The sequence below is a fragment of the Anarhichas minor genome, unplaced genomic scaffold, assembly GCF_050575085.1.
Source record: "Anarhichas minor isolate MPS153535 unplaced genomic scaffold, ASM5057508v1 ptg000003l, whole genome shotgun sequence".
Taxonomy (NCBI): domain Eukaryota; kingdom Metazoa; phylum Chordata; class Actinopteri; order Perciformes; family Anarhichadidae; genus Anarhichas; species Anarhichas minor.
The window spans coordinates 9212614-9441185 of NW_027466449.1; the positions used below are offsets into that span (position 1 = coordinate 9212614).

The 228572-nt window shown below is 42.0% G+C and overlaps 5 protein-coding genes across 5 annotated transcripts in view; 1 reads left to right on the plus strand and 4 right to left on the minus strand.

Moving 5' to 3' along the window:
• Positions 1 to 52471, plus strand: part of LOC142949638 (voltage-dependent calcium channel subunit alpha-2/delta-3-like) — a 106298-nt gene extending 53827 nt beyond the window's left edge. Inside the window, exons 9-37 of the mRNA XM_076091395.1 lie at positions 596 to 685; positions 1280 to 1393; positions 7160 to 7238; positions 10589 to 10722; positions 11864 to 11881; positions 16320 to 16391; positions 16762 to 16842; positions 17483 to 17557; positions 19103 to 19186; positions 19282 to 19353; positions 20001 to 20062; positions 20202 to 20269; positions 21754 to 21799; positions 22280 to 22377; positions 22492 to 22585; positions 22815 to 22910; positions 23087 to 23208; positions 24005 to 24082; positions 37813 to 37874; positions 38115 to 38159; positions 38253 to 38315; positions 40027 to 40097; positions 42045 to 42120; positions 42244 to 42296; positions 43190 to 43245; positions 45831 to 45945; positions 49919 to 50031; positions 51363 to 51445; positions 51609 to 52471. Of these exons, the coding sequence (XP_075947510.1) occupies positions 596 to 685; positions 1280 to 1393; positions 7160 to 7238; positions 10589 to 10722; positions 11864 to 11881; positions 16320 to 16391; positions 16762 to 16842; positions 17483 to 17557; positions 19103 to 19186; positions 19282 to 19353; positions 20001 to 20062; positions 20202 to 20269; positions 21754 to 21799; positions 22280 to 22377; positions 22492 to 22585; positions 22815 to 22910; positions 23087 to 23208; positions 24005 to 24082; positions 37813 to 37874; positions 38115 to 38159; positions 38253 to 38315; positions 40027 to 40097; positions 42045 to 42120; positions 42244 to 42296; positions 43190 to 43245; positions 45831 to 45945; positions 49919 to 50031; positions 51363 to 51445; positions 51609 to 51701 (2313 nt within the window). The 3' untranslated portion in view covers positions 51702 to 52471. The remainder of the gene's footprint in view (positions 1 to 595; positions 686 to 1279; positions 1394 to 7159; positions 7239 to 10588; positions 10723 to 11863; positions 11882 to 16319; positions 16392 to 16761; positions 16843 to 17482; positions 17558 to 19102; positions 19187 to 19281; positions 19354 to 20000; positions 20063 to 20201; positions 20270 to 21753; positions 21800 to 22279; positions 22378 to 22491; positions 22586 to 22814; positions 22911 to 23086; positions 23209 to 24004; positions 24083 to 37812; positions 37875 to 38114; positions 38160 to 38252; positions 38316 to 40026; positions 40098 to 42044; positions 42121 to 42243; positions 42297 to 43189; positions 43246 to 45830; positions 45946 to 49918; positions 50032 to 51362; positions 51446 to 51608) is intronic.
• On the minus strand, positions 29031 to 33510 carry lrtm1 (leucine rich repeat transmembrane protein 1). The gene is made up of 4 exons (XM_076091406.1): positions 33474 to 33510; positions 31217 to 31601; positions 30883 to 31088; positions 29031 to 29548 (listed from the first exon to the last, which is right to left on the minus strand). The coding sequence occupies exons 1-4, from the start codon at positions 33508 to 33510 to the stop codon at positions 29031 to 29033; spliced, it is 1146 nt and encodes a 381-aa protein (XP_075947521.1).
• A 21742-nt stretch (positions 52472 to 74213) lies between the features above and the next one.
• On the minus strand, positions 74214 to 82551 carry wnt5a (wingless-type MMTV integration site family, member 5a). The gene is made up of 4 exons (XM_076096813.1): positions 81823 to 82551; positions 79941 to 80188; positions 76755 to 77047; positions 74214 to 76150 (listed from the first exon to the last, which is right to left on the minus strand). Exons 1-4 carry the CDS (start codon positions 82044 to 82046, stop codon positions 75692 to 75694), a joined length of 1224 nt encoding a protein of 407 aa, XP_075952928.1. The 5' UTR covers positions 82047 to 82551; the 3' UTR covers positions 74214 to 75691.
• A 4750-nt stretch (positions 82552 to 87301) lies between these two features.
• On the minus strand, positions 87302 to 223918 carry LOC142955395 (ERC protein 2-like). Its single transcript, XM_076096901.1, is given in 18 exon segments — positions 87302 to 88626; positions 121394 to 121459; positions 125065 to 125226; positions 129569 to 129716; positions 154507 to 154667; positions 158215 to 158376; positions 163135 to 163228; positions 170078 to 170277; positions 170998 to 171039; positions 174657 to 174845; positions 178678 to 178815; positions 194320 to 194487; positions 205167 to 205334; positions 207526 to 207681; positions 216137 to 216904; positions 217027 to 217050; positions 220474 to 221616; positions 223411 to 223918. Coding segments are annotated over 16 exon segments (3471 nt in total). The 5' UTR covers positions 221338 to 221616; positions 223411 to 223918; the 3' UTR covers positions 87302 to 88626; positions 121394 to 121432.
• A 515-nt stretch (positions 223919 to 224433) lies between these two features.
• tlr9 (toll-like receptor 9) lies at positions 224434 to 227370 on the minus strand. Its single transcript, XM_076102439.1, is given in 4 exon segments — positions 224434 to 225334; positions 225451 to 226736; positions 226739 to 226762; positions 227364 to 227370. Coding segments are annotated over 4 exon segments (1524 nt in total). The 3' UTR covers positions 224434 to 225127.
• Positions 227371 to 228572: the final 1202 nt, after the last annotated feature.

Genomic DNA, 228572 nt, shown 5'->3' on the forward strand with positions numbered 1-228572 from the left:
AAATATTCGAAATGCCAACAATTGGATCTAAACAGCTATGAATAGATTAAATTTGAAAATGTGCTGTGTCCATCTGTATGTGTGTGTGTGTGTGTGTGGGGGGGGGGTTTGCCTCCAGGCTGTTGCAAATAATGAGACATGCGCATGAGACCTGTTAGGTTGCTCACAACATTAACACTCATCATTAATTGCCGGAGAACAGGCACACCGATGCACACACTTTCCAACGCACAAGACTGAACGGTCATCAGCCAAGAACCTCCTATTAGGAGGTGGAGGGAAAACAGGTTATTTGGGTTCTTTCAGGCAATATGTGAAATTTCCCTCCATGATAATGTTGCAGTTTGCAACAAAAAGCGGCTCAGGTTTCAGTTAAGGAGCCCATTAGACCATTGGTGCAATGTCTGTTCACACGCAGATGACGGTAAACCAAGCTCAGTGTTATGAGCACTATCCCGTTTTGTCTCTCTTTTTTTTTCTTTCCAAAAATCAATAATGACCTCCAATTTTTCCTCCCTCTGTGTTTTTTTTACTCTTGTTCTGGATTCTTGTCACCGTGATCATAATGTTTTTCTCCCAAACTTTATTTTCCCAGCATTTTCGGGAGCACCTCGACAAGCTGTTTGCTAAAGGCATTGGCATGTTAGACATAGCTCTGACTGAAGCCTTCAATCTTCTCGGTGATGTAAGTAATACACTCATGCATGATCAACCCTCCTGACACATCTCATGCACACGCATATACACACAGAAAAGAAACAGTGTCATGCAGAAAATTAATTAGCGCGCTGTAATTAATAGCAAACAGCTCAACAGAATCATGCAAAAACCAAGTAAACAAGGCGCTTGATGACTCAAGTTACTGGCTTGACATCTCCTCATTATGAACAAGTAATTAATCAAACACATGCAAAAAACGCACACACACATTTACCTTCCCATTCTAAAGGCTCATATTTCAAAAACATGTATCTATTTAATTATACACTACAATAAATGTCTCCATTTTGTTCACGGCAATTTATTGAGGTAATACACTCTTAAGGTAGATGTCCTCGTAGCTCGTGTGCATAGCGTTTATAACACATTTAGCTTCCATGATGTGAAGGTAAGTCATGTAGAGACATTACATTCTCTAATGGGAAGTGACTACATGAAATGTATGGTAAGCGTAAAAGTCGATTTTTAACTGGTTTTATTACGAAATGGAGGGGATCTATTTTTTGTTGTTGTTCAACTACATTAACGTCCCTCTCCCTCTCCCTCTCTCTGTCTCCAGTTCAACGAGACTGGGAGGGGTAGTGAATGTAGCCAGGCCATTATGTTGGTGACCGATGGGGCAGTGGACACATATGATCCCATCTTTGCCAAGTACAACTGGCCAGACAGGAAGGTAATGTATGAAACACACAAACACACTCATCACATTATTGTACATTAGCAACTCCACAAAAGTGGTAAGGTGAGGTCAGCTGAGCTCAATTTCCCATTACGCCTTGTTCACAACTTCATGAACTGGTATTCCAATGGTGGATGAGGATGGAGAGCAGTGGACTAATGCCCTCCTGTGGCTATGAATGACTCTTTAAAGTCGCTGTTGAGAATCAGCTGTCAGAAAATGTGAAATTAGGACGAGACCCATTTGACATTATTTTGAAAGGGAAATCGAAGGTAACGGATCTCTTAAATACATCAATAAACATAGTGAGTGGGATGATAGTTTTATATTGATTACAAATGATACAATTATTCTAAAATACAAAAAGAGAAAGGCAAGCACGATCACTGTTCCTCAAATTGATACATACATTTTTTTTTTGTTGCTGTCACAATTCAGAGCATGTTTTTGCCAAGTATTAATATTTGTCTGAGTTGTGAGAGAACGTTTTTGACAAGCAGAAAGTACTGAGCCGACCCAGTCGGAAGTCCTTTCAGAGGTGTTGAAGACAGAGTTAAGTATGGCCCTGTCTCTGAGGACTGAGCTGTCTCTCTGCTGCCCTGCAAGTAATTGTGGTGCTCTTCTGACAGAACATGAAATGGAGGAAAGAGGGGAAGAAAAAGGGTTACACTTAGGTCATGTTCTTTTCAAGGATAAAGTACCGTACCAAGGGCAATGGTAGATGAATACACCCTTAACACACCCTGTATCTACTGTATGAATACCTCCATTGTCACCTCCAAGTCTTTTAACATTAGCCAGTTTTAATCTTAAATCTCTTTGACCATATGTTTCTATGCATTGTTATGAGTGCCAAGTTGTTACCATAAATGACACTCTTGTATTGTCATGTTTTTGTGTGTGTCTGGTGTTTGAAAATGTTCGCACCCCCGCACCCCGACCCCCACTCCTGCCTCAAGGCTGAGCAGCAGTGAGCGGAGAGGGGACAAGGCTAGATAGTTCCATTTAGAAGAAGCCCCGCTGATAATAGAAGTCTTCGGTCTCTGTCACTCTCTCGAGTGTCTCTCTCTCTCTCTCTCTCTCTCCCTGCTGCTGGTTTTTAATGGCTTCCCTCCAACCAGCCTTCTAGCTTCACCGCTGTACAGCATCACACTGAGAATATAGGCGTGCTTTGGAAAAAACGTTACTGAATATATGCATGCAGAAATGGCACTTCTTCCAAAAATCATGAGATCATAATATCATAAAGAAAGCATTGCTGTGAAAAACAGTATCTACTCAAATACAACACTGAACCACTTTAAATAATGAAAGAAAAGTTTTTCTTTCATGTTACACTAGTGATTATTTTGAGAGAGATACTGTCACAGTTTTCAGATAACTGCCTTTTGTAGATAAATAATGCTTTAGAAACTTAAATTAATTCTGTACTCAAAAGATGAAAGTAACAGACACACACAAACTAACACCCCCATACTCTCTAAAAACTCACCTTATCCATCAACATGAATGTGCCTACACATATGACAATAATTGATCTCACCGCCTTTTAAAGTGCCTAATAATACAATAGGAATGCAATAGGAAAACAGCAGTGGTGGTCTCCCTTGACTGAAAGAAAGGTTCACCATTTCCTGTCTGTAGTGGCACCAAATTCCTTCAACCACCTGAGAGTATAGCCTCCTGGCCTGTGACTTCCCCAGACACCTGATTACTGACAGATTGTCTGTGTTTGGCACAATAAACCCCACAAGGGACTGGAAACCTGGGTTGTGCCATCAATATAATATGAAAACGGGATATGGTGTTCCAAGATGGCACACATTCATAGCATTTAAAGTTGATCACTGGGCACATACACTGAAAAAGCTATTCAGCCATTTTGGTCCCATAGCAGATCATAACCTTTCTCTGGCGGCCACACAAATGCCATGAAATTAATTTGTTAATATGGCTCCAAACCAATTGTTCTTTGTTGTTTTAAAGTCATTTTCTTTCATAGACTGTATATAAAAAGTGGATGTGGTTACCGTGATATTACCCATTGGTTTGTGGACTACAGTGTTAAAGCCTTGAGTTTGGCATTTTGGCCATTGCCATATTGGTTTTTTGGAACCAGAAGTGACATTAGAGGATGGAGCTAAGTACAACCGAATGCTGAGCAAGGCATTTTTAGGCTTAACTATTAACTATTAACTATTAACTTTTGTTTACTGAAAACACACTGTGAAAGGGTTAAAGAGTTCTAAGACAAAAAACTGGCCAACACCCAAACACCGTGGTGGCAACCTGTCACTCACAAGGCAGCCACGACCTAAAGCATACCCTGCTTTATCATCTATTTTACTCTAAACAGGACCATCATTTACTAAATGAACATCGTGCTGGATTGAAGAAGACTTGAAACTCGCGATTGAGATCATAAACCAATGTTTACAATGTTTACTGAGGTAATGAAAAAAGTGACAGAAGTCTTTTCTTTTTTTTGCAAATAAAGGAGTTGCCCCCAGTTGTCCATTTGAAACAATGCAAGCTTATGGCACTTCCACATTGGCTTCACTTTTCAGAATTGGAGGTTGTCGCTTGCTTTCTTTTAAATATTGAAAAAAGTATTTTTTGGGCCAGAGAGAGTCACATAATTTGCAATTCAGGCAGTGGCGAGGGGAAGCTAGACAACCCTGCCAACTGATGAAAGATGCTTCATGCTGTGTGTCCATGCCTGTCTGCATGGGCTGACCTTGAAGGCAAAGGCATAGAAAAAATTGAAAGTGAGCTACATGTGCAGTACTTGCCTCAGCCTCAGGAGATTGATATGCTGCGTTACAACAACCTTCCCCATGCCTGCTTGTGCCCGGTACTTTGTGTACTGCCCATACCTTATTTATTGCCACCATTTGGCAGTTCATCATGAGGCCCCAGTGCTCGTCCTTTGCCAACATTGTTTCTGTTGTCCCAATAGCAAAGGGCTAACCATAACTGCCTGTAGATTACTCTGCAACCTGTAAAGGGGAACTACATGGGCTCCTTCACATAAACAATAGACACAGTTGCACCGGGCGCATCTGTAGTAGGGCCAGACTGGTGATACCATGAGCCCTAGGAGACAGTGTCCCTGCGGCTTTGGCTTCTAATCTGAATCGTGAGAGAAACTTTCTGAGTAGAGTCTGCTAAACGCAATTTGGGAATCCACCTCTAGGCCCACAAACCATGTCGTCAGGGGAGGCTGCAGCCTTGCTCCATGAACAAGCAACTCTCTCTTAAACTTAAAGAGCAGCAAAGCCTATCCTCTCAAACACATACTGTATATCTCTTCCACATAACTCAACCTGCTCTCCTAAAATCAGTCCAAAAAATACCAGATTTTCAGGTAATTATTATTAGAGTAAAAACTTGATTATATTAGTGTTGGGCCTGTAATCAGTTAGAAATGCTGGGGTCACATGCTTTTAGTTATAGCAGTAGAACAAAAGCAGATTTAAGATAAGGAATTTAATTAAAGACAAAGGATAGATTAAAAAGATGTGTTAGTGAACAAGAAATAGATTCATCTGCTATCTTTAGAAAGTGTGGCACAAGGTTATCAGGGGCGTCTGATTTGCTGATGTCTAAAAGCGTTAATGCTTTGTGTACCACTGTGGTCGAAACAATTAAAATAAAAAGGATTGCTAACAGTTTTTGATAGAAAAGTTGTCACCTTTTACATGAAGTTACATTTTCTTTCCATATTAGGAATCAGCTGTATTTCCTCATAATCAAGATCTCTAAATAACACCACACTCCATGAAATATTTTATATAATGCTTCCTTATAATACACAGCTTAGCTTTAGGATTTTTTTGTATAAGCTGCAGTAGTTGCATTGTTGCAATATATACATTTGTTTATCCAAAACATAAACCACATCAATTTAAGGAGTCATCTTTGTACCTTCATGGATGTGGTTTTGGTTTCAGAATGAAATTTCAGACTGACCTAGATTTGAAATCAGCTGGGGTTTTATAACCAACAGTAGGCCTGTCTGGTCCTACATTATGCTACATATTGCATGAGGCCATTAACATCAGAACAATTAGCCTGCTATTACTTTGTAACAGTATGAGTTGTAACTGTGTTCTGGACATTAAAACACACCTTACAGAAGTACTTACCGTCTTTAAACACTTGCACATGTTTATGTGAAGGTTTACACCGGAGAATAAATTAATAAATGATTGGGTTATGTGCTGAATACATAATGTAGGAGTGTGAACAAATATATTTCGGCATAGTGTCGGTGCATCTGTGCGTGCATGGATACACACAGATGTGTATACTTCTATGTCTGTGCAATTGTATTCTTCCATTTGTGTGTCTTTTTATTCCTGACTATGTACAATTTGTGCAGTCAAGTAGGTTGAAGATTGCATGCTGTGGCTTGAGCCCCTACTAGTTTTTATATCCACTGTACTTAGCTCAGCTATAAACCTCTTCCATATTTAATAACCAGCCTGCTGTAGTTTGACCTCTGTATTTGGCTACCAGTGAAGGAAAACACATAAAATGTGACACTTCTTGCGACCATACATGGAGCGGGTATGATCTTCTCAGCTGTGTTGTGTTTTCCTGTCACTCTGGCAATGTCATTGAAATGGATGAGGTTTGTATGAATAGAAGATGATTATAGTCTAGATAATGAGGATTGCTTTAAAATGACAGTCTGACAACTGTACTTATTCACAGTGAAACTCATTACAGTCGACAAAAAGTCCAACAATATCCATGCAAATACATAAGCTGTCTGTAGTTTATATCTTTGTCTGCTAAAGCTGTTATAATCACTATTGAATTGATAAAGAGTTCATCTTTTTCACGCTGCAGTGACAATTAAATAAATATGATTTATTACTGAAGAATTCCTCAAAAATGAAACGCCATCTAGACATAAATTATGTTTTTGCAATTTTCAGACCCTTCTGCTGGGAGCAGTCATCCAAAATCAAATAAAGACACACATCTAATGTGTGTGCCTGCACATACATACATACACACACTCAAACACAAACAGACACATGCTGTCAGGGTAAAGGGAAGCAGTGAAAAATGTAGGCATGGGAGCTATGGCAGCTGTGCCCCCAGAGGCTTGCATCTGGTCCAATCTGGCAACACACACACACACACACACACGCACACCTGCTGCCGGAGCCAACTGGACAAAAATGGGTTTGGCAGCAGAAAGTTTCGAAGACTCTGGATTAAGCACATAAAGCTTGGATTAGGTTTTTCAACATAAAATACTGACTTCATGGTTAATCATTTGCATTTATTTTAATTGCAGATTGTTAGGGAAGCGTAATGCATTCACTTAAGAAAAAAAGATTTGCCATGTTTTTCTGAATCAACGAAATTATTATCTCGGTAATTTTGAGAAAAGTTTTAATGGAAAAATGTTCTCAAGTGAATGCATTATGCTTTTGCAGATTGTTGATACACTTATCGTATTGTAAAATGTGTATCTGTTAATCCATAATTGTTTAGTTTCTTCAGTGGATAAAAAAAATATTGAAATTATTGAAATTTTAAATAAAATCCAAAAGGAAGAAGTCTTCCATGAGTCCATCTTCGACTCTATTAAGCAAGGAGAAAGGGCCTGCTAATCACTGGGAGATAAAGACTGAGCCTTCAGCTTGGCTTTGACAGTGTTATCTTCGATATGGTGGTGTGGGGGCCTTATCAAAATGCGATTAAAATGACTGACATAAGCTATCTGCTTTCTCTCCACAGGTCCGCATATTCCCTTACCTGATTGGTCGAGAGTCAGCCTTCGCAGATAATCTGAAATGGATGGCATGTGCTAACAAAGGTGAGATCTTACAACACATGCAGAGACCTCTGTGCTTTTTCTCTACTTGTAATCTGTTTTTGCAGAAGAAAGTTGCTGCATGCTGCTGTCAGCCGGGCAAAAATGAATACATTAGGAGCTCAGGATTTGTTCAGGGTTTTTTGGCATATGTGTCTGTGTGCGTGCATGTAGTTGCATAGACATGTTTGTCAGTACTCATCAGTATAAGCATGTGTATGTGACAGCAGGCAGCTGGTTCCAGTTGCAGCGACCAGATATGTCGCATTACATATTCCTCTAAGCCTAAAGTCCAAACTATCTTGACGATACGCCACTTTCCAGTTGCTTGGTGTGTGGTCATGGTTGTCTCGGTGTGTAGAGCACTTTCCTTTAGGTTCTATATTTAGCTGAGAGGTGGGTGACAGAGACAGGCTGGCTCCATTTCCTCAGACTGCTGTAGATAACACAGGCAAGCCCTGGGTCACACAAGGGCTGTGCATGTGTTTTTAGCTGTGTGTGTGTGTGTGTGTGTGTGTGTGTCTATTTATATGTGTGTAGATAAGAGGACAAGGGCATCCACAGTTAAGCTTGGAAGTGATATTAGAGAACCCATCCAGTCAGTTTGAGGGTGTTAATGGCGAAGATGAGACCTGCCTGTGTGTCGTGCTACATAAGTGTGTGTTAGTATGATGCATGATGATTCAGGCTTGTGACAGCGACATCCTCTCGAGCCTACAGGAGCTCTGCAGAACAGTCTTTGCTCTGCTCCCCAGGGTCAACATCTCTATTCCAAACTGCAGCAGAGAAATTGGTTTTACTCCTTCACTGTTTTACTTTTAGCAGTTTTGCAGGTGAAAGTAAGGTATAGTGTTATGCTGTCGGCACTGTTACTGAAGGCTGTGATGTCGAAATCTCTCCTTATGGCCTGTGATTGGAGCAAAGTATGTTTTTATCGAAATGCTAAGTGTCGCAGCACAAGTTGTGCTGCTAAAATAATTTTATGTCTAGGGTATTTAAATTCCGCTAAGCCTTATGGCTGTACCAGCTACTAACAGGCCATGCATATGAGAATGCCTTTGGTTGCCAACCAACAAGAAAAGGATGCTGGTCTGGCCCGAAGCCCAGTTGAGCTTGATTAACTGTCTACCGTCGCTCCACTGTTCCCCGCTGTGTTGCTCACTCGACTCAGTGGCTAGTCCAACTCAGGTCCACTCTGGTCCTCTTCATGTTTAAACAAACTGTTGGTTTTAGAAGGAAAGAAAAAGACAGAAACTAAAAAAATGATAAGGTAAAAATACCCGAGGGTGTATGAGGGTTGTCATTCATTGTCCATCACGGTCTTAACAAAAAGAGGCCTTCAGTGACACTACACTCTCTTCTTCATCTACTTTCACTTTCCTGGTGTCTGCCCTCATAGTACAGATGATCCGTACTCTTAACATTGACAAGTGTATACAGTGTATTATTCCATCAATTAATTATCTATGCCTATCAAACATACACTATATGGCCGATGGGAAGTGGACCGTCTAGTCCGAATGCAATACTTTTATGTACATATTGTCTGGGCTAGGCCTCTTCGTTTAAATTAAGAGAAATCTTAATACTAGATGATATTTTAGACAATAGGTTCCAGCTTTGTGGCAACAAGAGGCACAATGTGTGTGGTTCTTTGTCTTTGGGAAGTGTCATTTTTCATTTACCGTACTCTTTGCCTGCTTTATATGTCTTGTTAAGCCCTGAATATAGAACAGTCATCAGCAAGCCCATGTGTTGTCGGAGCAACTGTCGCAGAGTGGTAGAGCGGGTCATCCTTCAATCGGAGGATCGGCATCCCTTGGGCAAGACACTTAACCCCAAATTGCTTCTGAGGCTGTGCCTTGCATGCTAGCCCCTGCCATCAGTGTATGAATGGGCGTGAATGGGTGAATGCTATGTACTGTTAAAGTGTTTTGAATGTTCGGAAGACTAGAAAAGCGCTATACCATTTGCCATTTACCGTTTTCTGCCACAGAAGATAAATAATAAGCGTTTTTTTGCCTGCATATCACCCAGACCAAGGTCCTTTAAAAGGATATTAATGCCTGACCAGACCATGCTGTGGCTGCCCTGTCCTGTGTGTACGACAGGTGTACCATGTCACTGAAAGGAGGGAGCATTCATTGTTTCTCTCCCCAGCTCATCTCACTGGCCCCGGTGGCTCAGCCTGAAGGATGCCCTCAGCCTTCCAGAGGGAGCAGTCATTCTTCACTTACCACTGTGATGAACAATGCAGTGAGACTGAGGCAGCTCGCTTTGTGTGCGATGCGAGTCTGTGCGATGTGTGTGTTGTCATTGTACTGTCTGCTGGAATAATAGCCGGAACCGAATGTCTCTGAGGATGAAAAGGAGGAAGTTGTCAAGGTTCACTTCCAGGTCAAGTTCGGGGGCCAGTGGATTCTTGTCGCTATAGTGATTGCAGTAATCATGTGGCTTTAATTCTCCCAGTGTTAGTGTACCATATCAACTTTTAGCCTTCATAAAAAATGTGACCGTGTTGCAGATTTGAATTTAGATTATCAGTGATGGATTCTATCCTTAGTTATTTGGTAGGATATGTGGCATCCTTCATGGATCTGTGTATTGTATCTAGATTCTAGCTCGTTTACTCCCTGTGGAGTAAAGGTCGTTGCCAGGAACAATGACCCCAAAATCTATTTCCTCCAGCTATGATTTTCTCCTTGACTGCCTCACGGTGATGAAGGCAGTTTGCTGTTTTTACGGATGGATGAAAATGTGGCGGTCTCTCTCTTTTCCCTTATTCTCAGTGTCACATCTTGTCCTCTCTCTCCCTCTGTCTCACTGTTGTCGTGATTCCCTCTCTTTCTCTTCCCAACTCTGCCCCCCTGCTGACATAACAGTATATTCCCTCCTGCACATTCACATTAGCATCATAATGGTGACATTACCAGCGTAGGAAATGGCATCGCATTTGGTTTAACTGAAATAGCTTTTCTATGGCATTTACATACCACTTACTCATTCACAAACCCATGCTGGTTTGCTCTCACTCGTACGCCACTGCGAGGTATTCCTCAGCTATAACTCATACATGTATCCAGGTGTCCGCTTGCTTCATCAAGCAGATACAGTTTCTGTGCTTTGGTACAGAGATAAATAAAATGGGAGTGACGGCTTAGATTATTTAGCCAAGCTGATGTTGGATGTGACACTTGCTGCAATGTGAAACAGATTTGAGACACAGAGACTGTACATCTAATTTCTGTTTCAGGGCAGCATAGTGTGTTGGGAGACTCTCCATTGTTCACAATCATCTAAGTTAAATGATTCATCATCATTTCTCTCCTCTTCCTCCCCTCTCTGCCCAACAGGCTACTTCACTCAGATTTCCACATTGGCAGATGTGCAAGAGAATGTGATGGAGTATCTCCACGTGCTGAGTCGTCCCAAGGTGATCGACCGGGAGCACGACACGGTGTGGACTGAGGCCTACGTCGACAGCACTGTGAGTTGATGCCATGTCTTACATGGTACTGGATTCCAGTTCCCACAGTCTTTACTTATCATACAAACACACACTGGATTGTGGACACAGAATATTCGGTGATGGATTTCAATTTATTCTACGAAGAAAACGTAAACCATAATGCACAAAAGAAGTACATTAGCATCTTCAGGAACGACTTGTTTAAATCCAAAGGAGAATAGTAGTGACAACATGCAAGCGGAGGCCTGACACTGTGTTTTCCCTTCGTGCGTCTCAGACTGAATGTGTGAAAGTGTGTGTGAGCAGCAGATGGAACCATTAAGTCAAGGACTGCTGTGTGTGTTTGGGAGTTGTGTAGCATGAGTACAACACACTGTGGCACATTGGTGAGTTGGTCTATGATCTCTCAACCTCAGACCCTGGCCAAACACAGTTGATGTTCACTCTAATATTGCAGCAAGCTCATATAATCACGTGCATCGCTAAAGTCCCATGCTTTATAATTCTGTGGCACAGACATTATCATCCCTAAAACGCCCCGAAGGATAACGCCCTTATATAATAAATAGGATCCTCTTCTAAACCTTAATATACACACAATATACTGGAGTTTCCATCCAATGCTTCTCTTTTGTTGGTTATTTTGCTTGGCCATAAAGAGTGAATAGTAGCCATTTGTCTTCCAATATTTTTTCGAATGGATTATGAGAGAGAGCTTCAAAAATGTAAGGAGACAAAGGCAAGTGCTCTCTAGCAGAAAAACGCACAGGCTATCAACACTGCATGAAAATGCATTATTTCTTCCTGCGATCCTCTTCATATTCCTTTTTCTGTTTTTCTCTGCTTATTCCCTTCCCTCTTTGCCCTCATTATCCCCATCCATTTATCACAGTCAAAGTACATTCACCCAACACTGATTCAACACTAACAGCTTAAGTGTTGTTTCCTCTGCTGTGACCCTCCCAGCCATAAAGCTCTCCTCTCTTGACACAGTCACTGTTTTTAAAGTTGCAGTCAAAGTCAATGACAGTGGATTTTACACGCCCACAGATGCTGGCACTCCATTCAGTGGAAAATGCACTGAAAGGCTTTCCAACACTTATCCACAAACGTATTGACCCTTTCTCTCCTCCCCTCCTCCTTAATCTGTTCTCTTTAGCTCCCCCAAGCACAAAAGGTAAAAAAACAATCTGATTTGAGGTCATCGCTGTATTGTGCTGTGTTGAGGCCTGGTGTGTGTTCATGTGCATTTCACGTGCATGTGCGTTTTGGTCTCTGATCTCTGCGGGATGACGGTATAATTTGGGTGAACTAACTACCATACTGACCCATGGCATTTTCTTGTGTGTCAGTGTCGTATGTCGCTCCTCAACTTCCTGATTCAAACCATGCATTGTGGTTGTCAAAGGTTCAGTTGATCGCTCTCCTGTGCACGTCTGATCAAGCACACGTCTGTGCACACGCTCACAATCATTCATCGTTAGTGATGCTGTGTTGGCTGTGCTTTGCCAGTATCTCCGGGGCTGGCAGTGTGACCATATGTGTAAGTGTGAGGCTATGTTTTTGCTCTTTTGTGACTTTGGTGTGAAAAACGACGAGATTGCCTGTGTTATTTGTCTTGGTAGAATTCTCCAGAAAAAGCTTTTTTGTCATCTTTCGGGTGAAAATCCAATAGCCTGTAATGACTGGCGGGATGGTCTGTTCTGATGCCTTATTATTATTTTCAGTGTTGTATTTTTTCCAGTGTTTTGTGAATCATATGTGAGTTGAGATAAGCAGCTCTATAATCATAACAATGATGGTGGAACAGAAGAGTGCTCTGCCCCCACATCAGCATGAGCTGAGCACAGAGCAGTCCCATTAGACAGCTGGCAGGCCATATGTCTGACATAGTACTGTGTTAGTGTGATAGATCCAAGCTTATTGACATTGAAGCAGCTCAGCAGAAAACAGAAATAGATATTACATTGTTAGAGATGATAATTGGGATTAGCAAGGAATCTGCACTGCTTCTTTGCATATAATCATCCCAGCACAGCTCTGGCCTAGGAGCGCACAATCAGAACAGTCCTCACACACACCCTGCATGGTGATAGTGTCTGATAAGAAGTTGGCAAAACTCCTGGGATTGGTTCAGTGTTAGGAAAGTGATGAGCATCTGGTATTTATGTTCCAGGGCTGATGTGTATCATCTTTCCAGATGTACCATTCATCCTATATTTTCCCTCTCTGCTCCATCCCTCTCAGTGCGACCCAACAATCTTTCTAGCCCTTCCCCTTTCTTCCTCTGTCTCTCCCTCCAGCTCTCTGTCTCCCCCCCCCCCCCCCCCCCCCCCCCCACCTGTGCTATCCCCTCTTCTCCTGATCTTCTCCCTCTCCCTCGTCTCACCAGCTTCATCCATCATTCTCTGCCTCATTTGGCTTTGTTTCCCACTCTGTCGGATGAACTGACACAGGAGCACAGGGATGATGGGAGGGAGATGGGGGAGAGAAGAATGTGGAGTGGAGGGGATAGTGAAGGACGAGTGTAGGAAGGGCGAGAGAGAGAATGTAAGATATTTGAAGACAAAGTTGGAAAGAGAACTTGAAGGATGTAAAGAAGGATGCAGGGTTGAGAAGATGGTTTTTGCACTGAAGTTCACAGAACAAGATTGATACTTGGTAAAGCATGAAGCCAGACAAATGAGCAGTGAGCAGTTGATTACCTTTGGATGATGAAATGAAGTAGTAAGCTGTTCAAAATGCCTAGGAGTGTCCCCGACTAAGAATTTACATGGTCAAATATGATTGGTCAAGTGTTGCCTTAAGTCGGCGGATTGTATAATCATATTTTTTTTCTTCCTTGGCGGTAAAGCTTGTATGTATCAGTAGAAAAATTGTAAAAACAACAAAATTATTGGTCAATTACTATTGCTGAGCTGTTATTTCAGAACAACGGTCAGCACTGTTTGCTGTGCGTAGGGTTTGTCCGTGTGTGTGTGTGTGTGTGTGTGTGCGTGTGTAGTTGCGGCGCTGTCCGTGGTACCGTTGCAGAGGGGACATCAATAGAAAGAGTTACATGGTTTCCTATCCTGCTGGCATTTCGTGGTTATATATGAAACTTTCATTCCTAATTTAATTTTCCCCGTTGTATCAATTCACAGACATAATTGAAATGGCAGAGAGGCGACGGGACAATCAACGTGAGAGAGAAACACAAGCCAACAGCTGTTTCTGCCGCCTCACCCCACTGATTTTAGAGAATCTTTATCTCATTCAAAATATATCAATTGCTCTGATAGTGCTACCTGCTTATGTGAGTGTTCTTGTTAATAAATACATAAATTAAATATATATATAAAATATTAAATAAATAGCCATTTTTTTCAATGTATGAATGATGAATGATTCTTTGTTTCATTACCACATTTTCACGTCACTGCGAGTGTGAGATTGGCAGTCGTATCAGGCTCCTGTTATCGAACAGTCGACTATTTGCGGTCAACCCTAAAAATGTTGTGACGGATGAAGATAAACTTTTCCACCATTTCAAAGCAAAAGCGTTAATTGTGACTAAAGCAATTCAGAGCATAGATGTGCCATGTCCGTGCCATCTCTGCTCCCCTTTGGGTAAATGTTCGTTTCCTCTCAGGAACCTACGGGGGGCTTTGGCTCAAGGGCTTACACACACCAACATCATTAAAGCCGGTCTCCAAGGAAACAAGGGTCACCTCGTCCACCAGAACACAATTTGTCAAAGCAACCTAGATTACGAGGTGTCCTATGAGACCGCAAACACAGGGCAGGGTGGGTGCATCTGAGCCCTCTGAGGGGTGCAAGTGTGTGGGCATGTGTGGGTATTCGTGTCAGCGGGTGAATAAAAGCCTAGAGGGGTTATTTTTCATTCTCTGACCCGCAGCAGGGGAAAGGACTTACACACCCAATTTGTTCTGACTGATACAGATAAAGTCACGGAGGAAATCATGATGCGGATTTGGTCCAAATGTGTGTTGAGTTCTGACCTTGCATTAGAGGTTGCAGGTTATGTATTATATGTCAAATTCTAGATACAGAGCACTCCCTTAGGGACTTGGAGCACAGTCATGTTGGAGGACACTTATTTAGGGTTCAAGGAAGTGTCTCTTTTCTCTCCCGGGTTTGTATAATGAAGCACAGGTTTAAAGGTCTCTCCTCCTCTGGGTAGGGTAAGTGAGGACCTTTGGAGCTGTGCTGTTGACTTTGAATCCTACAGATGCGGTTGCTTTTGTTATCTGCTTAATTATAGTATGTAATTTCCCAGAGCAGCTGGGCAAGCCTGATTTACACCAAATGCACATATACTGGAAATAAAAGCATGTTAGGTTAGTGTTGTGCAAAAAGTACACATTTGATAGGACTGCTCAACAGCAGCTCATGGGGATACACAATAAATGTCAGTCCATACGTTTGCCCAGCCGTGATATATGATCCAATAGATCTGAACTTGGAAATAGATTTTATATTTTTAGATGAGGCTCTGCTCGCTTTCGCTGTCCTTTGTTCGATCCCGTTCACCAGCAGCAAGGGTGTCTATTGCTACAGCAGCTGTACTTAGGTGTGTTTTGTTCTCTCTTTGATGCCCAATCCTGCACTCCAAGCAGGTCACCAATTCCCCTTTTCCCAGTGCCCGAGGAAGACAGAATGCATGCTAGCGGTTTCCTGTCATTACCTATTATTACTGGAGGTAAAAGGGGGGTGAGCGCTGGAGGAAAGAGAGTGTACAGGAAGTATGTTATGTTCAGTTAAGTATTTCACTGAGAGAAAGTGTGGAATCTAATATTAAAGTCAGTCTAACAGACTGATTCTCTATTGATTGCTGCAGCAGAAAAGGATCAAATGCAACATGATTTATGTTTTATGTTGCCATCTCTAACTCAACACAACTGCGCATTGTGTTCTGGGATTCATTTTGCACTTAATGGACCAATTACTTGTGGTGACTGCAATGTAAACTGCGTGAGTGACTGACATTTAGACAGTTTTGACATTTCTGAGTGGACAAGGTCGGACCACTTTTTGCAGAGTGGGAAGCCCTCCTCCAGTATCTTCATAACAGTGTCAAGCTTTCATCTCTAATGGATATCGTCGTCAGATACAGAAAGCCGCTGGAAAGATAAATATCATAATTATTCCAGTAGTCTTTAGGGAGTGAAGATACCAGATCCAAACTAGAAGCACTGCCTTTGGATAAGCTTATTCTGCGAGAGATCAAAGGCAGGCTGGTGATTGGACACATTTTAAGGCAAATAATAAACATGAATAAAACATGTCATGGAAGTTTTGTAGGTCCCTCAAGAAGATAACATGACTAGGTCTGCAGCAGAATTCCTATCAGGTTCACTACTGAAGGAACGAGAGTAATGCACCTTGAGATAATCACTCAATGAGTGTGACAAGATTCATACAATGTGTATGATACCATGCAATGTGTTGTGTAGTTACTTTTCTTTTGTGACTATAAAGATAATGTTTCATCATTGGCTTCCCTCTTCTCCCTTCCCCCCTCTCTCTCTCTCTCTCTCTCTCTCTCTCTCTCTCTCTCTTTCTCACCCTCTCAATTGCTATCTTTCACTTTTCTTCCCTCATGACTCACTCAGTTGGATGACGGTCAAGGTCCGGTTCTGATGACCACAGTGGCAATGCCAGTGTTCAGTACCAAGAATGAGACTGTAAGTGCACATAAAATGCTATACAACATCCACTGTCACTACAATTATGTTTACCCAATTTGTTTTCTCCAACAAACAGTTTAGCTTAATTGAAAACATAACGCAATTACATATTGCATAACTCACGGGGAATTAAGCTTTGAAACAAAAGACACAAACTGTGAAATAATGGTTAATTGTTTGTCAAATTAATTTAAGTTTGATTAGAGTCTGTAAATTAGGATACAGTAGAGCATCACTAATTCATACATATATACTATAGATTGACATTGTTTATGTCATGAACAGTGGATTTGTAAGATACTGTGTTGTGTTGTTTAATAACCTTTCAAATGCAATTTAAAAATAATCCTAATGTGTGTGCTTCCAGAGAAACCGTGGCATTCTGCTAGGGGTGGTTGGCACAGATGTACCTGTCTCTGAGCTGCTCAAGACCATCCCCAAATATAAGGTACTGCTCCGAACATCATTTAGTTACATTGCTGCACATAATTATAGACCTCAATGGCTATATGAGATACACCTCTATAGCATCACACCTTTTATGAATGTGTGAATATTCCCTTGTGAATGTGCCATTCATCTGGATGCTAAGTCAGAAAAGAAAAGTTACTTTAAAGGATTTATATTTTTTACATCTGCACGTACGCCAGTCCAACTCCGCAGTGCAGTAATCGAATGCCAAATCCAGTAGCAGATAAATCAAAGGTTTTGTATAAGTTTTGACACTGATTATTCACGTCTCCTTCCCTAAATCCAATAGTGATAGGAAAATGATACACTATGTACACTAATGTATTTTGATAGTGTCCCCCGCTACATCCCCTGTGCAGATTGTTTTTACTTGACGATCTGAAGCTTGGTTGGGTGTAAGATTTTGACATTTGAAAGCGTGTTATTTGTACGGACGTAGATTAATTACACCACCCTCCTTGCGTAGTGCAGTTCTGTCAGTTTCACCACAAAGACAAAGATTCTGATGGTAAAAAAATACAAGAGCTTGATTAGGGCAGATTTGCTATTTAGTACAGATTATCATGCATCCATTCGGTGTGTGTGTGTGTGTGTGTGTTTGTGTGTATCCTTCCTAGCTGGGTATTCACGGCTATGCCTTTGCAATCACCAACAACGGCTACATCCTCACCCATCCAGATCTACGGCCACTTGTGAGTATTACCTCCAGCACCATTCAGATGCCTGTAACAAGTTAACTGAGTACAAACCTTATCATCATAACAATCCCTTTTAGGGCGCAGAGATTGAAGTTCAAATGTATTCATTTATTTTGTACAAGGCACTTAGGAATACTAACTCTTGAGTTCATAGCAAGTCAATTACTGATTTCATTGTCATATTGCGATGCCGATTGACATGGAAAATTAGTGCGTAGTTGTGTGGGTACACCATGTGCCGTGCGTGCAGTGTGTGTGTGTGTGTGTGTGTGTGTGTGTATTGGCTGCGTGGTGGTATGTAGATGAGGAGAGTGTGTTCCAGGCCTCCGCTGTGCTGTGAATAGACAGAGATACAGCTTCTGAATGGCTCTGATTAACTCTATTGTACTCGCTTACTCCTCTCACAAGAGGATGAGGGGAGAGAGTGCAGACAGGGAGGGGAGGGAGATTGATGAGCGCAAGGAACCTGCTTAACGTGAGAATAGGTGCAGGGTGACAAAGAGGAGAGATATGGAGGGATGTGAGGAGAAGGGGAGAGGACAGAACAGACAGTGAGACAGACAGACAAACAGATGGTTTAATTGCAGTCTGATTAAAGACGTTAATAAACAGCGTTTAACGACTAATGAGGGGTGGGAGTCTGTCCTCACTGACGGATCAATGAAGAGGGGGAGTCACACATAAGTATGCACATATAGCACACCTTAATACACCCAATACTCTGGCCTCCAGTGTCTATTTAATGTCCATATCAAACAGGGTCAGTCAGGTAGCCAGAGGGGGAGAGGGGATGACCGTTTACCGTTTAAATTTGGCTTGATATGAAGAAGACAAGTCATCATTGCAGGTGCTGTGCTTCAATAACCAGTCGATTAAATTAATATTTTGACATTTCAGGTAATACACGTATTCTAGCTCTTTGCCAAGGGTTAGATGAGACGATCACATTTGTCTGTTCAGTATGAAGCTACCACCAAGAGACAATTAACCTTGCGTAGCCTCACAGTGATGACACCACTCTAGGGTTGTACACTGCGGTATTACAATTGACTGTTATCGTACATTTGCTTATCTACGGTATTGAAAAAAATGAATTGACTCCCTGTAAAACTACAACTTGTTGTTTTTGTGCTTTCAATGTGCAGATAGTGTGGACTTTTTCTGTAATGTTGAACAGAGCCAGGTTAATTGTTTCCCCTTGCTTCCAATCTTTGTGCTAAACTAAACTAACTGTCCCCTGTCCTGACAGAAAATACATCATTTATGTACATTATCATTTGTCATTTATTTATTATTATGCTTTTATCTTGTTTATCTTATTGTAATTCTACTGGGTTTTAAACAAAACAAACTAATTGAGAATGTTGGGCTCATAGAAATTGGGATTTTAATCTAATATAATATAATAAGTAAAAAAAGAAAAGAGATGAATTGATGGTAAAAAAAATTAAACATTAGTTGCAGCTGTAGTATGGTGCAGTATACAGTATAGTATCTGTCTGTGCATGCATGCATGTTCACATGGGCCTGTGTGTTCAGTATGGAGATGGCAAGAAGCGAAAGAAGCCAAACTACAGCAGTGTGGATCTGTCTGAGGTGGAATGGGAGGATAAGGATGACACGGTGAGACACTTGTAAAGCTGCATTAAGCATCATAACAGTACCTTTCTCAATGTAAATCTGATGTGTAAGATTTGGTATGTTATTTGTGCCGCTAGCTGAGGAATGCCATGGTCAACAGGAAGACAGGGACCTTCTCCATGGAGGTGAAGAAGAGTGTTGACAAAGGGGTGAGGAATCCATAATTCACACAAACAAGCACTTTCCTGATGGTTCCAAAGGGTGAGCCAGTGAAAATACTCAGTAGGGAGAATCCACTCTGCCAGGGGGTTGTCACACTTGGCACAGTGATGTACAGGATTGACTTAGGGATTTTGTTTGCTCTGCAGCATGGGTGTGTTTCTGTCTGTGAGTGTGAGCCCGTTATCTCCACCAAGCACATGCTGCTGAGTACGGGAGAGACAGCAGCCCAATGATTCTCTTTTACTACTTTCCTATCGGAGAGAGAGAGAGAGAGAGAGAGAGAGAGAGGGGGGGTGCGCACTTTGCATTTCCAAAGCTTAGTAAAGAGCATTATGCATTAGCCTGATTATTAAGCATTCAATATGTTAATACAGACACACACACACACACACACACACACACACACACACTCAAATGTACACAGATGCATATTCACAAACCTTATCTAACTACTCACACACTGCAAAAACACACATCCATCTGCAATGTAGCAGGTCCTGTGACAACCACAGCATGTATTCCCTGCACCACTAGATGGAGCCAGACTGCAGGAAATCACATCAGATAACTGCCATCGCACTGCCTACTGTTTACTGCAGCGTAAAATAAAATGTATTCATCTCTTTTATTTCAGAAACGTGTACTAGTGTTGCATAATGATTACTACTACACAGACATCAAGGGGACTCCTTTCAGGTAAGAAAACTGGAGAGACTTCTGTGAACAGTGAACGGAGTTTAGAACAACTTCAGAGTTTATAAATTCTGAATTTCTTTGCACAAAAAATAACTGGTGAGTTGTCATTTGAGAAAAAAATGTTGTCATTTGTTTTTAGTCTAGGGGTAGCTCTTTCCAGAGGCCATGGAAAGTATTTTTTCAGAGGGAATGTCACAGTGGAGGAAGGTAGGAAATCCTCCCTTTTTACGTAATCTGCATTATTCACTTTTAGTCATTTGTTTCCTGTATCGTTTGTGGTCTATTATGCTCTATCCCCCCCTACAGTGGTGGAAGTTTTCAGATACTTTTCCTATAGAAAAAATGTATCAAATACCACATTACAAGTAATAATCCTACTTTCAGAATTTTACTATTATTTTATATATATATAATTTTACTATTAGTATTATCAACATACTGTACTTGTTCGAGCCTTTTATACAGGGGAAAAGAGAAATATTTTTAAAATATAATTTAGATTTTATATATTTTTAATTTTCTAAAGATAAGCAGCTTTAGAATTGTGTCACAGAAAGCCTAATTGGGGTCAATAATGACTGCAGTCAGCTCTGGCTTCTGATTGCCTAAAATGTGTAATATTTTGTCTGCGCTTGTCAGTTCATTTAATTAAAAACTATAAAGCCTTGAGAGGACCAGTTCATTTGGCATGCTTATAGTGTTACATGTTTTATTATATTACCATGTTTACATTTTTTATTTCTTAATTTTACGTTTTTTCAGTTACAGATTAAAATAAAAAAAAAACCTGTACTGAGGAGTTTTTTTAAAGCACTCATCAACTATGCACTTACTATACGCTTAAGTGGGCATTTTCACAAAGTGGATGGAGCCACTTTAACACCACTAAAGTATTGCAAATAAAAATACTACCGAGTGGCCCCTTTCAGATCTTTATATTATTATATTATAGGATTGGTATTACTGATGGGTTAACATGCTCGCAGTATTTCACTGTTTTAACTAGTTGAGGTAGAATTAGCTTTAACTACTTTGTGTACTGTTTTGTAGTTTAATTAGCAGAAATGATTTATATTTTATAAGCTATTGTTATGATTTTAATCTTCAGAGTAACTTGTTACTGTAACTTAAAAATACTGTAAACACATGAAAGGTTAAATGTACAATAGATATAAATGTGTTATGTTAGTAAGAAAGTAGCATAATCACTCACACTCACTCACACACACAGACACACACACATTCAATATTAATGTAGTGATAATAAACTTGAAAGCCACGATTGGAGAGGAAGTTAAATATTTCTTTAGTGGCTCATTAGGAGTGTCCATGTCTTCACAGTGCATATGTGTGCCCTAGCCTACGTGTACCTCAGTGTGTATTTTCATCTCCAGCCTCATGTATGTTAATATTCATGTGGAGTGTGTCCGTGTCTGTGTCTATGTATGTGTGCTTTTCTAAACATGTCCATCATGCAGAGCGCTCTGAGCATGACTTGGCTCTTCCTGATCTAATCAGACCTATCACATCCATTCAAAAAACACATTTTTCAACCCTGGTGTGTGTGTTTAAGAGTGTGTGTGCATTTTAAGTGTATATGCCTACCACTATTATTATGAGTTTATATTGAGTGCTTTTGCTTCTTAAGTTATATATAAGATATGAGATGTATAGTTCTCGTTTTTTCCCAGGACTTCATGACTTGGAGCATCCCGATGTAGCGCTGGCAGATGAATGGTGAGAGTTTGTCAGCGATGCTGTATGTTTCTGTTCTGACAATATAATCCACATCCCTTATTCAAGGCACACTGTGATTGGACTATATCCTAAAAATACTCTGTACTTGTAAAAATCAAAATAATCTACAATCTAACTGCAATATAATACTAATATAACAGCTTTGTAATCTGCAGGACTTTGATTTGATGGCTTGTGTCACTTGTTGACTTGTGGTTACCAGGATTGGGAACCAACATCTAAATAAATTGCTGTAAACGCTTTTCAAACTAATGCTTGTAAATGGGAAAACCTTCTTTGTTTATACTTCACATTGTATTTATCATAGTTTCCTTGCAATGCAAAAGCAACTGAAAGCAACTTTACTTTATGTCCGATCTATATCTAAAAGCTCAGATTTCAAATAGCTGTTGTCAATTATGTCTGTGTTGCATGTTATTATAACCAATGTCCTTATTGTCCATTCTTGTTATACTGTAGGACGTACTGCAACACAGATGAGCACCCAGAGCACCGCCACTTGTCCCAGATAGAGGCAATCAAACTCTACCTCAGTGGACACGAACCCCACCTACAATGTCAGTTAAACTCTTCTACAAATCCTCCATTCCTCTCTCTGCTCATATAATTAAATAGATTTCATGTATTATGGCTGGTTGGTGTATATATATAGTATATATTTGTTTTGTTAGGTGATAAGGAGCTGATTCAGGAGGTTCTCTTTGACGCGGTGGTGACTGCCCCTTTGGAGGCCTACTGGACGAGCCTCGTGCTCAATAAGTCTGAGTGTGTGACCCACTCTACTCTTTCTTTTCCATGTTCTTGTCTAAAACAGAAAAGGTTTCTGCATAAACTCAACACAAACTGAATCCTGTCGTAAAATGCCTCCCTTTACTCTACAGAAAACCAAAAAATCTAAGGCTCTTGTAAAAGCCTCCTTTTTGTTTTATTGTTGCTGATAGCAAATTATGATTGTGCACAAATGCAGGTTACTGTATGTAGTTGTTCTACACAGGAACTCTGATAAAGGGGTGGAGATAGCCTACCTGGGCTCAAGAACAGGCCTGTCCAGAATTAACCTGTTTGTGGTGCCCGACGAGCTTACAAACCAGTAAGTATGCTGAGTGTATGTATTCAGTCTACAGTATGTATGAATGCACATGCATAAGCCTTGCAGTGCATGTGTTGATTGTCTCTTTGTTTATGATTCTAATCAGTAGATATATAGTGCTTTGTGTTTATACATCCTCTGTATCTTCATCAACTTTGTTTCCTGTCTGCTTCAAGAGACTTTCTGACAGCTGAAGACAAAGAGGGGGTGTTCAACGCCGATCACTTTCCCCTGTGGTACAAGAGAGCAGCAGAACAAGTTCCTGGTACCTTTGTCTACTCTCTACCTTTCAACTCAGGTTAGTCAATTCTCCCCATGAAGTCAAGTGTTTTTGGGCTCGGTCAGTTATTACTTTTAAATTATTTTCCGTTCTACACAGTCACCATTATTAGTGTGCTATAATGAAACTGATGTCATTGTGAGACTGGCACCACCATAGTAGACACACTCACATTTGGTCAAATGCACAATTAAAATGTAATACTCACATGATTTAGAAAGACCTTTTTCAAATTTCCTTCGTCCCCGCTTTTCCTCTTTCACCCATATTTGGTCGTTTTCTCTCGCCATGCACATCTAACTCCCCTTCCTCCCTTATTAATTCTGGGCTGTGTTCTTGTGGACAGGACTGATTGCTGTGGGTTGAAATAAGATACGTTAAGAGGAGGTTCAGCCCTTTCCATTGTGACTTGGCCAGAACGCACATATAGACACACACTTACCAAAAAAAACACACACCCACACACGAGCACCTCACGCAGTTGCAGTTTAACTACGTCTCTAGAAAATGGTTTCCCTTCCAAAGGGAGAATGTGTTCTCATCTGTCCTCAGCCTCAGGCTTTCCATTAGTGCCAGCTAATGCAAGTGATCTGAAAGCCTCTTATTTACTTGCCGGACTCGCCCTGGATGCACTCTTCCTCTCAGGACCGTGGCAGTTAGCTGTAGCCATGAAATAGTACTCTGTGGTATTTATGTTCTGTTTCTCTCTCTAATTACCCTGTGGTCAGTTTCAAACTAATACGGAATTATGATATGTGATCTGAACTCTGTCTGTGTGCCTGTGCTTGTATGTGCTTTTATGTGTGTGGCTTAGGAACAGAAAACAAGAGTGTTGTATTGGCCAGCACCGCCATTCAGCTTCTGGATGAGAGGAAATCACCCATAGCTGCGGGTAAGTGGGGACTCAAGTGGCTCTTTCTCTCTCACACACACACACTTCTACATTGACAGAGGCTGCAATATTCTCTTCTTTCACTGCTATGTAGGCTTTGTTTTCCCGCTCTACAGTTGTCTAACCCTACTTCTTTTCCTCTGTTTGAGTTGAAACACTCACTGCCCACATTTACTGACTGTGCTGCTTTTTTTGTCCAATGCGCTTGCCCCTACATGAACGTATGCTCAGAAGAAGGCGAGAGTGCAACATGGCACAGCCGTTTCAATCGAAGTGTATTTATGCTTACATATATTAATAGAGGCCAGTTTCATAAACGCCTTTTGTGCATTTTTCCCGTTTGCTTGTTTAAGGCATATTGTGGCCTAGAGGATTTCTTTGTGGCCTGCCTCATCTCACGTCCTGGTGACTCAGAAGCCTCACAATGTCACGCCCATGTAATGCAACTCTGTGCAATCAGCAAGTTGATGGTATGAAGAGCAGCCCTTGTTCTGTTTGCCATCAACTTAGTTACCGAGGAAAGAAACTGCTGATTAAATGGAAGAAATGGAGAAATTTGGGTTAGGATAGAGATTGTAAAACAGTAGTTGTGGTATTATCTCTAGGAAAGTTGTGATATGTTCATTGATGTCATATCATAATATGATAGTCATCGTTTTGTGTATTACCGTATGTAACAAGGGTTACAATATTGTAACCCGTGTTCTATAAGCATAGGCAGAGCCTTCGATTGGACTTTATGGGTAATATTCTCCTCCAATCGTAAACACGCATTGTCCACTGAAAATTTGCAGGACATGCCTACCCGATAACATGCGGACCCCACAGTATATAAGGCAACACACAATACTATCTGCCATCCTACTCACTCTTTAATGAGCGGCGTAGAAGCGTCAGGGACCCATTGGTAGAGGAGTTTGACTGTGCTCATAAAACTAGGGTTACGTAACTCACACAGGCTCCACCCTCTACTGGACTCACGGGTACAGTGGGTAAAGCCTGACGAATGCACACCCTTCCGCGACATAGATTCAACCCAACCACACTGATCCTAACCGCCTAGAGGTTAGTTGCCACAGCCCACCTACTTCTTTATAACCTAGGTCGCCACAGCAGAGAATTAGGGGGCCCCTGCCAACCCAGGGAGAACTGAACTGGGTTAAAGCTGTGCTGAAGTAAACCGCCGGCACTCCCTTCTCCTCACGGTCGCGTTCTTACGTTTTGTCTCAGCTTTCCTGAGGGTGAGCAAGCGGCAGCTGAGCTATGATTTCGACTTCATTCAGACATTTAAAGCGTTGAGTGACTAATGAAATGGATCGGAGGAGCCCTTCAGTGGTGATGGGAGCTCCCAGGAGATCATCCCGGTCCTTCCTCTCAAGCACGGTGAGTCCTTGCCACCCATGGCGAAAATGTCCTGCTCTCTGCGCGGTTTGCGCCGAGGCACACGAAGCAGGGCCTCGTGAACATCTGTCCCAGCGATGAGGCCGGGACATGACGGGCACTGACAAGATTCTTGAAATGGAGACTCCATCTGTTGAAATGAGCAGTCAGTGGGCAAATCACCATCCCCCTGAAGATAAAAACGATGGCCAACAGAGGTGTGTGCTGCCTTATAAACTGTGGGATCCGCACTTATTCGGTTCGGCACATCTTTAATTGGCCGGCTACACTTGTGTATATTTTCAGTGGTCAAATACGTGTTTGTAATTGGAGGAGAATATTACCCGTAGAGTATAGTAGAAGGCGGAGCCTGTGTGAGTTAGAACTAATGCAATACTTTTACTGCAGTACTGTACAGTACAGAGGCGGATGACAAGTTAGAAAATATTTTAGATGTAATAAGTAAGTAAGTAATTAATATAAAGAAAGTTGGAAGCTCCTTGTTTGCTTTCTCTGTTTACCCTCTGCATGCCTTTTGGAAATCCTGTTTTCCCGCTTTATTTTACATTGATAGCTTCAGAAACCCAGTAGAAATATCTTGAACGTGTGAGTTGTTGCAATCCTTTCCACAGCCCAACATATGCGCCAAAGAACAATATGGAGCACAGCTTTTGCCTCATATACAAGCTTCTTCATATAATTATATTTTTAAGTTCACCTGTCAACAGATGAGGGCCAGTAATGCCAGTAGGGGAATCACAGAAAATATCTGGTCAGAGGAAGGAAAAACTGGAGAAAGCAGAAAGTGGAACATCTTTTGGAAATGCAGTGATAAAATAAGAGAAGAAATAAAAGGGCAGAGAAAGAGAAAATTATTTCATGGTGCCTGAATGCGTTGAGATGAAAGCAGTGCATTGTGGGTACTCTTGGCCTGGGGGAAACCACTGGAGCAGAAGGACAGAGATGGGAGAATCTGTGCGGTGCCACAATGCACACACACACACACACATACACATAGAGGATGCATCAGATTTCTTGCAGAGCAATACGCATTCAGCCCACAGTTTACACCAGCCCACGGTATTATTTGACACTGCTGACTTGGTCTCTGTTGTTTTAAGATAATATCAGTTTCTAAAATGCTGTTTAGCAGCAATTCAAAATGACTAATCATTAACAAGGTCTCATGATAATCCTATTTTTACATTGGGTGCTGATGTACAGTAATGACGATCATGCTTGTCAGATTGGGGGATGTCTGTAAGGATGATTTTATATAAGAGAGTCAGATGGGAGGAGAGATGTAGGCTGGAATGCAAATTTAGCGTGGGCCAGTTAGGGCCAGTTTTCACTGCCCTGTGCTCCACTGAGCTGTGGACTTGTGAATACGCTGTACACTAACTGAAAAGGACAGGCTGATGACATCACACACCATTGGCCCTGCAGACATCACTTGAGTCACAATGTTACCGTGTTCGTACATACACGCGTGTGTATTCCAGCGTGTCAGTGTGTGTCAGTGTGTGTGTGTGTGTGTGTGTCAGTGTTTGTGGTCACATCCTGAGCCACGTGCAGCGAGTCTGCCGCCGTAATATACAGAGCCACAAAACTCAGGTCAGGCGTTAAGACCAAAGCCATCTGTGTACATTCATGTGCCTCCACACCACACTGAGTAAGCTTACATTCATGCTGATGGCAAATTATCGATATATAGATAATAACTAGACACGTCACAAGCAGCTTCTTCCCAGAGAACCAGTGAACTCCATCAGAAAATACATAATAATGATTCGACAGAAACTTCATTAATCAAAAAACTAAAATAATTACAATTTGACTTTGCCAACAACATATTAAACTGACAGGAACAAAAACACCATGCAATGTCTACTAATTTCAAGATTGCCTGTTTTATTTTTTAAACAATTGAACAATTGGTGAAACAAAGAGGAATACGCTTAAACAGCAGAATACACTCCAAAGTGGACCTCTTTTTTTTTTTAATACCCCTCTTTTAACCTCCATCCTATCAACATATTTAAAATAGAAGGTCTAGAAAACTGGGGTCCCTGAGGACCTCAAAAATTAAATACTGTAAGATACAAACATCTGAGCAAAATGCAAATGTATTCATCACAAAACCATAATTAGTTATGTAATTAATGGCATCTGAAGGAAAATAAATGTTATTATTTTAGAAAAGTTGCAAATAATTAGCATATTATGTACAAAATATAGAGAGCAAATGAGGAAATCTGTGTGTGGCTGCATCCGTGTCTATTTAATAATGGTCATGTCATTACCCTGATAGTGTGTGATACTTTAGAAGAGGACCCATGGCAAACATCTTAGCTGTCTATTCCATTTCATCTATTAAACTACATTGGCTGCAATTGGGTGCTTTAATACATTGGTATTTAAAATGATTATTTAAAAGCACTTATTAAAACAGAAACAGAAAACAATGATATGAAGTCATTAAGAATAAATTGATCGACAAAGCCATGAAAAATTGGAATGATAGAGCAAAGCACATACGAGTTATAAAATCAGTATACCTCAGGGGTCTGCTGGGACCGCAGTTAGTAGGATGAAGGGTTTAAGATACTTTCTCCAAATAATTATACATGCCTTCTTAAATTAGTTGCCAGTAGACGTATAGTAAGCAGGTAAAATATTTCCCTTTATTTTATGTAATACATTTTGAATGACATGACTACCATTATGTAATCAGCATTAACTCACAAACAAAACTCGACTGATCCCAAAAACTGTAGATCTAAATGTTTGTGTGTGTGGGTGTGAATTTGTGCAGCAAGATGATAATTCAAACTCATAAAGCTGTAAAGTTATTTTAAAAAAAAAACAACAAGGCTGAGTCCAGGTGTTGTTGTTGTTTTCGTTTTAGTTTGTTTCATTATTGCTTCAATGAATTTCCCATCTTCACTTCAGTTGTCAGAAAAATATCCTTTAAGAAAACATATATCCTTCTCAAAACGATATCACGTTATTAGGCACAGACTCTTAAATTCTTTGTAAATTTGTGCATACAGTAAACATCTCCACACGCGCACACTCAAGCACAAATGAAATACTGACACAAACACTCTCATTTTTGTTCTCATACGCTCACGTCAATGATATTAACAACAGAACTTAACTGACAGCAGCTGCCTACTATGAGTTACCTCAACCAAAAGACAACTAATTCTGAAATCCATTTTTAAATACTAGAGCTTTGCTATTATACCTACAAGTACACAATTATAAATATATAGCAATTTGTTCTGTGATATGCATTTCTCAGAAAAATTGGAATTGATTTATTTTGGATTCTTTGGCCTGCCCCACGAACCCGCATACAGTAGAAGGTACTCTTCTCATCAGTGCATAGTCAAATACTTGTGGAGTTTAGCTACCCAAGTCTCAGAAAGGAGGTGAACATACGTACATTCCAACACATAAAGAATCACTCACTCTTCTTTTTTCACACATGCACTAACACATGGCAGATTAGGTTAAAGGGTTGAGGCCCAGGTTTTAGGTCCAGGGTTCATGTTATCATCTCTTAGGCGATAGCATTCTCCAGTGATTCCTTCTCATCTGCTTTGGCATGGTCTGCCCCCTGTGCTGCTGCCAACTCCTCGTTCTTCTTAAGCTCCCGCTGATATTTGGCCATGATAGCGGCGTAAGCGCAGCCGTACACTGCTGCAGCCAGCATCATCAGAAACACAATCCCACACACTACGCCGGTGATGATTACTGTGGCAATTGCATGGCGCAAGTTGACAGGCCGGTGCCTCTGCTTAGGTTCACACTCTGGCAAACCCCCTCCTCCTCCTCCTCCACCACCGAAACCCTCCCCCATTGCCATGGGGACATGGATAGCGTGGCTAGAGGGATGAGCATGGTTGCCATGGGTGTGGCCACGCAGTAGCCTCTCATTCTCCAAGTGGTGTATGTTCGCAAACAGGTAATGGTAGCTTGTGGCCATGCAGGAGTGGAAGAGCTGGTAAGGTACTTTCTGCAGGTCTTTGTCCTTCATTTCTTCTGGCTGGGAGCAAAGCACCTCATCCACCACTCCACCTTGGGATCAGAGTTAAATAGTTAGATCAGAGAGGGACGGCAATAGACGGACTGAGGGGCAGGAAGGAATAGTGGGGCATGCATCAGTCGGGTGTTGTGTATTATAAGTACATTACCTTCTGTTAATTGCCCATTTACTTTCTGGCCGCTTACTACAGAGGAGGCCGCAATTGTTTGCATCATAGCTGAGCCTTAACCAGCCGATTACTCGAGATATTTATTAGTGTAGGGTGTAATGGCGTACTTTAAAGGACTGTATTAGCAAGTGTGATTTGATTTACACCTCAACCACTGCAGCTCAATGAATCAAGTCTGTTTAAAAAAGTGAAATAGTTAAGTCTTTATCAGCTTCCCACTGTCTGTATCTTAAATCTCTCTGATTATTCATCTGTCTCGGTTTTCATGCTCTGTCACACCCTTCCTTTCTGCCTGCCTGATTAACCGCTGGCTCTCTAATAAGCACACATCCTTATATCTGGGTCCATTGTTTTGGTTTGCAGTAATTAGAATTTTCAGCCTCGAAGACGAAAGCTGTGTCAGGGTAACATAGGCATGTAGGCGGGCCAGCCAACTTCAAGCGAGTGTAGCTTTCACTGCACAGTGGTTATATGTTATCTAATGCATGCTGGGGTTGTTCTAGCATGGAAAATAATGTAGTTGCCAATTTAACTCTAAATACAACTCTATCTCTGGCTGCAGAGATCACCACCATAGTTATAAAAGCTGCTGCATATGCCTAACATTGCAACATTATTCGTATTGCTTCATGGTACTTTTTATTTAGACAGTCACAATTATAATTTTACTGTAAATGTTGTAAGTCGTCACCATACATTATCCAATACGGCTCACACATGCATGTGGTCACCTCCCAAAACACAGCCCTCATCAGATGTTAATAATAGTTTAAAATCCAAAACAATAGTACACAATAGTATAAAAGCATCCTACATTCCTTCCTCAGCTTCACACCAAACAGCATGACACACGCACTCATTCCAGCATCTAAAAGGTCTGGACAGACCTAAAGCCTGTTCTTAACTGCACTATGTAAATCTCTCCAAGCACAAAATATATAAACATTACATTCATCTGGGGTCAGTCGATCTATTTTAATCGCTAAAATAGGCTCTTCTCTCATATTGTTCATTTTAATACAGAGTCCAGCTATTTCTAATCTAATAGTTTCACGATACTTGTGTTTAAAGTCAGTCAATAATGTAACATTACGATAATTTAATCGAATGCCCAGCAGGAAAGGCATTGAGATAAATGAAAGTTTGAAATGTTAAAGACATTGCTCCAGCCTTTACCTGGAGCTTCTGTGGTCTAACCTTTAAAGAGGTAGGTCTCCAGCCAGAGTTTGAGGCCTATGAGCTGGCAGTCGCACCTCCACGGGTTACTTCGTAGTGTGAGGCTGTCCAGGTGGGTCAGGGCCTCCAACAGGGAGCGGTCCAATCGTGTTAGCCTGTTGTGTGCTAGCCCCAGGTGGCTTAGGTTCCTCAAACTATCGCCTATGGCTCCAGGCAAACCCCACAGGCTGCAGGTAGGGGCATGGCAAGGAAACAACATAAGATACATTTAGCAATGTGCGATCAATTCTACAGTGTGCATTGTTTGAGAAAGGACAAATAACAAAATTCTATCTGTTCGGTTTTGTTGCTTAACCTGTTGTGTGAGAGGTCAAGGTGTGAAAGCGAGCGGATAGGCCCAAGCAACCGCTTGTCAAGCTCTCTCAGGCTGTTGGAGGCCAGGCTGAGGCGCTGTAGAGTTCTGAGACCAAGCAGGGCAGTCGGTGAAACAGATGTTATAGAGTTATTAGATAGATCGAGAACGCGCACAAGTGGTATTTCTCGGAAAGCCATTGATCCCAGCCCCCTGATACGGTTATCTTGGAGATACAGTTCTTGGGTGTCTGGATGCAGTCGTCGGGGGATGTCATATAGGCCTCGACCCCGGCAGTCTACTACCTTGGTGTTGCTGTTGCAGTTACACTCCTTTGGACAGGCATGTGACAAAGAGAGTAGGGATAGGAGGGCACACACCAGTACCACTGTGGAGACAGGAGGACATACTATTAGATTAAATATCTAAACGTATGCTTGTGTAGTTGCAACTAAACATGAAACATTTTCTAGGATGTCTAAAGATGTGATCTCTTTCAGCAATACCCTAGACTACTATTTGATAATTGTATACATTCACACCACAGTCTCCAATTGCCATAATGACCATCTTCACTGAAGTAGATAAAGGCCTTTGTCACAGAAAATAAACATTTAAGTGCACACAAATGCATTTGAAAATATAGTCTTTAGAAAAGAATGCAGTCTTTTAGCTTTTGCCCAGATAGTACTGTTCTTTGTCTAATAAACAAGAAAGTAAACTTATTACTAATATGCCAACTCCCACTTGCCACCCTCCCCTAGACAGAGGCCCTTAGTGACTTCACCTAACACTCATAACCCCTCACCCACACTGCACCCACACATAAATCCATATGCAGCAAATACTGGGTGTCTGATTCCCTTTGAGATGACTTCACATGTCCATTCCTTCTGGAGCATTACAGCAGTATTTATAGCATTGGCTGGGCTAGCTCGGGGCTCAGTGAAATGAAGCTCAAACCCAAGCCTGGGAATGAAGCTGGCTCACAAGTTACACTCGTAAATCCTGAACAGATTGATTAGCTGCACCCTGTTTATCTCCATAGGCATAACATGTTGTTCTGAGACCTTCTGCAGCCATGTTGCTGTTTGGGTTTGTTTAATGTTTTCTAAAATGGGAGTTATCTCATTGTCTCCCGTACCAAGGGAAATGCCGCACAAGAATCTTTGCCCATGTTATGCCCTTGTGATGAAGCAGCTTTCATTTTTATAGTAACCTGGAACAGCAAAATGTAATTGTTAAAATTCTGTGGCCACACAACACTCATACACACACAACTGCTGTTATGCAGCACTATCACTTGGAAAATACTCAAGCCTCCCTTCCACGGATCCCCTAGTCTTTGAATGTACCCTATTGTAACATAGTTCGGTAATTAGAGTGACAGTGTCCCATTTACAAGCATGTAATCATCTTGTCTTTGCCTGGCTGGTGAACATCATGCAGTTGATTTTGATTTACAGACTTAGAAATACCCAGGCGCTCCCAGCTCTAATCTCAGGTGTTAGTTTGGTACAGCGGCTCTTGGCAGTGTTGCTCTTATGATAAGGTGTCGCTTGCATCAACAAAAACAATCGGAAAATGGCTGGGTTGAGGATTTAGGGTGCTGTTGTGCGAAGCGCTGTGTTAATTGCAACCGTGTTAGTGAAATTAGAGTGTGTGTGTGTGTGTGTGTGTGTGTGTGTGTGTGTGTGTGTGTGTGTGTGTGTGTCTGTGTGTGCAAGAATGCATTCAATCACATGTGCTTGCACACGTGTGCACTTACTCATGAACAAACTCATATACATACAATGCATGAACACACATAAACAGCATCAGCTCAGTGGAGCATTGTAACAGCAGCTCTGGAATCAGGTCAACAGAATGGCTCTTTGCTCTGATGTGTCCCTCCAGCCCATAGTACACACAGAAAAGCTTGTAACAACATGCACACACAGCAAGTACTGCTTTAAATCACCTTGATACCAATGTCAATATCTATATACAACAGGAAACACTCAATGATAATGTACAACTATAACCATAAAAGTGTGAATGCAGTGCTGACATCTATGCATTTAGATTTTATTTCACGAACTGTTGTGAGCAAGGAGCAGTCCATGCTTCATTACCACTCAGTTATACAACAGTTTACACAACATACTAGACTTAGCAGTTGAAAGTAGCCCACCTAGCCATGCACATGTACGATACAAACACACACGAACATACACAAATGCATTCATTTTGATATTCTTCCCAGTGGTGCAGCTCCTACCTCTCATATCTGCCAGTCGTTCTTGGGCCGCTTGCATTCAATCTTCTTTTAGCTCCCTTTTTGGATTCTAGTGACTGTCATTGGTTGATGATCCATTAGCCGTCAGTAGTAGGTTGAGAGTAGCTGTCCTGACTCTCATCTCTGTGGGCTGATATGGTCAATCTGTAGGAAATAGAGAGGCCGTGATCAGCAGCAGAAGCCTGTGTTGCCCTCAGGATCCCCAACGCTGCCTGCACGGGCATGAAACCCCATCAGAGCAGGCAGATCAGAGCACAGAGCTTACTGCCAGCCAGTCTGGGAATCACTGGAGTTAGGGAGCTCTCTCTCTCTCGCGCTCTCTCTCTCTCTCTCGCGCTCTCTCTCGCCCTCTCTCTCTCTCGCTCTTGTTTCTATTTTCCCTCTTCTCTTGTTGCTTGATTTTATTTTATTTCTGCTCCTCTATTACATCCATTGGGAAATGTGATGGGGTGTCATCTCCCAGTGGACAGCTGGGAGATGACACAGCTTCTTAAATCACTGCTCAAACACGTACGCTGACATTCGCGTTACCTCCTAATGCTCTGGCAAGACTTGAACAAGACAGAATTAGAACTGGATTGTGTTACTCAAATACTCAAAACACTTCAAGATCCAGTGAACACATTCGGAGGAAACCCATTGTTGTGGAATGCTCTGATGATATTATGCGTGAGCCGTGGGCTGAAGGGCTGGCAGAACACACCCCCAGCACAGCAACACAGAACGCACGAATGCACACATACGCATGCACACACGCACACAGCAGGACATTAAGCTGTTGCAGTTGTTGCTGGTTTTTTTTTTTGCATGTCAATGGATTGACTGTTAAGCTTATATGACCTCATGGGTCGCTTGAAGGAGAAGCAAAAAAATGACAAAGAAGGAGACAGGAAGAGATTAATGATCAAATCATTTTTAATGATGAATGTGATTAAGCTTACTATCCGACCTTGCCTTGTAGGACCCTTGTAGGACTTGTAGGACCCTGTCTAGTATTTGCCCCCCTGTCCATCCAAATGTATATCCTTTCCTCTGCTGAAGTGCATGACAGTTATTTTCATTCTGTCATATACAGTAAATAGTGAAGTCAATATGTGTCACACGCTTATACTTATCATTGATTGTGGTAAATGTGTAAGAAATCAGCCTTGAGCAACTCATGCACACATGAAGATACGTTTTAAAAAACAATAGATGCCAAATGTAGTATTGATGTATAGGGTCATGCGCACACACACGCACACTTGCATCCACACTCACATTCACTCTAGCATCCACACTCACATGCACACTTGAGTGGTCATGTGCACCTGCGTAGGCAAATACATCCTCAAATGTGTGATGGCACCTTTCCTAAAAGCCCATATTGTTGATGTGTACAGACTGCAACGTCTAAAAATGTTAAGCATCAAAGAGAAAAAAAACATGCCCTTCTATTCCTGCTCTTGGTCATAAATTATCACTATGTGCATCTCATGTGATGCATTAAATGCGTGTGGCATCAAAGCCCGAAGGGCAACCTACAAAGATGGTTTGCATGATTTTAATGAACGTTTCTATTAGATCTTATGGTTCGTTCAGAGAGCTATTTGAAATTGGTCCAACACAGATACATTTTTTTCCAAATGTTTTTCAAATAGAATCTTTTATTTGGATTTCGCAACAACGATTAGTCTCAATTTTGCCTCAACAAAAACACACAGGATGGAGAAGTCATTGGAGCGTAGGTCTTGTAGACTGCTGGCATCCTTAACAACAGCTTCCTGTTCTGCGCATCCTCTGAATGTTGCTCAGCATCTTGACATGATCCGCCCCTGCGCTGTGTTGCTGTGGAATGCACCACCAAATTTGCAAATCTCTCAGACAGCTCTGTGTGATTGCGAGACTTGAATGTGGGTTTATGCTTGTCCTAAAGGTGCCGTCACTGGGATGTGAACTGATGCATACACTGCACTCTCAAAAAGAACAGAAACACCTATGTTTGTCCTTTCTACAGCACGTACATGAGCACAATCATCCACATACTCAAATGCACCCTTGTGCTGTGTACCTTTATGCAATCCTTATTAGAATCCCAAAAATCTGTAGGATTTAAACTGGTTGTCATCTCTCCCTGCCTGGAATTGCACTGATAGGAGAATGGTGATGGGGTGGATTTAACGTCTCTTCATCTTTGGACTCATAAACCCAGCTCAGGGCATAAATACCCCCAAGTTCTTAAATCATGCCGAGGGAAATTAAATTTTACCCCATAGTACAGAAAATATCTGAGCATTAGTGAGACGGATTTGGGCTTTTCTCTTTTTGCTCTGAGCCGACTTCCAGGTAGCAGCCAACATTAATGCACTTTTAACCTCTAATACACTTGTACAGAGTAAACTCCTGTACTGCTCGTATTGGTATTATGGTTCCATGAAATATTTTTCTTGCTGAACAGATCCTAGAATATAGATGTATTCATTTTACAATTTCATAGAAGTTGACTATTATATTACATCTTTGAATTATTTGAAGGTGTCATGTTTCAAAATCCACAGAATATTTTTCTGACAACTTCTTCCACCTCCTTATCTTTTTTTCCTTCTCAGTCACTTCTTTGTTTTTTCAGCTTTTTTCAGAGTAGATGATCCTGTATCTTCTAGTGGCTTTATGATCCAGGTTCTCCCATGGTTTAATACCATGTGTGTTTCCATTGCTGTTGCCCAGCATCTTAATTTAGCCTCTCCTCCTGGGTTTTCCATGTGGGTGTAGAAATGGTGGGCTGCTGAAAGGATCTGGCAAAGCTTATGACGAGATAATCTGCACCTGTTCCTCTGGGCAAGGGCTAAAACAGGCCACAGCAGCACCCCACTGCACACTGAACTTGGACAATTGCACAATTGCACAAGCACACTAAAAGAAGTGCAAACCATTTATCACTGATAATTCTCTCTTCACGTGTTGGAATTTATTGAAGCATTTTTTTTTAAGCTTTAAGTGAGGATGTTCATGTTTATATGGATCCTATCTACATTCACACTCACTGCATCTATATGTGTGTTGAGACTTCACCGTGTGGTTGAAACACATGACATGGCCAACATGGCATTTCAACAGTGTCATTTGGGTTAGACGTCAAAATCTCACCTATGTGCTAGATTTGGGTTAAACCACATCACTGGCATCTCACTGGATGAGGGCCATAGGCACCACGTGGGATGCCTGTGATACAGCCGTGACGTCACTGTGACTATAAACATCAGCGCTACCTACAGCTCTGTGCCATCCCACACGGTTCGATTCGTATGTAAGGGGGCGCAACGACGGCTTTTAAGAAAACCCTAGGAATAGTTCCACATTCGCTGGTCGAAATCCCGAAGGAGGAGCGAATAACTTATCCTGTACTCCGCCACCTTTAACCTGCAAAATGAAGATTCACAGAATCCCTGTATTCTTCAGAGGAAAATAAGGATACATGCGTTAAAACAGACAGACAGTATGATAAAAATAATGTGTTTTTTGAAGCATGTTAAAGCATGTTTGAAGGATGTTCTAGTAGAAACCCAAAATATGAAAAGTATGACCCTGAAAATGAGCATGATATGTCCCCTTAAAATCGATTCCAACGCCACATTCTTGACCATTTAGTTAAGTACCTGTGACTGCTCTGCATTTGGATAAATTGTGCTCCTGGAAAGACTTGCAGACCCTAAACGCTTGGCAAACCCCCACCGAGTGAAAGCTAGGGTCCTCTGAGTCTTAGTAGCAGGGGGTAAAGGGAGACGAGGGAAGTTAAAGCCTGTGGTGAATGTGTCAATCTTTCCTCAGCCACCTTTGAAAAAGCTGACATATTTTTTTCCAGGCAAGGAATTCTAGTGAGATCTGTGCATTTAGGGACCTGCTGGGATGAGGCTTATGGAAGTAAGAGCAGCTCTGTATACCAACTCTGGAAATTCGATGGATTTCATGTGGTCACAGTGAGAGGTCTGGTTTAGAATTGTGTGAAACTGCATTTTTAGTGTGGTTAAACGATCAGTGCACATGTCTGCAGATATTACAGTATTCTAAACAACACAAATATAAGCTGACACATGTATGATGCAGTGTATAGTCACCCTTTTGGCCTATTTGGTCCTGCAGGGGTTCACTGTAATGGACAAGTCTGTGCATGTTTTCCCTCGTATGGGGTTAATGAAAGATTCACTTTGACTCTGTGTTTATATTAATAATATCTCTCTTGCCTGTAGGATTACTTCTGTTATGATAAAGATCACAGTGAACTTGCACTTGAACACACATGTCCAGTCGCTACGTCTCTGTGACTGTGTCGTCTCTCTTTCAGCTGTGGGCATCCAGATGAAACTGGAGTTCTTTCAGAAGAAATTCTGGACAGCCAGCAGACAGGTACACATGCATAAACACACATCCTGCATGCTTACATATTCACATGTATACCACAAATTGTTTGGTTGAACTTTCAACATTTAAAGGTCACCAGTCTGTTTCATTCCATTTATTTATTCAAAAACGACTTTGGAAGGCAGTAAAGGTTTTCAGCTGACAAAAGAATGAATCTATAAACAGCCTAAATATTTGGTGTGACACCCAGATACACAATGCAGATGTATTGTTTTTATCGTACAGTGTGCAGCATTAGATGGGAAATGCTCCATAAGCTGTGATGATGAGGTTGGTCAGCCTTCCTTTTCTCCATCAACCATACACTATTCTGTCACTTTTACTTCTTACAAATGCTTGAACACTTTGTTTTATATTTAACAGAACATTAACTGCTACCTCATTGACAACAACGGCTTTGTTCTGGTAGCAGAGGACTATACTCTGGTAAGACACTGACACACAAAGAGACACATACACGTATAGAGCCAGATCATGCAAGATTAATGTTAAAGATTGCATAACAATCATAGCTAATTTCCTGCAAGCAAAAAAAACAAGGGACATTTTGATGCTATTTTAATTTAAGAGGAGCTATTAGCGCAATAGCTTGTTCTGACACCAGCAACAGTAGGCTATGAACACAATTGGGTTTGTGTCAAATGAGAGTCTATAATTTATTTGAAGTCAGATTACATCAGAGTGGACTGAGTCAGTGCAAATCTACTGTACCTCTTGCATTTGTTTTCCTATTATAATTCAAATATTTTCCCTGCATCACAGTCATATTGTTGCCTAGACTGCTCTCAAGGAGACATGGTGCTGCCCTAGCATATAGCCTACCCTCTGCTTAGATGTCCCCAGACATGCTGTCACTCTGGCTTTGTGTCATCTAGAAGCCAGTCCGCTGGCTGTCGCTGCCCTTCTTCTGCTTGTTCTTTTCTGTTACTTACTTGCTTACTTTATTTGATCTTAATTTAGAGGTGACGGAGCATTTTGGGTTCCTCTTGTCAAGTTGTTTCATCTAGTTGTTGTTATGTAGAGATCACCGACCATCAAGGTAACAGTGATGTGATACATTAAAGTAGTCAGTAGGTCCGGGTGAGCTGGAGGATCTACTAGGCAGTGTCATTTCTAGTAGGAGTGTCAGAGGTAGATGTTGGGATTCTCTGCCTCCCAGGTGTCAACACTATTAGCATGTGGAGAGATGGAGGGTGTAGTTCACCCACCATGTCCTGTGTCTGATATGGCTAATGGATGCTAATGGTTTGATAGCTTTATCCCTGTGGCATCACCTGGTTTGCAGCACTTTGGACAGGCAGGATGTCAGGCATGTGACTGTGTAAGTCTTGGATCACATTGGGCCCTATGTTGAAACAATTAATTCATACAGAAAATGGACAACACTTTTGATTTATCAAGCTTCTTGAATGTTAAGAAATCCAAACAAACAATTTTTAAATATCACCTCGTGGTAAGGAAAATGATGGAGAGGGGAGGCGGGGCATAGCACACAGATCAGCTTAAATCAACAATGAGATTGTTGTTCTTTTTGCAGAAACTGTAATGATGTCTTTATGTGTGGGAGATTTCATTCTTAGTTCTGTCCCTAGCTTTGTGCGGTGTTGTCTGTGTGCTTTAGGGTTTGGCAATTAAAGGTTTCTGGTATCAAATGCGATCTGGACTTGTGTCCACTTTTGTACCTGTAAGAGCTTCAAGCATTATAATCATATAGTTTTAAGGTGTTGAACCATTTTGTTATGACTTGTTATGCCTCCGCACACCAGCCATGGCCGTATGTATGTACAGACGGACGCCTGGACTCAGAGATGAACTGATTCGTTTTTGTTGGTCATGTCCGTCCCATAGTGAACATGATTTCTCAGGAACACGTTGAGCAAATGTCTTCAAATTTGGCACAAATGTCCACTTGCACTCAAGGTTGAACTGAATAGAATTTGGTGGTCAAAGGTTAGAGTGACTAAACAAAACACGTTTTTGGCCATAACTCAAGAATTCATGTGCTAATTATGACAAATTCACATGAATGTCTGAAAGGGTAGAAATAAGATGAAGTGATGGCATTTTGGACAGACATGGAGGCATACAACAGTGAGGTGGTCATTTTAGTTTTATTAAATAAAATCAACTTTCTCAGACAGGAAAATTCTTTGGCGAAGCAGAGGGGGCTGTAATGAGTAAGCTTCTGCAGATGGGCTCTTTCAAGAGGTAAGTTTTGCAAACTGCACTTGTGTGGTTGTTTGAGTGTGTACTTAGCACAAGTGTATGTATGAGTACGTGTAAATGTATGTGCATAATATCAGGCAGGCCACAGAATGAGAGCATGTCTTCCCTCGCGCTGACAGCTCTTAACTTGGCCAATCGTGTTGAGCTATTCAGCGCTGAACTCCGACCCCTTGCTCAGCAGAGTTCTCCGTTAGGGGATTACAGCAAATCCTTTCCTGAAACGGAGGAATTAGGAGAAACTTGAAGTCACACACACAGACACAGACGCACACACGTAGACACATTCACACAGATATTGCTTGTTGTGGAGCTTTGTCTCCTGGAAAACGCCAGGAGCAGTGGGTGGCGACTTTCTGCAATTAATTTAGAAATTTAACCCTGGAGGATAACTTTCCCAGTATTTCAGAGTAGAAATACAGAGAATCAGTCACAGACATATTTTGTAGTTTGACTGTGGAATCAAACTGGTATGGTCCAGCATTTGTTGAACCTTTAAAGACCGTGGTTGCAGAAGCTTAAAAAGCACATTTCCAGCACTGCAGTTCCGCCTTCGGGAAATGGGTGAGGAGATTTCAGCTATGCTGTCTCAGTACATAATAATCATAGGTGGCAAATCATCGCACAAGTAGACAACCACGCCTGTTTATCATAAGGATGAAGCTCAAAAGCTAACAGCTTCGGTTTACAGTCCCACTCATCAAAACAAAGAGGCTACAAGTACTTTCACTGAATCTTTAATGTTGGATGATGAGAGATTGTTTCCAATGAAGGCCGATGTATGATGATGAATGAATAATATGAACGGTTGGTTAAGTATTAGCATGTGTAATATAGCTTATATATCCTAACACTAATGAATCCAGTGTGATCTGTCCAAACCCAGTGCCATCTGTGGAGAATTAATGTGCTAAGTTGCAGCACCGTTTTTGTCTTGATAAAAGAAACAAAAAAAGTGTGCCACTTAAAGTTTACACCAAGCTGCCAGCTTGGATTTATCCATCAGCATCAAGGCTGCAGATGAAGACCCATTATTTCAGTCTTTTGGATTATCCATCTTTTCAAACAAGCAATAAAAAGGGAAATCAATAAAAATATTGAACGTGATGTTATGCTCCCATGCAAAGTAAATAAAGGCTGGCACACCCACACTCATATACAGCAGTCACACACCTTATACTCATACTCATAGACAGATATTGCATTGGTCTAAGTTTGCTGCTAACACCATTATGTGGCCTGGCTTAGTGCTAATTGGTTCCTGGCGGTGTGTTGGAGCTGTGTGTGTCACCGGTACTGTGACTGAGGTTTGAACATCGCCCAGGGCTGCGGATAGACTGGGCCCACTCAGACATCACACACATGCACATGTCAAGTATATAGGAACTTGTCCACAGGCTATGAGAAAGAGCACACAGTGTGTATGTGTGTGTGTTTATGTGTGTGTTAGGAACCCCTTGAATAACCTCACCCAGACAGACCGAGACCTCACACCCTCAGGGTCTACTAAGCCCTTAAATCCTCTGATATCCCCCTCAAATATCCCCCCAAATCATCTACACACACACGCACACACCTTCCTACATCACTTTGAGGAACCTCTCAGGGAGCTCTCGACTTTCAGTTGCTTTCCTTTTCCCGTTCTCGCCACATCCATCTAATATATTATCCGTAGGTAAAGTGTTGGTTAAAGCAGAGCCTTCCTTCCTGTTCCCACACAGCAGTCCAAAAAGCCCCGCAAGCATGTTATAGTACAGCTAACGTGTAAATCAAGACGTATATCAACTTATCTGGGCTATATCTCACTGACAAATGCATTGTGTTTCGATAAAAAACATTCAATCTATCTTAAGTTCAATTTTTCTTATGTCTTTTATGTCTCTGTCTCACTCTCTGTACTCTGTCCTCACTTTTCCACCTTTATCTTCTCAGGGTCACTCTGTATGACTACCAGGCTCTATGTTGGGTTTTTTCAGAAAGTAGTGACAGTGGACACACACTGTTGGATGTGAGTACTGCATTTCTTTACACTCCGTTTAACCTCGTTGCACTCCACGCGATGCAACGTTGGGGCCGTGTATTGTATGTTTATGTGTCTAATCAATGTTTCCTCTTTCTTTCTTTTCTTTAGCCTTACTTTGCTTTCTTCTCAATCGTGAAGTGGATCCTGACTGAGCTTGTCATGTAAGACTTCTGTGTATGTCAGAGTGTCTTTTGTCTGTAATAGCGTATGCCTACTGCATACATATGCTGTTGAGGACGTGTATGGTGGCCTCTCCTGTCAATGTGTGTATGTGGCTATATATAAACTGTATGATTGTTTACGAGTCCCTCCACATGCACGTTGGCTTGATCATCGGTGATCATGAGCAGTAATGGCTACCTGATGTTTCCTGTAGCACGGATAGTCCTGTGATGCCATGTTTTGGTTGCGGAGTCTTCCTGGGTGGTCTGTTGTCGCCGCAGTGCATCATGTGAGGATAGAGTTGTCAGTGCTAATTTTACAGCCGGTCACAGTGCAGGCAATTATGTGTCTTTGAAATATAATGATCTTTTGATTTATGTTTCTCATTTTAAATTGATGTTTTTCTTAAGATAGAATTAAAATATAAATAGTCACATATGAGTGAGTGAACTTATCTGTGTAAGGTCAGAACTAAAGGGAGAAAATAACCAAATCATCCAGAAACACAAAATGAAAGATCAATAAAAGACGACCTGCACACCAATAATTGAGAACTTCCCGCGGATATTTTATACTCACTTCTTGAAGAAGTGTTTTGTGTTTAATTGGAATGAATGACTTTGAGGCATTTTAGAAACATATAAACTTGATGGAATGCAAAATGGATAAATGGCAATGAGAGAAAAATTCATATCTATACCGTGGTTCCTTCTAAAACTAAATTGCTTGTTGATCTTTTGGGAAAATAGATAATTTCCCTGAATGTATTTCTTGAGAAACCTTTGTGATGTAGGTAAAAAGTGGTTAAGATTCAGTGCAGAGTGTAGCAGTGTGTATTATATAAGCATGTGTTGGAGTGTATTGTTATGGTCGATGTCTTATCCATATTTAGATTCCTGGTGGAGTTCAACTTGTACAGCTGGTGGTACTCTGACCTCACAGCTAAAGGTAAGAGCACACTCTTTGGTTATCTGCTCATTCTCTCTCTGTGTGTCTGAAGCAGTCACACATGGGCGCACTCATATAAAAGTATGCAGCTTGTACTCTAATTGAATAATAGTTTATATGCAAACAACATTATATACATTCCTAATACATATGGCTTCGGGCATGCACACAGCACCGCTCTTCATATTTATTTCGATTGTCTGTTGAAGTTGAAAACAGCTCATTATAATATAATAATTAGATACATTGAGTGCTACATTTTTTTTGATTCTCAATTAACAATATCGAATCAATAATTATACTACGGATATAGAAAGAATCAGGATTATTATTCTTACTGTACGTTTTTCTAATTGTTAATTGCTATGATTTGCATTTTTTCAATATATTATTTATTTATTTTACAAATATTGTTGTAAAAATAAAACAATAGATTTTTGCTGGAATCAAAATTCTAACTTGCAGCACCCATTACAGGCTTTCATTACATGTCAAATGGGTCTGTGTTTTTATTTATTAATTCATTTATTTCATTATGGTGCTAAATTTTCAACATTCAGAAACAAAAATGAAAAGTAAAAAAAAAGAAAATTATATTTAATAATTTAAAACACTTGTCCATTGTCAGAGAGATAAAGAAAGATATTGTCCGCTGCAAAACAAACAAAAATAAGACCAAAAAACAATTTTCTCTGAATTTTCTCAGATTTTGTTATTCTTGCAATTCATGTCATTTAAAGCACTGTAAACACAGACAGGTCCTTATGGATCTCATAGTTCCTAATCATCAACTATTTAAAGTTAACGTAATTGTGTTTCAGCCCAAGGCTTATACCTCAGCATTACCATGTGCAGCATTAAATGAATAACACCTAATTTTCCAGTTTCTGAAACATGTGTTTTTTTAATAATAGTTTTTGCAGTTAACTTTCCTGTCTCGCAAAGACGAAAAAAGGAAATTAAGCAATTTTCAATCTTACATCTGCCCATAAAAACATTAATGTTTTGTAGAATGATCATCAAAATGCTGTTTTTTTGGGGGGTTTTCTTAGTGCACATGGAACAAAGTTCATTGCGTACAGAGTAAACAACCAGTGTCCTCAACACTGACCTCCTGTCTTCATCTTCACCATCTCCCCTCCATTTCCTCTCAGTCTGAGTCAGTGTGACCACTGGAAAAACAGAATAAAAAGGCACAATCCAAAACCTAGTGTAAAAACAATGGCAGAACACGTGATTGCCTCAACTGACCCCAGTGTGAGAGACTGTGAGTGTGTGTGTGTGTGTGTGTGTGAGTGAGTTTGTCTGCACACATTTGTATTTGTTTGTGTGTCCAGAGGGGGTTGTACTTGATGGTTTTATGATCTGTACGGGTGTATGTCATATTGGTAGTGGTGGGAAGCAATATCCGCTTCGTAACAGAAGGCAAAAGGCTTCTCTTTCTTTCTTTTTTCTCACTCAGTCTATCTGTCTCTCCTTCTCTGGTTTTATGTCTCAACCTTTCTTTTTCTGTGTCACTTTCTTCAACAAACTCACGCACATTCTCATGTGATTACCGCCAAGCTATGAAAGCTGTGATGCCTTATACTTTATGGTGTGTTGAATACAGTTTGCCTGTCTGAAATTAAAGCCTCACTAAGCAGCATCATATAGTGGTATTAATTCTAGCCAAAACTAATATGAAAATATTTCGTGTGTGAATGTGAGGGAGGGGAGAGAGGGAAAGAACCACAAAATGAGAGTCGATAAAATGCTTTCCTTGCACACTCTTATCCCGAATGAAGTGAAGCTGGGCATCGCTGCTCGCCAAGCAGTCAAGACAATTTCACAGCTGGCTAGCCTCAGGTCTTAGCAGCACTTTCTATATCTTTTTACAATAGAGACACAGACCTGTGACACACAGCTGAAACACCCCAATTTAGCAGCCTGTAACCCAATCTACACAGCCTCTCAGCCAGAACTAATCCCAGACGTTTATACATGTAGGCTGCATTTCTCACAAGCTTATAATTTATATACAACAGCACACACATTGTCATTTCTTTTCACACAATGATACTGCACTGCTGACATCCAGTAATTAAACTTCTCCATTGAAATCACACACATAATCCACCATCTTTAGAAAACTGTTTCGTAAAAAAAATGTGTGAAGACCACCTTGAAAAAGCTCAACTTAATAAATAAATGAATACAACCCGCATGTTTCTAAATGTTTAGATTTAATAAACAAATTAGAATTACATAGCCCCCCCCCCCCCCCCCCCCCCCCCCCCCCTTCAATCATGTAGCATTGTTTTAAACCTCTGGGTGGCAGGAGAGTTCTAGCAATTTTGCATAAATGTCTGGCACAGATTCACACTGCAAATATCTCCAGCAGGACAAGAGTCAACTCTGGTTCAGAAGTGCTGCTTTCTTTCAAACTTGTATATTTACAAGGATGTGGTGTGTTTAACTGTTTGCTTTCAATCTATTTGCATTTACATATTTTAAATATGTATTTGACTTTCAAATAGCCTTTCCATGACTACCTCACCCAATTTCGTTTTCTTTCTCTCTCTCTCTCTCTCTCTTTCTGCTTTCAGCTCAGCGGAGGGGTCGATCCATGCAGGTACCATGTGACACGGAGTACCCGGCCTTCGTCTCCGAGAGAACCATCAAAGAGAACATGGGCAACGTTGACTGTGACGGCTGCATCAAGTATGAAACGCACACACACGCAGACACATGTGAACACGCATCAACAACACAGTAACAACAACAATCTCAATATCCGTCTACTGTTCAGTAACACACCTCGGATATCAGCGGGCCACTACATTCCATAAAACAACCTAACAATGAAAAATGAATCATCCTGTTAACTCTCATCTTGGCATAGTATTTTTTATCTCTGTAATCCCTGATAATGAGGAACACATTTAAATCATTTGTTGTCTGCTGAAAACACTTTTATCCCGGCAATCCATCAGAGACACACACGCAGACACTCACTCTCTCTTCTCCGGCAATTTGATATACAAGGCATTTAGAGATGAGGGAGAGGGGTGGAAAAAAAAAAGGCTTCCTTTAAAAATGGGAAAATGAGTGTGGTCCCCTTTAACAATTTGGGCTTTTCTGTCAGGCAATTGTGGGGTGTTCTCTGGATCCCTCCAATGGGCCCTTCATTGCTCCCAGCTGTGGAACTGCCAGGGAGGCTCAGAACCCTGTGAGTGTGTGTGGGTGTGTTTTCCTTGTGTGTCTGCTGCCGGTACAGCCCCACAAGGTCAGCAGGGTAACCACTGCCCTGGGTGCTAGGAGTAAAATGCGGTTGGGGATGCAGTCACACTACCAAACTCACATACTGTGTATACACACACACACTGTCTTACACACACCCGCACACACGGGCGGGCGTCAGAGAAGAATGGCCTCATCTCCAATGATGACACCAGAACTGGGATTAGCGGGCAGGCCTGTGTGCTCTGAGCAACATGTCGCCTTCAAATAAATCTTTTTTAAAGCACAATGAATTTGACAAAGTAAAATGGAGTTTTTATTTGGTTTATATGGAATTTTATAGCTCACATTAGTAATAGAGGATATTGGTGATAAACATCTGTTTCGCGTTACAGGCTGACTGAGGCCTTTCTCTCATATTTTCATTGGGACACGTGTGTGTGCTTAATACTCTAGGAAATATACTCTAAGCTTTTGCCTGTTAAACTTCTCTTTACTGTATTTTGACTGTGTGTGCATGTGATGTCAGTATTTGTATTTGTCCATTACTTCCTGATATCTAGTGAATGCTATAATAGCTTAAGTGGCCCTATAAGATGATTTAACCTCCATTAATGCATAGCCAACCTCTCTAGACTGTAACATGAGATGTAGGACGAAGAGTGTGTCATGTCTCTAACCAGAGAAAGTCTTCAAGGGGACTATTAGCGACCACATGCTCCTTTATTTTTTCTTGACCGCCCCAGACGAGCAAAAGAGAGAATTTCAAAGTTGCAATGAGCTACAGCTTCGGCGCTACAGTCAGACGTGTAGACGTGCTTTTATTCTTAAATTGCATCTGTCTTTATCCCTGTCGCACTAATAATTATGGTATTGCTGAAATATTTGTTTATATTATCATACTGTCACTCCCGACTTACTATAAACATATTTTAGTGCCCCGGTTGCATCAGAGACGTGGTATTTAGCAGACAGTATTTGAGAACAGTAAAAAAAGAAATCGGTGTCGCAGTCTTTATGGAACCAGCAATTTTTTTTGATATTACATGTTAAATTAAGTTCCTATTTTATATGCAGAAGGAATAATTGTGTACAATTTAAGATTTAACTTTTATAATTAAATCCAATTGTCCATTTTTTTATGACATATTTCATATTTTTTATTAAATTTTTATATTGCAATGTTTTAATGTAATTTGTTACTCATTTAGGACCTTTATGCTGAATTTGCGCCAACTGCTGCCGCAATTTAAAAATCCACAAATAATTTAAAAACCTTTAATCGAGCCCCTCTGAATATATACTGTATATTAGAATCATGTAAAATGTGGAAAAAAAAGGCTTAAAATGAGAATACTGGAATCATGACGCCCAGTTTCCCCAAAAGTAATGAAAGAAATGAAAATAAAATGACAGCATTGCTCTGAAAACTCTCCAGTCTGTTTGGTGAGATTTTATTGAATTAGTCATTCTTAAATTAGACACACCAATTACTGGTCAAATTTCCCAACTGGGATGACAGATATTTCTGAAAACCATACACATGCTGTTATGGTTATGGTTAAGTTATGCAACAATTAAATTATTGGAAAATTGTGAACACTCTCTACAGGACACACAAATAATATTGCATTTAGCCGCTGAGCATGGACACATTTTACCACGAAAGGTAGAAAAAAAATTTGCCTCAGTTCTGCTTCAAAAGCAAAGCACATGTTAAGCATAATGTGTTGTGAAATGTTATTATGTTAGCTCCAACGACCTTCAGTACAGCTGGCTCTCCAAAGGTAGAACATTTTCCTTCATGTTATGCAGTGCTATTCTTTTGTCAGCTTCAGCTACAGATTGTGTGATATGTTTTGTCAGAACTTAGATAAGGAGCCATGATCTGTCACCACGTCTTTGTGCGTGTCTTTTCCTATAGTACATCAGCTTTATATTACACATCTGTCTAACTCCTGATTTCTTTCCCTGTTACTGCCTTATCTTTATGGGTCTCTGTGTCACTCACTGTCACTCTCTGTCATTACTCAGAGAAACGTATTGGATGTCGTTACTGCCTGTGTGCTTCTGAGAGACAGAGAGTATGCATGACGGTCTGTCTCTATATTACATTACACTACAGTCATTTAGACGCTTTTATCCAAAGCGACTTACAATTCAGATTCTATCACATTTCTACACTGTAGGCACAGCTACGGGAGCATTTTGGGGTTAAGTGTCTTGCTCAAGAACACACCGACACGTGACTAGCGGAGCCGGGGATCGAACCACCGATCCTCTAATTGAAGGACTACCTTGCTCTCCACTTAGCCACAGTCGCCCATCATACACATTCTTGTGTGTGTTGAAAAGCCTTCATAAGCGGTGTAGTGCTCCTTTTCCCAACACCGGGTATGTTCAAGGCCAGCAGCTGTGCTGTCGGGATGTGTTTAAGTCTTTTCTCCAGGAACACTCGCTCTGCTTTCTGTCAGTGGGCTGAGCTGGGACTGCCCAGCACTGTGCAAGGGTGAGCATGGATTATTAAACATCAGCAGATCCCAATTTACCCTGATTGGAACTGGCTTGACCTATTTGCTGGGCTGGTTTGGTTAGTCATGGTGGAATTAAAATGCGGTGAATTGGTGCTGCTTAGGGGTTGTGGTCTGATTAAATTGGTCATTTTATTGAATTTGTAAGGATGGAGATATTCCTAGGTCTGTTTTGATCTGCCAGCTCTTTCCCTCTCTGCCTTACTTCCTCCTTCACAAGAGTTGAGAAAATGTATGCGTGTATTTCTGCATTTGTGTGTGTCCTTTCAGTCAAACGTGCATGTTCTCATACGTGTCTGATAAAAGCCTCACGGTGAACTTGATAATTCAACCAGCTGTGTGTAGAGTAGAGGGAGGGAGAGAAGCAAAAGATACAGAAATAAGAGATCATCTTTACGACCTCTCTTCTTCATAAAGCTTATCCACGGTCATAAATCACCGGCCAGGACGCTGAGGCGAGGTCTGATCTCTCAGGCCAGTAAACCACAACCATGAGAAGCTATGAGCACAAAATTGTGGTTCCCATTTGTCTCCCTTCACAATGTTTTATATTGGGCAACACTTCATTGGTGCTCGACTTGGATAGGATATAACCAAAGACAAAAGGGGAGCTAGGGAGAAAAATTATGAAGAGAAGGGGATGGAGTGAGTTGGAGAAGAAGTATGTGTGCATATTATATGCGTGTCTGTCGATGTGTGTCTGTCGATGTCTCTGTATGTTTATTGATAGCTGGCGGTTAGTGCATCTCCCCTCCACCAGGGGGGAATGTGAACACTCATAATGTAAATCCTCTGACACACATGGAAATGTACATCATGCCCATGCGCCTTGTCTACTTGCCAATTCAACTCTCAATCCTCCCTTGCTCCCTCTCTCTTCTTCCTTCCTCATATTCTTTGTGTTTCTGTGCTGTGATTGGCAGGTCCTTTGTGATCCAGCAGATCCCCAGCAGTAATCTCTTCATGGTGGTGGTGGACAACAAGTGTGACTGCAGCATGTTTGAGCCAATCACCATGGACCCCATCGAAATCATGTATATCCTTCAATGGCCAAAGACTGGTATAGAAATAACAATATCACCGGATTATGTTGTTTTAATATGGAAGTCTATTCTCCTCCACCTCATAAGCTCCAGTGGCACAATCCTGTAGTTATAACCACTACGTGTCCAACAATGTTGCAGGGATGTAAATAGCAAAGGGCATTTTAATTTGTGGGGAGGTCTTTGGGGAGTTTGTTGGCCCTCTGCCCTTTTGGTAATGAAAGAGATGAGAGCATTATGAGGGTCAAGATCTAAAGGCTTTGAGACAACACTCTACTAGAAGTCTGTTTCACAGTGCTTTTCAGTACAGTTCATCTTTACTGACAAACTCAAAGTCTGTCAGAAAAACACACAACACAAGCAACAATACATACATAAAAATGAACAATTGCCACCTTTTTATAAAAGAAAGTTATCATAATGTTTCCACAGGGGCAGCTGGTATTGCACAACACTAAAACATGGATGTGACAGAAGCGTGATAATTGTGTTCTGGGAACCCTTCAGAAGACACAAATAAATTAGTAGATTTCAGATTTCTCATTAGTATTTATATAATATATATAATATATGATACAAAAGTAACAGACAACAAACCAATTACATTGCATTAACTGCTGCAACCTTTGGACTTGCAAACTTAAGGTGCTCAGCACTGATTTTATCAGAACCACTTGCTTTATTATCAGATAGCTGTGTTATTGCCTCAATAGATTGTGGTTGTGAGTCCCAATGTGTCACTGTTAGCAATATTACCCACTTTCTAGGGGTCACTTTTAACTTAATTAAATAAAGCAGATTAATGTTTCCTCCACAACTGAGCTGTGGTCAGCTCAATAAACTCCTTCGATAGTGCATGGTAGAAATATATTGCCCCTGTTCAGAGCTCTCACCTCCTTCCAAAATGGTGAGTGTGTGTGTGTGTGTGTGTGTGTCCTTGTGTCCGTGGGGGTCTGTGTTTGGACTGTGTTACACAACAGCCCACGCTGCGATGAGATACTGATCAATAGCAGACACAGCTCAGAGTGGAGTCAGCTTGAGCTGGATTCTCCTACAATATGTATCTAAATTGTATGCAGTACAGTCCCACTGTATGTACACATACACCACTGTTCATTTTGTTGTGGAGCGCTTACTGTAGCATAAAGCCTGCAACAAAAGAAAACTCATCAGATATTACTCGGTCTGCTTTTTTCCTATATGCACACTGTGCTGTGCACAAAAGTATTACTGCCTTTGCTTTATAAACAAGAAACACACTCCAGCAGGAAAACCCCCTGCAGAGGGTACACATTGTCTGTTATTGACTTAACTTCAGCTGCACATAATGAGTCTCTCAAGTGCGAGAGGTTGAAGATGCAAAAGGACAGGAGGCGCCCAGATACCTGTCACCCTTTTCACCCAGAGGTATTCACTCCACATACACAGATACTGCACGCACACAGTTCACTCACAATGATAGTACTTTCTGTCATAATAAATCCCCTGCAAATTCCGCTTTTGTGTTTTATTAAAATATTCCATATATGTTCATAGCTTGACACCCCCTCCCCCCCCTACTTTTCTTCAGGAGAACTCAATGGAGTGTGGAGGAGCTGCGGGTCTCACCCCGTCTCTCGCAGCAACACTGCTCTGCGTCTTCCTAGCGCTGTTCCCCAGGTGACCAGAGCTGGCGAAGCCTCTCCATCCAGAACTTCACTTGGATCCGCTTGACTCGGCATGCAAAAGAACCGCAACAATGCCACAGAAAAAAACACTCCTGCCCCTTATAAAACTGTGCCCAATTCCAACTCACCTCCAACAAAGCCCCTAGCCCTGAGGTACCTCCCTACACGACACCTGTATGAAAGGACTGTTAATAGATAGCTATTACGGCTTCTAATTAGTCATCATTACAGTGCTTTTGCAATATCACATGAGCTGCACGGAGAGGTCATTGGGGAGATACAAAGTTAGGAACATAGTACTAATGCCAACAATGCACATAGTAGCTTAAAAATTGCACAAGTGATCCAGTAAAACCCACTGACATTCACACCACTATGTTCACTCCTCTTAGGTTGCAGCTAAGGGCTGGGGTCTGTAGCTGGACTTGGAACTGGGCATTACAGCCACGTAACACCCGGTTGGAGAGAGACAGGTGCACCTCTCCCTGGCTCACTCTGAATTTGAATGGACAATAATGATTCTGAAGATTGAAAAAAAATAAAAAATACTGAAGATGAAGATGATTATATGTGGCCGGGGTAGTAATATAATGTTTGTCAATGATCTTTTTTTCATGATGGGAAAAAACAAGTTATAGTCTATATGAAGAAAAAAAATAATTTTATTTATGATTTGCAAGTGGTACCCATAAACTGTGACTATGAGATTTTTTGAGTCCTCTGATGTGAGTGGTTGTTAATATTTGAGCTTTGCCTTATTGAACGATATTGGTCCTGTTTGTGTACTTTTTAAATAAAATGATGTTTAAAATGGATGCTGTTGTTACTAGTTAATATACAGCATCAGTTCTCATCCCTATAGACTGTTTTATTGTTGTTGGCAGATTTGGTTGATTAATACAGTATCTCTTAGCGGTTGGCTGTGGGAAATGTTTGCCTGCTTTTCGGCCTCCACATGAACAGAGATGTGCGTGCCTGCACGCATGCATGTATTTGTATGAGTGCATCTGGTGTTTCGCTCATCCGTCATTTATGTAACCCTCTGCTCCAGAGGCCTACCCCCCCACATAAAGATAGACAATAAAGACCATAACACCGGAATCGTAGGCCAACCACAACATACATCTGTATGTGTTTAGGAAATAGACACAAAAATCCTTCTTTTTTTTCTGACAAACATACTGTACACATAAATGCAAGAATAGGATTCATATGCCATGCCAGGCTAACTCATATGCATTTGTGTGTGCGTACAGAGGAACACAATAAGTAAAAACAACAGCGGTTCTCACAGAACCAGGGCCGGCAGTGAGCCACTCTGCTGTGGTGTCGATGTCAACACCAACCAACACCAAGGTCCCCGTGGTCAACAACGGGACATGCTACTTCTTCCTCTCTATCCCCACCTCTCGACCAGCCAGCTCTACTGACCTCCTCCACAGACAAGGTGATTCTCACCGTGCCAGTGATTTAATCTGGTCTCTATTGTTTCATTGATCTTGTCCGTTGAGCAGAACTGTTTCACTCTAATCATTTCCAGTAGATTGTGCTCTTCCTCTTTCTGTGGCCCAAAGACTCCCTGACTAGCTAGTGGGTCATTTATCACTGCATAATGGGATTGGAGCTGTTTTGGGTCACAAATCCAATCCGGTCTGTGATTCCTTCCTGTTTGCCAGATGAGTTATGGGAAAGTGCATCCAATGTGTGTACAAAAGCCAGACGTGGGAAAGCAATCTTCTTTCTGAGTTACAATGGCAGCCCTCATGCCAGCCCGGGATCCTGTGACTGATAAATGCTCATCTGTGTTTTCTTTAAACTGTTTTCCCCACACACTGGGAAGCGGAAACATAACACATGCAGATGCTTTAAGACATTGTTTTTCTAATATCTCCCTGCACACTGCTCATGTGCACTCGTCACGCAGGTCGGAAGGGAATTCAGCTTGACTTTGTGTGATCATGTTGTACAGTGTTAAACAGTACAATCATAAGAATGAATAGAAGGTAATAAATGTGTTGACGATCCATTGAAATACACAATTGTATGGAAACATAAATGTGTGTCTTTACAGGTTTGTTCACTTGGAAGCCAGTTCACACCTTTGACCCCGGTCCATCAAAGGAGACATGAATGAGAGAAACATCACTGAAAGTATCTTACGAGAGCGTCCACATTCTTTCCCAATGATCTGATTTACGCGTCTGTTTGTGTGGTGGGAAGGAACCCCTGAGAGAGGAGTCGCTGATCACTGGGACACAATGGCCTGAAGGGGCCCTTCAGTTCAAAACACACCCATCCATCAGCACTCACACCACTCTAACCCTGTTTGCTTACCATTATCTTGACTGCATGAGAAATCTCTTTTGCTAATATGCCGGAAGACAGATGACAGTGAAACACACACATATTCACACATTCAAACATTTAGTGCAAACATCCACGTGCATTAACACGAACACATATGACACACAGAGAAGGGGTCACACGGAGGGCAAACCTTTTGGCGTTACCTCGGATGGAATGGACAACATTGATGGTTTGCATTGAGCACCACAGATATGTTTAAATGGAAATGATTCTGAGCAACTGAACCACACCAGGACCACACACAGGCCCGGTGACCACAACACGCCACAGTTAAGACAAGCTGGGAAAACACACGCACGATTCTGTCGACATTCCACGGGGTGACTAATAAAATCTCAGCTCTGCAACTCATTGTACTATGTACTCTTATGTTTGCCTAGAGGACAGGTTTACAGTAGTAAATACGTAATTTTAGAGAAACAATACCAAGAAAGAACTTACTGGATTTTTTTTTTTTTTACATTTTCATCCCTTTTCTTCTAAGCATCTTGTCCTCATCTCTGTCCTTGTTTACCACCTTCTCCACACTCCTTTACCTTTTTTTCCTGCTGCTCTGGTCACATGCTTACTGGCTGTAGCGGTGATAATGACCAGACCGCTCGACTACCTCACCCACACATGTACCCACACGCACACACACACACATCAGAGACGAAAACCGAACCAAACCCCAAAGGCAATTTGTTCCTGCGCATGCCAGGAGACGCGCTGCTGCCAAGGTTGAGAGGTGCCAACTGAAAACATACACTCTTAACACATGCTCTCATAGGCTCATAGTGCACCCCATGCTGTGACAGGACGAATAGCCTTCAGTACTTATGGACCTCTTGGTGAGCTTGAGGACCTGACAGCCAGCTGTGCTAATGCTGTCTGTGTGTGTTTATTTGTGTGTGTGTATGTGTGTGTGCGCGCGAGTTTGTCCTTATTCGCATACCTATCCAACAGTGGACCTCAGCATCAATATACGTTCAGCAACAGTGGACTGGTAAGCCAACAGCGGACCTTTTAGAGGTCCTGCTTTAAATGTTAAAATTATTTCTAAGTGAATTTATTTTCATTTTAGCCAACAGGGGACCTTCAGGTATGTGCAAGTAAACGTTCATACTCAGCACTGCCTCTGCAGGCTGGAGCAAGGACTTTAACAACTCACTAACACACTTAAACACACTTATATCAGTCCACTGTTTTAATGTAGGGATGTGCGTGGGTGTTGTTTTGTAATAATTCACCAGCCTGTAGTTCATCGATTCTCTTTCAGAGAGGCAGCTTACCGTCTTCAGCCAAATACTGAATACTATACTAACAAAACCAGAACAAATCATATGCACACATCTAGCATTCCATCCTGTGTTTGTACAAACAAGCTGAGGGAGATTTTTCAACATTAGCATATTGAGCGGAGTCTTTGTAGCTGTGATCTGAGCTCTGCCACCCTGTTTCTATGAAAAGCCTCATTTGGTTACACATGGCAAGCTGAGCAATGGCCTGGAGGGGCATACATATTGGCTCCCTCAAACAGGAAGGGGCTAAATTGAGACCCACGAGCCCCCTGCCTTGCCCCTGTCACTCAAATGCACCCAGGCTGTTTTTAGAGTGTATAGGCCCTTTTCACAGAATGGACAGTCAGGAATGAGGAGAGAGGGGAGGGTAAGCAAGGGAAAGGAGGAAAACTAGATTGGAGGTCAGGGAGGCAACGGAGGGAAAAGACGGGCTGATTACACTCGAGTAGGTGGTCTCACGATTTCATTACCCAAAGCAAGCAACACCATTGGCTCTCGGCCTCGGTTTGTCCCCAGGTCTCTGTACTGGATTGGGATTGAGAACCGCTGTAAGTATTGTGAGCATTTTAGAGTGCCCTCTGATCACAGTTCATCAGCATGTTTATCCTGGATGAAGGACCGATCAATGAGTTAGGAACTCTTGGCTGTTGGCTCCCTCATGCCTGCTATAAATCCTTCTGTGCTGATGAATACTGATTGTTGATGTGATAATTGATGTTGTGTTTTTTTTGTACATGGCGTCTCTGGCCATGGTGTGGTTACATCAAACTTTTATAGAAGTCTGAGTATGTGTGTGTCAGCATGTGTGTGTGTCCATCTGTCTTGTTTGATTTGTATCTTTATACCTCAGCTGGAGAGCTGCTCCTGCTAACCCTCTATGAACTCAGTGTGGACAGGACTAAATGGTGGCTCTTATTGGCACGTCTGTGTGTGCGTGCCTGCGTGCGTGCATGTGTGTGTGTGCGTGCGTGCATGTGTGTGTGTGTGTGTACACGACTGGCCAAACTTATAATCCGCATGTTCTGCGTAGGCCTATGCCTGGCCCTGGGACTTCAACGCCCTTAGTTTGCATAGCAGAGCAGTGAAAGAAAGGCTAAGGTTACAACCACAGGCCCTGACAGAAAAGTCACTGCAGAAATATGACATTTTTATGCCCTAGTGTCCCCCACTCGCCCGCTCTCTCACCCTGCCCTCCGCCATCATTACCTTCTTGACCGTAGGAATGTCCAAAGCCTTGCTCTTGACATCAACCGAAGCCCTGTGCGTCCTTCTGTTCTCTCTCACCATATCCACCATCACGCCCCTTTTCTGTATCTCTGATCAGTGTGTTAGTGTGCACGTACACATTTATGCTCATGCATACAGTATGCACTTGTGTGTGTGTGTGTGTGTGTGTGTGTGTGTGTGTGTGTGTGTGTGTGTGTGTGTGTGTGTGTGTGTGTGTGTTTGTGTCACGGAGGTGGTCCTCCTGCTCTCTCTCACCCTAACTGTCTGGAGCATTTAGAGGAAATGACATCACAGCAGGGTAATCTTGGGCGCTGACGTGTGTTTTGCGGTAGAGGCAGGCTGGGCTGTGACGCCGTCTGTTTGTATTTCAAGATCCAGTTGATTAGGGCTCTCATTTATGTAACTATTATAGATCCACAGTTAAAGGCCATGTTGTAATTAAAAATAATCAGGGCTGTAATACTCTGACCATGATCTCGCCATAGCTCAAAGGCAGTGAGCGTGTGTATGGTTGCATGTCTGTGCAACCATATGAGTGTTTGTGATTCATATTGCTTATTAGTGGGTGCATGGAGTATATTATTAATGAACTGTGTAATTGAAAAGGCCTGCAGTGTGTCATTACTGGGAAAGGAAAAGAGAAAACTAAGACACAATCGGATTCATCCAAAACAGGAAGAGTACAAGTGCATGAGGCTAAAAGAGGCAGAGGACAAGAGCGACAGACAGAGAGACCAGCTCAGAAAGCAGAAACAGCAATCAGAGCGAGGGAGCAGAAGAGTGTGTATCCATGTGTGTGTGTGTGTGTGTGTGTGCAAGAGAGAGACACACATACAAAGAGACGGTTGATTTGTTCTTTTTTTTGAGTGAAGAGATTTGTAGTAATCCTACTGAAATGCTGTCATCATTCATGAATTGTGTCAGAGTAATTACACAAACGTGCATAGACACACTGCACTCTCATGACCTTAGCGTGTTTCTGTGAGCCAGTCAAAATCACAACATATGACAGTGTGGTTTTACAGAGTCTTTCTGCCTATTACCAGGAAGAAGATGGATGAGTCCTCCCATGTTCTCTCCAGACCTTTTGTCAACTTCTCCCTGGTACTTTTTTCCTTTCCACCTTACTGAAACTTATTTCCCTCCCCTTCTTACTAAACCTTATTTCCGTCGCTTATCACTGGACCTTGAACTGGGGCTCTGCTTCAGTTGAGATCAAAGCTGTGTCTGGGGCGACTGTGGCTAAGTGGATAGCAGGGCTGTCCTTCAATCAGAAAGTCGGCGGTTCGAGCTCCGGCTCTGCTAGTCTCATGTCGATGTGTCCTTGAGCAAGATACATAACCCCAAAATTGCTCCTGTAGCTGTGCCCACGGCGTAGAAATGTGATAGAATCTGAATTATAAGTCGCTTTGGATAAAAGCGTCTGCTAAATGACTGTAATGTGTCATTCAATCAAACATCCAAATCACATTTAAGCTCTTGCGTGATTTTGATGATTTCCTTGGTGCCCAACGATAACACCTCATACAAAAGCACATCCTTAAAGCGGAATTAAAATGTCCATGTTCATAAATATCCCCAGAGAGCGAGCATAAGAGTTTCAGACATATAAACTCTTTAAAATCTCTCAGTCTCTTGGCTCATCACACCACCTTTACTGCCGGTGACACAGCCATAGTTAAGGACACAGGATGGAGCTCCTGCTCTATGCAGTGCCTCCCAATCAGCTCTGAAGCCGAGAGCTGTTTATCTGAGAAAATAATTCCTCTGTAAACCATTCAAACTAGCCCAACTCAGTCTCACCAGCCAAATGCCTTGCCATTGTGCTGATACAGAAGAAATGGACCTGATCCTGATTAACTATGTATTTTTGGACTGAGGGTAATATGTTGGATCAGAATGGTAATTTTGGCCACCATCTGTTTATATACTTTTTTAACAATCTCCATGATGTAAATAATGTGTGTGGTTTGCAAGTGCTAAATGCCTGCCCCATTAAACAATCAGCTCTCTGCTGCTTCAAAGAAACTACATTGCTGCGAAGGCATAAACCTAATAACCTAGTGCATAAAGTTCTTCAGAGTAATTACGACTTGATGTGCAACAATGAAAAGTAAAATCATTAAAGAAAGTAACACAAAGTAGAAGAAATACTCCCATTGCCAAATAAAATAAAATACATAATGTTACAGTAAAACAAGTAGTATACTTTAACAAGAATAGTGTATGTGGTTGTAACAAATGAGCAATGGATTTGCTTTGCAAAAGAAAAGACACTATGCATTGGATATGGGTTATGACTATATTTTCAGTGCCTAAACTTCTCAGAATTATCAAGAATAGCCTTAAAAGGTATTCAATTCACTAATGCTGTTACTAAACAATGCTGAGGGGCACTGTGTATGTAGAGGAGAAAAAAATTATTATTTGCTGTATTTCATATTCAAACTTACAACTTTTACAATTCAAACTTTTGAAAAAAAATCCAAGGTACTGTGTAGGCTGACACTTTCTCCTTGTTTATCATTAAAAAATGCAAAACCTGAAGGTAAGATGGAAGGAACCAGAATTAGATAGTTCTCCAATGGTCCACAGCCATTGAGTCCAAGTGATTAAGAGATGAATGGCACCTACAGAACTCCGGCTGGTCATTGAGGTGCTCCTGTCTGTATTTCAGTTGACGCAGGGGATTCTTCTTTTTTTTTTTACAAACGTTTTGGCATGCTGAATGTGTGTGGTCCTAGAAAGAGGAAGTTGGATACCTATTCTGTCTTTCTCTTGTATATGCAGCAGCCAGTCAGTGGATGATCCCAACCCTCAGGAGACTTTTCAGCCGATGAAGATTCAGCTGGAAAGTCTTATCTCGAGCTATTTTCTGTGTGAGAGCTTGCACGTAGTTCAGGAGGCCCTGATATCTCAGCTGGTTAAGAAACAAAACAAAAAAAGAAAAGAGGTTGCAGCTTTAAATCTTGTCAGGTCCTTAAAAATAAATGGCTCGTCTTTATAAGAAAAATACAAAACACATTTCCTCTATGTGAGGAGAACCTAATCTCTCCATTATTCTGCAACACTGACAATGCTGATTTAAACTGGTGTCTATTTCCAACACCACATTTACATCCTGTTCAATTATCATTATGCCCTTTTCTTTATACACTGTCCAGGTCAAGATGTCAAGTTAAATGCAGCCCTGTCTCTTAGAAACTATGTTTATATACTACCAATTTGTATTGAGTGCCAAATGGTTACATAGTATATGCAGTGTTGTGAGCATGAATCAGACTATAATTGTGGAGTCTTGAGCAGTTCCCAGATGTCTCCCCTAAAGTTGAAATGTAAATTACACCCTTGGGTGAAGGTGAAGTGGAGGTGAAAAAAGGCATAAATTGCTTCAGCAGGCCTCTGAAACTCTCCTTTAATTATTTTTGCTTGTTGTACATTTTTTGTTGTTGTAGGTTTACTTTGCTGTTTTGCTGGACCTCCCGACCGACTCTCTGTCTCCACTCAATGGCTTTGACAACGGGGTCAGGTGTGTATGTTCAATCACACGTGTGTATGGAAACTGCCAGGTGTGCAACCCGTCATGGGTTGCAGCAACTGGACCCAACTGGACCCAGCAGGCAAGTGTGCCTCTTGTCACACACACTGATCACAGTTGACAACTACAGACCCACCTCTTATTATCAAACACACCTGTTTTAGAAGCGGGGGGTTCCAAGCTGAACTTAATGCTTAAAACAGGATGCTTTGGAACGAAGAACGCAATGGTCATCCATTGAGTCATGTCACTGAGTCATTGAGTTGAGGATACATTGTTGGATAAGATCTTCTCTGTGCAGACATACTGTGAAATGGATTATTATTGAAGCCTACCAGCCCGCTGATGTACCCAACAGTCTTGAAATTGACAACATTGTGAAGTCTTTCCTGACATTAAATATGCGCCTCACTACTGTTCTAATGTACACACACAAAGAGAAAATATCACCTCTGTTAGTGTGTTTATATACAAGTTTAATGGAACAAAATCAAAACGCATTGCTTGAGAAGTACATAACACACATCCTAGTTTCTTTCTCTCCATTTTGTCATGGGTATATAACATTACATGTGACATATGACAGGCATATTCGTAAGCCATGTCACCATGCCTGTAATTAAAATCAACGCTTACTCTACTGCTCTACTCAGCTGCTCTGGATAAAAGTGTCAACTGAACACCAAGAATGTAATGTTTTCAGAACATGACCTATGTTCCATGATAAAATTCACCACCTTTATTTTTGTAAATGTTTAATGAATACCCACTTCCCTCATTAATCTCCCAGCAAAGCACAAGAAAGATAAACAGTGAAGCAGTTAAACAGCTGAGCTGTCACGTTTTTTTTTTCTTATAAAAAGCTGGAAGGCCGATACACACTCCAAACTTGGCAGATCACTCCAACTGTGGTTTGAGGACTCCCTTATTGTTTTTCTTCCTGTGCGCTCTGAACTTCTTTCTTCTGTCTCTCTTTCTCTCTCTCACTCTTTTTTTAAGGGGGGGGGGGGGGGGGGGGGGGGGGGGGGGAATTCACCTCCATAATTTATTGCATGCAGGAAAAAGACATTGTGAGTTCGTAAATCAAAAGCACTTTATATATAAAAGAAATGAAAGCCGCCTGCATATGGGATGTTTTAGCTCACATTCTTTTTCACCTCAGGTCTCAATAAAACAAATGTGAGCACTGAATATGCTCTGTGTTCCTGCACTCGCACCGTATCGAGGCATTTACATAACTTGATTTGTTAGACGCAGAAGGGGATGTCTGAGATAGTAAGACAAACAGAGTGCATGTGAGGTAACTCTAAGTGTGATCTACACCCGTGCAAAGATAATTCTTATCACAGCAGATATATGGTTTAGGACCTTTGATGATGGAGTTTCCCAGAACACTAAATTAATGTTTTCCACGGACAGGTTTATGCTATAGCTTGAATCTCGGACTTAAATCTTTTGCTCTTGACATTCTTGTACACTCGTTTTTTGGTTTCCCAAAACAAAACCAAATAGACGAAATACACTGTAGTTGGAATGTTTGGAGGATAATCCATGGGCCGACATTGATCAATTACCCATATAACTGAGAGGCAAACAAAACAAATATATCCTCAGACATTTTTGATGTGTGTGCATCCTGAAAGATGTACAGCCTACCTGTGGTCTGAAGCTTATCTGGGACTCTATTTTACGCAGCTTTATTTTATTTTCCCCTGTCATATTGAATCTGTCATTCTGCAAACCATTTGACATATAGTGTAACTGCATGCTTGCTAAAGCCAGCACTGATCACTTTAACCTGTGCTGCTGTTTGTGGGTTTCAAATGATCAAGTTGTACGAGGCAGCAGTGTTCTCCCCTGTGGTGAGATCATGTTACCAAGGGACACCACTGACAGCTCCTACTACTGTCTCTTGTTCATTAATCATTTGATGATGGTGCTAGATATCCACTTATCCTCTACACAACTTAAGCTGGACCATACAAAGGAAAACACATTATATTCTCTGCTTCTTGAGTCTCGTTCAATCATAGATGTTGCTTTTAGATATGCCTCCAAGGCAAATCTGTGTGTGTGTGTGTGTGTGTGTGTGTGTGTGTGTGTGTGTGTGTGTGTGTGTGCGTGCATGCATGCATGCTTGCAACGACACAAGGTGGTGATTTGTGTCCTCTTCAAGCCCTCTGTGGTCAGGGGAACAGTCATATATTACCATAGTGAAGAAGACAACCATGTCCTCCTTCTGCGTCTGTACCCCTTTCACCTTTTCTATGCCCCAACCCTTTTTCTCAGAGCAGCATAAGCTTTAAGCAGCAGACTAAGTGGTTGAAATATTGTGCCGTACATGTTACGACTTTTACATCAGAGGCTGCAGAACACATTTGTTAATGATAGTTGCCAAAAGGTACATCTCTGCAATCTTGTGAAATAAAGTTTCGTAGAATTACACTGCAAATAAACAGTGAAGTAAGTCTGTGAGTTGGTGACTGCAGTAGGTTAAGTTAGTACACAGATCTAGAGCTACCTAGAGCTACAGTGCAGAGAGACAGGTCTTAAAGGAATACCAGTCTCTTAAAACCCTTCGGGTAAGAACTTGGGAACCACGGTCTGACTGAAAACACCTGCACTTTATAGAGGCCAGTGTACCAAGAGCTTCAACATCTTGATCCAACATACACATTCATGAATGTACGCATTCACATAAACACACATGCATAGGCCAAACACACATGCACACTCACTCAAATATGCATAAAAGCCATTTGTGCACACGCAGCAATGCACACATTCATGCAAATACATATAGCTTGTGTCATCTTTTCCATGGCTTCCTAACCCTTTCTAGCATCAGTAAAACATTTTGTATCTTTTCCGTCAATAGGTAAAGTGCAATGAAATGCTATCCCTACGTTATAGAGATGGACATGACCCAAAAATGCTCTACACCCCCAAAGAAACTTCCCCTCTGCTACTTTTCAGAGTTTCAAGAGGAAAAAAAAGTCTCTTCTGTAGACAGTGAGTTATTTGTACAGGTCTGCAGCATGTCTGCAGGCCTGCACTGGACTGTCGCTAGGATGGGTGACTGGTTTTACTGGTCTACCTCTGCAGCCCTCAGCGTGAGCCGCGGGAGAGGGGCAAAGTGAGCAGAACAGTATGATCTGGGTGTAGTAGTGGAAACCGTTTTCCTGGGCAGACCTGTGGGGCCTAACAAGCAACTTCCTCATTAGTGTAGCTTGCTAAAAATCCTATTGATTGCACAGGATGTCTTCAGACTGAATTCAGACATATTAAGTCTGAGGTTTCAACACAATATACAGAAGCAAGCTCAGTCCTTGCAAGGTCATTCTAACTGTAACACCTGGTATATTTCAGGGTTTTCTCCTCGCAAGAAGTGAGTTTAGATAAGTTTCAAACAAATTCCAATCCGTGTGCTTTGGTTGCTTGCCATCTAATAAGGTCCCATCGAAGCCGTATAAAAAGTGGTCGCACATCCGGATACTTTTATAATCTGATAGTGTCTCATTAGCCTTGCCTCTGGGAAGATGGCGGACGGCACTATGCATCAGGTTAACACACTGCCTTAGTTAGTCTTAGCTTGTTTTCCTAGGCAGACACCACATTGTGGCGCTCCAGCAATCATTGAGATCCACAGCCCGAGTGATTAGCTAAAGGCTAAATTGGAGGCTGGCCGCAAATCAGAGCTAAAACCACACATAGCTTTCATAGACAGTGACTATTTGGCCCCATCCAACACCAACCTTTAATGCTGTCGCACCTGATGCTTGTAAAATAACTGCACAGGATGAGACCAACGCTATGTACTATTTGTGAACAGGGATCTGTTCTCACTTTCTTTTCTGGCTGTCTTCTGTATAAACAGGAAATCATATTTCTTTTTGTTGACATTCAAAAAAACAGCTTGGGCGAGCCAGGGTGAAGATAGATACAAAGGATTGTGTTAGAGTGAAGCACATAAAGAGTGAAAAGTGAGGGGCTGCGAGAGGAAGAGAGACAGTGGGGGAAATATTGGCACCAGATATTTCCCCTGGTTTGCTGCAGAGCTGCATATATTTTGTCTACGTTGTATATTTGAGCTTTGGTGTCAGAAAGACTTTCCTTATTGTATACTCCACAGGTTGTTCTTTTTTCTTAGCAGCTTTTTGTTAGAATTCACAGTTCTACATATTATTAATCAATAAGAAAATAGGATCAATGCCACATTAAGTTTGTGTCTGAAACCAGTTGAGCAGAATGTGCCTTAGAGGATACTATGTCAAATGCATTTTAGATTCAGAATTCAAAAGTCAAACATACTTTTGATGCCATTTGCCCTTACTGTTTCATCTTGTTTGCTGTACTATCCTCTTCCATTCTGGCATACAGTATGAACTTAAGTGGAAAATGGATAGAGATTCCAAGTGAATATGAGGTCTGTACTTCCTGTAAATAAGATAACTGGCCTTTCTTCAACTCCTTGAAGTTCTGAACTCAAGTCAGCCTATATGAATTCAAGTCAAAGTAAATGAGCTCTCCGGATTAAAAAGCACATTATTATTCTCTGTGTCAGTAATGAATAATGTTTTCCATCTCTGAAGGATGAAGGAATGATGTACGTTGTCGTGCGGTATGTGTGTGTTTGTGTGTGTGTGTGTGTGTGTGTGTGTGTGTGTGTGTGTGTGTGTGTGTGTATGTGTGGAGGGGGAGGGTAAATATACATAATGGTGGGTATGTGCGCACATTTCTGAATTCGTCTGAGAGACCCTGGGGAATCAAATTTCTGGGTGTAAAAGTCCCTAAAGCTGGTCCTTTCTGGTCCATTCTGCCTGATACTGTCGCCAATCATAACCTTTCCCTGGATTCCCTCTGTAACTCAGATCAAGCTTAAGGGGCCCCCGAAAGCCTCTCCTAGCGCTTGTGCACACACACACACACACACACACACACACACACACACACACACACACACACACACACACACACACGCACACATCACCAGTCCAGTGCCAGAACCCATACATCAGGCCCTCATAGCTGGGCCCTGTCAACCTCTAGCCCCAGGCCTGTAGGCCTCAAGCCAGGGGTTTGAGTTCCGGGCTCCCCGCCAGTCTGTCATGGTGCTGGGCTACGGGCCAGCCTTCCATCAGCTTTGATGTGAGCTGGATAACCAAATGGCTGTAGAAGGGTGGCCCCTCAGCAGCGCAAGAGTTACCCAGCACATTTAGTGGGTCAGTGAGCTACCATAAGTATTCAGCTAATATATACACACACCAATAGTAGCCTTCTCCAAAACATGGATTAGGTAAAGATTTTAGATTTTTTTATTGAAGTCTACGTTGCATTTGCTCCTTGTTATAAAGGTAAAATGACACTTGAACTATTTTGTATTCTAATATGATTAAGTGGGCTTAATTGTTTGATTTGGAGACTTTTTGGTGCTCTAGCTATAATTAACATTGCAATAAATACAACTTTTTTTTATTACTCCACATGCTGAGCTATAATTTGTCAGATTTTCATCATGTTGAAGAGTGAAATATGGCGTTTTTTTGTTACTGGAGACTGATTACATTGGAGGAAAGCATGCAAAGGCAATGAACTGTTGAATTATATCGTGTTTAAAAGTAGTGTGCCAACTCATCTGCATAGACAGGATAGCCCCGCTCTCTCCCTCTCTCTCTCCCACAGTCACACTGTACAAAAAACTCACATTTACACCCTCGTACACACAGCCACAACACAAATCTAACAACGGATTGTGCAATACTCATTGCAAAAGAGTTTTGGTCGACTAAGAACAACATTCTTATTCAAAAGCAACAAACGTTGATAAGCATGTATTTGCTGATTGACAGTTGTCGGATATTTTCAACGTGATATTATGTGGGGGAAAATTGTGGTATTTCGTTCTAATCTGAACCATAGTTTTGCTAACCGCTGTCTGACCTTGATATTGTTATGAGGAAATCATTTTACCAAACCGCTGGACCGCATCGCCTCATGTCTCAAGCTGCTTTTTTTTGTTTTGTTTTGTTCTGGGTCCCTCGCTATCTAACTTATTCTTTATCTTACTTCTCTGCTTTATATCACTAGGAATGTTTCTGAGTGGCTCCTCTGTCAGCTTGTAAAGCAGAATTGATTAGTGATAATGAGAGAGCAAGTATCCATCTTTCTCTGAGGTCAGTAAGGCTAGACATGCTACTGGAGCCACCAACTCCACTTCATTGCTTATAAACTCTGTTCCTGGTATGGAAAACCCCTTCCAGTGTGTATCCGTGGGTGGGGTCTTAAAATAACTGTAAAGAAGCACTTCTAATATGTAACTGCAATATTTTAGAAAAGCTATCGTTCCTTGCCAAATCAGACAAATAAACACGACATACAATATGCGGGAGTAAGGTGGCCTTTCTGAGCCCCCCCTCTGAGAAAAGTCAAAGCCAATAGGAAGTGTGTATGTTCCACATGCAGACACAGGGCCTTACAGAAGGATATTCACCTTTAAAAAGGTGTTAGGTTTATTGGATCTAGCGGGACATTACCTGCATATCCAGCTATTCCATTTTTCCGTCTGCACTGTGTTGAATCATTAACGACAAAGACCTCAGTGTAAAGCCGCTGTTTAAACACCTTATTTCATTAAGTGTTTTTTAATGAGGGCGCTAACTAGCCCGGGTGTCAGTCATCAGGAAAAAGACAGCCAAAGCTGTTGGAAAAATATGTTTTTCTGTGGTTTATTACATTTTTCCTGTGACGGTAAAAGTTATGATGAGTGTGTGTGTGTGTCAATTATCCTCTCGCTCTCAGTCCAAGCACATCCTGTGTTACCTTTGTGGGGGAGTTTTTGTATTGCTGTTCCTCAAAAAAGGACAATTTTCTCTGTTTCTCTCTGTTATTTTCAACACTGCAAATGTGTAAATTTGTGAGTTTCTTAGATTGATTTGATCTTGAGGCAGTGGCTCATCGTTACACAGGAGTTCATTCTTGGCACTCGGTTTCAATCAATTTTGAGTGCGCCAATATGTGTCAATAAACGCTTGTTACATCCATAGAGTCTTTTCAAAATGAACTTCCGTCCTCACAGGAAGTTAGGTTCAGGAAACAAAACCACTAAGTTAGGTTAAGGAAGAGAGCCTGGTTGACTTTATAGCGACATAAGTAACTACCAAGTGACTAACGACTCTCGTCACTAGTGAGTCAAACGAGTCACTTGACTACTGAGTCAGATGACTATATCTCACGAGACAAAATGTAGATGTTTACTTTAAGTTTCGCATGGGACACAGATGCAGGTCTCGAAAGTCCTGTGTTTATTTGATCCATCCACCACCCCTTCCACCTGCCTCCAGCAAACTCCCACGGACTTTATACACGTCATGTGTTCTTACACATCTCTGTAATGCAGGGATTGATTGCCTCCGGTAGCCAATGACTCACCAGGATCTCTCTTAAACCTGAACTTCAACACTAATACGCTACATTAACAGTAGCATCAAAGAAAATTACTTCACCGGGACCAGAAATGCATCAGTCACTGTCTGTGTGCTTCCCCTGCAGTTTCCTCTCTGTGCTTTTCCATAATTCCACTGCTCAGTGTGATGAGAGTAACTGTTTTCGGCTAATTGTAATGCATGACATGAATGTGGTCAGATTGGATACAACTTTGCCCCCCTGTCCTGTTTAAAAATAAAGGCAGTTGGTCCGACCAGCTTTCTATTCAGAGGAATGAATTCTGCCTCTGAGAGGCAAAGGGTTATATAAGGTGAAACTTGAAAGAAAGGCATATATTTATTCAAAATTTTCATATTGAGTGACATCAGTGAATTCAAATTTTGAGGTGGGTTTGACATCATCCGTGCCTCCAGTTCCTTCCTTGTGTCTCCTGTATTCCCATTTATCTGTGTCTCTGTGTGTGTGTGTGTGTGTGTGTGTGTGTGTGCGTGTGTGCGTGTGTGTGTGTGTGTGTGATATCCCTGACTGCTCTCAAGCTCATTCACCTGTTCCAAGCTGCAGTATATCAAGCCCAGATCTTCACTCACATCGCCACATCGTTGACACGGCTACAGTGGTAGTGTCACGTCTTAGGCCACTTGAAATGTGCATTGAAGTTATTTTCTTGTGTGTTTATCCTTGTTCACTCTTAGAATCTCTGCTTGCCTGCATGTCTGCCTGCTGCTTTGACACGCTCATAACCTTCCATCTTAATTTCCCTGCCTTGTCTCCATTTCCCTGCCTTACTTTCCCGGTCAGCTCCCTCTACCTTTGCCTCCCTGGATTCCCCTCCCCACTTCCATCCTCATTCTCTTCAATTTAACAATAAAACTTTCCTCATCATTCCTCACCTGAAATCTGTGTCCTGCATCTGGATTCCCCCTGTCTTAACAAACTCTTAACAAAACGATATGGCCGACATGGACCCAGCAGATGCAGGCTCAGTCTGAATGGGTACAGGAGGGTTTTGCCAAGCACTCGCCACCCTAGGGGCCTTCATGGGCTAGCATGAACAACTCTTCCGGTGGGTCACGAATATACCCACGGCCAGAATCGGCAACCTGGTAGATGTGGCAACCACTCACCTCTCAAATCCAGTTCCTGCTCTTCTGCCCCGTCAGTCAGCCTCTGTAGACAATTCTTGTAAGTAGTGGGGAGTGTCATGGTAGATGTAGTTGTAAAGATATTGGTAGACACTGAGAATGAGGACTGAAAATGAAGCTCAATAACTGCTGTACCATATTTTAAGTATAACTGCGCAGAGCTGCGCTGATGTCGGAGCAACCCCAGGGGCCCACTTTACTGTAATCCACGGAGGCTTAACAGGCTGACAGAATCACTCAGCTACTGGCTCTGACCTGGCACTCAGTTCCCTGTGGGGCGGGCGCGCACACACGCGCATACACACACACAGACACACACACACACACACACACACACACGAGAAAAGAAAGAGACGCTCCAATGGCCAACCACAAACAAGTGAGTCTGTTCTGGTCTTGTAAACATGTCTCATTGTGTAATGTATTGCATGCAGTCTGAGAGGAAGCAATAACGCAAAGATGTGATGACAGTGAGAGGGTATGTAACCTTACTGTAAGTATAGAGCTGTGTGAGAGCAGTGAGACGACAGAAGCATAGATCATCTGTCTATAAAAGGACAACAGATCAAATATCAGAGTGTAAATACTCCACTGTGAATCAGACAAGGATTCTATTTAATTACCAACAAGGCAGTTATATAAAAAAATTGAATGATGATAATACATTATTTAATGCTATTAGGTTGTAAAGATTACAAGTACGGGAACCCAAAAGCACGACACAGAGACAGAGTACAAGTATAGTTTGGTTTACTTGTGTTCAGGCAGGGTCAAAACCGGGAGGTCAGTCAATAAGGCAAAACAAATCCAACAAGGGGCAGGCAAAGAATCCAAGGTTGAAAAAACAGGCAGGCAGGGTCGGAACAGGCAGATCAGGAATAGTGCGAGGATAACGCTGGAGAGATTGGCAGAGAAACACAAGACGATTTGGCAGGGATCAAGTGCAAGTGAGCAGACCTAAACAGTGAGGGACTAATGAGGTCCCAATGTCCCCCCTAAACCCTCAAACCCTGAACCCTCAAGGACTTACTGACGTCACCTGGTAAGTGATCGAGTGTGAGAGACTGTGAGGGCTAGAAATGGTGTAAATAGGAATGGGACAGCACTTTGCTGCAACATATCATGATTCCATGAAAACGACAAAAAATATGATGTACAATTGTGTGTATTTATTTTATACTTTGTACTCCTTGATTTGAAAGTCTTCCAGGCTCTTTCCTCACAAGATGAGAGGTCATTTTATATAATCTATTTACTCGTTTTTGTCAAAACAGCTTCAATGACAAAATCTAATATTTGATGAATAAATATATAAATATCTTCTGATTTCATGTTTATTTTTTGTCCCATCTTTAACCCTTGATATTTCTGAGTAAATTGAATATGACAGGCTGAACACACGTGAGCCGTCCTCTTTGTTTACCTTTTTTTGTACGTCTCCATGCGTCTACTGGTTGCCCCGTGTTTAACGTCACATTGCAATGATTTGTGGGTAATTCCCTTAGGCTAAGTCAGCATACCATGCTGACTTACGGAAAGGGTTCATAAAGGGCTCAAAATGTCTGCAAGAGAGCCCTCAAACACTCGATGATTTGACAGTGGGACGGCCCTAAACCCTCACGGACTTCGCGGGAGCGCGCCTCAAAGTCTGTGAGTCCGTAAGGGGGGACATTGGGATTGGGCCATAGAGTGATGATAGGGTGTGAGTGGACCTGAAACGACAGGTGTAATATATATATATATATATTGACGTTTTTCTGAAATTTCATGTGCCATACTTTAGTGACGACTTTACTGCACTAGATGCTATAAAAACATTTCATGACGGTTTGACTTTCTTTGCCGTGTTTATGGGATGACATCTAATGTTTCTGACATAATGGCATTTTCATGAAACTTTTATGGCATTTTATACAATAACTTTTAAAAATGATATTATTATGACGTACTGTATTATGATCTATTTTGTATTGCATACTATGCTATGACTTATCTTTATGACTTCATGACATACTATTTAAGACATTTTTTGTCCCACTCTATAGCATGATAATTCTAAGACATTTTTTTAATGGCATACTATACTATGATCTCTTAATGACATACTGTGCAATTACTTTTTATATATCCTTTTTATGGCATACTAATACATAGTATACATGCAATTACTATTTATGGCGCTTATATTGGCATATTGTGGCTTTTTTTTTATTCTGTAAAATTGATTAAAGCGAGAATCGAACAAAACAAAGAAAATCTTCATGTATGCCATTTAAGCCGAGAAACAAATTGTAATCCTTTACTGTCCTATGAAGGTGAATCATGTTTCCACATCTGTGATCAATAAGGCAAGATGCACCGCGGCATACTTTGCTTTTCCAGTGCTGCACACACACACACACACACACAGATACATATACACACACACACCAACCGCTATTCTACTATATTTACATTTCAACTGCAATTATCTCCTTGGATATCCTCTATTCTTCTGCTTTGCAACTGCATTAACAACGAAAAGCTCTAATAATCATTACCATAGGAGGTCTGGCTAATTCCTAACTAGGTAACAATGGCAACCTTGTATACATTTTCACTTCTGGAATAAACATTGTTGGTATGAGAGCAATAATTGAGCTGATACTAATTTGTCTTAGTAGTAATTTTCAACTCACTCCAACACACGCACACACACACACACACACACACACACACATACACAAACAAACAAACACCTCAGTCATGCACATTGAGAAATTGTGACCTATATGTATAACCTTTCTATTTTCAGCCAGCGTTGTGCCCCATTGAAACAACTTGTGGTGCAAGTGGTTTCTTGGGGGAGGGGGGGGGACACAGGGATAGAATTGGCAGTGAGAGAAGGGGGAGCCGGTAACTCTGTGGCACCGACCCGTCTCTCTGATCCAGTCCAGACTGTTTGCGACGTCACAGTGCGGTGTCCTGCCCTCTTTCTCTAAAACACAAGACCACAATCCCAAATAGCTCTAAATGCAGCTCTGTAGAGCGCTCTTTTTTTGGCCCCGTTGTTGCTTTTTGAGCATTTTACAGTAAGAGCAGGGGAATGGAACAAGCTCCACTTTAGCTTAGAAAGATGAGCTTTGCCAGAGCTGTTGCCCTGACAGCTTATGTATTCTGTTTTATGAGGCTTTAGAGTACAAAGCTGGCCAGAATTGATCAATAGAGTTTGTGTTTTTCTGCAATTGTAGATGTTTGCTGCAGTGACAGTTTTACAGAGCTTAAGGGTGAGTCATGGTTTGATGTGGTGTTTTAAACAGGAGTAAGACTACTAACATTTGCACCAGAATTCAAGGGGGGTCAATAGGCCAGAGTTCAAGCTGAGGTTTTGTTTCATGGATGCTAAAATGTGGTGTAAATGTATTACATCATTATGTGCAGCCTTGTTTATTGCAGTTACAGTAGTACATTAGTTCAGCCTTTTCCACTGCAGGAACAGAATCAACAAAATATGTATGGATCTACAAAGATGTGGTCAGCAGATCTGGCTTCAGCAGTGGGAGGTTGCCTCATATCATCCAGCTACTTTATTTTAGGAAAACACAACCCGTCACGTAATCGTCCTAAAGAACCTCAGAGGAATTTAATGCAGTGGAAGAAGAATAGAGTAAAACCACTTGCTAGGCCCGTTGAACCTCAGTCTTTATCCAGCCTGGTCCATTCATAAATACAAAAACACACAAGCACGCACACAGATGCAACAAAGTATTCAATGTGCGACAAATGCTTGAGGTATTTGCATATTTCAACATCTAAAAATAAGAAACCATCAATGTTATCTTTGGGAAAAACATTTCTGAAAACATTTGTTACCGTTTGTTTTCTAAGGGTAGGAGAGATTAAAAAATTTGTAAATTGGAGCAAAGCTCATTTAGACTGGCAGCTTTTTTTCTTTGATAAATTGTAGAGAAGGGATGAGAAAGAGATGCTAAGGTTTACACCAGCTTAAAATATCTGCTAAGCACCTCCTTCCCTAAGTGGGTGTGCATTTGTGAAGCTATATACTAACTGCCTTTGCGGTGAATGCTTAATTGTGTGTGCGAAACCCAAATCACAACCTAAATCAAAACCTGCAGAAATGGTGCAGAAATATTTACACAGTTGCCAGCATTATCTGTCAAACTGTAGGTGGGAGTTGAGAAATGGGCAGAGATGGGCAAGATTAGATGTCCAAGCATTTTGTTTGAACCTTTGGAAGTGTCCCTGCCTCTTCCTCTGAGAGTGTCATACCTGTGCACCTGAGGGTTTCAGGTTTCCTCTACCTGGTGGATCAGCCTGCTGTGCACCTGGATTTCTGTTTATGCTATTGCTGGAAGAGTCCTGCTGGTATGTAGTCAGTCACTCAATCTGACATCCAAGGAGGCTTGTCTAGAACGTGCAAGTAGTATCTCACCTTCAGGTAAATACAAAAGTTGAAGGTTGATTTCATATCCTAAACCCTGCTGTTGACAGAAGGTTCAAATGTGTTAAAAAACAAACAAAAAAACAAAAAAAACTCTTGCTGTTCTTCCTCATCTTCGAGTCTTTTTTTCTCTTATCTCTTCTAAAAGCTTTTTACACCTTCTCCCTCCTTGCCAACCTTGTTTCGTTCTCTCCTGCTTTTCCTTATTGGCCTACGTGACACCAATCATAAATGTAAACACATGATGTAAAACATTTTGTACAAGTGGATGCATAATGCAAGTGCACCGGCACACAGTTGCCAATTGACAGGATCATATACGGGATGTGCTCCTAAAGTCAGTATCATTTTCCGAATGTAAATATTAGTCAATGTCAGGACCGTTTACACTGTAATGGCGGTCTTTCAGCTCTACTTTCCGTAAAGCACTTTCTCTCTGCTCTGCTCCCTCGAGCCTCTCCCTTTCCTTATTACTCCCCTCTCATCCAGCTCTCATGTAATCCCTAGTTCCTCATTACCCAATCGTCTCTCCTGTTCTCCGCGTCTCCTCTTGAGCTCCAGCAGTCTCTGACAAAGCCCAGTCGTCTTCCAGACAGCCCAGTTCCCCCCACATTGAAAATCCCCCTTTTCCTATTCTCCTAACACAATATGATTTATCATTCTATAAACTGATCCACTGTCATTGGATTGTTGAGGGGCGCTTACAACACAACCTCAATAACCCCCTTGAGAGACACCTAATCTTCAGGCCATCTTTCCAAAGCTCTTTGTTCACTACACGCCTAAAACAGCCGTCATCCAACGTGGGTTCTGTCGCTAAATCTGGCCATGGGTGAGGAGACTGAAGGAAGGAATTTAGAAGCAAAAAAAACCTGAAAATCTTTTTAAAAAAAGATTTAGGAGAAAAAGAAAAGTTAGATCGTATTGAATCAAATCTCGATTAAAAGAGACACTTTCAAGTAGATAAACTTGTCTAGTAAGTTATAAGTAGAAAGGAAATGGTTAGTCATGAAAAAAATTTGGCATAGACAAACAAGTTTTTAACAAATAGTGAGTAAATACTTCTCTGCTGGTTTTACATTTGATATTTATTGAAACAAAGTAGAGCATTGAGCCAATTTGTAAAAAGTAACAAAATATCAGCTATAACACATTACGTTTAACAAACCTCAAATTCATGGAGAAGCTTATAAATATACATATTTGGATTGGTAGAAATAGTTTGTCTATTGAGAATCATCACAGGGATCGTTAGCGGTTAACTGAGTGGTACAGGACATCTGTAGTGATGATAAAAAATCTGAACGTCATCTGTGATATACAAGTGTATTTATTTGTGTGTTAACAGTAAAGCTGAACATGAGTGAGAAGAAATAATTTGTGTGTTGAATCAATAAGGTGCATTTCCCTTTACAAAAACAGTGAGGAGCCACATTAGTGAGAACGCAATTTTAAAAACCGACTATAAGTGACTTGAGGATGTCCCACTATTGATTTATTTCTCGACTGTTGATCTATGATGGAGATGATGCTTTTCTGTTTAAAGCTCAGAGGAGAATCTGGTAAAAGAAAATAAATACAGTTTACTGATTGGTTGGATAGACATACTATATACTCATAGCATGGGATATTTCACCACTGTAACCACAACATTGCCCATATATATTCAAACCATATTAAGTATTGTAGAATAATGTTAAATGGATAATCTGAATTAATATGGAAAAGAATGTAGGCTATAATATTGATATATTTGCTGATGCACTGTAAAAAAAAAAAAAAACAGCTGAACAGACACGCACAGACAGGTTTAAGCCTCTGTATCAAAGTGCATAATGGTGGAGGGGTTGTTGCAGCACCTGGGGAACTCTAAGGCTTCTGGGAGAGCTTAATAAATGGCCCAATCCCCAAAACAGCCATCTTATTGTACTCCAAGGACTCGTACAAACCAACAGTGTTCCTTACTCTACATGTGGTGAGAGGAGACGAGTAGACTAGTTAGGATGTGAAGGCTGGTTTGGGACTGGGCCCATGAAATCACATCCATACACGATAGCACACATTGTCCTCTCAACACAGTCATTCTCAAACAACAAACCAGGACCTCTTAGTCAACTATGCCACAGATATCAAAACACTACTCTTCTTAGGAAATTGGAAGCACAATCCAATTTCACAATCAGTGTGACCCATCTGACAAGAAGAACTGTATTCTCTGATATGAAAAAAAAAAGGTGGGGGTCACGTGAGGGGAGATTTCCAGCCAGTTTTAGGCACTTGAATGGGTTAAAATCGACTGGTGATGACTGGGCCAAAATAAAACATAATCTCAAAATAAATATTTCACGATACTCTCAGTTTCTGAAGACATACGATTTTTGGAAAAAAAAGAGTCTTTTTGCAATGGCATAATTGTTTAACTCTATAAATATAATTTATATAGTTTTTTTTCTTCCATTCTTTCTCTGTGTTCAACTCCTTTGCTCACGTATACAGACAGATGTTTGCCCATCGTCTGCAAGCAAACACCCAGGCAACACTCTTCTTCTCACTTGCAGACGAATTGATCTACGATCTTGGTGCAGCGCTTGCACTTGACGTAGCAGCACCAGTGGAACTTGCAGTGGCAGCGCTCCACTATCTGGGCCTTGTACTGGTCGTAACCGCGGCCGCAGCACATCAGCTCACACCCATCCATGCCTTCCGAGGTCTTGTTGCAAAGGCGCCCCACCGTGCCCAAGGAGCCTGTGCTTTGGTTCTTCAGGCAGTAGTCCGGACTGGACTCGATGTACACCAGGTCGTGGCTTGTGGGAGCATTGAAATTGGAGTACTTCTGCACCAGCTTTCCACGCGAGTTGAGCTTCATGGAAGCAGAGCTGTCATACTTCTCCTTCAGTGCATCGCCCACCTTGCGAAAGTCAGCTAGCTGCAGCCAGCAAGTCTTCAGACTGCAGGAGCCCGATACCCCGTGGCACTTGCAGGACACGTTGGCAAGGTCTGACACTGTCTGAAGGAGGGAAGAGAAAAGAAACAAATAGATTAATAACCAGATGTAGAACATGCAAAACCATTTATTCTTATGTGGTAAACTGCAGACAAATGTCCAAGCAACACATGCGTCATGTATCTAATTTGACCTCTCTGCATGAATATTTGCACAATATACTGCTCATGATCTCATAAGGCATCACATTGCACATAAAGGACAAAATTATCCTGTCCATGTCAATAGTGCAATGAATAAAATGTTGTCCACTCATTTGTCCTACTTGAAAGAGAACAGCCTGGCAACAGCATAAAGTTTCCTTTGATGTGGTTTCAAGATGTTTGGAGAGGGAAAAAAAACCCAAGTGCTGCCTTCATCTCCCCACAGATCAACTCCTCAGGAGGGGAGCGCCGACATAGCTGCTACACAGATGATCAGCGGAGACCTATCTAAATGACCTGGATTGTCTCACTTCAAACTCCTCTTGCTCTTTCTATCCCTGGTTGGTCTCATGCTAGGGCCTGCAGTTTATATCGGTCTGCTTGCTTCTTATCTGGTGACATCTTAAGATCTTTGTGTGCGTGTGTGTATATGTGTGTCTGTGCATATAACCCCAGTGTCATACCCTTCTTCCAGCCTCGTTATTGTGAATATTCATCATCAGCCGGGCGCTCTCATACGAGCCTTTAGGGTAGCTCTTCTCCCTCTCACGTGCATCCACAAACTCCTTGGAGAATCTGTAGCCGTAGTTGAGGTTGTCTCCGCAGCCGCCCCACAGCCAGTCTCGCGGCAAGTCTTTGGGGCGAGCAGCACGGCTGCACCCACAGCTGGAGAGCTCACCCTCTCTGCAGGCGCGACTCACCGCGTTCACCACCCCCGCCGCGCTAATTGCATAGGTGAATGCCGTTTCTCGGCTGCCTGCAGATGCACAAACAAGAACATCATGTCACATTTCACACAATAAGAAACAGAGTAAATGAGAAATACATGTTTAACATTTGGTACACCTATCCGGTGCTTCCATTTTTTTTTTATGCATGTATATTTATTTTATACCAAATGTGTGTCACTAGCATTCTGCTTTAAGAATTTGTACAGCGTTATGAGATGTGATGTCATATGACAGCATTGATTCAGGATTACAGAGCACTTCAACCAAGAGCTGCATGCTCCTCATCACCAACATCTTGGACTGTGGAATCTGGTTTGCTGTTATTGGGCTTCAGCCAGAGAGAAGAGGGCGCCCTCCAGTGACAGAGATGCTTCTTAACAAGCAGCTGCCATTTCACCCAAATTGAAAGTGACAACAGTTATTTTACTTTACATGATTAACTGATCCTGGAGCCATTGCTCATTAACTACCACTGTTTCTACCCTCAGATTTCTCCTACAGAGATAAGATGTAGGAAGTCTTAATAACGGAAAATACACAAAAGCAGTTTTTGCTATCCCCAATCCATTACTACCTCTGTACAAAGCCACAGGCTAGAAAAGTAAACTTAAATGAGATAAACTAAAGAAGAAACAAACAAAAAAAACAGCCGACCAAACTATTAGGCTGTGTGTTGACATTGAAGACGAGGGCTGCTACTAAATAAAAATGCACAGCTCATATACCTGCTGGGACAAACCTTTAGAGAGTGCGCTCTAATGACAATAACAGATGGACAGAGAACGGGAGATGAGGGAGGAGAAAGAAAAGACGACTGAAGAGATAAGTCAAGAAAAATACAGTGAAGAAAAAAAGCAAGCAAAAGGGAAAAGGAGACACGCATGCACTTAATACCACAAAAGGCGGGAAAAGACAATGACAGAGAAGATAAAAGATGAATAAATAAACCTTGTGGAAAGTCTGAAAGATATTCAGGTGGGAAACGCTGGCAGGGGCAATGGCGATCAGAAAGAGGGGAATTTATTAGTCTAGTACGACGTTTAATCCACCCCAAGGATATTGGCCTAATAGTGGACCTGTGAACAGACAAACTGCTGCCTCCCTTCTCCTGTACCCCACCCTGGAGCTAACCAAGCCAGGCAGTAGAGAGGGTCTGCACCCAACCACGCCAGCACCCCCTGGAGCTCAGCTATAAATCACCAGCAGTGTCCTCCGCCTGCAGACAGACAGACAGTACGACAGGCTGTCAGATGGACAGCCATAAAAGGGGAGGACATGTTTACTTGGCCCAGAGTGGACCGAGATGGGAGCAATGCCGGGGAGGGAGGAGAGGAATGGGAGAACGGCTGCTGATGAGGTTTCTATGAAGACTGATCTGTGGAGAGGGAGTCAGCAGAGCCAGAGATACAGACTCACCAAGAGTAGCGTAGAAACGCAGACAGACACATATGTGCGCACACAATGTCATGTAGGGGTCTGTTCACAACAAGTACAGCACATTAAAGGGTTGGTTTACCGAAATATAAAAAATCATTGAAAAATGTAATAAAAAAAAAAAAAACAGCATTACTATTTACCTCTAGTGGTATATATAAACATCGACAGTTGTGTGTGCAGAGGTTTTAAGATATTCATCTCTGCCATTTCCCCCACTGCCCCAATATATGCTGCAAGTGACAGAAGTTTTGGTTTTGGTGCTCACATTAAATATTAAACGTTCACAGACAACGGCCCTTTCCAAAAACAATGTCCTGCTTACTTGTGATCATCTACAGACCCTGTGTGATCAGTTTTCAGTGAAACTACTTTCTAGATGAAAATAATCATCAAGTAAACTGTTGACAGTGTGTTCTGTGGATTGTCTAGAGTAGTGGGAATATTATTACTGGAAAGACAAGTCACTGTTGAGCCCATTAAAAGGTTATTCTTAAAGCTGGGAGCACCACAAACTAAATTCCATTCACCATTTATCCCATTAATTGCATTGGGATGGGGGGAGAAATCTCACAGACGGAAATCCCATAATGTATAAAAATGTGTGATCTTCGAAGGTAAAAATCAAAGAATTTTGGGTGAACTGACCCGTTAAAAAGTACATGAACCAAATGCCGACCCCTCTACAAGTGTTACTGTAGACTAATTTGAAAGGTTCCCAAAATGTGAGCAACGCAAGTGCTGACTTTTGCAACGATTCAGTCAAGCTTGCTGTGGCCATACTATGATCACATAACCGACATTGTACAGCTTCATAAAATTCAGATGGATAGTTATGATCAATAAACGATAAACCACCTTTACATTAGTCCCTGAGGTGAAGGCCCACATCCAAAGAAAACTAAAACAAACCATGTTAAATGACAGGATCCAAGAGTTGGGATTACGAAGAGAGGATTGTTAAGCTCTTGAACTTTCTACAAGAGATCTCTGCACACTGCATGTAAGTGCACGCACACACACACAGACAGTTTAATCTCTGACAAGGTGATATATTGGTGCACACACTTACTGCACTCCCATTACTTGTGAATTCAGGGCAGCAACAGTGTGTGCATCTGTGTGTGTGTGTTAAACTAGATTAGATTGTCTCCCATTCATCAGGGGAAAAGCAGATTCTCTGCCTCCCTCTTGCTTCATGTCGGGAGCTGGTTTAGCAGGCCAAAGCGACATGTGATTTATCCAGCAACCTCACCCACCAACTATTCCCTCCACACAGCTGCTGAGAATCAACAGCCCCATATATTTCACACACACATTTTCCTAAACACACAAAAGAGGGTCAAGAGAGAATAAAGAAAGGAAAGATAACACTGGTGAATATACACCGTTTGTGAACACAGGTGTTTGAATCTGCTCCTGTGTTCAGGTATATGTTTCTGAGAATATATGCTTTTTCTGTATACATTGTTGCCCACTTCTTACCTATTTGCATGACCCGTCCAAAAACAGATGAGTTGTCCACCGTGCTGCAGTTCCAGCGCCGATGTCTGAACTGGTACTGGCACTCTCTGATGCCTGTTTTGGCACCTTCACCGATGTACTGCATGTGGTCCTGGTAAAGCTGGCACAGCTTCTTCTGGCCCTGTGACAGGCCCACCAGCTGGCTGCACAGAGGCTGGGCACCGATGATGTAGGCCTCTGGGATCAGTAAAGGGTTCATAGCCAGAGACCTGGATGAGGGGAGCCACATAATGCAGTTGTTTTCACTCATTTGCCATTTTGACACAAATGTATGCAAGTTTTCAGGCCAAAAAAATATATAGAAGTGTATAACTGGCTATGAAAGTTATGTACCTTTTTTCAAATCACAAAAGAAAAACAAATCTAATAATTTTAAAACCTTTCAATTTTGTATTAGAGAAAGAAAAATAAATAAAATGGACTGGAAAAGAGAGAGACATGGATAAACACTAGTATGAGCATCTGGTTCCAGGCCACAGGACAATTAGAGCATCCCATCCCTGAGCCCTAAGAGAAAGACAATTAGCCCCAAGTGTAACCTGATCGACTGGGGAAAGTCAGCAGCCAGCAACGTAACACACACTGAATACACACAACATATACACATCAACACACAGAAGAAGAAAAAAGAAAAAATTAACATACACACAGGCTCACACACACACACACACTTTAGGTAGGCTGCTTGGGCACTCTAAATCACTCACACCTGTGTGTGCTCTCAAAGAGGAAACTGAAAGACACATAGTTTGTGCTCCAAACTCAGCTTTCCAAAAAGTCTGTGGTGATCTGCGAGTATTCAGATGGTAAATCCAACTTATTTTTTTTACTTTACGGTAGTCGCCTACTGAATTGAGCCCATTCAAATATGTTTATCTGCATAAATCTTCAAATTAATTGTTTCAATTATAACTTGTATTTCCATATAACTAACTCACCACTGGCTTTGATCTGCTCAATGGAAGTAAGGACAAATCTTACACTGAAAGTGTGGGTTTACTGTAAATGCTCCATGTTATGTTCCTCTACAAGCACTTAAGCTGGGATACACAATTATACACAAGTGCACAATTAGACATAAATTAAGAAACAGCAACAGGATGTAAAGAGTTGTGATTTGCTGTAAGCAGAGCCTCTATGTTGACTGGTAAACAGTATTTTACCCTATCAGAAGTACCCTGTGTGTGTTTAAGTGCACCATGCTCAAATATAGGCTTTTCTAATGGCAGTAGGATGTGTGTCTATACACAAATGCAGCGCACACACACTCGCGCTCACACACACACTCATGTACAGACACACACACACACTCATGTACAGTCACACACACACACTCATGTACAGTCACACACAGTGTCCGTGTTTGTACATATTTGGACATCGACTCATAAACCACAGCATTCTATGTTTTCTATAATATTCATAATTTTGGTTTGGCAATATGAGAAGAAAGAAAATAAGGGAGAAAAAAGGTCCTTCCTGAAGAGCTAATGTGCTACAGTCAGCATGTTGTGTTACTTCATATGTGGTGCAACTGAAGCTGAGGAGGCTTACTTAGCAAACACGCACACACAAGACACACACACTCTCAAACACAGGCCTAAAATTGACTCTGAAACTATGTAAAAGATAAATATAAACATTTACAAAATGTTAAAAAACAAAAAATCTATATTACACTAAATCTTTGGCTTTTTTCATGTCTTTTTAGACTCGGCTACCCCATTTACAAATGTAAAGAGAAGAAAATCCCCTTTGAAAAGCTGACAATCTCCACTGGCCATGACACACACACAAATTCAAGACACACAAAATATAGTATATAGGGAAAGAAAATGCATACCACCATGAGTTGGCCTCCACCACTACCTGCATGAGGAGTGTGAGGAGTGTGACGGCAAAGACACAGTGTCTGGAGTCCAATAGGCTGCCAAAGGGCCAGCAAACCGGCCGACACAGACAGCCCAGCCCCAGGTTCATACTGCCGTTTGATCTGAGGGAGGACAGAGAAAAAGGATGCTCGTCAGTCTGCCTGCTTGGATCTTTCCTTTTTTTTTTATTGTGCATAACACAGAAAAAGACAGACAGCTATCTTTGATGTCAAAATGTATTTAGGGAATTCAATCCACAACTCTCTATTTTACATGCAAACAGCACCATGGTTGTGTGTGTGATGATAGCCCTGAAGGCCATCGGTGCCACAGTCAAGCAGTCATTTGGCAGCAGGTCTGAGTGTGAATCACACAATACTGATAGACATGCAGGTTGAGAAGACACAATGACCATGAAACCCCAGCTATACACATTCCTGACAATTCACTTTACTCAGAGAAAGAGACTCACAAATGCAGAGACAGACAGACTGAGAGAGGCCTAATAAGACTGTGTGTGTGTGTGTGTACTTTATTTTAATCCCTTTTTGCCTGCATATTGTTGGCATAAGGGCCACACCTAAATTTTCAAAAACAATGACGACTGCATTTTTTATACAAAGATGGTCGACTCAAAAAATAAGATCTCAAACATGGGCTTAGAATAAAACACATTGTGTGATTTTTCGTTGTATTTCATACTGGTTCATTTTCATCTATGGCAAGCCTGGTTTTATTTGTTCCTGGTGAAAAGGTTCAATATTGTTCAGTTCTGTAAATAAGAAACATTCTTGAGAAATAAAATTCGTTAATTGAACACATTTAATGGGAGTTAACATGAATATTTAGGCCCGTACAAAACTTGGAAACTAAAAAAGACATTTGATTTTTTTTTTCGTATTAAATATACAATTTGACAAATAACGATCATGTCGGTCAATAATTGTACTGAAATGATTTTTCATATTTATTAATTGACTGTAGGTCAAACTGAAACGAGCCACGTCGGCGGCGGATGGCCTGGGCCTGGTTATACTGTGCAGCTTTTTGCCTAACGAAAACTACAAGGAATTTAAAAAAGTTAAACATGTCAATTGTCTGCAAGGAACTGTTTAAATAAGTACCTCTAAATGTGCGAGTTAAACCCATGTGCCAGCCATCCAGTTGGGCCGTGTGTGAATTTTGGGACTCAAGCAGCTCTAATTTGTCACGCTGCGATATTTTCCAGGGTCGAGTCGCGGAGACATGGGCCTGCTTAATACTCATTACAGGCAAAGCCAAGTTCACCATCACTCACCCAGCGCGTGCACGCGCGCGCTGACACACAAACACACAAGCATGTGCTTTCAGTTTGTGCGCTGCTTCAGTCATAGTTGATGAGGTTATGTTCCCTAAAGTTCTTCCACATAAATTAAAGCAATAATCCACAGAGGGCGGCGGTTTTATGCTGATTTTAAAGTAACTAATTGGACTCGTTAAGCCTGCCAGCAAATTTTAAAATACATTTATTTACAGATAATTTAGTTTCACAATTAATTATTTTGCGCCAAGCAGGACACTTAATTAGGAGTAACCCCTCCACAGCTAGAGTGACAGACCTTTTTTTATTGCACATATTCATATTTAAATGTACCGTCATGATGCCACAGGTGCATGCAATTATCTAATATTTCGTTGGCCAATACTGCGTAGTTCATTTCAGTGCTCCAACTATTCAACACTATACAATACTTTATTATTGATATTTAAAAATATACATTCTTGACGGCTATTTGGCATCACTGCATGCTGAGTAAATCCTGCGATCCATGACCCCGGGAAACGATTTGACCCGAGCGAAATATTCATTGGAACTTTACTGGATGACTAACGACTACCTTACTGATTTTTGTCGGTAAAAGTGGCATCAAATTGGGCCGGAAGAAAGAAATTAGAATAACGTCGTCAGGATGATAAAACATCGGGCGCTCCTTTTGCAATGGATCATTTAAGAGGCTATGTTAAGAGCCATATGGGACTAAACTGATTTACATTAAACCTAAGAGTTTAAGAAAAGACCCGGAGCCTTCTGTTTTTTTAACGACAAAACAATGTTCCTGAATTATTTCACCTTTGATCAAATGAGTCTTTTCTGACTTTTGTTATTTTCTAGCCAACCAATCTAAAATATCATGACAATTAAACATAATAGTAATTGAATGATGTTAGCAACAACGTATTGTGAAAATGTGGAGGGAAAAGCATTAGGGTGCTACGAGTGGGACATTTTAATGATGACTTATTTTTAAGTGACTGCATTTACGGTATGGCCTGCATTTGTAAGCCTTTGGATAATGTGCATGGTGACAAATATTTTTTTTTATTTTTGTTAAAGAGTATTCATGGAGCAATTCGAAAAAAACGTCACCTTTTCCCAAGCTGCATGGTACCCTAATTGAATGACTAATTTGTGAAATAGTATACGCATTTAACAGCGCAAAATGATAAGTGTCTTTTCCTGCCTGTCCCGTTGTTTGAAAAAACCAGGAGAGGGAGCCAGGTACAAGGATTAGATGAGGAGAAGCAGCACAAAGAACATTGCCTCACTTTAAACAACGGTTAACAATGGAACCAGAAATCAGACTATTATTTTGTATTTATATGGTTTTTAAAAAACAATGGGTGGTTCATTTTCGCTGAATTTCTAATTTGCCCAACATGGCCTCGATATATTATTGGTCACAGTCGATGCAGTGAGGGGATAGTATGTTTCACACTTCACATCTGTCATGCACTTTTGTCCACATAACTAATAACCAGTATTAGTCCAAAAAGGTCCCACTGAAGCACGCATTTCCCACTCTTAAAGATAAACTGCGGCTGCATGGAAAAGCGAGTGAACCAGAAGACCTATAAAGGCTACTCACCAGGGAGCACAGCCCGTTAGAAGTTGTAATCCACTTTCTGAAGACGATATCAAACCAATAATCCCAGAGCAGGCCAGGTGGATTTAGGATGTCCTTTTCTGCTGCAGTGTAGACACGTCTTGTCGTTCTATCCGGATTTCTTGGAAAGTGCTTGGCTGGGGTGAAGAAAGCGAAACACTAAGGCTATGAGTTCTTCAGTTTGGTGTTTTGGTGAACACGGACACCCAACAATCATTGAATACATGCGCTCCGTGCGCCAAACCGTTTAGAGGGCTTGTAGTAAGCAGCGGGATACATAAAATGTCCAAAGACCTTTCAGGGAAGGGAATTATCAGTTCCTTTGACGAATCTGTGCACGACTTTGTGGTTACTATTAACAAATAAAACCATCTACGGCAACCCCACTGGCGGAAACGTCGGATGTCGATTATCTTCTAATTGAAAGCGGCCTACTTTAATAGTCGCTATCCAAGTAAAAGAAATGTCCAATATTTTATCTAGACAATGTCAAACCAAAAACAGGAAAAATATTGTGATAAACATAAAATCCAGCCGCTCACACGCCCAGGTCATAGCGCGTTTTACCTGCCGAAAGATCCACACGGTGAACCTCGCCACAAACGACTTGTCAATTTACCTTCCATTATGTGCAAAAAACGACTTTGACAATTCCACTGCTCGACTTAAAAGTCTTCACATGCAAAAAAGTAAGTCACCCGCCTCTCAAAAAAAAAAAACAGATGGCACAATTAATCGGCTCCAGACAGTATGCTCCAAAAAAAAAAAAACTTTCCGCGCGGACTATCTCCAAACAGTGCGGCTTGGCGAGTGCGCACGGTGCCAGGAGGAGGAAAAGAGCACAGCGTGTGAACAACGGCGGCTTTGCTGAGGCTCCGAGTCTGTCGTCCTCCCACACCGTATGTGTGTGTCTGTGTGTGCTGTAGTGCAGAAAAAGTATCACCGACTATCCCTCTCTCTCTGCTTCTCTCTCTCTCTTTCTCTCACCTGCTTCAGTCGCCTCCTCTCACAAACTAGCACACTGCAGCATGGATGCGCAGCGCAAAACCTTCAGATGGCGCATGCGCTTCACATTTCTCCTCAAATCGCCTTCCAGTCACCAACTTTCAAAGAGCAAGGCATTGTATGGAAGGTAAAAGAGAGAGAGAGAGGGTGGAACAGGCTGTAACAAAACAAGCGTCTCTATTACCTAAAATAAACGTATAAAGCACCCGAGGCTATTACCTTATCCATACCAGAGTAGAGTTAGGATTTTCACTGGCAGCAGATCGAGTTGCCACTCAGTAAAATCAAGACAAGCAGGTCCAGATCATGTGCTTATACAGGCTGCTCTCATCACCTGAAGGCCTGTGAGCATTACGGTCATTACGGTAATTATTATTTTATGGTACATTATCTCAAAACATGCTGCAGGAATCCCTCGGCTTACAGCTCTATATTTTTCAATGAACCCGATGAGTGTCAGAGGGCAAAGTGTTTAATAGTTTCACCTGTGTCACTGTAGATTGCTCGTCTGTGCACACTGAAGGCATTCAAGGGTGAAAGCCGTGTTATTTTCAATTGCGCGGGACAGAATTTCACCTGGATTGAGGAAATAGAGATTGAATAACAGTCAGTAAAACAATGCTGAAATTAATGGAAGGGGTCACCTGAATATCTGGCTACATGCCCAAATAAGGACTTGCCTCAGGTGATAAAGGGAAGAGATGGGAAAAGAAATAAATTTAGACATTTTTATGATACCAATCTTCTTAGTCAGGTGCAGTCAATCTTATATATCTGATATGGGCCTAATTCAAAACAGTATGAGTCCCTCAACCCTTACTTAAAAAAAGGAAGAATATAAATGTAAATATGGATATAACACAAAACAGATTTGTACATTACAAATTTAATTCTAAGCTCCTCAAATGGCCTGTAATAATAAAAAAAGGATCAGTAATAACGTTATTGCTCTTTTCGGCCCCCAAAATGTTTTTAAATAACTCGTACTCCTTTTGTGAGAGCCATCATTTTGTCACATTTTTCCACAGTGTATATCTCCTTTAAGAATGTACTCTTCATGTGGCTGTGAATAACTGTGGCAGAATGAGTGTGAAGTGCCTGCAAATCTTGCAAGAGTTCTGTTCCCAGCTAATGTTACCGTGGTGGATGCTGGAGGCTGCGACTGCGTCAAAGAGCACTTAAAACATGCTCAGCCACATTTCTGATCCCTCACCATGCCTCACTACCCCTCCCGCCTCCATCAACCCCCCTCCGCCTCCATCCCCCCGCGTTCCCCTAGGAAGAAAACTGGGCAACATCTGGCTGAGTTTATGAGAGAGAGAGAAAGAGAGAGAATTGGTAGACCTTGAAAACTGGGGAGAGTTCTTTCTTGGGCAGTGCAAGAGTCTATTGTTGTAGTTGCCATTAGTGGCGGTGAAACTTTAATTTTGTGAAAATACCCATTGTTGCACTCAAATTTACCAACAACACTGTCGATGTTAATGTAGACATTATTGTCTTTCTGATAAAACCCATGTTGCGGTTCTTGTGAAAACAACTTTTATTCAAACAAGAGAAACCAGCTGACCACTGCAAAACACTGTGGAACAAGTCCAGGGTGACTACCGTTATCCCCCAAACTTTCACAGTCATCACAAACATGAGAGCAGCATGAAACCACACACGCATGCAAACACACTGTACAAAAGTGTACATGTTAGGTAAGGGCCAAATGGAAACACTGTTATACCGTTGAATCAAAACACAACACTGCCCGTCCTCATCAACCTCCAGCACAGTGAAAAAAGTGATGACGCAGTGCTTCAAAATGCAAGTCACTTCATAATAAACAGACTCACCACTCAGATTCGCAGGATCAACAAATAGACAACAAAACAATACATCACTCATCGCATAATAAGTCACACACAGCTGTTAAAACTTCAAAAAAAGAAGAGTGGCACTCAAAACTGTTTCGGATGTAGAAAAGCTAACAACATGATATTGGTTCATTAAACAAATGCACAGCAGGCTAAAAGAACACAAGGAGAAATGTATAAACAGACTGTTCTTACAGTAAGCTGGCTGATTTGAGGTCAGCCATGACTCCTTCCCTGTGAATATGGGTCCTGATTTTAGAGAAGGTGTAAGCAGATCCTCAAACTGCTCAGTCCAAATTCGCCTTTTTCTTGTTGATCTCTCAGCAGGAAGTGGGTAACTGGGGCGGTTTACTGGGTAGCCCGAATGATTCAGATGCAGTCCCATTTCAGTAATTTGTTTCAGCAGACAGGGTTGTCTCCTTTGGCACGGTACATTGAGAAGGTTTCTGTGGATTGTGGGTTTTGAGGTCCATGTTGTTATATTTTGCAAAAGTCTGATATTTAGCTGCAGAAGTAAACACATTCATGCCATCATAAACCAGTCCAGGATTGGCATGGGTTTACGGCTAGTTCCACCGGCTCAGCTTAGCCACACCAGTAGTCGACGGTGGAGTGGAGTGATTGCCGCTTGATGTGAAGCCAGAACTCTGTAGCACCGCAGTACTTTAAAATGAATCTAGCTCACAGTCTATTGAAAACAGCTAGGGAAATGAAGGCCGCTTGCCAATACCTTGTCGCTCCACACTGATGACAGATGGTCCTGTGAGGGATATTCACCCACCCTCAGTCGGCTGTTGCATTTGTCAGCGGAGGTGACATTCATCGGTAAGATGGTATAATCTCTGACCGGCTGAACGCTGAGCTTATCCACATATGTATGCTAATATGTATGTCAGGTGATCATGATGGTGTGCAATTATAGGCCGGTTCAGCGCGTATGCTTGTAGTTGAAGCTCTCGAACCTCTTGGTACCTGGCTCTACAAGCAGCTGTGGAAAAAAAAAAAACATGAAGAAAATCAATCAATATGAGAAGTCAACCACAAAGAAGGAAATACAAATCCACGGATATAAAGATGCATCATCTAGCAAAGGATCTTAGGTTGTTTTTAAAGTTTCTCTCCTAATAGGTTACATCATTTGATTGCGTTGCTTGGTAATAGACAAAAAATGCTCAGGCCCAGTGTAGATATTTAGTTTCTTTCTTTGCTTTAGGTTGACCATTTTCTTCCTCTAACTGTCTGGTGAGCCCCCAGAGGCCCTTAAGAATGCTCTAAATGTAGTTGGCAGCAGCCCAAACATCAAGTGCTCATTAATAAAAAAAAAAAAAAGTCTTTTGGAATGTGTCTGTTATTCAGGTTGCACAGCAGTCAGCAACAACTCACTTCTTTTCTTAGGGTTAGGTTGTGGGAAAAAAAGAAACAATGATGTATGTCTAGCTCGCTGGGGGCGCCTCATTGGCTGAGCAAACAGGCCACAAACTAACTACCAATCACTGAATACATTATCATCAGTCACTCAGAGGGGGCATGGTGATACTTTAATACCAACTTTGCTTGTTGGGGACCAGAGACATTCACAGGTAAAGTTGAGGAAAATGTTTTAAAGGAAATGATTTGACCTGAGCAATGCTGCCGAAATCTTGACGGTAAGGGGATTATAAGTATTTAGTGGTAGCATCTTAGGTTAGTGTGTTGTGTATAAAGAGGAATGTCAAATTGTATGGAAAGTGTCCAGCTCTGCAGGGCTGCTCACACTCTTCCTGTCTCCCTCTGATTGGCTACCAGGCAGAGAAGGACCATCCATTACAGCCAGGAGTAAATAAACATGCACAGCAATTAAAGTGCCATCATTTGTTATGCAACACGGTGTGTGTGTGTGTGTGTGTGTGTGTATATACATATACACGCTTGCCTTTAAGTGTGACCAAATGTGTGTCGGTGCATGTACTACATGCTTGTGTGTGAATTTGTGGATGTGTGTTGTACACCATTCTCAGGTTTCTTCACCGTCGTCTGCACTTAAATTAATGATTTTAGGGCCAGAGAATCAACAAATATGGCCCCTGGTAGGGCATAATGGAGAGAACGACCTGCTTGTGGATGTGTTTGAAGACCGCTCCTCTTTCTTCTCTCTCAACACCTCACTACTGCCACACAACAGACGCATTCACTACACAAACTCACGTGTGACGCCTGTGTTCATGTTGTTAATGAGGAAGTGTGTGTTGCTTTGTGGTCATGAATGTGTGTACGCTTATCGGCCTATGATTATTTTACATGTCGGCATGTTGTGACAGATTGTTAAAATCATATGGAATTGTAGGTACCCGAGTGTGAGTTCTGCATTTGTAGTAATGATTATGCCCGCTTCAGAAACATGTGACAAAGCAAAGCATATTATATCAGCCAGGAAAGCTATAACCACAAGATGGATAAGTTCAAGAGCTCAAATGGCTCTAACAGGCTGCTTAAAGCCCTTTCAGCCCAAAGGTCACTGTCCACAGGGCTGCAGAACACGCCAACTACACGTATACTGCATTGCACAAAGAGAACATTTGAACAAATGCTCACTTTTGCATAAACTCCAGCTGGGCGAGGTAGAATATGACTGAAAATAACAGCATGCTCATTTGATACAAAGTGGAAAAAAACACACATGCAGATTCCATTTATCAAACAGACACTGGCGGTGTGCAGCAGTTTGGCTGCATGAGGAGAGTATGTGATGGATTGCACTGTAATATTCAAACCGTGACTTGAATCGGAACAGCTCCTGATAAAACTAAAACATTAGCACTTGACATTTACTCCAACAGATCAGACTCAAGCCTGCCATTAGCATATTGAGCCACTTCACTGAAAGTAGCTTTAGAGAGGGGATAAAAGGCACATTTCATAATGGCTTTGTTCACACATATGAATGTTTGTATTTCTGTGTCTCTCTTGAGGTTGGTTTTGAGATCACAATTGGGTGCACTGTCCTTTTAAATCAAAAATTGCTACCATTACCTTTAAATTGCTAAATATAATTTCCCTCTCCCTCTTACAGCACGTAGCCATCATCTCCTTCTAACTCCAATCAGCCATTCCTATCTTCTACTCCCTGCGTAACCCTCATCCTCCTCCCCACTCTTCCACTCTCAGTGTGCTTGATGGTGGGATCAGACAGGGTGAACACATTCCCATATTAATACTGGTTTAGCCTGCATCTGGAGACAGGACAATTATTTACTTATCAAAATTTGCAAATCTTAGATCTTTAGGTTTATTTTATTAGTCCACCTGCAATTCTCCCAAAACCTATACTAGTCTGTCTTTCTGTTTGACTGTCTGTCTTTGTCCTGAGGATTGGGTGTCAAGCCTGAGAGTCTGGATATGAGCGGCTGAACCCCTTCTTGTGCTACTAATATAAACTGCCTGTTAAATGGATCCTTGCAGAGTTTGGGGACCATTAATGTTAAAGTGCTGCTCTTTCACTTGAAATAACGCTGGTTGGTGTCTTGTCAATCCTACAGAAAAAAAGAGAAACCCACCAAATTAAATTGAGTACAAAGATTCAAGATACAAAGACCCCCCCCCCCCCCCCCCCCCATCCCCCCTTACCTCACTCTACCAAGAGGAGTGACATAAAAAACAAGCCATTTGGTGGTATGAGGGGCCAGATATTTGGGTGAAATACAGGGAGACAGAAGTGGCATCTCACTGTTCTGTCTATGTAGTACATATTTCATCTTGTTGACATTCTTTGTCAATACATGTTTTTTCTGTGGTCACATGCCTAGTATGTGACCACATATAATGTTTCTGAAGGATGGTCCATTTAACCTTTGGAAGAAAGGCAGTTTTGACAAAATGCCTTGCAAGGAAAACCATGACAAAAACAAAGCACTGTTCTTATCATGTGTCTGATTAATTGTATGCAGGTGTAATAGTGTTTCAACATGCTAATTGATGATGGAAAGAACAAATCATACAGCATCTTTATTGCTCCATGGCAATGCAATGTAATCCATTATAACACATTTGATTTTAAAAAAAGCACTTAACATTTGGTCCAGTTCCAATTAATTAATCTGAGGTGACATGTTACTATTCGCAAAAAAACTTTTATATTTAGTATATTAAATGGATAAAAAACAAGGATCTATGTGACATGCCCATCCAGTCATTTTGAAACCACAGCCCAGAAACCTTAAAAATATGGCCTACATCAAGCTACCCCAGGAAGAGAGAACATCTCCTCGGCAACAATTGCTTCAAGAGCTCACCCTTTCTTCCCAAATTTCTCCTTTTTTCCCTCCTTCTTTTTTTTTCAGCCTGACTTTTACAACTTCCTCCTGGTTGGGACTGCAGCTCTAACCCAAACAAAACTCCATTTTTTAGTTATTGGCCCTCATGGCATGTAATGGAGAATCAAGCTAATTATCCCTACAGCTGTTTTCACTTGCTTTTTATGTAAGCAATACCTGGCTGATCCAGAGAGCAACAGTGAGGCCCTTCTTAGCGCTCCAGGCCTCCAGGCCGGCTGGAATTAGAGAGCAAAATGCCAGGTTTTCCTCCCCCCGATGCTGCCCGTGTGTACCCCTGCACCCATCTCCCAGCACACAACCCAGCCCAACACAACCCTCTGCACACTCAAAACATCTCCACTCCCTCATACACCTTTCAAAACTCTGCCTTTGATGTTAAACAAAGCTACACTTCAGTTAAGATCTGTATGACAAGAGCTCATTTTCCTCCACTGATGGTTCCTGGCAATTAATGAAGGAGGTAAACTACAGTAGGGTGTGGCTCAGATTAACCATCTCCTGCTGTCAAAAACTCGAAAGAGAGGGAGTGCAAAAAAAGAAGAAGAAGGGAAAGAAAGACTGAGAGGGGGTAAAGAGTGAAAGAAAACAATCCCTCAAAGGCTAATTACATAATTTCCTTCATATGAGCAAACACATGCTGGGTGAAAGCAAGTGTGAGCAAGCCTCACAGATGCCAGGCCAAGAGGTGCTGAGGAGACTTACTAACACAGTCGGCAACTGCTCTCTAGCAATGAACAGCCAATGCCACAAAAGCACTAAGCCAGATCACAGAAGCAACTTTATCTGTACTGTTTGTAGCTTTTGTGGGATTCATATCCAAACCCTAGGTATTGATCCTCCCTTCTCCAGCAAGCTCAGGGTAAAGTGACTCTGAGCAGATTAACAATTGCTGGTGTAACGTTTTCCTCATTGCAGTTCAGTCCTTGCTGCAGCCAGAAATCTGTTCAGTACAAACACCACTAGGTGGAGTTGACAGTTGATGAAAAAAAAAAAAAAGATGAAAAAAAAAAAAATAATCTCATGTATCAAACTCATTAAACTCCCATGGAGAGGCAGCGTGCATCTGTGAGTCAGACACCGAGCATGCTTCACATGTGCTATTTCTGAGCTTTCTTCCCGTTCAAACACTGCTCCACTAGCGTGCATCGTCTCCTTGTGCCGCCTCAAATTGACATCTGGTTTAGAATGAACAGAGACAGCGATAGAGGAAGACAGAGGGGGACACTGGTAGCCATTTTAAAACTTCTATTATTTCAGCTAAATTATAGTAACGTCTGTGCCAGCAACAAAAAGTAAAAGAGCAATCCCTCCCTTGAACTCCCTCCCTCTCCCTCTTTTTTGTTTCTAATCCTGTGAGGAATGATAGAGGGCTCTCTGTGGAATGGCGATGAGTTTTTTGAGTCCAGCCAAGGTTTGCCAATGTACAAATGACTTGGGTGGAATCTGCAGAGCCTTCTCCTAATGCCGCGCACACAGACACAAGACGCCCTGCACAAACACAAATGCATGTCCTTCTGCGTTTCTAAAAAAAAAAAAAAAACATCCATGTGCATGAATGTTGAAATTCAAGCACACAAATACACAAGGCACAAGCATCGGAGAGGGAGGCTGAAAAAGTGTTACCGGAGGGACATCTTCAAATTTTTAACTTGGGGCGAAAAAGAAACTATGTTCATAAAAATGTTAAATGTTCACGCAAGTCTTAAATACAGGTTTGCGCAACAACGATAAAAAGTGCATGGAATTCTCTCTGCTCCCAAATTCCTCTCTCCTCTTCATCCCCCACTCTGTCTCTCTTGATCTGTCTCTCGTAGCGCTCAGAAGTTCCTGACTAATCTCACTCATTTACCCTGTCAAGCTTATTCTTGCCCTATCACAGTATTTTTTTCTCTTTTCCCCTCTCTAGCTCTGAGCGCAGTATGAGTGGCAGTGTTTATGTTTTTGGGAGAAATGTCAAGAGCTCTACTGTGGGCCAGCTGCATGTGTGTCAAAGTCTGCCTGTGAGTGCCTGTATGGCTGTGTTTACAACCCACCATTGCACCTATTTTTCCTTGCAAGAATAGCTTGGGGCCCTTGGGGAGCTTGTATCCCATAACAACCTTGACCTGGAGCTACACCTCGAAGTGGAGCAGCAGCGCCCCATCAGAATCCAGGCCGAAGAGCCCTGAACGCGCCTGCATCCTGACACCAGCGCAGGCCCAGCCAGACAGGGGAGACAAGTGAAACCCGAACCCACATTAAAGCACCTCCATCAGGTAGGAGATCAGTGGAGGCCTCCATGCTCTCAGTGTCTGCGGGGGTCCGGGCCTCTGAGGCCCTATCTCACCTCCATCTGGAAAGAGAATCTGAGGGTAGTCTGATGGTTCGATAAGAGGCCATGCCGACTGACACGGTAACAGCCTCTCACCCCCATTTGCAAAAACCGGAGTGAATGCAAGTCTAGCTGTGGTGCACTCTCATGCGGGTAAGGGAGGGAGGGTGGATGGGGTGGTGTGTGTGCATGGTGGCATTCATTTTGCTTTGAAGGTTTGACCCAGTACCCTGAAATGTGCACAGAGGCGCTACGCTTACAGAAACAAGTTTATAGTGTAAGATGTGCATATATCTAACCCCTCTCTCGCGCTTACTCTGCTCTTTGTGTTGAAGATTCTACACACACAAATGTGGGAAAAAGACATGACGGACATTCATATTTTTGTTTTATAAAGGAGGAAATTTTCCATGCCAGAGATACAGTGTGGGCTGGAGTGAAGACCTTATTCCGAAAAGACGGACAGAGAGCCAGATAACTGTTGAAAGGCGTACTCTGTACAAATAGCAATGTTACAGAAGCACATTTTTATTCATCATATAAGCGTTTCTTCCCCACTACCTTCCTTTCTTAGTTTTCATATTTGTGTTTTGTGTGTGTGCATATTACAAAAATCCTCCTTGTTTTCTAGGGTGACATTAATGCTCCACCCTCCTCTTGATGAGACCCACTGACCAAACAGTGCTCACTCCTAACCCAACTAGTCCCTTGCTCTGTCTCTCTCTCTGCCCACAGACTCAGTTTCTCCATCTCTTTCAGTTTCCTCTCCTCCCATCAGGCTGGACACAGATAAGCACCTTTTTTCCCCATTCTGTGTTTCTACAGTATAAAAAACTGAGCACACAAACTTGAGAAAACAAAACTGCACTTTACATTTCATAAATTCCTGCCAGACTGGAGTAACACACATTAATAAGAAAAGGCTGATTACTAACCCTCATCTGGCCCAATAGAAAGTTTTTGACATGAGCCTAATACGTAAGTAGACCAGCAAGTAAAGTCTGTGTGTGTGTGTGTGTGTGTGTGTGTGTGTGTGTGTGTGTGTGTGTGTGTGTGTGTGTGTGTGTGTGTATGCTTGTTATAAATGAAGCTGGAGCTTTGGATTTCAAGTGGTTTGGTTTGGTCATCTCGGATCTATTTAAGATCATTTGAACCAATTAAGCAAATACATTTGATCCTTCAGATCTCAATCTGCTCTGAAGGAAAAACAGGCTCACCTTTACATACAGTAGGTGTGTGTTGGTGCGCGTATCTGCACCTGCATGTGGACCTGTGCGTGTTTGCGTATGAATCTGTATCTGTGTGTGTGTGTGTGTGTGTGCGGGACACTTGTGTCAACAAATTCTGATAATAATGTCTATTCAGTAGCTTCAAGTATTTGAGGATCAAGATGGAGACTTACACAGTCAGCAAAGATTTATGTTTGGTCATCAAACATTAGAGCCCCAGCTCATCCAACGTTAACAATGTGTTCATTTATTCATCCATCACACTTGAACGAGGGGTCAACTGATTTTGTCTTGTGATTTAGTTTCTCATTATGCCTCTTTTTGCACATCATGGACAAGCAAATGGCAATTTTTTATTTCTTTATTCAACCAAACGCAAAATCTGTCTACAAACAGGATCTGAGACAGAGTGACAAAGTCAATTTTGTTGTCAAGCGGAATGAGTGGGTTTGTGCTAGCACAGCTGCACTGTTGTGTTTAATACTATTTAAGTCCGGTCTCAGGAAGAGCCAATCATGTTGTTGGCCAAGTCTGTTTGGTGCTCCTGGGGTCAGTATAGCCCCAGGACATGAGACATATAGGATATACACTGTGGATAAATAGGAAGGCTTTCACAATGCCTGGTGGTCTGACCTGTGTGTCAGTGTGTGAGAGAGGGGATGAAGAAACACCTGAGAAAAATGCCAAATAGCTACGTTTGAAGTTGCTAATTCCGAGCATTGCTCTCTCAGAGGTGTGATGAACTGCAAGTTATATGTAGTAAAAAAAGAGAGAGAGTAAAGAAAACATTGATGACTTAATCAGAGTTTAAATGCATTGTTAGTTTACCTAAATTCTTTAAATACATTTAAGGGTGCTTTCTCTCCTGTAGTTGGGTTAATTTGGTCCAGACTAAGGAAAAAAAAACTTCTTTGACACATTTTAGTTCTGCTTCAGTTCCTGACTTTTTACAAACTAACCAAGAGGAGGAAACATGAAATTATACAGACTGACAGGTAACTCGTTGATATGACACCAATTCTGGTGACTGAAAGTTATTGCACAACTTTAATGCTTCTGATGTTAATATTTATGTTCTTTGAGTGTCACAAAGAGCTCAAAATGAAAAAAAAAGCCCTTTTAGTATTATTAGACTGTAAATTGATTGCACGTTATGAATAATGACAACCAGGTAGGGACAGGACTGTATAGAAGCCCAGACGTGCATTAGGCATCTTGTAAAGTAATGATTCTGGGCTGCCATACACTATTTAATGGAATTTAATAACTGACAAAGTAAATGGAGTTGAATACAAGCACAACAGCTTTTGACCTAATAATCAGGGTCAATAGTTTTTGAGTGTTTGTAGGTACGCCAGGCTCTCGGGTCCCACTGCCAGCAGGCATGTTGTGGGGCAATGAGACGGGTGGGAAGGGGGATAATCAGAAAAGAGGCAAGGGGGAATGTTTTTGTGGCAATAACCCACCGTCGCAGCCTCAGGGTTGAGAGGTAGGGTCTGTGATGGGGAAGTGTGGATGAGATAGAGAGAGGGGGAAAACAGGCTGGGTAGCTTGAGCTTGAGGCCAGAAACAAACACAAGTGAAAAACAGTTAAGATGTCTGTGCCAGTTATGTTTCCTGGGACCTTTTAGCCTCTGTGTGGCTAAACCCCTAAACATGTAAACTTATCACTCTTGAGTATAACCACAGACACTTGCGCAGCCATCTCGGACCTTTAACAACCTTTTGGAGCACTCTGAACGACACTGTGAAAAAGGCCCCCGCCAACGAAACCTAAAGGGAGATACTGTGGATCATAAATAAGCATCGTAGAAAGTGACAGAGTTTTGGCTCAGGGTGCAGATAGAGAGTAAATAATCCACATTAGTTTTGACAAAGCGACTCATAGGTTTGTGATATTTACTGCTGAAACACACTGTTCCCACTAAATAAGTGCTGATAGAGCCATCCACACACGCAGTGCAAAGGCTTGCTCCGAAATTTAGTCTTGCTGTGGGATTAATGCAACAGGTTGCACTGGCTTGGCCAAAACTCTGTTATGATAGCCAAGGATGATAGAGAGTGGTGCTGGAACTATATGTCTCAATCTATTTGTGAAAGTCTTTGATGTGGATTATTGATGTGCTGGCTAAGTTGGGGATCATTTCGCAACCCTTGTTCATTTCACTCTGATAACTAAAACTCATGTCCCAAACATGGTATTGATATTAGCACAGGATACTTTGCAGTAAAATGACCTGTGAAAAAGAAATTTACTGAAGTGAGTGCAGACTTCCAAAAACTAAAATGTGCAGTATAATATGTTGAGGTGTGTGTGTGTGTGTGTCTGTGTGAAGTTGGTCCATTTTGTCTGGGTGGTGCTGGGAATACTATCGGCTTAAGGCTGAAAGAATTCAGGCCTCCCAAGCAAGGTCATGTGCTGATGTTTAGTAGGAGATTTCTCAGGTCACAGACTGTGACTTTCAACCATCACTCACATTACCACACATCTTTGAGTAGTTCTGTTTAACTGGCATACCCCACATCTCTCCCCCAGTTTGCTGTAATGACACGTGACAGCTGTCTCGACCCACTTACCTAGTTGAAGGAGAAGTCAACCCAAATAGTTGCTAGAAATGAAATGGACAATGCATAGTAAATGTGGTAGCCGATGGGAACTTTAGGTCAGGTAACTTTTTGTAATTGTAACATAATTGATGATGACAAGAAAATATCTACTTTGTAATTTCTAGAAAGCACTTACATGGCCAATGACAATACATCTGTGTATACATTTGTTTTTTTTTATTCCAGAAAAATCAACAGAAATGTGAGTTCTTAGTTTTGGAATAATTCTAGCTTTTAATTCCCCCAAACTTGATGAAAATGTTATGATATTAAAGTGGTTAAAGTGGGATAGTAAGATGTGATTTTGTGAATTATTTATGATCTGGTTTAATTATACCTGGTTTTATTACCTTTAGTATATGTTTGCAGATAAAGTAGACTGGATTTTGTCCCCCATCAATTACATTGGAGGCATATTAAAAGGATCTCTTGTGTGAACAGGAGGCATGATTACAGCAAACATAACCTGTTTCAATGTTCACATGGGCACCTCACTATTGTGTTAAGACAGACTAGAAAAATTGTTATCCTGTCCTTTAAGAATGTGTATTTTTTGAGATGCAATAGCTATGTAGCATGATGTTTAGTTTCAAAAGCCAGCTGAGTTCTACTGTTTTGGTCTAAAACTAACTCAGCAATAAAGGAAACCATCTCTTTGCCCGGTCACTTCAACTCCACTCTTTCCGGTTTCGTCCTTTTAGGTCTGCAGGATGGACCATTTAACATAGCACAGCTCACCACAATAAATTAGCATCAGCCAACGTAACTGCCAGTACACACATGTGGACAGTGTTTGTGTTACATGGGTGGTGTTTCACAGGCATAATTGCATTGTGTCTCACCCCACCTGGGCTCTGACACATGTTCAACAGCTCAGACAGACACACCCAGCCTAACTCACTAATATCAGACTAACAGAGCACAGAGAGAAGGAGGGAGAAGGGGACAGATAGCGCTTCCCTCATCTCTCCTGTTATAGAGTTATAAAGAGACTGTGGTGCTATGTGTCATTTCTCACAACCCTGAATACACCCATGCACTCACACATTACTGAATAGGCACAAACAAGCAACAATAACAGAAAATGTCATGTGCATTATTGTATTGTGTCCAAAATATCCTCCCAGGAATATGGATAGTAGTACTGACCTACCTCTACATATCTGTTCTTGAGTTACAACACGGGTAACCTTGGCTTTGAGTGGAGGACTTTTTACTTCAGCTACGACTCAATGCAACGGCTTCTGCAGTAAATATTACAGAAAATCTCCTCCAATGTAAGATGTATGCATGTACACTTACAAGCACATCTATATTGCATGTAAGAAGGCAGCAAATGACAAAGACAGAACCAGACAGGGAGAATAAGAGAGAGAGCGAAGAAGAGACGGAGAGACAGACACAAGCAGTGATGTTTAAAAAAAAGAGTGTAATAACAGTGGTTAAGGCCTGCTCTTTCATTGAGTAAATCTGGCCGGGGCTATTTCACACCGTAGGAATCTCCTGTCGACCAGATCAAAGGCTCGCTCAGAGACAGGGCTCGTACAGAGCACAAGGAACAGGTGACAGCTCCGATACACGGAGGCATTTACACGGGCGCATACAAACCCTCCACCACTGACACACACACACACGCACACACATATTTGAACGAACACACAGTGAGATCAGAAAAGCAGAGAATGACAGCTCCTTTTGTGTCTAGAAGAGCCTGTGGGGAAGTCTTTCTGAGGAACTACAAGAAAACCATACATCTATCATCTGAAAAACACTTAAAGAGAGTCAATACAGGCTGCACACACATACTAAGTATACAGTGGGTATGACAAAGTACATTTAGTCTTCACAAGTATGAGCGTGACCATGTACCATATGAGTAGAACATTGATGAGACTAACACATGTACAGTGGACATCTAGATACGAATGGTATAGGAAGCATGTGGGACTCGAGTGCAGCCTGATGATGGATAGATCTAATATAAAGTGGGCCATATCCAGAGGGGGTGAACATAAGGCTATGTCATCACTGGCCCATCTCTCTCCATACCTTCCATCACTTTTCACTCCCTCCTATTAACAGCAGGATGGGGATATTGTAACTCCCACACACAAGGACACACAAACACACACACAAGGCCACATGCACTTGCAGAAAAACACACACGGATTCAGGTATATGCACACACAAACCTACTCATTTAATTGCAGTAGAGTTCAGACATGCACAAAACGCATGCTTGCATACACATAATAACATTTTCACAAAGAGAAATTAATCCCGGGTGGTCTCAGACGCAGAAGTCTTTCCGCTAGAGAAAGCTCTGGTTTTGATATCACGCAATCCAGTACATACTGGGTTCAAAATGCATTCATACACACACACACACACACACACACACACACACACACACACACACACACACACACACACACACACACACACACACACACACACACACACACACACACACACACAAATGTAGAATGATTTTCATGAAATAAAATAAAACGGAAATAAATGTGTACAGCGGAGCATGGGGACATAAAACATGACTGCGGGGCTTCTGGTATACACAAAACAGTACACAAACCACCCTCTCTCTCTGCTATTCAGTTACAGCCTTTTTCAAGCTAAGATGCTGTATGTTTAACATGGGAAGGTCCCACCTTAAACATGGCCATTATGGCCAATAGCTTTTGCTGTTTTCATAGAATATGAGAAGATTACACAGCACTATGACGGGCCAATTACGTCCTTCACTAAAACACACCTCTGTACCAACAACTCTCTAATGATGATGGCTTAAACGTTTTCCCCAATAGAGCCCTTTCAGCTGCCCTGGCATTCACACACAAACATACTCTGCTGGTATAGTTAAATACACACACATAGGTACACGCATACATACACAGCCACAGATGCAGACTGAGTCAAATTGAATCCTTGTGTTAAGTATATAGAGCATCCCTCGGCGCCACAAAGGGCTGTCTGTTTTTGTGCGCGTGAGTGTATGTGTATATCATCCCCACGGGCCAACTTCTGCAATCAGGTCAAGGATTGCTAGGTATTGGAACTGAGTAAGTAAAAGAGGGAGACTGAGACAGGCTAGAAGTGCCAGCCTTCCTCTCACATCTTCCCAACATCCTTTCTCCTTCCCCCTCTCCACTCAAACCTGTGTCACCTCTGACCCAGGTCCAATTCACTACTGTCATTATGCAATTAACACCAATTAAGTCATTTGCCTGTAAGAATGTGTGTGTCTCCGCATGTATGTACGTGCATGGTTGTGTGTATGTGTGTGAAGTATGTTGATGTGTGTATGTGCGCAAGAAAGGGCAATTACGGCAGCACAAGGGAGCCTTTTGGAAGCGGAGAGCACTGCAATCAACCAATCAGCCTTCAGATGGCTTTGACATGAAAAGAGAGCGTGGCCTCTGCTAACCCTGGGGGTCAGCCGCAATTTACTCTATTTACCCACTCAGGAATGACTCTCTGTGTGTGAATAAGGAGACACAGAGAGGGAGGGAAAGGGAATGATGAATAGGTATGGAAATGTCTAAGTTGGTGTGTGAGCAAAATAGAAATGGGAAGAAGGGAAGGGAGGGAGGGAGGGAGGGAGTAGAGGGATGAGAAGCCTTGGGGTTGTTGGGCAGGTGAATTGTAGTGGGTGGGAGGCTGGGTGGGTGGGTGAGGTAGGGGGGCTTGAGTGGAGAGAAGGGGATGTGGGGTGAGGCCTTCAGGTTGTGTTTGCAAAGCTAAAAGGCCAGCAGTTGGAGCCCATTTGCTAACAATTTCCCCTTGGAAAGTGGCTCTATACACACAGACACACACACACTCCACACACTTTTCCTATTCTACAGAGAGCATATGGGGAATGACAACTTTGCACTTGGATGGAGCTGTTAAACAGCGAGATGCTCCATCATGATAATAGGACTGTTTCTGCTAAACAAAATGTAAAAAATTACTAATACAACAGCAAGGGACTATTAGATTACGCCAGTTTCTGTCAGTTGTTTGGATCCACCCTGTTTATAAAACCATACTTTTACATGTTTTGCATGTTTTATCCCACAAACCACAAATTCTATATACAAATACCAATCATGTTTACATTACTGCTGACCATTTTCCAAAGCATACCTTACATTTTTGGACAGGCAGCCACGTGATATGAAAATGAACTTGAAATGTGCTTGAGAAAGGTAATCCATATGTGAACATTATTATTTTAGTAAGTTGCTTTAACGATTGCCTGATGCAGTTAGCTACAGGGAGCATTTTAGAAATTCTACCTGTTAATGCATTCGAGAGCACTCCAACAACAAAGAGTCAGCTGCCAACAAGTGCTGAATTCATGAGCTATGCTGTCAGAATATTTAACTAAGAAGACAAACAATAAGCACACAACGGGGCTGTCAAAGGGTAATGCAAATGTTCCTGTTTCTCTCAATAGAAAAGTTGTTGCTTGACAACCAATGCTAACATCTCAGAGCATTCAAGTACATGTTGGATTAAATGAATGGAAAGCAATGATGGCTGACTGGTTAGTAGCAGATTTTATCTTATGGTATTTTTGGCAAATGGTTGGAATAGATCTAAAAATATGTGCTTTTCAGTTTAAAACAAAACGTGCAAAACCACTGATCTGGTCTTATGTAACTGCTGGAACGGAAATATACAGACAGAGAAAGTTTGTTTCCTCGGTTACACTAGTTAACCTGTATTGATTTTACCCTTGAAAAAGTCACTGATTATGTAGTTCTCCCTACAGAACTAACCAACCTCGCTTGATCAATAGCGCAGCTGTCAGGTCTGGTGCCAGGGCTGGGCTGCAGAGCAGTGAGTAAAATACAACAGGACCAGGCAGCCCCTCATCCCACCAAACAACCTCCTGGCTACAGAACAAAGGGAAGGCAGAAAAACCAGAAACAGACAGAGAAACTTAAAGAGAAAGGAGAAGTAAACACAGATGCTCAGTATTTCCAGTGCTCCTGGTCAATAATATCAGATATCTGTTGAGAGGGACACAGGTTATTCTATATTTATTGTGTGTGTGTGCGTGTGGGGGGAATGTGTGTGTGTCAGAGCATAACTGTCCTGCTCCAGGGGTCTTAGATGTGGACTGTAATCAGGACCACATGACTTTGTTACAGGAAGTCCTCCAGCAAAGGACAGGAAGCAGGAACACAAGGACCACATCATTAGTCTCGCTAGTTCCAAACCCCACAGCCAATAGAAGCCTCACACACAGTGGGCTTGGGCGTGGTTGTTGGTGTGTCCGCGAGTGAGCACACGCACCATACATTTGTATTTGTGTGTCTGAAGCCTGCAGGCTGATATTAATGACTTATTTGTTTACTGAGTTTAATGAGTCCATGTTGTGTGTGTTTGGTAGAGTCAGAGCAGAACTCCTGAGAAGGCTTGGGCCTACAGCCAGAAAACCGGAGCTAAATAACTACAAAACACACACACACACACACACACACACACACACACACACACACACACACACACACACACATCTTTCCAAAAACCCCACCAACAGCCCTCCTACCACATTCTCACCACCCCTCCCCTCTCTGTTCTGCAACCCATCAAGACTAAAGAGGCTAATTTCTGTCGATGGCTTACAGGTGGCCAGTGCAAGGTGAACCACATCCACTCTGCTGGCCGACACACACACACACACACACACACACACACACACACACACGTATATGCACCAGCACTAAGAAAAAATGCATGCCTCTAAAACCAACCCTTTTATAAACCCAATGCCAAACATCAAAGAGAGAACACACCTTAACACACCTCAAAGGCACCAGAGACACACAGTTACACTTGTGTGCAAACACACACACGCGCACACACACACACACACACACACACACGCGCACACACACATTAAAACATCCAAACTCAAACATATGCACACTCGTAAACCTTAAAGCATGAAGGATTTCCAACAAATGGCTTGAGGGTCAATTCCAGGCCTGCAGCTATCTCATGTTTCCAAAAGCCTTGCAGTGCTTTCCTAAAAATCTTGTAACTGTTAGAAATGTTCATGTTCAAGTTCCTCCAAGACTTTCGGGCAATGGAAAAAGGTCAAAATCAGCATCAATCTGAAAATGAGACTTTGAATCTTATCTTTCAAAGTTGCCTTTTGGAAGTAGAAATTCTTCAGCTGACAGCAACAATCTACTGAGTGTAGGACGACTGTTACAAATGACAGCAATATAATGTGGAATGAGGTTCGCTCCAGCTCTAAGCTTTGTGTAATTCAGTTCCCACAATTTGCCCATTAGCTCTGAAATTTCATCACTCTTCGAGCTTTGCAGATGTCATCTTCAATATATCTGTGTCCTGCACCAGCCAGAGCACATCATGACACAGAGACATGAATTAGCACACATACATACACATGCACAGTTAGACACAATCATTGGTGTAGCTGAGCTTCATCTTAATTTGTGAGCAGAGAAGGTTTCAGTTGAGACAGGCAAGCCTCCAATCTCAAAGACAGGTGAACTAGTACAATGTTTAGTTGCATTTCTTAGGTTCTTTTAATGATGCATGTTTTTGATCGTTCACTCCCTCTCACACAAGTTCCACATTCTTGGATAGCCATCTGTCTCTGTCAGTCATTTTATGAAGGTTAAAAAGCAAGCTGCCAAATTACAAGACCAGGCTGAGCTTAAACTCTTACATTTGTTCCAACCAGCAGAGGTGTGTGCGTTCGTGTTTGTGTGCACATGTGTGTGTGTACTTCTGCACAGATTGGATTGCAGCTCTTTGAAGACATGCCGTGGCCTTCATTAAACCCAGTCCTAGGGTCTGGAACAGCTTTCTGGGAATGTGTCGATAGACACACACAGGCGCAAACACGCACACATTGCAGTGCCAGTAAAAATGACCAGCTCTCTTTGAAGCCTGTGTCACTGTGCAAAGTGATAAGATGAAAGCTGATCATCTCCCTCAAAAAATCTTCCAGAGCTTCAAATGAACACTGTGCCGACAAGCCTGCACCTACGCCAGGAGGGCCCAAAGAGTGCCAAGCTAACTGCTACATGCCACACTTATCAGCTGCTATCTGATTGGACAGCGATTTTGAGCTGCCACTTGGCAATTACAGATTAACAATGGACAAGCTCTTCTGACAAAAATGGTCCTTTGAAGTTCTGTGGCGCACGTGAATTCACGACCCGACCTTAACATACAGGTTGAGTGAGACTGAAATAATGCTTGGTTGTTTCAAGCCATTTTAGAAATATGAATAGTTCTCCTGCTACGTGATGTCAACAGCTTGGAAAAGCAGCATCTAAATATTTGATGTTTTAACTGATCTTCATGAGAATGACAAGCAGCGGACTGATAAGAAGGTAAATGGCATGCTTGATTTCATCTTCACGACGACCAACACCAGCTGGCTCAGACTGCAACAGACTCGATCCAACACGGTCGGATTAGTGATGACACCACAATCTGCATCATAATGCGTGTTGCCATCTTTAGGAAAGCCCAGCAACCGAGAAGAGCCAGAGAGTGAAATCCTGGCTCGAAGGCAGTTCATAAACTGTCTCCCTCTTGGTATACACAACATACAAACACAAACACGCAAATGAGAAACAGGACAAAGGAGAATGGGAGTGGGAAAAAGACAAGAGGAAAAAAAAGAAAATATCCAGTGAAAGTAAGGAGGGGTAATCCCTGTTCCCTCCCTATAATGGCGTGCAGGCAATGATGGAATGGTCTACTCATATGCATTTAAACAGAGGCTTATCCCACTACTTTGATACACCTCTCTATAATTGCCTGTGTACATTTCTGTGTGTATGTTTAGTGTTTGTGTGTGTGTGTGTGTGTGTGTCAGTGCAAGTGTACAATGTTGTCTTGTCTGTCAATCGTGCTCATTATGCTTAATCCCTGGGATGACAATCTCAATCCTCCTTGTCAACCTGGGCCTTTGCAGCAGCACTCAGGCAAGGAGCTGGGTTTAGCACTTGCTCACTCTCTCCACACACACGCACACACACACACTTGTCAGGTAACACCAAAACGGATCACAAAGAGAAGAAAGCATTTTTGCTTGGCAAGAAAAGCAAACAACTATCCCACATCTGTATATGTGTGTGAGAATGTGAGGGAGAAAGGGGAGAGGGAGTGAGAGCAACAGGGACAGAGAGAGAAAGAGAGAAAGACACACACAATCTCTCTCTCACACACACACACACACACACACACACACTTCAGACACAAAGAAAGAGGAAATCAAGCAACACTTCCTGTGTTTGGAAATTCAAAACTGCCACAAAGCGATGATAGAGAATGACTACAAGGAGGCTTACACTGAGCAGCAATGCATCTAAAACCCACATAAATATCTATAGCTATTCATTATTCTCTTGACTCCCCCTTTTTCTTTCCATCTCTCCCTCTCATCTCTCCCCATTTTTCTTTCCACCAAAAGGGAATCCGAGAAATGTCCACAAAACATCTTTCACCAGTTGTTAATACTGTTTCTGCTTTGCCATGATAAAGTCACGGTATGTTGCCTCATTCCTACCACCCACCCACACACACACACCCACACACACAAACACACAAACAAAGGTGGACCTCATGCATGCAGGCATACAAACATGCACTGATTTAAAGTTAAGGGTCTAAACCCATTCAAAACTTCTTGCTGCTTCATCCTAAATACACCAAATTTAATCAGTCTCTCCCAACGCTTTCCGACATCAGAGCCTGCGATGATAATGTGTGTGTGTAGGTGTGTGTGCGTGTAATGTTAGGATGAGGCGGAGGTAGGACTGACTGGGCTGACTTAACAGCTGACATCAATGATACAACTTTTGTGTGTGCGTGCGTGTGTGTGTGCATTGAGGGGAATTATGCTCTGAGTAGGTGGTGTGTGTTACACTTCAAACCCTCCCACAAGATCAATGAGGCCCATAACTATGAAAATGATGCTGACCAGTGTATTTGAACTTTATTGGTGCACAGAGGCAGTATTTTGCTAACATTTCTTAACAACCAAAGTTGTTCTAATTGCCATTTAGAGGGGAACAGGAATAAAGGGGGGGGGGGGGGGAGACAAGACTTGAGCAAGAATAGAGACAAAAAAAACATGAATTTGTAGAACGCAAGTTCAAAAGGACGGGCTTATCTTTATGTGCAAATGTGTAAAATGCAAGGGAGTAATTCCTATGATCGTGGGGGCAACTGTTGCTCAGTGGTAGAGCAGGGTCGTTCTTCAATCAGAGGATCGGCGGCTCAATCTCTGGTTCCGCTAGTCTATGTCGATGTGTCCTTGAGCAAGACAATTAACCCCAACTTGTTCCCATAGGCTGTGCCTGCGGTGTATGAATGGATATGAATGTTAATTAGAGTCCTGATGGGCAGGTGGCACCTTAAATGGGTAAAAGACGTGAAATGTAGTTTTAAAGCACTTTGAGTGGTCGGAAGACGAGAAAGCGCTATACAAGTACAAGTCGAATTACTATTTACGCTTGCTCACACACACACATACGCACAAACAAATTCTGGCAAAGCCAATTTATTACGTAAGCAAACAGAGTTAGCCTGAATGGAATGCCTGCTGTGAGACACATCAGTTCCAGACACAAAGTCTTGTGTTGCAACAGGGACACAGACACACACAGCTTCGAAACACACACATACTCGTTACACACAAACACTGTGTAAGAGAAATAACTATGTGTATATGTAATTAGAAGGCAAAAAAAAAGCAAACACATGTTTGGGTCTTGTTGTCTTGCCTGTACTTCAGTCCATTTGCACTGCGGTGCAGGAGGTTCTGCTAAGCCATTGTTTTTGGTGCTGCTAAACACATGGTGTCATGCTGGGGGAGCAGGAGGTTGAAGCTGGATATGAGTGAAAACATTCATGTGTTTGCGGTATGTAAATGTGTCAGTATAGTTGGCCTCGGAATATCATCACCATAGAACAAGAAATACTGTAAATATGTGTTTTACTGAGCAGTGATTGTTTCGATTTTCTTTTAGATTTATCTTTTGCATTGACCCAAATATATGCATAAATGCACACAAACACATTCCCACATGTTGGTTTTCCATGCCAGCACACAAGCTTTATTGCTTAGGAGCTCTTGCTAATTAGGAGCTAGATTTCACAGCTAAGAGGTATGTGCAACATCTTAGTACTTGTTCACCAATTATTTTTTCTGAAATATATCTGAAGACATTGTAAACAAAAAAATTCAAATAACTTTAAGCTTATATTATCAGTCGCCAACACACATCCTTCTTATAAAGCTAATGTCAAACTGAACAATGAGAATTACCTCAACACTGCTCTGACTCACCTGGTAGTGAGTATTTGTTGAATAATTACTCTGCGCAGCCATCATTCATGGGGAGAGATAACAGCAGAGAGAGAAAAAGAAAGAGAGGGAGGGGGTAGAGAGAAAGAATGCGGCTGAGAGAGAGGGAGGCTGAGAAATTAAATTGAGACGCAGAAGAGAAAGACAGATTGCGTTCGCTCTGGTATGCCATCTTTACGATCTGTCTGTGAGAGAGCTAGTGAAATTGAACTCAGGTGTAGTGTGATGCCGAAAAACCCATTTCCCCATTAGGGCTATGGAATTCTGCATAAACAAATTATACAAATACTTTCTCTATAAAAGAGCGGGTGAGTTTTCTCCAACTGTGTAGTGAAACCTGAGCAGGGTCTTGTTTATGTGTGCGACAGAATGTTTACATTGTCCTCTGCTCCCATCCCTTCGGATGGGGAGAACGCCAGGCCTCCGACAGCTTTATTCCTGTCACACTACCTGTCTGTCTTTGGGATTTCTGTTATGGAGAACATGTGCTCGGTCTTAGTATGTGTGTGTGTGTGTGTGTGTGTGTGTGTGTGTGTGTGTGTGTGTGTGTGTGTGTGTGAGTGTGTGTGTGTGAGAGTGGGAAATGCCAACCAGTGCTCTGTCCTCAATACAACCAGCTTAACAACTCAAGAGTGATGAGTTCAAGGATGGAACCCAAGAAAGAGAAAAAAACAATGACTAATGGCCATGACTATATGCTGCCTGTAATTATTCTACGTAACATCCCACACTCGTCACACACATCACAAACCTTTCTTTGTCTTTTAAACTAACCTTTAATTTATCCAGAAAGTTTTCTAATGCCAGCAACACTTTGTTCCACCTGATAGCTAACTAAAGACGCAGTCACACCAAATACACTCGCCAAACATAATTCCCTTGCTGTTGTGGATTGAACTTGCCCTATCAACATCGAGGCAACTTCAGAAAGAGGCTGGGATTGACCTTTCATTCAGAAGCTACTGAGTTTTGCCTTTTTTGTGTTTGCATAACTGTATGGTGAAGGAAAACACGAGCACCATCTGCATGGCTGATAGTGAGTACAAGGGCAGGGTAAATAAAATGTTTGAAAAAATCATGTATCATTTTCAAACTGTGGAATGCTAATGTTAGCTGGCTAGCTTGTGCTTGCAACACTGCCCACACTATTTCCTGCCCCACCCGCTGTTTGCCATGGCAAGCAAGTAAATTTAGATCTCGACAGTTCTGGTCTGACCGCAGCATAATACAACCACAGCTTTCGCATGTTGGCCACTGAGCAGTAACGCTAGAGCTCAAGAAGAACCCATTTACCCAGCCAAGTCTTCCCAAAGAGACTAGGGATTGAATCCAACAACCTTAAAGTCATAAGATCCCATCTCTAAACTGGAGGCTTTTCTCTGATTATTAGTTTATGGAAACAAAGGTAATATGTAAACGTGTTCAAATCAAGCCGTACATCAAGTACAATAACCTTGCAATGGTCAGACACAAAACTCAGTGACCTGACCTGATTCAATATGCTGACACCTAGAATGAGTGCGCAGTAAACTATGATGCTGTTCTGAGACCAGTAGGAGGAGGACCACCCAGCAGTGGAGCTAATCCCATAGCTGCAGGGTTGAAACCTTGCTGCGTGCACACTCTGACAGGCTAGGCCACTCCTGGATAGGATATTAGAGAGGGGCAAAAGTACAATGGCACCTATTGATGACTGGTGTTTCATCCTGCCATGATCTACTCTGCTTTTGGTGAGAAAGAATTATCAAGTGAGTCGCTCTTGGTTGGTCACCTCTCTTTCCCACCCTCTGCCAGCTGGTGTACAGTTCAACATAGTTTTGATTGGAGGTGGGTGATAGCAGTGTTTTTAAAGACCAGATTGGTTGTCACATGATGGTTAATGCGGTTCCTCTGAGAATAACTTAAAATCAAACCATCAGACAGCCTATCGTAAAACGGACTGCTTTATAGATGGCTAGATCACATGGTTTCTTGTCTACACCTTAAAGAAATTAAGAAGGCACCCTTTACTGAACATATGAGGGAGAGGAACTAATTGTACTGTACTGTACTACTGTACCGTATTGCACCATATTCTATCGTGTTTTACAGTTTACTCTTGTTTGTTTTATTTTGTTTTGTATATCTATATTTGCTGGTATTTGTTTTCTGTGTTGTAAAAAAGGAAACATTTCAGGAATTAAAAAAAACGAAAGCATCAGTGAAAGTCACAAAATATATTTGGTAACACTGACATGATACAAATAACAGTGGGTATCAATCCGTGACTTTTTGGTGAGAAAGAGAGAGAGAACGATCTCTGCCTGCAAGTTTCTGGAAGAAAATGAACTGGGTATAATGTGGTTAATTTAAGCATACAGCCACCAGAACAAATACTTTTTGTTGATTCATTTTTATTTTCAGGTTTTAGTATTGGTACCAAATCTCAGGTGACAAAAAAACTGAGTCGGCAATAGGCTGCTATTTATTGTGATTGGATGTAGTGTTGCAGCCCGGCACCGTCTGCTGAGATGCAGAGACTTATAAGAAGCCCATTGGCACTACAGGGGAAGGTTGACGAAAGATCAGCTTTATGCAAATACAAGCGACAACCAGGCAAGAGCAAATCAAACTTGTTTTGATTCCCACTCAAATTGAAGCACAGAGTTGTTTACTGCTCCACTAATGGAGTGGGGGAATCACTTCCCCTGCAAATACAGGATTGCAATGCCAATCAGTCTTGAATACATGTGTTGTATTAAAACAGTTTTCAACAGTGCACACAAACTTAAAAAAAGACATTTACCGTTCTGTTCCTGGGAAACAAGCTGTGCTATAATGTATTTGACCATTTAGCACCTAACGTTACTGTGGTCTCCACTTTGAGCATCGACGGCTTGGCAGAAACAAAGAGAAGGCCCACTGCTGGTTCTGCTTTAGCCCGTCAAACAGACTCACATCAAACACAGAGCCAGCGGCACTCTACAAGATATAGAGATGAAGCGAGAGAAGAGAAGAAACAGAAATAAATGGAGAGGGAGTGACAGAGATGCACTGATTCAAAGGAGCCCCCAAAGTGGAAGCCTTCGGATAAACAACCAATCAGAAAAGGATCGCTGTCTAGCCCAATCAGAACACATTCCAATGAGAATCCTCTCCAGACCAACCAACTAACCCCCCAGAGGTATGCACAAAAGAATAAGACACAACACACACACAATGTGACTAGATACACAGCAGCATCTTAACTAAGGTCTTGTCTGGCCTTATACCACGACTAAAACCCAAAGAGTCTGTCTTCAATCTTCAATCTTCAAACCGCCAGTCTCAGTCCCGGTAGTCTACTATAACTGTTCATCACTTTGTCCCTCCTGGCAACACGTGTGCAAACAGTTCTGTTTGTATGTGACATTGTGTATGTGTGTGTCTGTGTGTGTGGGTGTGTGTGTGTGTGTGTCTGATTCCATTGCAGACGGATGGAATTGGTGTCTGGGCTCATTCTTGGCAAGGATACTCTTGTTTCAGAGAGAAGAGCAAGGATGATAGTTGCGGGATGCAGGATAAAAGGATGTCAGTGTGAGTGTGCTTGTGTGTGTGTGTGTGTGTGTGTGTGTGTGTGTGTGTGTGTGTGTGTGTGTGTGTGTGTGTGTGTGTATGGGGGCGGGGGCCTCATTGTATGTCTCGCTGGGTTTGTTGAGTAGATAGACTTCCTTTGGTCTGGAGTAACAAGAGTACAACATGCTAAGTAACAAGGGTGCTGGGATTTGTCTGTGTGAGAGTGTGTGTGCATACACAAACAAGTTTTTGCTTGCCTGCTTACAGTACGTGCGTGTGCATGTGCTTGCATTTGTGTCTCTGCCAGTGTGTGTACAGGGTTGCATGAGAGTGTGTGGTTGTACAGATCCCCTCTTGGCAGCAGCAGTGTAAACTGAGGAGGGTCTTACATGGGCTTTAATCCTGTGCTGAATGTCATCGTACAAGTGTGGCTTTTCCACAGGCCCAGATAAGAGAGAGAGAGAAAGAGAGGGAGAGGGAGTTCTAATGCACATGTGTGAGTTGTATGCATGTGAGCATAAGTGCATACATGTATGAAAGACACCCTTGTAAAGTAGCCTGACCCACTGGTTTGATGACAAGGATTATAGCAGTGACATACAGTAAGTTGTAAGGGACAGACAGAGCAGCTACAGCACTAATCTGCTTGTCTAGTGATCTAGTGACAGAGAGAGAGAGAGGCCACTCTGGCATCCAATTCTAAGGTTTCACTGGAAAACACAACCTGGTTGAAAACTACTGAGCCCAACAAGCTGAGCTGTGTTGGAATATCTTTCGTTCAGGCCAGGGGTTTTTACACTTTTTTCAGCGTGGGGCCCAAATGAGAAGTTTATTCTGTTTTTATTTTTTATATTCTGTGTTTATTCTGGCTTTAAAACATTTTACTACCCATGTCATATGGGTACCCTGCAGCAATAGGCCGGTGAGCCATTTTGGGATTTGAAGCCTAAGTTCAACAAACACTACGCAGGTTTGAATAGGTCACTGATAGAGAATGTCAGCGACACGTCTTTTGAGGGAAAGAAAGCTTTCATAACTAATTACACTGCAAGACATCAATTATGATAAAAAGTGTTGTTGTTCCGACCAATGCCAACGCAGCACATCTCGCTTTTTACAAGCTTCCCTGACGTTGGAGACCTTTGGGAAAGTGTTGGAATAGCGTGAGAAATAAACTGCAGCCTACTGTTATACGAGGCTTAATTAGTGGGCAGCTCTTAATGTTGAGTGGCAGTCCAACGGTTGTTGATGTTATTACAGTAGCTCCGCGATAGCCTAAGTTATAAAGCCTCTTCGCTGACTCTGCACTAGGATGCATTTCAGCAGACGGAAACAGGTAAATTCCTGTTAGTTTTCCTCTTCAATCCTACAAGGAGCGTCCGATAGCAGCTCTGGCATTTCGAGAATAGGGAAAGAAAATAGTGAAATTCCTTCTGCTATTACTTATTAAAATACATTTAGTGTTATTTCTCCACCACAGTGTTTCCAGGTGTCAATCTTGATCATAAATGTTTGCTTTCTATTAGGAGATTTAAGTGTGTGTGTGTGTGTGTGTGTGTGTGTGTGTGTGTGTGTGTGTGTGTGTATGTGCGTGCGTGCGTGCGTGCGTGTGTGCTTGAGTTGAGGCATCACAAGTGCTGTATGTTGCAGGATGTGCCATCCTTTAAGTGAGCGGTACAATATCAGTAGTGATCAAGTTTCACATAGTAAAGTCAGCAGGTGTGAGTCTCCTCTCATCTCCCTCTGCCTGAGAGCAGTGGGCACGTCTATGATTGGCAGCCTAGGGGTGGGTCTATATGTTAAAAACACAGTTTGGGGAATAACGCAGGACTTACCCAAGACCTGAGGCTGTGTGATATTTTTAGTGCTTTTGGTTTGTGTGTGTGTGTGTGTGTGTGTGTGTGAGAGAGAGCGAGAGAGAGAGAGAGAGGAGAGCACAGGAAGTCTGAGGAAAATAACAGGTTTAAAGTCAAAAGGCTGTGATTCCCTTTTCTCTGTTTCCAAATCCCTATACCTCCCTCATTCAGTGCCTCTTTGTGGATGTTCAGACTTTCTCTTTGGGATGTAATCCGTCTTGAACAGGGGATCTGACCCACTGAGAGTTCTCTTATGCACAATTCTGCTCTCTAGCCCTCAAGCACGCACACACAAATGCACGCAATTTCTCGCCGGTGCCTCCCCAGGTGCGAGTTTCTCCGGAGGGAAGGGCTTTTGTGTGCTGCCATCTCAATAAGCTCACAAAACACCCTTATAATCCTACCAATCTCTCTCTCCCTTTCTCTCTCTCTCTCTTGATCTTTCTTTCACACACACACACACACACACACATACACACACTCGCTCTCTCTCACACACAACTGGCTGCACAGTAGGAACTTGCTTTAGACATTGAAATAATGAATATGTTTTCCCATTTGGACCCCAACATCCCACAGATTCACGACAATGTTAAGATCTGCATTTCTAATCTTGGTCTATGTCAGTAGGCCACAAAATACTTGAATGTTTCTTGTGGCAGTGGCATTTGGAGAAGCAATGGAGATGAGGGGAAAACAGAGGGGAAAAGGGGAGGGAGGGAGAGAGAGATGAAAAATAGCTACAGCTTGAGGTGTACTGATTTATGACTGTGGGCTGGCTGAGCCATTTCTGCACAGAGAGCAAACCAGAGTTTACAGACAGACTGAATCACACCTGGCATGTTCAGACAGAGAAGGGAAGATGAGGTGGTTTAGTAAAACTATTTCAGCTTATGGACATAACGTATCAAACATTGATGTTACAATGATTATAATTTAGGTAAGGTAATCACACATCCATGCCATGTAAATGTGCATATGCCCAGCCAGTCAGGATAAAGCCATTTTTGAGGGCTAATGTTACAGCAGTTGCCACATTTCTGAGATTATGAACCTGAGCCAGTGAATTAGTGGTCATAAATGAGAAAGCTCTGCAGCGTCATTTCAATTACATACTAGAGAAAGAAAAGTAAGTGCTTATTGTCTTCTGGCAGGCATGTTTGTGCACTTGAACGAATAACGTCGAACAACACTGACTTTGAGAAACACTTAACTACCTTAATGCTTTAAAAAAGCTAGAGAGGTCAGAGCACTGAGCACTGAGCCCAGTTCACAATGAGAGAGAGGCAGCACCGGGGATTAGGGATGTCGACCAGACAGTATAAAATACAATCTTCAAAAGGTCCTGTGACGAGCTTGACAAAAAGTAAAAAATGCCCTATCTGGTTTAATGTTACATTTTTACTCTAAATTCACCTAAAAGTTGATACTTAAAAAAACCGGAACTAAACTGCTAATAAAATGAAATCCTTGAAAAATATTAAAGAAAAACTCATTTTAAAAAGTGCAACTGAAATAACCCTGTGGCAATGGACAGCGTGACCAGTGGTAATATCTAGGCTCATGGCCCACTGTGGCTGCAAGGGGATGCTGACTCCGGCAACCATCAGCGGCCATATGACAAATCCCATTTCGGTCCCCCTTGGTTGGCTTGGATGAGAAAAAGGCTTGTCACTTTTGAATACAGTGTTAGAAGACTCAGAATCACTTCCATCATCTCCGCTCTCAAGTGGATAGCAGATATGTTATGGTCAGCTGAGGTGAGCCCTTAACAATTAACTGGCTGTTAAGCTCCTAAGACGGTTTGTTGTGGTTCCCCCCCATCAACTGGATTGCCTGAACAAAACTGCTTCCAACTTAAGTATTTGCTCTTGCAAATTTGCAGCATAGCACGAGCGATTGTGTGTGTGGCCATGTCTCTGCGTGTGTAATGAGTGTGTTGTGGGTGGGGAAAAAGAGCTTACTCAGACAAACTGCCTTATGATCCACACATCAGGTGCCTAACTGTCCTCTCCAGCGTATAAATTCAAGAAAACCACAAAAAACAGGAATAAACTTGTCTGCCTCACGACATTGCCAGTCCTTCTTTCCCTCCTACCTCCTTCCCCAACCTCCTCCTCTGTCAGCTGAAGAAGCATCTCTGGATCCTGTCTGTCTACAGCTTCATACATCGACAGTGACAAAGCAACTATATCACCGCTCTTCATTCACCTAGTTAAAGGTATTAATTTGCAAGGCATTTTAAAAAAGCAATACGTCATTGTGAAATTAATCATGATGCCACAGTATAACAATTATTCAAGATGATTAAGACCCTGATTGGACAGACTGCATTTTAGCAGCCCGACGCGGCTTTTTGTAATTGTTTTTCAATGAGAGTGAAGCGTTCTGCGCGTTGCGGAGCACTTCCCAATTTTCCACTCTGTGCGTCCCACGTTTTTGCAAGACCGCCCCGAAATCTCGGGTTCAAACCGTAGTTACCATGATCTGAACAGAAAACAGTAGGCCTGGAGGCAAATTGGTGCAGTACTTTAGATTTCGGGCAAGTTGTTTTCATCAATTTAAACTGTGCTGTTTGTATTAGGTAGCATACAGTTCACGGTTGAGCACACATTTGATGGCTTTGTCTTAGCGAGCAACTGTCTTCTATCTCACACCAAAAAAAAACGCTCCCTTTTCGCAAACGGGGTTTTCGAATTTGCTGCAGAATGCAAAATTCCTGCCCTACTTCAGGGAAAATGGGTTTTCTAAACATGTATCAACGATTGTACTGATGAGTAAAAATGAAGCACGTTTAATATTTTGTTCGTTTTCAGCAACTGCTGCCTTTAGTCTTGGCTCTGTGCTCTGTATACAGAGGTGCAACAGCACGTTGCACCTTCACAAGAAAAGGGCCTTTTGGAAAATAACTCAGGTGTTGTTTCAGGATGGACTGAAATAGATACAACATAGAGTGCACTCAGATGTTGTTGCTCAGGTGTTGCTGAGTTATCGACTTCTCTCCACTCATGTTCAATCTGGTGGAACAACCTTTGACCTCATAGACTGATGATGCTGACAGCTGGCTGAGGGATGGCCTCGGTCAGACGCCTCTGCTGACCTGCGAGCTGTGGTTCACTGGTCACCAAAGACATACTGCACAGCACGGCTTAGCACATGTGTGAGGAGATACTTACCCAAACATTATCCAAATGCCCACACAAGTATGTATGAACACGTGCACAGGCGTGCAGATGCAGATGTAGACTAAACTCCTGAATGTCTAGAAAATCCAGAGTGAAACCAATTGATTTATTAATTAAGACTTACTAAGTGTTGATAACATGGGGCCTTTACAAAAATATGTGCCGTCACCTAACAGTAATTAATGCGTGGGGTGATAGTTGTTTACACTGGAGATTCATCCTGGCACAAAGTGCAGAAAAAGTGGCAGAGCCGGCTCGACCATGATGTCGCTGGCAGACTTTTCTTTCAAAGACAACCTTGAATTAAATGTCATGGCATTTTGTTTGCTGTTTAGAGGAATGTGAACATGGTGTCATTAAAAGACAGACACGTCTGAGTTGTAAACTGCCATTATCGCAATTATAAAATTGTAGACAATGAGAGGTGCAGTAATTTCCCACAGTCAATACTGTCATGTTCTTTTTCTCCAATATCAATTATATCCACTGTGAGGGTGGTTTTGAGGTTTCATTAACAACCTGAAGATAAGAGAACACATAGAAGAGTAATCTCAATATTCATAAAGCCATACCATTCTTACTGTCAACAATTTGACTAGATTATGGATAAAGTTAGATATGCTGCCCGTGAAGTTTTGCACCCACCTCAAATACACCTCACTGAACTATTTCTCTATTACTGTCACTTTCACATACACAGCAAAACAAATATATGTTTTTTAATAGTTCTGCATGTTTCTTTTTTAAGCTTGGTTCAATTCTAATTAATTATTCAGTCAAACTAAACTAAAAATACAAGTCAATTTCCCGTTTTAAATGCAATCGTTCTCCGTTTCATACTGGCTTACCTGCAAATGAAGAATTCAAATTAATAAAAAGGGCCTTTTGGAAAACAATTTTGGTATAAATTAGAAGAACACCCTGCAGGGCTTGCAAAAAACATACGTCTGCACACCACATTTTTCTTTTCTTTTCATCTTTGCAGTAGCTGTTGAACCAACGATCTGAAAAAGATTCTGCTGGCACTGATTCAAAATGGGATACATATTTACGTCATATATATTCTGCAAGTTACAGTATATAACCTACTCATTGATATCAACTAAATTTATCATAAAATCAAGCATACTTGAAAAGCAAAAAAAAGGGATATCAGACAGAAAACACTGTAGGAACGCTACAATACCACCAGAATTGCGAGATACAGGAAATAGCAGATGAATGGCTCACTGCATAATATCAAATCATATGTAAGGCAGCAGCAAAACATATTTTAACCACTTGAAATACTTATTTATTGTAAATTATGAAATTATTTAGAATATTTTTACCACTTTATCTTGCTGTCCGACAGCTCTTTCCGACATGTAACAGATGCCAATAACTATGCTCACGCCAAAGCCAACAGACTCTTTTGACAAAAACAGAGTTTTTGGTTTGTTTGTGTTATTGAGTGACTTTAGTGTTTTAAACGGTTAGTTTGGATTCAACAAAGTCACACAATAGAAAACGGCTTCAGTTTCCTGTCGGAACGGGCTGTCTGACGGCAAGTTAAGGCACTGAAAATATCTAAATACAGCATACACTTTGACTGATATACATTTTCAAGGAAGGCTTTTTTTAAGGCTTTTTTTCAGGTGGCGAAAACATTTTGCTGCTGCATCTACTGCAGGAAAACCACCGACTATGGATGAGTACCTCATACAACCCCACATAAAAAAATGTAACTTTCACTTAATTGTATTTTAAAATAGTACATTGGATTGACAATCTGCTCTCCAATTTCAGTTTCCCCACTGAACTTTTCTAGACTTTTCCCTGCGCATATAGATACTTACTGGCAGACACAATGTAGATATACAAACACTGTATTTAGTGCAAACACAGCATGGGCAAATGAAAGCCATCTTCTTGACTTGTTTTGACCTGAACAAGGCCTCACTCCTTCCTGCTTGCACGCACACACACACACACACACACACACACACACACACACACACACACACACACACACACACACACACACACACACACACACACACACACACACACACGTACACAAACATATTTCTGTCCCCACTTGGAAAGCCTCTCAACTTCTTTTCGCTTCATTCAGTACAAATAACTTCACGGTGGGATAAAAGCATAATGTTTCCAGAAAACCTCCCCCCCCCCCCCCCCCCCCCCCCCCCACTTTGCTTCACTCTTTTGGCCCCATGTTCTCCTTTACTTTTTCCTCCAACCCCCTTCTCTTGTACTCTCTGTCCAAGTGGACATTCTTATTTCATTAGAGGGGGGTCTGGGAGGCCAAGAGGGTAAACAAAACCTCTGTAATCAACAGCAGGACATACACAACCACAATGAGCCAATCAGAGCACCAGTGTCCTTTTAGAGAGAACCATGGCTAACCAATACAAATCCACACCTGGAAGCTCAGAACTTGAACTTGCCAACTTCAACTCAGCACTTAGGTTTGTGTGGAATTCAAAATGTAGCTGAGCACTGGGAGTCAAGGTTATCCATGAGGAACACCAATCAAAGCATGCATGTCTGCAAAGACACCAATACACACACATACACACAGATCCCATTATTTGTCTATCGGTGCTGTCATCTCTGTTTGCTCATATTAGAGAGGGCTCACTCAGGGACAGGATATGGGGATTAGGTCTGGCCTTATTGCGCTGTAGCTACACACCGCTAAATGGCTCCCATCTGTTCTCCCATTGAGAATGGCTAATACACGTTAGCTGTGCTCGCATTGTGCACTGCCAGAATAACAGCAGTGGATAGATGAGCAGCACTGATATCGCTAGCCACAACACCATTCTGTGCTAAAGGCTAATGTGCCTGGCTTATTCTATTAGATCGGGATAAGAAGCACTAATACGCACATGCATGCACACACACACACACACACACACGTGCAAACACGCACCATCACAATATCTGATTGGAGATACCGAAGCAGTAGGCTAGTCACGGATCCAGCTCTAGGTTTACCTTGAAGTAAGATACGTTAGAGCCGGGCAAGCGAAAAACTAGCAAGAGGTGGAAAGAACAGGAGTGATGGAAAAGAGATGGAAAGAGAGGGAGAAAGGGGGCAGTGTGGTCTGTTTCATTACGGTGAATCCTGACACTGCTGCATTCTCAGCACACATGGACTGGATTATAGGCTATGTGGGCTGCTCCGGCACTGTATAGCTCAGCAACGCTCTTTTGCACAAACACACGCACATACACACACTTGCAAATGTACACACAAACATAATAGCTAAACACACTAAAGCTTTGCACTGCAGGAACACAAACCATTTGCTATAGGACTCTTAATCCCAAAAGCAGCACTAGGGCAAAGTGCACAACTACTAAGTCGTTGAGGTTAGAGACAGAGTCTTCTTGTGATGGTCCACCTGTGGATTACTGGGGGAAAAGAATGAGATGCACTGGAAACTATGAGTATACAATGCTGTCTGGTTTCCTCTCTCTCTCATTCCCACACAGATACATAAGCACTCTGCCTCTTTCCCTCTCTTTTCTTTGTCTGTGTTTCTCTGTCTCTGATATGTACATTTACATGTCTCTATTTTTCGCTGCCTCTCTTTGTCCTACACACACACCATCAGCCTCATTGCACAGACCTCTTTCCACACGTCTGCGTTCAAAGGCATCCTGAGTCTATGGGGGGGCTTCGATATAAAAAACCCAAAGCAGGAATTATCCTTTATGACTGCATTCTTCATTTTATGTTTTTTCAGCTTGCATCCTTAAAAAAAGGTTTCATGACTGTTCTGTGTCGTATTGTCTTAATTACTCCACACACTGGCACCAACAGGGTGGGGAAGGACGGTAAAACTGCGACTACGTCTGAAAAAATGAGGTGGGGAGAGAGAGACCCATCCATCTCTGGTTTTTCTCATTGTGTCGTTTTTATCACCTATGGGCCCTGGTACACTCACTTTAGGCTGCTGGGTTTGCATTGGTCTAGTAATACCACACAGTTACCTATAGCCACAGAGTACACGCACAGCATGCGGCACAACTAGCATATGAGCACTTCATAGAAAGACAGCCATAAACCTCTGAATCAACTGAGGCTTTAGTTGACTGGAATTCATAAGCAATGGGAAAAGAAGCCGGCTTCTATTACACTCTCTTCTCTCAGACTTGGGTAATTCTGTGGTTATTGTGGTGCCATCAATGTTCCCGGCTAATGGTTACTTGAGCCCACTGAAGAAGCCTATTGTGTAGAGGATCGTTAAAATATCTGGAGCTGCTATACAGTACTACACCCTGGGAAAGAGTGCATTAACTCTAAAATTAGTAGAAAAATTTAACAATATAAACTCACTGTGGACAAATGGATGCAGGGTTTCCATGAAGATGGTCATCATGCCCATATTCCCTCTTCATCGTCCTATGAGAAAAACATGGAAAACATTCATCATCATCATTATCAATCCATAAACCATCAGTACTTTATGTCCAAAGTCTTCAAAAATAGCATGTATGTGGCAGAAAATGGCTTAATTTTGGACCAAGCCATTAAATGTACAAACTCTGGCCCAGTGGTAATGTCTTTACAAGTAGAGTCTAATCGCTTAATGGTATGGTCCACCTAACCCCCTGTGAATTGTAATCAAAACACTCCTGTTCATTGTCCTCATTCAGAAAAGTTGTGTATGATATCATAAAATGCTTTCCGCAGTGTGATTGTTAGGAATCAATAACTAAACACAGAAGGGGTTTCCTTGGGGCTGAAACTGTGCAGACAAGAGCCCTGCTAACAGGAAGGCTAATTCACTCAGACACTAACATTACAATGGTTAGCATGACCTGGCAGCTCAGTATAGCCAAGCTCTTGCCTGCATAATGCTTAACTAGGCTGCGGCAAAGTTGAGTCTATGCTACATAAAAGCTAAAAAAACACAAGGGCCTTGGCTGCAGTCCACAGCGGCTTTGGTTGGACTGAGTGGTTGTGACAAGCTTGGTAAACTCAGTAGGCGACACCTAAGCAGCTAAGCTATAGATGTAATGGCCTTTCAATGGAACATGCTAGATGCTAAATGCTAACATGCAGTTAATGGCTGTGACAGGCCCTGTAAACAGAGCCAAGCTTATAACCACTGAGTCTGCCAGGTTAAACACACACACATACACACAAACAGGCCAAATACCATATGCTACTTCTCATAAACCTGAAGCAGGCAGCATGTTACGGCTTTGAAAAAATGAGCAACAACCCAAAAGAATATGTTGTATAATTCTGTCTCTGATAAACACTTGCTGTTTTTTATTTCCTTCCGAGGCTGCTGCCAAGTATCTGGCAGTAGTGCTGGCATGCTAAATGAGAACAATGTGAACACAACATGTCTGTCGAACTGCACACACTCCATGCTGAAACACAGACCTGGGGTGCATCTCAAGAGACTAAATCCACTTCCTGCGCTTGTCTCCTCTGATTAGATTTCACCTGTCCTCAGAGAAAGTCCATCACGGATTAAGTAGAGGACAGGGAGTATAGTTAGAGGATTGGGACGGACTCACTGGATGTAGCAATGAGCTTTGAATGGCATGTGGTTTGGCTCCATGGAAAAACCTGAAGTGTATTCCGTGTTCACTATTCCAGTGCATGCATTTGTGCTCATGATTCTTAAATGTGCCAGCTGGGTATTCATGTCGTTTGTATGTGTCTGTGTTTGGGCAAAAAAAAAAAAAAGTTTTAAATGCAGGTGTGGTCACTGTTATTCATGGCACAAGCTGGAATGGCATTGTGGTCTGCAGGGTGAGTGTGCAGACCCTCTTCATCATCATTATCATTATCATCATCAATCATCCTTCGAGTGGTGTTCCTGGACCAGGCAATGCACTGAACCACTGGCCACATTTGTACATTTGAATACGGAAAGATGGTGGGAGAAAGGACTGAAGGAAAGACTGAAAGAGACATGGAGGCATGGAGAGAAAAAATGTGAGTGTGAAGAAAATACAGACAGCAGATGTAAAAGTCTCACCTCAGGGACACACACACACACACACCAACACACACACACACTTACTGTGACCTCTGCCGAACTTCCCCATGAGGTCAAAGATCAGATACGAGGAAAAGCCATGAGGTTATTGGCTGATCTCTGTCAAAAGAGTCTGACGTTTCTCAAGCTTATGTGCTTGACACAAGAGGGAGAGCAACAGAGAAACAACGTAGCTAAATAATAATCAACTGTGGATTGTGGACAGAAGGGGATGATGACATCTTGATACACATCTTTTATTTTGACATTTGGTTCCAATGCAATGTGTCAGCAGACTAGACTAAATATACACTATTTGCAAATTTACACATGTTAGGCATTGTCTTATATCAAACCTATGCTTAATAGAAAAAATATTTCAAATCTGTCCAGATTGATGAGTTATTTTGTTACTCTCTGCATTCTTAACAAGATTTCCCAGCTACCCTAATAATACTTTTTATGCTAGGCTTTTCAGTACAAACTAAATATCGCTTGCAGAGAGCTACTGTTTTATGTGTCAAACACTATAAACACTGCTGCAGTAATATAGTGCCGGGCAGCCATTTTGAAGGAAAGATATTTACAAGTGCAAAGTAAAGGAAAGTAATGTGTGATACTAAAAAGTGACCCCCTGCAGCTAACTATTTAATATGGAGCCGACCCTTGTTGCAAATTATTCTGCAATACAATAGAACAAAGCAGGGACTTGATATCTTGATAATATCATTTTGGCAAGCCAAAACATAATATAACCTAATGACTACACAGCTAGTATTTGAAAGTGGTCCTTGTAGGATTAAAGGGTTGTTTTAAGTGTTAAACTATGTTCCATGTTATTCCCACTCTAGACTTTAATATACCATAAAAAGCTTCAAAAATAGATGTAGATTAATTCTGTAGTTGGAAAGGATGCAAATGTTCAAATAAATATACCCTGCTGTATGAGATTCTGCGTGAAAAGTATGCATATGGATGTCAATCAACCCCAGACACTCACATTCTTTTAGGAATCAAAAATAGAGTTTTTCCACAGGCGTGAAAGACTAAAAGAATATTAAAACCAGCTACCCTGTCCTCTTACATATTGCGACGGTATGTGTGGTGTGTTGCATGTATATGATTGTGTGGTTTTATACATGTGCGTGTGTGGGGATCCCCAGTGCATGTTTCACTCCAATTTAGGCAGCAGTTTCAGAAACATTCATAAAGTCTATAAATGTATATTAGTGCATATCAGATAGAACTGAAGTGGAAATCCCCAGGTATTGCTCTTAAATCCCCAAACATTACATACACACACACACACACTTCATCTTCCTAGTTTGGAATCCCCCCAATCACAACCTCTTGACAACAATAGAGCTGTGATGAGTTTATATTGCATTGAAATAACTAAAAGCTTTTATTAGCTAATGGAAAGACAGTGAGATCGTCTGTCTTTCTTTGAAGATTGCCTTCCCTGTTAGTGATTTAATCTTGTATCAACAAAGACTCAGATGTGCACCTCCATGTGCCTCTAAACACGCACACGTACAGGCACGTACATCTCAAACACTTTGCGCTGATGACAACAACAGTTCTCTTCAGCTTCCTTCAAACAGACACATTAAGTCTGTCCTCAGGGCAGTCTGTATATGATACGCAGACAGAGAGAAGGAGCTCATATGAGAGATGAATGATGTATAAACTAATCTCAAACACAAATCCCATCGATCAAAAACAGTTATTTGGCAGCTTTTCCCTTCATGCCTCTTATCTAAATGATATGAATAACTGACTTGGCAGGAAGTAATGGGGTTGAGAGAGAAGAGAGAAGGGAAATTGTATGCTGCCGAGTCCAACCACAACTGACTGGCGGTGGAGATGACAAATATAATATTGCACCAACTTAAAAAAACATGAAGATGAGAGCCCAAAACATGTCTGCTTGTGTAAACAAGTTCAAACTGGGTGTATGTCTGCATTGTGTGTGTGTGTGTGTGTGTGCGTCCACATTCATATTGACCTGGTCCATAGGGGGTCGGTGGTTGGCATGGGGGGGCCCTCTTGGCAGGCTTCGGTGATGCATGTTTGCTGGATGCAAGTGGTGAGAATGGTGAGGATGATGTTGAGGGTGAATGTGATCTTCCTCGTAGTTATCCGCTATCAGCTTCATTCTGCTCTGAGTCTGCCAAAAAAAAGGAGATAAACAAGAAGATTTATAAAGCATAATTAAAACACGCGTACACAAGGCCTTTTATTTCTCCAACACTGCTTGTCTGTTCCCTTAAAAATGTTCCCGAGGCCTCAGAATGATTAGGCTGAGGGATTCTTGGATGGGGTAAAATCATGTTGAAATCCATCGAAGAGGATAAAAACAGTGCCGCTAACAACACTTGACAGGTCATAAATTGAGTGAGTCGGAGTGCCTGATGAAAGTATTGCAAGTCTGTCAAATGTCATCCGTACTGCAGATTATCATTTAATTGGATTACACGAATTTTAGTAAGAACAGTTAGTGAGTGTTTCATGTAGCCTAAGGCCACAGGCGTTCTGGCCCAGGTAAAGCAAGATCCTGTTAGATGTCATTGATTCAAATTACTCTCAAACATGTATTTTTCTGAATGCCTGTAAATGGGTATGCAAAGACTGTGTGTCTTTGTTTTGTGTCTCTGCATCTGTGTGTATGTGTGGAAGAGGCTGTCATCTTGCCAACATCACTGCTTTGGAGAGAGATAACAGCATAGGATGACTAACGTTAACAATCAGCTCAACTCCATTGAGGCCAGCTGTCTGGGAGATAGACAGAGACAGAGTGGGTGCAGATATATTGACAGGCTCAGCTTTATTCTCTTAACTCCACATACTCCCCCTGAGGGTGGACATGACTGCAGAGCGGGAGGTGGGATTGTGTATGGGATGAAGATGATTCGAAGGAAAGACATGCACACATCTCTCATCCAAAATGTTGCGGCTTTCCTTGTTTAAATGAGAGACAGCCATGGCAGGAAGAGACAAGAAGCCTGAGTCAGCTGGGAAGACAGGAAGGAGATGGTGTTACAGTCGTAAGCGGCCTGGAGACATCGCTGCTGAGATAAGGCGCTGAAGCCTAATGACTGAGGAAACGAGCTAGTCAGGATCAAAGGAGAGGATGTGGCTAGTATTAAAGAGGTTAACAATTAGCTTAAATTGGAGAAGAGCTGGTTAGATAAGGCGAGAACACCGATAACGTGGTGAGAGGAAAGGAGAGAGACAGAGATAAAGATGAAGAGTGAGGGATGGAGGAGGACTCAGACAAGAGAGACACCAGACCAGTGGTTAGATCAGTTAAAGGCTAGGTGGAAGTGTACGGCCGGCCCTCTGTGACCTCAGGTGTCGACTCTAGCAGGTGTGACTGGGTGGGGCTGGCCTCAATGCAACAGTTACAGAGCTGATACCTGTCATTAGGCGAGGACAATTACTATCATATACCGTGCAGCTGATGTAACTGCTGTAGTACAACACAGTACACGCTCTAGGTGCTTCCATACAGACTCTTCCCCAATGCTTACTAATGCTGCTTAATTCTGATAGAGAAATACTTTCAAAATGAATCAGTAGCTGAGGGTCAAAAAGGCTAATGTGTGTTTAGTCTTTGCTGCTAATCTAATAAGAACCATATTGCTTGTTCCTGTTCATCTAATTACAACCATATTTGGTAGGATGAGAGGCCAAATGTCCGAGACTGTGTTTGCATACGTGTGTGTGTGCGCATGTAGTTAACATTTAATGACCTCAGACAAAAACACAATTGAAAAATGTGATGAATTGCTTCTGGAAGAATCTCACTGTGTGGTCAGGACAGCCCAGATGTGGCCATCCAGTTTATTCAAACAGACACACACACACACACACACACAAAGACACACATGCAAAAACACACACATACACTTTCTTCTTACACACATATTCCTGTGTGCATGTGCGAAGAAGGTGAGCACATATAAAATGTCCGTGTGCTGGAATGTGTGCGTTATAATTAGTGTTAATTAGGCGCTTTGCAGAGTAAACAGCTCAGTAATGGCCTCCAGGCCTGCTTGTAGATCAGGCAGCCTGGAATAGACACAGGTGCCACTGCTGGGAGAGGAGAGGAGGGAAGAGGAGAGTTTTTCATTGACATCTCTAACCATAACAGATTTGGTCTGTACTGTGTGTGTGGAGTGAGGGGTCTCTGCATATGTATCAAAGTGCAGCTGCTGGCGTAAACAGGGCAGTGATGATCCCGCTGCTGTGCTCACAGCTGCATCCCAAACCTCAATCCAAGCCCTCTGTAAATCACAAGCCTGTCCTGATTAGAGCAGAGCTGTTTTAACACATATGGACACAGGAGGCTGACAAGAAAGGCCTTAAATACACAGCTGGGTGAAGACAGCACAAGTTTCACAACACTTATACATACTCCTTTAATCAAGTCTCTGTGTGTTTCTGTGCGTGGAACATTGCCATAAAAACTGAGTAACACAGAGACCAATCAGGCAGATCGCTTTAAATAAGCTGTTCTAAATGGCACACCTCTGAGAAACACAAAATCTGTCTTTTTTAGCATAGAGAGAGGATAGATGCTCTTGTGCGTCCAAGAAAGAGAGGCGGGGAGGGAGAGAGCGAAAGAGGAAAAAAAGAGAGAGAGAAAGTCACAGAAAAATGACACACCTCTGAGGATTCCAAATCCATCTTTTCTCAGCTTCAAAGCACCAGTCACGTTTGGCCATCCATCACTAGGATGGGACAACTCAAAGAATTCCCTCATGGGGACACATTTGTTCTGACTCTCTCCTCGGGAAGTCTAAACACTACACTCTTCGTGTGTGTGTGTGTGTGTGTGTGTGTGTGTGTGTGTGTGTGTGTGGCTGTTTCTTTATATATATGTGTTTGTCTGTGCTGAAGAAAGCCTATGCCACAAAGGCAAACAAACTGTCTGAGAAAGGAAAGTTTGTCTTAGACGGTAGGCTTTATGCACACACACATACACAAGATCTTCCAAAAGAGGGATGTGGGGAGGTCAGGCAGGGCACTGCTATCTGTAAATCTATCTGCTGTCTACATATCAGCTTTCTCTTATGAGACTCCGAGTCCCATAATTCTTTGGCATTTCCTGATCAGTTTCCTTCCGCCATTGGCTGTTGTGGACCTAAGGAAGGCAACCTATCCTTATATGTGTGTCAATGGGTCAGAAGACAGAGAGCCGGTATGTGTCATGTTGAACAACATAACCTCCAGAGAGCTCTTTCTGACTCCTTATAGGAGTGTATGTTTACCTTACAACCTCCACAACATGAATAGTTGACAAAGTATCACACTTTCAGGGCCCCTGCACTAGGAAGCCATATAGCACTGCCTGGCACACCGTTGCACTTAGCAGTAGCATTGCCATGGATTTAAATGCATGTTTGCCTGAAGACTTTCTAAAATATAAGGCCTTCTAAAATATAAGGCCTTCATGTATGAGAAAGAGGACACAAAGACATTTTATGTGCTGCTCACTCCTCTCTTTTCTCATCCCAACCTATCTTTTTCTCTCCTCTCCTCTGTTCCAGGCCCGGAGGCTCGTCGTTGCAATTAGAGCTCATCACATCATCAGGTGGACTTTAACTGCTGGTTACCCAAAGGGGAAAACATGACGCATCCAATGGCGATAAACAGATAATAAGCTTTCCTTGAAATTCCTCGAATGGAATTGCCCCCCCTAGAAACTGTTTACTGTTTACGAGACACGAACAAACATAAGTCCGCACTAAAATGCACACCCAGCCACCGCATCTGTTGACTTTTAAATGCACCATGTTTCCCAGAAGCCCCTGTGACTCAGGAGACCGTGTATGTGGACTCCCTGCTGTTGGCTCGTTATTGTTAGCATTCACGTTAGCTCAGTCACTGATGTGGTCTGACCAGACCTAAATGACCGACATACCTTCATCTGCCTCAGGTTATATTGAGAGCCAGGACAATATGGGAAATAGGTGCATGTGCGTTAGTATATGTGTGTGTGTTCTGGGAAATATGTCTCTTTGACCAGATGATGTGAGACAGAAAAGTCCGCCAGCGACTCATCATAAACACCAACCTACGTCTGCGGCTTGAGTGCATCTAATGACTCTGATTGCAACATGATTGTTAAAAGAAAAGTTTTCCTTGTGTGTTTATGTGCCTGGATTTGGAATCACAGTTTCTGCAGTAAATGTGGTTTGAGGGGGGGGGGGGGAAGTCTACTCTGTTAACTACCACGGATTATTAACCTCTATCTGTTCCTGGTTTTGAAGTTCAAAAGTCTGCCCATGAGGCTGTCTTAGCGCAGGCAACGCTTCATCATCGGCAGCAGGTTTGAATTTGTAGTGCTGCTTTGATTCACATATCCTGAACGGTGACCGCAAGGCCAGGCTCCATTTGTTTCATGTGCAGGCCAGTCAACCTCTTAGACCAGGAGGTGCTGTAAATTTAATTCATCGTTTATATGCACATATACATAGCTTGGTGGTCACGTGTGGTGGACTCACCTGCTGTTTGAGCTGGTGCATGAGTTTGTCTTTCTCCCTCTTCAGGGCCATCACTTCTTCCTGGGCTTTTTTCCTTTTGGAGGAGGATAACTCCAGCAGGGCAATGTTAGCATCCTTCTCACTGATGGCTGCCAGCAAAGCCTGCTGCCTGAGGGGATGAGAGCGGGAAATGTGGAAAGAAGCAACAGGAAAGAAGTAATGTTATTGTAAATGGACAAATATGTAATAAAAAAAATGATTAATATGTATTCCTAAAATAAAGATAAGAAATTGGAATGTAGAAATCTGTTCTGTAGTCAGACAATAGACAGGTAGACAGCACAGAGACACAGCTACACTGCACCCACATCTGCAGCTGTGGGCCCATTGTACGTATTACAGATGTCAGAGCAAAATCACTTATTCCAGAGCTCCTTAAACTCAGACAGAGATTCCACAGAAAAGAGGCAGACATCTTTGAAGTGGTCTGCTAAGTGCTGTATTAGTGGTACCTCAGTGTGACTCATGGACATGTAATAGGGTAATGGAGTCTAATAGAGTAGACTAAGGAGGATATGACATCTTTCCCCTGTCCCCGCTGGTTACAACAGTGTGTGTGTGTCTGTGAGTGTGCATACGGACGGGGGTGGCAACAAACGACTGTCTACAGGTGCAGAGAAAACATACCACCGAGCTTCATCACACACACAAAACCAGATGTACAAATATACACCCACAGGACTCAAGAGAATGCCTTGTGTAACCCTTCAGAAGTCTGTGCCTTTGGAGCTGATAGGTGATGACTATCGTCATCATCAAGCAGGATGTTGTAAATCCAGTGTTGTGATAAACACACATTCCACTTTTGTAAACACACGCAGAACCACAAACATATTATCATAGATAGCCGGGCATAAACCCCTCCTGTACTATGGCCATTGACCTAAAGCATACTGTAAAAATATGATTAAAAAAAACAGGAGGCACAAAAAGAGAACACACATTTATGTACGTATTTATGTAAGTCAATTAATTAATTGTTCATTATCTCTACAACCAGCCTAAGTTCATCTGAATGTCAATTGCAGATGTCTCAAACTGACTATCTAGTGTTTAGGCACTGAAGATATTTTAAGTTGGATGAACATAAAGTGGCCGAACACCAGACTCTTCAATCACATTTGAAATTAGGAGGGTATTAAACTAGCGTGGTAAGGTATAATGTTTTGGTTGTGTGAGGTGAGGGGTAGAGGAGGAGGTATAGATCCAAAATACACTTTGGATTTAATTAAAAATTGACCTGCATTTAGAGTGTTTTTATTCCATGATTTAGTCTCTGCAGAAATAACGCAATTGTGAAAATAAACATGCTGTACTCAGAATAAAGTCCTGCTGGTCTGGGACTCCAGATTTGGTGTTTTTAGTACAATTATCTGCACGCCGCATCTGGATTCTCCCATTCAAGGCCATTAATAGGCCTTTGTGTGTTTTTGTGTGTGCTTGCATGTTGTGCATGGGTTTGCGAGTGCATGCACGTGGGTTCTGACATAGATCGGAGCTACTAATCACACCATTAATCACAGAGCAGGACCAACGTGACACTTTTCGTCTCCCCACACCTCCACTGTTATTCCTTTTATTGCTCACTGTAATGGGAACACACACACACACACGCACAGACCCACGTTGGACTTGTACCAGAGCATGTGCTTTAGAATGCAGGTTTATTCTGCTTGACCTGTCCATTTACAATGTAAAAATGGGGCAAGAAATTCTTACAGTAAAAAACAATCAAGAAATTCACAAATGAAACAACAGCGTCACTGATTTTTAAATCCCTCCACACAGTTTTATATCCATGGCCTAACAAACCCAATGATTAATTTTACATTTTAAAGTATGGCACAGTGGAAATCGTAGTTCCATTCCTGTATCGTTGGCTGTGTCACAAGAGTAAAGAGGTGACGCGCAGAGTCATATATGGGCAAAGAATGCAGCACAATGTGTCACTGCTCATAAACAATGTGTCAGATTAACAGCCCTACTCGCAGGATTACCATCTTTACAGCACAGTGCCGGACAGGGGAACTCCAACATCAGGACACATCCTAATAGTCTAATAGTTTTCCTCTTTTAGCACTGACTGCATGCAAACACAGCTTGAGAATTGTGTCAATCTAGGTCAGTATGTGACTGTTAATACGCACAAAATAACTGGACACTGAGCTGAAAAACATACCATTGGGAATGGGACAACCTTTTTGCAATAATTAGACAATCTAAGTGGGTTATGAATTAAGTGCAGGGCCTACTTAATTGAGTGCAGTGACAGGTTAGGGGCACTAACCCCCCACCCTAGTTTTAAAGGGTAGGTTTATCTAATCTGTGAACCAAACAAAGGCTCATTTTTTTCTGACAAGCACAGAGTCACTTAATGAAGGACTGTTACACCCCCATTCATCAAATTGCCTCTGCTGAATCAACTGATGAAAGACACGGTTTTGGTGTTACTTCCCAAAAAAAGATAAGGATGTGATACTTTGTTGATTCCAGCAAGAGCTGCAGTGACATAACCCATCTAAAAATAAACCATACACAAAACCCAAGCTGTCTCTCTACATTCTGACATTTTTGTGACATTGCAGCAATTGCAGATCTCTACAAGGAAGCTACACCCAAAAATGTTATCTTTTTATGACCAGAATGTGTGCTGCTGTTTGTGAAGACATGGCTGTCACATCCATCACAGGTGCACTCCCTAGCACAGGTACAGACTTTCAAACTGAAAATTATTGATGGACCCTGAGACGTTCTGAACCCGACTAAATTAAACCTCCGAACCAAAGTGGCTGCCATGCTGCAGTCCAACCTAAATCACTTCCAGGCTCTAAATTAACACAGCAGATTACAGAGCTGTCTCTCTGTGGGTGCTCTCTGAGTTGTACTGCAGGATTGTACTGAGTGATGTCTTCCTAAAACTATAAAAAAAAAAGGGGCATTATTATGATTAGCCAGCCTGTACACTTTGTCTCCCACATCCTCAATCAGTGATCGTGTGTGCATGGTGTGTGTGCCTGGTTGTGTGTCCTGACTCCTGATTAGTATTACTTACAGTCTTTGAACCTGAATCACAGTGGAGCATTTAATCACATCTAATTTGAGTGGCCATTTGGCCTTAGTTGTTTTTTACACACTTGCAATGTACATGAATCTAGCGGACAGGATTCATCTATCAGAGACACACACATACACACACACACACACACACACACACACACACACACACACACACACACACACACACACCCACACACACACAAATGCTTGTACTGTATTGGCTGGCTGATCTTGGAGGTGAACCTCTTCTCTTTCCTCCCCTCTTTTCTCACTCCTTGCTTAACTTAGACTTGGCGAGTCCTGGACAAACAAAGGATTATCTTCATTTATTTTCCGATTGAAAGGGTCGGCAATTAAATGTTTTTTTATGACAAACTTGTGATTCGTCCTAATAAAAGTCAGACCCCATGCATTAAAAAGTCATAAGGCACTCTAATAAAAGGACAAATGAATCATGCTGCTGGATGTCATGTAAAAATCTTGTGTACTTTACTTTTTCTATTTTATGAGATACCAGTATAATTGCTCCCCATATATACTTTTAGTAGTATAGATTGAGCATGCAAGGCTCTGTGGAAAAGCATAGGCGGGACTGACATGGAATTCTCAGCTGAACTACAACATGTGATTCCAATTGAACCTTCATGGTCCCTGGGACATATTGAGACATTTGGATCTACAGAGGTGGGAGATGGATGGCTAAAGTACATGACCATGCGATGAAAAGTGAGAGGAAAATGGGGGGGGGGTCGGTACAGACGATACGGAAAGAAAAACTGGAATGCAAAGAGCGAAATAAGAGAAGGGTAAGGAGATGTGAGGCGGGAGAAGATAATTCGGGACAAAAGAATAAAACATTAGGAGAGAACACTTTGATCAAGACGTCTTTGAGGTGGGGCTGCTGTCGAAGGACGGCAGGCCAGACAGATTTCTGGGTGACGAGGGGTTAAGATGGGGTCAAGAGTGAGAGCGTAAACACAAATGCATACTTTTGCAAAAAAACAAATTCAATGACGGCTGATGTCAGGGGAGGAGTACTAAAGAATAAAAGAACTGAAAAGAGATGAAGGCAATAGTACATGTTTGACAAGAGTGACTGCCACCTGTGCTGCATGAGAGGAAAAAAGGGGAAGAAAAGGAGAGGAGGAAGGGAAGAAAGGAGCAAAGGTAAAGATTTAAGAGTCCCAGCCGACCCTAAATCAGCTCAGAGCACTCCATGTTGTTATTCCTAGGCGTCATGGTTGAGGGATATGTGTTTATAATTTGTGTTATGACTTACTTGAAATTATGAGTGTCGAGAGTCAGTGGGACAGAAACAGATGCGTCCATGTAATGCCCGAGGGAACCATCAATACTGTCTGCCCCTAAGCGCAGTGTATGCATGTGTGCGTGCATTTGCCTGTCTGTACATATTTCTGCTTTCATGTCCTCATGTGCATGTGTAATGTATTTTGTTAGCAAGAACATGGGGAGCCCACTAATATCTGTTCCCAGACCATCCATTATAAGGTCTTCTAGTTTGTGATCATGCCCTTCAACCACTTAACTGTCCGGCTCTGCAGAAACATTCCATGTGCATTTTATGACCGTTCCTTGATTATGAGTGTGAAGATGCGGCACAAGGCCGAGGGCCCCTGGCTCAGCGGTACTAGAGGCCTGTGGTGAGAGCAAGCAGAGGACATGAGGATGGGGCATGGTTGAGTGACACTATTATTTATGGCCTTGGAACATTGTGTTATTTACAACTGAGGAGGTACGGAAAATGTCTATCTCCAACAAAAAACACACCCTGGCTTCATTTGGAAAGCTTACTGCAAAGCCAATTCAGATGGTAAATCTGTGTTTCAAGTGTAAATGTGAATACAATGTTGTTTTTTTAGGTAAAGCCAAATTTTGGCTACCTTAGGCAGGATCGGCTCCATGCTAACCTGTAGCCGCCAACCTCAAGCCACATACCAGATGCACTTATTACCCACTTCCTTCCGAATGCTTGCCTGGATGAAAGGCTTTTTTTAATCTTAATTGATAAGATAGGAGTTATCCATACCCACTGCAAATAAATCTTGCACGCCTGTCTTGTTTGAAAATGCATTTCAACTCGCAGCTATATTAGACATTACATGCTAATCATGAGCGTCAAGCAAGAATGCTAAACTACATGCAAACCTTGAGCTGGGCTTCCCAAGAAAAATCCATGACAGCAGATGGTTCTCCCAGAACTGGGCCAGGTTGTGTGTGTTTTCACTTCACTACTAAAATATACAACCCACTTACTCTGCTCAACCCCACTCCCACACTAGTGCTCTGACCGGTGGAAGTGTGGGGGGGGGGGGGGGGGGGGGGGGGGGTTTGGGGTGGTCTAATTGAAAGAGTATGCATCAGTTTTACAGCAACAAGAGGGAAAATACGAGAGGACAAAAATCAACAAATCTGCCAAAACTAGCCAAATGTTTAGAGTGGGAGCAGGGACGAGGAGAGATGGCTGACTTCTCCCAGAGATGAGCAGGACCAGACGGCCACCGCTGCATTCCAGCCAGAGAGAGGGGAGACAGATAGAGAGACCCAGACAGAGAGGAACAGAGAGAGAAACCAGGTGGCTGTGTGTGTGTGTGTGTGTGTGTGTGTGTGTGTGTGTGTGTGTGTGTGTGTGTGCGTGAGTGTGTGTGTGTGTATTGTGTGTGTGTGATTCCATAACCATATGAGCTGACAGCAAGTGTCTCTCATTTCTGTTGTGCAAAGTGATCTTGTGAGCTGTTTTTTCTTTATGTCTTGATCAAAATAAGGTAATAGGCTGTTAGAAGGTAACAACCTTGAAGAGGTTGAAAAAGTGGAGGAGGCTGGTTCCTAAGTTCTTCCTCCCTCCTTCACCTCTCACCCATCCCTCCATCCCCACCTCCCTCATAACCCCCCCCCCCCCCCCCCTATCTCCTCCTCCTCCCCCATTCAGGGCGACACAGTGGTTCAGTGATTACCACTGCAGCCTCACAGGAAGTGATTTTAACAAAACTGAAGCTGATCAATAAAATGATCAATGTTACGTCATAAAAGAAGTTCTAAATGGTATTTTGGAGTAATACATCCTGTCTGAATGGGCTCAAGTTCAGGACCATTTACTATTTATTTTTATACATAATTAACAAGATAATAAAACATGAAATGTAAGTCAATTATGTAGAGCAGCTCACATCCAACACAAATAACCTGAAAGTCAACACTATTAAGAAGCATTCAGAGAAATACTTTAATCAAAGTCACCTCTAGGGCTCACAAATTAAAAAGCTGCAAACATAAAGCCATGATGAGATATATTACTGAGACTTTAGAGGTCAAATGTCAAACTCTGGTGTTTTTTAAACGACAAGCAAAGTGACAGAAGTCTGGTGACTAAATGTCTCAAACGAGCAGGAAATGAACAGCAGCGTTCACTTCAGATCATTTTATCGTTCTGAAAATAAATGAAACTCATGTTGGGATCAAATAGTGTCAGTGAGTGAACGGTGTTGAACTGGCACAGTGATTAGTCTCACAGTCTGTCACATGTTCACATGTTGTTACTTTAGAATCATTCTAACAAGCTTTTAGGAGCTGAAATGGAAGTTCACATTCTGCAGAAAACAAAGCTCCTGTTGCTTTGGTCTCAAAGTGATGATGATATGTATAATTCTAGAGATTCAGAAATATCGTTTTATTAATTTAACCTCCATTCAAGATGTAAGGAAATATTATTGATCATGCTCATTTATATGTATTAAAGATATAGTAAATATCAGCCTTCCATTGATTTCTCTGCTCTCGATGACCAAACGGCCAAATAGCACAGGAGTTGTCGTCCTTTTAAAAGACGTCCAATAGTGTCAATGTAAACGGGTCAAATGATTGTTTTTAAAACTGACACCATTAATAGTTTCATTAATATTAATAGTGAGCAAAAAAAGCTGCTGCACAAGTGATGATGGAGTTGAAAAATCCACCAAAAATATCAAAATTCAGCAGAAGCGACCAGTGCAGCCTGCAAAGAATAATTGTATGTATGTGTGTGTGTGTGTGTGTGTGTGTGTGTGTGTGTGTCGATATTAATCTCATAGTTGAAGTTATTTCCAAAAAATGTAATAAACACAAGCTCTGGCTTTGACAGAACGACTGGAGGCTTATAGTGCTCACTTCCAGTTCCATTGCATCACCTTCTGAGGATCAGCTTGGGGTCGGGTGGATTCCTGTTGTTGTAAAAACAGGATAGATAAATAAACAGGCCTAGTGGGATGTCAGCAATGATTATGATGTCACCGACAGCTCTTTCCCATTTGGACAAACTTGGGTGTCTCCATCTGTGCCGGTGTTTGCTTGAGTGCTTGTGTGGGCGTACTTTTTACTGTGCAACCTTGGTCTTTAACATCAATGCGAGAAAAACACAATAAACATTAGATTAGTCGAAGCATCTGCCAATCTCAAGAGCTGTCTGGCACAAAGCCTGCCTACCTGGCTTCAACCAATAAGGTGAGCCCTGACCCTAAACCTCCAGGGATCCAGCAGGGTTCTCCGTTCTCCTAAAGTTTGTTTTCTGTCTTTATCGCCTCTCAGCTGACTGACAGTGTCTCCCCAAGGCACAAGAGACAAGACAGGGGGCTGTACTGTACCACACACATGTAGGGCTCCCCTGCCTCGCAGTGAGACACACACACACATACAGCAGCTGGGTTGTTTAAAGCTCCCTGTCATCTGAGAGAGGTAAGGGTCACAGAATGAGTAACACTGCTCCAGTCACACTACTGTAAGAACACACACTCACACACTCTCACACACACACACACACACAGACACAAGGAGAGCGGAAGAAACATGCACACATATGCAGCATGTTAAGAAAGAGCACGAAGGCCTCAGTATAAACACTGATGAGTTATGCCCCCTCCTCCCCACCCATCTTCTTTTTTTTACATCAAAAGATGAGACTATACAATATGTGGCAAAGGAGATGGTGTTTTGTTGAGGTCAACTATGAAAAAAAGTAGAGCCACCTGCAACATACATATGCTGTTCCTTTACAGAATAATTATTTTGTATTATTAATTAATAATCTAGTCTAAAGTATTTTTCTAAATACCCTATTATTTCCTAGAGTCAATTGAAACATTCCTTTCTGTGTGTCCAAGCCTCCAATTTCATAAGTTAATCAATTTAAAGTGATGTAAAAGAAAGAAAAACTGTGTGATTAATTGCTTATCAGAATCATTATTGATGACTTTGAGTGACTGCTTATTGAATTAATCATTTAATACCTTTATACACTTTTGAGGATTCCTCTCTATGTGAAATTAAACAATGAAAACAAAGTAAGCTTTATTTGCAAAGTGCCAAAAGATGCCTGCAAAATACGATGTGCATCTCATATTAGATACAAACAGGAGCATTATTCGTTGCCCTCTTTTTCTGCACTACGGTGAGAGGAGCTACAGTAATGCCTGTGCTGTAAACTGTCAGTAATGTAAACTGAAAATACCAGGAGGACACCTTCTGTGCTGCGTCATTTGAAGTAGAGGTCCTCTGTATAGTCTTGTGTGTTCCACCTTGTTAAAATAGCCATCTGTCAAACACAGCTCATCAGACAGGAAGGCCACCACAATGCGTCTCTCCTCCCATTCTTTAGCTAATCAAAGAGAGGAGCCTTTCATCGGAGGAGAGAATGGCATCACCTCCGCTTTGGACTTGAACCTCTTTATCTATCATTCCACTTCTCTCTACCTCTATCATTCTCTATTTGGCTTTGTTGTGCCCTATACTCACTCCAGAGTGGGGCTAAATATTAAGTTCAAGGAGGTTATGCAAACACGTTGAAACAGCCATCCTTGGCCTAAGTATTACCCTGAACCCTTCAATTACCCGCCTTGCTTTCCTCTCTCCCCATTCCTCCTGCCTTTCCTGTCCTCTGTACGGGTTCTCTCACTACGGTCAACTGCAGCCTGGAAATACAGCGCAGGGGCAGAGAGTACAACACAGTGGCGCAGTATTACACATACGGACACACACAAGAGTGCACCCAAAATACACAAGTACACACAAACCGATGAAAGACGGGTCCAGAAAACTGTGGGAGCAAGTACCCCTAGTGTATTTTCTCTGTGCTCCAAATGTAGGGCCTGGCGGTGGACCACAGCTGAACCACAGCCGACATGCGGTGGAATGGGAGGCCACCACACTCACTTCCCTTAAAGGAGCCATGGAGACACGCACACACACATATGGTCAATCACAGAATAACACACACACACATACACACACACCTATATATACACACATGTTCAGCAATTTCCTGGATAGCACCGTCATGACGATGGGAGTCCATGTTTAAAAAGTGGTTTGAGGTGAAGGGACAGATCTGTATGGGCTGTTTCCCACAATGCTTTGCCAGACAATTACACAAACCAATTAATGTGGTTACTCTAGCACAGCTAGGACTTAACTCCGTGCAAGCCGAGTGTGCGTATATATGCGCGTTTGAGAGAGAAAATGTGTGTATGCTCCTTTGGCCTGTATTACTCTAAAATTATAGCTTTCCTTGGAGCTTGGACCGGTTGATTTCCCGTCAGTGTGTAAAGGACACACAAGGTCATACTAACATTCACCCCACACTCCATCAGCCAATCACAGTTCTTTCCAATCACAGATACATGAGCTCAAGTATTATTTTAAACGGCATACCCGGAGAACTACAATACCCACAATGTCTTGTGTGTATTCCCAGCAGAGAGCTCAATTAATTTCACAGAATGAAACCTGAACCGTAACCAAATGTTGGGAGGGATGGGTTTTTTAAAGTTAAAAAGTATATAGTGGTAAAACAAAATCTTTTTTTACAGTTACTGCAACATATATCCCTAAACAATGTGCACATGAATATATATAGGATATTCTGTCATGCTTTGTAATACACCCGTTCACACAGATGTGCACAGTGGTGGAAGAATGCGATGTTGTTGGCTATATATGGTACCAGTTTGTAATGAAAATAACTTGATGAAGGTCTGAAAACTGAAACCAAATCAGGCACACCTATGGGACATTTATAAAGTGAACGAGATAATATGATACTACAATGTAAAAATACATTACAAGTAAAAGTCCTGCACTCAGAATTTGACTTGAGATAATTCATCATTCTATTTCTTATTTCTGTGTGATTTTTTATTATTATTAGTGAAACAAGCCTTTTAATGTTGCACAGTAGCTGGTTGACTATAGATGTCAAACAAATGTAGTGGAATCAACAAGGACAGTGTTTTCCATTGACATGCAGTGGAGTCGAACAATTAAGTAACTCAGGAAGCATGAGTATCTTTAAGTGCAGTGCTTGAGTAAATGTACTTACCACCTGCATGTGCAAGGCTGCATGCCCTTACATTACCACATAGATTGAGCACGCACACGCTCACACATCTGCTAATAATTAGCAATCCTCCGATTCCAACCTTGATTAATTTGGGTTTCTTTTAATGAAGGATGGTAAAATCTAAGTAAAACTAAAAAGGCTCAAACTGCTCTGCTTTGCGTTGAAGCAGCAGGAAACACGTGCTTTCTTTACAGTCTGCTACACAAACACACTCTGACCGCATACTAACTTATACAGACTTCATTAGCCCAGCTTTAAAGTGCGTAAGGGAGAAAATATATTCAAAGCAAGAGAGACAGAGACGCAGACATAGAGAGACAGACAGAAAGTCCATTGCTTGCATGCACGCACACACACAGTGGTCTAGCTAGGGTGCTGATTAGAGAAGCTGTTGCCAGGTCTGGACAGGCTTGCTGTATATTTAAACAGATCAGTGAGGATCATGGGATCAAAGAGTAACATGATTACTACCTGGCCTTCTGATAAAAAAAAACTCACTATTATTTCCCTGTCAATACACACATTTGGAAGCACACACACATCTGAGCATGTTCACATCAACACAAACAGACACAGGGAGTAGACACAAAGATAGACACAAGAACACACATGCACACTCACGTACACATTCTCTCTCTCTCTCACACACACACACACAAACAGACAGACATATACACCCACACCGCTCTATAATCTGGGTAATTTGTATGTTGAAGCTAGTGCAGACAGATCACGCCTCTGGTGCATTCAGCCGGTTGTGTCATTGCATTTGCTTCAGTTCAGTTCGTCAGTCGGTGTGAATTCCCAATAGAGACATACCCGTACTTGTAAAGTATAGTGGTTGTGAATATCTTTCGTGTGAAGTAGACACATTGAAACAACCTGCGCTCTTGTCATTATGGCACTTCTTGTTCGTGGAAAATATTTGAAAGCGTGTGTGTTTATGCATTTTACGAGCATATGAAAATTGACGCTGCAAGGCGCAAACACATGGACTAGTGCACGAGGATGCAAGCATGAAACAGCATTAGTGTGTGTCTTGTAATCACTGCAGCGAAAAGTACACCGGCTCTTATATCTTTCAGCTCCTTGCCTCAGGTTGTCTTACTAGAGTCCATTTTCCTCTTGCCTTTATTATATTTTGTCAGCTTTTTCCACCCCACACACCTGTGCATGGATTCAAACATGCCTCTGGTTTTTAATAAAGAGACCACTGGTTGTGTGCAGTCAGATGCTGCGGACAGACCCACTGATATCCAGATAACACACACACAACCGAGCCAGCTCCCTTGGTAGATTACATCACAGTCATTTTAACAATGGCTTCCACTCAGTTATTTTCCTTGCTATGGTTTCATACAGGAGTATGTGTGTATGTGTGGGAACGAGTTGTTCATTTTTCATTTTTCATGTTCTTGAGTCTTAATTGATCATTCTGTCTGTGGTCACTCGTCAATGATGCTCGGAGTTTCAGTAGGAATTTAAGTTTGTTATAATGTACTTAATATACATCAGGGACCTTAAGAGGGTTACATGTGTTTGTGCACATAAATGTGTTTGTGTTTATATGCAGGAGGGCGACACGGCTTGATGCATCTGCCTCTATGTGTGTGAGTGTTGTGTGTGTGTGTGCATGCTGTGACCAGGCAGTAAAGAGTATTACGATGGTGCTGTTCTGTGTAAAGACACGGATGTGCTCCACTGACATCTGAGAACTGTGGGTAAGACTAAGTTATTAACTAACTGAGTTTCTAATATACCTTCACTTTTTCACTGTCAGAAACACACACACACACACACACACACACACACACACACACACACACACACATACAAAACTATAGATTCAAAATATATTTGAGGTTTTACCTCCAGATGATTATATTGATCTACAAATAGTAAATAATAGTTTGTTTTATGGAAAATCTGAAATAACTTAAGAACTGATATAAGGACTGTTTATGACAGTAACATTAAGACAGCAGAAGTGTAGAAGATGTTTCTGTTGCCCGGACTAATATACATTTTGGGCAGTGCCTGAAATGGGCCGCTGCTCACCAGTACTGAGTAATGGCACTTCGGATTTTTGTCCACATGAGAACCATTACTTCTTATTGTGCACTGCCACCTCCTGGTGAGTCTAGGTGCGCACCAAGGCGGCAACTGGCGGCAACTGGCGACTCTGAAGAGTGAAGCCAATGCGTAAGTGTCTCAAAACTTGCATTATCTCTACTGGCCAGCTGGGGGCGACTCCTCTGGTTGCAAAAAGAAGTCAGATTGTATGGAAGTCTATGAGAAAATTACCCTACTTCTCACTTGATTTATTAACTCACTAAACATTGTAAAGATTAGTTTATGTTCTTAATAGCTAGTTTCAAGTCTTCTTGAATACAGCATGATGTCAATTTAGTAAATGATGGTCCCATTTAGAGTATAATAGACCATAAAGCGGAGTATGCTTTAGGGCGGGCTAGCTTGTGATTGACAGGTTACTACCACTACCAGAGCCGTGCAAAGCATCTCTACATTTCTCCTCCTCAGTCCACATATGGTCATTACCGTTCCTTGGTTGCAAAAAGCCAAGATGGTGTGTGCTGTAATGCAAGATGGCGATGGCCCAAACGCCAAACTCGAGTCATCGAAACGTCAGTCCACGAACCACTGGGTTACGTCATGATGACGACATCCTACGTCATATGTGCGCACCCCTAAACACCTGTGTATCTGCGTCTCTAGGCAAACACATAGCTAGCTTAATAGTGAGAAAACCGCACATAAAAAATGCCTTTGGTATTCTTTCTCATTATCCATCTACTCTGTAGGCCAAAAGGTATCATATTTTAAGTTGGTTTTGTAGCATATGCAATATCATATTTTTGTACAATTTGAATTATTGAATCAATAGATACATAAAAAAGTTTCTATTAACCAAATATGCCTTTATGTACAAAGTGTGGAAATGTCTTTTGCATGTAAGTAGGCTTAATGTATGTAATGAAATGCACACAAAAAAACATATACAACCAAGATATGCGTATAAATATAAATATATCCAAGACACACAGGATGATCATGTAATGCAACTGCTGAATTTGGGTACTTGCATCTTTTTTGGTCAAATTTAGGCTCTGATTTAAGGTGAAACTGATGTGAAACCAAGGAAAAGTTTTCACAACAAATTGACTTTGTATTCTTTACTATACCTTTTTGTATTCTATTCTTTTCTCTATTACCAATAATCTGAGCAGACAAACGCTATGATGCGATTTTGCCGATGACACAATGACTTGCCGTGACTATATGCATTTGTAGATTTGTATAGATGTGTTCTAAATAGAGCAAACATGGTCTGTTTCAGAGTTGTTAGGTTTCCCACAACTGTTACAGCAGAGAGAATACAGGTGTGTTTTTGTGTGTTTCCTGGACTTTGAAGTAGAAACATGCTGAGATAATACAGGAAGACAGAATTTCAGAGAAAGTGGCACGCAGTCATGTGGGGGGGGAAAGAGTTTAAAAAAAAAAAAAAATGTCTGCACCACTTACAAGTCAAAAAGACTGGGCTTATTTTACAACCACACTGTGATGACAGGGTGTGCATTAACAATCAGCTCTCATTTTGTGCCGAGGATGGGCTGGAGACCACCTCAGAGCTACAGAGGATCCAAAATAGACTCAGCTGGGAAGGGTACAGACGCACATACAAACATTTTGACACAAACATCCGTCTGTGTCGCAGAACATCAACTTTGAAACGAGGTGAAGAGCATGTGAGGAATGCATGTTAGCAAGCAAGGAAGAAATGTTTATTGCTCTTTTATCTGCAGTCATGCAGTCAAAGGAATCTGCTTAGAAGTTTGGGGAAACACTGGCACGAAACACACGGTGACTGACATGTCGAGATGTCTGCAGTGTGGTGTGCGTGCAGATACATGTGGGCTTGTGTCTCTGTGTATCTGCATAAACGCATTTAGTGTTGATGCTAAATTTGTACTGTTTTTGCACGTCTATGTGCACGCACAGACGTGCACGCACAGACGTGCACGTATGTTTATCGTGCACTGAGCTCCCAAAGTGACATGTCAGGACACTGATGTCAGGAAACTGACACTCCGAGTCTGACAAACAAACCATGCAAGGAGAAGGATCCAATCAATGTGCTGCAATTGCTTTATTACTCTGTGTTTGCCCTAGGTGTCGCATTACTGAAGTCTTCAACACCATAAAAGCCTTCTCTATGGTTCAGCCCTGTGTTTGTGTGTTTGCTCTGGTAGAGGCTCCCCTATGACTGGTTATATTGGACATGCTCAAACAAAGCCAAACACACAACAGGAGCCGCAAGCAATTACGGCCTGCCATAGTGCATAACTCCACTCTGAACACCCCCTGTTTCCCCCTCGCCATCCACTCGCCATCTCTTTCTCCTCTACCACACATTTCAAGGCTTGTGCTACCATGAGCCTCCATTCACAACACACACTTGCATATCAGTCTCAGCACCATTTGCATGCTCCCTCTGCACTGGCATCCTGTGCGGCGTCAGCGGCAATAACACTGTTTGTGTATATGTCATGTTTAGGATTAAATGTTAACCTCAGTGGGCAGAATATCGCTGACTGGCACGGGAATGCCTGTAATGCTAGCAGGCAGCCTAATCCACTGGATTAATAAATATTACGATGGTTTAGCAGAGAGCCGGGTGGGCCTGTGTCTCCATTTCATTCTGTCATTGGGAGACATTTGTCACCATCCACATCATCACGATGCACCTACTTTCTCTTTATGCTATTGTTTGATGCAGTTTAAAACATGCCATTTATGTTTCTCATCTTGGTTCTTGAGTCACTTCTGCACTGTAGATTAAGACATCAGAGCAAGGCCAGTCACAGTAAGTGATGGACATCCAGTTTGAATCAGATCCTCTAGAGCCTGAGTAGAGGGTGATATCTCACTGCCTGTGGCTTGGACAGCACATACGGTAAAGATCTGTTTCAAATAAATGTAAGAAAAACTGGTAAACTCAATCTGGGTCAATAGCCCCCCACCCCGAAACCCCTTTCCTCCTCTCTCTTTGTCTTCCTGTCTCTCTCTTGCTGTAGTTGGGTGTCTCTTTGGCCTTTCGTCACTAAACACCTCATAAGAGAGACGTCTCTTTTTGCAAAAAGTGATGGAGGACAGGATGGAGAGATGGTCATATTATAATGATAAAGCCAGTGTGTGTACATTTATATATATATATATACACACACACACACACACTCATATCGTAAGTATATGGTTCTGGCTTTATATATATGAATGGTATGAGGACTATGAACAAACAGTACTTGTTGCCTCCTTAGACCATACACACACACACACACAGCAATGTTTATCTGTGCAAATATAATTGTGTGTATGGGCATTTGCACCCAAATGCACACCGACTTGTGAGTATGACAGGGGACTGCATACCTTAGTATGTTTGTCCTGTGTGTGTATTTTGTACCTTTTGTAGTGGCTAGCGTAGCTCTCCTGTTACACATACACATGTTCTTTATGGGCTGGCTAATGGAGCTGAGCTCTTCCTGCCTCTGTGATGTGGTTTACTGTTGTTTGATGTGCTCAGGAATCCTGCATAGGAGAGCACCTCAAGCCGATCTTATCACATAAAAGCCCTTGGAATGGAAGAAGACACTCAGCTCTCTTTTTTAACTTAATAGAGATCTGTGTCCCTGTGAGGCTGTGTGTGCGTGTATGTGTGTGAGTAAGTGAGCGAGTGAGCACCATTTCTCTAATTCAATCGAGTGTGTAACCCAAAGCCAAACACACACATTTGATTTCAGTAAATGCTGAACCCGGAGACCTATGGCATGAGTGGACCAGAGACATGTCAGATATGTCAGTGCATGTTATTGTGATTGAATGTGTGCGTGCATATGTGTGTGTGTATGTGTCGAGAACAGGCTTAAGGTATAGTCAGTTTTTAGTTTCTGAGTAAGTTAGACTATTCACTATCGGGCATGTGAGTGGTACTACAGTTTAATGCACATGTTTATAAAGACTTTCTGGTGAACAAGAAATTTCGAATATTTGTATACCATAAATTGTTGCCATTAAGTTAGTGAGATAGCTAGCTGTAGGCTACACATTATCCCAGTTTTTGCATTCAATTTTTTATTTTAGAAAAAGTATATATTTGATGATAATGTGGGGAAAAACGTTTTGATATCATAACGAAAACAGATTAAAGGACATTTATTCTCGATGGATATTAGAAAAATAGCTACCACTGAAAGAGTAAGCGCTACTGATTCCTGGATTGTATGTATGCCGTCTGTACATTCCAGTTTGACTGAATTGTGGTTTCTGTTGCAGAATGCTTCAATGGGTGCTACAGGTTAAGTGTAAACACAGACGGAAAAGAAAGGAAACACACCACCACATGCTCTGTAACAGTAATGTCAACCTCATCCTCTTTCCAAATGCCTCACACTTCATAATAACGGATATGTATACATATTTTTTTTAATTCACTGGGGTTTTGGTTACAGTCATGTCGGTGAAGACATACTGTCTTGTTCAGGCTTTGAATATTGTATGCTAAAATGGCACGGCTTTTTCCTCAGTTCTCTGATCTTGACTTAAATTACACCAGACATACCTCATATCAAGAGTCATAAATGGCCAAATTCTCAATCACGCATACGCACACTGTCTATATTCCGTGTTTCATCTACGTCCTGAAAGTCGTGCCATTGTCTTTGCTCGCACTCCCTCTAGCCATTCTTGTCTCTGCAGGATTCCTGTGTTGTTTGTTTAGTGGTGACCAGTCCTGTCTGCGCAGTCTGTCCGCCCACATGAAGGCCTTTTCTGTCATATTGATGCTAGCTTTAAAGATGAAGGACTACACGGATTAAACTGCGGTTGCCATCTTGAATAGCTGTGATGCTTTCTCCAAATAAACTTTGGGGTTTTAGTTCGGTGTGTTGTTTTTTCTCTTTCCTTCTCGTTTCAGTTGGTTTTGCTTCGCTTTTTGTTGGACATCAACTCTGATATCGTAAAAATGAGACAAAGGTTTTACTGCAAAGTTGTGAAACTTAACAGTGTCTGTGATGCTTGTGAACGGTAATTTCTCTCCATAAACAAATAAGAAAAATTTTGCTTTTATTTTTATGAGAGTTTAAATCCTAGCGGTGAGCTTAACTCCAATGACCCCTACTCTCTCTCCTGATTTTATTTGTATTTCTTCTTTTTCTCTTTCCACCCTTCTCCTTTCATTTCCTCTACTTCCCTTCTCCTCTCATTTCTTCTTCTTTCCTCTGCTTTCCAGGCCTAAACTCTGGATACCCACCGGCCCCCAAGAGAACAGTCATGTTTCCAATATGTCTCCATTTAGCAGAGACCAAATGAACAAGAGCAGGGCCAAGACAAGAGCAGGAAAAATCATCATATAGCCACTGGCAGAATCTGCTTATCTTTCACTGCTAATAGCTCTCATGCTCCTCACATCATTGCTTCTATGTGCACACATGCACGCACACAGGCACGCGCACACACACACACAAATTCATGTATGCACATGTTATTCTTTGCACACAAACACATTTAATGCGCATCAGTGAGGATATACACGCTCATCCAAACTTGCTTGGGCTGTTTCCTGCCACTGCCGAGAAGTACATAATGATAATTACAGTTTGGGTCTACATCCCTGAATTAAACAGATCAGACACACACACACACACACACACACACACACACACACACACACACACACACACACACACACACACACAATTCAGACGTGCCAGGGGCTGCTGTGGTGTATGCTGACTGGTGTGCAGCGTTGGAGCAACCCGGTGCTGGGAAGCAGTCTGTTTTACTATTGTTTTCTATTAAAACCTCCTGGGAACCATCTCAGCAAGACTGAGAAACGTACGGAGCCAATAAAACTCCAGTGAAACCAGCAAAGAGCCAGAAAGACTAAGCCCTTAGTGAGGGCTTTATGTAACAATATCTTACTCTGATTAAGAAAAACTAGATGAGAATGTGTAGAACTAAACCTGCGGAGACAAACAGAAAGCACTCGACATTGTGCTTTTTTTAATTGATCTGTAAAATGTGCAAAACAAAAGGGGAAGGGACACAGACCCAGACACTGAGACATACTTATACTTAGATAAAGACAGACAGCAGTGACCGGAATAGCCACAGAGGAGAAAAACAGGAGCTCGAGCTCAGGTGTGTGTGTGTGTGTGTGTGTGTGTGTCAACCACAGAGGATTGGAGGTGTTTACAGTGTGTGAATATATGCCAGTAAGCCCCATTGACTCACTTGTGTGGGTATACCAGCATTTCATGTGCCCATAATGGTAAACCATGAGGGCATTTTACTAGGCCACTTTTTTAATGGCTGTTTTACAACCCGGCACATCCAACAACATATTATATACAGCTGCACTTCAAATAACTCATCCCTATTTCTTTCTAAAGTCTCTCACTGCTGCACACTCTCATTGGGCTTCCAGTTAGCTCTTTGTACTCTTTCTCTGCTGCTATTGATCTATCCATGTTATAGCTCAACTGCATATTTGTATATCAATCTGCATATCTCTCTAGATTTTAAATTAAAATGTGCTTTACTGGCATGACAATATCTTTCTTTCTACACTGACAACACCTCCTCCCTTGACCTCCCCTTCCTTCTTCTCATTCCTTTGGTGACCCTGAGGGCAGGACCGTCGTTAAGGAGGCCGTCACTGGTCACCTCTGGGTCCTGTGTCCTGGTCTGCCTCTTTATGGCCGCAGGGCCCACCTAATCAATTGCCCACTCATGCACACACTTAAATGCTCCGACACACAAACACACACAGGCAGACACACACAAGACTTCCAATCAATTAGTCTCGAAATTTATACAACCGGGTAATCTTGGGGGTGTTAGTCTCCCTAAGGCCAATCAGAATGAGCTTTCCCGAGACTTCTACATCAGCCAAATGACGCGAATTAGCTGTGTGTGTGTGTGTGTGTGTGTGTGTGTGTGTGTGTGTGTGTGTGTGTGTTTATGTGAGCGCGTGCAAGTATGTGCATGTGTCTTTGCGACTGACACTAATTAGTAGAGCTAGTGCACCTACTTCCTCAGGACCATTTCCTGTGATAGTAATTATAAGGTATGTGTGATAAATTCCAGGCCTTCTTCCACCCGTCCAGAGATAGAACAAGACAAAAAAGAGAGGGAGGGAGAGCATGTGCTACTCAGAGGAAGTTAAGGAGGTCAGCCTTAAACGAGTGATGAAGTAAAAGTAAGAAGAGACTATGAAAGAATGATGTTACTCTAGTGGGGCAAACTGACTCAGTACGAAGATGAAAGCTTTTTCCACATGCGATATCTTCCCATAGGCTCCTTGACGTGGAAGCCCCCCTATCTTCCTCTCTAGTTGTCAATCACCGCATTCTTTTTGTATTTGTGTGTCACAATCCCCCAATCGTCATTAAGTGTTCAGATCAAGACAAGAAGTTCTTTCTGTCTGTGGAAACACTATTCAATCTCTGTCTATCAGTTTAACTAAACACACACAAATAGTAAATGCGCTGTCCTCTCATTCCGACCAATACTCTCCGAGCGTCAACTTGTCTTTCAGTTCAACATCAACTTTATTAGACAGCTCCACCTTCCAGTCATTCATACATTAGGAGACAATGCCACTTCACCCGGTCACTCCGTGGCTGACAAATCCTCTCTGCTATGACAGCAACAGTAACCATACTGCAGGCAAACAGAGCGTGTGTTAGTTTTACTAAACTCAAGTCAGGGTTTCACATACTGTACAGGACATAAAACCTCCAAATCATATGTACTGGGTTCGTTAATGTTCGGCAAAAATACTATGCGGATATAAGCGCCAATAAAATATTCCAAAGTAGCGATAAAAAAATAACCATAATTGATACTAGAACAGCCAAACTCTGAGAGAAGTGAGCTTAAGACATGACGTTTGCAGAGTGCATTCCCAGAGAATAACATGGTCCAGGGAAAAATGGGTCAGAAAAGTTAAATTTATGGCCCTTAACCTTCAGTTGCATAGGCTGAACAGAGCAATATCCAAATCAAAAACTGACTATACTGAGGAAACTCTGGAGTCTCCATCATTGAAGCTTACTGTATGGGATCCAGGTAGAAGTCTGTCATTACCTTACTGTACTGACCAAGGTCTTAGAAGCAGGGATTTCCATGTAATGAAGCCCTCCATTGACAAAACCTCAAAGGAGGAGGAGGAGAAGGAGGAGGAGGGTGGAGCATGCCTAGGCCCTGACATAATAGCACACCTACAGGCCCGCAGCCGACACACATGTCGAAGGTAAACACGCGTGTCAGAGGGCACGGGAGCACAGACAGACATGATGAATGGCCCGAAGTTCCCACGAGGCGACACACATACAAACGCGTTTGCAGAGTGAGGAAGGTGATGTGTGGTCAGCCCCTCCTCATCACTGCAATACAGAGAATCCCATTCACACACTGCACCGACCCTCAATGTCTCATCATTACTTATCACAACAAAGGTGTATGTGTATGCGAATGTAATTTCAAAGCATTGTGAACGCAATGCTGCTTGCTGGTTGAAAATATGGATATGAAAAGATACCTTTTTCGGTTTAAATGCCTTACAATGAGGGCACATGCTGTACATCTGTGTGTGAGTTTGTAAGGGAGTGTGTGTGTGTGTGTGTGTGTGTGTGTGTGTGTGTGTGTGTGTGTGTCTGTGTGTGTGTGTGTCCGAGCCCCTCAGGGAGATCACTGAGCAGGGACATGACCTTGCCAGTACAGCTGGTCTCTCTGTGTGTTTAGTCATTGTAACCATGGTAATGGCGCTGTGCAGACAGGATGTCTACATTGGGGATTTGAAAGTCATAATGTCGCTACTGCTCTAAGCTTCATTATGCCATGGATTACTAACAAACGATACATGAACACACTTCACGGATAGAATTGATTTTCACGGTTACAGGTTATTAAATTCACACTGCAAGTCGAATAGCCCATTTGCTTATGCATGTTTGATTTAATGACATGCTAAAAAGGAGTATGCATGAGTCCATATTTTGCTTTTGTAGAATGGCACAAAAGATTGTGTTTCTATCCAAATAATGACAATGTGAAAACTGTTCAGCAAAACTTCAAGACAAGGGCATAAGAGTGTGTAATTGATAGAGCTCCTGGTTTTATGTTACACTGAGGAATTAATGTTCTTTGTCTATGTGGCATTTTTGTCCAACGTGTAGTTTGGTAAAGTAGAGAAATATAACAAAACAATAAAGCAAAAATATGAACTGAACCATTGGCTTTTTTTATATCTTTCTCTATTTCTCCAACTCAGACTAGCATGAACATATTTTCGAATAAATATATTTTACACTTCCATTTCGGCTTTCCACCTGTTAATTGTGAATTAACAGGTGGATGTGTTGCAGGTGTTTTCTGATACATGGTATGTTGTGTTTAGTCATTCTTCCCCTCTAGCTCAACTCCTCTGCGAACCAGACTCTGCACCTTCCCTCACAGCTATTCTCAATCTTTTCCCTCTTCTTTCTTCCACCACTTCCTCCATCATTCTCCACCTCCCTTCTTCCATCCATCCATCCATCACCCCCTCCATCAATCACTCTCCCATTTTATCATCCTTTTTTTTCTCCATCATTTACTATTTCCTCCCTAACTCTCTGCTACAACTTCTCTCTTTTGCTTAGTCTTGCAGAGACATTCTACTAATGTTTGCATGATTTTCCCCTCCATCTCTCAAATTGTCAACTCCCCCCTCCTCTACCTCTAAAAATTTCCACTTTGTCAACTCTGCATCTCTTTGCCTGCCTCAAAGCTGCTGTTACCTTTTTCTTTGCTCTATTATCTTTTTCCATCAAAATGTAAACAGAGATAATATCAGCGACATTCCCAGTGTCTACAGGAGGATCAGGTTGAGTAAGCCACTGCAATGTTGTGGCATGTAGTATTATCCCATTCAGACTATGGAAACATCTCAATGATTAGCTTTTCAAAATGTCCAAACACATAATTTCTCTATTGTGCACCTACAACCTGTGACCCAAGACTCATTTAATGACTAGTTCCTCTGGAGGCCATCTGGGAGTGTGTGTGGGTGTGTGTGTGTGTGTGTGTGTGTGTGTGTGTGTGTGTACTGTACAGTATGGTGGAAACTCAATCTGGTGTGGGATGATAGAGCAGACCCGCACCGCTCCTTATACATCAAGCATGCAGCTCTCTATCTGAAAAAGGCAAATATGAAAATGCACTCTATGTCTTTTTTACTATATCTCTTTATATCACACACACACACACACACACACACTTGGAAACCCATCATACAATGAGAGGATATTGAAAATGATTCTTTCATTAACATTGTTGAAAAGCCAGGAGTCCTCTCTCTCCCTCTCTCTCTCTCATACACACACACACACACACACACACACACACACACACACACACACACACAGAGAGCTCCGCAGTTCACTGGGGAACGTGCCTCACATGGTTTGCTTCAGCTGGTCTTCTTGACAAATGCCACATTACAGCGGTGAGAAGGAGAAACTTGGCATGCAATCAAACTTCTCTCATGATTTCTAAGATTTGAAATACTTCAGTTTGTGTAGCCCCTCAATTCCATCCTCCCCTCCCTCTCATTCTGTCTTTCTGTCTCATTTTCTTTTTGCTTTCACTCTAACTCCCCTTCTCTCTCACTCTCTCTTGTTACCTCTCTTTCTCTGCCTTATCTTTCCTGTTTAGTTTTCCCTGTGCTAACTTGGACCAGAGCCGTGCTGTGGGAATATGGCCCCTTTTAAAGCAGAAAGCCAAGGTTTGTGTAAGTATGTGCATGTCTGCAGACGTGACTGATTATATGTGAGTTCCACTGAGGTTGTGTGTACATTCTGCATGCGTATCTTTGTGGCTAGTTCAGATGTAAGTCAGCCTCACGAAGCTTCGCCCCTCGCAAATTCAACAGTCCTTTAATCGTCATCATCAGTGACCCCAAACTCCTGCCTCTGACCTCCTCATACACACAGACACATACAGGTTCAAAGCCACAAGAGACCACACACACACTCGTGCCCCCTGTGCCCCCTCCATTAGCTCTTACCAGTGGAGACTTGCATTCAGTCAAAGTCTCAAACACAAAGGCAAAGAATCCCATCTACTTTGTGCTGTTTATGTCAACCAACCATCACACTTACCCTCTTCCTCGGACCTCTTTAGAGTGGTAATATAATGATAATATAAGCAGTGTGCCAATAAAATAGAAAAGTATTATTCCCATTTCTCTAATTTCACATACATTTCTTTTTATTTCACGCACATCCCTAGAAGCATGGATTGTGTCAGTATCATATTTAATACATTCCCTCTGCTAAACATCCCTGGTAATGTTTGGATGGTGGGAATTGGAACAGACAGGAAGATGTTTTGCATCCCAAGTGCATGTGTGTGCAGAGACACGGGCAAGGGCGCTCTCTTTCTCGGTCTCCGGCACATACACATACGCATACACACATTCCTTTAGAGTTAGTGTGATCAGAGGAGTTTGTGAGGCGTAATGGATTTCAAAAGTTGTGTTTTCAATACATATGTTCCAGCCTTCCCTTTTGTACTGTACTGCGTGGCTGACATTAAAGGCATTTCTCTGTGACAACCAGATATATGGCTCCATGCGCCTTCAATCAGAGAGCTCAAAGCAAACACACATGTAGCCGCTCCACTGACAGATCACTGAACTTCACTCACACATTCATACATACCCACTGACACACACTCACACATGGACGTGCAGCTAGAGCTGCTCACTTTTTTCTTGTGTCCTCCTTCTCGTCACACATAGGAAAAGAAAACAGCCAAACACACATTTTTTCTGACCCCCAGTCTAAAGCTGGACCACCTGTACTCAATAAATCTTACTTTTCACAAGGCAGCTATAAACAACTGCTGATCCTGCTTCAAAACACACCTCGGCACTGATATCTTTATAACACTCATGCACAGATGCACATGTGAACAGGTGAGCGTATAAATGTGCCTATTACAGTATCACAGACAAGTTTCTGCTGTATCAACAGAGCTGCTGTGAAGGGCAATGAAAATGTGCTTGATGATGCAATGAGCGAGCCAATATCAATGAAAGATCATTGATCATATACTTTTATGGGCTGGGTGTGCAGTCACTACCACAAACACTTGTGGTTTGTTTTTTCGGACTGTTTATCTAGCTGTTCATGCAAATGCAATTTAATTGAGCCAAGTGGAAGTCTTTCTTTCACAGATTAGAGAAATGCATAATCATGAATGTACAGGACAGCACATGGTCACAGAATATGTGATCATTATTATGTGTGGCCTGTAACAATTTAAAAAGAGTTACTGCATGAGTAGATTAAGGCAGATAGGTAGATAGATGGCTGAGTGTGAGACTAACTTCATCTCCAGAATCTCCTCCAGCTGTTTGCGTCTCTCCTGGCGAAGACTATTAAGGTGTCCGTCTCTCTCGTGCAGGGACTGCTGAGTGGAAGACAGATGCAGTTTGGTGGCGTCCAGCTCCTGGCGTGTCTTCTCTAAAGCCCCCATCAGCTCCTCCAACTATTCAAGGGAAACAAATGTGCACAGGTTTAAACAGTATCAAAACATACCAGGATACTTGCCACATGTCTCTGTTTACATTAAAGCATATAACTTACATACAATATACTTGCAGTCTCACACACGTACACAGGGACATGGTAAAATAATCAGATACACTTTTATTCCACTACATGGGGGTGTGTTAAAATGCCAGAATTCAACACAACAAATGGCCAGTTGACATCTAAATGCAGGTGAAATGACTATGGTTCAAAGGTTAGTTGAATGATATGTCCGCTGACCCTTGGACTGGAAACAAGGGTTCTCTCTTCTCTCCCACCTTTCTCCACTTATTTTATCTCACTCTCAAGTGTGGCTCTACTTCAGAGCAGGTGAGAATAATGCTCAACCCCTCAACTACGTCTCCTCCCTCTGCACACACATGCCCTCAAGCCATGCAGGCCAACCTGCGTGTCTAAAAGACAGGATGTGACCTCAGGGTGTCATTATCCTAAGACAGGAAGTGTGTAATTGTCTAACAACAAGTTCTTTACAATAGGATGGAGTACTGGGCAGGCTCGTTCGGATTATGTAAATGGTGGCCACAGGAATTGATGATGCACAGATTTGAGATATAAGATAGTCAAACAATAAATTCTGAAGTGTTGGATCTCAAATGAACAAAGGGAAAGAAAGTGAAGGAGAAGAAAGAAAAGAGAAGCAGTATTCGGGGGAAGCGCTCCATGGGGTAGGACATGAAAAAAAGGAATGGGCCTCTTTTATGAAGGGGCCAAATCGTTCACACATTTTCAGGACACTCTCCATCTCCGCTGGCTTTCTAGGTGTGTTTCACAGATGTCAGATAATGTTCTCACTGACTGTTCATGAATATCACATATGGAGCGAGAGAAGAAAAGGTGAAAGCCAAGCGAGTGGGGAATACAGATATTTTAAATGGTGGGAAAAGGGACAACTTTCTGTCATGACTTCCTTGAAATGTGACAAAGCATTGATTTAAAAAAAAATCCCTGCCAACAACAATTGACCTTAGTAGTATCCAACAGTTAATATACCCAATATCAACAAGACATCCAACCGTCCACAATCACACCATGCTTAATGTTTGATGTCTTCTTTCAGGCTTAAAACAATCCAAAGCCAGTCTTTTCATCTTGAGAGTCAAGGGTCACACACACACAACTCCATTTACACCCACCACATGTCTATCAAGCCTCATGCACCGTCTGCCTACCTCCTAGTCCCCCATTATCCACCACCCAGGCTAGCCCTCACTTCACAATCACATCATTAATAAGGAATACAATGCATTTTAGTGAAATTAGGGACCTAATCAGCTTAGCAGTGAGCCTGTGCGTGCTAATTTAGCTCAACTTCAAGGCAAAGCCCCCCAGCCAGGCTAAGGCTCACTAAGACTGGCCCAAAGCCCCTTTAGGTGCTAAGCTGATTGGGGGCTCAGAGGTAAGGGCCAAATCCCTCTTGTCCATTTGCGTCGGTGTTGCTGGTTCAGAGGCCTAGTTCAAACGCCACAGAGGGAGAGAGAAGAAGAGAGATGGGAACAGAGATGGAGAGAAAGGGAGGAGATAATTGGCTGAGACAAGTTAAGAAGGCAGGTGGGAAAGAACGAGGCTTGGGACAATGGATGAACAGCAGAAATGATGGCAGGAGAAAGATAAGAGAGAGAGAGTGAGAGACTTAGAGAGCGGGGGTGTGAAGAAAAGTGACCCAGGGCATTACCCATGCTTCATTTCAGTAGGTCAGGCTGATGGAAGACTTTGTTTAGCGTATTACACATCATGAGACTGATTACTCTGGGACAGAGGGGGAGAAAGAAGAAAGAAGAAAACCAAGGAAAGACTGCCGGGGGGGGGGGGGTAATGTGAGTCTGGCAGGGCGCTCTGAAACGGTGCCAGGGTCAGGTGATGTTTCAGAAGGACCTGTCCCACTCTCTATTCCCCCAACATCCCTTTCCACACACACTGTTTTTCTCTAGAGTCTGAGGAAAGAGCGGCAGTTGACTGACGACTGTGTAACTGCATGTTAATGGCATGTTGACTCCTGCCTCGTTATGCGGTGACGTCATGCTGGCTCACAAAATTCAATTTGTTGACAGCGCCTACTGTAGCTGTGAGCATCAACGACGGAGCAGCTAGAGTGCCGGGTCAAATGGGTACCTTTCCTTCAGTCAGTAGCGCGACTGCAACTCTATTTTGGCTCAATACATGTCAAGTGCAGACTCCAGTATGACTGCATGCTGGCTCATTATGTTCTCTATGTGGAGTGTCTGGATTGACTTGAAATGGAAGCAAGTTGACAATGACTTTTGGGGTCAATGAGTTAACGTTAACGTGGCACAAGCAAGGAAAAGGTTTCCCTGACTCTGGCTACGCAGGGGTAAACTTCGGTCAAAGCTGAATCATCCACTTGTTTGCGTGCGAAAAGTCCCACAGACATAAATATTTTTTCGGACTTCTCAGTGGATCAGAATATTGTTTGATAAACAGTATCCATGCTGACTGTAAGTCAAGCGTGTAAAGTACAGAAATTGAAAAAAAGAGGGGAACAAAAACAGCCACAGTGAGCATTGGCTCTAACAGACTTTTCTAAACTGAGTTTGACCTCTTAATTTCCCACTCCGTCCACCAATCTCCTCACTCACCTCTAAATGTGTGTGTGTGTGTGTGTCTGTGTGTCTGTGTGCGTGCGTGTGTGTGTGAGCATATGTATGTGTGTTTGAAGCAATGCAGCCACTATTCTGCCTCAAAATGTTACTTCTTGTTTTAACCGCCGATTGCTCTCATGTTACTTGTGGCACTCATCAGTAATGCAAGGTCATTCTCATTCAAATGCACACTCACACCAGGAGGAAACACACTCCCTTGCCCTGTTTCTCTTTCCCACCACAGACACATCCACGATCTCTCTCACACTCTCACACACACACACACACACACACACACACACACACACACACTCTGGCATTACAAATGCACACACATAAACTTTTTAGACTTTCTTAAAAGTATAGACTGACCAGCTGGCAGTCAGAAAGACTCACAGATAGCGGGACAAACAGAGTAAAAGGGCAGCCTGTACTCCATCAAGACTACAGGTCTACACATTTGTTAATTAATTCTGATTACATGCACATAAACTCACAATATGTTAAACATTTGCTCACATTTTCAAGCATGCAACAGCAAACTTAATGAGCAACATAAAATGGAAAAGGAGATAACAGACATTCATTTAAAACATAACACTATTTTGCAATAATGTTATTTGTTGTTTAATAGTGAGATATTAAGGGATTAAGGATCATTCATTAACGGCAGTCTGCCTGCAGTTACACTCTTAGCCACATGGGTGTGCACTGCAGTTAAGTTCCTCACATTTTTTCCAGTGGTCCTTCTTAGTTCTAGGTGAGCTGTTACCTGCATTCCATTTTAAAGGTAGGGATGCATGGGACTATCTGTGTGTGTATGAATGAGTGAATACAGTATTTGGTTTTCGAATCTCCCATTAGTGTGTGAAACATCAGGTAAACCTGTCTCTGAGCCTGAACACGGGCAGTCTCCTCTTGCGCCCAGAGAGCCTCCCTATGTGCGGAGGTGTTCATGCTCTCCCTCAGTGCCCTCTCCAGCTCCCTGATCCCCTCAGCCGTCTCCCGCATGGCATCCTGGGAAGCTGAAAGAGGAAACTGAGGGGGCTAAAGGAGTTCAGAGGAGGAGGACAAGGAAGCGGGATGGAAGCAAAGTAGCAAACGCCAGGGAGAGAGTGTTTTCTTTGAGTATACTTTGTTTTCAAAACTCATCATCAAATGTTTTTGCATTGGAATAACACTATATTGGCAAAAGATAGCTTGAGAAAAGGTGCATTTGTTGATCTCTCCACTAAAAGGAATCCAGTCCATGTAAAACAGAAACAAAAAGAAAGCTGGGGTGAGAGAAGAGCAAGACTTCTCTCAGAAGAAAGAGACACAGCCAAGACAGAAGAGAGTGCTGAGTGATGGAGAGAGAGAGTGTGTAAGTGCTGTGACCTTTGCTGACATCCATAGGATTGTGCGCGTATGTGAGTGTGGGTGTGTGGAGTTGACCATGCGCTTTCACATGCACAGTTTGTGTGTGGCCTCCCTGACTCCTATGGTGTGTTGGGGAAAAGGATCCCTCTCCACACTGGGTGATGGAACTGTGAAAGAAAACACTGGACAGAAATAATAAACCCCTGATTCTCTCTCTCTCTCTTTTTTTAATTTTTTTAACTCTCCCTCCTACTCCTCAATAGTTGACTAGCTTTCAAGTTCACACTTTCACACTTTTCTGGGAGCAGTGCAGAAGCCTTGGAGTTAAAAGGATAAGGAGACACTTTCAAACTGAGCAAGAAAGAGTTCAGTTACACTTGTTGCAAAACACAAACTAGAGGTGTGATGTAGGAAATAAAATAAAAGTAGCATTCTGATATGAACAACTGAATATGAAATATCATGTTAACACTTGTTTAGCCACAGTTTGTACAACCTTACATAAAGATAGTAGTTACTTAAGTTTCTATAAGAATACATTGCATGAGAGTGAGAGCAACTACCTGCTGTCTATAGAAGAAATGGTGGGTGTTTTGAGGGTTAGACTAAATACTGGAAGCTGGAACTTGAACTGAACTGGGAACACCACAAGTTTGATAACACAGTTGTAGAAGTATGAATCATCATGACACAGTACAACCAACAAGTTGCCAGAGCAACAGACATTGTTGGAAGCAACGAGGGTGCGTCGGAAACTCTATCCAGACAGCAAAAAATAAAAAACGAGTGAAAGAGAAAATTCCCCGGCTGAAATGTTTCAACGTTTCCCAAAGTCATGCTACAAGCACTGAAACTGATATTTCATTTCAGAAATGGCTGCATGTAAAAGCCAGTTAGTAAGTTCAGAATGCTTAGAAACACTTGAAGCTTTGCAGGTAATAGCTGATATATGGAGCTCAGCGTTAGTGTGCGTGTGTCTAAGGTTATTGTAAAGTAATGAACCAAATAGGCACATTTTTTTTTGTTTTTAGGTAAAACAGTGGCTCACACATGGTGAGTCTATTCTGAGGGCAGAAAAAAAGAAAACAGTAAATGCATGGAAAACTAAAAAGAGTCAAGGGAACCAGGCACATGGAAGATGCATCTGAATGACCAATTAACTGCCCTCAAATAAATATTACAATGAGTTTTGACTTGGTCCATGTATCATACATTGATAGTGGTCAAGAAAGCTCCGAAAATTCAAGAGCAATTATTAAATAGCTGGGCTACTTCATGAAAAAGACTTATTTATGACCAAAAAGGCTAATCATCGGACTTATTCAGTGATACTGACAGAAACACCAGCGACGGGATTATCCCTGAGTGTGATGAAAATAGTGCCAAGCCAGCCAAATCGCAAGCAGATACTTGTGGCTCGTCACGTCAGCACGGCACAGCTGGAGGTGAGCGACAAACACCCGCACACACACATACAGAGGCAGGCTGTGTGCGTCAGCAGTCCAAAGCTGTAATTGGATGTGACAGACGGGCAGTAATTCGATGCACCAGAATCAACAAGTACTGGTCTGACCCCGCCTAACAGACAGAAACACAGACATGCACGCACACACACACACACACACACACACACACACACACACACACACACACACACACACTCATACACACACACACACACCCCACTGAGATAGGGCTGCCACCACTGGACCCATGAATGAAACCTGATCAGAAAGCTGTGTCTGCCTGTGTGTGTCTGTGCATATCTGTGTTATGTGATTTTTATTAGTAACAAGAGAATATTGCTGGCTTTCATGAATACAAAGAATGGAAAAAGGGCAAGAGAGATACAGAGAGTGGGGAGAAATGGAAAGATAATTGCCTCTGCAGCACCAATCATCACCTAATGCCCTTGGGAAGGATCATTATGGAGTCTAGCCCTTTCTGGTGTGATGGAGGGATTATAATCACTAAAATAAACGAGCAGAGAGTGAGAGAATGCGCATTTCCAGAAGCTGTATACCTATAATCCTCGGCTTCACAGGCACACAAACCACACATACATCTGTCTCTGTCAAAAAAAGTTAAGTGTGCGGCATCAACCTCTCTGTGTCCTATTTCATGATTTAAAAAATGTTAAGCATGTGTGCATGGCCAGAAGTTTCAAATACAGTTTCAGTCAAATGTACAGACTGTGGGAAAAGGCTTCGAGTGAATTTGTCTCTCTTCTTTAACTGTCCCCAGATTTTTCCATAATTCTTGTGTTTCTAAATAGAGGGGTTGGGGAGGGGGGGGGGGGGGAGGGTATTGAGTGTCGCTGATGCTTCTCCGTTACAGATAAAAGAGAAATAAAAGGCTTGTGTGAAGGCTTGAAGTGAACGTTTCCGATGTGTGTTTTCTCTGTGTTTGTGAAGTGCAGCGTGGCGCGATGGAGACCAAGGAGCGGAGAGATGCTATCACTCTATCCCACATAAACTCCCCTGGATGGATGGGGAGAGGCAGCAGTGAGGGAAGGCACTGTTTGTTTGTATTTACCCTTGGAGCGTGTTCCTGATGGATCCAGAGATAAATGGGGAGAGAGAGAGAGAGAGAGAGAGAGAGAGAGAGAGAGAGAGAGAGAGAGAGAGAGAGAGAGAGAGGAAGGAGGGAGAGCACATGGGAAAGAAAGGGAGATAGAGGCCACAACTCATTGTATTATATAGATAGATGGCGAGCTGGAATATGTGCTGGTCCCTACAACTATTATCTAGTACTTTTAAGTACTAAGTAGTAAGTTTTACATTGCTGCTGTATTTAATCATATTGTTCCTAACATTTTCTTATATATTATTATATTATTTACAGTCGAAATTGTGCTGTTAGACAGGTCTCTCAGGGACTTTTTTTCTCTCAGGGTTTTGTTGATTTGTGTTTTGTCTGGATTGTTGTGTTGTCCATGTTATGCTTTTGTTCTGCACATTGGCTTCAGAGAGGAACACCATTTTGTTCAACTGTATATTCGTATATGGATTGGACCAAAACAGATAAGCAAATCAGAGATATATTTTATTGGCGTGTATGTTGGCGGATAAGAAATAAACAAAAATGGAGAAAAAGCTGTACAGAAATGCCGTACAGAAAGTATTGAGAATTTTCAACTGTAAAATATAATGCTTACAGCACACCTGAGCACAATTCATAAAGAACCAAATCTAAGGGATTATAATTTTTTTTTAATGTTTGTTAATGATAAGAGTTAATGTGAAAACAGGTCAACAGCCATGCTAGCATGCTAAAATAATGTGCAGCTGAGGCTGATGGTAATGTTTTTCAGGTAGTAGTCATATACCAAAGGGTTGAACACATTTTAAAAAATTCACCTGATAAACTCAGGTGATCACATCAAATAGTTTTTAGGATTTTTCAGTTTCAGCTACCTACTGACTGACTGAGCTTGAATTCCTGCATTTGCTTGAACACATGTATTACCTCTGGTTAGTATTTTATAACACATTGAATATACACCAACAAAAAATCCAGCTTCCTCTGAAACCTTCCCTTTTGCTCTTTTTATGGAAGTCATCTATCTCCCTGACATCAATTCCACTTCTCCCTTGCACTTGTCCCTGTACCTCTTTCTTTCTTTCTTTCTGGCACTCACTTCATGTCTCTTTCCGGGTTGTAGAAATATTAATGTGTGCTACTCAGACGCTGTTTAGAAGAGGAAATAGGATGTTGGATGCTGCCTGCCAGCACACACAGAAATAACAAAATATCTCAACCAAAAACAGGCTGAGAGCAGCTCTGGTTCTTTTTGGCACAGAGCTACAGAGAGGTGTACTCTACTTCATCGGTCCTGTGGGAATAACCTGGCATGGCTGAGTTCTGCATATTAACAACTCAGCATTGCTCTGCAGGCTAGCGTATAAGCATGCACACAGACACACACACATACTGTCAAGCGAACAGCTGACACTCTTGTTGACACCTTAGGAGAACTATACAAATAAAAAATGGTAAATCATGATTCTCTCTCCTGCCTCACTAATCAGTTCTTTACTATTCCCATCTGAGCCATTATGCCGGCGCTCCTGGCTGGTGTATGGAGCTGATACTGCAGGACTAAATGCCTGTCTCTTCCACTTCGATTCTGAGATGCACTGAGGGAGGTAGGGCAGGAAGCATGGAAGACTGGAAAAGGGCCCTCGTTGCTCAGAAGAGCAAAATTATACACAACGGGAGAATGTTGAGAGAGATGAAGGAAGGGGAAAAGATGATCATTTCTGAGGAACAGCTTGCAAAAGAGATGAGGAGGAAAGAAGAGGGCAGAATACATGAGTACAGTAAGAGCCAATCTGCACACTGTGAGATGAATAGGTGATGAAGAGCTAAACTTGAGCCGAAAGAATGTACACATGTCCACCAGCACACACACACACACACACACACACACACACGCACACAAACCTGCGACAAAGAGTGTGCATGTCCGTCAGTATGGGCATCTTTCCTCATCTCACCAACCATTGTCTGCTTCTGGATGTTAGGAGACTTCACTTGCCTTCAGAGAGAGAAATATGGGTGACAACAGATAAAGAGACGCTCAGTAAAGAAATGTAAATTAATCATTAAAACCATAGAATACAAAAAGATTTGTACCTCACATAATATGACATATGCACACATTTGCAAGACAACCAAAATATAAAATATAGACGTACGGACGGACAGACAGATAGACAGACAGACAGACAGACAGACAGATAGACAGATAGACAGATAGACAGATAGACAGATAGACAGATAGATAAATGTTGTTTTACTCATAGTTTTGCTTTACAGTATTTTCAGAGTTAAACAAAGCTGGCTTATTGCATCATACAGGTAAATGGTTGATCCGTGTGTACGGTAAGGCAGGGAAGCACTGTGCATGTGTCTTGTCTTAGTAACACTGGGACAAGACGAGACCTGACTGATGGAGGTGAGACACTGCTGTGTAAACTTTCAACAACAAAACACACTAACACATGTAGACAGGAGATGGAAGCGCATGCACGCACACAAACACAAATCTTCCTTATGTGAATGAGGTAAGTCTACAGATAAGAAGAAGACAGGAAGACACAGACGCATACACACAAGTACATGTGTTTTTAGAAAATAAATAAGTCCATAGAAACACACACACACACACACACACACACACAGGATAATAAATCAGCTGTCAGTGTTGTGCATTGCCGAGGTCCTGATTACAGAGCAAAACCTGCCAGGACGGCGGTGCATTTACCTCCACACAAAGAGCTGCTTCTTGTCATTTCCTGAACTTACTGAGAACTATGACACACACACACACACACGCACACAAACACACACACATTTATACATAGGAATATATAGAAATATGCATACACACAAACACTCACATACTTTAATACACTCACTGGCGGACACACATGTGAACCCACAAAACTCATACACCATAGGATACACACAGCTGCCCTTATACACGATCTATATCTTCTCACAAACACTTTCAACCTAGAATCAAAACACAGTCTTTGAGCTCCCAGTTTGGCCTTCACACTTAAAGAAAAACAAATGCATAGAAAGTGTGAGAAAGCTGACAGTGACAAATTAGCGCTTAAGAGAACCCTCCAACACTGTAAACAGGCTGTGACCAAGCAGCTGCTAAAACACGCCACATTATTATTCCATATCCACACGGGTGTGTTTACTCTGGGCAAAACATACAAGCTGCCCCCACATATGGGCAAATATTTGCTGTCACAGCCCTTAGAATGGTGTGTGTGTGTGTGTGTGCTTTTGTCAGCTTTTATGAGTGATGTTGGTATGCAATTAATGTGAAATGCCTAACAAGATGATGAATAAATTGAACACACAGTCACCTTGCCACACACAGACACAACATAGTGCCTTTTAAAACCAAAAACTTGTACAAAAACTCAACGTTGGTCAGTTTATTAGGCCTGTCATTTCATTTACTGTCTCTGGCTTACTTCTTTATTTCTTTTTTTTTATGACTCTGCTGTTGATTTTATACGTTCTTTATCATTTTTACGAGTGGGTTTTGAAAAGGGTTGCGTAAATAAAGATTATCAATTAATTCTGTTACCATTATGAATGAAGAATATGTACGCACATGCACATGCACATGTGCGTACATATTTACACAGTGCAGAGGAGGAGGAGAAGTTATCTGTTTATACTCTGATCTTTGATGTCTGTGTGTGTGTTTTCATAAGCTCAGAGGCATGTCCATGGAGATCAAACATGCCATGAGGGCATATCAGCTATCACACACAGCCGCCACTGGCACAGGTGTATAAACCAGCAGACATGCTGGTCCCTTTTCATTGCTGATAAACACCCATCAACCCATCAGTGCAAAATGAAGTAAGTGTTTTGACCACTGAGAAGGCAAATGAGGGCAAATAAAGTGTGAATAAGGAGCAGATGGGCTGGGCTGCGTGTGAGTGGGAAATATGAGGAGAACTGTGATTTGTAGAGTATTGAAATAAGTCAATTCAAGGGGGGAGAAAAGTATTTTATTGCTGTGACATTTCTTCGAAAAATGAAGTGAGACAGAGAGAGAGAAAGAGAGAGAGAGATAGGAGGGAGGAAAAGAGAAAGAGAGAGAGAGAGAGAGAGAGAGAGAGAGAGAGAGAGAGAGAGAGAGAGAGAGAGAGAGAGAGAGAGAGAGAGAGAGAGAGAGAGAGAGCACCATGAATGAGTCTAGCCATTTCCTAAACTGTACGTAATAAGTAATTTTTCACATTTCCTCTTGCGTTTTTCATCTTGAGCATTCCACACATCCACCTTCCAACATAAGCAGCTCCGCTTTATTTCTGGCTGTCAAAGCACAGCTCTGTTATTTTTTTCCTCTTGTATGTCTCAATAAATATTTCTATCGTTCTTTCTTTTTCTCATCCACTCTGTTTTCCCATTTTCCCTTACTCGTTTCCTCTTGTTTGTTTCTCATGTTTTGCCTCTTAGAACTTACATCCATTTAGAAGGGCATTGAGAAAAAAAGAATGAATGAAGGATCCTCTAACCTCGCTCAATGAGCACTGCCAACGTGCCCTAGAGCCAGGCACAAAGAGTAACTGAATGGCTTCTGTAGAGCTGCTGAGTGGCCCACAGCAGGAAGTTGCGGTCACACAGAGACGCTCCCAAATCTCAATGTGGGAAACTGCGAATATTAAGTAGGGTGTTTCTGGAAAAGAGTATGTATTCTCAGTTGACTATTCCCGGGTAAATAAAGGTTAAAAGGAGTAATAACCTTTTCAGAAAAAAGTCCAGATTTCTATCTCCCCTTCATAACTCTTAATTCTCCTCTTCTCTTTTAATAAACAGCAGAGTGGAACAAAGCCTCTGATTTCAAGCAGACAAGGACACACCAGTCCAGTTACTACCCAGGGTCGCACAATAGATAGAATACGGCAGATATGATCTGAATTAAATACATTTTCTCTTTCCAAAAAGAGGAGGGGTACAGGAAAAAGAGAGAAGGAAAAGAAATGAGCGTCTATGAAAGTATAGCAAGAGGCCGATGGATCAACACTGGAGTCTGAAGTTTTATCTGAGGCGCTGGTCTAGATGCAGTGCTGAGAGATTCAAACAGTAAATGTCTGTTTATTACTGATAGATGCTTGATGGTGCTTAGATATGTCGACTCTTATCGCAACACAAATGCTGTTTCACTGTTGCCTTTGTATATTGTCTGTTTAACGAAGGTTAAAGAGGAAGACGTTTGTTTGTGTCTCTACGTGTCTAAATGTGAGAAGATGTAGTGTGATTCACTGTTGGATATTGTCTATGTATTTGAAATTTGTGTTATGAAACACTCCTCTCTGGTGCAGGGGCTACTTGTCCATATTTCTACAGTAAAACAGGAAGTTGATAGGTCTTCTTCAAAGCTAAAATGGACACTTAAATAGTATGGACACTTGCAAAAACGCACGTAAATGCACAGTGTTGACAAACATTTTGACGTAGTAATATTGTAAACAGACAGTTTGAGGTTATGTGTGTGTTTGCGTGCATGCATACAGTGTGTGTGGTTTACAAAAGACTGATGCTCTCAACATCTGGAGTTTGAGTATGGTCATAGGAATAAGGCCCAAAATGATGTGTCTTTATGTGCAAATGGTTGTTTTTGAGTGTATAAATATTCGTCCAAACCGTCGATTTCTACCAGCCAACAAATCCTCGCCAAATACACTACCAACACATATTCTCCTCAGAGTCACCCAAGACACACTTTCACACTCACACACATACAGTTCATACATACGTTCACATATACACACACACACACACACACACACACACACACACACACACACACACACACACACACACACACACACACACACACACACACACACACACACACACACACACACACACACACGCCTCCCTTTTCCTGAAACCCTCCCTTACATACCAGAGTGATTACCACGTCAATAGCTGTGATATGGTGAGACTGGAAGGTTGATTCATTTCCCAAAGTTTAGCTCCCACATCGCCGCAAGAACATTAAAAGTATAGGGCAGTAACAGCATTGAGAACTATATAAAATATTTCCACTTGTTAAGAACAACTTCTTCGCAGAAAGCATCAACCTATTAAAAGCATTAACATCTGTATACTTGCTGCTGATGTTTAAGGTTAAATAAAACTGAACATGTTTATAAAAGGCTGTCCACTGGACTCATTCTCTTGTACTTTAAGACATTCAATACCATCTTACCAACTACAAAAATTGTAGAGACATAATGCAGGGCAAGCACTCACAATTCTACTTAATTGAATTCATCGGGAGAAGTTTAGAATGATTCACTCCCAGTATGTCATACCATGAACTATATTAATTTTTCCATTTTAGTCCACCATATGTGCTCAAACTGCTCCAAGAGATCAGTAACATGGCTTTCAGAGTTCTATTAACATTAATAAAGCTGATAGAGATGCTTTCCACAACGCCTGTTCACTGTCTCTGATCACTTAGGTATATTAGCTAGGATTTACACCTACACACGACAGTAAATAAAACACCAACAATAAACTCCCAAATGTTATCACTGATGACTTACAGCAGATCACTGAGAGATCTAAGCTAAGAAATAGCTGTGAATGAGTCTCCCCTGTGCTGGAAGGTATTTATTACAATGACCTGCTGGCTACATTCATCTTTGACTCTCTGCTGCATTGCCAACAGGATGAGAAAGTGTCTTTTTCCTCATCTGCTCTTCTCTCTCTCTCCATCCAGATAGCGGTTAATGTGCCATCTGACTGAGTTCCAACAGAAACACTCTGATTAAAAAGACATTCATCCTCTGCCCAGACGCATCTCGCCTTATACAGAGATCCAATCAACACACAGACACACTCGTCCGCCCCTATGCTGTCACATAACACGTGTGTGCAGACACACACAAATGCAGAAATTCTTGTATCTGTATTTATGTTTCATTTCTTTAGTTACATGAGAGTTTCCATTGATAACGTGACATTAATGTAATAACTTGATGATACGCTGTTCTCTACAGCAGCCAAAGTATGTGCAGTACGTTTTATTTTACAATATATTACAGCGGCAGCGTATGACTGCAGCGGATCCTCCTCTGATAACCTGCAGCATGCGACCTCTGACCCCTTCGTGCTGACCAGAGGGGAGGGGTCAGACTGATAGGAGTGACTGTCTGACACTAATGAGACAGCAGCCCCGAAAAAGATGGACGAGCTGAGGGTGAAGAAACTCTTCCAAAGCTTGATCTCAAATGCTCCTATCCCACAAAGGGCTGCGCACCAAAGCTGAACGCACACATTTACACACACGTGCATGAGCACACTCTGGTGACAGCTGCATGTGAGTAGCAAACACATGTAGAGGTAGAGGCGAGATGCATGCACAAACGCATTGAAACTGAGATTAGACTGTGAGAACAAACTCTGCGGGAGTTACTGTATCGCTGTTATACTTGATGCTCATGCGTTCCCAGGCAGTTTGAGTCAGCACACGGCTTCCATGCCAGAGTCTGTAAAATGGGTAATGAACGCGGCAGGAAACTGTGTTGGATTCGGCACATGCAGCCCATCCAGATACATTCAGGACCAAAGCTAGCGTTAACACACTTGATGGGGCCAACTTGTGTTGCAAAATTGTTCTTTCACATACCCTTTTTCACACTCATGGCTTCGTCTATGCAGTAGGCAATCCATCAACAGAGGAACCACCCACTATCAATCGACATACACAGACTCGCCAACTGGCACGCAACTAACTATAATCACTTCAGATACACACTTTGTACAGACACAACCATGCCCTTTTCTACGCTTCTTATTCACACATGCACACACACTCACACGCATGAAGTAAATACACACGCAAGCACTCACACATAGTACCTCTGCGTTGGCACGAAACAACCGCTCTTTTGGGCATGTATACACACCATGCCAATCCATAAATCAGATGATAATTGAGTTGCATTGCACCAGTAATAAACAGAGAAGTATAAACAGTCAGTGTCTGGGCTGGGTTCACCACCTCCCACTGGTATGCTGCTGGCTGCCTTCCTGGCAACTCCAAAACACACAAGCACACGCATACAGCACACCCACACAATTGCTGAATAGCTGTTGGGTTTACAGACAAATGTAAAAGCAGTGTGATAAGAGCAAAAACACACACGATAGCAATGCAATGGGAAGAAGCTTTGCAGAAGTCAAGGCAACTGAGAGGCTATACGTCTCCAGTGACATAAGTCAGGAAACATATAAAGTCTCTCATTGTGTTATTGCTGTGAAAGGAATGAAGACCAAGATTGTTTGCCATAAATGCATAGTACATTTACTGTTCCACTGGGATAGTCAAATCTAAGCTTGCTGGGAATCAGATGTGAGCCAAAATGCCCCAATTTCCAACTTTATACCTGGGAAAGTTTAAAACCAACCAAACAGTCATGGCATGATGTCAAAAGTGATGGCTAGGGACAATGCCGGTATCATGATGATATGTTTAACAGGCACACTGAGAACTACTTACCCAGGTCTGCAGACGTTGATACATGGAAAAAAATAATAGGACATTAAGCCACATGATTAGAAACATCACATGTGCAAAAAGTAGGTAACACTGTGCATTTCTGGAGTGTGATTACATCAGGCAAAAAGCATGACAGCGTGGAAGTGGTTTCAAGTGCTGGGGAGGACTAAATCTAGACAGTTTATGTCTCGTGGATTACTCCTTTATAAATAGAGCACTTAGGAATGAATGGAGATCTTACAAAGATCCGGTGGTCACTTGGAGGGACACTGCTCTCTGAGGACACCCAGATGGTGTTCTTGTGATGTATATGAATGTCACTGAATTTTTGACCCTCACCTCTCAAGATCAGCGATTTTCTTCTCCTTGCACAATTTGTCCATCTCAGCATCCCTTAGAGCTGCCATTAGCCTCTCAACTTCCAATTGTGACTTCCCAGATTCCTCTTTGTTGCGAGCTACTTCCTGCTCCAGAAGCCTTAGACGATCTGTGATGTCTGGACACTTCCGGACTGTTTCTTCCGTGTTTTGGGTCTTTCGGAAGAAGACGGGACACAGAGAGCAAGTGGATACATTAGTGATCCACAATACACTACATAGTGTATTATTATGGAAGTATCAAAGCATATAGTGACCCGTTTAGGACATCCCAGACTCAGTGTTTCAAGCACTGCTCTGTGATCTTTGTGAGATCTTTGTGAGACTTGGCTAAATTTTAAGTTTAACCTGCAAGTTGTCGCAGTTACTTTAACATTCATTAGCTTTAGCTGTCCTTTGTTAGCAAATAACTCATTGTTCTTCTGAACCCCTTATGAACCAGCTACAGATTAGTTTGGGATAATTTGAGCAACATAGGAATTAACTTAATTAATGAATTATCAAATCTACACCATAATCATAAAGCTGTACCTTCAAACAATACGTATATCCAAAATGTCAGTTTAAGCTGAGAAAGAAAAGCTTAGCCTTACAAAGTACACCTGAAGCTAACACACTGACAGTGCAGCCGAGGCTGACCAAGTATAGCTGAAAATGACAAAGGTACAGCTACGGCTGATGGATGTTGGGCTCAGCGTGACAAAATACAGCTCAGACAGATTAAAGTTAAGCCAGGTCTGGCAACAGAGATCTGAGAGAGTCTGAGATGTCCTAAAATCGCCTCTTCTGCAAACACACACACACACACACACACACACACACACACACATGCAGGCACAAACAAACAAACAAGAGGCATAAAATAAGAGAACCTACCATGGGGCTTCCTGCTGGAGGCCTTTCTACTTTGGCTGGAACCTAGAAGTTAATACAAATAGATAAAACAGATGTTAAGAATACAGTTTAAAGAACCAAGTACAGTCATAAGAGAGAGATTGGACACTGGCAATTACAAAAGGTCAGATGTGAGATCATTGTGCATGGGTAGCTTTGAAACCTAAAGGAAAAGGTAAGTCAATCCTGAGTATGTGGTTAGGGTCACAATCTAGCTGAAGCAGAACCAATCTGTGCCCTCATCCGCTTTCATCCCTTCATCACCCCCCCCCCCCCCCGGCTCCTCTGCTTCTCTGTGGTTTGCGTCTATCAGATGCCTCCCCGGGGCGTCCGTCATGTTTGGAGTTCAGTCATTATCATTATAAAATTACTGTCTCTCTCTCTGTTTGGCTGCGATTTTATGAGACCACCAAACATCAAAAAAAAAAATCTAAGTAAAATGTTGAAAAAAAGAGTTAAACTGATGAATTCTTTCTTCTCTGAGAAGAATGTCCCAAAGGAAGTTTGCACCCTTGAATTATCTTTCTCTCTCTTTCGCTTGGTCTGCACTTCACTCTGTCTTCTGTGTTTGCGAAGATTGTTTAACTTGTTGAAACAGCTGAGGCCACTCGTTTAAACATCATCAAGTGAGCGCGCACACACACACACACACACACACACACACACACACACACACTGAGCAATTTATTGTTGGGTGTACATAGGTCTGGGACTGTACATGTAGCTCTGCTTGAGTCTGTCATTAAAAAAAAAAACAAGGAGTGTCTGTTAACTATTATCACTAGCCAATCTGAACAAATGCCTCTTTTTACTTTATAATTTCCCAAATAAACTATATGCATAAGTTGGCCTCTGAATATGAGCGATACTGCCATGGGCACAGCACATGGAGTACAACATGTTTAAAAAGATCTTTAGAGAACATTCATGCATACTGAGGTAACTTAGCAGGAACACATTATGACGTTGACTAGCCTGTCTACAATATATGTGCCACATGTGACCTTAAAAAGCCCATAAAGCTTGTCACCTAATGTGTATACTATACTAATGTGACTGTACTAAGGACTACATGATGTGAAAAAGGGGAACACTTGGCCCTCTGGAAGGCAAGCATAGTCATTGTTTACCTCGTCCTCACCCCCGTTACCTCCAAACCTAGGCCTCATTCACTCGTGCACACGCATCAAACCCAATCTTAGCTTGCACAAAACGCATTAGGCCTAAGTGGACCAGAGTTTGTTATGTTCTTTCAGTGGAAAACTGAAAATACAGAAAGGGGGAAAACAGGGGCTGAGAGGACATAGGGTCCAACAGGAATTTGTGATATTATGACAGGAGGGGGAAGGCCAGTAAAGATACGATTACATATTTGGTCAACGAAATTATTATTATCATTCCTGGAAATGTCTCAGAAGTGTAAATATTACAAATAAGTTAAATATGTGTGGCCACCAGGATCTGAAGTGGGTCAGAGGATACACAGTCACATCGAGGTTGGGTAGCATTTAAAAAAAAGGTTTTAGCTCCTAAAGGTAATATTTGTCTTTGCATATCTTGGATATGACAGCATTCAATCTCATTAAATGATCTGTCAGTGCGAAAACTGACAATGTCAATGTTTGAAAGTCTTATCTCCATGTTATTGTCAAAAAGAAAAAGAGACCAACAAAAAAGAAAAAAGAAACGAAAAAGGTAAGAAGACGTGACATCCGCCTGGTTTGAAAAGAGTCTTTTGAATAGGACTCAAAAGTGAGTTGAGGTGTGGTGACTGCTTGCTGAATCAAGCCAAGCTTCTTTGGAAAGGTTATTGCCATCCCCTGAGGTTCTTTACAATGTTCTCTTTGAAGAGCTAGTGTTTAGTTTAAGAAGTCCTTTATTAACCCCGGCATCAACAAATACTGTTTTATGGGAAGAGGATGAGGATGCAGTGAAGTCAACAGAGCTCTGAGGTCAAGATAAAAAGCTCCGCTAACAGCTTGACTGAGTCAACAATACAAACATTTGCAAATACAGTGAGTGGGCCGCCGTGTCTACACGACCTGATGGCAAACACAAACTCAACATCTGCATGAGAGGTAAATGTCCATCAGGCAAAAAGCTTATTTCTCCAGTTTTTTGGAGGAATTTGAGATTTACTTCAAAGAAATATGCTTCTTATACAACTATTGGATTCATGTCATGATCCCCAAAGCATTAACTGCATATCAAGCTGGTTTGTGAGGAAGATACTTTTTTCTGATATGATCACATTGTCCAAATGCAATTATTTTGCACAACAGCAGCAATATCTTACAGTCACAAGGGAAATTTAGCTAATTTGCTTAGGAAATCAAGCACATGTTGCTGTATAGTTTGTGTCAAAACCTGATTAATCTATATAGCCAAACACTTTTTTTAAGAAGTACAATTAGGAAATGCCCAATGTAAATAACCTAGCTTTCCTTTATTGTTACATCACATTTCATCTACAACACCTACTGAAGCTTTTGCGGATTAATAAAGTTGTATTGTTTTCTATTGTATTGTATTGCTGTGCAAAACTGAACTTTCCATTCTTTAGACCAAAGTAGATGTGGTTGTCAGGATCAAATTGTGTTATACACTGCCTGATGGCACTGAGGTCAATGTGCGCTTGAACGGGCACACAGAAAGAAACACACATACACACAAATATAAACACACAAACATCAGCTGAGTTTTTGAAGAATCTGCAAGTTTACACAACAGGTCTGATTGCTGCCAGGTACACAAAATAGTTCAATTATGGCAACACTTCTGTCAGAGTGTGAAACTGCCTGCTACAAAGATTTATGGAGCTGCTGTCCCTTTCATGTGGTGCCACGTCAACATTCAACAAGATATAATTTCACAGGAATGAGATGTGTGTATGCTTTTTATGAGAATAAAAGAAAACATTCTCATAAATTCTGGCAGGGCGAGATTCTGTCCTGGCTTGTAAGCCTGGAAGAGGAAAAAAAGGGAGAGAAAAGACAGCCAGGCCTCTGACTTGGCACCCGGACAGGGTTAGAAGGATCTTTTACATGCATAAATCACTCTCTCTTAATTCATCCCTTTATCCTTTGCTAACAATATTGTTGATGCATACAGGAGGTAAGAGAGTGGAATTACCATTACTGTCCATGTAAGCAGCGTAAATACATGGTGCGAGTCGTGTATTACAACCAGTGCAGAGTGGTTGTAAAAGTATATTCTTTTAATTATTTTTGTACAACGAAAAATAATTATAAAGCGCCATGATGTTCGTTTGAAGTATTCAACAGTAAAAGGTACTTGTTATTATGTCTTTGAAACGAGATTTTGTGTTTGGGCTCATTCTAGAGCTTGGCACAAGAGGCGAAGCATGTCCAAATCTGTTATGATGTGGATAACGATGAAAAATTGATGGCTGTTTGTCTGCAGTCCATACACATACCAGACTATCAATCTTGTGTACAGTGCTTGTATCAACATGCACACTGTTTCAACCACAAATTTTTGTTTTGGATATTTCATATAAAATGAAATACAATATCCAAAACATGTTTACAAAAACACTGCATGTCACACGCACACAACTTTTTTGTTAACTACAAAACATCCTAAGGTATCATGACTTCATCAAAACAATCCATACTGACCGCTCCATCAGGCCTCTGGTTCTGAGTCAGGACGGAGTTAGCAGGCTGACTCTGGGACAGTTTCTGGGGCTGCAGGGCTGAAAGTTTGTCCTTTAATACCTGGTTCTCCTTTCTCATCTGTTCCAGCTCCTCCAGCCGAACCCTGTCTTCCCGCTCCTTCTGCTCACGCAGACTCTCAATTACTCGCTCCTGAAATAGTAAAAGGACAAGAGAAAATAATGTTTGATGAGTGGTGTGAGGAGTATTATAGTAAGGGAGCCTAGATCGCTATCATCTGCATAAAAGCTTCTTCACATTTTTTAAATGTGTTTTGCTTCCAGCATGCAAAAGATTGTCAGCCCTTTGTGATTTCAGTTCTTTCCTATCAATATTGAATAACTTTAGGCAGGGTCTGGCTGTTTAGGCCCGCCAGCATGCCTCGCAAAGTGAGGCTAAAGACAAACTCATAAATGCCTTCCATAAATAATACTGCCATGAATAATAGCATGGACATGAGAAGATCAGAGCAAAGTTAGAACAGAGAGAGATGGAGGAAGCAGGAGAAGGGTTGAGGGACAAAGACAGATGCATTTAGAATGGATTGGACAGTACTGCAGATCACTTCCTAGTGACTCTGCATTGCCTGCTGATAAGCCAAGTTGGAATGTTTGCATCATCATTTTCTCTGTTCTCTAATCATATCGGACAGTGAGAGGACCACGGATTTGGGCATTGGCTTGACACCAGGTCCACACCATGGGTGGCGGAGCATGCAAGGTGTGTGTAGTAGGTGTGTGTTAAGGTGTATGTGTGTGTGTGTTTAGGTGTGGACTGAAGTGATTATCAAGGTGTTTACTCAGGTGTTTATTTAGGCACAGAGCACAGCTCAGCAATGAGGCTTTACGATGTGGCATCGCTGCATGATTGGCAGCTTTAAAACCTTGGGTAATTGAACAAATACACCCACTAACTAGACCTGGCACAGTAACGCACTGCACAGTGGGCTTTGGAAGAGAGGGTGAGAAAGAGAGAGATCATAAAGGGAGAGAGACCACATGGCTAATAGGTCCTGGGTGTTTTCCTGACGTTATGAAATATCTCTAGGATGTTTGGGGTTTTGCGAAAGGGACCAGGATGTGATAATAAAACCTGCCTCTATGAGACTTGAGTGTGGAGCACACGTAAACACAACAAAAATACACACACATTTCATCACAGACAGGCACACACACACACACACACACACATGCGCGTATACATACACCAAAGAGCAGGGCTCGGCTCGGGCACAATGCCCCAGCCAGTTAATTAGAACCACAGCACTGTGGCTAGCAACTGGCTCCAAGAGCAGGTTTGTGACAGGGAGTGTGATTAGCAACACACACACTCGCTCTTGTAAACACATTACACCCACCCTGTGTTGACCACAATGTCTGAAAAGCTCGCCATCGTTCTCCTCATCTTAGCTGAATTATATGTAGGCTGCATCAGAAGTGGTTTCTTGGTAAACAGACGGGCCAAGGCAGAAAAGGGATTTACAGTGTATTGTTGCCATTATACTATTCATTTCAAAGTCTGTCAGCAACAAAAACGAATGTAGGTGATAAAAGATCATTTTAAGTGAAAACATCTATGTAGTGAATGAAAAACACATAAGCCAACATCTAGTCTATTAATATATTAATTTTAGTGAGCAAAAAGCAAACGATTATTTTTCTTGTAGAGTCAATAAATCCAGTGTAGTTCAAGTAAAATAAAATAAAATACCATTTGAGTAAATAATTGCAGCCTATAGGGGAGACACACACAGACAGACACACACACTCCACGCTCCACACATATCTGTCATGAACTCAAGCACCCCTGTGTCTGACTCCACTTCACCTGCTTTCACATGATCAGTGTCAAAGCACTTAACATTGTGTAAAGGACATATATTTCTTATTGAGGAGGCTTTGTTAGCTGACTCAGCACAAATGTGATACCTCCCATTCAGAACCAAACTTTGATCTAGTTTTAATACCACCTTTTTAAAATGTCAGTAAGGAAGCATAGCGCTGGGTCAGGCAGAGCACTGAAGTCAGGCTTGTATTAGCCGATTGGCATCAGCTGTTTGCAATATGCTTCACAAGGACTGGCTCATTCACAGCTGGTAACAACCAATCATATTCTCCAGTCAGGAGAGACTCGAATTTTGTAATGGAAGCTCCTGTAGAGTGTTTTCTACTGACCTTGTCCCTTCAGTCCCTAAGACAAGTATGCACTTGCCAGCTCAGAGCACAAGTAACACACGCTAACATAGCAAACATAAACATGTAGCCATTAACATAAAAACTGTGGCAGCCACTGGAAAAACAAGAAGTACAGCTGGACATCCACATCTGTCCGAGGAACTCTATAAACTCTTAAGCAGCAGCCAGTGCCAACAAAATGTAAACCAGCATCCATCTTTTTGCCTGCAGTACAAACAAACACGTAAATGGGAACCATTTGAGCCTGCAGCGCCAAAGAAATCCTTTTTTAATACTGTAGTACCAACAAATGTGTTCAACTTCAAACATGCAACAGACCTAAACAAGATCAAGTCCCCCTGAAATAAAGCCAGTCAGTTCAAGGTAGACTTTATTTACTTCCAGACTAGGATTTGACATTGAAATCACTGGCACCGATAACCACGAGTGCAAATTCATTAACAAATTGCTAAAGGCTTGTGTAGAATGAAAAACATCATTCTCAAAAGTAACTCCTCTACCAGGGAATATGGTAAATTCAGACTTTATTGGGTAAATGTACCTGTGCACTGAAATGCACTGCATTTTACGAAAGACAAAAAACCACAGTGGCCAACAAGACCATTCATCTTTTAATGTTAGTAGTGGCATGCTAGCTAAATGGTGTTGAGGTGAAGCTTTATGGAGGCCAGCTGCTCTATCATGTTGCCAGAAAACAACAAATGCTCACCCGTCCACCCATGTGGAGTTAGTCTGCTTAGTTCAACTTGATGCATATGTTACTGTGCTCATTCTACTATTTGCTGAGGCTTTGTAGGTCAGTAAATCCAGTCTAAAATCAATGATATTGATATTTTACAAGCATTGGACCGGCACTGCAAAGTCCTTTGAGACTTAAAAGTACAATAATAGTAGTCTCTTTCATTAAGTTCCCTAAAATTCATTAAGTCCTTAAGTTCATTCAGTTACTTTTTTTTCCCTCTATATATATGAATGGCTGTGTTATCTGGAACTGAATTTCCATCCCAGTCTGATCCTTTGTAACTGGGTTCCTCTTGCCAGCTCTGTTCTTTGTCTTCTTCTTCCAAATGCCTTGCAGAAGTTACTCGTTTTTTACTCTGCCTCCATCCTTACATTCCTTGACCCCTTCCTCCCTTAATTCAGAGGCCACCTCTTCCATCAGGGCTGTGCCTCTTCTGCCTGCCATTCCACTTTTCCATCCCTCCATTCCTCCCCTTTTCAAAACTTCTATCCCCCTCTTATTCCATGGATCATTCCCTCCCTATTTTCAGCGTAGTTACAGACAGGGAGTAATCCTCCGTCTACGTTCACCTTAGACCCCCCTTCTCCTTCGCGCCCTTACAGTTTTCGTAGAGGACCTCATCTAGTGTGGTCCAACATCTATAAATCAGGAGGCTGTGTTAGTAAATTACGGCATTGACTCATAGGAAAGCATGCGACTTAATTAAGCCGTATGCTAACTTCCTGAAAGACAAGTGTGCCTCAGTGGGTAAAAATTCCCAGACCAGTTGGTAGTCAAATGGTGTCATTTCGGAAGTTTTTATTCAGTCTATATAGAATAGTCTGTTGTTATGTCTATATCTGATGAACAAGTTTTAGTTTCCTTCATTAATAGTGTGCATAATTCTTCACACCATCGCTCCAGCAACTGTTCTACCAGGGCAACCTTGACCCTCACCTCGAGTCTCTTTTCTCAGCAGGTTCTGTCAGATTTTCTTGACCTCTAACCTTTTCAATAAGGCCATCCTCCTCCTCCTCCTCCTCCCTTCATCACTCCCTCTGTCCTGTACCTTTTCTGATAGAGCTTCCTCCAGTGTGGCCAGCGCTGTGTCTGTGTTGCTGGAGTCAGTCTGAAGGCCCTGGACCCTTTCCCTCAACCCAGCCAGTTGTTTGTCCTTATCCTTTAACTGCTCCAACAGGTTCTCAATCTGGAGAGAGATGGACAGAGACAGAGAAAAGGAGGAGCTGAGGTTAGTAGCAGGCTGATGTGAAACAAGCATTATGGGCAGAAACATTTAGACCAAACCTGAAAAGTTAAGTAGTATTGGTGCAAAGTATACACAACTGGACTATCGTGACTGGAGACCTTGCGGTACCAAAGTACCACAAAAAGTAATTATCCCATTGACCGCCGATTCATCGAGAAGATGAATCTAGACAGCGAATAGTGTGCTCAGCCTCTGGCTGCGTTCTCCAATTTCCTGCTGTAATGTCTTCCATTCGTGCCCTGCATCTTAAAGATGAGCAGCAATGAAATTCTCCCTTCTACGGCTTGGGTCAAGACAATTATGGTTGGATCCATAACGAGAGAAGAAGTTAAACTCTGTGGAGAGGTGTAAACAACACAGCCATTGGATGGTGTGACTAAATCAGCTTCAGTGCTAGTTTAGTAGCGTTATACTAAGAGTTCATTAAGCCCATTGGCTTATGGGACTGTGTCTCTGCATCTGCCCCTCTGCGGCTAACCTCATGTCATTAAAGTGGTGGTGCAATAGTCAGTTGCTGTGTTCAAAAGCCTTTATCTGATGAACATCCGCAAAACAGAACAGAAACACACAAAGACACATACACAGCCACACACACACAGGCGCACACACAAACACAAAATGCTCCGAGCTGTACCAACCAAAACACTAGCAGATGCAGCTGGGGTAGGGCACAGTGCGATGCAATGAGACTCCAGAGGTCTACAAATTAGTTACAAAGGGAAAGCACATGTGATGAGAGGACATGGCGACTTATAATTTCCACAAGCACACCACTCTACATTCCATTGAATCTGAATTAATGTCATCTTGATTTAAAAAAGCGTAGTTCAATTTGAAAAGTTGATGGACTCCCTGAGATCCCCTGAGACCTATACACTGGCATAGAGCATATATTTCCCTGTCTCCAACTCAGTCTTCTTTGGTGTTTTTTCTACAGACAGACAAAGCACCATTCACTCACTGCTGCAAAGCATTAATTCCACATTTGACCCAAGTGGTCCTTTCTCAGCTCAGGGCTTGAATCGTATAAAAGGAAAGGCGCATGCAATGAAAGGAATTCATTATTTAATGAACATGAGAATGCAATAAAAGAAAGAAAAGAAAAGCACTTCAGGCCATCAAGAGACCACAATTTAACTGAGATGGTGAGAGGCTAGAAAATCTCCAGTGGGGGGGGGGGGGGTAAGCTGCATTCCAGCCATGGGTACAAAGATAGATAATGTCCAAATCTCCACAGCTATTTTACAAATTAATCCAATTAGACTTCAGACTTTGGTGTTCTCTGCTCCCCGGAGGGCAAGCGCAAATATTTTAAGTAGCCATCTTGGTTTTGGCAATGGAGGGAAAGTGGCAGGAGGGGAAGGGAAAAAGCAGTCAGGACCCTTCGGCAGATCTTGATAGGTTAATGACAGTCATTATTACAGCCAAGCTGAAAGCTCTGGTAGGTCAGTCCACAAGCGATAGGGACATCAAACCCTTCAGGGAATGATGGGAAAGCTTCACACTACCGAAGTCAGATACAATTCCCAGCAATTCATGATTGCCATGGGTGTGTTAGATGGGATTTTAGGGTTGATAATGTGGGACAGAGAAAGAGGCGAGCTGATTATTCTCTTATGTTTCTCTCAGTGGCAGAGCTGAAGAGGTACTTTTCACTTACTTTCCAAGGGACGTAGCCACTTCAGTGGCAAAGCTAGACACATTATAGCATTCTCGGTCTTCAGATCATGAAGCGCCGATGACTCCTCACAGATTAAACAAGACTGACGCTCCACACGCATTAAACACAAGATGAAGTACAAACAAACCAAACATGGCTTTGGCCTCTAGTTGCAGCAGCTCAGTAGCTTCGACATACCTTGTTAAAATAAACAGTAAAATAGTAAATACCCAGCGAAACATTTACATTTGCACTCATGCACACCCTAGCTCCCTATCCCTATGGGCACCACAGAGCCCTACTTTAGGTCAAATTGAGCATGTTGCCCCTGGTCTTAGATAAATGATTACATTCTTTGCCAGGCTTCAGTTTGCTTTGGCCTGGTCGCACAAAATAACAACCACTCGATGAAATATTTAGCCACGTCGCTCTGCCTTCTGTGAAATTGTGCAGAAAAACGTTTAACAGAAGTTAAACGTTGTACTGAGGAGTCACGTGAGTCATGGCTATGGGAAAGACGGCAAGGAATTCTGTCAGAATTTGCAAAGTCAAAACATACTCTCCAAAGAGAAATGGCTTTCGTTGACAGGCGAGGCGCAGGGCAGCCGTATGCCTTTCTGTGAGAGAGGGGGGCCAGTAGCTCGATTGTTATGATGAGAGCAGCAGCCATTCATTTTATCTCTCAGTGTATGTGGCTACCTCAAACTATACTCCCGCATCTCTTTCTCTCACACACACACACACACATACACACAGGCTTTTATCATTAAACCACTGCGCATATGTCATCCCACTCTCCAACCACACACACCTCCCGCTGAAGCAGACCACCTACGATAGGCCGCTATCATGACTCTGTGGGCCAGGCACTGCGGTGTGGACGGTCTGTCTCAGTGAGTGTGTATCCTCCTGAGAAACCATGACGTCTGTCTCAGTCGTCTCCCACACACATGGCTCCTCACTGTTTACAGCCATACTGTTTTGGCTCTGATAACTTTATCAACAAGCTGATAGGATGGGACCAGGTTCCCCTTAAATGTGTTAATGCGTGGTTACCTTTTACTGAACTTTTGCAAAATAGTAGTTGATGAATCGACTAATTATTGACACAATTATGTAAAAAGAAAAACTAGAATTGTCGTCTCTTGGTTGTATGCCTCTGTCAACCAGTCAAGTTGCAGTTTACGTCCATGTCTCTCCAAAATGTCATCACATTTGTGTGAAATTGTCTCAATTAGCATATGAATCGAGTTATGGCCAAAAATGTTTTTAGTCAGGTCACAATGACCTTTGACCAACAAATTATATTCAGTTCATCCTTGAGTCCAAGTGGACATTTGTGCCAAATTTGAAGAAATTCCCTCCAGGCATTCCTCAGATAACGCGTTCAAGAGAATGGTACGGACGGACAACCCGAAAATATAATGCATCCGGCCACGGCTATCTGTTGTGGAGGCATTAGCTATTATAAACTTGGGGATGCTGGCTACACTCATATTGTTATTGTCATATAAACTACTTGGTAAAACTAGTGGGTTGGAAGTGGGCTGTGATATTGTCATCAGTGAAACAAAACATAATGAAATATGGCATTTATTCATTCTCAAATGAGTGACAAATATTTGTGTGAGAGGAGGAATTTGAAGTATCAAACAATAGCCCACAAGCATTCATGTAAAGTTAACACGATGATGAATCAACAAAACCATTTTGAGTCTGTTTAATGGGCTTTGATATCCATTGGGAACCTTGGTGTTGCATTCCTGTTGCAGTCTGTAGAGTACGATCATGATTAGGACAAGCTGAGTTCTAATGGAATGGGAGAGAAGTTAGTGAAACAGTATCAGGCCTCGTGTTTCTGGCAAAAATCGTGATCTAAAAGCAGCTTCTTCCGCAGCAGAACCACAAACCCGGTCGACCCGTCTGTCTTCCATCCAAACTAAGAAGTAGAACTCGGTGGCCTCCAGAGGAATCATTTCAGCAGAACACAAAGGAGACCAGCGTGGAGCGTGACCACCATAAAAATACAATCGTTTGTATTTTTAAAACTCTTTTGGACCAATAAAAATACCAAACAATAATTGGTCGCCCTTTCCGAATGGCAACTCATTTCTCTGCGCTTGTCATCGCCTCTGAAAATATGACAGAGACAGTTGTAAAACCCAAAGATCCTGGCACTGATATGGTACGCATGTGCATGCATGTACACACACACACAGCCACACACAAATACACAGAGGGACAATAACCACAAACTGAACAATATGGAGTAACACATTATGTACTTCCCCAGAGAAATCTAGGTCACAGTCAGACAGAAACACTAAGAAAGACTACATACTGGAAATGTCATTCTGCTATTTCAAGTACTCCACAATCACATAATACAATCCAAATAAAGCATGTACATGTCAAACTGTGTGTGGTTATATGTGTGTGAGTGAATTACAGTATACTCAAACATGTGCACCTGCATACTGTTCCCATCTCCTGCCTTCAGAGCTTGTTGATTCCCAGATTAATAAAGGACTTCCTACTGCTCCTGAGCACTCATATGTGGTTCTTCAAAGAGAAACACAGTTTGGTCTTGTAGTTCAGGGAAGATAGTGACCTTTGCAGAGTGAGGAAGGAGGGTGTGCACTTGATTTAACCCCTGTCCCACCACCAACTCCTCTCTGCCTGTGAAGAAGAGCAGCACAGGCCACACTGGAAGACTGAGGAAACGCTGATACTGTGTAAGCTGGCGCCCCCATGTGGCAAATTTCTGCAGCAGGCCCATTTATCTACTTGTGACAACTCCAGAGTTCAAAATGTTGTCTTTAGAGAGCAAGGTAAAACAGAGGAGACACTGTCCTCTCTCGTCCCAGGATTGAGGAAGACAATCAAACCTTCTACACACTACCCCATTATAAATGTTCTTGAATGAGAATAGCAGCTTGTCAAGAAACATAAGTGGACTTAGCTACTGGAAGAGAACTGCCAGCATTTACTCATAGCTCTGAAGTCCCAAACAGATCTCTATAGACCATTGAGCCGACTGACTGGGAATGTACAAAAGGGGACAACGTGACACAGAGATCCCTAAAGCAGAAAATGACACCTCTCCCCTTTTCCCCTCGATTGACCTTCCTGATGTCATGCTGCTTTGCTCGAGGAGTCATTACTCATCTGTTATCAACCAGAACGACGGAGCAAAATGACTTCATAAGACGAGTTGTGCCCGAGAGAGGGAGGAAGAGAAGGGAGGGTCAAGAAGCACCATGCTCAGGTTCTGAAATCGTACACACTTTTCTAAAACAGGCAAAAGTAGAGCTCAAGATGTCTTTCTGTCAAGGAGCAATTTTTCCTTCAAAACTAGAAAAGAACGACTTTCCCCCTGATGAAAGAATGAAAACAGTTTCTTTTGGCTAACTCTTGTCTGCAGAAGAGGGCTGTGCGCATTTAAAACATGTATTCAAGTATTGTGCCACTGTTAACCTGCATATGTGCTAGTGTGCCTGCATTTCTCTCTATATTTGCTGTGCTGTTCTCGACCAAATCTCTTCTGCATCCAAACCAAAAAGAATCATGCAGAGGCACATAGTCTTGACAAACCAAACAGGCAGGTCCTCGCCTATCCTACAGCCAAAGTGGGGGGGAAAAGGTTTTGTTGAGGTGGAACTAGGAGCGAACGAAAGAGACAACATTTTCTAAGGGTATCACTAGAATTACAACTTTTGCCTGTGACTCTCACAGCAGCTTCCTCTCCATTGCCCCAAAATTCACTCTGCTTCTAACCACATGCGCCTGTTTAGAAACACAAAGGTGCTCTGTGTCCATCAACAACACACACATACACAGACTCTCTCATTTGAATGCAGGCGCACAGGCGTGTAAACAGACACACACCTTATGAATACAGAGAAACGAGCGTACAGAGATGAATATATGATAAGCCTCATCTATTGATATTCATAAATGTGTTATAATTTACTTGTATACTTTTACAAACTAGCAGCTTTCCTGTATTTTGTCAGCATGCATACAAGGATGAATCCCAATCATTCCTAAATTGGAAGTGACCTTAGTTATGAATCGATAACTTTGGCACAACATCTGAAACATCAAATAAAGCAAAGTAGCTATGAACGCTGGATGATACCAGCCTGAATGAGGTAAAGCAGAACACCCACAGAGATAGTCTTAATGTAAGTTGTAAATAATATTGAATAAGTCTAAAAGAGATCAGAAGGAATAAACACAAATTATTAATTATTTTACTCACACAACTGCCTCATTAAAAACACTTCCTAAAAAGTAAAAATCATTTGCATTTAACAATTACCGCCTCTTTTAGGACTGAGTACAAAAACTGGTTGAAAAAAAGCCTGTTTATTTGCCCCTTTTATCAAAATAAATGTAGTCCGATGTCTGAAAAACTCAAACAAAAGACTATAGAAACTTTGTGAAACATAAACACTTAAGTAGCTTGATAAATAGGCCTACCGTTTGTGTATGTGTTTAAAGACATTTGCATATGCACTCACATACACCAACAGGAAACCATATCCCCTTGTCTAATTCTGTACGTCCGTTGTAACATGTGGATTATTCTGAACATATAGTACTGCTCTCTGAGGAATACACACATACACACACACAATCAGACTATGATTATTATCATGAATGTAAGGCAAGTTCAGCCGATGGGGGCTGTATATAGCACTTACACATATGACAAGCAGACATCCTCCCCCTCTACCCACACATTCCTCCAGAAAGTAATTCACGCAGAGACCCTCCACTGCATTCATACATATCAAATAGACACCAACGCACAGACACATTAATGCGCACATATGTACACTTACACACACAACACACACACAGATGCAGATGCAGATACGCACACAGAGAATGATAGGGAAACAGTGAGAAAGACGAAGCAAGTTTTGTTTCATTGTGATTTCTCCTGGTCGACCACAGAGCAAAACGAGACTTCTGCAGACCCCAGAGCTGTTCAATGAAGACAGATTGCACTTGTGCAAGCTGAGCTGTACGTGAGTGTGAGCGTGTCTGCCGGCCAAGTTGATCCACGTCCATGCTCTTTAGTATCAAGACCCTATCTATGCCCCCCTCAGCTGCGGAATGCTGCAGTGATTGCTGGGTAATTACCCTGACGCTTCATTCCTTTGCTCCCAGCACCATTAGTATTAATTCTTTTCCTTTTCTCCTCTTTGGAGAGAGGGAATGGGAGGTCTTTGATCTAAAAGAGAGGGCGATAGAAAGAGAGTGAGAGACCGAGAGAAAGAGAGAGAGAGAGAGAGAGAAAGAAAGAAACAGAGAGAGGAAGAAAGCGAAAAAGAAAGAAATTACATGTGGCCACCCGGCGGGGACCACAGCAGCTGTGTGTATGTGTGCGTGTGTGTGTGTGTGTGTGTGTGTGTGTCAACCTGTAGCTTCTGACCCCGGCACACTTTACAGTGATCTGGTCAGACAGGTCAAATATACCATGCAGTCACACAGTTCAACTGAGAGACAGAGGGTGAAACTGTGACCCACTTCAGACAGAAACTGAAGTGCCTGCCTCAGATCTTAAGAGTATGATATACTAACACTTGACTGCCAACAGGTTAGGTGGAAACAGGTCAGCCTGAGCGATGACTTGTGTCATCATCAGGATACAGTCAGGTTTAGGTTCTTCATCAAGTGGGAGAGTCGTCATGATTTCTTCAACTGCAGTGCACATGTTGTGGTCACGAAGAAGACGGACTTGAATAGCTGGAGCCTGACATATGGCCTGACACTGAGTTTGTCTTGACTGATGTGTAGCCTGGCTCCAATCAGCTAGCCTCAAGCTCTCACCATTAACCCCGGCTGATTGCTGATAGGAGCAGAAGGGGGATACAGGGGGGCCTATCACGGGCTGTTTACCGGAACCTCCCCAGCTCCAACGGGCTTATCTGTAACCATTTCTCTGCGCTGTGATTGGTCAGATGGAATCCATTAGGATGAAAGGCATTGGTGGCCCCATCACAAGATCTATCAAGATCACACACACGCTCACACACAGAAACGCACACATACAGTAGAGAGTTATAGGATCTCTGAGAAATACAGCTGTTACACACACACACAATCACTCAACTGGAATACTGACAGTCTGCCCTACAGTGTATTTAGGTTAGGTATGGCATTCACTGTTTCGATTCTGCAAAGTCAGGTGACAGCTTCATGCAATAAACATTATAGTCTTTATATTCAAGCTATGCACCTCTACTTTATAACATTATTAGTAGTAATATCATTTGTTAGGGCTGGCTGTCTTTTGGAATCTTTCAAAACAAGAGCCAATACGATGTACTTGTACTTGAGTTTCAGTAACTCATACTTTGTTCAATACTTCAGTTTGAGGAATATAAACCAGTATTTTATACAAAAACCCATGTTTCATTTATCAAAATGGGCCACACTTCCCAATGCATTTTTGCAGATAGTGTTGTCTAAACCAAAGTAGCAGTACAACTTGGATTGCACTAAAAATGTCTAAAATGAGCGGTTTCCTGATTCATATCCGGAAATATCTGACCAAAGATTAAATAAACAAGACTAAGAATCTGACCGAGCATTCGATGCAAACTTGTAACCGTTTTTGTTACTCCGACCTTTGTACGGTACTTAATAATAATATATAACTGTTTTAGAAAGTAGATTCATTGGAGAAAGAGATCATCGTCTGGCATACACATCTGCACAAAATGTAGAAAGCAATGCTTTGTTTATTAAACACACATAGACATAATAAACACTGTGCCAATGCGTAGTAAATATTTTACTTTCTATCAATATGCAGCACTTCCCCTCAATATCCATATGCATCAAACTCAAAAGTGCCAGTGTTGTTTTGGGGAAGAGTGTAAAACATGTGGGAAGAAGGAGCGAAAAGAGAGGTTTATTGGGAAAACAGCGTCAATAAGTCAATAGCGTCAATAAGTCTGCATGGGTAGTCTTCTCAAATTATTAGGACGTTAACAGAAAACGGTCATTAGACGGTATGCATGCTCACAAAATTATGAAAAATGGACGGACAGAAGAGCAAGTGCTCCACAGAGAGAGATGAAAGTGGGGGAGGGAGGAAACAGGAAATGTTGAAGGCCAGGGAACATCTCTATTTATCTCTGTATCACTCTCTCTCTACTTTTCTTCACAATCAAAGGCCTCGCCGTGCTGATGACACCAGGCTGGAGCAAGTGCTGAAAGAGTCTGGCAGAGGGTGCTCTGAAACAGAGCTGGGTTCCCCTGAGAAAGTCTAGGGGATACCTGCTAGACTCTATTATAACGAACAGAGACCCTTGTGTACAGGGCATCCTTCTGTATAGACACCCACACACACACAAACATGCACACATATGCCCGATGTGGCCCAAGCAGACGTAATCAAATCTCCCTGTCTGTGGTTGCTATAGGGAGAGAACATGATAGGGGATAGTATACTTCCATGCACACAGCCAGCCTTTTTAAAAGCATGAATATGGATTGAGACGACCGCAATGTTTGAACATGAATAACACATGTATGCCAAAACCACACCACAACCGGCTCTGCGTGTGTACCTCCCACACCCCTACCCCCGCAGCGAAAGAAGAAAAAACAAAAAGCGACCGAAAATGAAGAAAATAAATAAATAAATGCATCATTATGCATTGGTCATGGTCTCGTAGACCAAGGGCTCGAACAGAGCTCCCACTGTTCTGATTGTGATACGTAAGACGGAAAATGCCGGCACAAACCTAGCATATGCATTTTTCGTTTTTCATTTAAAGACCTCATTATTTTTTTGTTAAATTCAGCCTCTAACTATTAGGATCAATGTAGGGCTCAAACTACAGCAATGACATCATGGTACCATGATATAAGTCAGGGTGACTGTCCATGGAGAGGCCTCTAGGAAAGGATTAAAATCCTCATACTCTCCCGAGAGAAAATCGGGCACCAGTGAGTGATATATGTTGCAAATTAAGATAGTCTCTGCAGTGGTGCACTACAATAATCTCAAAAGTCTGGTCAATCTGTGACTCATCTGCCCCCCAGCCTGGGAGTCATTTCTCCAGTATGTAAAGTGTCACTGGCTATATTAAAGAATTGATTGGCGAGGGGCTAAAGAAGGGCACTTTACCATTCAGTAGTTCCACACTTCAAAATCAGCCGACCTTTAACCCTCATTCCACCGACATATTTAACACACAAGGACTGCTGACTGAAATTAACAAGAATCAACAACATCATAGCAAAATGTTAACTAATTTCTTCTTAAAACATTATAGTTATGTAATTAATCTTAAGAAAGAGATTATTTGTATTTTAGGAAAGGTACAGATAATTTGCATGTTGTGTAAAACAAAAATAGCCAGAGCACACTAGGAAATCTGTCTCTGCTGCATCTGTTACCATCTCTTTGAAAATGACTGACAGAGTGTACAAACTGTATTGGTTGCGTTTGAGTGGTGTCCCCCAGCACCATAATACATTGGTCGATTTTTATTTATTTTTTTATAAACACAAATTAAAACAGAAATGAGGGTTCAACTTCAAAGTCAGAGAAGTCTAACAAATATAAGTGTGGTTTCACTGAAGTACTCTAATTTGTATGTACATAAAGTCTTCAGTTGACACTTAAAATACTTGGTAGAAACCTCTAAACTTGTTAAAGGTGACTAAAGCTAGAAGAAAGCAAGCTACTAATCCCTACTTAAAAGTAAAATAAATAAAAAGTCAGTACAGTGAAAAGAAAACATTATACTGAAAACTGAATGACTAAAAACATCCAAGACAACACAGGACCACGGTAGAAAGGTATTTCCATTTTGTATTACACCCACATAAAAATCCAACAGACTGTTGTTGCTCTTAGCTTTCCAAATGTCAATTCCTTATGACCGGAAAGAGAGCAAGTTTGCATGCACACATACACACACATTCACACACACGAAAGTGAAAACACATTATGTCACACCAGTTGATCTGTCATCAGCTTGTCATCAACACGAACAGTCTGTGTGGAGGAGAATTCTGACCCGTTTATAGTGAAGATAGAGAGCTTGTAAAAACACAGACGCAACATCTTAACCCTCAAAGCTGTCCAGGAGGATGACACGTTTTGTGTGCGTGTGTGTCTGGTTTAGATATTGACTCTTTTCATCAGGGGGGGGCCCTACGAACTGTGTTTAGTTGACTCATTCAGAGCTGATAATTTTATGAGTTGGAGGACAGCCACTCAATGGAATTTTTGAATGATCTAATCGAGGCTAAACCTCATCCCATTGTGTCATGTAAGAAACAAAATCTATGTTCGTATTCAATTAACTTTCATACGTTTCTCTGCTCAAAACATATGAACACTCATATGATGATCCTCAACTGCTTTTCTGTTTCTGGAATGTTTTATAATATAGAGTAAAAGATGTACCCGTGATATTTAGATACAGGGACAGCTTTATCCTGGGAAGACTTCAAACACACAGGGTCAGTCATGACATTTTTTACAATTGGGATCCAATGACTTATATAGTCTGAAACCAGGAAGGAAACAAATTAAGCTTGAACTCCACATTCCTGTCTTTCCCCTTGTATACTTGTATATTGATTTGTTAATTATTGTGTTCTTGAAAACTGGCCCCCAACACAGAAAGAATACTACCAATGAATGATTAGTCAAAACATGTTACAGGGATAGTTCACCCAAATATCTATAGCAATACAGACATATATCTGTATTATTTGGCCAGGTTATCTGGTGCCACCCAAATACCACAGAAATGAATGGATGAGATACATTTCATTTGTGGTGCTCACGAAATTCAGAAAAGACATTTTAAGAATCTACAGCAACATCTTCCTCCAGAAACAATGCCGTGCATACTCTGGGTAATTCACAGACTCAACAGTTTTTATTGCAACTACTGTTAAAGAAAGAATCTCTATAAAAACTGTTGACAGTATGTTGACAAATGGATTTGTTCCTGCAATTCACAATCCAAATTTTGTGACTGAAGATCACAAGGAGGTGAACAACACTTCAGTGCCTTGCTGTTGTATAACTACTTGTTAAGGTATTTCTTGGCATTTTGCCTTTACTGGAAAGCTGATAGTATTCAGATAAGAGTATAAAATGAAACAAAGGTCCGCAGCTGAAATCGAGCCTTAGACATTGCAGTAATGTCGTATGCACCTTAACCATTTGGCTACCGGGACCCCCTGACTCTATGGTTTTTAAATAGTCATCACCTCGAAGTTTTGAGTCATTCTTTATCTGTATCTCTCCGCTATCTCTGGGTGCAGGATGCTGTAATCCTCCACAACTCCTTACATTAATATGTTATCATGCTCATGTTAGCATTAAGCTGACAAAGCAAAGCTGAAACTGACAAACAGCTGAAGCTAATATAATATAGCTGACTAGTGAAGTAGTGCAGAGTGTGGAAAGGGAAGCAAACTGCAATAATATATCACCCTTAAGCAAACACGATCATGAGTTCATTTAGAAAACAAATCTTGATGTTTGCTGTTGATGATCTATTATAAATTATGATATATTTATATATATATATTGTTTAAGTTGATTTCAATTGAAATTGAGCTCTGACTTGTGTGAAGTCTGTTATGTTGAGAGAAAATGACTGCTTGTAATGTGATGCATAGAATTTAGAGTTTAGAACTGTTGAGCAGTCATTTCACAGATCACTGAGGATTGAACACACTAAGACATTGAGGACCAAAATACACATTGCACTTGCAATTATTACAGTTGGAGAAAGAGAACATGCTAAATAAAAGAAAAACTTTCAAGAAAGACCTAAAGGCAAAACATAAGAGAAGGAAGGCCTTTACGGCAGAGAAAACTGCTATCTGTGAGGAAAGGAAGGTCTTCAAGATTGAAAAGAAAGAGAAAGAGGCCTACATTCAGGACAAGTCAGACATCCAGAGGATGAGAGATTGTTTCCAGCTGGAGAAGGAGAACATAGAAAAAGAAAGAGAAACCTTCAACAAAGAATTCAGGGTCCAACGTATGAAAAGGAGGGCATTTGATGCTGAAAATGATTCAATGGCTGATGACAGGGAGTCCTTCAAGATAGAAAAGAAAGAGATGGACATGGCGAGAGAGGCCTACATTAAAGAAAAGACAGGCATCCAGAAGATGAGAGATGCTTCCCAGTTGGAGAAGGAGAACATAGAAAAAGAAAGAGAAACCTTCAATGAAGAACTTAAGGAAGCATTTAAAAGGAGAAAGGCTTTTGAAACAGCAAATGATACCGATCACAAAGGCCATTTCAACCAGTACTGTCAACATGTCAAGCAATTCATCTTCCTGCTTTATATCCGTTTGGCCCTGCAAGGATGAACAGGGCGACTGCAGCTGCACCAAGAAAAGTAAATATCAAAGATACACAAAGAACCAGACCCAGAAATCTTTCCAATGAGACTTCACAAGTACCATTGCGGTACTTGTGAACACATTTGATTTGCTGGATGCAGGATCATTGTCTTTGCTAAAGAACATGCAGTCCCCCTTTAGTTTGGACATACATCCTTGGCATTTAGATTTGTCTTTGGGGAGGACTTCATGCTGCCTGCGAAGACTTCAAACACACAGAGCTTGTCCGTGTATTTTATGATATGCCAGCAGTAACTTAGAGAGTATGAAGCCCAGAAAGGAAACTAGATTTGACTCCTAGCTCCACTCCTGCTTTTCCCATGTGACACAGCACTGTAAGTTATAGCCCCCGGGGAAAGTTGGGAAATAGGAAGTTTGCAAAACCAATCAGATTGTGGTTCGTGTATACAGTGTGGCTAATGGAATGAAACACCTGTCACTTCACAGAGTAAAATACTTGGCCTGGTTCTTCCATATTCCCATATTCTGTTTTATGTTTTTGAACATTTATTAAAAGTCTAAATATTGTTGGTGACCATCATTACATCAAAAATGTGGCATGACTAGGGATATTATTGATTAAATGTTTCTCTGTTAAACGGCAATAAGAGTTGTGACTGTTTAATGCTATCTGTTAAACACTTTCTTTAAAAAAGCTAAAAGGAGAATAGCTGGTCCACCTTAAAGGTCAGCCCACCTTAAGTGAGCCTGATCCAGAGAGTTGTTGCTGACCTCAGGGCTAACCCCTTTCATTTTAATCAAGATATGGAAACTTTGCTTGTGTCTTGAGGAGTTGAAGCATTAATTCACAGGCAAACTGGACACACACTGCACTGCTACGTTCTCAGCTCTATGTGAACTGGGGACTCGGTTGCCTGTTTTGCACAACCTGTTTACTCATCTGGTTTTCGTTGCAGCTGTGCAGCTTGTTGGGCACTTCAAACATAGCGCCTCTGCATGCAAGGCACTGATCTTATCGGTTGACAGTTAATGATCGGTTATTGAGGGTTGGCTATCATTCAGAAAGAAAAATCTAAATGAGCATCCCTAGGCATGATGAATGAGGAAAAAAAGGCTTTTTAGATTGGGAGTATGTGTGAGGAGAGGAAGGTGTACTAGAGAGAAAAGGAGGAGAAAAACACATGGATGCAGAGGAAGAGGGAGGCTTTCTGCAAAAAGACGGAGAAACCATGCAGCCATCATGTCAGGCAGCATAAACCAAATATCTGCTTTGTCATCATCCTTCCTAATCTAACTGAGCCTGTAGGGATGAAACTGGCAACAAAGGCTTGGAGTAAAATAGTGCAACTGCACACAGCTATGTATTCAAATATCACAATTAGTGAGTACAATTTTAAACGTCCCACAAAATGCCTCCAAAAAAGAAAAGAAAAAAGAAATTTGAACACAGTTCAAATCACATATGAATGAAATGTCGAAAAACAGAGAGGCCCAATTTATCTGCTATACAAACAAGCTTATTAAATGACTCTAATAAAGCGCAGGGAGCACATAAAGGTCATCTTTAAGCTTCTCACACAGAAACACCCCGAGGTCACACAGACGTTAGAATGCATTTGAACATATTCATGCACACACATCCACATGCATACACACTGATTCATGGCACAGCATGTGACCTTTGGAGCCCTTTTTCTTTAAACTCAGCAAGAGGGAGGTTGGAAGGAGAGTAAGCGAGTTCTAATTGAGGACATGACAGGAAACAAGGAAGTTGAGAGGGGACCTTTATGTGTCTGTAATTGGTCTAAAGAGGAATTGCCAACATGCGCACCACAGGTGGCCACAGGCTCCGTCTAAATAGCTTACCTTATAAAAGTCATTAAGGCCTCTGTGACATGCCATATGTGTGTGTGTGTGTGAGGAGGTGTGTATATATGTATGCATATATAGAGGGATGTGTGTGCTGTCTGGGTATAGGCCACGTTTATGTGTGATGGCATCTTTGTTAACCAAAATGAATAGTGATCAACTGTGAGTAGCAGATCTTACTAAGCACACATTCAGTGATTCATTTAACAAACACTCTCACTGTCTATTAACAGTGCCAGAGACATGGTCATGTGGCCAGAACAGAAAATTGATTTCCAATATGGCTGGTTAACCAGGAAAGGTTAACTGATGTGGTGACAGATGTGGGGACAGCATATCTGCACTTCTTTGTTACCCCATAAAAGTGATTTAATTCAATGCGCAATAGTTTTTCCTGGCAAATGTAGAGCGCAAAAGGAATCAATTAAAGTCATTGAAAGAGTATTTTTATAACTAGCCCTAATCCCAACTATAATCAGAATTGTGAAAGCAGCATAAAACATTTGTGGTTGTGTCACGACATGCAACCCCTGGACTCACTTACCTTCTTCTGCAGGACATTAACCTTCCTCTCCTTGACATCCAGCATGTCCTTCATGTCTCTGATCTCTCCAGTCAGAGTGCTCTTCTCATCGGTCAGGTCCTGCAGCTGCTTGGTCTTCTTGGTCAGGAACTGCTCCTTCTCCTCCAGACGCACTCGCAGAGCATCAACCTAGAAAAGACCAAGATAAGAAGTTCAGATAAGCAGATAAAAAGTCAGACAGAAACATGAACAGACAAAACAATAGAGATTTGGCAAGGGAGCTGCTGTACAACACAAACTATATAGTGATACTAACAGACAACCAGAGAGAAAATAAGAGTCAGAGTGTGTAATATAAACCAATATTCACACAGTTTAGCCAGACAGGCAGATGGATAGGAAAGCATCTCGGTTGAACGTAGTATGTAATAGACAGGAAACAGATCAGATTGACTGAAACAGAAACATTTACAAAAATACAAAGAAATACAACTTTTTTTTTTCTTCTGGAACTGACATTTCTCAACACATTTACTTGTTGACATTTGGAAGTAGTAAAAGGTCGTTATGGACCTACTGTCCACAACATGAACCACTGTGAAGTGATGCAGAGAGAAGGAGCCTGTCCCATCATCTGTTATTGGGAGTGCTGTGTGATTGGGCCAGCGCTGCCATAGATCAGACTGCTCCCACACTTCACACTCACACATTAAAATCCTCCGTATCTGGCCACGTGCAATGAGATGAGTGATATCTGAGCTCAGTCCAGAACTTATTATTGGACATCTCTCAGTGTTCTGCTGCACCGCCTACAGTGACCCACACACACAAACATTCACACACACACACACACACACACACACACACACTCTCAGCTGGCTGTCATTAACTAGCTCCTCTGTTGCTCTTCAACACCTGATTACATTTCCAGCACTTTTTGCCATGAGCGAACCCATTTGAACTTCATTTTAAGGTGTGCAGGTTTTTTATATGAATTCATGAGACACACACGCATTCTGTGGATGAAGAAAAGAAGTGAGGGAGGTCTTGTTAACAGTCGTTTTAACAAGCCTCACTTGGAGACAGAGGGGACGTGTGAAAACACTTAAAGCACAGGCTCTGTTGTACTCTCCAGCTCATCTTTCAACTATTTCACAGGTCACTTAAGGAAGAAGGGAGCAATGGTGGGAAGTAACATATAAACTTACTAAAGTACTGTCCAAAAGTACAACTCGAGTATTCGACTTTATGCTACTTCATATTTGCACTCCACTACACTTCAGAGAAAATTAAGTTACTTATTTGACGGTTATAGTTACTTTGCATATTGAGTTTAAAAACCTACAGTGAGCATATCAAATATAATGCATATACCGTAAATAAAGCATCACTAACAGCATGAAAAGTAGTAAAAAGTTCTCCACACAGCTCCGATATTTAAATATTTCCTACAAATGAAGTTCAACATTTTGAGAAAAAGGGTTTTTCCCTGTTTTTCAAAGCGTTATATGAGAACAACCATGTGATCAATACAATGAGGCAGTTATAGACATATGTTTACTTTTACTTAGAAATAGTTTATGAATCGAATGTAGTATGTTTACATTGCAATATTGGTACTTTAACAACAACACACAACAAACTGTTGACTGTGGCAGTAAAAACTAAAGAAATGGAAATTAACACATGTACTGAGAACACAATCGAGAGGTATGGTGTTGGGCCTGCGTTAGTTTCTACCTGCCCGTATGAATGTGTGTAAAATGAGAGTGCACCTTGCAGGCCGCAGACACACAGAGGGCTCCTCTCAAGCAGTAGCATTAGAAGCAGGCCGGGACCCCCAGGTGTAAGATGGTGAAGTATTTATCTCATATTGCTCCTCTGGCAGACAACCAGAGACTAATACTGAGGCCTGCTCTGTCCTCCCCACTCCACACTGGCACACGCACACACACAGGAACCACACACACACACTAGTGGAACCACTAATCCTTTTGTGCGTACAGTATGTTAGCACACGCAAATCATCCTGTGCTGCACCAATGTGTTGCCGCATGCGTGAGTGTGCATTAGTGTTTGCCACTGTGTGTGTGAGACAGAATAAGGGAGAAGGAGAGACCCCCCTCTCCTCCAACCCCACCTGGCAAGGAGCAATTTAGCAAGAATGTAGCAGAGAGGCCTAACAGGAAATCCCTGCTGTCTCACCTGCACTGGCCCACTAAGCTGTGATAGTGCTGTACAGACACCCTGCTAATACCCTCTTAAAGCACTCACTGCTGCCAGGCACAGTTCATGAAAAACAAGGAGGGAGAGATGGACAGATGAGGAGGGAGGGATGAAAGGATGGAGAGGAGTTAGGGTGAGAGCAAGGGGAGGGATACATAAAACACACACCAAACTCACTCAATCACCACACTCTGCCAAAGCCTTTCACCAACACACACACACAGAGCAAGTGTTCACTGTTTTCTGCTATTTTCTTTATTTTATGAATTGTACCTTTTTCTTTTTAATCTCATTATTACTTGACCCTTTGGCAATATTTCCGTCGTTACACTCATGCCAATAACGCATATTTAAATGAATTGAGTGAAATATGGTGGAGAGATATGATGGAAATTATTCAGAGCACATTAACACCACTGACATGCTGCTCTTCCACCGGCTCAAATTGCGACTCCATCAGCAGGTCTGTAACAGGAAATACTGTATGGCTTTATCAGCTGGCACACATGCTGAGATGATAGACAGCTAACAAGTCAAGGTGATTAACCTCTCATTTCTCCTTCAATTTCCTCTCCAATTTTCCTTTCCCTCTAGTCCTGTTCTTCTCAATGTCACCGTCCAACAAAACCTCTCACTTTCAACCCGCCACCATTACCTCTCTTTCAACACTCCATCCTCCCAGCCATGCTCTACACTCTCCAGGAGTTTTCCTATTGCCGTTTAAAGGTGCATGGCCTGTGGTGAGACAAAGTGATGTGTTGGTGTGAGAAATCCCTCAAGTCCTCAAAGCCAGGTTGTCTTTGGGACAGGCCCACATATCCCAACTATGACTTTGTAGCTTTGTGCATTTTTGTGTGTTTCCATATGAGAGTGATAATACGCAAAGCAGAAGTCCTATACGCTCTCAAAGACAACTGGGGTACTGATTCTGCTTATGCAATTGGACACTGGGGACCACATCCTGTTTTGTTATTACAGATTTTTTGTTTGTTTAGTGTATGAGAGAAAGAGTAAGAAAGTGAGAGGTGAGGAAAAATAAGTAGAGGAGCCAAATGCTGCCCAGTTCAAATCCAAAATGAACATTGGAGATTGCATTGAGGCGTTCCTCAGAATAGATGAATTAAAAACACATCTATATCCCCCCATCGTCCCCCCAAAACCCCACTTAAGCGTTCCAGCCTTTCACTCAGCACTATATCCTTTAAAAAATGACCTTGATATGTTTTCAAGATTCTGTGGTTGCATAACTATTAATTATTTGTAATGTGTGGAATGTGTTTAAACGAATGACCACTCTATAGTGCATATATTCAACGGTTTTCTACATGTACACATGCATGCACCAGCAATTAAAGATACAGCAATGCACACACATGCATAAACGCACTTATTCTCCTTGACTTCCTCTCTGGTGCCTGCAATGACAGCCAAATGTGGATTCTGGACACTGGTTAGCAAAGTAAAACAGAGGCTTAAAGAAAACAGCTTCTCTGTTTGTCCTCACCTCCCCTTTTCCTGCCTCACATTTCATCATAAAAGTTTTTCTGGCAGGCAAATCTGCAAAGGTATCAGGTCCAGCGTCGGCTCTGGGCCGCAATAGACAACACAGGGATTATATGAGTAGACCACAGCCAAAACGGCAGAACTAAAAACGACCACAGCAAAGGCCTGGGGATGCACCGATACTTGCATACTCACACACTGACAGTTGCACTCTCACTCACCCACTTGGGCACGAGTAGAGTCATAGTTTGACCAGAAAAGAATTTCAAATATGATCTCTTATCTCTCGCTCTGGCTCTTTAAATATCTCTGACCTTCACACATGGACACATTAACACACACACACACACACACACACACACACACCATGAATTTCACTCATTCTTTGTGTTTCTGTTCAAAGAATAAGTATGAGTGTCACATCAGCTGACAACACCACCATAAAAGTTGTTAAATCCCAAGCATGGGTCTGGTGGAGTGTATAGATGTCTGAACTCAGGTCTGCTCGGGCTGCTGCGGTGCAATAGACACAGCTGTGTGGGATATTCAGTTCGCTGGCTGTATGATGTCCAGCCAGCCTGTATAAATACAGCACCAGGCAGCCATTAGACATAATTTATTTGAAGACCCATGCTGTGAAATTAATCATCTAAATTTATGAAATAATGTTTAACTAATTCATGCTTGTATAGGCATTAATGTGGCCAAGTCTGGATTGTATCACTAAAAGAAAGAGGGCTATCTCATTTCAAGATGATGCTGGACCACCAGAGAGTCTCCCATATTCGCTATAATCACTCAAATATCTATTTTTACTTAAATATATGCATCAAAGAGAAACCAAGTGGGATTTTTTTTCATTTGAGCATATTAATGCATGTTGGCATGTATGTACGCATGTGTGTGTGCACAGGTGCAAGGAGATGTTGCAATGTCAAACGGAAGAACAAGGCACTTCACAGAGCGACTCTGAATAAGGGCCGAGCTTCTCCAAGACTCTGCATTGATTCTGGGTTCTCTCATTTACACACATACACAAACTGTCACACACACACACACACACACTGTATTTACAAGCACATGCACGCACTGAGGATATTCTCTCCACCTGAGCTGGCCGCGCCAGACATGACGACACCGGGGCTGATCTCTACGGAAATGAAGGACGTTCCCTGTCCTGAGTCTTAGGCTGGATGTCATCATTGAGGTGTGTCATCAAAGCCAGGGTTAAGGCAACAGTCAGAGCTCTGATCAGGAATCGTATAGTCACCTGTCTGATCACCTCAGGGTCGGCTAGGGATAATAAGCGGATGTAAATGCCTCACAGCAGGGGCTGCGAGGTGGAGTTTGCGGCACAGTCTCATTGTACACTCAGACATCTGTGGATCAAACCACGGCAACACAGCTGTCTGCCCACAGGCTACAGAGGGAACATGGGAAAGAGCAGATGTAAAAAAAAAAGAAAAGAAAAAAGACAAGGGAGCAGACACGAACACAGACAGAACTCCCAGGATCCGCTAACAAAAGGATCTTTGTCAACAGAATTAATGAGTTTTCTGCCAAAGCATGAAAGACAATCATGTCATGCCTTTGGTATTGTACCAGAGGTTGGATAAATGACACAGAAAATGTAGGGGACTCGCCCCGAGTACCATCACGCTAACCCTCACTGCACACATCTGCCTCGTTCCCTCTTTCTCCCTCCATCCATCCATCATCATTACCTCCTCCAGCAGAGATGGACACAACACACACATGCACATATAGAGGAAGAGGCGCTGCAGGCGTTCCCCCTCATTAACACTTGCTCCTTCTTTGATTATTTTTCCTGATCATTTCCAGTCCCGCACGCCAGTACCTACATCCTGTTTCCAGGGAATACATTTCCTGTCAAACCACACTGAACAGTCACTCTGGCAAACATGTGCAGAACAATCGTGGGTCTGCAGTGTACAGTAGGTGTCTGAAATCAGCTTCATTTCCGCTTGATCAACAAGAAGAACGGTTTCTTGTCATTCTGCTGGTCTGTCTTTGAACGACTAAAACGAACGAATGAAAACCAACATGTTCATTTTAATTAATTCAAATGCAACCCATATAGTGTAACCCTGAGGTTTTTTGGTCACATGATAAGTGAACCATCTCCATGACATCTCCAAAATACTTTTAAAGCTGAAAACAGGACTTTAAACTAACAGTCATTGATTAATTTAAAATTAGATGTATTGGATTAGAGCCCAAAAAAACGTGTCTGTGTGTGTGTGTGTGTGTATGAAATTAGAGGTTAAGTGGTCTGAGCTAAGCAGGGTGACCCTGAGGAGAGAGGAGGTCAGAATAAAAGAAAGGAGAGTATTGTCTCTTACTATCTCTATCAGCACCTCACTCCTTACTGGTTAATAATCCGCTGACTGACAGCAGACCAAGTGAAGCCCTAATTTCTCTGTGTGTTTATGCAGGTTTTTTTGTGTTTAGTTTCGAAATGTGCAAAAATAGAGAGAGAGCACAAACGAACTTTCCAAAGACCTTGCTGTGGGATAAACCATCACACAAAGGAAATGTATCTTAGATGCTCTTTTACTTAACGCATAATTTAAACTGCAGTATGCACGACAACACGAATGTGCAACTTATAATGTGCATATGCATAAGTAGCAGTGTGCACACACTTGTGTTCGTCAGCTCCTTCCGTTGTGCACATGTTTACCTCGTTCCCTGTGTAAACCATTAAATATCTCATCTCCATTCTGACCCCTATAACTCCATTTTATGGCTTTTCCACATGGCCTATGAAGAACTTGCGGGGGCTTTATTTTGGACGGTGGCATGTTTTTACTGGGGGCCCCAACGCTTTACTACTCACACTGTATCCCAAACCGCAACACCCCAGGAACCCAGGAGCATGCTGTTGGGTCTGAAAGTGGTGACCATGGTCAGTCGAGTTCAGATGAGGTCATATACTATAACTGGTCTGCAAAGGACTTCTCACAAGAAGCACAGGGTTTAAATGTGAAGTTAATAATTAGTGGTCAGCCAAAAAAGAAACTGTTTTCCATTTGCTTATGCTAACCACCCCACAGTCTTCATGTGTTCATCAAGTTCTCACCCAAGTTTAATTTGTACATACACTCCTTCTTGCGGTGGTACCAAAAGATGGGATAGAGAAGGAGAAGGAGAAGTAGGCGAGAAAATGAGGGGAGAGAGGACAAATGTAGGGAGATAGTATAAAGGAAGAGAAAATATGGACAGAGGGAGCAAAAGTGAATGAGGCAGAAAGAAAGACAGAGAGTGAGAACACAGCGGGAGGGGAGCACAGGGCAGACTGTAACCAGGTTGAGACCACATCTTTCCTCCGCCTCACTACCTATACAAACCATTAATCAGCAAAGAGAACCAGGAAAGATCAACAAAAACAGTCCAGCAGGGACCGCAGCGCACCGTACCGTCGCATCACTCACTGAAAAAAGCCCACAGCCTTATACATCCATCAAGCAACTCTATTCTCTCCCTTCTAACTTCCTCCTGTCCCTCCATCTATCCTTGATTCTTTCCCTCTCCCGCTCCAGATTCTTTCTTTTTTTCTTTTCCTCTTGTTTTCCCTATTCATCACTGTCGTTATGGTAGATGTTAGCAAGTCATTTTTGAGTCATGTATACCTTCTTTAAGTCATTACACCTCAAAATAAAAACTTAGTTGAGTCTTCTGGCAGGACACACTGGTGACACTGGTGAGGAGAGAGGACACGAGATATGTGGGGTCACATCTCAGAAAGTTAAACTGAAATACCACAGACTGCTCTCAAAAAAAGACATGTTGCCACATCGCAAAAATTAAACGATAGGCGTGCTGCTACTAACACCTCTGCTGGCATTCAGTGAGGAATAAAATATCAAACGTTATGTTACTGTGTTATTTATGTGACTGACTTTGACTTCAGCTCTGGGTTTCCTGTGTGTTGGTAAGTGGCCACCAACAAGATGGTCGCCTTAAGTGCCGAACACATAAATCAAAGCATATCAACCTTCAGAAAATTAAAATCTTGACTAATATCTGCCAAAGACATTAAATACAACATGATTTGTTGCATTAAAAATGAAGATAATAACCCAGATTATGTCTCTCACGGATTTAGAGTTACCACTTAAGAAGACAGCAGACACAGCAATGAATATGTATGTCTTTTCACAAGAATGTCTGCAATACCTGTTAACCAGTGAGCCACAACACACAGGGCCTACTTTTCTTTTTTTAACAGCCAATATCCCTCTCATGTTATTCCATGTATACTGCCATATAGATGAGAATAGAGTAGCGAATAAACTTTGTGTCTAATACGGTCATGCATACAGCGTCTTAGTCCATACTTTAGTTACTGTTATGCAATGACTTGAGAACTGACATTATGGGCAATTTACCCTACAGCACACCCCCAAACACCTATTCACATAAATTATGTTAGAATATTGCTAGAATAGCCTAAATGTGTGTGATTTGGTTAAAGAGATACAGTATATTTGAGGGAATGTAAAGTTTTTCCCACTTTCCCAGATTCATTAACCAATAAATGCCGTAGGACAGACCTTTCGTATGTATTTAGGCGTTTTCCAAGCTTTGTTTAAGGAGAGGCCCACAGTCTCAGACTTTAAAAACTCCTGGGTTAGATCATAGTCCTGTCATAACCATAGACTATATATAAGAAGTCACCATGACGTCACCCATTGGTTTGTGAGCAGTGGTTTTGAAGCCTCGAGTTCGACATTTTGGTATTTGCCATCATGAGAAAGTGGAGCTAAGTAAAAGCAAACATTTTTAGGCAACCAAAATGTTACAATTAACTTTCATGAACTGAAAACACACTGTGAAAAGGTTAAAGCTCTAGGACGAAAACACTGACAACTCCCAAACCGGACAACGCCGTGGAAACGACCTGTCAGTAACAAGGTGGCCACAACCTAGAGCATACCCTGCTTTATCGTCTGTTTTACTCTTAATGGAAGAAGACTTGAAAGTAACGAAACGTCATGTGTAAATTAGGTGCCTTCTTGAAGAATGTTTTACATTTGTTTCAATAATTTATGTCATTGTTTTGTCATTACTTATTGTATTTTTAGCTCGAACCCCATACAAGGCTTTGACCTGGAATCTCAAAACAGATTAGAGTCTATTCCATGTAAATAAATCGAACTGGATGTGATGCAAGTGTCACTTAATAAACAGGCCTACAGGTCTTAACAGTTTGATTTGGCCTCTTTCAGTACAATGTTTATTTTCTTAGTTAAAGCACCTGCAAGCCCCTTTACCACTGAGGTTATGGCCTGCTGCTTTGTCGCTAGCTAGTTAAATATGAAGGAAGGTCTCCGATAGGTCACCTGATCTGCTGGAGTACAATTACGGTCCTGCATTGTTGTCATCGGGGCAAGAGTGACACATACACGTACTGTATTAAAGGGTTATGTTTCCACAGATGTGGGCAGCCAACTGACAATGCTTACACACACACACACACACACACATTATTTTCCACATTTTCCAGTTATCAGGAGCCGTATTTAATAATGCCAATTTAGAAGCTGTCCTTAACTTTGACTGACAAATAAATACACTTCCATTTTCTCATCCCCTCGCTCACAGTGCCTGCTCTGTTCGCTGACTGGTCCCTTCTTAGTCCCATCCTGATGTGAATTGCTTTTAGAGACAAGTGTCTGTGAGATGAAGCTGCTCCTCAGGTCTGGGAGACAGGAGACACCAGTATGTCTCTGGGGGAGTGGACTACGGTACCAATCACTGTCATTCATAATAAAACCTGCCTGGCACACACACAAACACAGACATGTACGTATATTGGGAGGGGTATGATGCCCTAGTAGTCATGAGTAAAACTGAAGGTAAATCTGGGGCTCTTTAGGAATTTTATGTGAAATAGAGGAAAGCTGAAACAAACTGCTAAAGGGAGATGAAGTAATAATATGAGTAGATGGAACGAATGAAGGGAGATCCTAAGAGAATGGCCGTGCTTTCTAGTCGAATGATAGTCGGACAGTAGAGGAATGCAGGGCCACGGCTGGCCTCAAGCGCACTCAATATCTTTACTCATCCTCTGGTTTGCCCACTTAGTCCAGGAAACCCTAGCCTTTCCCAAGCGGGGGAAAATGCCACTTCAATAGCAGGGAAAAACTACTCAAGACCTGACAGCCTAAGTATTATGGTGTGTATGTCTTTGCGTGGGTGGGTGACTATGTGTATGTGTGGGTGTGTGTGTGTGGTGATCAAGACTGTCGGATCTGTTTACAGCCCGCTGCAGTAGCCTATGAGAAGTCAGAGGAAGACAGGCTACAGACCACAGTGATGTACCCAGTGCGCAGTATTATAGTCTATTATATATATTATATTATATATGCCTGCCCACTCAAGGGCATGATTTTCATTTCAGCATTTCAGACACTCAAACAAAAACATGTACACAGAGAAAAACCACCCACTACAAAAAACAATTCCTTCAAGTATGATGTATTCTGCTAGCTGCGAGGGCCAAAATTCCTTGCACATGTATGGACAATTAGGCCTAATTTTGGCCCAAATTGCTTCCTGTAATGATGAGTGGACATAGTTAGCGGGCCGTTCTCAACTGCCCAACACAAAGAGATCTAAAGTTCGAAATCATCAGTTCCAAGTCTAGAGAGTGATGGAGAAAAATGCAAAATGCTACCCTCCCCACACACACACACCTCCATCTCTCTACGTACAACCCGACTCCATCCCTAACAGCAGTGATATAATCATTAGAGCCATAGAGTTTAGAAACTTCAAAGAGGAAAAAGCTGCCAGCTTTCTCCATCCAGCCTTTTGACTGAGTGACCCTCCCACATGTATCAGCTCACTGGTGGACTACAGGAGCCAACCACATAGACATTGTATCCACCCACCTCAACGTCCATTAGAGAAACAGAAAGAGAAAGAAACCAGGAAAAAAAGCCAGCATTTTGTACACTCGCAGAAGTCGCGATGACCTCGGTCATCTAAGTATCTGTGCATGCAAGTTGGTCATAAAGACTAGTTGGTCAACGCACATTGATCCTCATCACAGTAAATGCACCAGAGTTGGACCAACAGCTACTTTTCAGTGTGAGTGCGGGTGTACTGACCTCTGTCTGCAGTGTATTGGCCCGCTGCTCCTTGGCGCTGAGCGACTCCTTTAACACCTCAATGTGTTGCTTGCAGTCGGAGTTCTGATTGGTCAGTGTTTCAAGTTTGGTCTGAAGGGCCTGCATCTCTGACTCCTTCCTGTTCAGCTCCTGCTTCTGCTGCTCAATCTGACAATCACAGAAGCACAAGCGCAAATTAGTTATGAAAATCTTTTAGTCATCATTAAGTCAACAGATAACAAAAACTTTCAAAGTGAGAAAAAATGTTTTTTTATCCCACGCAAACACACATGCAGGCCCACAAACCACATACACACCAATGTGTGTGTTGCTGTTGTGTATCACTGAATGGAACAATTTTCCACACACTTTGTTCTCTATGAACAGGACTTTCAGAACAAGCGTTTTGAAAGACTTAAACATGCTGTTTAATATAGAAGTGGGCAATATTTACTGAACTGATGGCGTGATCGCGATCTCATCACTCAAAATCACGGCGAAAAGTGTTACAATTCAAATTGTTTTACGATGCAGAACAGGACAGAAAACCACATACGAAATCAAATGCATTAACAGAGGGAGGTTTCTGTGCTAGCTATGTGCAGAAGATTGTCATCTGTCCACTGGTGCCAAAAATGCACAAAGCTGATACGAAGAGAGATTTCTCTCATTTTGTGAGCAGGGTTCACCTCAACGGGGGAATTGTGACTGGACAAGAGATTGGCCAATCAACCCTCAGAGAAATAAAGAGCCAGAGAGAGAAGGGAGACGGGACAGAATAAAAGGACACAGGAGCAAGAAGGCGACCCTGTGTGGTGAGACTGGAGAGAGGATAGTAAGACAGGGACCAAAGGAAGTAGGAAATGGTATAGAATGGACTAAAAAAATATATGATAGAGCAATAGATAAAACCAGGGGCAAGAATATGAGTTTGAATGAAAGAAACATTGTTTGGAGAGGGGCTAATAAGAGGGGTACTTCTGCTTGTTCTGTGATCCAGGGTTGTTGGGGCGGGAAGAGGAAGGTGGGAGCTGTTCTGATGGAAGACAGACATGGTGACAAGGCCTGCTCCTACAGAGACACAAAGACAAGAGGACAGCAAGCCACTAAACTACAGCACACAGCAAGCTGGGAAACTGGCTGCGTGCTCCTCCACACTCTGAACTCCTCAACCACACCGCTGAGGATTCAGAATGTTACACTTGATCAAGTTCTGTTAGAAAAGATAATCTGGATATAAATTCATACTCGTCATGCTTGAACAAATGTTCCTGTTCTCAGAAGCCACTTTCTGGTGTTGGAGTAAATCAAAGCCCACAGAGGAAACCAGAGAGGACAGGGATGCTGTCCTCTCTGGTTTCTCTTATCACAGTCTCACCTCAACACCAGTCGCCACCGCTGCTGAAAGACCAGGACCCTAAACACTTCAAGGATATAGAATGAATCTGTGTGACTGCGCATGGTGTCTCTCTGTTACGCAGAAAGATGAGACAAGAGAGAGCGAGCCAGTGCCATCACTGTGATGTATATCATCCCAGGTCAGGACGGGCGAGGAGAGAACTCTTTCCTCTGTCGCTGTAAGCTCACATTCATCTGTCAGGGGCCCATTCATGAAAACATCTCTTTTATGATTGCATCAAGAACTTCCCCGATGCAATGACAAATGGGCCCTACAATGAGCACCATTAATAAACAAAAGAGATACATTTTCACATGGAGCTCTAGTCATCAGCCTCAGCCATAATGGACACTCAGCTAGAAACTCTGTGAAACATGAAACTACATTTTTAAATATGGCTCCTGGAGATATATTCATGTGCCTATTCAAATGTTGTGCACGCCAGTCCGGGGCACTGCTGGGTCCCAATGAATAAACCATACAGCCTGGAATAGAGACATATTAGTCGGGCCTTTCTAAAGGTCTTCCTGCCAGCTGAAGTTGGTAAACAGACCCGGTGCACTGTAAGCCGATACGGCCTGAGCTTGCTCCCTCAGAACAGTCAGCCGTCACAGATAGGAGAGCAGTACAATGCTTGCTCATCACACAGGTAAGGTAGGTAAGGCACACAAATATTTCATGGGAAATAAGGAAGAAAGAAGAAACCTCACTCTGAATAGGAAATAACAGATATATTCATAAGCGTAGGAGTTCTTGGTATCAAGACACAATATTCTGTAACATGCAGTTCAGCAAGATTTCACCACACTCATGCTTGCTTCTCCATGAACATGCAATGGCGACATGCAACATGCACATAGCAGGTTCTCTCGCAGTCATAACTGATGTTTCAAGGCAAACATGCATCGCTCGGGTCATACAGTGTGAAGTTGTCTCAAGTGGCGTGCAGAGACATTCTACCTTAGTCTTCATGAATTTAGAATGGCTCTTGTAGACCTCCACCTGCTTGAACTCATCCTGCCTTTCGTCAAGGTGCAGCAGGCCGCTGGTCTTTAACATCTGGACCTCATCCTCCATGTCTCTGATGTTCCTCTCCAGGGAAGAGATCTTGGTGTCCTGCACCAGCAACAGTAGGCAGGCAAAGAGTCAGCAAAGATCTAGTCTCGCATAGCCAGACGTAAGTCCACAGTGCTGTGTCATCGCTAAAGAAAGGTCAGGCGCCACACTTTATCATTCTGGTTTCGGGGGAAAAACGCTCTGGTTTGTTTATATTTCTTTAACCCAATCACAATCGTCTTAGACAACGTTAAGCACAGGATGCAGCGGCAGGCTCTAGACTTTATTAGGGGCTTACCTGTCTCAGATATCACTGATCTATCCATTAACTTATCCCTCTAAGATGTCATGCAAAAAAAGTACAAATACAGAAAGAAGCGATGCCATTTAAAAACAGGGTAAGCGTGCATATTATGAGGAAGACTCTAATGAAGACTTTTATAGTGCTACACTTGTTTGTTCACATGAAGAATGACAGAAATAGCTGTGTGAAGGATATACAGTATAATGGTAGCTCAAGAGATATGTTCAAACCCTGGCTCCAATGTGACCGAAATTGTTGGAGACAGCCTTGATCACACTAATTAAACAGTGATTCTTCATATTCACAGAAGAGAATGTAGCGTCCTGTATCTAGATTATAACTATTTAATGTGTACTCCTATTTCTGACTAGAATGTCTAGTAAAACAGGGGAACTGTCAAGGCAGACAGTTGTGTGCAGCCAAGATGTGTCTATGAGGGAATGGAAGGGTCTGTCGTGGACAGGTCCTCAGGTTGTTTAGCTGCATGGGTTCAGACATACGTTAAATACTAAACCTTGGAAGGGAAGAGACGGAATTGAATAAATGGAAGCAGATTGCATGATGCCGTCAGCACAAACCACAGGCAACATATAAGCATCTGACCTCTATTACATCCTCTGACATCAGCCCTGCCTAGCACCAATGCTGCATACTATCCTAAACAAACAGAAGTAGACCAGGCCAACAGGAATGCATAAAGATGCATATAACACACACACACAGTGTGTATGCAAGGACATCTTTTCAATGAACACCTAGGAAAGAAAGTCAAGGTGGGGCATTCAGGCGTCTGGGGGAATCCCTCCACACAATACAAAAATGACCACACACAGACTATGCTATTCAGTCATTTACATTGCTTTACGTTGATATCTGATTTATAAACCTCGCTCTGGTCAGATATTTGTTTAATATCGGATTCTGCTCCAGAGCACATAGAGACCGAAACAACATTCAGTACAAAAGGAATACATGTACCTCAAAGCTACTGAAACATGAACTACTGTGCATGACGGTGCTGCATTCCAACCAAGGAAGAATTGATGATAGAGATACGGGACAACACAAATACTGTATACTTGTAACCCATGTTGAGTTGACAGAAGGATTAAGAGGCGAGCACGTATTACTGTACCTGCCAGATAACATCAGGATCAAAACAGAAAGGGGAGTTGGTGTTCTGTAATCACAAAACGGAAACATACACCACTTAGAAAAAGCAACAGCACACGCACACACACACACGCACAGCACGAAAAACATACAGAATTGTGCGTGATATACTCAACAACATAAACAGAGGACAGTTTCAAAAATCCACAATGCAGGAAAATATGTCATCCTCATTATCAAATTCACCAAAGGAAGACTGTTACTGTATCTGTCTCTCTCTCTCCCTTCATAAGACTAATCCTTCTGGCAATGTTTCTTTTGCCTTTGTAATCAATGCAGTCAGATTCTCTCATGCATTTGCAACAGTGTGAGCGTCCTAGCACATGTGCCGTCTGTTAATAGGCAGACAAATCACAAAGTATGTGTGAAAAATAACTGTGGTTTTGCTGGAAAGGAACCACTTTTAGAACAAGTGTTTGCTGAATGAACACTATGTGTGTGTGTGGGGGGGCTGTGCATGCAGACGCATGTGGAGTCAACTTTGAACAGCTCGAACAACTTCAAAGGGCTGAGATGAGAGTGAAAGCTTCCATATGTGACATTTGAAACAAATTGAATAAGTGCTCAACTCTGCATGGACCAATAATGGCCTTTACATAGGCATGGCCACCATACGGACACTAGGCAACAATAAGACAATGTTGTTTCGATTGTTTGTGCATGGATGTTTGTGTCTGCGTTTACAAGCCGAGCCCAATCCTCTACTACTGCTCCCATTTCAGCGGTGCACATCAATAAGTGAAGGTTTGTCGGTATGAAGCTGATATCAGACTAAACCAGACAACAGGCTGCAACTGAAAAGCAAACTACACTGCTCAAACAAGATCACACTTTATATCTTATCACGACACCAAACGCAGTTTAAACTCGCCGATATCATTTTGATTGCTCTTGTTGAGTCCAGATGCACTGTAAGTCCTACCTTCATATCAATGACAGTCTGTAGAGCCCTGGTCTTGGCCGGATCGGCCTGGAGCTTGTTCCTACGATGGAGCTCCTGGGGAGGGACCCGGTAAAAATAAGCCTGGCGGCTCATCATCTTTAGCACTTTCTAACACCTACAGCTTCAGAGCCACTAAAAAATATGATCAGTCAGACCAGTTCCCGTCTCTATCTCTCTTAAAAATGTTATGTTATCCTCCACTGTACGTCCTTAAAAATTCTGGTTTTGCAAAAAAAAAAAACATCCTATGATCTTTAAGCTGGACCCTGTTTGATGCTCTCCCGATGACTTCTTTCCATCTTTAACAGCAGGTGCTGGTTTGTTCTCTGGTCTTTTTTTCTGTCTTTCTGTCTCTGTTTGTTAGCAGGAAGGAGACACACTCAGCTACAGGCCATGAGAATCTCTCTCTTTCACTCTTTTGGCCTTCATCTCTCTATTTCTTATCTCTCACTTGTTAACTCTGTCTCCCTCGCAGATGTCTCTGGCAGGCTAAAGCTCTTGCTTAGCAACACTTTCTACCAGCACATGCGCTACACTTCTTCTATCAATAATTAATTGCAGCTCTGACTATGCCCACACACGAGCACACACACACACACATCCAAGCAAATGGGCACACAGCAGGTTGAACATAACTGTTGAGTATTAGGACAGTATAAGTCCATTATGGAAAGCATTTTAAATGATCACAGTATTTAAAACCTGGATTGACCATCTCATGATTGTGTATTTGTAAAATATTAGACACCTTCAAAATAATGGAATATTGCCACTTAAAACGCCTCTAAAACGACCATAGATCTAAAACAACACCTCTCTGAAAGAGTCCCAGCTAAAAATGGAGTGAAGCATGCAAGCTTCCTTCACATGTGAAATGCGCCTATGCAACATCCATCCATCGCAACACAACCGTCATTGCTACTGCTTAGCTCTATTCAGCCTCACCACCACCACGAGACCAACTGTAGGCTCTGACGCTAGTCTCAAGGGGAAGATGTCTGCTACCACAGCAGCTATCACATATCTGTGCAGGTACGTGTGAGGTCAGAGCAAAGATACCAAACATTAACTATACGGCTGTGTGCCCTCTTCTCATCTTAATTAACTCCTACGTTATCTGGCTGACTGAGCCGTACTTTTTATTTTATTTCAGGGAGGTATAGCTGAGACCAATGTTCTCTTTTTCATGAACGTCCTGTTCACACCCACACAGCCGCACGTGTTCACACCCAGAAGCCGCCCAGCACAACCACCGTCTGATCTGCTGGCCACCAAGCGGCTCCACTGGAGCAATTGGGGGTTAGACGCACCTCAGTTGTGGTGATGAGGAGTGGCCCTTGCTCAAAGGCACCTCAGTGGTGGCAACTGCTGCTCTCTTAATCCCCACCCAGATTTATCGATATTGAACAACTGGCTTGTGACCCGCAGGCTCTTCAAAGCTTTAGGCCACCACCTCCAGCTTCACAGAGGATTCATAGCGAGATCATTTTATTTATTTGTACACTGCTATAGTGTATGCTGTGTTGCAAAAGGAAAGTATATTTGTACTGCATAGTTCAAGTAGAAATACAGGCAGATGCAACTGGTTGCTCCTATTCTTCCCAGTGAGTTGAAATGAAAGTAGACAAGGGCGTTATCCTCTTGTCCATGTCAGTTGTGGATAAGGAGGGATTACTGCTGTTAGAGCATGCCTCCCACAGACTGGTATGCCCACTGCTGCCACGATCCTAATCTCCTACTAACCATATGTGTATTAATGTGTCACTGTAAGTGTGTGTCCGTTTGTGCACGTATATTTATCTGGCCCATGGAGAGAGCGTGTTTGTATTAACTCCTTATTATCAACGGTTAGAGTATAGTTTGAGTACAATAAAGGAAATTAAGTCATGCAAGAGAGCATGTCATCAAAGACCGTCTTCTCTGCTCCACATGTGTCGGAGGACCGAGCATATGGAATGAATAGGATCAAACGTAACACTTTAGCAATAAGTGTCGGCATCCTGAATGAAGGATACGGTCAAAAGGTTCAATTCTAGCCTGAAGGCAATGGTGTCATATATGCCATTCGCAAACTAGAACATGAAAAGATTCAACATAGACATAGACACACACACACACACACACACACACACACATACTCAAACATTCATCAATCACATTCCCATCCCTTCTCCATCAGTGAGAGAAAAAGGAAACACATTTGCTTGACAAAAATGTGAAAATGTGTCCGCCTATAAGCTCAATGGCTTGAAAGAGCGGTTTGAAAAGACAAAACGAAAATAGGAGGGAAAGCTTTACTGAGAAATAGGGAGGGGTGAGGAGAAAGTTTGAGGGGGTGTAATTTTGTCCCGATAAACTTTTCCGCTCAAACATTCTGGGAGACCAACAGAGCATGGAGAAGATGTGGTGCCCGGGGTGTGTGTGCGTGTGTGTGTGTGTGTGTATGTGTGTGTGTGTGTGTGTGTGTCTGTGTTTTCTTGCTCATTTATTTACAGTGTTCTTATTATGTTAGTTGCGAGGGGCTTCATTATCCAAGGCTGAAATAAGTCAAACAACAATGGAGCCTTAAAAAGCCCCACCTGGGACAGGCTTTTCATCGATTAACCGAACTACAACAGATAGCATATCAGCCCGGGGAGAAAGAAAGAGAGAGAGTGGGAAATATTGATGGACAGACAAACATACAAAGGCAGAAAGACAGATGAGAAATAACAGAGCTGATAGGCTGGTGGCATGAGAAAGTGAGCTGCAAGAAAAAGCAGGAAAGAGATTACAAAAAAAGACGTATTTGCTGACATGAACTTCCACCTCCCTCAATAAGCTGGCGCAACATTTTTTTAAACAGTTACATTTCTGTAGTTTCATTAATGTTTGAGAGAGGATGCGGGGGCAGACAGGGAGGCCTTGCCAAAAACATCGACAGGACTTCTGAAGTAAGTCATACAGTAGAAAAAACAGGGGAACCATAAGTGCTTTGCCTTTAAGTTCTCAACACTAGATCAATGCCACAGACTCAGTGGTCCCGCTCCCGCTCTGGGTAGAGTTAGGTCCCCTCCATATACAGTAGGGGACCTAACTCTATCCAGAGCCCCCAAGGACCATGTGAAGTCTGCAGTATCATATGTATGAAAGTCAATATGCCATCTCCAAGTAAAAATCTCACAGTTAGAGTGTGCATGTGTTTGTGCACGCCCTTGGCAGCAGGTCAGGGTTGTGCAGGAACAGAGCAGTGGTGAGGCTGTTATTATTGGGTCTACAGGGACCTGGCGGCTGGGGAGAGCCGATTAGGCCCAGATTTATGCCTCTCAGCGTGTGTGTGTGTGTGTGTGTGTGTGTGTGCGTGTGTGTGTGTTCACCATCACACATAACTTAGGCTCACAGTTCACACATCACACTAGTTCAATTCTAATAGAATACTGCCACTTTGTGGACATTGCTAGTACTGCAAAAATGTCTCAGTAAACATTATACCTGTTATTTGAAACACAAGCGAGAGAGCAAAGTTTGCATCATACATTTTCACATGCATCTCCTAAACTTGCTCCTTACATTAAACAAAATAAAATACTATAAACACACATTTAAGGTGATCAGTTTTCTTCAAAGCAGCAAAGAATACCAAGAACCCTGTTTCAACCCTCAGCCATGTTTGAAGGATAAATAAAAGCAGAGGTGAACTGAAAATGGAGGCATTTATTATCCCAGCTCAAGCTAAACAAGCTGGGTCATTTAAAGGAGAGTAATGGGCATGGTAATGAAAGGCAGTTGGGCTGGTTTCCTTTGGAGCTAATCAAAAGAGCCAAGAGTAGTGCCCCCTAATAGAGGCAATAGCTGCACATACCATCATTGGCTTGCCTTCACTAACCATGACAAGTGCAAGTGTAGGGCTAAATTATGTTTAAACAAAGGCAACAGGCCTTCACATGAATCAGGCTGCTTCTTACAGTTAAGTGAGTGCAGAGAAACCCTTCGAATAAATCTGAATTCAGCCCAACCTTTAACACGCAAATTCCACACCAACCACAACCACATCAAACGGTCAGACAATTTGAGTATTCTTCACCACAATGTTAATAAACTACATTTTGAGTCCCCCAAATCTGAATGTTTTCAACACATAAATGTTGAAAGTGGCTGACAGTGTCTTTTCACTACAATCCAATGAGGATAGCTCAGTTATAAGGAACTATTTTGATTCAATACAATGATTTTGGGACTGGCATTGTATTATTATTAACCTTTTATACAATTAAAATATTGAATTTAACTTGCACAGTGTTAACCCTTGTTAAATATATATATATATGCATATATATATATGCATATATAGTCTACATATACACAGAGATTCCATCACACCATCCCAACCTCAGAGGAGAGGAGGCCAGAAGGAGACGAGGGAAAAAAACGAAAGAACAACAATCGCCTCTCTTTTCAGTCAGGGCGGTCAGAGTGTTTTCCCTCATTAATCATACATTAATATTCAGACAAACACAGCTTGTTTTTTTTACCTTAGAAAAACACTCCTTTCTCCCATCTCTCCCTCTCTCCCTCTCTCTCACACCTACTCACCCCCTCTTCCTCCATTGCACCCACAGTATGTGTTAAGCTGTCAAGTAGTTAAAAATAGCACAGCACACAGAGTGTGTGTGAACAGGTACTCACCTCTTATACACACAGCATGGTTAGGTCCCTTACGCACACGCACAAGTGCACACATGCACAGCAGTGGTTGCATTAGCATGGGGGGGAAACACCCATGCGCCCCTCTGACAAAATCATAACAGTGACCGGCTCAGGTGGATATCCCATCAGCCACCGGCAAGCCCGGCGAGGGAGTGTCCTCGCTAAAAACGCTAAGCCGACAGGCCCCAGATGTGCACGCGTGCTCACATAACCACACAAACACACACACACAACCACACACACGCAATCACTGTAACTGGCCAGACAAACAACATAGACGGAAAAACAAGAACATCATGACACAAACAATAGCAGAGCCATGCACAGACATGCAACACACACACACACACAGACACACACACTGACAGAGAGGTAGAGAAATTAAAGGCTAAGAAGATTTAGGAGTTAAAAATAAACAAGGCAGGAATGAGGAGCACAGAGCCACTGCGAGCCCTGGCAGAGGATACAGACACTCCTGTGCTACACTACAGCTCAATGGAGGGCTGGTGTTTTTAAATTCTCATTCAAATAAAACAAAAATTGAGTCCATGAGGAAAAATAAAAAAATAAAAATGTTTTTTTCTTGTATTTAAACTGATTTTTTTATGGGCTACAATCATTTTTCCACCTTATTTAATTAGCTTTTAATTCCAATGCATAACAAGCTTAATGCATGCCACATGCTGTGGAATAACTGCCAAAGGCTATGCTGAACGCACAGCCAAGTGGCATATGAGCAGCAGCCATATGAGCATGTGCATATCCAGGAACACACACACACACACACACACACAAACACAAACAAACAGAGTTGTATTGTAAAACTGCATGGCTGAACACAGGCTTAGAGCTCTCCGTATGTTAATCTGGCCCATTGATAAGACCTGCTGAGCAGCTTTCTACTCACCACTCTACATAACACACACACATACACACGCACATACAAAATGCACAATATTTGCACTGCAAAATGTTATTAATTAATCTCATCAATTAATATGCAAATTACAAAATGACATAGATCATATGTAAATAAGTTTGGACTACGGCATAGAAAAAAAATATCACTTTAAACCATTTATATTTATCACTATATCTTTTTATAAAAATCATGCTTTAGCCATCATGCACTTGGCTGTGTGATGGTAAGTCAAAGTCAGTTTGAGCTCTCGAGTATTTTCACAACCATTAGTAAAATGGTAAAGTAAAATCTGACATGGATATTGCTTTGCATTGTCAACACAGGCAACAATATTGTGTTTTTATGATTTTTTTTTACCAAAAAACGAATAACTATTGACATACTGCTCAGCCCGTCACATCACTTTGATACTATAGATGAATGGTTCATCTATAGTATCACCATTCACCTCCTGCAGCCCTCAGAAATATGAGGAAGAAAAACCCACCTCTCTCACGTGCATGTTCTCCAGCTGCGCTTCGGCCTCCTGCGCCGCCATGGTTATGATGCCCGTCCGCTGTCCTCGACCCCAGGTCCCCTGAACTTGACCATGGCCTTGACCTTGGCCCTGAAGCATCTCCAGCAGCCTCTGGATGCTCTCGTCCCTGGCACCCAGAGTGTGTTTCTGAGAATCGATTCTCATCTCCATCTCTTCCATGGTCTTCCTCAGCAGGAACAGCTCCTTGGCCTGCCGCTCGTGCTCCGACTGGAGCCGGAAGAAATTCTCCTCTGATGGATCCAGAGGAGGAGGCGAGGAGAAGCCCTCACACCCAGGCACCTGGCAGGGGCTGCAGGGCCGGAGTGAACCAGAGCTGGGTGCTACCACCGGACCTTGGCTTGGAGTGTAGAAGGGCTGATTTGAGCTGTTCTTCGGCCCAGGCTGAAGGGTGTTGGCAGGGCTGATTCTCTGCGCAGCTACTGCAGTGTTACAGCCATAACCAGGGCTGTGAATGATGACATCAGCTTCCTGTTGCCTGGGATTGTAGGTGTTGGATGGGCTGGCTCTCGGGCTATTCTTCGGCCCAGGACTGTGCAGGTTGCTGGAGCTTTGTCTGGGGCTGTGGCCGGGGCTGAGCCCCCCTCTATGGTCCTGGTTTGTATGGAGTTCTCGATAGGAGCCGGAGTTCCCCTGCTGTCGCTGTTGCTGCAAGCGACTGTTCATCTCTCTGTGAGCCTTCAGCTCCTCCTGAAGCTCCTGAACTGTCAACGGAAGCTGCTACAAAGAGAGAAGGATTACGCGAACGTTCATTCAATAAGTACACAAACACATTTAAAAATGAATAAACACAAGATGACACATTCATGTAAAAAATATACAGTGTGGTACATAAAACAGACCTTGTTTCTTCTTATATCCCCAGGCTGCAGCAGCGAGATGTGACATAAGAAAGACATGCACACGCATAAATTAAAATAGAAAGAAGATTAAATATATATAAACCATAAATATCAAACCATTATGTAGATTACTGCAAACTGTTGGGTGATTGTTACATGATTTTGCCACTAGGGGGGGTCATTTCTCTTCAAAACACAGGGAGAAAACCTAGAAGGTACTCAAAGCTAAAATGACGTGGGTTTGTTCGGAGGAGGTGAATATCAAAGAATGGGTCAGGATAAAGTGTGATGTTTTTTCAGATGAAAAGAAATTAGCGATTTATAAAATCAAAAACAATAAAAAAAATGACCTCAAAGAGAACCAGAACAATTACTGGCATAAATGCAGTGAGGCTTATGTGGTCCCAATAATGCCACTCACTAATCAATTGATAAATAAACTGACAAATCAATAATGAATCAAGAATACAATTATTACATTGTCAAACCAGTGGACGAACGGATGAAATAGAATAATCAAAGGTTCAGTTCTTAATAAATAAATCATTCCCTGCATGCAGCATGGTGTGACACATAAAAGCCTTGGGAAGATCTTTGCCATGAATTCATTTTATTGGCTTGAACAATGTCTGCACAACGTTTGTAACGATGGGCTGAAGAGGTACTAATGTAATTACTGATTGATTTGTCTTTGATTTGATTGACTAATTAATTAGTAAGTGACACAAATGAGCACCAATAGAGTGGTGCTGGGGACAATACATTTCACTCAGCATTCCTGCTTTCGCCACATGTTGCAGTGCAAAGTGTTACAAAATACAAAATGCTGATTCACATCGACATTTACATCTTGCAGCTCTTCTGACTGGCAAATGGAAATTCATTCTGAGCTTGAAACCAGGGACACACAGAGCATTCGTGATGGTTGACTGAGCAGGGTAAGAAAAGGCACAAGGAAACAGAAACACACACAAACACAGCATTGTCCTCAACAAAGACTACGTCAAAGATCTATTGACACAACTCTAAATGGAAGTTAAATTACTAATCTCTTCATCTGCGTGAAGATATTACAATTTTTTCTTCAAATCTTCTTACTCCTCTGCTCGAGTCCAGAAGGTGGGGAGCGCCAAGGACACAGAGTTGAGATGTAGGAGGGAGGCGAGGGTGAACATGGATAATCAATGCAACAAGCTAGCACTGAATATCAAGTCAGAGTGGGCGGACAATCCTCCACACAAACACACACAGCCAAGACTGTAGACACAAATACATATGTACAAGCACACACACACACACGTACACCAAACAAACAGATGGTTCGGGGACAGCTCTGGTCATTACAGCTGAGAGAAAAGGTGACATTCCTTATGCTAATTACAAAGTTGTCTTGTCAGACTCAACTCTTCCCAGTGAGTCTCAAGGGGCAAAACACAGGGGAAATGGAGGCGAAGTGATCATCTGAAAGGAGAAATGGCAGATAGAGGTGATAAGGGAGAGCAAGGTGACAGCAGATAGGAGTTTGAACAACATCTTCTGCATGAGGTATGAGGTATTGCGTTATCAAAGTGAGCAAGTAATTGAAAGTGGGCTTCTTTCTGAGTTTATATGATAGGATTGTAAACATTCTGAGAGAACGTTAAGGTCCAAGATGAGAGACAAAGGGGGTTGGTAACAATTTAATGAGCGATTGTTGCTAACAAATTCCTGACCATTATCAGCAGGAGCTGAACTATCCCTAGATGTGTGTATCTGTAAGAAAGGGGGGTGTAAGCGAGTATTCTAATGTTTTATAATGAATTGTGTTTTGAGCAACAACACAGCTAATTGTTCAAATTAATTCAATGAACTAATTCTGCTTTAAGTAACCTACAATATATTCTCTACGCATATGCTTTCATTCTTGTGTCCATAAGGTTTATGGGATCATAAATGTACAGATTCTTTACTGTGAGTGGTTTAAGTGGATGAACAAAGATAAAAGAAGAAAAAGGGTCAAAGCAGAAAAGACAGTACAAGTGAGCGTGTTGGTGTGGGAGAGACCAATGAGCCGACACGTACAACTCTCGTTGAATGGGTCCTTTGCCTGGAGGAGCAGAACTGAGACAAACACATCCATCTATCACAGTCAGGGCCAAGTGCCTGCAGACACACAGAGACTGGTAACATCGACCGTCTTGCTCCATTTAATGCTACAGACACGAGAAGCTCAACACCAGTAGTTCAGTGGCAAAGACATGTAATGTCTATAAAGTCAACTGAAGTCCCTCTGACATTTTGTAGGCGGTAAAAGTAGTGTGTGTAGTTTTTGGTGTACCTGCGTGTTCTCTTACAGAAGAGGAGGATTGGTGGTGAATGCAGATCTTCATGCAGTTGTAGCATACAATTCAGCTTGTTAAGGAAGCATTTTGAGAAACATGTATCAGTGGAAACTCTATAAAGCTACAGAACAATTACTATGTTCCTGAATGAAAACAGTTATTCATTTACAAACTTTCTGTTTTTATTGTGTTAAAATCACAGGAAGTGTGTGGGCGTCACAGTGTCCTCACACTGTATGACAATGTGAGATGGAGAAAGCTATAAATACAAATGTAGTGGTAGCTCCTTGGTTACAGGAGGGAGGAGTAAGATGAAAGAAATGTTACGTTTTTTTGCACAATTGTGTGAGAGACGAAGAGCAAGAGTTAGCAATAAGTAGATTCAACAGAAGCTACACAAGCTGCATAGTGCGAAAGAGGATTAAATATATATCCAGAGAACAATTATATCTTTCCACCAGACAGACACAGACACACGAGGAAGTGAAAATGCCACAAAAACAAACGGTGACACAGAAGGTCGGTGAGATAGAAAAGACAAGCAAGACAGACAAAGAAAGAACTGATATACAGTAGCTATGCAGTGAGACAGACAGATGGATAATGCCTCAGACTAAGTGGGCCAGACTCCAGGGAGAGGTGGCACAGGACAGACTGGTCACCATCCCTTCAGGAGAAGCTGAGAGCTTTTTCAAAATCTGACTCAGCCTGCTGAATAGCTGTCACTAGGGCACGTTCCCTTGGAAACACAGACAGCACTGAGCCTGGCAAGCATCTTGACAAATTAACTGCACAGAAGCCTTTCTAAGCAACCTTGAAGACGGGAACAAAAGGTATGATGTGAGAGGTATGATGCACAGAGGAGATGAGCAAGTCAACAAAAATGTCTGAATGTGATGTGTGAACAGACACATTTTTGTTTCAAAATGAGATTTGCACCATTTGAAAGATGTGATCTTTTCTAATAAAGACTGCTGGTGTTGAAGTGACTAACTGTTGAATACTGAAATTGAGCATTCGATGCACTAAAGAGTTGTAAAGATGAAATTGCTTATGTTTTGCTCACAGTCATTTCAGAATTTTCTCTTCATTTTTGAAACAAACTTCAATTTGTCATTTTTCTCACCTGCGAGTCGTCTTGATTAGTCCTGTACTGGTCCTTCAAAACCGAGGTCCTCCCCCCCTCCTGCCGCCTAACCCCCTTGTCTCTTTTCACATCTGGGCTCCAGAAGTTGACATTGTTCATGCTGGGGCCCGTCCTTCCGTCCCTCCCTACATCCAGTTCTCTCCTCAGGCTGTCATTCTCCCTCTGCAGCTCCCTCAGCTGAGACTGGAGCTCAAACGAGGGAGCGTCTTCGCGTCCAGCCGAATCAGGGGCCTGTGGATGTCTCCCAGACTGGCGCCGCAGACTGGAAGTCGTTGCAGGGTGCAAGGTTTGGTCTCCGTAGGGGTCTGAAGGGGGATGGAGGCCAGAGGAGGTGATGTTTGGGGTGCTGCCCATGGCCGTTGTTCGGTTAGTGTAGGAGGAGCGGCTGGTGCTCCTGCCCAGCGTCATGGTGCCTTTGGGATACCCGCCAGAGGGTTCCAAGGAATCTCGCTCACAGGGGTACATGGTGCCTGAAGTTGCATAGGCAGCACTCAAAGACTGGATGTTCTCCATAGATAGGGTTTTACCCCCTGGAGCTGTCGCTGAACCACGAGTTGCTCCTTTGTCTGCTGCTGTGCCGGGTTTGATCTTTGAACCTGGCCTTGACACCGACCCTTGACCTCCAGCCAATTTAGACGCTGGTGCGGGCCCACTCCCTGACACGGAGCCTGGTTCTAGCCCCGAGCGGGAGCCCGGTGCAGAAATTACAGCCTGTTTGCCTTTCCCCTGTTTGGGGGATCTGGAAAAGCGTGAATGAGATGTGCTGACATCGGTGTGCCCACTACTCTTTGGACCAGCCGACAGCTTGCTGTGCGCTGGCTTGGCTCTAATGTTTAAAGGCATTTTTTTATATGGCAAAAGTTGACCTTTGAGAAGAGACTGTTAAAGTTGGGAATATTTTCATATCCCTTTGTGGAACCAGAATGGATAACAAGGTTTAGAATAAAGGCCACCTCTCGGCCTCTAAGTTTTCACCTGTCCATTCTTGATCATTTCGGGCTTGAGGCTGAGTCTCAGTCAGTCCTATTAGAAGAAAATGGCAGTGACTGTGGGCTAGAGGGCTCCCAGACAAAAAGGCCAGAGGTCTTGTGGTTTCAGCTACAGTGCAGGACATCATGGATTCTAAACGGGTAAAAGAATGACAAATATTGAGAGAACGCTATCACCAATCACATAAAAAAATATATCACAAGCAGCATCACTACATGGTTCAGAGGGCTGGTATCATTGTATTATACTGTTGCCAATATAAGGATCAATCTGATACCAAAATAACGTTTTTGTTACTTTACTTTGAGCAACATAAAGACGTCTTTCTCCAGAACCTCTTTCTCGAATAAAATTAGGGTTAGGGTTATCAATAATAAGAGTAGAAATCTGATCAACGATGCCAATTTTGTGTTCGCTACACAGCTCTACAAATAATTAAGACCTGACAGACTGAAGAGTGAATATTTGTTGCACTGAATCATCCAGAGAACCAGTTACAGACAGCTATGTAGTGCATCACAATTATATTCTTGATGTAGTGGGGAGAGGGACCAACTTGTCCATTTCAGCACCAAGGACAGCACTCAATCTTCTACCATCATGAAGCACATGGATTCTAATGTCTGCTCAGGACTGAGGGAACCTGAGCTAAGGCCAATGCAGACTGTAGAGGGAATTGGAAGAGCAGCCTTATCTGCCATCCCTCATAGGTACTTCAAAGCTCATTGTCTGACTTTATATACCTACCATAGAATACCTTAGGATTCCACTAAAAATGGACAAAAGGAGGCACTTGTAATTTAGGTAAATCATACTTGGCTAGTCAAGCATGTTAAGAGTGTGCCCATATTAGGATACAATCAGCATATACAGTAATATACTATATGTTTATATCATTAAAAAAGCCATACATACAAGTAGGTAAAGAATTATCCCCAGGAAATCAAAGTAAGCACAACGCAGTCCATGGACCAGATATTGGGGACTGTCCGCAAAGCAGAGGCAAATCCAAAATCATAATCCCTCCTCTAATCCAAGAGGATTGGGTGCTTTGAGTCACGATGCAGCTGACAGATTGGTTAAATCTGCTTGTCAGTCATAACATAGCTGTCAATCCCTTATCCATCATTGTTTGAGACAATGACTTTAGCTTTATGTGCAGCAATGACACCATCAAGTCTGCGCGTAATTTCGGTACACAAATTGTGCAATTAATTAAAAAAAAAATCAGGATTTAAAATAGAATGACAAAGATGAACTGGTCAACCATTTAAAACAAGGAAACCGCGAACATGTTGGCTTGCTACTATTGAAGCTTTGCTTCATATAATAGATATAATTTGCATTAAGATGGAGGTCTCGGTCAGTTTCGAAGGGAACGCGCTAAATTTACGCAGCTGTATAACTCCTTGTCAAGCCATACTGGCAAAAGACAAGCACGACTGATTCAAATACTAAACAAAATGCCGAAAGTGGTGAAACAGAGTAGTGAACGTCTCACTTCGCCTCAAGCCTCTGCACTTCCTTGTGAGTTCGGCAGCCAGCTGTTGCCGCGGAGAGAAAACTCGAGTCACCGCCCAAACTAACTCGTTAATTTACATGATTACATTTGCCTCCCTCAGTTCAAAAAGCGGCCAGCCACCCTAAGGGACAAGCTATAAAGTAGGCTGCATCATCACGAGTGGAACGGTCGTTGTGCATGCGACTATACGCAGCCTGGACACAGACGCCCGAATAACTCTACTACGACCACGGCATGAAGGATTAGTTTCTTGCTCATATGCACACGGCTTCACGACTTCGAGCTAGAACCTTACATAATAATTAATCTGCCACACAAATTGAATGCAGTTTCATTTGTTTAAATAATATTGTCAAATGATGCCACAACGTCCAGGTGTGCACGCAAGGTGTGCTCCATCTTACCGGGCAGGCAACTCTCCATCACCATGAAGTCCCAACCGTTCCGTGTCCGACCTCGGCGCAGGCTCCATGATTTCATCGGCTCAGCTGTCTCATGACCTGTCCTGCCATCGGGTCCGCGTGGGCGCGCTCTCCCAAGCTGGCGCGTGCGCGACCGGCGTGGTGGGGCAGCACGACCAGCAACAATGGGAGGGTTTCTTTTTTTTCTTTTTTCATAGGCACCTACATGACACTTGAAAGGTTGTATGTACACGAAGCCAAATTTGAAAATAAAAAAATATATAATATAGAGTGCCAAGTAAATTTTAAAAAAAAATGGAATTGAATTTTAGTTATTATACAGATCAGGCAACAGATATCCTACCCTAACAGTCATAGCCACATTTAACGCCATAAAGGCAAGTTTACAGGGCTATAAGAAGCTGATGCATGGGAAATAACCATGATTGGATTTAGCCAAAGGCTGTAATATCCTGACAACTGTGCACCTGGGCGGGGCTCTCGGTTGCAGCTGTTCAGGTCACTGTTCATGCACTGAATATAATTCACCCAGAAAATGAGCAAGAATAACGTCAGAGTTTCACTCTCAGAAAAGTGATGGTGTTTTGTCAGATGGAATTCCCGGGCCACGAGACAAAAAAATGGAACAGAGATCCCAGTCCACAAGTAGTTAGTAAATAGGTGTCTTTGCTTTCATGCATGCACATCTGTTGTTCATCACTGAATTGTATATTCTGGTCAGGAGCTTGCAGAATTATTTATGTAACGCTTCCTTGCCCTGAAAATTGGTGTAGCCAGATGTGGCCCAAGTTTCCTCCTTAAATTTCTTGAGAAATGACAGGTGACTTGTCTAACTTTGAATGGGTGCAAGCAGAGAACGCAATTGTCGGTGACCTGTACACAATCAGTTTCAATTCCTCCTAAGCATCTAACAAAAGAGAAGTGAAACTTTGAGATTGTGGGTGGGGGTGTTGTTTACACAAGTATAACATTACTCCTTTGTAATACTTGAAATAGAACTACTAGTGAAATCAAGTCAAGTTTATTTGTATATTCCAATATGAATGCCTATATACAATGTACAGTGTCTTGATTTGCAGCCAACAACATATTCCTACACAGCCCAAGCTCACTAAAGACAAGTATTAAAGAATCAACATCATATTTTGTTCGATAAAAAACAACAGAATAAAAAAAAAGTAAAATATTTACAGTGCATGGAAGAGTGGTTACGTTTTAAAGGTACTCAATACAGAATTCAGAGCATATCTGCTGCCTCCACATGGCCACACTGAGCCGGCAGGTAGCAGCTAACGGTGCTAACAGCAGTAAGGTGGCTTGTCGGCCATTAGCTAGACAGTGGAGCACAACAGAGAGACTCAAATGCACTCAAATGCAAGCGTGGCCGGCCCAGCTATGTAAACAAAGCACAGAGAACCTCGGATTACAACACACACAGAGTTAAAGTGACTTCATTCTCTGCACAACTTCACTATATCTTTACATTACAAATAGTTGTTAGCACTATGTTAATACTCTGAATCCCATATATATGACCTTTAATCTAAAAACATATATAGTTACATATTAAAAACATCCACATTGTATCATTATGTATGTGACACATGCAATTAAGGAGGTTTGTCAAAATGATGCAATGGAAAGATTCTTAACAACAAGGGCTTTTTGCAAGTGCTCTCTATTAGCAGTTGAAAGGAGGTCATATAAAACTTTCACTCATATTGTTGTCATAGAATCGGAGGTTATCTGATGACAATGCCATTCTTATTCGGTTCCAGAAAAGGGGTTGAGCCCTTGGGTTTCTCGGCCAGGACAACACAGACTTTTTGCACAACCGTTTCCTCAGCTGAAGGTACTTCAGTTTGGGAAACATCTCATCCAACAGAACCAGCATAGCTGCATCCACCTTATTTGGAGGAAATCAGAGATAATTTAGTGTTGTGAGAACATGGCAACAACTCAGACGGGATAAGAGTCACACCCACACAATGCTTATGGAAATAAAAAGTAAATTTTACTAACCTTTTCGTCCAGAAGCCGCTGTTGAACCATGAAGAAAGCCTGGCGGATCACACCGTTCACTGTTTCACCACCAGTGGCACCACTGGACAGCACAAACACTGTCTTCACACTGCTGTAGACAGCATTGTGTAGATTTTCAATACATGAAAGCCCAGGAATCCAGTCCCTCTCCTCCAAACAGAGACAAAACCTCCTGTGACCTGCGTTCTCCAGATTGACCATTAACTCATTGTAGACCCAATCCCTCACAGCCCGGTTCTGGGTGTCAAACACCACAAAAGCATCATAGTGATAATGCGAATCACTACCAGCGAGCTGGGAGTAGCCTTTATGTCCTGCCCAGAGTACCTGTAAGCAATACCACAGATCCCAGCCATAGAGATGCTTCAGTAGGGGCAGAACAGTGAACGCCACAGCAAAGAAGGAACAGACGACAAAGGCTAAGCTACCATATATGTCCTGGCAGGAACGCTGGTCCATAGAGAGTACACTCTTGCCCTGCTGGGACTCTGGGTAATCACAGTGTACATGTGTGGTGAGATAAGGAATCTGTACCGGAGTAGTACTCAAGAAGTCCGCAAACCAAGATGTATCACAGTCACATTTAAAGGGGTTGGCATGCAGGGTGAGTTTCTGGAGGGCACTACCATTTCTAAAGGGGGCAGGGAGAAAGTGGTGGTTCAACGCTTTGATCTGATTGTGGTTGAGATACAGGTAGTGCAAGGATTTCGCCATAGTGAAGAAATCCTCAGGAATATTACTGAGGCGATTGTGACTGAGGTCTAAGAGAGAAAAATTTGCTCCAAATTCTATGACTTTGAGAGGCAAATGATAGAGGAAGTTCTGACTAAGATTCAAGTGACATAAATTGGTGAGTGCGGAGATATTTTGCCATGGGAAATAGTTCAGCAAATTGTCACTGATGCTAAGGGTCTCTATGCTTCCTGGGAGGTTACACAGCACTTCTGGGGAGACTGACTTCAGATCATTGTTAGAGATGTCAAGGTAGGTGAGGTTTGTAAGGTTTTGAAAGAAATGAGTGTACTTGTTGTTATCAGACTCCCACATAATGTCCAGGTGATTTCCATAGAAGTAGAGGTACTTCAAAGAGCTGCTGATCAGCCTTTGATCTATTCGCATCCCAATGCCATTGTTTGCCAGACTTAGAACTTCCAAGTTTGTCAAATTTTGAAGGAACTCAAAACGATGACCCATGCCTTTCATTTTGAAGTGAAATTCATTGTTACTAACGTCTAATACCTTCAGCGTGGGTTTAAGCTCACTGAAAGCGTCTTTATAGTAAAAATCAAGTCTATTGTATGACAAAATGAGAACAACTAATTTTTTCAGGCTTTTAAATAGCCCGATCTTCAATGCCTGGCTCATGTAATTGAAGGAAAGGTCTAAACAAACAGCATTTTCCATCCCAACAAACACCTTTTTGTTAATAGACAAAATGTCATTTTGAGACAGGTCAAACAGCAGTTTATCACGGCAGAAAATGTTTTTAAAGTCTAACAGAGATTGGAATTGTGACACATTGTCCTCAAACGATTCCAGCCTGTTCGAATGGTTGGATTCCCAGGTACCACTTCCAGATGTGGCTTTTTGATCTATTAGCATAAGGGGTGGGTCAGGGAAATTATGTGTGTACAAATTCTGGTTCTGACAGCTTTCTTGTTCCTCAATCTCAAAGGAGGGACTCGAGCAGCAGGGAAGGAAATTAAGCATGTTTTGGGAGAGGTCAATATTGATGAGAAGCGGTAACTGCTTCAGAGCTGTTAAGCTACAATTATTGATGAAGTTCATTCTCAGTTCTAGTGTTTTTAGATTTTGTAGTTTGGACACAACATTAAGACTCTCTTTTGAAAGCGTGTGGAAAAAGTTACCACTCAGAAGAAGACATTGCAGACCAGACATATTGGCAATATATGGGGAGAGGATCAGTTCCGGAAATGTCTTCAGTGGTTCATAGTTATAAATGAGGCTAATCCAAGTGAGGCCCTTCAGCTCTGCAAAGAAGGTGCCGTTACGTATAGCATATGCCAGGAGGTTGTCAGAGAGATCCAATCCGTACAATTTCTCCAAAGGCAGGAAAAGACCCTCTGGCAATGTTTTCAGGGAGTTTCCTCTCAAGCTGAGGTGGGTGATGGAGCTGTTCTTAGCATAGAAGGAGTCTGGGTGTAGGCGTAGCGGGAGATTTTGTGGGCAGGGAAAGCAGGGTCTGGCTGCATGGTCACAGCGCTGGCAATTCCACTCCAAATTCAAAAACTTGAGGAGAGTCAGGTTGGCAAATGCTCTTGCTAAGACCTCTGTGATTGTATTCTCTCTTAAATCCAGACTTTGCAGTGAGGGTGGCAACCCTTTAGGGATAGCGGTGAGATTATTGTACCCTAAGGTAAGGTTTTTGAGTTTTGGGAGCTCTCTGAAAACCCTCTCGCTGATGTTTAAGGACTGGTTGCAAGGGTTTGCATAAAAGCAGTTCCTGGCGAGGAAGAGCTCTACGAGATTTGGAGTTTTTAAAGGGTCGACAATGTTGAAGATGCAATTATTCTGTAGGTCAAGAACCTCCAGGCTTTCAGGTAACCAGGGAATAGAGGTGAGGCTGTTTCCTGACAGATACAGACGTTTAAGCTTCAATAGGCTGAATGCATAATAGTGGATCTCCATTTTGCACGAGCGGTCCTCCAAAGCTCTCAGGCTACCTGGTTGACAATTTCCCATTATTTTCAGAGTTTCAAGGTTTTGGACACCCGACAAATCATCCTGCCCCACTCGAAGTATCTTAGTCCGACTTAGATCGAGTGACACTACAGTAGTTGACTTGATGAAGGAGACACGCTTGAGTGGTCTGTCGTAGCAGTCTACTGTGGTGGTATTCCTATCAGTGTCACATGGGAAGAAGATGGTATTTATGGTCCTCACTAATGGAAGAAGCTGGCAAAGGATGAGGACATTCTTCAACATAGCCTGAAAAAATAAAAATAAAACTTAACTTCAGTTGTTTGTTAACGTTTCAGAAGATGCAGTCTGAGCAGACCATTTCATTTGACAAAATATCAAGCATATTCACAAATTTTTCATCAATATCATCATATACACCCTACAGTTAAAGTTTACTA

Bases quoted from the DNA above. Each gene is read 5' to 3' on its own strand.
- lrtm1 (XM_076091406.1), bottom strand. From the start codon at position 33,510: ATGCAAGCGGCCCAAGAACGACTGGCAGATATGAGAG. The intron at 31,602-33,473 runs GTAGGAGCTGCA...CTGTCTCCACAG, and splicing joins ACGACTGGCAGATATGAGAG to TGGTACTGGTGTGTGCCCTC. The intron at 29,549-30,882 runs GTTAGACCACAG...TCTGATCCCAAG, and splicing joins GGAGACCTACCTCTTTAAAG to GTGGAGTGGTGGATGAGGTG.
- wnt5a (XM_076096813.1), bottom strand. From the start codon at position 82,046: ATGCACAATAAAAAAAAAAGGAAAGATCCAAGCAGGCAGACTGACGAG. The intron at 80,189-81,822 runs GTATGCATTTTC...CCCCTCATCCAG, and splicing joins GTGGAGGCCAACTCATGGTG to GTCTCTGGCTATGAACCCTT. The intron at 76,151-76,754 runs GTATGACACTGG...TCCCTCCTTCAG, and splicing joins ATAACGAGGCTGGAAGAAGG to ACAGTGTCAGACCTTGCCAA.